At 39.0% G+C, this 288,358-nt stretch overlaps 10 protein-coding genes and 1 long non-coding RNA gene across 13 annotated transcripts; 5 read left to right on the top strand and 6 right to left on the bottom strand.

Moving 5' to 3' along the window:
* The first annotated feature begins 44,259 nt into the window (after window positions 1-44,259).
* Window positions 44,260-47,481, top strand: LOC128373962 (uncharacterized). Its single transcript, XM_053334166.1, has 2 exons — window positions 44,260-44,740; window positions 44,855-47,481. Exons 1-2 carry the CDS (start codon window positions 44,260-44,262, stop codon window positions 47,479-47,481), a joined length of 3,108 nt encoding a protein of 1,035 aa, XP_053190141.1.
* An 8,544-nt stretch (window positions 47,482-56,025) lies between these two features.
* Window positions 56,026-56,815, top strand: LOC128373646 (uncharacterized). The gene is made up of 3 exons (XR_008322953.1): window positions 56,026-56,041; window positions 56,523-56,671; window positions 56,768-56,815. It is a non-coding gene; the product is annotated as an uncharacterized LOC128373646 (long non-coding RNA).
* A 20,235-nt stretch (window positions 56,816-77,050) lies between these two features.
* On the bottom strand, window positions 77,051-100,713 carry sema4ab (sema domain, immunoglobulin domain (Ig), transmembrane domain (TM) and short cytoplasmic domain, (semaphorin) 4Ab). 2 transcript variants are annotated; one of them, XM_053333756.1, is made up of 15 exons: window positions 100,666-100,713; window positions 97,704-97,959; window positions 96,000-96,160; window positions 93,851-93,910; window positions 93,035-93,133; window positions 92,156-92,249; window positions 89,057-89,179; window positions 88,573-88,700; window positions 87,665-87,846; window positions 86,582-86,726; window positions 85,069-85,258; window positions 84,260-84,375; window positions 81,600-81,763; window positions 79,936-80,024; window positions 77,051-78,226 (listed from the first exon to the last, which is right to left on the bottom strand). In XM_053333756.1, the coding sequence occupies exons 2-15, from the start codon at window positions 97,798-97,800 to the stop codon at window positions 77,427-77,429; spliced, it is 2,448 nt and encodes an 815-aa protein (XP_053189731.1). In that variant the 5' UTR covers window positions 97,801-97,959; window positions 100,666-100,713; the 3' UTR covers window positions 77,051-77,426. The 2 variants fall into 2 exon arrangements, with proteins under 2 accessions (XP_053189731.1, XP_053189732.1); XM_053333757.1 differs by lacking the exons at window positions 96,000-96,160; window positions 97,704-97,959; window positions 100,666-100,713 and adding an exon at window positions 95,895-95,934 and having other exon boundaries at window positions 77,051-78,241.
* An 11,399-nt stretch (window positions 100,714-112,112) lies between these two features.
* Window positions 112,113-120,236, bottom strand: s100v2 (S100 calcium binding protein V2). 2 transcript variants are annotated; one of them, XM_053333780.1, is made up of 3 exons: window positions 120,151-120,236; window positions 116,168-116,299; window positions 112,113-113,640 (listed from the first exon to the last, which is right to left on the bottom strand). In XM_053333780.1, exons 1-3 carry the CDS (start codon window positions 120,157-120,159, stop codon window positions 113,470-113,472), a joined length of 312 nt encoding a protein of 103 aa, XP_053189755.1. In that variant the 5' UTR covers window positions 120,160-120,236; the 3' UTR covers window positions 112,113-113,469. The 2 variants fall into 2 exon arrangements, with proteins under 2 accessions (XP_053189755.1, XP_053189757.1); XM_053333782.1 differs by having other exon boundaries at window positions 116,174-116,299.
* A 6,502-nt stretch (window positions 120,237-126,738) lies between these two features.
* thap7 (THAP domain containing 7) lies at window positions 126,739-130,886 on the bottom strand. The gene is made up of 4 exons (XM_053334165.1): window positions 130,807-130,886; window positions 130,585-130,722; window positions 130,028-130,138; window positions 126,739-128,214 (listed from the first exon to the last, which is right to left on the bottom strand). The coding sequence occupies exons 1-4, from the start codon at window positions 130,884-130,886 to the stop codon at window positions 126,825-126,827; spliced, it is 1,719 nt and encodes a 572-aa protein (XP_053190140.1). The 3' UTR covers window positions 126,739-126,824.
* Window positions 130,887-135,041: 4,155 nt separating this feature from the next.
* On the top strand, window positions 135,042-142,134 carry LOC128373960 (low-density lipoprotein receptor class A domain-containing protein 4-like). Its single transcript, XM_053334164.1, has 4 exons — window positions 135,042-135,141; window positions 139,643-139,794; window positions 140,576-140,626; window positions 141,622-142,134. The coding sequence occupies exons 1-4, from the start codon at window positions 135,042-135,044 to the stop codon at window positions 142,132-142,134; spliced, it is 816 nt and encodes a 271-aa protein (XP_053190139.1).
* An 8,072-nt stretch (window positions 142,135-150,206) lies between these two features.
* On the top strand, window positions 150,207-154,688 carry ssr2 (signal sequence receptor, beta). The gene is made up of 6 exons (XM_053333778.1): window positions 150,207-150,250; window positions 151,160-151,320; window positions 152,495-152,593; window positions 152,813-152,921; window positions 153,037-153,114; window positions 154,130-154,688. Exons 2-6 carry the CDS (start codon window positions 151,160-151,162, stop codon window positions 154,238-154,240), a joined length of 558 nt encoding a protein of 185 aa, XP_053189753.1. The 5' UTR covers window positions 150,207-150,250; the 3' UTR covers window positions 154,241-154,688.
* A 1,836-nt stretch (window positions 154,689-156,524) lies between these two features.
* On the top strand, window positions 156,525-200,459 carry si:dkey-240h12.4 (death-associated protein kinase 2). The gene is made up of 12 exons (XM_053333771.1): window positions 156,525-156,620; window positions 173,297-173,462; window positions 176,661-176,882; window positions 178,038-178,176; window positions 178,276-178,405; window positions 190,556-190,604; window positions 191,049-191,075; window positions 192,133-192,285; window positions 194,880-194,925; window positions 195,032-195,121; window positions 195,427-195,513; window positions 200,326-200,459. Exons 2-12 carry the CDS (start codon window positions 173,401-173,403, stop codon window positions 200,404-200,406), a joined length of 1,086 nt encoding a protein of 361 aa, XP_053189746.1. The 5' UTR covers window positions 156,525-156,620; window positions 173,297-173,400; the 3' UTR covers window positions 200,407-200,459.
* A 3,866-nt stretch (window positions 200,460-204,325) lies between these two features.
* tpm3 (tropomyosin 3) lies at window positions 204,326-214,276 on the bottom strand. Its single transcript, XM_053334163.1, has 10 exons — window positions 214,163-214,276; window positions 212,039-212,164; window positions 209,600-209,733; window positions 208,955-209,072; window positions 208,788-208,858; window positions 208,583-208,658; window positions 207,546-207,608; window positions 207,304-207,373; window positions 206,311-206,389; window positions 204,326-204,329 (listed from the first exon to the last, which is right to left on the bottom strand). The coding sequence occupies exons 1-10, from the start codon at window positions 214,274-214,276 to the stop codon at window positions 204,326-204,328; spliced, it is 855 nt and encodes a 284-aa protein (XP_053190138.1).
* A 9,993-nt stretch (window positions 214,277-224,269) lies between these two features.
* Window positions 224,270-262,109, bottom strand: arhgef1a (Rho guanine nucleotide exchange factor (GEF) 1a). Its single transcript, XM_053333755.1, has 23 exons — window positions 261,881-262,109; window positions 253,454-253,616; window positions 248,461-248,528; window positions 248,145-248,208; window positions 247,709-247,841; window positions 242,494-242,603; window positions 241,936-242,079; window positions 241,476-241,726; window positions 240,999-241,124; window positions 239,791-239,908; window positions 237,293-237,369; window positions 235,975-236,146; window positions 234,165-234,241; window positions 233,808-233,980; window positions 231,922-231,989; window positions 231,356-231,544; window positions 229,716-229,802; window positions 228,130-228,212; window positions 227,801-227,836; window positions 226,700-226,750; window positions 226,024-226,335; window positions 225,659-225,836; window positions 224,270-224,424 (listed from the first exon to the last, which is right to left on the bottom strand). Exons 1-23 carry the CDS (start codon window positions 261,941-261,943, stop codon window positions 224,390-224,392), a joined length of 2,778 nt encoding a protein of 925 aa, XP_053189730.1. The 5' UTR covers window positions 261,944-262,109; the 3' UTR covers window positions 224,270-224,389.
* Window positions 262,110-267,823: 5,714 nt separating this feature from the next.
* LOC128373636 (syntaxin-12-like) lies at window positions 267,824-281,810 on the bottom strand. Its single transcript, XM_053333772.1, has 10 exons — window positions 281,729-281,810; window positions 281,016-281,148; window positions 277,437-277,506; window positions 275,851-275,950; window positions 274,353-274,490; window positions 272,629-272,672; window positions 272,275-272,380; window positions 272,114-272,186; window positions 270,575-270,657; window positions 267,824-268,791 (listed from the first exon to the last, which is right to left on the bottom strand). The coding sequence occupies exons 2-10, from the start codon at window positions 281,113-281,115 to the stop codon at window positions 268,699-268,701; spliced, it is 807 nt and encodes a 268-aa protein (XP_053189747.1). The 5' UTR covers window positions 281,116-281,148; window positions 281,729-281,810; the 3' UTR covers window positions 267,824-268,698.
* Between the last annotated feature and the right edge of the window lie 6,548 nt (window positions 281,811-288,358).

The following is a 288,358-nucleotide window of genomic DNA, read 5'->3' as shown; positions in this document are numbered from 1 at the left end:
ATGACTACAAACCCCACCCAACAACAAGGAACTGTTTGTTTCACTAGGAAGTGCTTCACTGAACAAGAGCACTTCCTCTTTTGTTCAACTAATGTTTCTGTTTTATGTAAAGCACATTGAGTTGGCATTGTGTATGAAATGCGCTATATAAATAAAACTGCCTTGCCTTGACTTGTATAATATTGCATACTTATGGTCACTGGTGACCAGAGGAGATTTTAGACCTTGAAATTCGATCTCAGCCCCACAAACAATAAATCAATGGTTATTTTTTGGAACACTTGCAGGGTATTGTATGTAAACTTGTCATTAGAAGATGAGGTTGCTTAAAGGTGTGATCCTAGAATCACCCCTGCTGGTGACATTAATGTAACCAAATACATTGCTAAAATGTAAAAATAAATAATGAATTAAACACAGACTTTTAGTCCTTTGATATAAAGTATATACATGTTTTTTCCAAACATTTTCTTTCATGCCCTCATTTGGCAAAGTTCTTTTTAAAATAATGAAACTTGGTTTGGTGGTTTGTGCTTATTCTTCCAGGCAGACTGCACTGCAGAGGCAGAGAGAAGAAAGACAAACTCCAACAGTGAAGAAACAGTCTGGATAGTGTAAATCAGCAATGAGCTATCAATAGATGTTATTTATTACATTTTTATTACATTCTATGACTAGAATTCTGATGTTAAGATTAATATCAGTAAATATTGTATATACCAGTATAGATAATTGTAACATCTTTTATGCATTGTGAGTATTCATACAAGCCAGTGATGAGTGACTGATGTGCTTTTTGATTTGAATAAATGTTTGTCTGTATGATTTTAGGAACATTGATCACATGACAAATTCATATGAGCTAAATGTGTAAGCCTGAATCGTTACCGTATTTGAAATGTATTTTCAATGGTATGTTTTATACTGAAAAATCAGATTAAATCTATTTTACATTTGATTGAAGGAACATTTCTGTGTATTACTGAGTTTCATTTCAGTGTGACAACACAATTGTCAGTCATCAGGATGGACTTGCTAATAGATTCCTTATAATACTCAGTTCAGGGCAGAATAGACTTTGTGTTTGGGAGGTGAAAAGTCTCAAATAATCTGAAGCATATTTAGAAATATACATCCAACAAATAGACACCTAAAAGTGGAGGGAGTTGCAGCAGTATTCAGCATTTGCATGAAAGAATTAACGCATTAATAGAGAAAATGAAAGAAAACAGCTGATTTAAATATTTGGATGAAAATGATTGGATGATACTGGTCTGTAGCAAACATATGATATAATAATATGTGATGATTGATGTGAGGGCAACTTCAATGCTCCTCTAGAGATCATATCGTATAAGCTCTTATTGTTCTTTTTCTTCTTCTTAAATTATTATTGTGAAATTACATTACTGTTAAATGATAATTCAGTGCAGCGTTTTCCAGTTAATCTACACATGCATTACCATACAATAATAATGACAAAACTGGCAAAAACAGACACAAACTTTGAAAGGCTTCCAGTTGAAGTTATTAATGAGGAGAGCATAGGCATTTGAAAATAGGGAAGTCCTCATCACACTGTTCATTGACCTTCTTCTTACTCACTTAGATTATTGTGGAACTGTTTGTCTCTCAGGACAACTGCAGTGTAATAGAACAGGGTGAGATCAATCATGAAACCTTAATAAAATCCTCAACCCCAATAAAAATTCAAATCACCCTGAGAGACTGGGAAAGTGTGGAAGACTTTAATTGCAAAAAAAGGAGAAGATATCCCATAAAGCTTTAAGCGCAGTCAACCCTGACAGTGCTGTATACAGCAGGCTGCACCACTCATTTTTTGCAAGCAAATTTAAGATTAAATAATAATTGCAGTGCTGAGATTGCCCAACACACACATATCTATCAAACTTAGTTGAGCTCTCTTTTCTAGCCAAAGTAAACACTGAAGGTGTACATTAGGCACATGTGTTTTTACATATGAATGGGGCAATCAGTGATATAGAAGAGATATCGTTAATTTCCGTACCAGCCTCTAATCCCTGCCCATTCTCACACTGAATGAATAAAAGCCCGAACATGAAAGAGAGATCAACAGAAATCATCACAGTAATATTGGACTAAGGTTTACTGGCTGATATTCACCATGGGACAACTGAGATGGCAGTGGACTCTGTGTTTAGTGATGATTGGTCTTTCAGGTAAGAAAGTCCATACATGGTGTACATCTTTAGTACTTTTATAATGTCTTGGACTCCTGCTGATGTTTTTATTGTGCATGTTACATTTTGTGCACACACTGCAAACCAATTTATCTCTGATGATAAAGTTGATGTAATATTCACATGTTGATGATAAGTAGGTTCTAGTTAGTAGTAGGTTGAAATAATTAAATGAATGTGGTGACCTGTAGCAGAGCCATTGACATTTGGATAATTTAGAACTCATCAAAGTAAGTTAGACATTCTGCTCAAATGACTATACTGCTGTTTTTGAATATTTTGCCCATTTACTTAAGTACTTGTACAGTTATACAACTAAAATGAGTCATCTGAAATTAAAATGTGAATATTAGGTGATTCATTGAACATGTTCTACTTAGTAAGACTAGAGATTTTCAATGGCAAAAATGGCAATATGAATAAAGTGTCTGAATGGCCTATCAGAGCCCTGTTTTAAATTGTATTGTTTTGACAAAATATGACCACAATGTCCATGATCATATCATTAATTATATCACACAATCTTTCTGTACAGTTGTAATCGAGTTATAGCTTTTCTTTACATTCAGCAGAGTACTTTAAGGATGGTTGGTTCAAAAGTTGTGATTGAAAGTTACTTTTTGACCTTGGAAGGATTTTTTTAGTTGCAGTAGCAATTACTATGGTCATATTGTTGCATCTTGGGTTAGGGTTAGGGTTATCTTGGTGAATGCTCACAATGCACTTACTCAGCACTCTTCTCAAAGGAAGAGAAGGTTGAGAAAGACTGCAGTAGTCTTTACATTATGTTACAAATCAGACAGGAAACATCAGTATGTGATTGATACTCTGGTACTTGCTTCTCTCTTATGACATAATGTGCCATATTGAAACCTGCAGGGCTCACATCTGCCCAGTCCTTCAGCCACAAAGACTTCCTTGGTATTGTGAAACTCCTCAGTACTGCAGAGACAGACTACACTCTCCCAATCGAGATCACCAACAGAGTCTTCACACCTGCACTGCAAAACCCAGCATCTGAAGAATATCACAGCTTGTATAAAGAAGTCACTAACTTGGTAAGAGTAACAACATCAGATGATGATAACCACTTTAGAAACATTTCAGTATCTACTATTGAGAACAGTGAACTCAGGTCTATATTTTATGAGAAACTTTGAAGGAGATTTCACTCTATGATTAAAAAGTTACACATCGTGGCATCTTGAAGTCTAATTTGAGTATTTTTGGACTAAACATATTAAACTTGAATTAATTTATCCCAACAAACAATAAAGTATGATAGATTCAGCATTTCTCCACTATCATTACATTAATGGTAATGGGGCCAAGACTTCAGGTGAATATTATTGTTTTTTTAATGGAGGACCCAAGAGAATATACTCATTACATACATACTTACATATTAGACAAATCAGCACCTCATAATATACAATTTAACAATACCCACAGTGACAATTCACAGTATATTGTATGCATTGAATAGGAGTTTGTCCTTTATGTAGCAAGAAAATATGTAATAGTGTAGGGCTTGAGGTGGTCATTGTGTATGACTCTCATGTTGGACACAAGTCCACATACACGCTGTTAATTGTCTGTGCTAACCTTTGTGTTTCAAAGTTAAAGTATATTGTCTTTATTTGTAATTTGGCTTTTTTGTTTGTGTTTTTGCAGCTTGATGGAATTTATGGCTGCTCATCTGGTTGTCCAACAAGCCCCTTCTATATAGGCTGTACCGGGATGACTTTCAGGTATCATCAATTTCACTGGTCTCTCTGTGTCAGTCCCTAAAAATTGTATTTAAACATATATATATATATATATATATATATATATATACATATATATATATATATATATATATATATATATAAAGACTAGTTCATGTTATTTATGAAGCAAAAAGGGTTTGGACAAAAGTACTTCAGTTCTTAAAGACAGATACATATTAGAATAGATTAGTTTTCCTTTATTTTTTTATGCACTATGCATACAAAATTAAATTGAAAAGGGCACCATACAAATGTAAAAGCATACAAGCATAAAGACATGCATAACAGATGGTGTGAAAATAAAACAAAATGAAAATAAACAGTTTACACACAATTTTAAACCCAAGAAATTATTAAGTGTTTAATAAAAATATATATGTTAAACACAATTAAATGCCAGAGGTACCTTAAGGTACATCTTCATAGGATTATCAGACTCAGCCTGTCTAATGGCCTCTGGCAGGCTATTCCAGAGCTGAGGAATTGCTACAGAATAAACCCTATCCACAGCCAACATGACATGGTGGGAGGATCTGAGGGGCCTGGTAGTTCTGTAAAGGGTGAGAAGTTCTGAAATATATGTAGAGGCTAGAGATTAGTAGACAATTTGGTGTAGTTATCTTTTTTTAAAAAGTAACTGTATTCTGAATACACCAATTTAAACTGTAACTAAAACGGAATAGTTACTCGTATTTTGTATTTTAAATACGTAACGCTGTTACATGTAATCCGTTACTCCCCAACCCTTCTTATACAGGCCATTGCACAGTGACACTGAAAATGTTTGTTGACTTAAAAGGAATCAACCTCATACTGTGTCAATCATGTTTGCATACAAACAGCGAAACTACTACTACATTACTATGAGACGGGATCATCCCTATGTTCCCCGGGTCCTATTTTCCCCGCTTTGTATGTGACTGGGGAACATAGGGATGATCCCGTCTACAGTTAGCCAGTTAGCTGAGTTAGCCGCCAAGCTAGCAGCCGAATTAACCGCTGAGCTAGCAGTGGAGTTAGCCGCCGAGCTAGAAGCGGAGTTAGCCGCCGAGCTAACAGCGGAGTTAGCCACTGAGCTAGCAACCGAGTTAGCCATAGGACCCGAGGAACATAGGTACACTCCCCTATGAGACATGTTCAGCTTTACGTAACGTTACGTGAATGCGGCTTAACTTGTCCCATTGCACTGTCGCCAAAAAAATCCCACATGGCTGGCTTCAAGCATTTATTCGGAGGGAATAGCTCTTCCTCTTCCATGCTTTACCTCCTGTGGGACTGGGACGCCTCCGTCTGCAACTGCACGGACCGAAAACAAAGCAACACGAGCGGTGACACGCGGTTGTTGTCTCACTTTGTTTTCGTTCCGGGCGAGTTGCGCTGATGTACCAATATAGTTCCAGCATAATATTTTCTGGAAATTGACGGTATTTAGGACACGTTACGATAACTAATCATAAAGTTTAATACTGTAATTAATCGTGAAAACGAGTAATCATGACATCCCTAGTCAGAAGGTGATTGACTTTCTGGGCAATAACAGTGCTACAATGTGGGGGGTCATAGTGTAGGATCTCTGTCTTGTCCTCATTTAACAGAAGGAAGTTATGAGCTAACCAATCTTTAATGTCTTGAAGACAGTTTTGTAGTCAAATTACATTAGCTTGATTTTAGAAGTTGGTGGGGAGGTAGATCTGACTATCATCTGCATAGCAGTGAAAAGGGATGTTATGAGTTGTTGAATGTTTCTTCCCAATGGGAGACAGAAAAGACAGACGATTGTTTCTGTGGACAGATTTGCTGAACACAGGTTGAGTGAATAGTGGCCAGAGAGAAGTGGAATGTGTGGATGGACTGTTATGCTTACATGAGACAATGTTTTTTTTCTACTTGTGTTGAAGTGTAAGAGGAACAGAAGTGACTCTACAGCTGGTACACTGCTCTGGATTCTGCTTTTTTTTTGTTTGTTGCCTTGACAATCCAAACCCATGAAGTTGGGACATAGGGGGCATCTGAAGGAGCACAAAGGGACAAGTGTATTTGATTGGGTGGTTAGTTAAAAAATCACCAATCTTTCTCCAGAATGACAGATTCTACCTTTAAAGAAATGGGTCTTATTCTAACAGTTTGAACTGCTGTTTTATAATGTCATTCATACCCACATGTATGACAAGGCTGTCAACCTCAGGGTAGGATTTTCTCATGTGTGTTGCTTTATCAGTAAAGTCTTGTACTTTAGGACCTTGGGAAAAGAGAGTATGATCTCTGCTGACTCTCAGATTTTTGATTGCCAACAATTAGCATTGATAGAGGTGTCAGCTGCACCAGGAAGAGAAAGCTATCAAGATGGACCAGGCTGGGGATCTCACTGAACTGGAAAGAAAGGTGATTCCGGCTAGTCCAGAACCTCCAGTACAGCCAAACCTTGTTGGTATATAGACAGCGCTGCAACTTGATTAATGTTGCACAGTGAATGTCTGGTGAAATTAGTTGGACCAAATCCCTGAAAAACGGGGTTTTATCATGGGAGGAAGAAGAGGCTGTGGACTCTCACAGTGGAGGGAATTCAAGGGTCACAGGAGCTTGAAAGGAGGGAAAAGAGCATCTCTTACTCTTTGCAACAGCAGACCTCAATCCAGGGCTGGTGATGTGCCTCTGGATGTGATTGGGTGGGCTTTAAGTTTGGCCTCAAGCTGGAGCCAGAGGTCCTCAGGGATGGTGACTGGAGCAGGAACAGAAGCAGCTGCTGGAGCAGCAGCAGCAAGTTAGGGAGCAGTTACAGTCCTTCAGCACTGGTTGTTTGTATGGGGTCAAAGATGACTCTCAGTCTCCTGGATTTTGTAGAATGTGAAAATTATTTGCTCCAACTCAGTGATCTTCTCACTGGGAGAGCCGCTCTTGCAGCCAGATGATGAGGTAAAATAATATTATATTACTGAGATTAAGCATGACAAAGATCTAAAAAGTTTATCATAAAAAGTAGCTTAAAACTCAACAAAAGTCAGTTTTTAACACACATTATACCACTGAGGCATTTTTGGGTTTTTTTCTTGATAGGTAGGTAGTAGATGTTCTGCTGGCATGATGAAGCTGTGTATTACTTTTACTTTGCTGTGCTCATTATGATACTTTCTTTCACAGTGCTGGACCTCAACAATCGGTAATTGCAAATACAATTGTAGCCTTCAAAATCTTCCACACCACTCCAATCCTTGTCCATTATGAATTCTGTAAGCATGCTAACAACATCAAACCCCCCATTCTCCATGTGGATTTGGACTATACAACAGGTAAGATCTAACTTTGTACATAAAATTCAGTTGTTCAACATTATTGATGTACATGTTGTTTCTTGAACTGACTAACCCTAACCCTTCTACTTGTGCTTTTTCCTTTAGAAAACAAAATAAAAACAACTCATGTACATACAACTACAACAACCACTACTGCTACCACAACTGCAACACCTACGACTACTACAACTACTCCTACAACCACAACACCCACAACTACTACACCTACAACTACTACACCTACAACCACAACACCCACAACTACTACACCTTCAACTACTACACCTACAACTACAACACCTACAACCACAACACCCACAACTACTACACCTTCAACCACTACACCTACAACCACAACACCCACAACTACTACACCTTCAACTACTACACCTACAACTACAACACCTACAACCACAACACCCACAACTACTACACCTTCAACTACTACACCTACAACCACAACACCCACAACTACTACACCTACAACTACTACACCTTCAACTACAACACCTACAACTAAAACACCCACAACTACTACACCTACAACCACAACACCTTCAACTACAACACCTACAAATACAACACCCACAACTACTACACCTTCAACTACAACTACAACAACTACAACACCTTCAACTACAACACCCACAACTACAACACCTTCAACTACAACACCCACAACTACAACACCTTCAACTACAACACCTACAACTACTACACCTTCAACTACAGCACCCACAACTGCAACACCTTCAACTACAACACCCACAACTACTACACCTACAACCACAACACCCACAACTACTACACCTACAACCACAACACCCACAACTACAACACCCATAACTACAACACCTACAACTGCAACAACTTCAACCACAACACCCACAACTACTACACCTACAACACCCGCAACTACTACAGCCACAACTACAACTCCCACAACCACAACACCAACTACAAAATCTTCAAGTAAAACAAACACCTCTGACCCACCAGTGAAAAAAACTACAACTGTGAATCCACATGAAAACCGCACAGATGTTCAACATGTTTCAACACATACAACTACAACACCTACAACTACAACACCTTCAACTACTACACCCACAACTACAACACCTTCAACTACTACACCTACAACTCCTACAACCACACCACATACAACTACAACACCCACAACTACAACACCTTTAATTACAACACCTACAACTACTGCACCTACAACTACTACACCTACAACTACTACATCCACAACTACAATACCCACAACCACTACACTCAAAACTACTACAGCCACAACTACTACACCTACAACTCCAACTCCCACAACGACAACACCAACTACAAAATCTTCAAGTAAAACAAACACCTCTGACCCACCAGTGAAAAAAATTACAACTGTGAATCCACATGAAAATCGCACAGATGTTCAACATGTTTCAACTGGAAAGCCCAATCATTCCCAGACACCAGGTGGAGGCAGCAGCAGTAGCAGCAATGGTGACTGGGTACCTGGATGGGCTATTGCCCTATTGGTACTGGCCTCCGCCATCTTGTTATTACTCATAATCATCTTTATCATGATGGTGAGTTATCAAGAAGGTTTCAATCAATATCATTTCTCATTCTACCGTTTTTTAATATTAATTTCTATATGCAGTGTTACCAGAACTCCTTATTTTGATTACATCTTGGTCGGCAAATACCTCAAATTCTGAAAAACCCCCAAGAAGATCTAAAATTAAATCTGAAGCTGTATTCTATCTGAAGAGAGCCAAACTAAATAAAACATCTTGTGCATCACACACATTAAAATCAAGTATTTAATTAATAAATCATTTAATAACAGACCTTTCTCTTGACGTTCAAATACAAGTATAACAAACTGTTCTACTAGTACAATTAGCCTGGTACTGTGAATACTGACACACAGGAACAGAGACGTAATCTAAACTGGGAAATTAGTAATTATATTAGTATTAGTAGTTTTAATTGACATTAGATTGAATCACTATGTATGTACAAATGTATTAATTGTATTATCTTTCAATAAGGAGAGATTAATGGGTAAAATATAACAGTATTTTTTGAATTTAGAAATAAAGAGAGATTAGACATTAAGATATATTTGAACATCAGTGAGGAATGCAAGCAGAAAGATTATAGGTCAGATATGGTGATGTTGGAATTTTGTATGACGGGATTTTGAAAGCCTGGGAATGCAGATGTGATGGAAATGGCAGACATTTACCACATATTATACCTTTACACTATAGAGGTATAAAGATAGAATGTGATTGAATACATTGTCCTTATTGAACTTCCACCAAAGCTTCATTTGTTGTTTTCTTAATGGGGGGTTTGTGAGAGCAGGTGCAGGATTTGGGCAGGGGTTGTCAGATCACTCTTTGAGCTCTGTCTATTTTCATGCTTGAATGTTTCAGTTGGTTCGATGGTGTTGTAAGAAAACAGAGAGCGACCACATGGACACTGCTAAGGATCCATACTACAATGAAGCAAAACAACCCCCCCAGGACTCTCTGCCAGTATACTCACCCCGAACCCCAATGACACAGCAACCAGAGTCAACCCCTGTCATCATTGTAAGTACTGCAAAGCTTTACTTACATCTGTGCAGAGATGCTATTTTATTTCTGTATTTGTGCTTGTCAACATGTTTTGATATACTGTAGAACCTGTAGCTATAGAAATTATGTCTTGGATTTCAGTTTTCATAGAATGGCTGGTATTCTCTGTTTTTAGATATAATTAAAAGTTCTACAGATCAAATACTTAAGCGGTTTAACAGAAACTCAACAAACACTCAAAATGAACACTCTGGTCATATTTTCATTTTTGTGGTATCTCAAAAAATGTCCATTTGTTGGTCTTGTTCATTATTAGGCTGATGTGATGTTTAAATTTAATCCTCTCCCTTTTCAACAGGGGGGCTCACCCAAGAAGAACAGGATGGGGTTCTATGCAGTCAATCCTTGAGTTTACCTGGATGAATGCAGCCATCAAGTAACAGGTATTAAGCAGTTCATAGTTTAGTCTTCCAGATCTAATCTTGAATTCTACACTTGCCCTACACTACCATCGCTTAATTCCATTTTACACTGTGGAAACTGCAAGCAGACAACTCTTCTCCTGCAGTATGGCCATCAGTAACTCATGGTTACTGAGTGTTCACACAAGATTTAAAGAGATTTCAGGGTGCCCAAACATTTGCACATGCCACAATCATGTTTTTATCTATTTTCTTCATTTTTTTTAGTTCAATTTATGACATAAAAACAAATTATGCATACAATATTTTGTTTTTTGTCCCTCACTATGTCTTTATGGTGATTATGATTTTTTTTAGACCCTGAAGCAGCAAGTTCTACTCTATAAGTTTCGGAAATGATCTTTCCCATTATTTCAAATACGCATCATCACCAGGCTGGTTCCTGCAGAGTTTACATGTTGAAGATACAGAGTTGTTATCAACAGCAACATTACCTCTCCCACTCTCATAACAGATCTTAATCATAGCCAACTCATTAGAAGATTTATTTGACAGTTGAGCTGTTAGACAATACATTGAGGTTGGGCTTTGTGTGCTTGTGTATGGATATATACGTTTGTTGAACAAAGCCTTCTCATGAAGACAACTAAGGGCGTGCTTTTCTATTCATAAATGTACTAATATAGGAGTTAAAGGCCACAACACAAAGCCAAAATTGACTCAAGTTTGGAAACAAAGCAAATGTCACTAAGTCACCCTCAGTATATAGAAAGAAGCTTGTATGTTTCTGTTAAAGCCACGGCGTGGCCAACTCAACATATACAATATTTCAGGTCAGTAGTTTTGCTAGCACTTTAAATAATAGTGTAAGTGTATGATGTATAATATTGCATACTTATGGTCACTGGTGACCAGAGGAGATTTTAGACCTTGAAATTCGATCTCAGTCCCACGAAAAATATATCAATGATTATTTTTTGGAACACTTGCAGGGTATTGTATGTAAACTTGTCATTAGAAGCTGAGCTCGCTTAAAGGTGTGATCCTAGAATCACCCCTGCTGGTGACATTAATGTAACCAAATACATTGCTAAAATGTAAAAATAAATAATGAATTAAACACAGACTTTTAGTCCTTTGATATAAAGTATATACATGTTTTTTCCAAACATTTTCTTTCATGCCCTCATTTGGCAAAGTTCTTTTTAAAATAATGAAACTTGGTTTGGTGGTTTGTGCTTATTCTTCCAGGCAGACTGCACTGCAGAGGCAGAGAGAAGAAAGACAAACTCCAACAGTGAAGAAACAGTCTGGATAGTGTAAATCAGCAATGAGCTATCAATAGATGTTATTTATTACATTTTTATTACATTCTATGACTAGAATTCTGATGTTAAGATTAATATCAGTAAATATTGTATATACCAGTATAGATAATTGTAACATCTTTTTATGAATTGTGAGTATTCATACAAGCCAGTGATGAGTGACTGATGTGCTTTTTGATTTGAATAAATGTTTGTCTGTATGATTTTAGGAACATTGATCACATGACAAATTCATATGAGCTAAATGTGTAAGCCTGAATCGTTACCATATTTCAAATGTATTTTGAATGGTATGTTTTATACTGAAAAATCAGATTAAATCTATTTTACATTTGATTGAAGGAACATTTCTGTGTATTACTGAGTTTCATTTCAGTGTGACAACACAATTGTCAGTCATCAGGATGGACTTGCTAATAGATTCCTTATAATACTCAGTTCAGGGCAGAATAGACTTTGTGTTTGGGAGGTGAAAAGTCTCAAATAATCTGAAGCATATTTAGAAATATACATCCAACAAATAGACACCTAAAAGTGGAGGGAGTTGCAGCAGTATTCAGCATTTGCATGAAAGAATTAACGCATTAATAGAGAAAATGAAAGAAAACAGCTGATTTAAATATTTGGATGAAAATGATTGGATGATACTGGTCTGTAGCAAACATATGATATAATAATATGTGATGATTGATGTGAGGGCAACTTCAATGCTCCTCTAGAGATCATATCGTATAAGCTCTTATTGTTCTTTTTCTTCTTCTTAAATTATTATTGTGAAATTACATTACTGTTAAATGATAATTCAGTGCAGCGTTTTCCAGTTAATCTACACATGCATTACCATACAATAATAATGACAAAACTGGCAAAAACAGACACAAACTTTTAATGGCTTCCAGTTGAAGTTATTAATGAGGAGAGCATAGGCATTTGTAAATAGGGAAGTCCTCATCACACTGTTCATTGACCTTCTTCTTACTCACTTAGATTATTGTGGAACTGTTTGTCTCTTAGCACTACTGCAGTGTAATAGAACAGGGTGAGACTACATTCACTGTGTGTGTACTGACACTGGTTAAAGACCAATGTATACACACATGTTTATACAGAACACAATCTTGTTTCTCTGCAGGCACTCACACCACTGGTTTCCAACCTTTAGCCATATTTTACAGCTGAGTAAATTATTCCTGTCAAACTAATTAATTGTATAGATATTTCATATTATATTTAATACATAACAATAACAATATCAGAACAATTACTAATTGCAATGAACCCGAACAGTGCACTTAATACCTGCAAGAAATGTGTGTAAAACTAAAAATTTGAATACATTTTGAATGTTTTGTGTAATATTGCAGAGCATCAGAGATTACTTTCCCTTTTATTTTTGGAAAATGTTCTATGTCTGATCATTATTGATATTATCATTTTATTTTGAATGATCAATAGGTTTCTTTGTGACATATTCAGTTCGCATTCTCTTGCCCCTGAAGCTGATTGTTTTAACTGCTTTCTGTTTTGGACTGTTTAACTGGCTTGCTACAATAGCTTAGCATAGAATGAAAGCTCTGTGAATAGAAACTATGCTCATGTCTATACGATACCCTTATAATTTCATTTATAATAGTGACATTCAGTAGTTCTCTTGAAATAAATGAATTAAAAGCTCATTAGACACAATTACAGTAAAAGTATATCAACTCAAAATGAAAGAACATGAAAAAAGGTTTTCTTACACCCCTTAAAAACAGAGGACCTTGAGTCAGGACCCCCAGGTTGGGAACCAGTGACTTAAACTGCTTCTCATGGAGCCCAGTGCAGGACAATTTCACAAAAGCTTTCTAGTAAATGAGGTACAATGTGGAAGAACATTATAGTATCAATGGTATGTCACTCATAATGCTGAAATGATACATTTGTTTAACCAGGATGTGCCCCAATGCAACACTCCCATGTTTAACACCACCGGACGGCAAATGAATGGTAGATGTGGCTCTTTGGTCAGCTGAAATGTGTTGCTCATGTTAGTTAAAAATAAATATCAACCAGAAGCAACTCTTCCTTTTTCCACAGACAGTTTATGTACCACAAATCATAATGTGAAACCTTATGCCTTCAGTTCAACTGTTGAAGACCAGACAGTGAGGACAACATAAAAACATATTTGACAGAACATCAGCAGGAAGATAACATTACACATTCATTACACTACAGAGTGTTTGCTATCACATATTTAAGCAGTGTCTCACTACCGGTTGTGGTATATTTTATGACAGCTAAAGGGGGATATTATATAATAAATGATAAATGATGGTTTTATTTAACTTGTTCAATTACTTTTCATGTTGGTCTGTACTGTGATTATAAAGTGAAATTTTATGATTTGATTAAAAACAACATACTGAACATCTGATACTCTCAACTTTTATCTTCTCTTATCAAACTGTAACTATATTGTATGTACATATGACTCATGTCATTATGTTGGTAGAGTTTGATTGATTTATGAATGAACTGGGCACAGCCCTTGTGATAATAGTAACATAACAGAGAATTACTCTGCAATTTTGGAGACTAAACGTGAATAACAGATGTCTGTACCAAAAGGTACATTTGTAAGGTACAGAAATGGTCCTTAATAGTGGGGTTGCTTAAGACTCAGTCATTTCAAATTGATGTTAAAGTTTGGTTTTCACTTCTATGTTGAAGTTAAGGGTCTATAGAACAATTTTGGTCCGAGTGTCAAACACACAGATAAAAAAAAGCCCTCTAGGGGGCGCCGCAAAATATGTAAACTGCTATAACTTTTGATTGGATTATCCAATTTTAACATATGAGGTATGTATGGATTCAGAATTAAAAGGTGAAACTGGTATGTGAAGCATTTGGTGACCAGATTAAAAATAATTACACTTTTAGCCCAATATATTAAATGGACACAAGCGAAATTATGCTTTTTTAAACATAAACTCTGAAAATGTCCTCACATCTGCTATGAAACTTGATTTTTAGAGTTATTGTAAATAAAGGCTGTGTAATGAATCAACTGGATTTGAGATTGGTGTTCACAATATCCCTATAGCACAAATCAAAGATAGCTAGGCTACCCAATATGGCTGCATATAGCCTACGTTGAAGCAGTTAGATATGAAACACTTAACTTGCATGCCTTTTGTAATTGTATGCACTTCTTAATTATTTCACTGCTTTCATCCATATACAGAATACTGTAATTTGTGAAAAATAGGGTTATGGTCGGAATGACCATAACCCTATTTAGCATGGAATATGCTACTCGATCCGATGTTGTTGGACAGCCTGCCACTTTTCCATGAGAAAGCAGCAACCCCAGAAATGATTCACCATGGAATGGAACTGGTGAAAAAGACAACTGAGCACTGTAATATTCTCAGAGAATACGATTTCCGACCGGTCCCTGAAGTATACTTGAATTTTATTGGCACATGTGACACGTGTGTTTACTTCCCAGTTCTACCGTTGCCAGAGATGTAGATTGCTGTGTGTTCCCGAAGTGGTGAATAAAAGTACAGTTAGCAGCACGTTGTGTGTTGGTTCAACTTATATTATATTACACAGTACAGAATAAGACAAGCACCTCAACCCACAACAAGTCCCTGTGATGGTAGTGGACCAACCCCTCTATAACCTCGCGAAAAATATGCAGTGGACCTTCCCTTACATCTTCAGTGAAGACAAGTTTGTGGTGATGTTAGGTGGGCTCCACATTGAAATGGCTTTGTGGAGTACCATGGGAGATCTTCTGCGTGGATCTGGATGGCCTGAAGCCCTGAAAGAAGCTGGGTTAGCGAAGTCAGAAGCAGCAGCCACATCATTTCTGAAGGCATCCAATGCAATGAGAACAAGATATGCCCATCAAGTTACTGTTGTGGTACTCCACAGCCTTCTGAAGAGAGCCTATGAAGACTGTGGAACCGGGATGGTCCTTGAGGATTGGGTTGAGAGAGTTGCCCTTGAGAGCCCAACATTCTCCTTCTAGCTGCTTGTGTACAAGTACCAACAGATTATCTTCATGTTCATACGAGCACATTGTGAACGGAAGATCGAACTCATGGTCACTACCCTGCAGAAGCTTGTTCCTCTGTTCTTTGTTCTCGACCATCAGAACTATGCCCGGTGGCTTCCAGTCTTTATTAAGGACATGGAATGTCTCCCAGATAGCATCCAGGCAGAGTTTGAGAAGGGACACTGGACGGTAACTCGCAGCAATCGGCGTTTTTCATCTATGCCGATTGACCAAGCACACGAGCAAGCCAACAAAAGTGTGAAAGGAGTGGGTGGCATAATTGGCCTCACAGAGAACCCTGACAGGTTGGAACGCTGGATTGTGACTGGCCCGGAAATCAACCGTGTCATGGAGGAGTTTACCAGTGTAAATGACAGTGATGACTCCGAACAGCGTCCTCATCATGAGGAAGGATCAGCATCTCAGCAGTGATTTCACCGTCACACCAAAGACCTGATGGAGGGGTTGCTCAGCAATGGGAATCCCTTTGAGGAGAGCAGTAAAGACCTGTTTACTTTAGATAACAAGGTGTGTGAGTCTGCAGCTGCTGCAGCATCGGTCCTTAAAGTTGAGTAAGAGCAGTACAATAACTTCAAAAAGAATGTGCTGGACTGGATGACACACCACTGACAGCACCGATCAAGCGAAACAACTTGATGTTGTTCCATGAGAAGAAAACACGCAAGAAGACAGCAGCTAAACTGAGAATGCACTTCAAACATCATGCAGAGCTTTATGGGAAAGCTTTCATCGTGCTGGAAAGCCGGAGCGGGAATTTGGAAGAGTTTTTTTGTCACGAGTCTTCTCCATACCCACCTGCATTATCATGTGAATGCAAAATCATGCATTCATTCATTCATTCGTTCATTCATTCATTCATTAAGGTCAATGATGCCTGTCAACAACCCCACTGACCATGGGTGGAAAGAAGAGGACAGCAAACTTCTTCCCGTTTGGACTACACTACCATTTGCCAAGGATGTATTCCAACTAGGATGTGAAATGCACTTGTACAAGTACTTGTACAAGTCGACCTACCAGTTCTCGGTGCAAGTGCATGAAGGCAAAGTTAAAGTGCACACATCTGTGCAAGTGTATGTCAGAAACAGCCAGACAAAAGTAACTTCTAAGACTGACATGGAATAAACCAGTTATTATTGTCGTATCTGAGTGAAGTTCTCAAAACAAATGTTAGCCCTATGGTCCTCTATGCTTGTTATTTTGAATGCTAGAGAAACTATTGTTTCTCTTGTTATTATTATTATTGATAGACTTTTGTCCCAATATAAAGTTCTTTTTTGAAAATTTCTTGTGAATAAAATGATGGATGGATTGATTGATTGATTGGCTTGAAATAGGTTGGTAATCCTGATCCTAAAAATTATGGCTGTTACCATATTTTGCGGCACCCCCTAGGGCATAGAAGCCATTTTTCAATCTGAGTGATGAGCATTTAATTTCCAGTTTATTCACCACACAGTCTTGACTTAATAAAATAGCATTAAAAAGTAAAATTCCACAGCAACTGTGAGGATATTTTCAGACTTTGTTTAAAAAAGCATCATTTCGCTTGTGTCCATTTAATATATTGGGCTAAAAGTGTATTTATTTTTAATCTGGTCACCAAATGCTTGACATACCAGTTTCTCCTTTTAATTCTGAATCCATACATACCTCATATGTTAAAATTGGATAATCCAATCAAAAGTTATAGCAGTTTACATATTTTGCAGCTCCCCCTGGAGGTCTTTTTTTTATCTGTGTGTTTGACACTCGGACCAAAATTGTTCTATAGACCCTTAACTTCAACATAGAAGTGAAAACCAAACTTTAACATCAATTTGAAATGACTGAGACAAATTACCCATGCACAAAACCCCACTATAAAGTGATAACTGTGGACTTTTGTTTCATCTTAAAGGTACAAATTCATTGCTGACACCAAAGGGTACAAAGGTGTACTTAACCCTTAGATGCATAAGTGGGGTCAAAAATGACCCCGAGGGTTGTTATTCTTCAAAATCTCTGAAATTAAAAGTTTTTACACTTCCATATTCCAGGTATTCCTCATAAAACATGTTTGTGACTTGAGGCCATTTGAATTTTTTGAAATGTTTTTATACATTTAAAGAAATTGCAGTTTTTGTATCACTACCCCACTCTTCCATAAGTGGGGTCAAAAATGACCCCAAGCATTTCCTATAGAATCATCATATATATATCAATCATATTGGTCAACAAAGTAGACATTAGTTAGCTAACTACAAAATAATGTTAGTAGTAATGTTTGTACTCTGTTAGCTAGCTTACTACTGCTAGCTCTGTTAGCTAGTTTACTAAGCTAGTGTAATGTTAGCTGGCTTCAGTGGTGTGCACAAGGGGGGCAAGGGGGGGCGGTCATCCCGCCTCGTGGCCCAATTGTTGAAAAACGCGTGCTAAGGTTCCCTCTTGGGAGCCAAAACGCGTGCTAAGGTGCCCTCTTGGGAGCCAGAACGCGTGCTAAGGTTCCCTCTTGGGAGCCAAACACGTGCTAAGGTGCCCTCTTGGGAGCCAAACGCGTGCTAAGGTGCCCTCTTGGGAGCCAGAACGCGTGCTAAGGTGCCTTCTTGGGAGCCAAACGCGTTCTAGGGTGCCCTCTTGGGAGCCAAACGCGTGCTAAGGTGCCTTCTTGGGAGCCAAACGCGTCCTAGGGTGCCCTCTTGAGAGCCAAACGCGTGCTAAGGTGCCCTCTTGGGAGCCAGAACGCGTGCTAATGTGCCCTCTTGGGAGCCAGAACACGTGCTAAGGTGCCCTCTTGGGAGCCAAACGCATGCTAAGGTGCCCTCTTGGGAGCCAAACGCGTGCTAGGGTACCCTCCTGGTTGGCAAAACATGCAAAACTGTGCTCTTAGGTGGCAAAAACGTGTGCAAAAGTGCCCTTTTCAGTGGCGAGAACGTGCTGTATGTGCCCTTTTTTTCTTTTTGCCCCTGCCCTTCAAAAAGTCTGTGCATGCCACTGGCTGGCTTTACTAAACTAGTGTAATGTTAGCTGGCTTAGTAAGCTAGCAAACATTACACTAGCTCAGTAAACCAGCTGATATTACAGCATTTATTGTGTAGAGACTCACTATATTCATAATTCCTTGTAATAAAAGCTAACCTGTTAGGTAACCTATTATATTGGTGATTGGTGTGTGTGTGTGTGGGTGTGTGCGCGTGTGGGTGTGTGTGTGCATGTGTGTGTTAAAAAAAAAGTTATAAATAAACTTGTTAAATGTAAAATCAGTTTTTTGTTGACTCAAATATAATAAATATAATCACCTTTAACCAAAATGAAAGACATTTTTTAAATTCATTGCAAAAACACATTGATTCTAATTGGGGTCATTTTTGACCCCACTCATGGAAGAGTGTAGGTATCGGTCGTTCATGCATCCAAGGGTTAAACCATTTATTGAATTGCACTGAAAGGGATTGTGGTGTAGTGATTAGCACTGTCACCTCACAGTAAGAGGGTTCTGGGTTCGAACCTCCCTGCCAGCTGGAGACCTTCTATGTGGAGTTTGCATGTTCTCTCTGGGTGTCCTGGCTTACTTCCGCAGACCAACAACATATAATTTAGGTTAATTGGTCACTCTTCAGGTGTAAATGGTTGTAGGGTGTACCCCGCCTCTTGCCGAATGACAGCTGGGATTGCCTCCAGGCCCCTGTGACCCTCTAGGTAAGTGGTATGGAGAGTGAATTGATGAAAGTAATTAGTTTATATCAATCAATCAATCAATCTTTATTTGTATAGTGCCAAATCACAACAAAAGTCATCTCACTTTACACATGGAGCAGGTCTAAACTGTACTCGTATGTAAAATATTGATTTTGTGTACTAATTGTTCTTTAAATACATTTTGGTGAATAAATGTAAATGTTTTTGCTTTTAAATTTAAGGATATGTTTTTCCCTTATAAAGGTTCAAAATAGCATGTCACTCCAGCTGTACCAGATACCAATTAGATACCAATTCCTTACTAATACTTAAAGGTACATTTTTGTCCCTAGGGGTGCATAAACGTTCTTTTAGAAGTACAGAAAAGGAGGTATCCTGCTAGGGTACACCTTGGTACCCCTTTAATTCCATTCTTGTACTTGTACTAATTCCTGTGTGTGTACTCCACTGGTTTCCTTTCCTTGTCTCAAAGAGCTGAAGATTAAACCATCAACGCTACTACTAATGCACTATGTACAGTACATTGCTGCAGGTTTTGTAGTACCATTTTGTAGTACCATTAGTTTTTTGAATAATAAACTGATTATATCATTATTAAGTGAGGATGCATTGTTGTACTGTTTGTTTACTGCTTGCCAATAAGAGTTTCATTGTCTAGAAGAATGCTTCCAAACCAAAGATTACTGAATGGGTTACAATGCAGCCAGGAAGTATCAGGACTGCAGTGTATTTGCTATGGTTTTGGCTCTCTATTCCATCACCGTAATAAATGAGAGAGAGAGAGAGAGAGAGAGAGAGAGAGAGAGAGAGAGAGAGAGAGAGAGAGAGAGAGAGAGAGAGAGACTTTACTTGGAATGGAACTGAAACTTGAACTTGAGACATCAGCTTGTGGATGTTTTCATGTATTCTCATTTTCGATGAGCAGCCTTGAAGCAGTTTCAGTGTGGCACAAAGCACAAGTGGATGTTGCGCTTGTCACAAAAGACACACTTGTGTCTTTCCTGTACAGTATGGCACCTTGCATCTGGTAGCCTCATTCTTTTCTTCATACTGTAATTTGGCATGTGGTCAACCATGTCATACTGCACTTCAGGTAGAGGCCTTACATCCTGAATTGGTCTGTGAGCTTGTCTTTGAGGGACACGCTCTGATTCTGGAGACATACTGGGTCTTCCACATTTTGCTGCCACTGTTTTATGGACTCTCACCAGACACTGGGCCACATTCATCTTGAAATGGAGGAGATCCAGGATGTCTTTGGTCTGGATATTGGCCCTCTTGGCAACCAGCCTGTACCTCAACCAACTGACTTGACCACAGCCATGTCAAAAGCATGTATAAACATTCTCAGGGTCCACTTTTTTGACCAAATTTCTACAGACAAGTTAATCAAGCAGGTCAATGCCACCCATTGCTTCGTTGTGTAGCTTAACCACCTCTGGACGGGACACCATCAAAAATTGGGCCTTTTTTTTTACCCACCGCTGCGCTTCATCAATTCTGCCAACACCAACAAAGTTGGAGGCCATGACAACTGGTCTGTTTTCATACCATTTGACCAGTGCCACCTTACCATAACAGCTTACAACTTAATCATAGCTTCCTCTTGGCTTTTTGGCCATCTCTTTGTCAGACTGTAGGGGAAACTTAGCAAAGCGAGTGACTCTTGTTGTCCCAGCGGCATGAATTTTCCTGTCAGCCAGCAGCTCCAGAAGATTGTACGTTGTGAAATAATTGTCAAAATACAACTTGTGGTTGGCCTCAGTGATTTGCTGGCTGAGATGGTACACCACTCCAAGTCCTAGCTGTATCCTGTGCTCTTGTTATAGCTCCATTGTAGTGCCTTGATGCATCAGGAAGTTGTAGGCCATGCCACTTTTGGACATCAACGCAAAGGTTCTCCTCTAGTGGAAGCTCCAAGCATCTACTGCGTATGGCATCATAGAGAGGACGTACCTTGAAAAACACATCATTGTCCTCAGCTGGCTTCTCCAAATTGTTGACCAAATGCAAATGTGCCTGGAGCTGGAAGAATCTGTCACGGGGCATGGTGTTTTTAAAAATACCAATGTCCATCTTAGCTTCCCAGTACATGGAGACTCTTGGCATTTTCATCACTCCCATAGCAAGGTGGAGACCGATTAGGGTTCTGAGCTCTCCTGAACTTGTCGGTTTGAAACTTAGTGTACCACTTTGCATGGCATAAACATTTGTGTTGTCGGCCATCAAATTGAAGAGCTCATCTGGTATACTGTTTGAAGTATTCATAGGGTCTCATTGGATGATCCTCATGAATTGGGGGATTCTCAAAGGTAGTCATGATTGTAGTGAACGGCCTGTGACACCACTTGATTTCTTCCTTCCTGGTTACTGTCATCTCCTCCTGTCCTCCTCCTGTCCTCCTCTGTCACTACACTGTCTGTCTCCTCTATCTCAATCCCATCTGCCACATCAAGTTCTTTTGGCATGCATGTAACCTCTCCACTGTCCCTCTCTGAATCTAATAACAAAACAATCACATTTTAATTCATTTTATGTATTCTCTAAACTCCATTTAGATCTTACTGTACATATAAGACATTAAATGTACAGAAAACCAGTTACTAAGAATTAAAACACTCTTAATTTCTAAACTTACTACCTATCTCACTCCTGGTTTCATCCTCCTCATTTCCTAAATTCAAGGAGTCAAGTTCAGATAACTCTACATTTACGAGACGTTCTTCGACTTTATACTCTACAAGAACATTATGTAAAATATTTATTTAAAATGGAATAATCATGAATAAATAAACGGTGACACCATACTTTACCCATGTAAAACTTACAGATATTTTGTTTCTTTGTATACTGACACTAAACGTGAGTGTTCGCTGAACTCCTGACTCCTGATGTCCATTGCAATGGACATCAGACTTTGAAAAAATCTTATAAATTAATGATATATGTTCAAAATAACTTCAAATTATGACTTGTAAAAGTTGAAATTATACTGACAGCAAATTTGTTTGGCCACCGTGAACATAAATTTATACTTTTGATTGAAAATGGGCCCTTACTCTTCCCTCTCTGCAGTCGCTCCACCATGCTTGTCTTGTCCGATCTCTGTCCCTCTCCCAGAGCGTGCTCAAAGTCATGACATGATTGTGGTTGAATAATCAGGATCCAATAATAGTATTTATGGTTTAGAGACAGAAATATGTCATGTCCATTCCAAAAGACACTGGGTCCGAAGGGATTAAGACAGAGTGGTTTGGAGAAACTTTTCACAGCACTGTAAAATGCTGATGCTGTTCTCTGACTTGCTTACATTTGGATACAGATTATGCCATCCATTAGTCCACCAGCCTTCTGACTGCCTCGTGGATTTACTCTGTGGCACATGTGAGCCTTCTGTTATTACTGCAATTAATCATCATAGTGTGTGACCTAAACTGAACTCATCTGTACCTATTTATATAATTTATCAGTAACATATCCGCTAAGTAGGTGTGGTGAAAAGTTATACTCTGCTTTGAAGAATGTAAATATTTGATGGTGATGCATTTCACAGGATTGTACATGGATGTGTTACGCTAGCATACAACACATACCTGCACCAATTTGAAAGTAATAAGTAATAAATAAAAAATTATAAAAAATAAATGGTATTATGGCACCACAGTACTGGGCAGGAAGCAAATGAGTTTGATATTGTGTATACAGTTATATGTGATTAATTCCACTCTTTCTTCTATGTTTGAGAAACAACATTTACTCAGCGCTGTTAATTGGAAGATTAATTGCTGCTGCATTCAGTACAGCAGTGGGCGGAATGGACCAAACACAATAGCACTTTAAAAAAAGTAACAGTACAATGCAGGGTGTAACCAAATATATTGCTAATGTGGCCACATGAATGTTACAAATGAACAAAACTACACACACTCATCTCCAGTAATGTTGAAGTGGAGCAGGTTGGCTCCCGTTTTTAGCAACACTGAGTCCAAAAGGAAGGCCTCTATCTGTCATGTGTGATCTGCAGGCAGGTGTCTATTCACTGGATATGGAGTCTGCAGATGTGACGCAACATCATAAGAATGGCAAATATTGCCACCTTGTCAGAATCATGTAAGTCATCATGTAGTTTTATTTCAGTCAAACTGTTCATCCAACACTTCAGATCAGACTCTTAACTCTACACATGATGAGGATATGAAGGTTCCCCAAAGAAAAATCCAAACTGTTTTCTTGACCCTGTGACTTAAGCTTGAGTAGCAAATTTCCCACTTGTGTTCACATTAAATATTACAATCTAATAAGCTAATGATTTTAAAAAATGCAAAAAATGCAAATATTAATGCTTCTCAGAGGATTAACCCTATCTTTCTGGGACATCCCGTGGAATTTTCTTTAGTGCTGCTCAAGACAAAATGTCAACCACTAAATAACCACCCATGCAATCCATAGACTGTATATGAAATAAATTGTTTTGATTTTAGGCTGGTTGTATGTGTGTAAGTAACTTCTGTCTTTGGTGTCAGATGTGAATGTCCTCCTTGATATTTCTCCATTCTCCTTGTGGATGACTTCAGAACCCTGTCCAGTGGGTGCTTTGAGTGGTTTTGTTTTGGTGGTCACAGATAAATGATGTTGGCTGTTTCTGGGTTTTTCTGTGAAACAGGGTCCTTGCTGTTTCACTGATGTTATGTTTCCCACAGCTGTGATATGGTGTTATTATTATGGTAATCACAAAAAACATCTCTGTTTTAAATGTGTGGTAACAACCTGCTCCTTCCACTGTTGAACTCATTTGAAGATAAAAAAGAACTTCAAGATATACAGATAAGGCTACTCCATGTTAAAAGTGCCTTGAGATAACGCTTGTTATGATTTATTGCTATATAAATAACATTAAATTGAATTGATATCTTCCAGCAGAGATTACACTGTACGCTTTTATTTCACTTCATAGGCACTTATTGGTGCAACCCACAACCAGATGGCATAAATAGTGGAATTTCAATTTGCACTTTGACTTTTTTTTCTTCTGAACCCTGAGTGTCAGTCTGAGTACACCCAATGAAGAAGTTGTATTTCATATTGAAAAAGAACTCTCATGAGTTCCTGTAAAGTAAATCTGTTCTGGAAACATGGGCCTGGTCAGTGATGTCAATGCAGATAATCAGCGTCATATGAGAAATCTTATCTTTGTAAAATGTATCAAGCGCTCTATTAAACAGTCATCATTTTTCATTCATTTAGATGTTATTCAGATAAAGGCCATATAAAAGGAGTGCCTCGCACACGTTATTAATGGAGGCACTACGCACAAGCATGCTGCCAAATGTACACAACTCCTGCTGATAAAACAATTGGAATGTTATTTGTACATCCATCATAGAATTGCATAGCTGATGTGACCATGACTAAGCAAATAATCAGTCTATTTTCTATATATTATCAGTACTTACATTTGAATATGTGTGTCCCCTAACAACAACAAACAAACAAACAAAAACAACAAAAACATAGCCATCATCATCATTTAATGTTTGGACATATGTGACTTTGTCAATACCCTGCATTTTAATATATTAATTACAATGACGGGAAAATAATTCAAAACCGTTTGCTTGGTAAAAGAAGCAAAACCATAATGAACTTGTTCTAAATTATTACTGTAAAATAGGTTCAATTATTGTATTACAGTGTTCAGAAATGCCCCAATATACAGTACAGTCATCACTGGTCTCCTTTAAAAGAGAAAATAGCCAAAATTAATGGCTAAATTGATCAACAGTGATTTGAGAGGACATTGTGGGATTTGGGAACAAAGTGTTACATTTTCAGGTGTAAGTAACATGGTCCATGATGCTAATGTGACTATAGAGTATTTACTTGGTTGTCAGTACTTGCCAGTACTTAAATATACTTACAGTAGCTACCTGTTTACCTAAATGTAGTTATGACACACAGTATGTAATATGGTCATGCTAATATTTCAACTTAATTCATCAAGCAGGCCTGGATTTTGAATTTGAGGCCGTTGAACAGCACAGTGTTTGTTTCCACTCTGACAGACCACTGCTCTCTGCTGACACCTACTGCTCTCAGTAGTGTAACTGCAGGCTTCAAATCAAACATTCTGTTTAACTCCTGTCTGTTTGTCTGTTACTATAGTAACTGATGCTTACTTATTTGCTGTATGCTAGTGACAGTAGGTCAACGTGATCTCATTTCCTGGTACAGACTCTGACATTTAACTATGGACAAAGCAAAAGTAAACATTTACAGGGCAGCTTAATTACACAACAGCTTCACACAAATAAGAGACATAAGCAAAGACAAATATGAGCAATGGGACAACAACAGCAGGGGGCACCAGGAGCAGGGAGTGAAATGCAAAAAACCCCTCAGTAGTAACTAATGTTTGGGGTGCAAGAGTAACATTAACCTGTTTCACTGTGGACTAAATTTAGCTAACAGGTTCATTTCCACCACTCGTGGACTAAACCCACCTTTTTATGAAAACTCTGTTCTCTCTCTGGTCTTTCTTTCCTTTGTTTTTCATTCTTTGGAACTTTGATTGTATTTTATGAATCTGTTGAGACATTACTCTGGTATAGCACATCTCCTCACTCACATTTCATCATGAGTAAGTGCCGTACCATTGCACGTAAACAGAAGTCATGGGCCTATAATCGTCCTAACCTTTTGCCACCTTATGGCACCCCTGGGGTAAGTATTCTAATAGTAAATAAATGTTCTTTTTTCATTTCAAAATAAAATAATCGTGCTGCTCACTCACTCACTCAAAACCACCATCATGTATTGCCATTGCAATCAACCTCTTAACTCAGTAAGCTATGCCCTGGGGGTGAGGCTTGTTTCAATTTAATTTGCCTCATGTCCATCTTGACCCCTGGCCTGGTCATCATTCTCATTGGTATGTTAATGGTCAGCTTTTTATTCAAGAGACAGACATGTCTGTCTGTCTTCTGTACATGGTAAGTTTTATACGAGAAGTGTTAGGGTGCTTTAACCAGAAAGTATCCTGAGTCATAACTCTTTTAAAGAAAGTCTCTGATGCCCAGCATAAAATAATAACTCTGAAACATAATCTAACTTTGATTCATTTTTTAAAAATGTTGCTTAAATTTAAAAATTATGCTTCCTTGTGTTGGACAAACAATTTGTCCAAATGGGACATTTGGGTACTAACAAAATAAGAACAAATAGTAGATACAAACAAAAATAAGAAGGAATTTGTTATGTTAAATATAAGTTAAATATATGGCTTCTTACATGAGGTCCAGTGAATCCTACAACATTCTCTCAGTATGGATGTGAATATCCTCAAACACCCATAATGCTGAAAATTACTGAAAGCCCCTTAACTCATAGTCACTGGCACAATGGAACTCCATGGAAACAACAGATGTAAAATACTTACAGATACTAAAATACTTACTACTTAATACATACTGCAAATGCATGACTTTTACAATGAATCTTTTCAGTGCTGCTCTTATTGTACCTCTTCTCTGTACATAAGAGCACATGTCTGTGTTGTGTGCTTGTAAAAATGTGGTATTAATAAGTTAAAGTAAATTGAACCTGGTGTACAGATGCTTCTCTGAGTCTTCATGAGTTTTACATAAAGGCAGAAAGAACATGACAAACTCTCTGTCTGTGTGACACAAGATCAAATATCTTTACAAGGGTAACATATATCTGAGCTGTCATGCTATTAGTAATAGTGGTTTGTGTTATTATGTGCACCCATGACAGTTAAAAGCTTATTAAATGGAGAATTTAAATTAAGGATTTAACATGAAATGCATTTTGGCCACTAGGTGGAGCCAAGAGAAAACCAGGATTTCTGTGACTATAATAGTGTAGCTGCAGCATTGCCTGGCTCTGGCATGAGAAGAATACAGACATCCCAACTCTCCCAGAAGTTCCGGGAATTTCCTGCATATAGTGGCTCATTGACGCCCGCCAATGAGATACAATCTGTCTGAATCTGGATCGAGCATGCATGAGTGCGCTGTACAGACTGACTTTCTTGAAGAAGTTGAGGGAAACTTGATGAAGTTCAATGAACGTCTATAGGATTTTAAAGGTTTTCATGCCTCCTACTTCAAAATGTTGGACAAGGACACAAAAAGGATCTGTAGGCATCGTAAGAGAAGGTGGCTGACTACATAGATCTACAAGGCCCGATGAGCACAAACACCCTTGTATCTTGCAAAAGGATGCACATATTTCAGTCCTCATACTAAGACATGTTCTTGATCTGGATGATCGATGATGAAGTAAGCTGAACACATACATTAGGGATGCTGGGTGGGGTGTGGAAGGGTTGGGGCATGGGGCATGGACTACTTCACCTGTTGCACTGTGGTGCCCCACCCTGGACAGTGTTGTTCATTAAAGCAGAGGTGATACTGAGAAAGCCCAACCAGGCTTTACTTTCAAACTTTAATTTAAAAACTTTGAGACGTATATGGTTATTAAGAAAACTAAAAAATAACATTTAGTTGTTCATAAAGCATGTTTAAGGCAATAAAAATGATTCATATTTAAGAGGCATAGTCTCTTTGATAAAAAGGATTGGAAAATAGGGTCCAGGTTGAAAAATACTTTTCCCTTTAAGTAGTAGTAGCAGTATTACCAGTAGCAGACACACATATACAAACAAAGCTGGATACAGGTAAAAATAACTCAAATCATCTTCAGAGAGCAGGACAGTGTGGATAACTGTTGTTTGAGTAGATTTAATTTCAAACAAATAGCTCAACAGTTAACCCTGGTAATGCTGTATACAGCAGGCTCCACCACTCAGCTTTTGCAAGCAAATTTAATACTATATAATAATTGTAGTACAACGTTTTTCTAGCCAACGTAAACACTGAGGGTGATATACAGCTGATCAGTGATATAGAAGAGATATCATTCATTTCTGGACCAGCCTCTAATCCCTGCCCATTCTCACACTGAATGAATAAAACCCTGAACATGAAAGAGTCACACCAGAGCAATATTGGACTAAGGTTTACTGGCTGATATTCACCATGGAACAGCTGAGATGGCAGTGGACTCTGTGTTTAGTGATGATTGTTCTTTCAGGTAAGAAAGTCCATACATGGTGTACATCTTTAGTACTTTTATAATGTCTTGGACTGTTGATTCTATATGGTTTTATTGTATTGGTTTTATCGTGTATGTTACATTTTGTGAATATTTGGTTATTCATTGAACGTATTGTACTGTAAGACTGGAGGTTTTCAATGCCATACATGGCAATATAAATAGTGTCTGAATGGCCTATTAGAGCCTTGCTTTAAAATTACATTGTGTGGCGTAAATCTGAAAATAAAGAGTTGACACAATAAGGGCCTGACCCATGATGGATTTGTTGGGCTGATGTCGATACCGATATTAGCGAGTAAAACAATTCCAATATCAATATATCGGACAACATACAGTGCCTGTAAAAAGTATTCACCCCCTTGAATATTTTCCAACTTTTATTGCTTTTATAAGTTGAATCATAGTTAATATAATTTGGCTTTAAAAAATTATTTACAAAAACACCTCTTTAATGTCAAAGTGAAAACAGGTTTCTACAAGGTAATGTCAATTAATTCACCCCCTTCAAGTCAGTATCTAGTAGATGCACCTTTGGCTGCAAACACAGCACTGAGTCTGTCTCGATCAAGCTTACACATCTGAACACTGCAATTTTACATTGTTCTATGCAAAACTGCTCAAACTCTGTCAGGTAGCTCAGGGATCAGGTGTGAAGAGTTCTTTTTAAGTCCAGGTACAAATTATCTATTAGATTGAGGTCTGGGCTTGGACTCAGCTACTCCAGAACATTCACCTTGTTGTCTTTAAACCATTTCTGTGTAGCTTTCACTGTATGCTTCAGGTCATTTTCTTGCTGGAAAATAAATCTTATCCCAAGTTGTAGTTCTCTTCACTGAATCAGATTGTCCTCCACGATTTCTCTATATTTTGCTGTATTTATTTTGCCAGAGCCTGCTGCTGGGAAGCATCCCCACAGCATGATACTGCCACCACCATGCTTCATAGTGGGGATGGTGTGTTTGTGGTGATGTGTAGTGTTTGGTGTCTACCAAACATAACATCTCGTCTGATGGCCAGAAAACTCAATTCTGGTTTCATCAGACCAAAGAACCTTCTTGTAGTTGCCTTGGGTGAACTAGTCAAGAATTAATCTGAGTTTTCTTGAACAGTGTTTTTCTCTTTGCCACTCTCCCATAAAGCAACAGTTGTATGCAGAGTCTCTCCCCTCTCAGCTGCTGAAGCTTTTAACTCCTTCAGAGTAGTCACAGGTGTGTTGGTAGCTTCCCTCACCAGTCTCCTTCTTACATGGTTACTCAGTTTGTGAGGACAGCCTGCTCTCAGATTTACACATGTGCCATACACCTTTCATTTTTTAATGATGGATTTAACTGAACTCCAGGGGATGTTCGCTGACTTGGAAATGTTTTTGTATCCATCCCCTCATTTTTACTTTTCAATAACCTTTTCTTAGAGTTTCTTGGAGGTTTGTTTTGTCTTCATGGTGTAATTATGGCAGGAGTACTGATTAACCAGTGACTGGACCTTCCAGACACAGGTATCTTTATACTACAATCACTTGAGGTACATTCACTGCACTCAGGTGATCTCCATTTCACTTACTGTGAGAATACTTGCACCAATTGACTGTTGAATTAGGTCAGTCATTTTAAAGGCGGTGAATATTTATGCTCATTTTACAATATATATTTTCAATTAATTGACATTAATTTGTAGAAATCTGTTTTCACTTTGACATTAAAGAGTTGTTTTTTTGTAAATTATTTTAAAAATAATTCCAAAAGCAATAAAAGGGGAAAACATTTAAGGGGGTAAATGCCTTTTATAGGCACTGTATCAAATGTGGTTACCACATATTATGCAGTTTAGGAATAAACCTTACTGTATTAAGTGACTTTAATAATTACCAATAACTATGAATAAAAAAACAACAACACAACATGTACATATACTAACTTGAATTAAGAAAAAGAATGATAATGTAGACTAATATACCTACTATCTGTGTAGATATTCTCTGTCTTGTCCTTTGCTAGTTTACATGCTTCGGCTGACAGTGAACCAGGAAGTGATTTGGCAATTAGTATGTCGTGTAGTCACCACAGAGAAACCAATTTGATTCTTTCCTGTGTCAGGGTTGCATGATGCTGATCCATTCACAAACAGTTCAAAATGTGGGTTTTGCAAAAAGGTGTTGGTCCCACATGTGAAGCCTGTGTAGGCTGGCTAAATGGGAGCCATTTAAAGTCTATTCTGATCCCACATAGACCCCATATGGGCAAACATATGGGGAATATTTGGGTCTTGTGTAACACACCCATATGGACCCCACCTGAAACCCTGTCAGAACTTACTTGAAGCCGATATGGGCAAACACAGGTGGGGCCATCATGAAAACTGCAGATAAACCCACTTGGGATATTTGCAGCCAAAATGTAATCCTTATGCGACCCACATGGACATGCTGGCTAGGCTACCATCCAAATCTTGCAATCCCTGAAAGAGAAATATGGCGAAAATTCATCATTTGGCTTTGGTTTTGTTAGTTTGGGCAAAGTTACTGAAACAGCAAATCTGTGTTTGTTCCAAAACATGCAACTTAACCTTAGCTTTTCTCTGAGATGACCTTCTTTGAATTATAATTTATCTGCATCTTTCCCTTCGTGTGTACAATGCAGTGTAGGTCTTGTGGTTTCATGTAATCTGTCTTGAAGATATTGGAAATATGTCAGTTAATAACGGAGGGTGTTGCACTAGAATCAAGAAATGTTACAAGTTTGCCATGTGCAAGGAGTGTGTGTGTGTGTGAGAGAGAGAGTTGGTACGCCTGTAACACACACACTCCTTAGTGTCCTCAAGCGTCAGTTGAGTATTTAGTATATCTGCTTATTGACTGTGTGTTTGCTGTCTCTTGTTCCTTCTCTAACTGAGCTATGGCATCATTAATCAGTGTGTGTGTGTGTGTGTGTGTGTATGTGTGTGTGTGTGTGTGTGTGTGTGTGTGTGTGTGTGTGGTGTGTGTGTGTGTGTGTGAGAGAGAGATGCAATCACAAGTCTGATGAGTAGGCTGTCTCTCACCATGTGTCAGTGTGGTCAAAATAGCTGATTCCTGCCTCTCCTGAACTGCGACCCTGAGTCAATCAGCCTTGTGCAGTGGCCGCGCCAGAGTATTTTTTTGTGGTTCAACTAAATCAATGCCAGAATTACAATGTGAATATTCAATGAAACAACACCCTCCCACAGCTAGAAATACACACACACACACACACACACACACACACACACACACACACACACACACACACACACACACACACACAGACAGAGGTGTGTAGAGAGAGAGAGAGAGAGAGAGAGAGAGAGAGAGAGAGAGAGAGAGAGAGAGAGAGAGAGAGAGAAAGAGAGAGAGAGAGAGAGAGAGAGAGAGAGATGTAAATAGTTACATTAACAGCACAGCAGGTGGATCCGAGTGAAAATTCTGCAGATATAGAAGGCGATGAGACCAATATAAGATCAGAGTGGGCCAATAAGGCAAACTTTGACACACAGATCACCCAATTCAACACAACACAATACTACCACACAACAGTCAAGAGTCAAGACACATCTCCAACAAATTAAATATGCTTATTAGGCAACAAGACAAGCAAGGAAAAGCATGAAACACAATGACACAAGATTTTAGTAGCAAAGGATCAGTGTACAGTCATGACAGAGTGTAAAGTAAGAATGTACATACATTTTATAGGAAAAGGGATGAGAGAGAGGAAGTCACGATATGTGTGTGTATAATTCTGGGTGCTATCAAAACTGTTAACCTGTCAAAGAGAAACATCTTTGTGTTCAAGGAGAAGGGACTCCTTAGTTTGTACCAGACAGCACCAGATGAGGAGCACACATGTGAGGACAGAGTTATGTTCTGGGTCATACAAAGTTCAAAATGTAATTGTTCTATTTCAATTGTTTTTGACAAAACAACATCACCACCACAATGTCTGTGTAACAATCATATCACACAATCTTTCCCAGCTGATGGAACTGTACAGTTGTAATAGAGTTGTAGGTGTCCAACTTTACATTCATCAGTTGCCTACTTTCAGGATGGTTGGTTCAAAAGTTGTGATTGAAAGTTACTTTTTGACCATGAAAGGTTTTTGTTATGTTGCAATAGCAATTATTATGGTTATATTGTTGCATCTTGGTGAATGCTCACAATGCACAGGCGAAAAAACCCCATCATCAACTTAGCCCTCTCAGAGACTCAAAGGAAGAGAAGGTTGAGAAAGACTGCAGTAGTCTTTACATTATGTTACAAATCAGACAGGAAACATCAGTATGTGATTGATACTCTGGTACCTGCTTCTCTCTTATGACATAATGTGCCATATTGAAACCTGCAGGGCTCACATCTGTCCAGTGCTCCAGCCACAAAGACTTCCTTGGTATTGAGCAACTCCTCAATACTCCAAAGACGGCTTTCTTTCTCCCAATGGAGATCACCAACAGAGTCTTCACACCTGCACTGCAAAACCCAGCATCTGAAGAATATCACAGCTTGTATAAAGAAGTCACTGACTTGGTAAGAGTAACAACATCAGATGATGATAACCACTTTAGAAACATTTCAGTATCTACTATTGAGAACAGTGAACTCAGGTCTATATTTTATCAGGTCTTTTTCTTTTGCAACTTGAAAGAAATTAAAAAGTTACACATCGGGGCATCTTGAAGGCTGATTTGAGTATTTTTGGACTCAACATACATGAATAGACTTTACACACTATTCATGTGTCAAATATGTTTTATAGAAACAATTGTAAAGCACAACTGCTAGTAAACAAGTTAAATATATATACTGTACTGCACTGAGGGGACCTGGACCTTTATTCTCCTATGATTCTGCTACAGTGCTAGTGTGCTACACTTTAGAGTGGTGGTGGAGATGAAAATGAAGTATATCATCATATAGAGATTCACGTGACATTTTCAGTTTCATCATGACTTTAAGGCCATGATGAAACTGAAATGTAACTTGAGTGATGAAATATCAACATATGACCACAACAACATGTTTCTTTCAGGTGAATATTATTGGTTTGTTAATGGAGGACCCAAAAGAATATACTCATTATGCCTTCAAACTCATATTGCTAAGTCCAACAGTAAATATATACATACTGTCAATCGTCACTATGTCACCTCTGTTAAAGTAGTAGTTAAAGTATAAGGTTTTGATCTGTCTTTTCTTTTCCAGCTTAATGGCATTTATACCTGCTATGATTTTTATAATTGTCCAGAAAACTTCTTCTATGGAAGTGTTGCCGGAATGACTTTCAGGTATTGATCATTAATCATGAATGTCACTTATCTCTCAATGATGAAGTAATTGTATTTGAGTATATACACTATGCCAAATGAAACACAATGTTTAATGATACTTTTAATGATAGGGAATTGTCATGGTTTGGGCTACAATTACTTCTTTGTTCAGGTTAGGGAACCTTCCTCTTCATGGTTATAATGCAGTCATAGTTAAAAGACTCGTTCATGTTATTTATGAAGTAAAACAGGTTTTGCACCAAAGTACTTCACAAAGACAGATACATACAGTATAAGATTAGATTAGATTTCCTTTATTTGTCATTTCTTGTATATTTCCATACAACTAAATTACATTTCCCTTATAACACATGCCAGGACAAAAAAACATGCAAAACAATAAATAACAACATAAATAGTAAAACCACAATAAATCGATTAAAATGGCCTGAGACAGCCTTGATTTAAAAGCAAACATGAAGTGTCCATAACAATGTATACAAATACAAGCATAAAGATAACAGATGGTGTGAAAATAAAACAAAATTAAAATAGAAGCAGTTTAAAACCCAAGAAATCAGATACAAATAAAAACAGCTTAAACCAGGGGATTAGACCTTTAGGGCAACTCAGCTCCTAATGAGAATTTTACATACAAGGCCCTGCAAGTGTTCAAACCCCCTGTTAACTTACGCATTTGAGTGGATAATGTAACTTATAACAAGAAATATTAATACATAGTAGAGTGGTCTACTATAATGTATGATAATAATGGTTCAGAGTAAACAATCACAGACAGAGAGGAGACTAAGATAGTCAATGAACCCTGAGGAAAGGCAGTATTAATGACAGTACTATCCAAAGTACATGTTAAAAGAAAACCATTTGAACCTGTAGCTTAAGTGTTTGTCCCATCTCTAATAGACAGGCTCACAAAACAATTAAATTTGTATAAATTAATTTTTAGGGGGAAAAAATACAATAATAATGTATTTATTAATTTAGGAGTGGTTGAGCACAAATGGACATCAGCTGTACCCGGAAGGGTGAACTGGAAAGAAACATTTATCCAGCTAGTCCAGAACCTCCAGACCTGCAAAAACACTGTAGACAATGCTGCAACTTGATTAATGTTGTGCTGCGTACATGTGGTGAAATTAGTTAGAGGAGGGAATTCATGTACATCGAGGGTGTCTGATATACGTCACAGGAGCATGAAAGGAGGGATATGCATATTTTGCAGTCACAGAATTCAATCCAGGGCTTGTAATGTGCCTCTGGATGTGATTGATTGGGCTTTTGGATTTGGCATCAAGCTGGAGCCAGGGGATGGTGACCGGAGCCAGAACAGAAGCAGCTAACAGCCAGCAGCAACAGATGTAGAAGTAGAAGTAGAAACATCAGCAGGTTAGGGAGCAGTGACAGTCAGCCCTTCAGCACTGGTTGCTTGTGTAGGATTGATGATGATAGTGTTTGAGTGCCTCTCAGCCTCCTGGATTTTGTAGAGTATGGAAATGATTTGCTCCAACTCAGTGACCTTCTCACTGAGACAGACGCAGCTCTTGCAGCCAGATAGTGAGGTAAAGGAATATTATAATAAAAATGACCAAGATCTAAAAAGTGTATCTTAAAAAGTAGCTTAAAACTGGATAAAAGTCAGTTTATGGGAGAGCTCAGAGAACAGGACAAACAACACCAGCAATACAACTTAGATATCTAATGGGTTTTTTTCTCTTGATATGTAGGTATTGGACGTTCTGCTGGCATAGTGTACATGACAAGGTTGTGCATTACTTCTACTTTGCTGTGCTCATTATGATACTTTGCTTCATAGGTCTGGACCACAACCTTCAGTCATCGCAAATGCAACTGTAGTCTTTGATACCACCAATATCAGTTCAGGCACCGTATATGTATATTTTTTTGTCAAGTCCAACATTATCGAACCCCACACTCTCCAAATTAATAGGTTGTATACAACAAGTAAGATCTTACTTTTATATAATTCAGTTATTCATCCTTAGTGATGTACATTTAGTGTTTTTAATTGATGTTCCACGTGTTTTTTTTTCTTTAGGAGACAAAATAAAACAAACTGCAGTACCACCACAACCTGAAACTACAACAACCACTACTGCTACCACAACTACTACAACTACAAATACAACACCCACAACTACTACAGCTACAATTATTACAACTACACCTACAACTCCCACATCCACAACACCCACAACTACTACAACTACAACTGTAACTACTACACTTACAACTACAACAACTACACCTACTACACCTACAACTACAACTCCCACAACCACAACACCCACACCCACAACTACTACAACTACTACACTTACAACTACAACAACTACACCTACTACAACTACACCTACTACACCTACAACTACAATTCCCACAACCACAACACCCACAACTACTACAACTACTACACTTACAACCACAACAACTACACCTACTACACCTACAACTACAACTCCCACAACCACAACATCCACACCCACAACTACTACAACTACTACACTTACAACTACAACAACTACACTTACTACAACTACACTTATGACTGGAACACCCACAACTACTACACCTTTAACTACTACAACTACACCTACAACCACAACACCCACAACCACTACAACTACAACATCTATAACTACTACAACTACAACTACTATAACTACACCTACAACCACAACACCCACAACTACTACTCCTCCCACAACCATAACACCCACAACTACAACTACAACACCTCTTACTACAACTACACAATCTTCAAGTAAAACTACAACTTTGAATCCACATGAAAATCACACAGATGTTCAACATGTTTCAACTGGAAAGCCCAATCATTCCCAGACACCAGGTGGAGGCAGCAGCAGCAATGGTGACTGGGTACCTGGATGGGCTATTGCCCTATTGGTACTGGCCTCCGCCATCTTGTTATTAGCCATAATCATCTTTATCATGATGGTGAGTTATCAAGAAGGTTTCAGTCAATATAATTTCTCATTCCACAGTTGTTTAATGTTTGGTATATATATATATGTATCATGTCCAGACGCACAAAAAAGTGTGAGATAGACTTCACATTCAGTCAGAATCATACTTAGACATTGAAGATGAGAAGTTATCAAAACCTTTTGCCTCTGTAATACCTGGTGGTTGTGGCAGTACAGACAATTTCGATGTTTCGCCATAAAGCAGGAAATCCTTATAACTCCAACATACAATGTTCAATCTGCACCAAGCATGACCAGGGTCCCAACCTAAACACATCTACTTGTCAGTACTGGATCTGGAGGCGCTATGACTGGATGGAGTCATAGCGCCACCTACTGGCAACAGGAAGTTATATGTTTTACGTGTTGGTGCCCTCTGCGTAGCATGTTGAGTGGACTCACTTCAAATTTACTCAGAAAAGCCTCAAGTTGGGGACTCTGTCGAAAAACTGTTGCTGTGATGACACGGAGACTTTCGCAGCCTTATAACTTGCTTGCACATGATCCTAGTAATTCTAAATTTCATATGCTTGTTAAGAGTCCTTCTCATGATGTTCAAATACAGGCATAACAAACTGTACCACTGGTACAATTAGCCTGGTACTGTGAATGCTGACACACAGGAACAGAGACGTAATCTAAACTGGGAAATCAGTATTCTTAGTGACATTGGATTGAATCACTGAGTTGCGCATAATTGCCCAACTAGTTGGTCAACTTGCCCTCAGCTCTACTGAGGTTTTTAGCCTCTTTCAGCTCAGTGTTTTGGTGTAACAGGTCACTCTCTGAACTATCTGTTTTGATGCTTTAATGTTTCAGTTGGTTCGAAGATGTTGTAAGAAAACAGAGAGCGACCACATGGACACTGCTAAGGATCCATACTACAATGAAGCAAAACAACCCCCCCAGAACCCTCTGCCAGTATACTCACCCCAGACCCCAATGACAGAGCAACCAGAGTCAACCCCTGTCATCATTGTAAGTACTGCAAAGCTATACTTACACCTGTGCAGAGATGCTATTTTATTTCTGTATTTGTGCTTGTCAATATTTCTTGATATACTGTAGAACCTGTAGCTATAGAAATTATGTCTTGGATTTCAGTTTCCCATAGGATGGCTGATATTGTTTGTTATTGATTAAAATTGAATATAAAAGTTCTTCTTTACTCAAGGTCTACCTACCAGCTTTCCTTGTAGCTTTCAACTGCATCTCACACTCAAAATGAACTTTCACATTATGATCACAGGATTGTTTGTTCAAGGTTTATTTTCATATTTTAATTTTCTTTCTCAGAAACTCCATGGACAAAATGAAAGCATATTATATTAAATATTTAAACTTCATTGTATATTTTTCCAAATTGAAAATTCATGCTTTTCGTGGTATCTCAAAAATGTTTGATCAGTCTTGTTCATTATTAGGCTGATGTGATGTTTGAATTTGGTCCCCACCCTTTTCAACAGGGGGGCACACCCAAGAAGAACAGGATGGGTTTCTATGCAGTCAATCCTTGAGATTATCTGGATGAATGGAGTCGTCAAGCAACAGGTATTAAGCACTTTGATGAATACCGCTCGATAAATAACATAGTTTGGTGAAGCTTTGATTGAACAGATTATCGAAAATATTTGTACATAACTTTTTGTAACTTTTCATGAGGATGCATTGATACAGTACACAATCTTGTTTCTCTGCGGGCCCAGAGACCACTGGTTTATAAACCTTTTTTTACCACTTAGTAAATGAGCCCTGACCTACAGGCCCACTTTGAGTCTGATTCTGTCTGAGGTTTCTTCCTGTTAAAAGGGAGTTTTTTCTTGCTTTGTTGTGATTTGGCGCTATATAAATAAAAATTGATTGATTGATTGATTGATTGGTACTGATAAATTGTATAGATGTTTCATATTACATTTAATACATAACTAATAATAACAGTACAGAACAATTACTAATTGCAATGAATCCAAATAGTGAACTTAACACCTGCAAGAAACTTGAGTTATATATTCTGTAATATTGCACATATTTTCCTTCCATTTTTAGAAAACTTTTATATCTATATATACTTTTTATATCTTATTATGTCTATATCTGTGTTATTGTTGTTATTATTGTTAATATTATTTCATGTTAAATGATGTTACATACTTAATAGGCTTCTTTGTGACGCATTCAGTTCACATTCTCTTGCCCCTGATGTTGATTGTTTTAACTACATACTTTTACATAATGCAGAATTGGGTTGTTTAACTGGCTTGCTACAATAGCTTAGCATAGAGTGAAAGCTCTGTGAATATGAATGTCTACACCACACCTTTATATTTTCATTTATTTTTCTAAACATATAATATAAACCTTAAAAATAATAACAACATTTAGTTGTTTTCTTAAAAGAAATGAATGAAATGCTTAATAGACACAGTTATAGTGACTGTATATCAACTGAAACAAGGGGGAAAGGTTAAAAACAAAAGGTTTTCTTACACACCTTAAAAATAGGAGGGCCTTGGATCAGGACCCCTAGGTTGGGTACCAGTAACTAAATCTACTTCTCATGATGCCCAGCCCAGCACAATGTCATGAAAGCTCTCTAGTAAATGAGTTACAATGTGGAAGAACATTATGGTATCAGTGGTATGTCAGTCATAATGCTGAAATGTCCTTTTTGATACCTTTGTTTAACCAGGATGTGCCCCAATGGAACACTCCCATGTTTAATGTCTGCATCACCAGAGGGCAAATGAATGGTCCAAGTGGCTCTTTGGTCAGTGGATTTTGTCCCCCATCACTTACATTGGAATCTTGTGTCTTAACATGGAACTTGATCTGGATTTGAAGCTTTGCATTCAGTACTTTGTCAGAACATCACCATGCCATTAACACTAACACTGACAAATTATCATTAATATGCATATTAGATTATATTATTATTATATATAAATCATAAAGTGAAACTTTATTATATCAGTTCAGCTGTTTAAGACCAGACAGTGAGGACTACATAAAACATACCTGACAGAGCATCAGCAGGAAGATACCATTACACATTCATTACCTGCAGAGTGTTTGCTATCACATATTTAATTATAGTGTCTCACTACTGGCAGTAGTATATGATGATTGTGTGACAGCTAGAGGCGATAATAAATAATAAATCATGGTTTTTATTTAACTTGTCCAAAAACTTTCTGTGTTGGTCTGTACTGTGGTTATGAAGTGAAACTTTATGAATTGATTAAAAACAACATGCTGACTATCTCACACTCTCACCTTTTATCTTCTCTGTAGCTGTATGTACATATGACTCATATCATCACGTTGGTAAAGTTTTATTGATTTATGAATAAACTGGGCACAGCCCTTATGATTTATGTAGGTATGTGTATGTATGTGTCATATACAGTATCTCACAGAAGTGAGTACACCCCTCACATTTTTGCAAATATTTTATTATATCTTTTCATGGGACAACACTATAGAAATGAAACTTTGATACAATTTAACAGTAAATCTATAAGCTATACAAGCTGTACACGCATATCAAAGTTTCATTTCTATAGTGTAGTCCCATGAAAAGATATAATAAAATATTTGCAAAAAAGTGAGGGGTGTACTCACTTTTGTGAGATACTGTACTATGTAATTGTACAGAGTAAACATGAACAACTGACGTCACACACACTAGTTGTCCAAGTCCAATCTGGATGCAATGACGTGCCCATCAGATAATTGTTAATACTGGTCTTTATTAGTTATTTGTCTGCCTTCTCATAGAGATAGAAGTATCTACACACAGAAATGGGGGTATAATTTCTGTACCCAAAGGTACATTCATGTACTCTGATTTCTGTGTGTGTACTCCACTTGTGTGAGTTAAAACAGCACAACACTGCAATTAATCATCATAGTGTGTGACCAAAACTGAACTCATCTGTACCTATTTATATAATTTATCAGTAACATATCCGCTAAGTAGGTGTGGTGAAAAGTTATACTCTGCTTTGAAGAATGTAAATATTGCACCAATTGTAATGCACCAATTTGAACGTATTGTCTCTTAGCAACTCTTAATAAATAAATGGTATTATGGTATCACAGTACTGGGCAGGAGGCGAATGAGCTCCTGAATGTTGTGTATACAGTTATATGTGATTAATTCCACTCTTTCTTCTATGTTTGAGAAACAACATTTACTCAGATTTGTTAATTTGAAGATTAACTTCAGCTGTACTCTCAGTACAGCAGTGGGCAGAATGGACCAAACACAAAACCACTTTAAAAAAAGTAACAGTACAATGCAGGGTGTAACCAAATATAATGCTACTGTGGCCACATGAATGTTGCAAAACCACACCAGCACATACACGCAGATGTCTATCTATGTACTGGATATGGAGTCTGATGTGATCAGATATGTGTTTGCCACATTGTAAGAATTGCAATCGTTGCCAGCTTGTCAGAATCATGTAAATATAACTAATGACTTTTAATTGAGTCAAACCAACACGTTGGATCAGACTCTTCACTGTACACAACTGATGTAAAACTGTACACATGATGTGGATTTGAATGCTCCTGAAAGAAAAATCCAAATATTTTTTTGACTCTGTGACATAAGCTTGAGTGCCAATATCAGACAAATGTCCCACTTCTAATAATTCTAATAATGAACTCGTTATCAAGCCTTTGACAAGCTGCGGCTGCCTGATAATGAGTTCATTATTAGAGTCAGGTGTGTTAGAGTGGGGCAATACCTAAAACATGCAGGGCAGTAGGTCTCTATATAAAGACTCTATATAAAGCTCTGACCATTGACCTTTAATACCACTCTCGTGCCAAACTTCACATTTTATCTCTATGTTAGTAAAGCTAACAATAGTTGTGTCATGTGTCAATATGTTGTCTTACTGTCATATGGTGTAATGAACATGAGGTCCTACAATGGCCTATAGAAGGGATTTAGCAGGACTTTGAAGGTTGTCAATTTTTCAAATCTTTAAATGGTGTTTTCTCATGATTGTACGTACCACATAGTTTTGTTTGAAAAGGTTCTATCTGGTAAAAAGTAACTTCATGCTTTCAACCACAACTGTTGGAATTCCTCTGCAGATGAAGTTGCACAGTTGTCATGGAGAAGGTTTAGTTGTTGTCTTGTGGCCTTGTAAGCTAACACTGGAACTTTGGTTACATGATAACAGTTATATAAAGCTTCTCCTTGAAATTCCTTCTTTTGTTCACTGAGTCCTGGTCGATGACCTTTGAACTGTCCAGTGGGTGCTGTGAGTGGTTTTGTTTTGGTGTTCACAGACAGCTCAATGTGACTGTTTCTGTTTTTTTAAATCTGTGAAACAGGGTCCTGTTGCTGTTTCACTGTTTCACTCTCATCATGAAAAACATATCTGTTCTAAAGGCTTGCCTTTTATACATAGTGGTAAGAACCTGCTCCTTCCACTTTTGCAGGACTTCAACTATTTGAAGATAAATAATTAATCTCCAGGTTATATAGATAATTTGTATTGTGAAATGTAATGTGAAACGTCAAAAGTACCTTGAGATAACTCGTGACCTGATTTGGCTCTATATAAATAAAACTGAATTGAATTGATATCTTCCAAAAGAGTTTACATTATTGATTAGAATTAAGATTTTGTCAAATATGTAATTGTTGTCTCTCAAATTACTTTGTTCAACACACACTTTAACTGTTATTTTCATTCTTCTGAATTCTGCATGACATTGAAACACTGACTGCCTGATTACACTCAATGAACTTGTATTTCATACTGAAAAAGAACTCTCACATGTGTCTGTAAAGTAAATCTGTTCTGGAAACATGGGCCTGGCCAGTGATGTCAATGCAGATAATCAGTGTCATATGAGAAATCTTATCTTTGAAAAATCTATCAAGTGCACTATTAAACATAATTTTTATACATTTAATGTTATTCAGACAAAGTGCCTAGCACACATTATTAATGGAGGTACTATGCACAAGCATGCTGTTAAATGCATAATACACACACAACTCCTGCTGGTAAAACAGTTGGAATCTTATATGGTGTTTGTATATCCATCATATGCATTAAACTGCTATGAATAGCATAGCTGATGTGACCATGACTAAGCAAAAAATCAGTCTATGTATGTATTATTAATATTGTTTATGACAAATACATGAAGAAAATGATTTGGTCATTTAATGGAAATAAGTGTGACTTTGTCATTACTCTTTTTTACATTGATTACAGTAATGGGAAAATAATTCAAATCAGTTTAAATTACTCTAAATTATTTATTTAGTGTTCAGAAATGCCCTTAAATACCGAACTGTCCAATTTAGAAAATAGCAAAATCAAAAGGAAATTTGAAAATTAAATACAGCTCCATCACATAGACTCCATCAGTATAAATCAAAAAGGTTGACACTACAAATTGTAAGTTTATGATACGTTTTTCACCCTAAACAGAGTTTACATTCTCAAAACATCAACAGTGAATTGAGAGGACATTGTGGGATTTGGGAGCAGTGCTACATTTTCAGGTGTATGTAGCGTGCGTGGTCCATGATGCTAATGTGATTTACTTGGTTGTCATACACATTAAATGTATTTCAATATAAGTAGTTGCTACACACTATCTAATATTTTCATATTCATTTCAATTTTGTTTAGTATTTCATTATTTCCAACTTAATAATCAACCAGGCCTGGATTTTGAATTTGAGGCCGTTTAACAGCAGCAGTGTTTGTTTCCACTCTGACAGACTGCTGCTCTCTGCTGACACCTACTGCTCTCAGTAGTGAACTGCAGGCTGCAAATCAAACATTCTGTTCTTACAACAGATGAACATTCTCAACACCTGCTTTAATCCTGTCTGTTTGTCTGTTACTATGATAACTGATGCACATAAATAAATGCTCACACACAACAAGCAGCTAAGTCAATATTCAATGGAGATAGGGAATTTTTTGTTTTGTGTACAGGGATGGTGATTTTAATTAATTGGCCTCACTTGGGGCAGCAAATAGATGTTACAGATGCTATTCATAATAATTAATTATTATGATTATTATTAAATCAGTCTCAAATCTGTATGAAATTTAATACAATTCATTAATAACCCCTATACTGGTTAAATACAATGATAAATGATATAACACGGTATAAAATGATATGTCTATGGGTAGCCTACTCGGTAGCCTATAGTTCTCTATCGTGTCAAGACTATCTCTCCACCCTACATATTCCATATGTACGGGGACTGACCCCACAGGGGCAGCTGTTGTGGATTACTCTTTAAGACACATCACCTGTGGTGGCCACACTGATTAGCCACCTGGGCTATATAAGCACCACACCTGTGTGGCCACTCTGATTCCTTGATTTCCACTGCAAGTGGCTAGTTCAGTGGGGCACACCTGTCTGAACTGTGGTGTAAGGATGCCCATGGAGGATGGTCATGACCAGTGTGTGCACTGCTTGGGACTGGCCAGCCAGGACCCCACATTCTGCATGAATTGTTTCATCCTGCCAGCTAGAGTGAGGGAGGCTAGGGCTCGAGTGTTTCCTGTCACACATCCAGCCACTCTCACTGGGCCTGCAAAACGGCCAAGAAGGGTAGTTTTGCATGACCCAGAAGCACAATCTCCTCATCCCTCTGGAGGGGGTGTCAGGGCACGAGTGGCGATGCCTCCTCCTGCAGCTACGGTTGCAGCCCCGCCTACTGTCCAGCACACTGCCCCCATCTGGCAAGGGCTCGAAGAGCTACACCTGGTCTCCCCCATGTCAGATGCGTCTGATGAAGGGGACATTGACATCTTGGGCATTGACCCTGAGGACGAAGCCCTCCTCCCTGTTCAAGCTCGGGCCGCGTGGCATTGGGGGTTGACATGCCAGCAGACCAAGGACAGAGGGCCTCCCGGTTTGATGACGTGACTCCAACTCAGTCAGTCTTTTTCAGTGCCTCTACTTCCTGATGTGGAGGATCTGGTAGTGAAACAGTTTGCTACACCATCTGAAGCCCATCGTTGGTCAGGTCTGTGCAGAAGGCTGGCAGGTGTGCATGGTCGAGAGAGGATTGGCTGTGGACCTCCTCCTCCCATGGATCAGGCTTTGGGGCCCTTGATGTCCCCCACTAAGTCAGTGTTGGGGACACCGACTTGCCCGAGTAGGAACACCAAGATGATGGATGCCATGCTCAATAAGCTGCATGGGGCTATGGCCATACAGGGCAGGTTGGTGAACACTGGGGCTATTCTAGCCTTGTACCAACGCCAGCTGGCCAGCCAGTTAGGGGGAGACTCCAACATTTCTGCAGAGGTGCAGCAGGTGTCATCTCTTTTGGCCAAGTTGATGAAGGAGCAGGCGGTGGCGACCGGTAGGGCCCTGGCCTCGCTCTGTATGGTGAGACGCCATCTCTGGCTGTCTCAGTCACGGTTACAGGGGGAAGACCGGGCCCGTCTACTCAGGCTGCCTGTGGTCCCCTCTGCTATGTTTGGACCAGATGCCAAGGCAATGCTTCAGCAGGCTCAAGAAGCCCGCCAGTGTGCTAAAGAGATGTCTGGTATGCTCCGATGGGGCGTGGCCAGCAGGTTTCACCAGCCCCACAGCCAGGACCCCCTCAATCAAGATCTGCTGCTTCCAGTGATCTACGGGTCCGTCTGGAGGCCAGCCGACGTGGTAGAGCTAGACGCGGTCAGCGGAGTAGGCACGGCCGGGGCCAGGGGCCCCCCAAGCCACCCACTTCTTCCTGACAATTATCAGCACCCTGTCTCCCCATGCCACCTCCTAGGCCAGTGCAAACTGCCCTGGGAGACTCTTGGGGCAGACCCCTGGGTGGTTTCCACCATGACTCAGGGTTATCGACTGCAATTTCTGCACCCTCCCCCTCTGACTCAGTCAGCCACCTTTACACTGGTGGCAGATCCTCAGCGCAGGGAGGTGCTTGCAGCAGAGATCTACACGCTTTTAGCGAAGAGAGCCATCAGGGAAGTGACTCTGGACAATCCTCAGGCGGGGTTTTACTCACGTTACTTCCTCATTCCCAAGAAGGATGGGAGACTGAGGCCAATTTTGGATTTGAGGGGATTGAACAAGTTTTTGAGGCCCCTACGTTGCAAGATGTTGACTGTGCCACGGGTTCGACAGGCCATCCTCCAAGGCGTCTGGATTGCCACGATAGACCTGGAGGATGCGTATTTTCAGATCCCGATATGGGAAGGGCACAGACGTTATCTCAGGTTCGCCTTCAACGGCAGAACCTTCGAGTTCTGTGTCCTCCCATTTGGCATATCACTTGCCCCCCGCACGTTCACAAGGTGTATGGATGCTGTACTGGGACCCTTGCGTTGGGAGGGTATTCGCATCCTCAATTACTTGGACGACTGGCTGGTGTGTGCTCACTCGGAGGGGCAGTGCCGCAGAGATGTGACTCGTCTCCTGCAGCACTTAGAGTACCTAGGCCTGCACCTCAACAGGAAGAAGAGCAGGCTCCAGCCATCACAGTTCACGGAGTTCCTAGGCATGTGTTTGGATGCCAGGGCAGGGGCTCTTTCCTTGACTCCTGTGAGACAGGCCACCCTCAGGACTTGCCTGTCCCAGTTCCGGCTTGGGGCCAGAGTATCCTGGAGGCTATGTCTCCGCCTCTTGGGGTTAATGGCAGCCACAGTGCATGTCATACCTCTGGCTCTTCTGAACATGCGCCCGGTGCAGCGCTGCCTCCTGGGCCTTGGACTTTGCCCACGGAGGAATCTGCAGACCAGCGTATTGGTGACGCGCAGACTGTGTGTGGCTCTCCGTTGGTGGCAGCGGCCGACCAACTTAGTACGTGGGATGGCACTGGGGCCTGTGTTGCATCGCCAGGTGGTGTCATCAGACGCATCCCTGGTAGGCTGGGGGGCTGTCCACGAAGGCAAGGGCGTCAGCGGCCTTTGGCACGGACCCTGGTTAGCGCAGCACATAAATGTGTTGGAGCTGCAGGCTATCCATCTGGCTCTTCTGCATTTCCTACCAGTGCTGCAGGACCGCCATGTGCTGATGAGAACAGACAGTACAGTAGCGGTGGCATATATCAACAGGCAAGGGGGTCTAGGTTCCCTTCGCCTATGCAGATTGGCTCGGATAATATTGCAATGGGCTCATCCCCAATTCAAGTCCCTGAGGGCCACATACGTGCCAGGTCGGGAGAACCTTGCTGCAGATCGGCTCTCCAGGGGAGGACCTCTCCCCGGAGAGTGGCGGCTACATCCAGAGGTGGTGAGCGGAATATGGGATCGCTACGGCACAGCCGTGGCAGATCTTTTTGCATCCAGGGAGGATACTCATTGTCCCCTGTTTTTCTCCATGGGGAGGGACGATCCTCCCTTAGGGACAGATGTAATGGCACATCAGTGGCCACTGGGCCTCCTGTATGCCTTCCCTCCCTTCATCCTCCTGCACCAACTCCTACAGAGAGTCCAGGTAGAGGAGGTGAGCCTCATCCTGGTGGCCCCGAATTGGCCCCAGATGATTTGGTTTGCCGAGATTCCACCCCTTTTTCAGGGCCAACCGTGGGAGCTTCCCATTCGCCGAGACCTCCTGTCCCAGGCCGAGGGAACTCTTTTTCACCCTTTATCCCAAGGCCTAAGGCTTTGGGCCTGGCCCCTGAGAGGGCCGAATTTCTAGCCATGGGCTTACCCCAGTCTGTGGTAGGCACGTTGCAGGGTGCCCGGGCTCCCTCTACCAGGGCTTCTTATTCCTATCGGTGGGGGATGTTTAAATCATGGTGTACCTCGCGACAGCTAGATCCCCTCTCCTGTATGGCCCCTGATATCCTTCAGTTCCTCCAGGAGCTGTTGGAGGCAGGCAAGTCTCCCTCAACGTTGAGGGGGATGGTGGCAGCCATAAAGGCAGCCCGTGTTGGGCCTCGTAAACTGGCACAGGGTTGTTGTGACCTTATTGCTCAGTTCCTTAGGGGGGCTGGTAGGGTTGCTCACTCTTCCAGGAGGCCGGGTGTCCCCCCATGGGATTTGGAGATGGTTTTGTCAGCCTTACAGCATGGGCCATTCGAGCCTCTGGAAACGGTGGAGCTGAAATGGCTTTCGCTCAAGACGTCATTCTTGTTGGCTATTGTGTCAACAAAAAGGGTGGGTGAGCTACATGCCCTTTCTGTGCATGAAGAGTGCTGCCGCTTCTTGCCTGGGAATGCTGGGGTGCTGATGCGACCTAATCCTGCATTCCACCCTAAGGTCTGGTCTGAGTCCCACGCCAACCAGAGTTTTGAGTTGCGCCCTTTCCACCCTCCTCAGGATGGTGGAATTGGGTCGAGTGGGGTATCACTGTTGTGTCCCGTCAGGGCCTTAACGCTCTATATTCAGCGTACTCGTGCCCACAGGGCTACAGACCAACTCTTTGTCTGCTACAGGACTAACACTCTTGGGCAGCCAGTCTCAAAAGCTAGGCTGTCCCATTGGGTTGTAGAGGCAATCCAACAGGCATATAAAGAGGCAGGGGTGCCTGCCCCGGCAGGGGTACGTGCACATTCCACACGGGGCCTCGCTACCTCCTGGGCCTTATGGAGAGGTGCCCCCCTGTCTGAGATTTGTACGGCGGCCTCTTGGTCGAGCCCGTCCACCTTTATAAGGTTTTACTGCATGAATGTGGCAGCCGACATCCCGTTCACTGAGCGTGTGCTGGGCATGGTGCAGTAGAACGTGGCCGAACATACCATGCCTCCAGTGCCATAGCTCTTGAAGAGCACTTTGGCTTGGAGTGATGTCTTTTCCTTTCTTTTGCTTTCTGGACTAGCCTGGCAGGCTAGGTGTCCTTCCACCCATTTGTGGCTGGCCTTAGCGTCTGGCGGGGCCAGCTGGACCTTGGTGGCGTCTTGCGCTGGGGTCATGGGTGTGTCTATAGTGTAGATTTGTATATAGTTCCTTGGTTTGCGCACGTGAGTGGTTCTGGTGGCGGTGACGTCTCATCCGAATTGTCGTCTGCTTGGTTTCCGCGCGGTGCGTCTTATAGAGTCCCTGTACATATGGAATATGTAGGGTGGAGAGATAGTCTTGACACGATAGAGAACGGATGGTTACATGGTAACCTAGGTTCTCTGAGTGGAGAGACTATCTCTCCAACTATTAGCCGCTCTGAAACGCGTTCCAATCAAGGTCAATCAGAGTGGCCACACAGGTGTGGTGCTTATATAGCCCAGGTGGCTAATCAGTGTGGCCACCACAGGTGATGTGTCTTAAAGAGTAATCCACAACAGCTGCCCCTGTGGGGTCAGTCCCCGTACATATGCAATATGTAGGAGAGAACCTGGGTTACCATGTAACCATCCGCTATATGGAATATGAAACTAATAGTGAATTAAATTCTAAATGAATTTAAAGCCTTAGTTTGAAACCAACCTTGTCATAAACAAATGATAAAAGATGTGTGATTGTACTTTGTTTGGCGGCTGGGAGAACTCAGCTGGAACCGAAAGGGCTGTTGGTCCAGTAAGAAATGTGTGTGGCACTCCTCAGGTAGTTACTCTTGAAGATGTCACTTGTTGCCACAGCTACCGGTGAGGAATGGATCTGGAAAGTCTGCCCGCAGACTGTTTATCCCGTGGGCTGATGGGGAGATGGGTTCGTCTGCTGGTCCCTCTTTAGGTTGATAACAAATGGAGGAACGGTGTAATTACTGTACTAGCTGCTTGATAATCTTAGAAGAAGTTGGCGTTGGCCAAACGGTGCAAAATTTAAAAAAATGGAGAAACAGGCTGAAAAAATGAAAGTGAAACAGAAAAAAATTTTACAAAAAGAGTGAAAGATACAAAAAAGAATAAAATGGTGGCCTTATGAGGCATTCTGTGTTCTTTGTCATGATTATGAGAATGTGATTCCTATATTGTCTGGTATGGCTTCATTTTAAGTTTTTACTGCCCAAAAGTCACGCCTACATTTACCACCATGGTCCATTAAAAGTATTGAACAAGATTATTTTTAAATTGCATACTTAAACAAAGAGAACACTATGCATCACTCAGACGTGGATGTCCCACTCAGGCCTCATTCAGTAAAACTCATCACATGAACAATTACCATAATTAAACAAAGATCACTAGATAGGGAGGGCTGTACAAACAATTTGTCCAACACAAGGAGATCTAATGTCTCCATGTTCTCTCCACTCTCTGAAACCAGAAGTAGAACTTGATCCGGATGTAAAGCTTTGGATTCAGTTCTTTGCCACAGTGTCACCATGCCATTAACACTAACACTGACATACTATAATTCATATATACATTATATAATAGATTATTATTATTATTGTTATTATTATATATATTATTAGTATTATTGTTATTATTAATAATAAATATAAATGTAAGAGTTCCTATAGTTTATATACATAATGCATAAAATGAAACTATGATTTTATGCTTATCATTCCAACTGTTGAAGACCAGACAGTAAGTGTCACGTGGTTTGTTTGGTTTAAAAGCCAAAGCAATAATTTAGTTTTAAAATGTTGCCAACAACGCCACCTAAGTTGAGGAGCTTAGGACTCCATAATTACAAATAGGCCTACAGGTTCTTTTTTAATCAGGACGGAGCAGAGTTAAAAAACCACCAAAATAAATAGAAAGTTCACCAGGATTTATTATAAAACAGTCCAAAGTCTTTTCCTGGATCCAGACCATCCTGGAGGAATCCTTCTCCAGACTGGATGCCGCCTTCTCTGGATCCACTTGTTCCTCGGTCCGGTACTCCACCTGTAGACGTAAAACACAACCGCCAGCCTTCTATCGACACACCAGTCTACACCCTCTCTCCCTCCTCTGCCTGGCCCTACAGCCGGCCTTCTCAGTGTCTGCATTTTGGATTTGCGAATTAACACTCACGGTTTTCCTGGGTGATAACTGAACGTCATTCACCCAGGCTGGAGTAGTTACGCCGACAGACACGGGCCGCTGCACTTCAGGTAGGAGGATCTTTCTGCGATGGTAGGTTCATGGTGGCATACTGGCTCATCTTCTCTCTCTGGCGTCTCTGGCCTGCAATAAAAAGGGTCATACCTGCAAGCTGCCAGCTGTGGCTTGTTGCGCTGATTGTCCGTCGGCTGTGGGATGTTCAAGGTCAGCTCGGAAAAAGAAATTTCAAACAATTTAATCACAGCAAAACAAAAACATTAAACTGACCCCGTCACATAAGGATAGAACATAAAACAGACCTGGCAGCATCAACAGGGAAGATACCATTACACACTCATTTACTGCAGAGTGTTTGCTATCACATATTTAAGAGGTTTCTCACTACTGGCAGTGGTATGTTATATGACATCTGGGGGTGATGTTATATAATAAAAAAAATAAATGTACTGTGATTATAAAGTGAAATTTTATGATTAAAAACAACATGCTGACCATCTGACCCTCTCAACTTTTATCTTCTCTTATCAAACTGTAGCTATATATTCTATGTACATATGACTCATGTCATTATGTTGGTAGAGTTTGATTAACAATTGTAAAAACTAAACGAGAACAACAGATGTCACACACACTAGTTGTCCAAAATCCAAAGTATTTACACACAGAGAAATATGGATATAATTTCTGCTCCCAAAGGTACATTTATCAGAAAAGTACCATTTAAGGTACAGAAATGATCCTTAAGGTGACAATTGTTAAGGAATTTTCCATCATTTACGTCAATCATTGGCATGTACTGGGTCAAACTAAGCTTTGTGGTCATCGCAAGGCCTCACCAAATCTTGACTCTGAGACACTGTCTCCCCTTGAGATAGTAGTAGGCAGTGAGTCTGCTCCTTTTGGGGAAAACATGAGGCACCCTGATGGTGTTGCTATAGCAGCCGAGGTCAGATATGTGTTTTCCTGTATCTCTGAACGGAGTAGAGGTAACTGTAGTCAGAGGTGGATACAGTGAACCCAGTGGAAAGGAGGACAAAGGCCCTGAGTTGCAGTTAGACACTGTTTTTATCTGTAGACCAGTAGACTTAACTGCATTTGCTGTAAATATGTTGGATCTTGCCAGAATTGGGCATGGCTCAACCTGTGGAATTATCTGTGTGGTTTAAGACTATCCCAGGAGGACAGAAACTTCAGAATTGAAGGGAGCATCAGAACATAACGTGTACTGTTTATTCATTCACTTCTCCTTAGTCAAGTAAATGAACCTTTTCAATGCAAGACATCCAGAGGCCTGTACTACGAAGCTGGATTAACATACCCGGGATATCTCTCCGTTACCTGGGTTGACTTACCCAGACATTCGCAATCCTGATAAGCGGTACTACAAAGCTGGTTATCAACTTGGTCATTGAACCCAGGGTTTTCCAATCTGGATCACTGTGTGCTCACATAAAAGTGTTTGCAGTGTCTGACCAATCGCAAACATGGAGAAACCCTGCACAGCAGCCTACTTTACCATGGAGGAGCAGACAATTATTCTTCAACAATATGAAGAATTCAAACACATCATCCAGGCCAAAAGCAACACTGTTGCTGCAGCAAAAGCCAGGAAGGAATGCAAGCAGAAAATAGCCAACATTAAGTTAGTTTAATATTCATTATATTTTCATATATTCATTTGACATTCAAAATACAAACCTATTATGTGCTTCAACTATTTGAGTGAATGATGTCAAACCAACTGTATAACATACAGACTAATATCTCTCATGTGCCACAATGATTCTTTTTTAAATATAACCTGATAGAACATAACCTGCTCTGGAGCAGGTTAGCTGTTCAGCATAAGTTACCATGGTGATTTACCCCCGTAAGAAGTGAACCAGCGTCGTAGGATGGAAAACCCAGAGTTAACCCTGAAGAGAAAGTCCAGCTTCGTAGTACAGGCCTCTGGACTCCTGTCTACTCTCTCCACTGACATATGAAAATCAACAATAACGACTGTAGACCTTTGTTTCTTTTTATGGGTACAAAATCATTGCTGACACCAAAGAGTACAGAAGTGTATTTAAACTTGTTCAAACCATTGATTGAGATGCACTGAAAGGGATTGAAGGGCAGCATGATGGTGTAGTGGTTAGCACTGTCGCCTCACAGAAAGCGGGTTCTGGGTTTGAACTTGCCAGCCAGCTGGAGGACTTCTGTGTTGCAGGGTACACCCATAGACTGTATACCCCACCTCTCTGCTTTAACCAGATGCTGTACACTTGCTCCTCTGAGTCTTCATGAGTTGTACATGAATTGTGAATGTTGTGGTTTGTGTTATTATGTGCATCCATGACAGTTAAAAGGCTATTAAATGGAGGATTTAAATTCAGGATTTAACATGAAATATATTCTGGCCACAAGGTGGTGCCAAGAGACTGTCAACACTGTCTCTTTTGTATATGGAGAATTCTTCTAAACTATCAAATAAATGTAAGCAGTTTAAGAAGTCAGGGGTAGCTAACAACAGAGGGAAAACAAGATGGCTCCTATATAAAACTCATGCATGTCATCTAAAAAAGTGTGTTTTGTCAACATTGTCAGACATCAACACTGTCAGATTATCTGTCTGATCATGGTGATTTATTAGGTGGTGATTTATTAGGAGTTACCCCTTGAGGTATATGACCAATTTTCAAGTGGCTTCTCAACAACATAAAGCTGACCAAATGTTTTTGATGTTTCCTGATGTTTATATTTATATCATTGTGATTTGATATACAAGGATCAAATTTACATGGTGAATTGTTAAATTATGTTGGTAAACAAGGAAGCATGGATTTGAGTGGTGAAAAGATTGGATTTTTTTGTTGTAATTAGGTCACTGTCACCACTGTCACCACTGTCAGGTCTCTGTCACCACTGCCACAGTCTCTGTCACCACTGTCACCACTGCCACAGTCTCTGTCACCACTGCCACAGTCTCTGTCACCACTGGCAGGTCTCTGTCACCACTGCCACAGTCAAGAATCAGTGATATTTCAAAAATAAATAGCAAGAAACAGAACATGAGGCTTATAATTTCTGATCGCATCACTATGCTGTTAAACCATATGTTCTTTATGTTGTAAGGAAATATGAAAAACTAATTTAATCACCAATTCTGGAGGGTTCCATAATGTCAGACACTTATAATAATAACAATCTGAGTCTGTCAGTGGCAAAAACTAACACTTTTAGTAGATTACATTTCAGTCTGTTTCTTGACTGCCAGCTGCAGCACTCTTGCTCAATACTGGACCAATTGTTTTCCCCTTTAGTCACTTTGATACAAAAAGAAGGGAAGGGTTGAAAAATATTGAAGTTTCCTTTTAAGTAATAGTAGCCCTATTACCAGTTACAGACACACATGTTCAGACAAAGCTGGATACAATTACAAAGACTCAAGCGGGAAAGTGTGAAAGATAGTTGTTTCAGTAGTTTTAATTGCAAACAAATGAGAAGCAATTACATAAGGCTTTCAGCTTGACTGTTAATCCTGGCAATGCGGTATACAGCAGGCTCCACCACTCATTTTTTTGCAACCATATTTAAAAATTAGATAATAAATACTACTGTAGTACAAAAATTACTCAGCACACAGAAATCTATCAAACTAAATTGAACTCTCCAAAGTAAACACTGAGGGTGTATATTACAGACATTACTGGACCAGCCTCTAATCCCTGCCCATTCTCACACTGAATGAATAAAAGCCTGTACATGAAAGAGTCACACCAGAGTAATATTGGACTATGGTTTACTGGCTGATATTCACCATGGGACAACTGAGATGGCAGTGGACTCTGTGTTTAGTGATGATTGGTCTTTCAGGTAAGAAAGTCCATACATGGTGTACATCTTTAGTACTTTTATAATGTCTTGGACTGCCGATTGTTCTCTCTCTTCCTTGACACAATGACCATGTGGTCTTTGTGTTTTTTAGTAGCAAAGGATCAGTGTACAGTCATAACAGAGTGTAAAGTAAGAATGTACATGCATTTTATAGGAAAAGGGATGAGAGAGACACAATATGTGTGTGTATAATTCTGGGTGCTATCAAAACTGTTAACCTGTCAAAGAGAAACATCTTTGTGTTCAAGGAGAAGGGGCTCCTTAGTTTGTACCAGACAGCACCATATGAGGAGCACACATGTGAGGACAGAGTTCTAGGTCATACAAAGTTCAAAATGTAATTTTTCTATTTCAATTGTTTTTAACAAAACAATATCACCACAATGTCTGTGTAACAATCATATCACACAATCTTTCCTAGCTGATGGAACTGTGCAGTTGTAATAGAGTTCAACTTTACAGAGTACTTTACAGAGTACTTTCAGGATGGTTGATTCAAAAGTTGTCATTGAAAGTTATTGGTTATTGGTCTCATTGTTGCATCTCGGTGAATACTCACAATGCACATGGAAAAAAACATCATCAACTCAGCCCTCTCAGAGACTCAAGGAAAGAGAAGGTTGAGAAAGACTGCAGTAGTCTTTATCTTATGTTACAAAACAGTGTATGTGATTGATTTTCTGGTACCTGCTTCTCTCTTATGACATAATGTGCCACACTGAAACCTGCAGGGCTCACATCTGTCCAGTCCTTCAGCCAGAAAGATTTTCCTGGTAATCAGCAACACATCAATACTCTGCAGATTGGCTTCCTTGTCCCAATGGAGATCACCAACAGAGTCTTCACACCTGCACTGCAAAATTCAGCATCTGAAGAATATCATAGCTTGTATAAAGAAGTCACTGCCTTGGTAAGAGTAACAACATCAGATGATGATAACCACTTTATGTAGCAAGAAGACAAGTAACAGTGTGGAGGTTAAGGTGGTGGAGGTTGAGTAGCTCAACTCTCATGCTGAACATAAGTTTGCATTCACCTATAGACCTGCAATAAATGTTCACCTTCTTATTGACCATAACCACAATCTAATATATTGTAACTGGAAAAAAATATTAACTGTTGGCATTTGATGCATTGAGTTTTGTAGTGTTATCCAAACGACTATTACTAGCAAATATGATTGATTGATTTCTGCATTTCATTCAATTCATTAAAGTTTTACACAGTCTGGATGCAATCCAGCTGTTATTGATACAGAATTGAGGCCCAGCAGTAAATACATACATGCTGTTAATTGTCACAACACTGTGTTAACCACTGTGTAAGTATAAGGTTTTGATCTGTAATCTTTCTTTTTTTGCAGATGGATGGCATTTATGGCTGCTCTGATACATTTATTTGTCCATCAAGCCCTTTCTATGAAGGTGTTGCCGGAATAACTTTCAGGTATCAATCAACAATGCCATTGATCTCTCAGTGATGAAGTATTTGAGTATATACACTATCCCGAAGGAACCACAACTAAGTGATACTTTTAATGATCATGGTTTGGGCTAAATTACTTCTTTGTTATGGTTAGGGAACCTTCCTCTTCTTCTTCTGCTCCAACTCTTCTCACTGAGACAGACACAGCTGTCGCAGCCAGATGTAACGTAAAATAATGTGTTAAAAATGACCAAGATCTAAAAAGTGTATTTTAAAAAGTATGTTAAAACTAAACAAAAGTCAGTTTATTGGAGAGATCAGAGAAGAGGACAAACACAGCATCGACACATGAACAGAAAACAACACCACTTACACCACTGGGCATCTGTTGTTTTTCTTTTCTTGATATGTAGGTATTAGATGTTCTGCTGGCATAGTGTACATGACAAAGTTGTGCATTACTTTTACTTTGCTGTGCTCATTATGATATTTTCTTTCATAGGTCTGGATCGGAAATATCAGTAATCGCAGATGCAACTGTAGTCTTCAATACCACCTCAATCAATTACTTCATCATCCATGACTTATTTGTTAGGCATGCCAACAAAATCGAACCCCACACTCTCCAAATTGATGTGGAGTATACAACAAGTAAGATTGAACTTTGTACATATAATTCAGTTGTTCATCCTTAGTGATGTACATTTTGTTTCTTGAATTGATGTTCTACATGTTTTTTTTCTTCAGGAGACAAAATAAAATAAGTTGCAGTACCACCACAACCTGAAACTACAACAACCACTACTGCTACCACAACTACCACACCTACAATCAGGGTTGGGAAGGTTACTTGTAATTGGTAAAAGATTACTAGTTACTTTATTTAAAATGTAACAAGTAATGTAGCTATTTCAAGGACTTAATCAAAGTAATGTAATTTACTACATTTGATTATTTTTTGATTACTTCTCTGAATTTATAATGAATATTTACAACGGTAAGTGTACCCATTAAGCAGGGGTAGAGCAGCGATTTTAAAGGTGTGGGGGTTCTAGTGATGGGACATGACCACCACCACAACCCCTCGCCTTTGGCCATTCCAGTCTCATCAACATACCAAATCAATTTTTTTCTGCTACTATAGTTGTAACCATTGCTTCAGCTAACAATACAACAATAACCATATTCGGGATGGGTCATTAAGACTGAATAATCATTCACAGGGACTAACTTCGACCTTTGTGCTGTGGTATTTTTTTCTTTTTATCATTGAAAACTGTAATCAAAAGTTGAGCTGTGTAGTCTAGGATGAAGGGTTCATTAACAACTACTGGAGAGCAATTTTCACTTTCAGCCACTAGGAGGATGTCAACGTTTCTGTAAACCAAGTTGAAGTTAAACTGCAAGTGAATTTTTACTCCTGCCATCAGCTAATCAGTGATGTAGACACAAAAGTCCAGTGTGGAAAAATTGCTACCAAGTTTCTGCTTGCTAATATGATTTTAAAGGATATGCTCAGTATTATTTATGAAAAAATCCAGGCTGTTATATTTTTAGGGGTCTGTAAGCCTGTAAGATTTTTTTCTTTTATTTAATGTTTCTGTAAAGAAATCAAGGCTGATTATCATTTAAATAAACAGAAGTTTGCACAGTTAAAGCTTGTTGTTTGTTATGAATATTGAAAGTTATTTATGACACATGATCGATTTAGCCCTTGTGAATGTCAGCATGCAGCAAATATTTGGTGTGGTTCTTCATTTATACCCACTGGTAAACTGACCATGAAAAAATGGGCTCATGCACATCTATACACCATAAAAGTGTAACAAGTAAGGATCATTTTTATAAGGTCTGGTAGTTTAATAGCTATATCTAGTTATTTGTATGAATTGCTGGACTGGAGCATAAATATCCTTATTATACTTGCACTTTCATTAGAATGAAAGAGACAGGTGCTAAACACATAACCCTGGTTTGGTAACAAATCACTATTTTCAAATAATTGCCTTAATAACAATACTTTTAGCTTGTAATTAATTTATAAGTTCAAGCTGGACGTGTATCATATTGCCCTTAAACAAAAGAGTTCTTTCTGAGTCCATGAAGTGAAACATTTAGTTTTACTGTTTTTAAAAAATGTCATGCTGGAAACTGTCAAAGACGTTGTGTATCAGCAGCCGTCAGTTACTCTCCAACAGCCGCAGAGAACAAGCAGTCATCTGCAGTCTTCCTCAAAGTTAACAGGAGAATATCAGATAAGCAGGTGATTTGAGGCTAGTGAGTGCAAAGTTAGAACATGGCTCCCACAGGCTAACTACCACAGTTATAACAATCTAAGAAAACACTAGTAGTGACTTTACAAACTAGCTTGCATTTAGGATAGCATATTTAGTTTAATGTTCAGTGATAGCAAAAGAAAATTCCGCATTATAAACCACTTACATAGTCTTTCTATACCTCTGATCTATTATTCCCTGAACAGTCATGACAGCCAGCTGTAATTGACAGAAGCAAAGTGTCTGAATGTACTCACCAAACATTACTTCAACTGTTTACTCTTCCCTGACCTGGTGGGTTGGTCAAATTGCTGTGATTGGGTGCATCGCTGTTCAGTATATCTAACTTGACCAATCTGGATTTGAAGCTTTGGGTTCAGTTCTTTGCTAGAACATCACCATGCCATTAACACTAACACTGACAAACTATCATTAATATGCATACTATATTATATTATTATTATATATAAATGTAAGACTTCCCACAGACAGTTTATGTACCACAAATCATAAAGTTAAACTTTATTACATCAGTCTAACTGTTGAAGACCAGACAATGATGACAACATTAAACAGATCTGACAGAGCATCAGCAGGAAGATACCATTACACATTCATTACCTGCAGAGCGTTTGCTATCACATATTTAAGCAGTGTCTCACTACTGGCAGTGGCATATTATGATTATATGACTAAAGTGGCACAAAACAGCAGAGTGAGTAATTTTCTCCCTTTAAACTGGCTGCATGTGTGATTCTCTTATTGAAAACAATCAATATTTTTTACAACTTCTAAAGTGTGCCAAAATTAACTTGTCTTGTTGGGCACATAGAGACAAGTAAGATTATTTCATGAAATATTTCAGCCACATCATGTTGGTGTCAGCCGTGTATGTCCTAAACAGAACTCATCAGTATCTATTTATATTATTTATGATGAGTAACATATCCGCCATAGAAAAACTAGTTAGGTGTGGTGAAAAGTTGCATCCTGGTTTGAAGAATGTAAATATTTGATGGTGATGCACACAGGATTTTCACAAGATTGTACAGAGATCTGTTACGCTAATAACACATACCTTCCCGCAAATGAGCTCCTGGATGTTGTGTATTCAGTTATATGTGATTAATTCCACTCTTTCTTCTATGTTTGAGAAGCAACATTGAGTCAGAGCTGTTTAATCGAAAGATTAATTCCTGCTTCACTGTCAGTACAGCAGTGAGCAGAATGGACCAAACACAAAAACACTTTAAAAAGGTTACAGCACAATGCCAGGTGTAACCAAATATAATGCTAATGTGGCCACATGAATGTTGCAAAATCACATCAGCACATACACACAGGTGTCTATCTATGCAATGTAAATGTACTTAAATATACTTACTGTACCTGTTTACTTACATGTAGTTACTACACACAGTATGTAATATGGTCATGCTATTATTTCAACTTAATAATCAACCAGGCCTGGATTTTGAATTTGAGGCCGTTTAACAGCAGCAGTGTTTGTTTACACTCTGACAGACTGCTGCTCTCTGCTGACACCTAGTGCTCTCAGTAGTGTAACTGCAGGCTGCAAATCAAACATTCTGTTTTTAGAACAGATTAACGCTCTCAACACCTGCTTTACTCCTGTCCGTTGGCTGTATTGTAGCTACAGTATGATAACGTGATCTTATTTGCAGGCCCAGGCTCTGACTCTTAACTATAGATGTAAGTCAATGTTAACATCTTCTGATCTCTGTAATATATTTTAATTTGTTCATTTACTCTCTTTCTCTGTGACAATGCATATTAATGAACACTGAGACATACATTTTCCCAGGGCAGAATGTTACATTTTTCCAGTATGTTACAGTGACGAACACTATTGTTTGTTATGAAAGGTTTTCATGATTTTAGTGCAGTGCCCATTCAAAACATGCTTGTTTGGAACAGACCGGTAGTTTGGCCTGAAATAAATTAACATTCTGTTATAAACAGTTGATATAAATAATAGGGTAAGTACTGTAATATTAAAGACATGTTATTTTTTCATCCGTCAATGTTTGTGTTTGGGAATAGAGTAACCAGCTCTGATTCTGCACTATGTGAAGTATTAAAACATACCTCCAGTGTGTTCCGTGGCTTATCCAGAGTAACAGAGATGCTGTTCCTGTAAAGACATTTTAATCTGGAAAAATGGCAGTGTTATTTTTAATACACAAACTGTATTCTTTCTGACTGAATTAAAGCAGAGACAGAAATCTCAGAACATCTTATTGAAGAGATGCGGAGGGATGAGAGAAAATGTGTTTTTGTGATTTGGGTGAACAGAACTATTGAATATAATTTTTAACTTGCTTTTATTGAACTGGAGACAATATGTAACATTGTAGACATTAATGAATGCGATTGAGAGTATCTGCATTTGTGATTTGTAATTTTTTTTTTTACGCTAAAGAACATTTGCAATAAACTGAAATATATGAATGTAGCAAAAAGAAAAATAAAGAAAAATAAGCAAAGACTGGTATTGGACTAACACAATACTTACATGACCAGCCTAGATTTGGTTTCATTGTTTCAGCAGTATACAATTTATAGATGTGACTGCACCGTGGATTCAGCAACTTACAGTATATATATATTAATAAAGAGATTTTAACGGACAATGAGACAACGTGTGTATAGAAATACAAACACAGCACAGTCACTTCAGAAAATGACCAAGATAAGAAACAGGAAATGCAAAGTGTATATACATGATGAATATGTCTGCATTTGTGCTGATTAATGAACATAAAGATTTATTCCAAAATCAAAAGCTTCAATAACATTTCAGCAGTACAGCACTGAAGGTGGTTATCAGTGATTGGTGAGACTGATGATGGATAACAGTGTTTTTAATATGTGCAGCAGTAACTTTATTTACACTGTGATTAAAATATAAAAACAGTCATTTACATTGGTGTTAATCATGCTATTCTGCAGTTTCCACAAATAATCTGAACAATACTAACAAGCCAGTACAGGAAAACAGTGTCTGACACAGTGCTGAAGCCTAGAGTAAAGACATAATGAGTCCCAAATTCTCCCATTGTATGAATGACATAAGTATTGTTGTCTAGTTTGCTTAAAACAATGAACAGCTATAAGAATGATTTTTACAATATCACTGTCAGACACAGACCTCTATGACGGTGATACCTTATGACACATATATACATGTGAAATCCCAGAGCCTATTATTAATGAAGGACTCCTCTGTCATTACACATGGCTGACATGGACAATACATTCAGAACAATAAATTCAGTGTACAGTGGATGCTTCCTGTTTAAAAGGCTTTACAAATGGGTTCAGCATTACGTTGCTTGTATGCCTCAGTGTTTGTGAGTCTATAATGTTGATATAATGATTATGGCTTCTTAATCATTTTGTAGGCCTGCTATCTAAAGATCACCACTTATTGTTATCTTGTGATTACAATGCACATTTATTATCTTATTGTTTCCAGAAGGGCTGGACAATCCATTTTAGAGGGTTATTCATGTAGTGGACCACACACCATTCTCCCCAGTCATTTCCTTCAGAATTTCATAGGATGCCTTGAAGGATTGCAGTGGCAGATGTGATATGTAAGCCGTCCAGCTGTCAAGCCAGGCTCTTATATTCTCTGTCATTATCAAAATCTCACAACCATGTGAGTAGTGGACTGGCAATCAAATGGTAAATTATGGACAATCCCTGTTTGCTGTGACAAGACCCGAACATCCATTTCATCTAATGCAGTAATTCCACCATTGTTCATGTTTAGCTTTTTAAACCAAAAGAAGCATCACTGAATATGATGAATTGTGATGTAATAGTTGCTTTGAAAGACCTGATTCTATAATGAGGTATCAAACTGTTATATCTGGATTTTACTGTTAAAAATAATCACATAAAAATAACAAAACAGAAAATCAAGGTGTGATCACAAGAAAGTAGTTAGTTGGACCTTCCACCAATACATAATGGTACATTTCTGTGTAAACAGTTGTGTTATATCTGTAGCTTCAGAGGAGCTGACAGGTCTGACTATATAACTGTTGCTCCATGTCACAATAACACTGATGACATCATACTATTGCACTGTATGAAATTTATAAGAACAAACTTCTGTTTCAAACAGAGTGACTTGAGACCAGATTCACTTGGCAGGGATGGTCTAGCAAGAAAATGCTATCAAGCTGAATTATGGGAAATGTAGGATCCAATGTTTCTGAAACTTGATTCATCCAAAAGACCAAGATCCAAAAGTTAAGATATCGTGTCTATTCATTTTGAGTCTACTGACTGCAACTGAATGCATGTGTACATTTTTCATACTAGCCATAACAATGAATGGACAATAGACAACAGATGGGCGGCTGTAATACATCATCAATTCATTTTGAATGAGCATTAAGACAAGTTTAGAATAGCATACAGTCAATAAAAACATTGATTTATAACCAAAGAACAAAAAAAATATTATTTATGTAATAATATTATTAATTCTATTTAAACTATATCATATTTTAGGCAAGAAAGGTAGAAGATGTTTGAAAGGCAGAATGTTATTATGAGGAAGCTGCCTTCATTCTAATGAACACAACATGTACAGTACACACACTGTTAGTGAAGTGAGTATATCATACTGTGCATACTATAATAGTGACCAAGCTGTCTCAGCTTTGGGTAAAAAGCTTATTTCTCTGACTATACTGATATTAGTGGTAGTCAATATTACTAATAACACAAATCCATAAGATGACCACAACATACTGTCGTGCAGGTCCAGTAGTGCCAACACTGATGTTGTGCTGTGTTCATGTCATGCCAGACGTGAAGGGACAGGATGACATGTTGAACTTTTTGAGACATTCACATGAACTTTTTCATATTAATACTATTTTTCTCACCTTGGACTGCAGTCATCAGCAGATTTGTCACCCGAGTTGATACATCATTTATCAAGCTAAATGGGAGATAACTGAGTCCATATTGTAATCCCCTGTTTACATCCATATTTACATTCTGACTGACATGACATGACTCCACAGGTTGAGCAGTGTGTGTATGATGTTCAGGGTTCTGTGGCCTCCTCTTCTATTGGCTCCACCTGGGGTTCAGTGGGTGGAGTGGAGAGATCCTCCAACTGCTCTGAATCGGGTTCAGTCACAACTACAGCCACCTGCTGACACACAGAGAGCAACGGAGTCACTTTACTCAGAATGTTGAGGAAATACCAACGCATGGAACTGTTATTTAAGAGTGTGTTCACATGTGTCCTATTTGTTGAGGTTGAGAGGAACCCTGCTGTGTTCTATCTATACCTGTATTCAGATTCACACTGAACCTGAGAAAGCCTTAAGTTATATTCTCATCACTACCAAACACTATTATGGAGGAGGTAAATATGCTGCACACAGTACATAAAAAAGCTTGGACTGTATGAACACAGAACCAATAGAGTGAGTCTAAACTGAGTCTAAATAAGAGCTGAGTACCTGTTGACATAGACAATAGAATAGGTCTATATTGTAAGATTCTCAAAAACCTGGAGATTGCTCAGATAATGGAAGGAGACAGACCAAAATAGAGTTGGTCTGAAGTGTCTGTGATAAAAAAATAAGAGCACTTTTGTCATAAAATAAGCTGTAATAGCTAATTGTTTCTTTTTATGTCACATACACATAAAAATGTGATAGATAATCATCTGTGTTTCTGATTGGTCTACAGACTTACTTACAGTGACATAATGATTGAAACATGGAATCCAAACTATCGACAATACAAATCTGTTTATTAATGCAGGAGGAGAGGTGTTTATGTCTTAAGTTCATTTGTTTGGCTCTGATTCAGTCCTCTCACACTGTGTTGACATTTATTTGAGCTCTATTTGTATTTGGAAACTCCACATTGCTTGATCAGTTGTCATTTCTGTCTGCTGTACATCTGGAAAAGTCTTGAAAGTTTGTTGTTTGTTTGTTGCAAGTTTCTGCATAGCTGCATATTTACATGGTTTATAAAGTGAATCTCATGTATATTGTTCATGACTTAAATTTAACGAATTATAAAATAATTAATGCAACTGTCACCACACTTTCTGGTGTGCTGAAATGTACAGTACAAAATCAAATAAATCTTGTGGCACCCTTGGCCTGTCTTAAAGGCACCCAGGGTCCAGTAGCACTCACTTTGAGAACTACTGGCCAAAATAACGACTGTGTTTGTGGTACCTGAGACGCAGCTGGCTCAACTGCTACTGCAACTGCGACTGCAGCTGCAACTGCAGCTGGAGCAGCCTGCACAGCTGGAACATGTGGGGGGCGAGACTGTGGATAGGTGGGTCGATGGCTGGGAGCCTGCAGGAGACACACACACACACACATAGGCACACACACACACGCACACGCACACGCACACGCACACGCACACACACACACGTTTTATGTTCATTCCTCTGTCAAACTACTGACAGTAACAACTGTTAATTGCTGGAGTAGAATCTGTTTTCCTGTCTGATAACAGCAAGACCTCTAAAAAATCAATCCTGTCCTGCTGGTCTGGGTTGAACCAGCAACCTTCCATTCACATGCCCACATTTTAAATATATATTATTTCTAACAAATTTGTTACAGATCACAACAGATGTGTAAATTATGAGTTAATAATGAAATAATCATTCATTAATTCAGTTGTTCAGTACACTTACATAGTACAAAAACTAAAATGTTTGACCATGAAAGTTTATTCTTACAAATTTTATTAATAGAGATTTTAAAGGTACTCAAATACACCTTATGCAGATTTTAAACAGAAGTTGAAAAATTAAAATAAATCTTTATATAAACCATACTAAAAGCAAGTGAACACACTAGAAGTGTATTAAGTAGAAGGGGACATTAAATCAAACATTAAAACCATGAGTTTTCGTGACTTTATTCTTAACCTTTAAAAATCAAGTTTGACAAAAAGGTTTCAAAGATTTTAAAGATTTAGTCAGCACCCATCCACTGTGACAGCTGACCATCTGATGAAGCACCTCATAGTTCATATTTCCTGGCATCTCATTTCCACCAGTTATTTCACCAGTATCTTTCCCTGTCTGTGCACTCATCACCATCTAATCCAACTTACCATGTACCTAATGTTTAATTATTTAAACTAGACTGGTCCTATGCTACCTACCCAACTGACCTACTACTAACTACTTGATCATACTTGATGATATATCACCTAATATATGAATATATATGGAAAGATGATCTAAATGGGATTCAAACTCTTAGCTTTCACTGTAACACAACATGATGTCATTTGGCAAGGTGACACTTTGCAATTGCGGTGACAAAAGCTTGAGTAGTTGTCATGGTGATAACGTTCCAGAGTTATTAAAAACAACAGTTGTGAAGTATTTTGGTGTCTGATAAGCCTTCAAATTCACAGATCTGTTATAGATCATATTTCATTATCTCACTGGAAAATGAAGCAAAACTCTCTTTTTACAGTCTGAATTCCCAGTTTGTCTTTGCGTTTCCCTGCACTCTACAGGTCAGATATTACTTGATGTAACTTACCTGAGATGAACCAGCAGCCAGAACGCTGAGGCCGAACAGCATGGCAGTGATACAGATCAACAGCTCCAGCACCAGGAAGATGACCAGCGTCCCCAAGATCCCATCAATCAACAGCTAGTCAGAGAAATCAAACAGCACGCCTGGTCAGAACACAGGACTCTTACTGTAACATGACTATTGTAAATAAAGACTACAGACTATATATGATAGCAGAGAAAAGAGGAACCTATCTGACCAAAGTGGTAACAGACACTTACTTTACACTTTTGCTCGATCAGCCCGGTGCATTTCCTGAAACAATGTTGCTGCAGTGGACAGTAAAGACAAAGAAACATGGAGTCTGCTTTTTCACAACTATCAATTCATGTGATTCTATTAAATCAAATGTGCAGTCATACATCAGTGAGTGCTCTGCAGCCTGGTGCATGAAAATACCTACATGCAAGTTTGACTTGGTTACATGAAAAATGAAGGGACATTAATATGGGTAATGGGTTGCATCTGTTCTCCTCTGTAGATCTATAGAGTTTGTGTATTTCACCATGTGACAGCATCTCAGGAAAAGTTGAGAAACTATGACAGGTTAACATGTGCGGGAATATTTCTGTCCTGCAAACATTGTTTCAGTCTTGCACCAGGCAAGACTCAATTTAAGAGACTGTTTCTGAGAGCAATCTTGCATATTATGATATTCATGTTCATCTAGAATATGTAATTCAGTGATTGGTCCTAATGTACAGACTGTAACATGACCTGCTACAGAGCCAGAGAAACTCCATGCTAGTTTTTATATAGCAGCAGTTACCACACATTGTTATCATTAAAACTTTAAACCTAATGAATGTCATATGGTGCTGCGGTCATGTTGTGTATGTTTTAAAGAAAATACCACAGCATGCAGCTCCAGTCTGCGGCAGTGTTCACAGTGGTAAGAGTCCTGTCGATAGGGAAGGTGTTTGGACATCAGACCCAGGGCAGCGGTGGCAAATGCAGCACTGATGAGATGCAGCACCAGGACAAATTTCACCTGTGAATGATAACAGTAGTGCTCATGTACAGTAAGGTAATCGCACAAACCCTGCATAACATCAGGCTTGTACAAAGGCCTTCATTGAACTTTTTTAAATCAACTGTCAGTATGAAAGTAACAACATTAATACTAGCGAGAAAACATTTTATTTACTTGGAAATTGTAGAGAAAAAGGGAATAAACAGCAAAATAATATAGAAAATATATAGAGGGTAGAGGGGTTTGTTTTCCAACTCTGTACATCTGCACAAGTAATTACACAAATAACACTCACAAACAAATAAAGAAGACAGTGTACCTATCTGAATGTTGCACAAGAATGGCAGATCACGCAATCAACAGTGTGTAATTTTCACACTTTTTGAAAATATACTACATAATACTAATATACTAATATAAGAGGCAAAGTTTGAATTTCTACTGTTATATAATATTACAGATTAACATCAATGTAAACCTATTGGCAACTGCTCCAGCCGTCCATTGACACAATGAGATGTTGTAAGACATTTTAAACATCAATCTAATTCCCATGTTGAGGTTTTCTTTTAATGTGATGATATCCTCAACATTTTACAGTACAAAAACACAAAGTGTCCTTGATAATTCAACAATGCTATGGTCATTAGTTTTAATTATTTCTCCGTTCATTCTGAGAAAATCACATTTTTTGTTACTTTTGGACAGCAGAGGGCTCTACAATATTTAAAAGATAGAATATTATTGATGCGAGTCTCAATGGAGCATTCATGACACACACACACACACACACACACACACACACACACACACACACACATCATCAATCAATGGGAGATGCCATGTGAACACACACCTCTGCAGCCCTATTGGCTGTTACCACTATGTTATAGTAATGATGGTGGATTGCCCCTTTAAATTACAACTACATTAACCTATTTGACTGTCTATTGATTCATTATCAACTGTATCATTACAGAGCACTTGAGAAGATCAGCACTGTAACACAGAGCTCTGGCTTGACTCTATTGGAAACACACTCACCCAAAACATAGTAGGTTTCCTCCCACTGTGGACCAACACTGATCCAGACAACGTCACCTGGTGGGTTACAGTTAAATGTAGTTAAACACAACATTTGCAGTAAAGTTCTGATATAAAAAAGTCAATGAGTTATATATTTTTATTAAAGTACATGTAAAGTAAGAATAAATATGTGTTCTGAGTTTGACATACCACAGAAAAGTGTTTTGTTAACCACACTGCCAAATTTGAACGATTAAAAAAATCACCAAATATATGAAATTAGGCTTCAAAGTTGTGTAAAAATCAGCCTCTTTCTCTGCTCCCAAATGCTGTGGGAGTGTCCGCCGAGTCCACTGAAACCCCGCCCCCTACCAAGTGTCACCTGTCAATCAAAGTCACCACCTCTACCAGAAACATGGACGCTACGTCTGAGAGCTTTCTGCTGCTAGCTCGGCGGCTAACTCAGCTAACTGTAGACTGTAGTAGTAGTAGTAATGTGTGCTGAATGTATTTATACCTCTACATAAATGACATGTTAGTAGAATATAAAGCTCTGAGATCTACTGACTCAGGTCAGATAGTTGAGCCCAGAGTTCAAACTAAACATGGTGAAGCAGCTTTTAGCTGTTATGCTGCACACAACTGGAACAAACTACCAGCAGAACTGAAATCAGCCCCAACAGTGAACACTTTTAAATCCAGGTTAAAAACACTTCTCTTCTCCTGTGCTTATGATTGAGCTCTTTTAAAGCACTTTACATTTTAATCTTTCATTTGCACTCTTTGTCCTTTTAATGATTTTAAAGCTAATTTATTATTTTATGCTGCAATCATTTTATTTATGTCTTTCTATTTTTCTGTACTTTGTTTTTATTATGGGGGGGGGTGGGGGGTTAATTGTATGTTTTAAGTTTCTCAAATTACATGTTTTTCTGTTTTATGTAAAGCACATTGAATTGCCATTGTGTATGAAATGCGCTATATAAATAAAACTGCCTTGCCTTGCCTTGCCTTACAGCAGCAGGGGCGGGTTTATGCTAATTACGAGACCCGCCCACTAAATCCTGAACACAGGAATCTTGAAACACAGTTTGTGAAGCCTAGCTCCACAATTCAAATCTAAATGGCTGAAATGCTTTTTACACCTTTTTTAGAAATACATTTATGACCTATTTAATGTGTTTAGAAGAAAATATCTGAATTCACTTTACACAGTCTTTAACTTTCCATTCAGTAGTATATAACTAACCTGTATGACAACAATCAGGAAGAGGGCCACATCTCCAGTGAAGTGGACCTCATGGATCTGGAGCACAGAGGCACTCAGACAAAGAATCAAAGCCCCAATAACGATCTGGATCGCCTGACAAGGGGGGTGAGTAAAGAGCAGTTAGAGGGGCCATCAGCATGTAGGTACATATAAGGTTATGGTTACAGTATACACATCCTGCTACTTGTATGTCATGTGAGTTTGTATGGGACACAGCCAATCATTGATTGACTGGTTATGTTGTGTGTGGTTTGGTTTCTGCTCACCCCCAGAGTCTTGGGCTCCATCTTGAGGTGGGACTGCAGCTGGGTTGGGGAGAGGGTCCCCGTCCCCACTGCAGGCACCTGGTCTTTCTGATTATTAGCCATCCTGCTGCTAATGGAGAAACAACAGCTTTAACAGGACCCCATACTGTACTTCAGTTCACTAAACTTTAAATACAGCTGAGACATAGTAGAACATATCAGAGAGGATCATTTTTTTATTTCAGTGTAATCCAGTTAACTGATATGTTTTCACTATAAATATGTACAGGTATAAATAAATACAAAAAGTGAAGCTTAAATATTGTGTTCTCAAAATCAGAATCTGTTCTATTAGCTAAATAGAAAATAGCATATATTCACATTTTCTTAAAGATTTTCTGAAAATTCTGTTAAAATGTGTGATGGAAACACAGCTACTGTAACACATGAACTGGCTGCTCTGGGCCACCATGGGGGGCCCTTAAAGGTATATTACACCAGTGAAGTCAGCCAATGTGTGAGTTATTATTTATTAAAGTATTATGTCCTTTGTACTTTTTGCTCAGTCAGTAAAGGGAAAGATGATAAGATGCTACATGTCTCTCCTATCTTCTCCCTGTAATTACTCTGAGATGAGTGAGCCCTGATTTATGCATACAACATTTGGAATATTAGTTCAATACATTTTCATCAGACTGAAGGCTGCATGGTCTGAGAGTAAAGATGCTGAACTAGCAGGATGTCTCTGTATCTGTGTTGAGGCCAAAGCCTGCAGGCTGACTTTCAGTCCTGACATGCAGCCTTGAGTCAGCAAAACCAAGGACTTCTGCTATTACCTGCAAGTCTCCATAAACACAGTGTTGGAAAAACACAGGCTTCCATCATGACTCTATAAATATTTAAGTGCGAACTTGCAGAATATTCCAGATCTGCAATCGACCTTTAGCAGCCAAAACGCACAGTTTAAAATCACCCGTCTCTATGAAGTCATAGAGACAGATCTGGGATGAGAGGTAGGTGTGGGTCTGTGGGATGATCACACACACAGCTTCATAGGGAGTTGAGAGGAGTCCGGTAGTGCGGATCTTGGTGGAATCTGGCATAGTTCCAGATAGATCGAACCAGGCCGACTCCCAAATATGAATCTGGACATTTCTACTCTACATTTCTAATATCGTCGCTTTCTTTAAATATTAAATACTATTCCCATGCAAACCATAGTGATGTATAATGAAGCCTGGTGATCGGCTTCTCAGCGCTGTTTTCAATGACAGTCCGTCCTGTCGCAGCTTACCTGTCCTGCTTCTCCTGCGGGACAGAATTATGATCTTACCTCAGATGTGTCTCAGCGTGTCTTTCTTATATGTTTTCAGTGCAGATGTCCAGCTGATGCTGTCAGAGTCAGTGCGGTGCTGTTCAGCAGGCTGCAGCAGGGTGTGTGTGTTCTGGATTTCACTGCAGCACACTGATGCGGATGCGACTTTTTTGCAGACTTGCTGTCTGGTGCAGTACATGCACGACTGCAGACAGGGGAGCCTACAGCAGGCTGAGCTGCGATTATGTAATCATGTGCATTTATAAAAAGTGTGATACAGTTAATCCTAAATCATTTACAAGTTATGCTTTATTTTATGTTTTTATTTTTACTCAGCTGTGAGAGGACTGTCAGGGCCAACATGAGGGGTTTTTTTTTGGGACCATAAAGCCTCCACCCCTCATCCATGTGTTATTTACCACATTTACCAGCTCTGATGAAACCAATCTCGTGTGTTTAACCACAATCATCCTCTGTTAGATAGTTTTCCATGACCCAGTTCCTCTACAGTCCACACAGAGAGTATTTGTTTGACTTCATATTTCTCCAATTACTTTTGAACCTCTAAACTTCGGTGACTGTGTTAAAAGGGCTTCTGTCTATATTGATATAAACCCACTATATTAAAATTGAGATTTGGTACTTTAATAAAGTATTCAATATTTAACAAACATGTGTAACTTAATCCATTCAGTCTAGACTGTAGCCTAAATGTCCCCAGTGACCAATTACACGTCTCCAAAGGAAGGTAAAATAATAACTGTAGTACATTTTGGATGATATTTCTTACAGTAAGTAAACTAATATGACAAACATTTAATTGCAGACTTTACATTTTTAATTGGCCTTGGGGGAGCCCCCTGCCAGTTATGGGCCCTTAGTAGCCACTCACCTCTAACTGGTGGGGACAACAAGCAAACAAACTCTACACAGAAAAGAGTAATCAAGCTTCATTGCATGATAGTTACACTTTTTGATTAATTAGTCTATAATTTCACATAATCACTTTTTAACTTTAGAAAAACAAATTCAAAACAAAGTGGCTAATATAATATTACCCAGTGGTGTGCACAAGGGGGGGGGGGGGGGGGGGGGGGCAGAGGGGGCAGTTGCTCCCCCTTGTGGCCCTTTTTTTTTTTTTTTTTTTAAACGCGTACTAAAGTGCCCTCTTGGGTGGCAAAAACAGTGCGAGAACATGCTGTATGTGCCCTTTTTTTTCTTTTCGCCCCTGCCCTTCAAAAAGTCTGTGCACACCACTGATATTACCGTTACCTAGTAACATGGCTGCACTCCCTGTCCTGTCTGGTCTTCACAAAGTCACACACTGAGTAATCACAGAGATGCCACCAAAAAAAGGCAGTAAGAAGATGATGAACCTTAGCAGAGCAGTGATAAAACTGATGCACTGTTAAATAAACTTAAACTTACCATAGTCCTAATTGGAATCAATCAACCAATAGTATTTTTTCGTTAGACCACAAATGTAATAATCCAATTATTATAATAACTCTAAAACATAATCTTTGATTATATGATATTCATGTGTTTTTTTATGTTCTTCAAATTTAAAGCATATGTTTCATTGTGTTGTACAAACATTTTGTCCAACACAAGATGCTTTTTCTTGTCTTGGTACGAGTGCTCTTGACCACTTGTAAAATGTCCTCAGAGCACAAATAAGAAAACATTGTGGTGAATGCCAGAAATCAATGGGTACTAACAAAATAAAAACACATAGATACGAACAAAAATAAGAAGGAATTTGTTCATATATGGCTTCTTACATGTGTCAGGGCCCGGTAGTTGTGTAATGTATTTTGGTAGATTTAGGTTTTTTTTGTCTACTTCCTGTTTTATTTTGCTGTGTTTTCCCTTGTCTGGTCTAACTTCCTCCTCTCCTGTTTGCCTCCCTGCCCCTAATGTGTTACACCTCCACCTGTGCTTCATTATCATCAGTGTATATATGTGGTGTGCTCTTTTCCTTCTGTCAGAGTTCCAGCGTTCTTATCTCACTTTATATTCTTAGTGTTACTGACCAGTTTTGCCTTTTGGACTTTGAGTGTTGCCTAGTGATTTTGGATTTCCTGGTTTCTGACTTTTTGGACTGATTAAATGGCTTGAGAACTCTTCATCCCTGTGTTCCTGTCTCTGCATTTGAGTCCACCTGGTCTGTGCCTGATAACATGAGGTCCAGTGAATCCTACAACATTCTCTCAGTATGGATGTGCATATTCTCAAACACCCATAATGCTGAAAATTACTGAAAGCCCCTTAACGCATAGTCACTGGCACAATGGAACTCTGCCATGGAAACAACAGATGTAAAATACTTACAGATACTAAAATTACTGTACCTCTTCTCTGTACATAAGAGCACATGTCTGTGTTGTGTGCTTGTAAAAATGTGGTATTAATAAGTTAAAGTAAATTGAACCTGGTGTACAGATGCTTCTCTGAGTCTTCATGAGTTTTACATAAAGGCAGAAAGAACATGACAAACTCTCTGTCTGTGTGACACAAGATCAAATATCTTTACAAGGGTAACATATATCTGAGCTGTCATGCTATTAGTAATAGTGGTTTGTGTTATTATGTGCACCCATGACAGTTAAAAGGTTATTAAATGGAGGATTTAAGTTCAGGATTTAACATGAAATCCATTTTGGCCACTAGGTGGAGCCAAGAGACAACCCGGATTTCTGTGACTATAATAGTGTAGCTGCAGCATTGCCTCCTCTAGCAGTCTGTTTTAGCAGTGGTTTTCAAAGTCTGACACTGTGAGCCTTCCCTCAGACAAAGCCTCACCCCGACTTAGTTTACTTGCTTACTTTTGCTCAATTTCTACATAACTTCAAACTACACCAAATACATTAAGGAAGTACATCTGAAGGCATTTACTCATTTCAGACTTGTGATCTTCTGTTGATAACTAATGTACTTCCATTCACTAACCCTCCCCTGAAACCATCTTCCACTTTGAAAACCTCTGGTCTTTCGTAATGTTGAGTCCACTGCCTACACTAAAAGAAACCAGAATCACAGATACATACACATGGAAGCCTGATACAGTGTACAGTATGTGAGGTACTTATATTGGGTTTATACAGTGAAAAGAGCGAAATGTGCAAGTTGCATCTTGCCCAACATTGTGATCTTTGAAGCATCAGCATCAGTTATCCACAGTGATGTACCTCATTTTTGATTTTATGGACAGACGTACAGTGTAAGATGCCACTTCTTCACACAGTATAGAGACAAAATGCCAGTTCTCACATCCTCATAGAATCATTTTCGCATTTAATCTGCTGAGTACTTCCCTAAGCTCTACAGGGAAGTGTGTCCTCTGCATTTGAGCCATTCTAACTATTTGGTAGAAGTGGGCGCCACTGTGGCCAAAAATCATTACATGGGGTATTCCTGTTTTCTTACATGCATGTGTTAAAAGGGTCAAAACTCCCACATTAATAATAGGCCTCTCTTCTGAACAAAAAAACATCTTGATGATCTGTATCTGCAGAGCCAGCAGCCAGCAGCTCTTTGTTTTGTTGTGACAGCTGTGTTCAGTGTCACGCTGTGGAACAAGGAGATGAGTTTTTTTCTTTTTTTCCCCCACAGTTGACAACTTTCAGCAGACTGGAGCTGGTTTAACATTACATTCCAACACGTCACATTCTAATGAGTTTTCATTTCAATTCAACACTAGATATAAGACATATTGATTATTGACTCCATTTCTCTCAGAGGAGACAGATGTGCCTGCATGCTGACGTAGTTACAGTAATAAATAAAATGATTGTAACACTGCCTCACACCTGCACCTAATGTCGTTCGGGAAACTGTTAAAGCAATGCAGAGATATTTCAATGAAAAATATTAACATTTCCCAAATATGTGACAGTATGTTACAAAGCGCTTGATTGAAGCTAATGATGACTCATGAATCTGAATAATATCTATTATACATTTTTAACCTTTGTGTCGTCCTCCCGGGTCAAATTGACCCTGTCTGTTTTGACTGTTCCTTTTTTCCTCCCTTCTTATTTTCCTCTGTCCTTCGTTCCTTCCTTCTTCCCTACCTCTTTTCCTTTCGCCCTCCCTCCTTTCCTTCCTTCTTCCTCCTTTTCATCCTTCCTTCCTCCCTCCCTTCCTTCTTCCTCTTTTCCTTCCATCCTTCCTCCTCCTTTCCTTCCTTCCTTCCTCCTCCTTTCCTTCCTTCCTTCCTCGACTAGAGGACAACAGGAGGGTTAAAGACACTATGACATGTTGTTGTTGTTGTTAATTTCCACTAGACATACTGTACATACTGCTCCAGTAGGATAAACATGTGAAAAATGTGACCAATTTAAATATAGTTTATACATTACACACTGCCTGTTTGTGTGTGTAGAAGTCATGTGAGTAAATGCACACACCCTAGTTTGATTCTGGCAAGGGTTAAAGTTGACTATTCCATCTCTCATTAAAAAGTCCAGAATCTGTAAGTATGTAAATATATTTCATTTCAGATGTTTAACAGCTGGACACAAGATGTCTCCTACTTCACTGTAAAGTCCACTCTCAGTGTTTGTGCACTGAAGGGTTCAAAGTTTCAACATCACTCTTGTGTAATTTTGAATATTGGACCACGACTAGCTTCCAAACTAATTGTGATGTCACAGTTACAGAGTATGCAACATACCCACAATGTCCCTGGTTCAAGTCTGGTGGGAGACCTTTGTTGTAAGTCATACCCCTTTCTCACTCCCCTTGTTTCCTGTCAGCCTCTCTGCCACTAACTGTCCAATAAAAAGCCCAAAAAACAATGTTTAAAAAAATGTGTGATGACACAAATCCTGCTCACAGGCCCTCCCTTTAAAATAGATTTTAACTGAGCAAAGAGAAACTTTCCTCTTCCAGCAGATGATGTGAAGACAAACTGTACATCCATCATTCTATACAGTGAAGCTCAAACATCACACAGTAGGTAAAACAATAGATAAAACTCACTCTTCAGTGGAGGACTTTAAAGTCCATGTAAAGTAAGAATAAATATGTGTTTTGAGTTTAACATACCACAGAAAAGTGTGTTGTTAACCACCCTGCCAAATTTGAATGATTAAAAAAAAAATTGCCCAATATATGAAATTAGGCTTCAAAGTTGTGTAAAAATCAGTCTCTTTCTCTGCTACAAAACGCTATTTAATGGTATACTATAGTAGTAGTAGTAGTAGTAGTGTGCGCTCAATGTATTTATCTATTTAATGTGTTTAGAAGAAAATGTCGGAATTCACTTTATACAGTCTTTAAAAAAACATTTCTACTATATTCTATTCTTATAATAATAATACATTTTATGTACAGAGCACTTTTAACAATACTCAAAGATGCTTAATTCTTAATTCTTTCAGATGATTCCATCTTTGCAGTCAAAAGCTACTATCTGAAATCTGAAGGACTTGAGTCAACGATCCATAAAACCATTATTACAAATACATGAATTAAATAAAACTTGTTTGTTGATATGATCGATGACTTTTATTAGTTCTAGATTTCCAAAACGACAACATGGAGCTGGTCAGAATGACCACTGGGGTGAAGGGTCATCAGCTGTTCATCAGCTGTTCACACCAGTGGCACAGTGGTCAAATACAGTCTCCAAAACACACAAACACATCGTCAGTGACCCTGATACCATACAAAGTGAGTGATGATTGTGCTGAAGGTAAGAAAATAAAGGCAAAGCAGCAAGAGTCAGCATGATGACAAACACTAAACAGAACTTCTATTTATGAAGCATGTCAGAGTCAAAAAAATATGTCGGAATTATAAAGAATTCCGACAGTAATGTACATTTGGTCCTGAGAGGAAAAGTCTCCTCCAATATTAACCTTTATGAATCTGTCCAGTCCTCCAATCAGCTGTTGGATCACACCTCAGCTTAGAAAGACTAACATTTCACTAAAGATATTTAACCCAATTTAAAGTGTCCAGAGTTTGTAATTCACACACATGTGCAACATGAAGTACATACAGGTTGTTCACAGCTAAGTGTCTGTAGATATATATATAAACCAAACATGTGATGGATCATGTGGTACCTCACACATCCCAACAGTGTTCCCAACATGACAAGAGATTTGTTTGAAAAATGACTTAACTGGTGTCCTGAGATAAGACTGAAGACTTCACACACTGTCACTACATTCACAACACGACAGAGCAGCTTACTCAAAGGAATACTGTTATTAAATCCATGTGAACATACAGTAACCAGACTTCTATTCTACCTCCAACCTGAACTGTGAACCATGCACTGCTGATTTGATCTGGAGCTATGATACAAGACGCCTCCTGATTGTGTGTATATGTGTGATAGGCAGTGAGAGGACAGACAGTGTGCCTGGCTTATGTATTGTTCTAAAAGGGGGCTACTTAGTGGCAGTGTCAGTTTGTACCTTTTTCTGTCTTAAATGTCTCCATCTAGTAAGTGAAAACACAGAATATTCACAACATCACAGTAAATAAAGTTGAGCCTGTGGCAGTCTCAACAGTCATGTGTCTTCATTAAGTACCACAGGGAGATTCCACAGGGTTTGTACTTCATCGCTGGCTGTGCAAACAGAAGCTCCGTCACCATGGTGACCGTAGTACCTGGCCAGGGCCTTCCCATACCTCAGTCATAAAGTCTGGGTATGTTTTAGATAGGGGTGTTGGGTAAATGCCCATTAGAGCCTGTGAGTGCCCCGTTACAGACCAACCCACTGGCCTGTCCGTTACGCTTGCTCATGAACTGATTCCCCCTGAGGGCCTCCTGCTCCACAGGGGTCCTCCTGTCAGAGTCTCTGCTTGGAGTCCCTGACTGTGGGGCCGTCCGGCTGCGACAGCGCTGTCTGGCCACGTACAGGAACATGGTGATGAGCAGGCTGAGGCAGAGCACCAGCAGTACTGACACTATCACCAGCTCCTTCAGGTAGCTGGGGCCCCGTGAAGACAGCAGGGCCTCCCCGTCCCGAAGCTCTGCCTCCTTCTGCCCGGATCCCAAGGTCCACAAAGTGGTGAAGTTCCTAATCAGCTGTCTGGTGGTGACCCGGGTGTCACGTCCACCGCTGGTTGGAGTTGGTTCAGTCTCTTTCTGTATTGTTTCTGTTCTCTTAGGGTCCACAGATGTGTGAACCTGGGGCCCGTCAGCCCGCGTGGTGGGTAAAGGGGGTGACTGGGGTCGACTGTAGCTGGTTGGAGTTTGAGGCACGGGGCTGCTCTTCTGTTTGACGTGATAGATGGCCATAGTCTGCTGGTAGCCGTTCTCAGTGGACAGACAAAGGTAGTGGCCCAGCGTGGCCGGGGTTGCCACAAAGCTCAAACTGCCGTCCTCCAGGTGCAGGTACAGGTCTGAGGACAGCCGGCTGTTGGGACGTTCCCACAACTGCCGGGACAGTTGAGACGCGGCGGGACACTGCAGACGCACCACTTCGTTCAGAGACACCGACACCAGCTCACCTGCAGGACATGAGGCTGATATACAGATTACAGCTCAAGACCCTGCATACACCACTATAGAGTATCACCAGATACAAGACTGCTGATGGCAGGAGCTGCATTCATGTGCTCATTATCAAAGCAAAGGCTGCAAGCAGTCTCTTTTGTTCCACTGGCTCAGACTCATTACATACTCCATACACAGTGTGCCAGCTAACATGAGCAAATACATACACCTGTTTTATTGTGTAATCGGATCAGTGATAAAGAAGTGTTGGCAAGATAAGCAATTCAAAATATCTAAAAACTAGTTTTAAAAGCAGCATCAGGTTTGTTCAAATGTACATTTAGTATTTTTGTTGGTTTTATGTTAACCGTAAGACTGAATGCTCCTGAAAAAGTCAAATGGTGTAACCACAAAAGAATGATAAATATTACATATTTTATCACCTACAGAGTATTTAAGTGGACTTATACTAATAATGATTTCTATTAAAAATAAAATGTAAATGTTTCCTGATCTCCATGATTCTCCAGATGAAATGTAATATTTAGAACAATTGTATTCCATTAGCTTTATTTAATATAAAAGTTATAATGTAAGATCATACCAAACTAGTTGATATGGTGTTTTATTGACTAGTTACTGTTTTTAAGCAACGTTCAATTATTTGGTACAAAGTTTTTATGGTTACACCACTTAGACATTTTTACCATAATCCTCTAATATATTCTCTCTAAATGGATTAAAAGCAGAAATTTGATGCTGAGTCCACAAAAAAAGAATGCATGAAAGTTATTCATACGTTTATTTTCACATTTTAACTAAATTTAAACTAAACCTCATGGACACAAATAAACCTCACTGACCCGATCCTGAAAATGTCAGTGTTTCCTGCACTTGATCTTGTTATGGGAACTAAGTAGTTCTTGAAGTACTTGTACTTTTTGAATATTTAACACATTTTTTTTTTTAAACTTTGCTCTTCTTTTATATGTATTTGTACTTTTATATCATTACCGTGAAAAAAACTAACTAAAGTCACATGAAAAACTGTGAGAATGGAACAAAAGAAAGAGATCATCATCATCATCATCATCATCATCAGCAGCAGCAGCAGCAGCAGCAGCAGCAGCAGCAGCAGCAGAGGAGAAGCTGCTGGTGAGTCTGCAGCAGAGCTCACACTGTAAATGTTCTAAATGTACGCTGGCGGAGCATCAGGGGTGAGAGGGGCTGGGCAATACATTTAAGGATGATGTCATTATGTGTTTTGGTTATGTTTGCATTATAATAGGTACAATAACAGCTCATTAATCAGTGACTTAATGCACCATAACATTTATACTTTATTGACTATATTATTTATGCTTGTTGTAAGTGTACTGTTTGGTTGCTTTGTGTTGTACTTTCTAGTTGGAACATTTTTAAAAAATCAGTTAATTTAATGATGTAGCTAGCCTTTAACAATAAAATGACTGTCAATAAATAAAAAGGACTTTTAGTTCATTTTAGTTGAACTGTCTAATCTACAGTAACAGTTTACCATAAATGACAATCATCATATAGTAACCCCCCCCCCCCCCCCCCCCCCCCACCACCACTTAAAGCAGTAAACTGACCTACTTTTGACTTTTACCTCTACCTCCAGCACTCTTTCCATCTCCAGCAGTATTTGACCAGCTTGAGCAAAGCAAAGCATTAGAGATAGTTCAGTATCAGTGTCTCTTACCTGCAGGAAGGTTGTTAGGACCGAATCTGGCTCTGTGTGTTAATGGAAAACATGCTTCTTCAACATTCCCTCTGTCAATGTCCTGGCCTCTGAGGAGGGAAAACACACATAAATCTATTATATCAATATTGTGATATTTTATAGATATGATCTTAGATTTTGAATATAGTACTATTGTGATATGGAATGGGTGTTGTCTTTTCCTGCTTTAAAGGCTGCAATATAGTAAACATGTAACAGACTGTTCTATTATCTACCTTTACCCACTTCATTATATCTACATTACTGTTGATTAGTTATCATAAATCTCATTGTGTGAATATTTAGTGAAAGCATTGATAGTTATCAATTAAAATATCAATATGGAGGTATTTGGTCAAAATATTGTGATGTTTGATTCTGCTCATATCACCCAGGCCTCCAGTCAACACACACTGCTACAGCTACACACATTTACTGCTGATGGATGCAGTCGGGGGTCAAACACAAACATGCTGAGACTGTCAAACTCAGCCCAAACATCAGCTGATTCTCAGTTGAGGTCAAGATAAAGGAAACGAGTCAGTGAGGTCAGGTTGATCTCATGGTTGATCTCATGGTTGATCTCATGGTTGATCTCATGGTTGATCTCATGGTTGATCTCATGGTTGATCTCATGGTTCAGTATGATGCTCTGGTTTACATGTGCTCATTGGTCACTAACAGCACAACACACACTGGATGCTCAGTTCTTTACATACTGTTCATATTCTGACTCATAATTAGTCTCTACACTAATTCACATTCATACATTTCCCATCAGTTATTAATAAATGTTTGATTCATCTTCTGGAAAAAAGACATTCTCAGTCACTATTTTATGGTCTTAGTCCAGCTAAAAGAAATGTGTACAGGATGTTTTTACAGCTGTCAAATGTAAAAATGGGTCAAATTTGACCCTGAACAGAATGTGAAGGTTAGAGTTAAGGAAAAGACAAAAACTTAACCTGAATACTTGAGAGAATAGTGTCATCATGCTCTGAACATCTGATTTTCTATAGTTGCAATAACTATTTGCTTGTGCAATATTAAGGGAAATTGTGCAATGTTGACAACAGCATGTGGAATGAATGCGCACGTGTGTGTGTGTGTGTGTGTGTGTGTGTGTTTGTTATATGTTTCAGCTGTTTAGTTTTAGTACTAATATTTTTGTTGTAGTTACACTATCTTTTATAAGCACCTTTTTAAACTTGTGGCACCAATAAGGATAGGACCCACCTTTTGAAGCATAACAACCAATCAAAAATGACAAATGACAACATGTGACTGAGAAGTAATCAATGTCTGTGAGGATTCTCAGTCATCCAGGAATCTAAAGGAATCCAGAATCAATAATCTGAACCAATTCTGGTTGAATAACTCAGCATGTCTACATTTACCAAAAATGTCACCTGATGAAATGTCTGTTACTTTTTCAGTTAACTAGATGGGCTCTATGTTTCATCAGGAGCTTTGATGTCCACAAAAGAGGGAGAAGAGGAACATTATTATCTATCTATCTAAGTCAAGAAATGCTGCTTTGTCAAGGTGCAAAAGTGAAAGAGTTGATTATAGTGGCTACATGATTAAAAACAAGAGCAACACGCTCTTCCAAGAGGGTCACGTATCACTCTTGTGGTACTCACAGGCTGGTCTGGATGCTAGAAGTCTCCACACAGGCTCTGCTGGCAGGGTCCCAGCCACAGAAGGGGTCTCTGGACAGAACACACTGAGCACAGGTCCAGTAGAAAGAGCAGTTGGCTGTTGGGACCCTCATCACACCCTCTGATGTGCCCACATAGATCATACCCTGCAGATACAATGAGATAAAAACCATTAAAAGAGTTCAGTCATTCTAATCCTTCACAGAGCAGCAGCATCACATACAGTATATGTTTACTGGTGGTGTAACTGTATGAATCAGTGAGGTGATTCAACCTGGATGAGTCTCTCAGCTTTCAGTGATTATCATGTTTATCAGTGAAAAACAAGTAGAAACAAAGTGTTTCACTGAGTCATTCGTTCATTCAGCTGTCAGCCATCAAGCTTCAAATTACTACTTATATGGGTCAATGAGGTTTTTATTGTGTCCATGTGGTTTAGTCAAATTTAAAGGAGTTAAAATGTGAAAATAAATGTATGAATAACTTCACACATTCTTTTTTTGTGGACTCAGCATCAAATTTCTGCTTTTAATCCATTTAGAGAGAATATATTAGAGGATTGTGGTAAAAATGTCTAAGTGGTGTAACCATAAAAACTTTGTACCAAATAATTCAGCTTGCTTAAAAACAGTAAACAGTAGTTTGTCATGACCTTACATTATAACTTTTATATTAAATAAAGCTAATGGAATACTATTGTTCTAAATATTACATTTAATCTGGAGAATCATGGAGATCAGGAAACATTTACATTTTTATTAAATGAAGTCATTATTAGTATAAGTCCACTTAAATACACTGTAGCTGATCACATATTTAATATCTATCATTCTTTTGTGGTTACACCATTTGACATTTTCAGGAGCATTCAGTCTGACTTTTGGTAAAATGGTGCAAATGTCATTTAAATGATATAAAACCAACAAAAATACTAAATGTACATTTTAACAAACCTGATGCTGCTTTTAAAACTAGTTTAACTGGTTTATGAATTCATCATCTTGCCAACCCTTATTTATCACTGACCTACATACAGAAGTTTTTATAGATAAATTCTCTGACTTGTGACTTTTATTGAACCAGAATGTTATTAATCTTATTTTTGCTGTCTATTAAACTATGCAGCTTGTAGTTTTGTACCTTTAATTTACTTTTTCAATCTAACCCAGTCAGACATGGGTTCTCCTCTTGTATGCAGTCATATTCTCAACCTTATCTCAACTTTTGGTGTTCCAGTCTCAAATATCCAGATAAAGCATGTCAGTTTATTTGGTCACTCCCCTCTGTCCCTCCTAACCCCATTTGATCAGGTCTATGACCCCTTTCACTGCCAGGCTGTTCCCTGCTGCTGTTAAAACTCCCCCAGAAAAGCAGTTTACATGATCCAAATCCATTTGCATAAATATTTTAGACTCAACTGCCATAAAACTGCATGAATGCAAATAGAAAAAAGATAAAGTCCTAGTGTTCTACCAGCCTCTGAGAGACTGTTTGGCTAAATATGAAGTGAGAGTGTGTCAGAGCAGAGAGTGCTAAATATTTTCCTGATATGATCTCCAAACACACCCATAGACTCAGAGTCTTATTAAATACAATAAATACAGGGACACTCCCCTTCTACAAGCTCTAGAGTTAAACTAATGCTCCTCAAGTTTGAACTCATCTCTCTGCTCACTGACCTCATTATGAAAGCTATGAAACACAGCTCATTATTCCCACAACTGCTTTTTATAGCAGTGCTAGAAATGACTGGTCTCACTATTTTATCAATTTGTCTTCAGCTTCAAAAAATCACTATTTTAATTCTATCCAATCTCTATGCTGCTTTTGACACAGCTGATCCCTTCATCCTCCTGGATCAGTTTGAGCACATTCAGGCCCAGGTCAAGGTCCAGGTCCAGGTCCCTTCATTGGTTTACCTCCTACCTCCAGTACAGATCAGTATCTGTTAGAATTAATAGTGTCCTCATCCTCTACACTGATGCCAACCTGCTCATCAGGAGACTAACATACACACATTCATACATCGTTGAAGCAATTTGTGGTTCAGTCTCTTGCCCAAGGACACATCAACATGAGGACTGGAGGAGCCCGGAATTAAACCACTGATCTTCCAATTAGTGGACGACCCACTCTACCTCCTGAGACACAGCTGCCCATGTAAAGTCTTTTTTTCTGCAGCTAAACCAGAACAACTGGTCCTAATCTCTGGTCCAGCAGACTTCCTCCCATCCATAATGAACAGTGAACACTACTGGGTTTGTATCGTCATCAACTCTCATGAAAGAAATCTAGATGTTATATTTGATTCCGGTTTAAAATGTGATGAACAAATCAGCTGTGTTGTCAGTACCAGTTTCTTCATGTTTGTTTAAGTTGTGATGAAATGACTCTACATTAATATGCACTTTCATCTTTTCCACACTTTACTTCAGCACACACTTGATATTCTCTGCCTGTAGTTTTTTATTTTGTTTCATTTGAAGCTACACTGCTCTCAGGTGTGCAGTGGAGGAACAAAGTAAACAGTTTAGGAAATGAACTGATAGAACTGTGGCTGAGGATGACCACACATCCAGCTTTACACTGCTATTTAACAAGGTATCCAGTCTAAATCTGACTTAAAGGAAATAATAAAGCACCTTTGGTATGGACAGCTTCAGACTCTTGACAGGCTGAGGTTTCTCAAACACCTGGATCTCCTCAATAATGTGGGCACCACTCTGCAGCAACACCACTTTGTGTAGGTAACCCGACTCTGAAACAAAGTTAGTGAGAAAACAAAGTACATGTTTAAACAGTGGACTGATGTAATACTGCATGATATACATGGAGCTGATAGGAACATTGTATTATAGTGTTTTGATGGTAACCCAGCCAGCATGTCCATGTGGGCCCCATAAGGGTTACATTTGGGCTGCAATATAGGTTCTTAGTGGGTTTGTCTGCAGTTTCCATGGTGGCCCCAACTTACCTATATGGGCTTCAAGTGGGTTCTGACTGGGTTTCAGGTAGGTGAGCCCATGTTTCTGAAACAATATGGGGCCCATACAATTTGCCCTGTTTACGCCCATGCCCACTTAGCACACTTACATCCCTCATGGGGCTCATACAGTCATCCCACGAAGGCTTCACATGTGGGACCCATATTACTGAAACCACGTGGAACCTGCAAAATGTGCCCAGTTCAAGCCCACTCAGTACCCACGTAGCCCACATTTAACCCATGCGGGACCCACATGGACATGCTGGATGGGAACTTGTCTGAGGTGAGTTCTGACACAAAACATCACAAATCAGCATCATCAGCATTTGAACCTATGCTATGTAATGCTATTCAACTCCATCCCTACTGTGTTGCAGAGCTTAGGCACTTGAATAAGACAGCAGGGTTGTGTGCCAAGTAAAGTGAGTGAGGAGGATAAAGGACACACTGTCACATATGTGCTACCTGTGAGTAGGAAGAGGACAGTGTACTCTCTGTTGTTGGCAGCTTGGACTCTCTGGACAGTCAGGTGGCTGTAGTTGTGTTCTGTAGACACCATGGTCAGACTTCTTCCCACCGGCCGAACACTGTCGTCTGCTAGGAAGTTCTCTTTGACGAAGCGCAGAGCGTTGTCTGAGGCGTTGTGCAGGCCACACTAACACACAGAGAGCAACACACAATGATGACTGATGACACTGGTCACAGTTCAGATGCATTAAAAGGACATCTACATGGTGAGGAAAGCAAACCACTTTTATGGAACTTGGATCTCTCTCTCTCTCTATAATGTTCCCTTCCCTCACAGCACAGTCTGTTATACACTCTGCACATACTCTCATACAGCTGGCTTACAGTTAGTCTTAAGTCTGAACACACTTTCTCATTCAAATGAATAGCAGTCCAAATGTTTAACTGCTTCTATAAATCAAGAAGCCATTTCCTTGCATCAGTTAACATCCTGTTCATGTTTTCCTTCCAGTCTTATCAGCTGTTATCATTAGAAAACATGACTCCACAGCTGTTTGCACAGTAGTAAGCAGACAGAGAGACGTTTAAAAGTTGACTCGGCAAATAGTCATCGTCTCCTCGAACACGATCATCAGTCAGCACAAGCCTGACGTGTGTTCAAACTGCACTGAGTACTAAAGGTCAAATCTTTTGTTACATCAGCTCCCACTACCTCACCTGCCCTGCCCACTACATCCAATCCTGTGTCTCCCTAAACCATTGCCACTCCCCCCTGTGGTTCTCTCTATCTCCCTCCCTGTATGTCTGTGTGAGTCAGAGCAGAGTCCCACCAGCTGCACCCCATTCCATAATGAAGATATATACTGATACTCAGCCTAGTCAGATATTAGCTGCCTCATCCTGGCAGTCTAAGCTTCAAGCCTCCTAGCCTTACATATGTGCCCAATTCTGCCCCAGCCTCAGCTTCAGCCCCAGGTTTCCAGGTCAGAGCTTCCCCCTGGCTTGCATCTCATTTCTCCCTCCTTATAATAAATAATCCTATTCTACCAGATTCCTGTCTCCTAACCTTTGTCTGCAATTAGGTTCACTTACTTCGCCCCTATATAATACCTTTAGTGTAATCATGTAATCTTTCTTTTTCTCAAAGAAATAAAAGTTTTCCTTTTTTTCACCTGTCAAACTTAATGCTAATAACTGAGTGCTCTGTTTTCACTGATAGGAAATGACAACAGAACAAATGGAAGACCAGAGTTGTAATAGAGTGGAACTACAGTCTCCTTCAAATTAGGAGCTACTGTTACTCAGCCAGTTTAAATTGCTAGAACATCTTAAAATGACAAACATTTGAAAGGCTGAATAAGAAAAACTGCCTCTCAAACTTTCTTTAATAAGTTGGGTTGTGAACTCAGCTTGTTAGAGTCACAGTCAGTAATGTCTTCATTTTCTTCCAAAAGAGCAGTCTCATCTCTGTTTCTTTCCATTTTCGTATCAATTACAAGCGACCACTTACCTCTCCTGGGTTTGCAACCTTCTCTTGAACCCGTGTGCTCCACTGTAGCGTGTCCCGGTTCAGGACTTTGTAGTTACCAGAGAAAACTGATTTGATGTCACTGAGGCGGAAAGAACACACTGCAGACTGTCCGGAGTTAACAGACCTGGTTAATGGAAATAAAACAATAGAGACAATATGAATATGAACTGCAGACTGAAATTCACATCAACTCATATACTGATCCTCCAGTATAAGGGTCAGTAATAAGGGTTATGTTAAAATGTTAAAAAAATATATTAAAATTAGATTTAAAAGCAGCATCAGGTTTGTTAAAATGTACATTTAGTATTTTTGTTGGTTTTATATCATTTGAAATGACATTTGCACCATTTTTTACCAAAAGTAAGACTGAATGCTCCTGAAAATGTCAAATGGTGTAACCACAAAGGAATGATAAATATTACATATTTGATCAGCTACAGTGTAGTTAAGTGGACTAATAATGACTTCATTTAAAACATGTAAATGTTCCCTGATGATTCTCCAGATGAAATGTAATATTTAGAACAATAGTATTCCATTATCTTTATTTAATATAAAAGTTATAATGTAAGATCATGCCAAACTAGTTGATATATTGATTTGCTGTTTTTAATCAAGTTGAATTATTTGGTACAAAGTTTTTATGGTTACACCACTTAGACATTTCTAACCATAATCCTCTAATATATTTTCACATTTTAACCCCTTTACATTTGACTAAACCTCATGGACACAAATAAAACTCACTGACCCGATCCTGAAAATCCTGAAAAATATTTCCTGTATGGAGTATGAAATGACGGAGGTAATGAACTGATCTTACTTAATTTTTAAAACAAATGAAGTGTTTCTAAATTTCTACATTTACATTTTAAAGCATTTTGTCAATATTGATCATAACATATCCTAAAAACAACCATTTTTTGACAAATGAAATTTGTTACGAACCATAATGTTGTGCTGCAATAGTGGATCATATTTATTACACATTTTAATTGACAGTGGACAGTGTTGCAGTGGACCAGGTACAATATAGATCATGTAATGGCTATTACTGACCACTGAGATGTGAAGATGCCATAAAAGAGTGTGTCATCTGCAGGAGCTCCGTCTACTGGTGGGAGGCTGTCTATGTCCTGGATCACATTGTAGGGCAGCTCATTGTCAGCCTGGCACAACAGCTGAGCTTTGGCAAACGTAGTCCAGCGTCGCTGCAGGGTCCGCTGGCCTCCGACATCACTCTGACACATGAGAGGAGAAGAAAGCATCAAGCACAGCACTGCACTAAAGGTATACTATGTAGGAGTTTTCCAAAAAAACCCCCAAAAAACAAAGAATATAAAGACTCATACAAAAGTAATGACTCTCAATCATCACTTTAACCCACTACAAGTGTGTGGTGGTATATTTATCTATACAGAGGATCTACTCTCTGACTGTAATTCATTCTTTTCTTATTATTTTGTCGTGTTTAGAATACATCTGAGGGTCAACCTTTGGCCCCTAGCCAATAACAGCACCCAGGTGTGAGGTCAGGAATCATAGAGTAATGACCAGGTTACATTGTTGTGTTTTTATCTGATTTGGTGCTTCTCCATCTCCCTCCTCTGCTTCATGCTGCTTCTTTTCAGCCTGTATATTGTCATACTATATACCCATCCTAACTATTGAGGAGCAGTGGGCATGCTTCATGCTTCCCTTAGGGGCTTCGTAAGTCTATACTCTTTGACTTCCACATCTGTATTCTCTGTCTTACCATATGACCCCCAACAAGCAAAGTGATCTCAGAGGTTTCTCAATACACTTACATTTTCACTATACTGTGTGATTTTAACACATGTAGACTTAGCTTTTGAAAACAGTAATGGTACTGATAGTGTTGCATATCAGCTAACACTGTACAGCTTATAACTTTTAAAAAGGTGGCCATCCCACGTGCATACCAGGAACAGTACACGTTTTCTTACCATGCAGATCTGAGAAACACGAGAGACGATGAATTTGTCGATGAAGTCGTACTCTCTGCCCACTTCACTGAAGAAGAAGTAGATTTTCTCCTCATCAGGGATGAAACTGGAGCTGATGAAGGTTGGATCTATGGAGTAACGAGAGTGTGCCACACATGTAAGTTTGTCTGATATAGTATGACAACATCGTAACAGCTGGAAATAGAAGCAACTTGATCACATTAAAATATAAGGAAATATAAGGATATGTTAGAGCTTATCAACATGTCAGTGATGCTAGACAAAACTGCCATAACTCCCATTTACTGTGAAGCAAGTCATGACACAAGACGAGAGAAATATTTATCGTTTGTCACTAGATGTCGTGTTATCTTTAATTCATCACATGTTGACTCAAATCAAGAATTCGGTAGAATGTAGAAGGGTAGCGTAATACTCTTAAACTGTACCTTTTGACTCAAGTATCATTGGGTAACTCACTCACCCTCCAGCCATCCTAACGTATCATCCAACTTCAGGTCAACTCGCCTGCCTTCACTGAGGTGTCTAGAGATCACTGGCCGGTTCCCCCTGTAGTCTGCCACTGTCCCAGTATACAGCTCTCCATCTGCATGACATCAGGAGCAAAATGAATGAAATATGAAGGATGCTTCATTCTAAAATAGGAAGGTGAGAGAAATAGAAAGAAATAGATGGTGAGTGACAGGGTTGATAGTTATATTCTGCAAAGGTTTAAATCTATCTGCAAAACTAGTTAGAATGAGTTAAGATCAATTATTATGCAGACGACACACAACTTTACATGACAGTTTTCCCCTGATAACATGAGCTCTTTGCACTTTTTCAACTGTTTCAGTGAAAGTAATCCCCCATCAGTTTTTAGTGTATCATTAGTCCTACTGTATAAGTAACTGTGCATAAAGTTTAGGCTAAATTATAGGTTTTATAAGGAGATGAACTATTTTTGGACTCATGCAGGATCAGGACATTATCATTTCTTTCCTCATACAATCTCTACACTGAACTGCACCTTCCTGTGACAATAACATCTGGTTTTGTGAAGATAACAAGATAATTATGTGTTATTACCATGCTCACTGAATTTATCTTACTCAGTCTGCCTCATTTTAACTTTAGATTAACTCTGGAATTTACAGTCACTGAGTACTTTATCAGGAACACTTCTGGTACAATACAACAGCTCTACCATAATTCTACTTTATGTTTATTATTGAGGTCATAGTAGGTTGTGATGTACTGAGCATATTGGTACATAACTGGTCCCTCATCACTTCTACTGGAAACACATCCAGAAGTAAGTATGGACGAGAGGAATGATCACAGAAATCATCATTCACATGGATATGCGAGTATTGTTTTGCAACACACTTGAACTAGAAATACATTACACATCCATGTCTGTCCAGACTCATAAGATTTGAAATTCACTTTAGGCTTTCTGTAAAGGCTCAAGTCCTGTTTATCCATGTAGATGGCTTGGTCAGATGGTCATCTGTCACTTTGCATAGACTGCAACATTGGTACATTTTAATTTACAAAGTGATCTCAGGCAACTTCCCTACATACATGAGTCAGAAGTTCTCACTCAGCACTTTCACAACCCCAGATCACGCATTCAGCTTCATTTCAAAGTTTGTTCTGTCAGAACTGAAACTGGAAAAATCAAGCCTCTCTCATCATGGTCCCTGGTCCTGGAACCATCTTCAGACCAAACTAAAGCTTGACACCCTCATCCCTTTAAATGATTTTAAATGTAGGATAAAAGATGCAGTCACTGCTAGCTGCAGTTGTCTCAACTGAACAAGAACATGTGCCTATTTATTACTGTCTGTTGTTCTGATTTGTATTTTGCACTTTTATATATTGTTACGTTGTTGTTGTTGTTGTATGTGTGATGCTGGCAACTGATCCTGTCCTAGCCAAGTCTCACTTGTAAAAGAGGTTTTAATCTAAATGTGACTTTCTGGTTAAATAAAGGTTACATTTGTAGGGAAGACATTGAAGATCACAAAATGTTTATGACCAGTTCAGTATCTGACCACATGTGAAATACAGTAACAATCTGCCCCTCTATTCCTGAGTTATGGTTTTGAATAATGGGCAGAGAAGTGTTTTTGCAGAACATTATTATGCTGTAGTGAAGTTGACCTTTGACCTTTTGGATATGAAATATCTTCACATGTTCGTAGTGTAGACACACTTTAGAGCGTTTAAGTGGTATCTTGTCTGCTGAACTGCTAAGCGCACTAACTCAAATTCACCATGGCTTCACCACCACAGACAGGTTGTAGCTGCTGTGGCAGTGGGCCAATCACATGTCACATTAAATCGAAGAAGGCTTGCGTTGATTGGCTGTGAGCAAGTCCATACAAAAAGTCATATTGTCTAGTTCTGGGTGCAAAAAGGATAGATTGCAGGTATAGTTTGACGGGAGATGTTTCCATACTACTTGGTATCTATTTATTTCTATCAATAAGATAAGATATTCCTTTATTAGTCCCATAATGGGGAAATTTGCACATCAGTCCACTGTAATACAGCTTTCACAACCAGACGTTCCTGAGATATCGTGTTTATGAGAATGGGACAGGCGGACAACTTGAAAACACAATGCCTGTGGCCATGGTTGTTGCCAGCAAGGAGACATAAAAATGGTGCCCATTGAAGCTCATTTTCTGGACCACTTTACGCCATGTGACTTCCAAAAACACCTGTCAAATCTGTACGATTGATCATGCAGTAATCTACGGTTATGACTTAGCTTTCAGTAATCCCAAAGGAGCTTTCCCATGACAAGAGCCCAGTGCTGCTCAGTGTTACCTCTCCTGGCACACAGAAAAAGGACTGAACGCTTTTGTGATGGCACAAAAAGGTCAGAGTCTAACTAAGTTTAAAGAGTCTGCAGTATGCTGAGTCAGACCTCAGTGCCCCCTCCATGACTAAATAAAAAGTGTGCACACTGTGTGAAATAAGTACATTTTCATGTACACCTTAGTGTAATGTTAATGTATACTGAGTTCTCAATATAAATGTAGATTTATCTTTAATTAAGCACTTTTAACCAGTACAATAGGTTTTTTTTATCTTGCACTTTATAATCATCTCTACTGACCATTGGCTTTATTTTACTCTTATATCTCCTTTATATTGTCTTTTTATTGTCTTTTGTTCATTGCTTTATTACTTTGATGCTTTATATTGAGCTGCTAGAAACGTGAACATCTATCTATCTATCTATCTATCTATCCGAGTGCTACTAGGTAATGAACAATCTTCCTTTGTTGGGATATATTGTGCAACAGCATTGAGTAAGCAGAGCTGCTTAGCTAAATGCCAGATGGCTCATTCGTTGGAGATGGTTCACGAGTAAAAGATGCTGATGAGGAAACAGAAATCATAGAAACACAACTTCTCCACCTCCACTGTTTTGGAGCACAGTGGGGGTAACAGGATGTTTGGATGCAGCAGTGTGCTGGTGGTGCTCTCCCAGGTGAGCCTGGTGATGTAATCTCCTCCACACACAGGAAGAAGCACAGAGCTAATGGTGGCATCATTGTCTTACCTACGATGATGGCGGTGTTGCGTTGGTAGGGGTCATACGGGCAGCGACCTCTTCCTTCATCAGGCTTGAGGCTCATCATTAAAGACTCTGTGTTCTGGACAGAAAGGAGGGAAAGAAATCAAGCTGATGTGAATGGAGAAATCAAATCATCCACTTTTAAAGTCCATGTAAAGTAAGAATAAATATGTGTTATGAGTTTGACATACCACAGAAAAGTGTGTTGTTAACCACCCTACCAAATTTGAATGATTAAAAAAATCACCAAATATATGAAATTAGGCTTCAAAGTTGTGTAATAATCAGCCTCTTTCTCCGCTACCAAACATTGTGTGAGTGCCCGCCCAGTTCGCTGAAACCCCGCCCCCTACCAAGTGTCACCTGTCAATCAAAGTCACCACCTCTACCAGAAACATGGACGCTACTTCTGAGAGCTTTCTGCTGCTAACTCACCTGCTAGCCCAGTGGCTAACTTGACGGCTGACTCAGCTGCTAGCTCGGCGGCTAACTCGGCTGCTAGCTCGGCTGCTAGCTCGGCAGCTAACTCGGCTGCTAGCTCGGCAGCTAATTCAGCTAACTGGCTAACGGTAGACTATAATAGTAGTAGTGTGCGCTGAATGTATTTATACTTCTACAGCAGCAGGGCGGGTTTATGCTAATCACCGCCAGTGATTTTCAGACCCGCCCACTAAATCCTGAACACAGAAATCTTGAAACACAGTTTGTGAAGCCTAGCTCCACAATTCAAATCTAAATGGTTGAAATGCTTTTTACATTTTTTTTAGAAATACATTTATGACCTATTTAATGTGTTTAGAAGAAAATGTCTGAATTCACTTTACATGGTCTTTAAATAAAACTTGCTGATGTAAAGAAACTTACAATATAGGTGCAGCGTGGACTGAAGGCAAACGTTCCACAGGCATAGATGTGGGTGGTGTTCAAGAACTGCAGCACACGGATGAAATTTGGACAGTCGGCCTGGAAAACATGTAAAAGATGTAAAACAGAACCCAGCAAGTAGAACCTTTGTATTCAAGAGATACAGAGAGCAGAGATATGTTCATTTACAGCAACCTCACTGTGTTGTTTCTTTGACTGATCACAGGAAATGTAATGTAGCTGTATAGCTGCATTTCCACTGCAGGAGTTCGTGGTAAAAGGAGGGGGTAGGAACTTCTACAGGAACCGTCCTCTCACTCGGCCCTCTCAGTGGCCGTGTCTCCACTGCAGAGTAGGACCCCTCGGCGACGTCATGAGTTTCGATCGCCACGTAATCATTGTGCGACAGTTCAATCAATGCCTGCACCTCATCATCGGTCCATTAGTCGTACATCTTCTTGCTGTTTTCTTGTTGTTTACAGCGGTGTCTACAAGGCTAATGCTCCCCTTCTGCTGGATTTTAAAAATGCTGGTTGTTTTGGTGCTTTCTGATGGTGTCAGAGCCTGCTAGGTTTAGCCAATCAGCGCCGGGTTAACCTCATGCCCTACCCAGGAGCTTTTCAGGGCCGAATGGAGTACCTACCCTGGAGTAGGTACTCCGTTGGCCCCCGTAAAGGTTCCTGTAAATGGCCCTGTGGGGGAGGTTCCTGCAGTGGAGACACACACCAACGGGGTTGGCCCCGTAAAATTCCCCCGAAGTTCCTGCAGTGGAAACGCACCTTATGTTACTGATAGTCTGGTCCTGTGTGTACTTACCATTTTCTTGCCTTTCATAGAACACTGTTCAAGGTCTTTCTCTGACGGGCTCCAGTCCAGCTGAAAGAGGAGAAGAGAGTCAAATTCATTAGTGTTGCACACACACGCACACACACACATGCATGCACACACGCCTTAGCATTTTCCATAAGCTATAGTTATTAGTTTTTGTCCATTATTTTATCAAGTTATTTTGTGACATATTTTAGAGAGATGCTACCCATTCATCATCATCATCAATTATTCATTATTCACCATTATTATTTATAGCTTTTATTCTATTCTATCCTTTTATGTATCTAACTGTTTAGTCTGTTTATTGAGCCTATTTATTGTATCATTTTAGTTGTTTATATTATTATGTCCTCGTATTAATTTTAACTTTTTAATTCTGGTTTGATTTTAATTTTTATTAAGCCATCTTTTAATTATTATTAGTTCCGTTTATTTATTTGATTTCATTCAGTCTCTGGTGTTTCCTCACTGCTTATTGCTGAGAGTGGAATAATGCTTCTTCTTCCTCAGTTTTCAGTTGCTTTCTTTCAAATGTGTATGCGTGAGAGTGTGTGTGTGTGTGTGTTTGGCTTTTGGTTTTGCTTCTGCTTTATTCTTGCTTGCCTTTATTATGTAAAGCACTTTGTGATACATTTTATTGTATGAAGTCAATTGTCAAATTGATTGATTGATTGATTGATTACCAGGACAGCTACATTGTTCTCACATCTCACATCATTGTATTATTTTCATGCAGGGTCTCACATGTTTCCAAATAAGTTTCTGACACACATAACTGACTCTTCTGTTTCATATTGTAATTCAGTGGATTATAAACATGAGTGATTGTTAGGCACACTGCAGCATCAGCCTCAAAACTGGACCAATGAGAATCCAGTCTGAATCAAATCATGGTGTCCATAATCAAAAGACATCATGAGATCAAACTTCTCATCTGACTCTAACAAACATTTGACAAAATGTCAGAGTTTATCTTTTAGAAACTGCAGTGACTCAAACACAGTGATTTCATAAAGAACTACATGTTATCTAACCATGCTTCTCTTCCTGGGCTTACACTTTACATATAATGTGCTTTTTCACTTTTTAATATTAGACTGTTGTGAAAAATCTTCAAATTCTCGGCATCACCTTTTCTCAATAAACATTTTTCAAAGGTAAATGGACTGGGACAGGTCTGTTTTTCTGTCGTCCAGAGTTAAAACTAAGCCTGGTGAAGCAGCGTACAGGTTTTTATGCTCCACATATCTGGAACAAACTTTCAGAAGTCTGCAACTCTCAGTTAAATCTGAAGACTCTTTGCAATAGGTTGCCACTGCTTTTTATCAAGTCCAAATGTTAGGGCTAATATCTTGCACTGCGCTGTAACTTTTTATTCTCCTGTTTTTATTTGTCTTATTGTATTTTAGCTTACTTTTATTTCCAATTTAACACTTTAAATCATATTTAAATGTGTTTTCATTTTGCCATGTGTTACTTTTATCTTTATTGGTGCATTTGATGTTTTATGGTAAATGGACTGTACTTATATAACACTCTTCTAGTCTTTCCCATTGCTATGCCAACAGTGTATGAATGTGTATGAATGGTTAGTTTCCTCCTGATGAGCAGGCTAGCACACTGTGTGGTAGCTCCTGTCATCAGTGTATGAATGTGTATGAATGGATGAATGTGACATGTAGTGTAAAAGTGCTTTGAGTGTTCATAATGACTAGAAAAGCTCTATATAAGTACAGTCCATTTACCATTTTAGCATATTTTGGACCACTCAAAGCACTTTTACACTACATATCACATTCACACACATTCATGACACTTCAACTGTTTTCACGGTTTAAACCTCGACTGACATTTCACCTGATTTCAGATCTTACCCTTTAATCTGTATATAAACACTATTCACTACTCACTACTTTAAGCTCTTCTATCTCACATGGCAGCTCACACTTCAAATCCTTTCAGGGCCTCTTTTCAACTCCTTTCAGCATTTCATCTTACACTGAAACTCCCACTAAACATCTGTTTGCACCTGTAATTTTCAGCATTGGTGCAATTTTCTTAGTCAGTAGGCCTAGTGATTAATCCTTATATATGTAGTTTGTGGCTAAAGATCCAGCAGTGCTCGCTCCCCCACCTTGCTCCTCAGTACGATGGCTTCTTTGAGGCTCACATCCAGCGCTAACACAGCATCCTGAGCGCCGACATACAGCATGTCTCCGTCCTCGCTGAGCAGCAGTGTGGTAGTGTTGCTGACATCAGGGCTGCTGAAGCGGGTGAGATGTCTCCCAGGACTGCCTGTTGATGCACAGCAGGTCAAACTGTTGATTAGTGGCTTTTATTTAAAACCAGAACAGGTTTACATTATCTGTCAATGAACTAGAACACCTAAAAAAACAAATGGACCGTGCAGAGAAAATGATCATGTATCTTGCAGTGATTTTACTCCCAATCTCTCATATGTCAAATCAGCTGTTTTGAAGAGTTATGAAATCATCCTTTACTGGAAAATGTATGAAAAGCCTTCAGACTAGACCAACATGTCCAAAAAACAACTCACACACACACACACACACACACACACACACACACACACACACACACACACACACACACACACACACACACACACACACACACACACACACACACACACACACGATGCAACATCTACCTCAGAAAACATTTGCACAGCTGTGTTTCATGTTTTGAAGCCTGCACTTTCCTACAATCTGCTTTTTTTCACTGCAGACATATAAAGCATGCTGGAGCAGGAAAAAGGTGCAATTAAAAACATTATTCATGACTAAAGTTTGACTGAGTTTTTCCAAAGTCCTGACCCTGGTGCTGTGCATTGTGGTTCATCACCATGGATACCTGAATAGAGCTGAGCTGTCATTCATGTCATCAGTTCCACCTGTATTTCTCCTGCTGTGACAAGTTTAAATGTCTGCTTGTGAAAGGATGTGTGTGTGTGTGTGTGTGTGTGTGTGTATCTTTTTGTGTCTTGTGAAAGCTGATATATTGACTCAAGTGATATCATTTGAGTCAGATCAAGTGACATCACATCAGTTAGGGTTAAGACTACAAGATTAAAAAGTTAAATCATCAGGGGGTGTGGAGTTAGAAAGTAGGGCCTGACTGATACTGCATTTTTGGGGGCGATACCAATACCAATATTAGGGAATAAAAAAAATTCAGACATATTGACCAATAATCTTATACAGAATATGTATTTTTGCAATGTGGATGTCAAATCCCTGTGATACAGACATGTAATGCAGGCATGATGTTTTACAGTTGAACTATAAACACAGTGCACTGAAACTGTAAACTTCACTGGGAATTTCATCATTATTAATTCCTATACATAATTAAACATATTAATAAACATGAATTAAGAAAAAGGATTAAATTCACCTAAAACACTGCCTATATAATGTAAAAAAAAAGAAAAAAAAATCTGTCAAAAGCCAGTATCAGTCAATAATATGGTCTGACTGATATATGAGTCTGTCTCTATTAGAAAGAAGTGAGGTTAATCTCTACAGTAGTTCTGCTGAATCATGTTTGATCCTCTTTTTAATAAACAATCCATCATGAGTGTGATAATGATGTTATATGAGTGTAATACTAAATCTGTAATAATCCTTCCTGTTGTCTTCAGAAAGAAAATCAAGCGTTAATTAAAAAAATAAAAAAATAATTAAAGCTGCAAACAGCGGTGAACGGGCCCTCGCCCCCCCCCATGCATGTCGGTTTACAGATACAATAGGGCTTTGAGCTGGTCAGCGCTCGGGCCCTAATAATACCATTCAAATGTGGCTGATGTGTTACTCACCCACAGGGAAGGAGACTCTGGGAGTCAGTGTTGTCAGACATGGGCTCAGGAAGCCCAGCAGAGCCATGGTGAGTGACAGCAGCCTGTGATTCTCCATTACAGCAGGAGTGAAGGGAGTGTGACCTCAGTGACAGTGAAGGTCTGCAGGAGAGCGCTGTGTCTGATGTTCATCCAGAGTGTCAAAGACTGGTTAGGAGGGGTGGAGGTCCTATCTGAAGCCACATCCTCTGGTTTCTACAGCAGACCATCACTGTATCTGAGACAGGCAGAGAAAGACACACACAGATGATATGGAGATTAAAGAAGGCTTGTTTCTTCTTGTTTCTTACTGATTCATTACAGTCCTATCTGGACACGTTTCAGTCTAGAGCCACAGGTTTATTTAGTCCAGTGATCCTCAGGTAGGATATATATCCATAAGAATATAGGATATTATCGGCCGATATTGACCTATCACAGATATATTGGTATCGGTATATGTTGTCTGATATGTGCGGATTAAAAAAAGTTATATAGTGAAATGTAGTCGGCGAGTAAAGCTGCAAATTCCTCCCTCAACATCTGTTGCCTCAGTAAAAATCTTATACACCCAAAATGAGTCAAAGTAAGCCACTCCATCGTACTGTGTGACAGCTGTTTCACCAACACAATAACTAATCACAGTGTGATGATGAAAGCGTGCCCGAACCCAGATCGACGACCATCATGCTCTGGCACAGTTCAAGCCAACCAGGCCTAGTGTGAGTTAGCCCTTAGTTAGTCTAGTTATAGTTATTTATAATGATTACATTCTCTGTATAGTTTGCTGTTTCAGAGCAATGATGTCATTTTATACAATAACGTTTATTGTCAGATGGTAAAATATCACTGGCTTCATTTCATATCTTTGTCAGAAATGTTTTTAAGGGATCATTGCAAAACAAATGTAAAACTATCTAAATTTCTTTACTCCTGAATATCGGTATTAGCATCGGCCTCAAAAATCCAGTATCAGTCAGTCCTACTATCCATATATTTCTCCAACATAGAAGATTCCTCTTGTGAATTCCTGTCAAGTCTTTTTTCCTGATTCTGCTGCTGTTTATTGCTCCAGGTGCATCTTGTTGACTTTTTAGTTCAGTGCTTTTGTATGTCTGATGTAAGCACACTGCAGACACAACTGACCTCAAACATCTATGCAGCTACATCATTCTTTTCTTTTCAGACAGCAGACAGCATGAGGGAGAGATAGGAGGGGTACGACATGCAAAAAAGGTTCCAGGAAGGAATTGAGCAAGAGACTTTGTAGCTATATGAAGTGAGCCTTAAAGGAAAGATTCACAGTTTTTTTAAGTGCATTCTAAAATATCAGTGTTCCTCTCTGTAATCAATCCCTCCTGTTCATACTGACTATTAAAAAGTTTCTTCAAATGTGCTTTCAATGGAAGTGGTGGAGGACTAAATCCACAGTGTGTCCACACACTCATTTAATGCAAACATGTCAAAAATCTTAACTTACTCTACACTTTAAAATACTTAAGAAACTGTCTTTGTCAGACTGCAGTTCTATGTGTTATGTTAAATTTAAAAAAACACACAGTGAAGAAGCTTTTTATATACTTACCTTTTTAGCCTGGCTTATGACTATATTTTATTTAAAGGTTGTATTATATTATATCCTTTTATTTATCTATTTTAACTGTTAAGTCTTTTAGTTTATTGAACCTATCTATTGTATCATTTAAGTTGTTTCTATTATTATGTCCTCCTATTGATAAACTTTTTAATCTTTGAACTTCGTATTTTTTAATTTTTTTGTTCCTTATTTATATGGTTTATTTCCTCACTGTAAAACTGCTGAGAGTGGAATAAAGCTTCCTCAGTTTTCATTCAGTTGCCTTCTTTCAAGTGTGTATGCATGTGTTATGTGTGAGAGAACGTATGTGTGTGTGTGTGTGTGTGTGTGTGTGTGTGTTTGCTTTGTTTTTGCTTGTCTTATGTAAAGCACTTTGTACTACATTTTACTGTAAGAGAAATAAAACTGCCTTGCCTTGACATTGTACTGTAAGAGAAGTGCTATATAAATGAAGCCTGATTGATTGATTGGTTGATAAATGGCCTGCACTTATAAACATATGTACTTATATAGAGCTTTTCTAGTCATTATGACCACTCAAAGCACTTTTACACTACATGTCACATTCATCCATTCACACACATTCATACACTGATGACAGGATGTACCACACAGTGTGCTAACCTGCTCATCAGGAGGAAACTAACCATTCATACAGTTGGCATAGCAACCGGAGATGGATTTTTGGATTTGGATTAAGTGTTTTGCCGAATGACACATCAACATGAGGACTGGAGGAGCCAGAAATCAAACCACCAATCTTCCAATTGGTGGACTGCCGCTCTACCTCCTGAACCAGTGCCCCCATTGATTGATTGATTGATTGATTGATTGATAAAGCCATCAGTTGTCTATAAGTAGGTGAAAATGTTTGGATCACATCATTTCCTTATGGATTGGTTGAAGTTGCATTATTTTAACAGTTAAAAGCAATGATCATACTGTATTTTAGATGTGATTGAGTGAGGTTGAAGACTAGAAAGTGATGTATGAATGTTAGTACACAGCTGATCATCTACTGACATAATTTATACACCACATGTCACTTATGTTCCATTAGCAGACACTATGATCCAACAGCATTACACATACATAGTTAAATGCCACAGAGCAACAACACATGCCTGCTAATAATCACTTCCACACATACCTCCACTTAAAACTGATCACTTTCACCACTATTATATTCACACATGTTCAGTCCACGAGGATTACACGAGGGAGGCAGAATATTAGGACCACCTGTTAACACAATGCACTCACTACAACACCAACAACTGCTCAACCAACCATTGTTCCATTAGCTCCTATAAAGCATGTGTATATACAGGAACTTGTTGCACTGACCGGACAGAATAGATTTGCAGCTGATTGCTTCCTGCGGTGTAAGTAGATGACAGTGAACGCACCACGAAGCTGACATTAACAGAAGCAGCTCAATACTATGACAGCAGCAAGGAGTCAGTTAAACAGTTAAAAGTTATCTATCATGTACGTCAGCGCTGATCAAACACGTGCTTCCCAAAGTTGAGCTCAACAGGCTCAAACCTGCTGCTAACAACACATTGTGCTCTTTATTAAAGCCACAGCTGCCTGCTCACTTTCCAAAGACACGCTGTGATGCTACATGCTGTCTAACGTTACTGCTCTGATCAGCCTCGTACAATCACCATCAACTCAAGACACATCTCCTCTATGTGCAACAGAACGCCAAAAAAACTAAAACCAGCCATCATGTTTTGTTCTTCTTAAAGAGCAGCAGCACTCATCCAACAGTAGAAGAAGATGTGACACAGTTAAAGAGATCTTACATGTGTGTGCGGATGGTTTTCTCCACCGCGTCGCTTCCTTTCTTCTCCTCTTCCAGCAGTCTATCCTCTCTTTGTGTCTGCCTTCCTTTGCATCGCTTTGGTGAAAACTGGCCTGAAGAAACGTGACCCGGTGTGGAGAAAACGCTGACCGCGTTGAGCCTTTACTACAACAACAAAGCCTGAGAGCCTCCTCCCATCTGAAGGTCCAGCAGACTCCAGCCTCCACCTACAGGCCAGCCACACACATTACAGTCACAACCGCCGGCCAAATGGAGCCTGAGTGCCACATCTGTTGAGCCCCTCAGGCTGGATGGATTCACTGTGTGAGTCAATCCAAACGCAGTGAAAGCTCACTCAAGAGAAAAGCTGCTATTGTAGCTCTCAGATCTGTCATGCACAGGAAGTGATGCACAGTAAAGTACATTTACTCAAGTACTGTACTTAAATGCAAGTTTGAGGTACTTGTACTTGAGTATTTCCATCTGATGTTATTAGCATACTTCAGATGTCTATGAGTTGTTAACAGCTGGTTTCATTTCAATAAATGTTCATATGATCCAATATTCCACAAAAATCAAAACTCCAAAAACTGAAAACACATTTGTGTATCAGAACTTTGTTTTTTCTTCTTTCCTCTCCCATTAATCATCTCACCACTCCTCACATTTATCTGCTGATACCTCTATTAAGTAGGACAATTGTAAGGTGTTGGAGAAATGTATCATTTTGTCATGTTGTTGCTAAGATTGAATATAAAACTTAAGACATTATCCTCCCATGCAAAGAAACACAGAGAGGTGGAGGAACTTCCTGCACCTGGTTGTGGCTTGTCTTTGGAGTTTGTGTTGATGCATCAATACGAACATGTCTATCACCTCACTACTTCACCACTGTAGATTCAAATCGTGAATTGATTCTAAGTCTAAGTCTTTTTTAGACAGATGGCCCAGCCCCTCGTCTAACATGCCAACAGGATCTGCTGATAACTAAACTTCAATTTTCTCCAAGACATCAGGTGGCTCAGCTGTTACACACAGATTCTAGATTTGTACAGTGAAATAATTCGGAGTAAAGCAGTTCCTCTCAGGATGGGTCCTTAGAGCCATCTGGACAGTTTTATGTGGCTAAAAAGTCCAAACTACAGGCCTTTCTCAATCTCCACTCTTGTCTGTACTTGTGCTCTTGTGTACTTGTGACATATCATCAGTTGCAGCCCAATTCGAAGGCCCAGGCCCAGTGTCCACGCCCATGGACTCACAGACTTTGAGGTGTGTTCTATGAGAGGTTAGGTTTGTCCCGCTGTCAAATCATCAAGTGCATGAGGGCTTCCAGACATTTTCAGCCCTTCATGTACACTTCTGTAAGTCTGCATTTCTGCAGACTTTGCCTGAGGGATTTACCCACAGTTCATAGCAGTGTGACACTAAATCAGCGTTAAATACAGGGTTACCACTTACCACTTAGGGGAAGCGTTAAAAAAGAAGGGCAAACAAACTGGTGTGGCATTGTGGGAACACTGGAATGCCTACATTTACAGAGAAACACTGCAAGGATTTTAGATGGAGACTGCAAACATGGCTTATATGACACACTTAGTTTATTCATCAAAAATGTCTCTTAATTTTTGACTAATGATGCTGGTACGTCTCGTCCACTCTCTAAGTCAAGAGCCTGGAAAACATTCAAATCAGCCAGTCGGTCCGTTACTTGACTGTTGTGCACATGATTATTTTATGGGTTGTTTATTTTATACATTGTCGTAAAGTAATGTTTTATGTGCTTCATGTGCAAGTAGTTTTACTATTTTTGTCTTTTTCTATTTGTGTTTAAGTGAGCCCACTAAAACAAATTACAATCAAGCATGTTAGTATTAAATCTTGAGTCTTAAGTGCCAGTAGTTAGTAAAAAAAAACAATAACGTAAAACGAAAAGTCCTAATCCCACATCATATGTAATATGTTTTGGCATTGTTAAGCTAACGTGATATGTTGCAAAGTGTTGTCCTACTCCTTCCTACTTCTGGCAGTAAAGCACTTAGCAGGGGACATCAATTAAGTCCTTGAGGGTTCAGGGCTTATGGTTTAGGGGGGCATTGGGATTTGGGCTAAAGTCCACATCCAGCAGAGAATAGTTCAAAGCCAAGTATCCAGTTTTACTGCTTAAATGCAGTGTCTCAAAATATCTGCTGCAGTGGCATTGCTGCACACATGGAAGCATTTCCATATAAGAAGCTCAGTAAATAAACATTTTGTAATACAATAAGTTAGTTGTTGTCTGATTGGACAGACCTATCTATTACTCACAGTTCAGTGTTATTATTGTTTTCTAGGACTTGATGATTGCAGAGATTAACTTTTTAGTTCCTCAGATACATTTGGGCCTCTTTGATACTGGTCCATTTACTGATACTGATATTGGTCCAAAGTTCACCCCTTTTTTCTTTCTTTTGTAGTATCCCTCCATTCAGAAAGGGTTTTTCCCTCCCAAAATGTGACTATATAGATATTTATAGGTGGGGGACAAATTAAAGGAAAACCCAACACTGTTTGGACACGACATGCTGCCAGAACAGCTTCAGTGCTCCTTGGCATTGATTCTAAAAGTCTCCGCTGTCTACCACTTTGGTCCAAAATCTCCTATAGGTGTTTAATTAGGTTCAGATGTGGAGACTGTGAGGGTCATAGCATATGATTTGCATAATTTACAAAGTTAAACCCTTCAGTGACCCTTCGTGCCCTATGGATGGAGGCATTGTCATCCTGTTTCATCATAGGATAACGATGATAACTCAGAACAATTTTCCAAAAGTGGACAAGAGGAACCTGGGTTCAACTCAGTTCACCAGGTCTGCATTGCACTGAGATTTTATGTTACTGGTAGTAAGTCTAGAATTGTCACTAGAAACATAAAAATGTCATTATAACTGTTGAATAGTCTACTTTCAGAGGGCTAACATTTCCTGCTGGAGAGAATAGAACTGAACAATTAAATGCAGTTTTTAGTTGGAAAATGTAAAAAACTAGTCCCACTAAGATTGTCAAGAACAGCTTTGTGCAACAGATGAATTTAGATGTCAAACTTAGGTCTGACTGGTAGTTCGAGAAAAGCAACAGATAGAATCCTTTTTTTTTTAAACTGGACCCAGGTTTTTGAACCAAAATGATCTAGAACATCTCTGTCTCAATGTACAAATGCATTTTCCTAACTTCTCTAACTACTCAGTAAATTGGCCTAATCAAAGGCCACACCTCTAACCCCAAACCATCTGACCAGGTCATGACAACGTCTGGTCCTAGAAAGAAATATATATATCACAAGACAGCAAGGAAACAGTTTCAAAGGGAAAATTGTTCAAACCAGCTTTGGTCTACAGTGCCTAATCACCTGTTGGGTATCTTGATGTTTTCCTTGATTTCTGTCTTGATATGCTGCAGAAGAATCCTCTGATGTTTGCCTCCACAGTCTGTCTCCACCAGGTTATCTCATGTGCTCAGACTCCTCCACATGCAAACCAGCTTTTGTTGCAGAATTGGTCCAAACCATATGGACATGTGCAATAACTTGATTTTGCTTGTTGAGACGGTTCATTCCCTCGCTTCGCTCTTATTTTCCACCAATCCATTTCTTCTCCATCCAGCTTCATCTCAGAATCCTTCTGCTGATCAAAATTTCTGCTATGCCTGCAATGTCCCACCATAAGATAGATTAGAATACAGCAGTAATTCCAGTACTAAACTTAGGTTCAAACTATGGCGTGTAAAATTAGACAGAATTAGTTGTAGGCAGGCTTCATCATGAGCACAGCAGGGAAAGGAGTGGGTAAGATGGCTAATGAGGAGAAAAGAAGATTGGAGAGGATTAGCAGTGACCTGGAAACAGCCATGTGGTAACAGCCTGTACGCCTCCCAGCGTCAAACGTGAAGCTGCTGGCACTACAAGGACGTGGCAGCATGCATGCATGACATCACCAACAGGTTCCAGAGGCGGATGTTAAATTGCTCTGAAGGCAGCAGGTATTCCAATGAAGTTTGAAGTGAGGGTTACTGGTCAATCTTCATGTCCAGTAAATGTCCTCCTGAGAAGACAACATCTGTCAAATCAAGAGATGTGAGACCACAAATATTTAAGAGTCAATTCAGTGTGTTTGCATTAACTGCTAAATAAATATGTGTGTGTATATGTCTGTTTATGGTTAAGTCAATTAAAGTTGGTCCAGGTCAAAGTTGAAGAGTTCAAGATTTTTGATCAGAGTGACTTAAATCAAAAGAAACCAGCTTAACTTAAGTCTCACATAGTGGTCAGGAAGCAGTAGGGATGCTCTAAAGCAGTGGTTCTCAAATTGTGGTCCAGGGATGTATGACTATTTTTGTAATGGGTTTTATACACTTTCTGTAACAAAACAACTCAAAGCAAAAAAATCTGATGGAGGTCCATGGTCTAATATATGTCAGTTAAGGAGTCCTTGACATGGCACTCTTTGAGAACCAATGCTCCAAAGCACTGCTTCAGGTAAGTGGATTAAATAGAATAGATGGAAAGTGAAACAGATCAACTCAGTGGAGAAACAGAATAACATATTACCTTTCAGAGAGTCACAAGTTATTTGCATGAGACTTACATGTTACTTCAAGCACAGAAAAGCCTTATGGGCTTGTGTCAGGTGGAATATTGAGACATATTGTCAAAGGCTTCCTCTTGATCTGCTCTTGCTTGGATTATATCTCATTTGCATGTTGTTTTTGATACAAGCAAATGAACAAATTCAAATCTAAGTGTGTCCATCTTCAAATTATGACAAAAAACAATATAGACAACCAAAGACAATAACAGAGGAGCATACGTACTGACATGCCACCCATTCCTCTACCACAACACCAGAGTGATGACAACCCTGCTTAATGAAGCAAAGTCGAAAAGGCTGTGAGGAATTCAAGGACAGTGTCAGCTCCAGGACCAAATGGAGTTCCTTGCTGTCTAAGAATGACACAGATGTTCTGAGGTTTGTATGGAGGGTAATGAAGGTGGTGAAGAAAAAGAAAAAGATGCCAAAAGTATGGCAAAGAGAAGGAGGAGCATTAATCCCAAAGAGCGTGTATTCAGAGGATGTATCTCTCACCAGCTCACAATCTGACAGCCTCAGAATGATACACTCTAAACTCTATTTCATTAAAACTTCATACCTGAAACCAAAAGACTGGGCACACACTACATACCATAAGGCAGAGGTAGGTAAAATTTGGCTCTACAGCAAATATATTTGGCCCTCTGATGAAAATTCTGACTTTCATAGTTATTTTTCACAAATCTACACGTAACAAAATAAACATAAGGCTTCTGTAAATCCCAATTATTGTCATATATCCTTGCTACATCTAATCCTGCCCTCACACCAGCAAAGACATTAAAACTGTCATACTATCTTAAGTCCAATAAACCTTCCAGAAATTAAAGTTTAATACGTGAATTCAACTACTTTTAGCAGTGGAAGAGAAATGCTGTGTTGATGACAGTTTCCCTTTTAGATAACATCTTTAACTGTGTTGTAAATCTGATTGATTCTTTAATGAATTAGAAGAAATAAACATATAAACCTGCATTTCCAATGCATCCAATGAACTTTGTTTTCAAACTAGTTATGAAATGTGACTGAAGAGTTTAACCAGGAGAGAGAGGCACAGTGACAAACACTCAATCAACACTGAAAATAAAAATAGCAGCAGTCATGGACATTAAGAGCATTATTTTTGACATGTGTTTGTTTGATGGCTGAACTCTCTTTAACTCTTCCTCAATGACTCTGTTAACATTTGTTTCTGTAGATTTGAATAATTTGAATTTACAGCCTCTATGTGTCCTCAGAAGAACTGCATCATTATGAAATTGTAAGTAATAATGTGTAATTTATGGTGTACTTTTGTATTTAAGTTTATTCATGTATATTCTTATTAGATAGGTTTATTGGATATTTAACAGGATTGTGTGTTTGGTTGTCGGTTTGCTCTGAATTTCTGTTTCCTCTCATGTCTCCTCCCCTGCCCTGCTCCCTGTGTCCTCCCCAGCCAATCAGCTCCTAGCCTGTCCTTGTGTCTTATTGCCTCTTCCTTATTGTGTCATTAGTTTAGTTTGTATATACGTCCTGGTTTTCATTTTAGTGCTTGTTGGATCCTCAGCTCTGTTCTGCCTTGCCTGATGTATTTGTATGAACCCTTACGTACTGTTCAAGGTCTAATTTGACCCATTTTTACATTTGAGAGACAAATGTTTCTTTTAGCCAAAAATGTGATGACTCATCCTCATGTGACTCAGAATATACAACAATGGAAATATTTCAACATTCTAAATTTGTTTTTGAGCAGCTTTTGTTTAATATTTGATTAATTAAAAAATTCAAAAACCAATATTTAAAAGTAGTATTTCTTCATTATCACTCATTGAAAGCATCATGTTGTCCCTGAAAGCTTTTATTTTAGCTAATTTATGAGGTATACATCAATGATTTATGGTTCTGAAATGATGTATAGAGATCAGACACTGTGAAATGTCCAAATATGAACAGTATGTAAAGGTTAAAACATGATACTTCACTATCTCTTGCATTTATGTGCATATCCTGTTACTTCCTGATAGAAGTACAATTAAAATAGTGTTGCATCTGTCATTTTAATATCTAGTATCATTTTACACACCTGTAGTTAAAACACTTAGACGTGTGAATATCTCTCTATGAACTAAATAATAGACAGAGTGACAACATTACAACCTGTCACAGCTGGCAGGTTGTAATGTTTAACTGATGAACTGGGCTGCCTGTCGTGGACGTTATTTTGTCATTTTCATTCTTATCTAACCAAATATGGATTGAGATATGGTCTGAAGCTGCTCTGAAGCTGCTCTGCCTGCTGAATTCACACTGACCTTCTCTTCTGCTGCCCTGTAAGGAACCTCGAAGCCATGATGGAGCTCTGGGGATTTTGTGTTATGATTCAGCTGTCTTTTGCTGCAGGAATGAATACTGGTAAGATTATTATGCTTATTTACAAGACAATAAGTGTCTTTCCTTATATGAGGTATTTTGGCAAAGCCTCTAAGGACAGAAAGATAGTGAGCTATAATTACATTGTAGTTTCTGAGTATTTAAGCCTTAAAACCTTTTTTCCCACAAGATTAGTCAAATACGTATTAATGATTTGGAATGAATGAATGTCACTTGGTGTAGAATATGAACAGTATGTGAGGATTCAAATGTTAATCTATCCATATTCAGTGTTAAAAAATCCTAAACTTGAAAGGGAGAGCAATAGAAAAGACACATTTTAATAAAAAAGACAACGCAAATATTTGAGTCAATACTATTATTATGTATTTTTGTAAATGTGATGAATGTCTTATTTAAAAAAGAATATCCTAAACTGTCAAAGCAAGTCAAATGGGCTGCACTAACTGCATGATAACCAGTGACTGAGCATCATATATTAGCTTTAATCTGCTATGTTAATCATTACAGACTGGAGTGTTCTGAGGATTCCCTCTGGCTCTAACACAGGAGACAGGTGAGACACCAGCTGTTTTAATGTGATACACCTGACTGTCAGTACTCATTTAACTCATACACAATAAAGAATCATCAGAGTTAAAGGGACATTTTACTTTAACACTACAGTTAGTTCATTCTCTAAGTATTAAAGCAACATAAAACTTTTAGTAACAAGTGGGGCGTGATGATACGTATACATTAATAAGAATATATTTACTTACTCTACTTACTGTACAATCACAATTTAGCACCATTCTAATTATGACATTACAACACAAAAACTATAAAAACTATAATTTCATGTCGTTAAACACTACAAATGGATGAAAAGGAACATATCAAGACTGAACTAGTCAAAACCAAATACTATGAGTCCACACTGTGCTAACCTGAAGGACTGCTGTTCAATACACTGACAGTGTGGGTGTGGTGTATGTACTGTTAGGAGTCAAGTCTGTAGGAATGGGAGGTCGGGTTTCTTCAAAGGATGGGAACAATATTTAAATGATGCTTTGAGTGTCTCCAAATATGAATGATCTATAATTAAGATGTTTTGGACTATTGGGCAAAATCTTACAAAAAGCCTAATTTTTTTTATGCTTGCATGTTATAGGCCTACTTCTTGTTCATCTCCTATAGAAAACACTGTACTTTATCAAGGACACTCGTGAAAACTTCTGTGATTTGCTTTGTGGCACCACATGATTGAGAAATAGACAGTATTATAATATGATATACAAATAGCATTACTGCAAATTAAGTACATTTGGGGATTTTCAGCTCATATCTAATAGCTTTGAGTTGCTGCAGTCTGGCCAAAGAGTGAAATGTTATGTACAAATATGTTATAGTGTACTGCATTTTGTTATAATATACTTTATTTTTTATCTGGGAGAAGCCAGGATGGGAGGAATATTTCCTTTTGCACACTGTACATAGTACATATGCTTAATTCTACTGTAAATTGAATAGAAATCAAGCTAAGTTTCTAGCCTGCAAAGCACAGAACTCTCTGTCAAAGTGTGTCTCACTGTAAACACTATCATATTCAAATGTGCAACTGTGGCAAACTGGATCAGTGTGCTTATTAAAGAGCATATTTACCACTGCTTCTAATAGACTTGAATGAAACCCTGCTTTATTCAGTCAGTCAGTATTTGATCCACCCATCACTTATCTGTTTCCAGGTTCTATCTTCAGATGACTCCACCAAGGTTTGACTTCCTCCCACGACATTTTGATCCTGATGACCCTGTGACTGATCCTTACAGAGACACCAAGCTCAAACGCATGAGCGCAGTCAGTGCCAGTGTAGATTTATTATCTACAGAACCCCTGATCTCATCTATGATACACACACAGAGATTCACTGATAGCTGGAATCCTGCTTTTCATCCTCTGTCCTCTCTAAATCAGAGAGTACATGCTTGTGTCGGAGGTACTTGTCTCATTAAGGAGGCCTTCCCAGTTTATCTGACTCATTCAGACAGGTTTAGATTCAGCCATAATCACACACTCGAGACAGAAATTATGTCTAACCTACAACATATGACCCTTTGGGCAGGTGAAACTAAATACAGCCACCAGACTATCGTTATTATGGAAGAGGACACTGCAGTGATAAAGTCAGCAATTTACCTGTATGAGAGGCATCCCACTGTATCTACTCTGTTGAGCTACCAGAAGGGGGCGCTGCATATTCTCAAGGGAGGTAATTTCTTTTCTACTGGAAATCATGATGTTATTGTGGTTGGTCATGGCAGTAAGGATACCAATGGAACAGCCCAGCTAGCAGGCTATGGGCCAGTGGAACTTGCCAGATTTGTGTCAACCTTAAAAACGGAACGCTTCTTCGGCCAACTTGGCACCGTCAGCCTCATCAGCTGCAACCTTGGAAATGAGCCACATTTTATGCTGCAGATGCTAAAAACTCTCCAGTCTCTCCGTGTGGAAACAAAGCTGCACCTACACAACACATTCCTGTCTGTCAACTCAAATGGAGAGATAATGACCAGAACTGACGAGGTCTGGAGGTCTCATGACCTCAGCAGACGAGTCATTGCTGAACTGGACCAAAGAGGTGATCTGCTGACTACAGTGGAACTTGGCTGTGCAGGGCCAGAGTTTCCTGGTTATAAAGGAAATGTTTTGTACCTTCAGACACTGGAATGGCCAAGCCATCCTCAAATGTTTGTTCCAATGGAGCTGCGCAAAAAATATCCATCTATTGACTGTCTGGAGGGGCTCACTTGGAGCTTGTTCTTTGAGGAGAATGAAAGGAGGCGTGCTCCTGATTATGACCCAGAACGTGATCAAAGACACCTGAAAGCTATTTGGCTTAAAGAGCCAGGAGCAGAAGAGGACATTTTTTTCAAGCATATCACCAACATTCAGGATCTACTTGTGGAAATTCGATACAATGCCAGAGACGAATTTGCCTCAGACCCTTACTATGTTCTCAATGACTGCATTTACAGGCTACATGGCAAAAATCTTACTGTAAGTCTGGTGGGCAAGTTCATGAGCGTTGAAAATCCAGCTGAAATTGAAAAGTTCCAGCAAGATTTCAATTACCATCGGAACATTTCCTCCCTGCAGGAGCTGAGACAGGGTCTCAAACCATCCAAATTCAATGATTTCTGTCGTCAGACATTCCAGTTCCAGCAGTGTAACTACAACTGTGAGAGGTGGGGCCATTACTTCATGTCAGCAGTGTTCTCAGCATCTGTGCGTAACTTCAGAACCTTCTCGCTTTTCCTTATGAGTGTGATAGGCTGTGAAGTAGGCCGCTCTCGGGGGACTGACAGCTCCCTGTGCACAGCATTTGTTGGAGATGACCATCCCATGGTGACTGACCATCCCTTGCCTTACCATGTCCATCAGCGACGAGGATTTTATGGCTGCACTGTTGACAACTATGAAATGGCACCACAGGAAAGGAGGTCTTGGTTAGATAAAGTCGTCGCAAAGGAAAATTCCTTGTACATCAAATCAAAGCAGGTGATGAACGCCGTCACCCACGACGAGCAAACGGAGCTGGACATCTTTGGGAAGGTCAAAGTCATGAATAAGTACGTGTTCTCATCTTATCTAGAATACTTTCGAGGTACACCTGAGGGAAAGAAACTCAAGAGAGGATGTACTGCCTCTTTCTATGATAATCAATATCCATAAATGCGGATGAAGTGTGTGCTTAATTTCATTGTGTATTGGCTGCACAGTTGGCTCTAGTATGGTTTCTATGGTAAGTGGTGCATAGTCTACATTCCACTGCTTCAGCTTGCTGGCACAGCTTCACATCTGACAACGCTCTAGATAAAAGGTATAAAATATAACACTGGCTAAAGCAGCAGATAATTCACGTGTTCAAAATAAACTACTTCAATTGTGTCAGATGATTTTTTTTCTTGTTAAACCAATAAATCATTAAACAATATATACAGTGTTGGTGCTTTCTTTATATGTTTATTACATCATTTGTCTTATGGTGTCACACAGCTCAGAATACAGAGAATTACAAAATATAAATACATAGAAAATGCAGGATCACAGAGGGTAAAGCATTACTAGTAGAAACTTATAAAGGGACTATAAACCACACATTGAGATGTCTCTGTCTAGTTTTGTTTTGTTACTGCAACATATGAGATCAAATTGAGATGATTAGTGTTATAAACTTAAAGACTAAGACAAGGTTTAACACTGCAAGTTACTGTGTCAGTTGCTGTTGTTAACACAATAACAGATACTGTGGATTGTTTAATTAGAGCAATAATTTACCCTGGAGTCAGTTCTGCACAAACAAATAAAGAAATTCAATTTAAAATATTTCAAAGCTTCTGAAAGTTCAACTGTAGTTCTTCCCCTATTTCTGATGGTCAGGCCTCAGCTCTGCTCTCATACTGAAGTGCCTTCAAATGGTATTTTGGAGTTGACATTTTTGACATGCAAAGTTGACTACACTACACGACTGGATGTAAACTACATGCTTGGCATTAACGTGGGTAACTAGTGAGATGTCCATTGTTCGGTAAGTGACAAGAAATGGATATTGTGAGACCCTGTTCTTGTTCCCTTTTCCAAAATGATGATTGATTTTTGTGTCTTCTGCATTTTAATGTCATCCTTATTTTTCACAGAGCTCCATTCTTAAAAATGTGATCTACTGAACAATTTAGTTGTCAAAAAGACAACAGTGGGCTGTTAATCCTCCTATGATTAGTGACATGAACATGAAGGCACTATCAAATATTACACATGGAAAACAAACATGAGACCAAATTAAAGTGAAGTGAGGGTTAATGTTGATGACTGTGATAATGTCCAGCTGCTTTTTGCACCAGTTAAATTCAATCTAATCACGAGGACCTCAAACACATGAAGCATCTGTTGGATCATGTAACAAGGGTTCAATATGTAAGAGAATGATTCATTGTATTGTAAACTTGTTCAGATTCTAGTTTGATTCTTATAACTTTTACAAATAGTACCAGACTTGAATAATGTCATCATTACATGCAAACTAACCTGAATTTGAGCTTTAACTGGCACAAAGGATGCTGAGCACTAAACTGGCAGAAGTTTAATGTTGGACTTGTCAGATTGAGATCATAGCTCTTAAAAAAGTGTAACACTTTTAGTCATAAATGTTGGGAACAGCTTGCTGTGGGCGGACTATACTTGGTACCTTTGTATTCTGTCCGACACCTGATTAGGGAGAGTGATGTGCATGTTGTTACTCTGTTTAGTTAAATTCCAGGGTGGAAACTCAGAGCTCGCTGATGTGTTGGGCCGAGAGCCGGGTCTTCACAGGAGGATGCAGCTGCATGAGGAGCCTTTCTGGCCGCTGAGGAGGCCGTGCTGGGTGGTGGCTACCGACTGGATTAAGTTCCAGAAATGCTTGAAAGAGATGCCCTCACCATCACCTACGCCCATCTTTCGCATGATCTCACCCAGTCCCTGCTCTGTGCCGATCCCCTGCAGACACACACAGAAAAAGCTCATTTAGAAATGACTTGTGAGATTACAGCCATACTCTGCTAAAAAGAATTCCAAAAAAAGCAAGAAAATGAACAGCCATGATCAGACAGCAGGGATGTAGCAGCCAGGATTTAGTACCAACACATGACACTATTTCTTTTAAATCCCTGTATGATGATTCGTACATGCTGTTTCAAAGCTTTGTGCACTCATTAATGAATGTAATTCCAAATGCCTATAAGCCTATAAAACCCATCATTCATCTTCCTTTTCTCATCCAAATAAAGTTTGACTAATCTAGAGTTCATTTGATTGTCTGACCGCTCTTTTTGTGACCTCTTCTTAGTGATGTCATGGTGTTTCCAGACCTCAGCAGTTCATTTGGCAAGTTTAGTGTTATTACAACTGATAAGAACGATGGCAAAAAAACCCTATAAAAATAAGACCCAAGCTTCTGTAAACTACAAGCATCCTTCATAGACATCACATTCTTCTTTTGCACTGTACTGAGTTTACATAATGTCTCTGCTCATTATAACAAAGACTTTACAGCTCATTAACTTGCACATAAACATGTGACATCACATCATGTTATATTACAGTGTTCTCTGTAACTAAAATCTTATAGAGGAAACTAAATCATGTTTGTGGATAATTGATCATATATTGGATATGTGAAATACAAAAAAATCCAGATGTTGCTGTGTGTGCCCAGAGCCAATGTTGATGTCTTCAAATGTTTAGCTTGGTCCAAAACCCCAAAAGATATTCAACTTACTATGATAACAAGATAAAAGAAGAAAAAGCCTTAACCAGAAATTGAGAAAATTTAGCTTGATGAACAAAGAACAGATTAAGAAAACAGTTAGTAGACAGTTTTAGATGAACAGTGACAGAGAAGTGAGAGTGAACTGGTACTTTTAACCCTTCATACACTGACTCATAATTAGTCTCTACACCAATTTACATTCATAAATCATCCCAATCAGTCATTAATACATGTTTTATTAACCTTATGGGCAAAAGATTATGGATTCACAATCATTATTTTGTGGTCCAGGTAAACATTTGATTGAATGTGATGAATATGACATGTTTGAATGATGATGTTTTAATTAAAAAAAAAAAAAAAAACACAGGTCAGTAATTTCTACATATATAAAAATGTGTAGAAGCTGCACAAAAATTTCAAAAAATGATTGTATATCCATTTTTGTATACTGTGGGTTACACTAGAATAAGTCTGGTTAAAAGAAATATGTATAGGGTTAGGGTTAGGCTTTTATTCTGAAAAAAACCCTCTTGACCCTGAACAGTATGCAAGGGTTAAACAGTGAGTTGTAATGTTATCATAATGTTGTCTCTCTACATTGTGAGAGGGAGGCAGCTGAGTTTAACATAGTGAGACACTTCAAGAGATAACCATTTACTAGACCAATGCAGCTGATTGTTGCTTCATGTCCAGTTTTCTTATCAGTGTTGTCTTTCAGTTCAGGTATTTGAATACCAGTAAGTCTACACATGCATCACTACAGCTGTGAACTCGGGTGTGTGTGTGTGTGGGGGGGGGGGGGTTCAAGATACTACACACAGATTCATGTTCAGTGGGAGGAACTGAGCTCCACAAGCAAATTCATTTGAATAGCTTGCTTAGAATAAATCATTTGCTTGTAGAAACTGCTAAAAAACTATAAATATACATGTTTATATAAAGACTAAATGATATTAAACCATAATATTCAGTCACTGAAACCAATCAGGTGTGTGTGTGTGTGTGTGTGTGTGTGTGTGTGTGTGTGTGTGTGTGTGTGTGTGTGTGTGTGTGTGTGTGTGTGTGTGTGTGTCATCATATTAGAAACAGTAGAAGCAGCAGCAGTAACCTCTCACCATGTAAAAACAGCTTCAGTGAAGAATAATGCTGCTCTCCTGTGTTTACACTGAGTAAAGTGTGGATTAAACAGAAGCACTACAGACAGACGTTTGAGCTGAACATAAGTGATCAGTTAAGACAGCAGGCCCAAATCCAACTAGGTTTTTCCAGGGTTGTATCAGACTCACTGTTCCTGTGGGGGGGGGGGGGGGGGGGGGGGGGACCTAACCTTGAAAGGAATAGTCCACTGAAAATAAATGTTTGAATTATCAAACATTCATACTGTGTCTTGCTCCTTTGCTTTAGCTCACAGCTGTAATCTCATTGGACTCTCTGAGGCTACAATGGATTTCAATGATGACTCAGTTTGATTACAGAATACAAGCTGCCGATATTTTCAAGCCTAACATTCAAAAGAGATTTTTCAAGAGTATATTCATTTATCAGTTAAATTAAACATTGAATGATGGGTTTTACCTAAAAGTCAGCTGAGCCTAATTCTTATGTGTGTGTTAAAGTCTTTGTAGTGTGTGTGTAACTGACTGTCTTTGTCTAAAACGCGCTGCCACACCCAACTGCTGCAATCACCAGTAGGTCTGGCTGAGCTGAGAGGTGAAACACATGGAGACTGAGATAAAGAGAGGGAGGTTATACCTTTACCAGGTTTGGCATCTGAGAGGACAAGAGACCTTTGAATTCATCTGTTTTCAGCGTTGGACTTTTGTCAGCGGAGGCAGAGTGGAACTGGCTGACCAGAGTGTCGATGGCCTTCTCCAGGTCTGAGAACTGAGGAGAAGAAGAAAGACACAAAGAAAAGCGTTGGTTATTATTATGGCCAGATCTAATAGCACTGTTATGATAAGAGATCTGGTCCCCGAAACCGGCTTTGTTTACCTCAAAGCTACATGGCTAAGGTTAGGAAGAGCTTGTTGGCAGGGTTAAATATGATAATGTACATTTTTCTCATACCTTCCATGGTATCTGCCCCTTTCACTGTGTGTGTGTTTGACTTGTGAGCATTGTTGCGAAACAATGAGCCAGTCTGCTTCATGCTTTTAAAATAGCTTCATTGTTCAGTTATTTAATCTTAATTTTAATTTATCATTTTATATATCAATAGCACTACATAAAGTCTTATCCATACCACCCATTCCTAATTTAACCCTTACATACTGTTCAGGGTCTAATTTGACCCATTTTAACACATTGAGAGCTGTAAAAACATCTTATAAACACATATCTATTCCCTTAAAGAGAAAAAACGGATGCTAAACTTAAGTAATTAAAGGGAACATTATTAAAAATATAGACGAAAATATTCTTTAACCAAACTTTGTTTCCTAATGTGACAAAAAATTGAATAAAATGCATCATTTCTTCATCATGTTTGTACACATTTTTATACTACATAAAATTCAAAAATAATGTAACATTCTATAAAATGACGGTGAATATCTTTTTTTCCCTCCATAAGTAAATAGAATACAATTTTCTCTCTAACAGCTTCATTAAGGATGAATCAAACATGGAATTTTGAATTGGTGTAGAGACTAATGATTAGTCATATATCAGTATAGTCAGAATATGAACAGTATGTAAGGGTTAAAAAAATACCTCCATGGTTAAACGTGTGTGTGTGTGTGTGTGTGTGTGTGTGTGTGTGTGTGTGTGTGTATGTGTGTTAGTGGTGCATGGCATGAACTAGTGGAGGTGGTGTGTGTGTTTAGCTGCAAAGCCCAGTGTGATGAGCCATGCAGGGGATCATCAGCCGTCACCATCTGCATTATATCAGTGCTGGACCTGTCTGTGTGGTGAATCATCATGTCCTGCATAGTTTCTACGTTAGTAACTAGAAAAAAGTCAATGTCATTTTGTAACTTGAGCATTTATGCTATAAACATACTAAGCTGTAACATTCCAACTCTTTCCCTCCTCTGCTCACAAAGACTGGAACGACTTGGTTGACAGGCTGAAGCTTACACAGTTAGAGAGCTGTTAAACAAATACTAGGGGAGCTCTGTTTGAATAAGGTCCTGAATGTGAGAAACACTTCTTCACTAGTCCAAGTCTGGACTGACAAGCAAAGCTGATCAGGATTTTACTGTTTGACCCAAATATAGAATGATCTATCTGACTTCATGCAGTCACATCTCTATCGTAGCTTAACATGTATTGTGTTTTATAACAGCGGTTGATATAAGAATGTAACCACATGTCTATTTAGTAGCTGTTCTGGAGCTTTTCCTCGTTTCAAACAGGCTTCCTCTATAAACTGGACCTAAATTGACCTTGTCGTGAAATATGTCAGCTGTTCTTTGTGATATGGACAAAAAACCGTCAAACTCTACTGAGGAAAGTTGCGCAATCCAGTTGAAAGATCCATAACAGCTACTAATAAATGGACCTTGAATCTGAATCAACTTTATTGTCATTATGCAGTAAAAACAGCTCAGGCTTTAGATCTCCTCTGATAATCATTACTTTTTGTAATATGTCATATGTCATAATAAATGTCATATATTCTCATCATATAAAGTTATGATGTACATATTAACAAACACTATTTACACATCCAGCAGACACAGAGCAATATTATCAATTGCTTGGAGTCATGTTTAGGTTTATCTGGTGAATGTATTTACTATGCTTTCAGCTCTGGTTTCTATAGCTGCTAAATGCTCCACTATGTTCACCAGCTATAGTACCTAACTGTGCCTGTCTGCTGTTTGACTGAAAACATGAAACCAAGCATGAAACGTACAGTAAAACATCAAACTGAGAAGACAATGAAGAATCATCACCATGATCGACACCTTTCCCATCACACACAGTCATTTTAATGATCACAGATGTTTAACGCTGATTAGAACAGTGTTGAGAATATTGTCTCTCGGCCATCAGTGGAAGCTCCAGCCTCGCTACAGTTATTCGATGCATGTGGGCCAACAGCTTTGTCAAAACCACACCCTTCCTTTAAAGAATGACTGATGTACCACAAGCCACTGCAAGTCCTTCACTTCAACAAACACCACTGTCCCACAGAATGTACCAATATCCTGACTGTACGCAAAGTCTAATGTTAACCGCTGTTGACTCATTATGTGAACGAAGGCGTTACACTGGAGATTATGTTAAAGATAACAAAGGAATCAACCAGTCTCTGAAATATAAGCACTTCAAGGAGATTGCGACAGCTGTAGTTGAACGCTAGTTCTACTAGTCTAGTTGTTGGGAGCGTGTTTATTTGAGTGTTAGCTTTTTAATATGATAGAAAAGGATGAGTGTTTTGTGATTTCAGTGAGAACAATTAAAGATCCACTCCCTGTTTTTGTTACAGTTCACATTACCACACCCAAATCCCCACATTTCTTCCCAGCTCCCTGGTGATCTCTTAACTCTACACTGTTAGGCTTTGGGATTGTTTCCTGAACTTCATAATAATACACTTGTAATTAAATGTAACAGCGTGGAAGTTCTACAACACTCTCCCTGAGCAGCAGTTACAAATACAGCAATGTTTCTTTAAAAACACAGGCGGATGTCCTCAGGAAAAAGTCTGCTCTCAGCTGTTTTTTATCATTTATTTTAGGCTTCAGGATCTAACTGGTAGCTGTGGAGTGTTATGATATGGGTTGGTCCTGTTATTCTTTAAGATTTGGGACAGAGGCCATACAAAGAGTGGCACGGGCCCCTGCTGGAAGCTGACAGACCACCCACGGTGTCCCATCCCATCCATATTCCAATTATGATTAATTTATCAGTATTGATGAAGGAAGAACAAAAAAAAAGATTCTGAAGTCAAGCGGAAGCTGCATAGCACAACTATGCTCCACATACAACACACACACACACACACACACACACACACACAGACAGGTGGATGACTACCTGCTCTCCTGTATTGGGCCCCAACATTCATACTTCATGAGACACTGTCCCGATTCAGTTCCTGTATTCATAATCATATCATAACTGCACAGATCACCATATTAATGTTTCTACTTTGGGTGATTATTATTGTAATGTGTTTTTGAATAGATTCTATTGTTGTTCCATAGTGCACAGTGTGAGTATTAGTGCAGCAGTGGAGCGTGTGCTCAGGGAGGGGCAGCTGGCAGCAGGCAGCGCGTCTTGCAGAGCCTCCACCATGAAAGAAGAAAGTTTAGGAAGCCTACTTTTAACTTCTGAGTTTCAAATCTGTGTTATTTGTTGCTCAGCTGCTGAGATACAGTGTCTCCTGTGTCCAAATGGAAGAAGAATAAGACAGAAAATACAGCCAAACTCGACCTGTGTGAGAGGTTCAAGTTCCTCCTCGGCGACATTTTTTTTTTTTTTTTTTTTAGTTGCCTGGCGTGAGATGGCGCGTCTATGAGCGGCTGATCTTCCATAATCTACTGATGTGATCGCTCTAATAGACACTCATATGTTACAGAACGCATCATATTAGAATCTCAACCAATGCCAATTATTATTATCTCCTTACTAATCCACACAGCAGCAAACTACTTTTTCTTTCTATCTCTCTCTCTCTCTCTCTCACCGTCAAAAGTTGAAAAAGTTGAAAAGTTTGAGAGCTCAAACTTTTACCTCTCAACAATAATCATAAAAAAAAAAGTAGATTGTGTTTTATTTCTTACCTCAGGCATGACGGCTGTTGATTTGTATGTGGCAACTTTTCTTCCTGCGTGTCTCACTGCTTGCTGCTGTTGTGTGTGTCAGGAGCATTGCTTCTGTCACCAGCTGGCAGCATTCCTGGATCCTCCCTCAGCAAGACAGAAAAGCCAGGAAGAAGGAGCTGTAATCCGAGGCAATGCCATAAATCTACCTCCCTACTACCACTAGGCTCTGCCATAATGTTATAGATCTATAGACATATATGTATGGGTCTATGCATGTAAACAGGTAACATGTTAAGTGTATGTACAGTATGTAGAGTGATGTGATATTGCACAGGGGCAGCTCAAAATCCAAAAAGACAACTCATTCCACATCTGGAAACCTTTAGTAAAAGTTGGACACCGTTGTTTTACGCAATAACTGCCTGCAAGTTTAGGCTGGTATTCTACTTTTCTTCCAGACTGTCACTGTGTTAACCTCTTCACTACCTGCTGTTAACATGGAGACAGATACTGCACATTTATATGCAAGTTAGATTAGATGTGAGACATGCAGGCTTGTGGGAAATGCCTTGAAGTTATGTTCCTAGTAAAGAGTTAGTAAAAAACAAGGGAGAGAGAGAGGGAGGGAGGGAGGGAGGGAGGGAGAGAGAGAGGAGAAAACAGGCACGACCACATTCTTTCTATCCGGTTTTATGACTGCAGACAGTCAGTGGGGTGGGTGAGCAAGTGAGGGGAAAGCTGAAGTTTGGTTCAAATTTACCACAAGAATTTATCTACACATAAAATCAGGAAAAGAATCAACTGGATTCCAGCAGGCAGCTCAGTGGAGGCTGGGGTAGATAGAGGCGGATGTCCTCAGGGTGAAGGGTGTGTCACAGTGTATGCTCTCTATGATCACCCCACCCCTCCCCCTCCCCCTTCTCCAGGTCCTGGCTATCTGACTGGGAAGGCTCCATGCCACACCCATTCACAGAAACCACAATGAATTGTTTGCAGAGACCATCAACCTTTCCACTGTTTCATCCTCAGTGTGACTGCACTCAGCTGTTCCCAGATGTTTTGTATTAACACATATAAGCACACATAAACATGAACACACGTACACAAATATACACACAAACATGAACACACATACACAAATGTACACACAAACATGAACACACGTACACTGATATACACACAAACATGAGCACATGTACACTAATATACACACAAACTGAACACACGTATACACACAAACATGAGCACGCGTATACTAATATACACACAAACTGAACACAAGTATACAAATATACACACAAACATGAACACACGTATACTAATATACACACAAACTGAACACAAGTATACAAATATACACACAAACATGAACACACGTATACTAATATACACACAAACATGAACACACGTATACTAATATACACACAAACATGAACACACGTATACTAATGTACACACAAACATGAACACACGTACACTAATATACACAAATACACATACACACACACACATGAACACATGTTCACAAATATTCACGCAACATGAGCATACATACACAAATATACACATAAGCATGAACACATGTACACAAATACATGTGTTCATACATACACAAAAATGTATGCGTGAACACAAATATACACACAAAAATGACAATAAAACACACACACACACACACACACACACACACACACACACACACACACACACACACACACACACACACACACACACACACATACACAATTTAATTTCAGTGAACATTCTTATGATATTACATAAAGGACTGAAGAAAACATCATTTCCAAGAGACAATATGTTGCATTATATGATGACATGGTGTGTGAGGTGTGTGTGTGTGTTAACATACACAACTAATCATATTCAAACATTATTCCTGTCATTTTATTTCAATCAAGTGAGGCGACCCACAAAGTCTCCACCTGCAGTTTGTAACTCAGCCTTGCTTCCATTAAAACTAATAAAACACATAAATATAGAATTTTGATCTATAAAAAATGATAGAAGATGTGTATTAGTTATTAGAGGCAGTGTGAGTGTGAGTGGAAGGTTGATCCACAGCTGATGAGCCTGTAGTTCTAAACCTGGAAGTGTGTTTATCCAGACAGTAAGGGATGTGAAGTTCAGGTATAAACTATATGATGATGAATCCTTGCATGTGATTGATAGTAGAGGAAAGCAGAGCAGAAGCTCACTAATGTGTGACAATCACTTTGTTGTGCTTCACTGTTCAGACACTAAACATAAATTAGAATAACTGAGTGAGTGATTTGACTGTCACTAAAAGACGCAATTGATCTCAACATGACTAATCTAATCTGATTCTGTTAATGATCAGAGTAAAAACCTTCTAGAACATCCACTCTTTTACATTACTATTCATTTTTCTCCAAAATCAAACTTAGACAAACCTGATGACATCTCCGTGACATCATCAGGGTTATTTTCTCAGTTCGTAGACGACACTCAACCTACAACCCCATCATTTAAATGATTTTAAATTGATATAAAACATGATTTTGAGCCTCTATATTGCATATAAAATAAAAAAAGTTGATCTTTTATCAAAATCCTCAAAATCAAAATTCTTTTTATTTGCTTTTATTAAGTGCAGTCTTATATACATCTTATATACTACACAATAAAACTAATTCCACTGGTATAAGTGTCTTGAAGTTTCACTAGTCCATGGATCTCATAACAACATAGAATATATATGAGCTAAATGAGGATTGTTCAGCATCACAATATTGCATTATGTGCTATTACATTGAAATATACATTACAACAGAAGAATAGGTTGAGTACACATTACAAATGTAAGCAGGGACCAGCTAGTATATCATATCAGGTTGAAATGTAAAGCAGTGGAGGTCCATTTGTTTATTCAGAAATGTTTTAATTGAAGAAGTCTGTCACTTATGCCTTTCCTTTTTATTTATTTAGTTTATTTTTCTGTCTTTCTATTGGAATGATTATTGCTTTCTTCATAATCTTCATACCATTTTTAAATGTTTTATATATGAACTGGAATGACTGGTTGCTTTAATGGTCTTTGTTTATAATATTGTATATTCTTATCAATAAAGAATAATATTTTTCACACAGGTTGAGAAGGGTTATCTTAAGCATAAACCTGATCTTGATGAGTTAAAATCAGAGGAGCAGTTGCCCTGGTAATTACACTGGTTGGCTTAACCTCAATAGTTTACAGAATCAGAGCTTTCAAAGACACCACAAACACCACAAACAGAGAAAATGGCTTGTGGAAAATTATGACTTATGTGTCTCATAATAATATTTTACTATAACTGTGAGAAAAGATTTCATAATTAAAAGATCAGGATCTCATAATAGGACATTTGAGTAGTATACTGGTGTTATCCCATCCACTCAATATTTATGTTCTCCTTGGATGGGTCAATGGGAGATATGAATGTCACTGAATAATGTGTATGATATTATTATTAATATTAGTGTTTGGAAAGTCCTTGAGGTAAGTGAGGTGCACTCTGGCCCTGGAGCTCACTGTGTTCCTTCAGCAGTATCTAACATTACAGGATGCTGATGATATAAAGTCAAACATCTGAAATCCATCACAGCTGTTTTTTGTTTAGCTCAGTCTACAGAGCACTAACAGCTCACCTCAATATTTAGAAGTCTTTTCATGCAGTTGATCCTTAGGGAAGAGGATTGGCCACTGTAGAAAAAAAAGTGAGTTCTGACTTTTTTCTCAGAATTCTGACTTTTTTCTGACTGTAAATTCACTTTTGTGAGAAAAACATTCTGACTTTAAACTCTGAATTCTGAGAACAAAGTCAGACAAACTCACTTTTTTCCCCCACAGTGGCCTTAATCCTCTTCCATAGATCCAAAAAATACTGTGACAAGTCTCCAATGTCTAATGTGTTTTTTTTTGTTTGTCAGCACTAGAAATAGGAAGGGAAGATTATGAAATGGTATATGTTATAGTCTGGGTCTAAAAACATGATTACTCAGGTTTTATTACTTTTTACATGTATATATTTATTATCCTTCTCTCTGTGTTTGTACAGTATGTTTGTTTCTTTGTGTGTGTGTGTGTGTGTGTGTGTGTGTGTGTGTGTGTGTGTGTGTGTGTGTTTTGGTGTGCTAGTTGTATGGAAGAATCCGTCTAAGTGGCAGTTAATGGAGCGTTTACTGATTATTATTATGATGAAGAAAAAGCTTACAGATGTGCTGTTCTGTTCAGCTGTGGGTCAGCACTAGATATCAGGATGTTATCATTTATAATAATTTTAAATAAATGTGTTTTTATTTATAACATGGTCGTTTGTTAGGTGAAAAGTTCCTCTCCATTCCCACAATGGAAGTATAAACATGTAGATAGTGAACATTGTTCCACTTCCTGATTTTCTCAACAATAACTGAGTAATAAATGTTAGCCAAACAGCCTCACCCAGTTACCAGATGGCTCACACCTGATTAAACCCACAGGTATTTCATATCATTCACACAGCAGTGATAACTAGACAGTGACTCATTGTAATATTAACTGAAAATGTCTCAAAGGATACTTTCACATATTACATTCCAGCCTGCAACAGGAATCAGTACTGCAAAAAAGAAAAAATCAACCTTCAGTTTCTTTACTTAATTAATGGCTGAAATAAATAATCTGTCACCAACTGGCAACTGTCTTGAAACAGGGTGTGTTGTACATTTGGGGGACAAGAAAATAAAATGTTTAACAGATGTTTCATTGCATACAAAAACATAGAGTAAGAATGTAGAAATGAGAGAGAAATACTGCTCAGAAACAAGTCTGACACATAAACTTGCAGTAGGTGATGTTTCAGTGATGTCACTCAGCATAACACGAGTTTCATGTTTTTATTCAGTACATCAAAAATCAGGGTCGTTTTGGATCTGCAAAACCAAAAATCATCCATTAACAGCTGATTTGATGGATATTAACATTAGTGCTGGTCAAAACTTTATATTTCTTTACAGCACAGATCACACTTTTCACTGCTCTCTATCAGCCACTCAGTATTTCTTCAATCTAATTCAATCCAGTACAACAGATCTGATATCATTTCTACATTTATAAAGTTTATACATTTTCAGTTTGTGTTATTATTGTCAGGAAGGTGATAATTCTACTTTATGTTTATCACTGAGGTCGTACCAAGTAGTGGTGGTGCATTATGTACTCAATATAAGCCAACCTTATACATTACCATCACCCAGTATGACCTCAATAATTAACATTAAGTAGAATTATCACCTTCCTATTTACAAAAGCTGAAAATGTATTTAGCTTCATAAATGTAGAAATATATGTATATAGCTTTGTTTTGTAAAAACTGAGTCATTTCTTAAAACAGCTGGTCACTGTAGTTTTGATCACGTTACTCAAACAGGAGGAAATAGTGAATTTGTTGGGGACTATTTTCAGCAGTGGATTAATCCACATTTGGTGCTCTGGTGAGTAGTTCTAGACAGATGTTTATTTGATAACGATAAAAGTACATACAAGGCTGCAGTCATTCAGTCATGGCATACTACTCAATTACACGTGAGGATAAAAATACAAAATAAAGCTCATTTCCATTGTTCCATCCCCTCAGGGGAAACGGGGGTAGTCAGGCAAGAGTGGTTAAAACACAAAAACACATGCAATAACAATAAACAAAAACAGAAAAATAAGACAAGCAAAACAAACTCACAATTGGATTTGCATCAACCGTACCAATTTCCTTACCAGAAATGTAACCCTTCATTTAAATACAGGGACATTCAACATTTCAACCCTTCAGTGTTATTGGGCGATATTACATGACTTTCTTGTTTTTGTGACTTTTTTCAGTCAATGATGTTACCATATGTGGTTCCTCACCGGTCTAGGGTAATTAAAAAGTCTATATATAAAAAATCCACATGGTTCTACAAACTCAGAGAGGCATGGGGAGGATATTTTGGATATTTACAGAAGTTACCAAATATATTTTTTTGCCTGATAAAGGGTTAAAAGCACTGTTGCTTCAGAGACCCTGGAGATCAGTGTCAGTGCAACATGGATTTTTGCCCACAGAACTGTTGAATTTGAAAAGAATGTTGTTTGTGAACCTATCTCTTAGTTATGATGATCTCTGATGACACTGGCGTATAATTAGTTAAATAACCAGGAGCTTTGGTCTTATTGTTTTGTAACTCATTCTTCTTCTTTCCACAGTGAGGTAATGAAGTTTTTGGAAGTGTCCCACTTCTATGAGGAAGTTTAATTCTAATAAGTGTGTTTGAGCAACTTGTTTTTAACCACAAGGTGGCAGTATAATCAAAGTGACAATTCTGTGTGGAACTCAAAACAAAGGACAGTGTGTGTTCATGGTAATAGAAGACGATGTCACCCTGTGTAAGAGTGTGGCTCAGTGAACAACAGAGCTCTATGGCACAGAAGAAGATATATCACACCAAAAACTATTGAGTGTGTATCTCATTGTTATATAGAGGTCTATACAGCGTATCGTATATCTGTTTCTACTGGCAGAAAAGACTGACACAAATTCATCTTTCAGTTATTTAATGGAAGGAAATAAAATTCCAGGACTTCCTTGAAAAAGGAGATCTTGTAATCTCACAGTGACTGTTAAAGTGATTAGTGATTACAGTCTGTAGTGTTCATACTGTCAGTTTATGAACTCAGTGCTCAGTTGAAGGTGAAACCCTTCCAGATGTTCTTTCAGTTTCTCCCTCACATCTCTCATTTCCACAGATGTGCTGTTGATAACAGAGTTCTGGTCCCCTTGTTCATCATCACACACTGTTTCACAGCTGTTCTCTGCCAGGAGTCCAAAGTCTCTTTTCAGATCTACTTCTGACACCAGTATGGTTTGTGCTTCATCAGCAACTCCTTCCATCTTCAGAAAGCTTTGTAATCCATCTTCGGCTGGGACGGGAACCAGGATGACCTGTCCCTCGGCGTCGTCCTGTATCCAAAACAGCTGATGCTGCAGGTCCACATGATGATCCTGACCCATGCTTTCAGAATCTGTTTCACATATGTCAGAGAGCATCAGCTCCTGTTGAGAGCCTAACAACTGCACACTCTGCTCACCAGTATCACACAGAGACACTGCAACAGGACTCACATGCTGGAGAACTTGAGTTTGGAGTAGGACCTGTGAATTTGTTACATTTGAGTCACTAGTTTCTACTATTTTACCAGGAGATCTTTCCAGCCTGACTATCTGTATTTCTTTGTTGTTTTCAGCTGTGTCACAGGTGGCAGTCTCCACACCTCTCTGGATCATCAGAGAGTCTTCCTCCACTGTTGGCTGAGCAGCTTTCCTTGTCTTTGAATCCCTGTGTGCTGGCTGCCCATCACCCTGTACCTGCCCTCTTCCACAGTAAGAGCAGTAACCTTTCTCCTCTTCAGACCAGCTGTTGGTATCTGGAAGGAAACGACCCACAAATTCCATCTGATCCCCAAATCTGTCCTCAAATAACCCTGTGTCTTCAGACTTAGCATCAGTCTCACTGTCCAGGCTGTGACCCCCTCTGCCTGGTGTGTTCTCCTCTCCTGGTGTCCAGCTCCCTCTGTCCTTAGAACCGTCTCGTGATATGAGCAGAGTGTGCTTCAGCCGTTTGTCACGGAGCCTCAGCATAGTGCTGCGCAGGCGGTTCTCCCTTCGCCTGGCTGCGTGGAGCTGTCGTAAAGCCTTTTCTAAGCAGTCGATAGCCTGGTCGTAACGTCTTCTCCACAGCAGGGGGCACAGCTGGGCGTAGCTGTGCTCTTTGGGCAGGTAGAAGCCTGGAGGAGGCGGCAGGCGTCTCATGTAGCGTGATGGAGAGACGGAGCGAGACACTGGTGGTGGTGAAGAGCTATGTTCTTGCTGTGAGAGCTGCTCCACCTCTGCTGTCTCTTGAGAAGATGCAGGTGTGTTGTCATTAGTCTCATCAGCTGCTGCCGCTGACTTCTGGACTGTGGCTTCTTCTGTAGTTTGACCCTCCTTCTCCTGCTGAGTGTTCGGCTTATTTGAGCGTGGACGCTTCCTACAGAACCAATAAAGATACAGGCTCCATTAGTGTTTCCTTCACATGGTAGAACATACACACATGACTGTAAAGTGTACTTTGTATTGCTATGAGGTTCCTCCTTGGCTAACACTAACATTAGATCTTACAGCTTCTACTTGTATAATTACTGCAGGTCAGTACTGTATATTGTTGTGGTTATACTGTTGTTTTCTCTTGCTTGCATGCTTTGGCTGAAGAACTGTAACTTGTTCTCTTTGAGAATGTTCTTTTTGCCCACAATGTGATTAAGCTGCCCTCTGGTGTGATAAAGTCATCAATTAAAAATATTGTTAAAGACTGTGTAAAGTGAATTCAAACCTTTTCTTCTAAACACATTAAATAAGTCATAAATGTATTTCTAAAAAAAGGTGTAAAAAGCATTTCAACCATTTAGATTTGAATTGTGGAGCTAGGCTGATTAGCATAAACCCGCCCCTGCTGCTGTAGAGGTATAAATACATTTAGCACACGCTACTACTACTACAGTCTACACTTAGCGTATTAGCTGAGCTAGCCGCCGAGCTAGCCACTGAGCTAACCGCTGAGTTAGCCACTGAGTTAGCAGCAGAAAGCTCTCAGACGTAGCGTCCATGTTTCTGGTAGAGGTGGTGACTTTGATTGACAGGTGACACTTGGTAGGGGGCGGGGTTTCAGTGAACTCGACAGCGTTTGGGAGCAGAGAAAGAGGCTGAGTTTTACACAACTTTGAAGCCTAATTTCATATATTTGGCGATTTTTTTAATCATTCAAATTTGGCAGGGTGGTTAACAACACACTTTTCTGTGGTATGTCAAACCCAGAACACATATTTATTCTTACTTTACACAGACTTTAAGTGTGTACTGGAGAGTGCTGCTGTCTAAGGCCCCGAACTTTCTCCACACAAACACTGAAACACAAATGGCAGCGCCTAGCTGACTCTTAGGCACTGGTGGAGACAGTATAGGTTAGTTAAACTAATCAAAGTGTATCAACGACTGCAGTAGCAATCAAATTCAGAGTCAACAGGATAATGTGTTCAGCAAGTCTACCAAAAAATAACAGTAAAGGCTGCAAATTCTGAGGCACCCAGCTGGCCTCGTGTTTAAGAGACACAACATACCACCCTGACATCCCTGGGTCATTTCTGCTTAGGGACCTTAGTATCAGTAGGGCTATAGATAAAATCAAATATCACAATCACAATATTTGTGATTAAACCACTTAATATCGAAACAATATTGTAGGGATGACAACTGATGCTTTTACAAAATATTTACACAATAAGATTTTTGATAAATAATCATCAGTAATGTGGATATAATGACTAAGTGGGTAAAGGCAAATAATACAGCTATAGCAGTCTGGTAAGTTCAGAAAATGACATCATTTTACTGAAATGCACCATTTAAAAGCAGGAAAAGACAACAGTTCTGCCTTATCACGATATCTAAATTCTAAGATGATATCTAGTCTCATATCATGACATCGATATAATATTGATATATTACCTAGCCAGACTCTCAGTCTTATTGTAACTGTAAAATATTTTAGTGCTTTGTTGAAAAAAAGTGCAGTACAAATAAACATTGCAGGAACAACTGAACAGGGTCTGGTTGTACTTTTAAGATTCTGCTTTGCCTGCATGTTAAAATAAATCCACTGCTGCTAGAAAAGAGACATTAATAGACCATAATGAACAGGTTGGCATGTTATATGTGAAATTATATCTTAACAAGCTTAACTTTTAGACTCTGTCTTGAGCCAGCACACAAGTGAGGCTCACGAACTGCTGAACAAGGTTGATGAGTACTTCCAGACTATGACTCTTTACCTGACAGGAACATCTTCTTTTTTTGGAGGGTTTTTTGATCTTTTGCTTCTGGTTGCTGAAGTGTAATCAAACACTGTAGGCAGTGCATCTTCTTTCAGTCTTCTGATCCCACTGTGAGTGAAATGGTCAAACACATTTTAGGCTGCTGTTTTGAAACCATACGCAACATATTTTACACCAACTGTCAATAATAGTAGCCTGACACTGCCAAACCAATTCATGAATGTAAATCAGTGTAAGGCTGTTATCAACAGGCTCAGACCAAAACTTGGCCTGCAGAAAAAATGTCCAGTCCAGTTTGTTTAATACTGTTGTTATAGTGGATTCAACTGACTGTTCCACATCAGCAGCAGTCATCTTGGTTGTTTATGAAAATGTCTCAATGGTTCTCTTCTGTACAGTCATCATATCAAATCTGCCACACATTAGATAAACAGTTGTGATAAGCCAATAATGGGTCACATCGGTTGGAAATGAAGCCAGACGCAGAGTAAATACAACGTGACAATACAACAACATAACTACAATAACACTAGAATGATATGATCACTACACACCTGATTCCAGTTAGCTCAAAGCTCTCTGGAGTGAAGTGTTTGGAACAAAAGTAGACAAAGTCAGTCTGAGGATCCCAGGAGTCTGCACGGTGAGAGTTACTGATCCAAAGGTTCCTCCGAGTTGCTCCTTTTGGTAATCTGACCATCACAAAGATAAATTATTATTAGATGTATATGTTATGTAAAAGTTCCTAAAACCTTTAAATTGTGTTAAATGCTCACTTGTGAAAGGTGATACCAGCACTACGAGTCTCACGGTTGTCCCGAGATTTGCAGCCGCCTGCTGAGCAATGTCTGGGCATCTGAAAGTGATGAATGTTTTAACATTGTCATTTATGTGAAGTAATGATACAAAGAACATTCTTTTTACTTTTCATGAAGCTCAGGTTTGTTTATTATTCCAGGTTTGATTTTCTAACTCTCATGTCCTAACTTCTCATTTACTGTACATACTGTAAATGTGCCATAGTAGTAGGGCTGGGTGATTATGGCAAAAATCTAAACCACCATTGATTGAACTTTTAACCTGGATTATGATTAATGAATGATTATCTCCACACATGATGAACAGTTATGTATTTTCACAGTTTCTTTAGTTTAGTATTTTCCACTGCTGCCCTCACACATGAGGATCTTTAGGGAGGTAAAATAAAGATGTTTTAAGGTGTGACGCTGTGGTTAATGTCTAGTTTACTTGATTACAACTATGTAAAGATCATGGTTTGGGTTCAAATCATCACTGGAGACAAGTTTTCATATTCCTTAAAGATATGCAACCTTTGCTGTCATGGCAACAGTGAACACCACCATTAATTGACGTGAGCAGTTTCTAAATGTCGGTTTCCATTAATTGTACATGTACAATTACTATATTAATAGTATATATATATATATATATATATATTATATATATATAATACTATGTATAGTAGCATGCATTTCATGACAGTTGGTACAAACACATACAACTACTCATGATGGACAAACTATGTGAACTATTTATCTTTATCAATTTGAGGTCTTGAGAGGTTGAACAGAAATATAAATATTTGTGTTGGTTTAAAAGGTGCTATAAGTCATATTTGATGGTAATTATTTTTTAATGACCATATCTGGTGCTGATTAGTGATAGTCACTGCTGTGTTGCTCAACCAGATGTTTCAGACAGCTGATCATTTCATGGGACTACTTTCTTTTCTTACTGGAGTTTTTGTGCACAGGTCACTTCCTCACTGTCCTGTACTGACAGTAACTGACCTGCATGAACCCACAGTTGTTCTTTCTTATTCCAACTGTTATTCTATTCATTTGTCCTCGTTATGACTCTTACTTCTTATGTGTGTTGCTGCTTTTTGTAACGTTACGGTCACTTGATGGCACTGTTCCCTTCTTTAATACTGCTCTTCACTTCAGCAATAAAGTTAAGGGGAAAAAAAGTTGACATGTTTTAGTGTCTCTACCTATGGTCTCTACATGAAGCCAGTGTGATGTTGCTGTTAACTCCATGGAGAATGAACGGGAATGAAAACGCACGTCACTGTGTAGTATTAGACGTGTAGCTTGCGTTAGTGGACGTAATGATGATGGTTTAAGCTCATGTGATTCTCAGAGTAATAATTAGATATTAAACTATCACTTTACTCACATTCAGTTTAGAGAACATACAATGAAACGTTAATAACACTTATTATCATTCATCATCTGCCGCTTCTCTTTATCAGCTAATGTAGCTTATATAACAAGCTAGCCACGAGCTCGCGACAAGCTAACCGCTCATAAACGTCATGCACAAGGCGCGTGCCATTGTTTTGTCTTATTACCAGTGTTGATCAAACACAGTGCATGATGATATGATGATTAATAATGCTAAATATATTACCACTGCACGGTTTTCGACCTCACGAAGATGGCTGATCTGTTCTTCTTTCACCTTCTTCCTAGTTTTCCTCCGCCTCTTTTTTTGAAAGGTAAAACTTTATTTAAAAACTGCAGCACACAACGCAAAGAACTGAGAACAAACCATGGGACAAACACATATCACTAAACAAACACACACTAACTTCAACTATCATTTATTAAATTGAATGCATTAATATACAAGCATATGCAGTCTTAGGTCAATTGTTACACTAATCATAAAATATATCTCAATAAATACATTACTTTTGATTAAATGAGTGATTGTGAAGCTTTGTGTTTGACCTCCTGTAAAATCAGTGTGTAATTATGTCTCATTGACATATTTCAGAAGTCTATGAGTTGATAGCATTTCCACCAAAGAGATGTTTCCTCTCAAAGCTTCTCACATCATTTCATTTAAATAACTGTTCAGATGATCCAATATTTCACAACAAAGCTAACATGACAAATATGTTTAAAATACAGACTTATGTTGCAGAAACATGGTTTAGTCTTCTTTCCTCTCTTGTGATTGGTTTATATTGACCCTTTACAACTTTATTACAAAATAAAGTTTATAAAGTTGAAACCAGCATCAACAGTAAAGTGCTCTTCATACACTGATTCAATTTAATAATATCAAATGTAACCATTTATCATCACAAGCACAACAACATTTTAAAGTGCTCACCAGTCAGTGCATCGTTCATAAATAAAAAATAAAACAGATAAAATAAAAATGAAATTTACTAAAAATATATAAAAACAGCCCAAGTATACCCACATACACACATAAGGTTACACCCTGTCTTTTTTTTCTTTTAAAACTAATGCACTTTAACGATATGTTTTATCCTGTATGTTTAGCCTGTTTTAGCTTGTTTTTAGTCAGATTTAATTTATTTTCGAATCTGAGACCTGAGTACTATATCTCGCTCACATGTCTGACATGATGACTGACAAATAAAGCATCTTGAATCTTGCACAGCCCTATTGCACAGTCAGTTGTAAACAGTATTAATTAGCAGCATTGAGTGTAGTAATAGCTGTAAGATAAAAACTGTGTTTTCAGTATGAACAGTCAGCTGAGGCCGTTGGTCTCACGCTCTGCAGAAAAGCTTCCATGTGTTGCTTGAAGTCATTTTGATTGTCATCCCTCCAATATGAAGCCACATTTCATTCCACTACAATAAACAATAAAGCAGACTCATAGTTCAAATCTATTTGACATATTTTTTTTAAATGAATTTTCTGACTCTTTAAAAGATAGTTTGGGGTTTTCATGTTCATCTTAATCCTTAAACCTTCAACATCAACATTTTTACAGCTTGTGAAATACTTCAATAAACAACATTGTCTCATTATGTTGAGAGAACTCATTTTTCCACTAGCACTATTACACTCCTCCTAATTGTATTTGATGTTGCAATTTTGGCATAGTTGATCATATTTTCAAATAGACAGGGCTGAATACAGTCTGTCATGTATTATAAGAGTGTTATATACATCCATGATCTGTGGCAGTTGACTTCATGGTTTACTCCTTCATGACTTGGGTTCTGAATTGTGGACGATACCTTTTCTGTTTTGTGAAACATCATTGTGTTTTATGAAATGTTATGTTTGAAATCTTGTGTTTTGACCCCTCAGAGCCACCATATTTCTGTAATGTGTATTTAGTAGTAGTATGAATACTGACATCATTCACATTCTACTATGGGCCTTTTTTGACAATGTGATTACCTTTCTATCTGCTGTGGGAGCCTATTGAGCCACCTTCAGAATAGGAATCAAACCTAAACAATAATGCTGACTCCACACTTTCTCTGCAGTCTGTGCATTGCATAGGCTACTGAATGCACCACAACTATTTATCATATGATCTCACTTCTCATCTCTTCAGGATTTTATATATAATAAAACTTCTTTATTACAGAAAAAGACAAGGATTGCTTTTCATTTTTTTACCCAGTGTTTTTTCAGTCTATGCATCTTCTGTCAACAGCCACTTAGTGACTGACTACTAACATATTAATCCTGCTGTACAGTTTAAACAGCATTCATCTCATTAAGGTTATATTGATCCCTTGATCTACTGTAGCCAATTTGTATAAAACCCCTGGTAGGTGTGTGTCAGAGCTGATCTGGTGAGCCCCTGCTGTGTTTCAGTCTGGATGATCACTGTCTGGGTCTGCCCCCCCTTCCCTCCCACTCCTCCTGTCTCTGACCGCCGTGCGCCATTGTCCCCATCCCATCCTCCCTCCCCCCATGGATCACTGACAGGAGGAGAGAGAGGAGGCGGGCTGTAAATCATAGCACGTCCCACAACGCGCACACACACACACACACATAGCCTGCACACACACTCAGCTGGAAGCAGCACGGGGCAGTTAACGGTGAACGTGTCTCAGTATGTTAAGATGAGGATAGTGTATGTACCGCACGGAGCTCCGGGGTCGTGATGTAGGCAGACTGGGCTGTGACAGGCTGCTGGACCCCGGCCGCTCCTCTCCGGCTGCCTGCTCAGCTCCCCGGCGTCCCGGCGCTCCCTGTCTCTCATGCCAAACACAACGATCCCGACGAGCTCCAGAAACACACAGTCCAATGGTTTTTGCTCCTGCAGCTGCGCCGGACCCCAGCCACAGGGCATGGATATATGTAAGTCATTCTGTTATTTGATCAGTTCATTTCTTAAGCTTAAACGCCCGCGCGCGCGTGTGTGTGTGTGTGATAATGAGTGTAAATGCTGCTTAATATGATCATAAGTTCTATTGTAGCAGCCTGATTACTGCGCATTACTAACAGCGGAGTTAACACACTGGCCTATATAATCCACAAGCAATAGCACAGTCACCAGCAGCCTGGAAAATGTGATGTCTGGTGTCTGCAGCTGCAGCCCATCAGCTGTGGAGGCCAGTCTCATCTTAACTGTTAGACTTTAAACAGCAAACTATAATAGGAGCCAGGCTTGAAGTGAAATACATTTATATACCTGCTGGTTGGAGTTATTGCCAAATCATGTAAAGGATGAGCCTGAAAGTTAGTTCTTGACCATGTAGATCTGTGGCAAAAATCTTAACTCAAGGGCCACTTACTTGCTTTTTCATGAGCTATTGATTTTCCTATCACATGACTGAAGCTCTATCTGCTTCAGAGTTGCCAAAGTTACTTGTTCCACTCAACTGATCACGCATGTATCATTCATGTGTGTTATATTGAGCCTAAACAAGAATTTCAACATGTCCATCATAATAATACGTCATCATAATACATAATTATACAAACATAGATTATAATGGCCATATCCTTAAATCTACATTTACAGATAAGAAACCATGCTGTTTTATTACATTTAGCAATGAGATTAAACAATACATTCATTCAATTCAATTCTCCCTAAAGCCAAAAGCAATTCAAACTGTAACACACTGTGCTATGTCAAAAATCTTTCCCCCATCCCCCTAGTGTTCATTTATGTGTACATTTTCTTAAAGAATACATTTACTCTTCCTTGTATTTGTACCCAGAATGTATTTTTTAATCGTGTCATGGTATCAGTGGTGGGGGGATGGATGTATTAAAAAAAAAGTGGATACTGCATTCCAAGATGGCGCCACATTCATTCCAAATACCATATGCTGAGAAAGTTTTCAGGCTACCATGGTTTTGGGCCCTCAGAGCCTAAAAACGCCTTAGTGCAGAGGAGGAGGAGGAGGAGGGGGGGGGGGGGTTGATTTGGAGCCATGATTTTTACCAGGAACTGCCTTAGTGGAAACGGGGCTATAGTGATAGACAGGTTGGGGAAGTATTTGATATTTGGACACAGCTGCTTGTTTTCCACAACATAAACCAAATACTGCGCCTTTGGAATGAACAGCAGGTCTATATAACAGAGGTGTGGTACTGCTGACAATAGATGCAAAGTGATCTTTTTTTCTTCCTGACATGGTTGGCTTATGCATGTTTTATTTCACTGATTGTTGACAGCTGCTTATTTTGTGAGTTGCTGTGCTTCATGTATTTGAACGCAGCATGAAAGGGATTTTTTTGACAGTTGCTGTACCTGCAGCTAACAAAGGATCAGAAATGAATTTAGCTTTACATCACTGATACTGATCCTTTAAAAAATAAGCCTGGATCATTCCTGATCACACTCACTTCTTTATCCTGATGTTATTACCTAAGTCTGAACTCAAGGTTAGGAGGACGTTAGAGAGGGGTTCTTGAGACAACAAAACACACACAAAAACACACACAGACACACACAGCAGGTTTATTAGCAATGCACCAGACTCCTCATTACAGCCGGCTGCTGTCTCAGCGCGCTCCTCCCCAGGGTCAAGGGTGAAAGGTGAAGGCCTGTCAGTCACTGCCAGTGTCTGAGCCTTTGTCTCTCAGCTTTCTCTTTGTTCACTCAGTGGATATCACACACACACACAAACACACACACACACTAGAAGCCTCCTCTGTTTATTGACTTAGCTTATGCCTGAAAAAAACAAACAAACAAAAAAGCACTATACTGAGATGTTTCATATTTGCAGTGACTAATACATCAATGCATTACATCATGTTTGTGCTTGTTAGTTGCAGCATTTGAAGCATAAGTCATGAAGCTTTTTCTATTTCTGAGCATGCAAAATGAAACTCTCCCTGTGCACTGCGACCAGTATGATAGTATGAGTGTCAATAATACTAATATAAGGATATTGATAAATGAACAATGATATTATTTTTAATTATTCTTCCTGTTCATGCATAGCAAGACTCCACTGCAGTACATTGTCCTATTCTGTGATCAAATATTATCACACTAGCTTTATGCTTTATGGATGTATTTTTGCATAGAACAAGAGAAATGGTACCAGGAACCAACTATTCTTTTTACATAAATGTAGTTTAATTAGACTTATAAAAATGCAGACATATCCTTTAAAGTCATTAAATCCGTCACTTTTATTTACTAGCTTATAACCCGAAATCACTCCCTTATGACACCCTCTCTCATCTGTCCCTTGGTTCAGTTAATGAGAAACTCCCCCAAAACACTTTGATACAATAGTAAATAAAGTCATTAATTATAACTATATTATACCAACAGTCAAGTCATTGGCTGCTATGGAATAACATAATTCAAAAGATCATTTAAATCATTTAAAAGTGCTGTTCACTGACTCAGATCACACAATAGACGAGATCAATTAGAATAATATAACACAGCCAGTACAGTGTGATAAATAAGCTAGATAAAGCAAGTTTTAACATGACTGATTTTCATAGCAACTGAAATGTATCATTGTAGTAAATGACTCCTCATGCTGTTGCCTCTTTCAGTTCTCTGAGACAGACCTGTCAGTCTTATGAGAGCTACATACACTGTGTGTGGAGCTTTGATAGTAATGTATGAAGAAGACTCATAGTTAGAATAAAAAATATTTGCATAAACACATCATTTTAATATCTGATTGACATACAGCAGATAATGTAAGGGAGATAGATATATAACCAATAAATCAATAAGTTTAATAGTCACATGTGATCATATAAGGTAGAATCACAGTGAAATGTAACACCAGCAGTTTGTGCATTAAAAAGAGTTTAAAAAGAGAGCAGATGGTGTCTGGTCTGCTGAGCCCTGGCACACTGATCCTGCTCAGCTAACCAGCCTCAATTATTAAACACTGTGTGTGTGTGTGTGTGTGTGTGTGTGTGTGTGTGTGTGTGTGTGTGTGTGTGTGTGTGTGTGTGTGTGTGTGTGTGTGTGTGTGTGTGTGTGTGTGTGTGTGTATGTGTGTGTGTGTGTGTGTGTGTGTGTGTGTGTGTATTATATAGTGGGAGTGTCTAGACATGTGTCTGGTCTGAGGAATGAATGATCCCCACTCTTAAGACCAGACCACATGGGTCATCCAGCTCACCACTTAACAGTTTCAGCTGATTGGCTAGTTTGACTGTGTGTGTGTGTGTGTGTGTGTGTGTGTGTGTGTGTGTGTGTATACTAGACCAACACATGCATTTATATCAATGGACTTAATTATGTGGGTTTTTTTCAGTATAATTTTCTTTGTGAAAAAAGCCAGACTGTTCATTTGCATTTCGTTCTCATATTCTAAGCCCAGAAGTGTATGAGCAGAGAACATTGTGTACTAAATATAATGAACAGAGGCATCATAACTGGAACAGGAAACATAACTGTTGTCTTCTGGGAGTCATGATGATGAGCAGGAGCTGGTGGAAGTGTTTTATGTTAGTTATTAGTGAACCCTCAACATTGTACATATGAAGCAGATGTGATACCTGCTATACTACTGAAGCAGCTCTGAGAACACATACTGTATACCTGCAGCATGCATAGGGCGCATGCATGGAACATAAAAGCTGGGTGGAACAGCCTCTTTTTTTCAGTCAGTCTTATTATTATTCTCAAGTATCCATCTCAGTATCAATCTCATAAATCCAGAACCAGTCAGTTTCTATTTGAGAAAGAGAGAATTGCACTCACTGGCTAAAATGTTTGGGTGTAACCATAATGAGTGAAAAAGAGAAGTGTAATTGTGTCAGAGTGACATTATGATAGAGTTAAGCCTGTCATGATAGCTACGTTTATTGGATGATATATTGTCTTAGAAATAATGATAAATGATATTATTGTCATTTGAAGATCATTTTATACCACTGATATAATGATAATATAATAGTATCGTAATGTAAGGGGGGCAGGGGAAGGGGGGGGGTTGTAAAGTGGGTCCTACTCTGTCTGAGATTGTCCAGGGTGAGATAAGATAACTGATCACTGGTGCTATTGAAGAAGAGGATAATCACACTTCAGACACTCATGTGTGGAGCAGGAATTTAAAAAAAAACTTAAGGATTAGAATTAAAAATCCTTCAAAAACATGACTGGTTTCAGATTAAAAAACGACTGCTTACTAAAGGCCCTTTTTTTTGTCCGTGCTCCACATGAGTGCCTGAATTTTGTTTTCCCAACCGTAACAAGTCCTGAAGATGCTTTGATTGAGAATGACCATGCAAAGATTAAAAGCCACGGAGGAATTGGAAGGAGAGCTCATATGGAATCCTGTGACTGAATGTTTCTCTCCCTCTCTCTCTGTGTGTGTGTGTGTGTGTGTGTGTGTGTGTGTGTGTGTGTGTGTGTTTGCAGCTGAACTGGAGTTTGTTCAGATGATAATTATCCTGCTGGTGATGACCTTCATGATGGTGGTGATCATCTGTCTGCTCAACCACTACCGCCTGTCAGCCCTGGCCTTCCTCAGCAGGCTCAGTCCTAACCAGAGAGACCAGGCCACACAACTGGTAGGTGGCACTGCTATCATACTGGGAGATGCTGGGAGTACTGGGAGATACTGGGGTTACTGGGAGGATTTTTTTTACAATGGATAAGAAAAGATATAAATCACAATACCCTTAGTATGTTAGATGGTTACATTTTGATGCTCTGTGTTGGAGTTAACCATCCTGTCGTCCTCCACCTTCCTTCCGTCTGTCCTCCCTCCTTCCTCTCTCTTTCCTTCCTCCATTCCCTTTTCTTCCTTCCCTCTGTCCTCCCTCCCACCCTCCTTCTTTCCTTCCCTCTTTCCTTCCTTCCTTCCTTTCCTTCCTCTCTCCTTGTCTCTTTCTTTCCTCCTCCCGTCCTTCTTTCCTTCATTCCTCCCTTCCTTTCTCCCTCCCTCCCTCCTTCCTTCTTTCTTCCCTCCCTCCTACCTTTCTTCCTTCTTTCCTTCCTTCCTCCCTTCCTTCTTTCCTTTCCTCCCTCCCTTCCTTTCTCCCTCCCTCCTTTCCTTCCTTCTTCATTAATTCCTTCCTTGCTCCTTTCCTCCCTTCCTCCATTCCATCCTTCCTTCTTCCTCCCTTCATTCCTTGACTCGAGGACAACAGGAGGGTTAAAGTAGTGATGTGTGCGTGTGAAATAATTTGAACTCTCTTGTTGTCTGAAACTGTGCAGACTAAAACTGTGAGCTCATTTTGAAGTGCCTCTCTCTCGCTCTCTCTCTCTCTCTCTCTCACTCTCTCTCTCTCTCTCTCTCTCTCTCTCTCTTTCTCTCTCTCTCTCTTTTTGTCTTTGTCCCTGTCTCAGGATGCCAGTGTGTGGTCAGACAGTGTGCTGACTCAGCAGAGGAACAGTGAGGTGAGTAATGCTTGTTGTGTTTTACCTGAGACAACAGAATTCTCTCTATAATGTTGCCTCTGTGCATCCACACATCCATCTAGATCTGACCTTCTTTTTGTTGCTTTTGATTCTTTAGTTTTCACCACTACTTCTGTCCGTTTTCTTGTGTACAAATCAGTGCAATATGAAAACCTTCAAGTAAAAGCTGTGAGAAGGCGTGCACTGTTATCTCCATCTAATTGTTTTACAGTGTGGACATTCAAAAGAGCTAAAAACACTTTGGACTCTAGAAATGTTCACATGACATGTTGAACAAGCTAGTTTAAAGTAAGAATAAATATGTGTTCTGAGTTTGACATACCACAGAAAAGTGTGTTGTTAACCACCCTGCCAAATTTGAATGATTAAAGAAATCGCCAAATATATGAAATTATATAAATATATATAGTTGTGTAAAAATCAGCCTCTTTCTCTGCTCCCAAACGCTGTGGGAGTGCCCGCCAAGTCCGCTGAAACCCCGCCCCCTACCAAGTGTCACCTATCAATCAAAGTCACCACCTCTACCAGAAACATGGATGCTAGGTCTGAGAGCTTTCTGCTGCTAACTCAGCTGCTAACTCGCCGGTTAACTCGGCTGCTAGCTCAGCGGCTAACTACTCGGCTGCTAGCTTGCCGGCTAATTCAGCTAACAGTCTAACTGTAGACTGTAGTAGTAGTGTGCGCTGAATGTATTTATACCCTACAGCAGCAGGGACGGGTTTATACTAATCACCACCAAGTTACCTAATGTGGCGGTGCCTTTCAGACCCGCCCACTAAATCCTGAACACAGAAATCTTGAAACACAGTTTGTGAAGCCTAGCTCCACAATTCAAATCTAAATGATTGAAATGCTTTTTACACCTTTTTTAGAAATACATTTATTACCTAGTTAATGTGTTTTGAAGACAAATGTCTGAATTCACTTTACACAGTCTTTAAATATGTTTCTCTGCTCTGTGTTTGTGTATCCAGGTGATGTGTAGCCGCCTGAACAGGAACTTGCCGTGTTTCATGCAGCAGCAGCAACTGTGTCGCTTGCAGCCCACCTACCCCCACCTGCCACAGGAGATCATCAACCTTCCTCCCATCATCTGCCTGTCAGACGGGGAGGAGCTGCCGCCATACAAGGGTCCCTGCGGTTTACAGCTCCGTCACCCGGAGCAGCAGCTGGAGCTGATCCGAGCCGCCGTGCGCGCTCCTCCGAACCGGACCGTTTTTGATAGTGACATCATAGACATTTATATACACAGCAAGAGACTACAGGAACCTAAAAGTAACTCTGGAACTAATGATGCCAGTGCAAGAGTGGAGGCTCCCCCACCCTCCTACAGTGAGGTGATGGGGGATTACTCCACCTCTACAGACTGGTTAGGATCTAACAGTTCACAGACAGTGTTCCACTCTGGCAGCAGTGGGCCTGAAAGCACAGCAAAGGCCTCCACTGATTTAAAGAAGAGCTGGCAGAAGGAAACAGAGGGCAGCTGAAATATACTGAACAGACCCTACCACACATGTCTATACATTTCTATATCTGCCTGAGAGGAGAGGAGAGGAGAGGAGAGGAGAGGAGAGGAGAGGAGAGCGCCACACACACACACACATACTCTATAACATGAACTAATCCCAGGTGCTGGAAATTTTATAGGGTGGGTCCATTCGTTTTTGTTTTTGTTTAGGTTTATATATCATTCTTCAGCTTCATGTCAGTATTCTATATATATTCAAGTCCAAAAATTCAACATTTTGGTTGAAGTATATATGTTTTAGCATCAAAATGCTGTTTTCACAAGATTTTCTAAAACGTTTTTCCCATGTGACCTGATGTGGGTTTGTGCATGATGATAATCTGCTCAGCCAGCAGCCGTAGAGACGGATGGAGCATTCACCTTTGCTGCTGCTTAAAGTTAAAAAAATACACACTTCTCCTGCCGGTTAACAGCTCTGGATCAGAGGAGGATCCAGTGTTAGTGCTGTGTCTCCGGCTCTCTCCTCCAGAGCTCAGCAGCTGTCTGTCCCTCCACTCAACACACAGCGAGGAAGTCTGTTAGGAAGACACAGTCAGCAAACTGCGTGTGTGTGTGTGTGTGTTTGTGTGTGTGCGGACTTTCTAACCCACATCACTGCTTTTTGCTAATGCTGAGTGGGCGTTTCCATTTCAACTAGCTGGAAGAAGAGCAGATGGAGTCGTCCTTGAAGTAATATTAAAGCTGCAAGAACTTTTTTATTAGGTGCTAAAAATCTCTGCTTTGTTTTGTATATTTTTATATGTGCTTCATTTCTCTATGCTTATATCATCATCATGTCATGCTGAGCCCAGTCTTTTAAAAATAAGTGATTTTCTTTTTTTGATATAGAAGACCTGTGCACCAACCACTGAACCCAGAACTCAGTGCCATGATTCACACTGTTATTAGTCATGGTGATGTCATGTCAGAATATCAGAGGCTGCTCTGACTTGTCTAAAAGCAGAGGATACTTATCTATGCTCATACTGAACCACTGAATTCAAAGCATTCTTGCTTTTACATTTGAATGTAAATGACTGAAATTGAATTAGATGAATACTTAAGGAACTTACATTGACTTAAATTGGGACTGCAACATTTACAAAAACACAAACAAATGAGTAATTATTCATATTATTGATTAATCTTATTTTATTATGAATCCATTGGTCATTAAGTGTCTGAGGTGTCACAGAATAATGGAAAATGTCAATTGTAAGTTTGCAACATAACGTTAGGTCTTCAGATTCATTGCTTTGTCAGACCAACAGTCTCAAATCCAGTTATTTAAATGGTAAATGGACTGTACTTATATAACACTTTTCTAGTCTTTCGGCCACTCAAAGTGCTTCAACACTACATGATGCCACATTCACCCATTAACACTCTGTTGGCACAGCCATCAGGAGCATTATTGGGTTAAGTATCTTACCCAGCACATCAACATGTGGACTGGAGGAGCCGGGAATCAAACCGCTGATCTTCCGATTAGTAGATGACTGTCTACCTCCCGAGACACAGGCTCAGTGATATAAAACAAGCAGTAAGACCTCACACTGCGAACAACTGGAACAAAGCAAATATTCAGCCTTTTGCTTGATAAATAACTGCAATGACTAATCGATCATCTATAATTGACTGTGTAGCTATAGTAACACACTGTCAAGCACTGTAAGATTCAGCTTTTCATTTTTAAAATGGGACTAGCTTTAAATTCAGAAGTTCAGCATGAGAAGAGCAGTCTGTGCCAGCACTGATTTCATGCTGGAACACATCAGATACAGGACAAATGACATAAACACTATTAAAAGATTGAGATTGATGAGAAGTATTATACTGTATTAGGGTTAGGACATGCGCCAATAAGAAAACCACATTTTTCTAAAATAACCATTTCAATTTTTGAATATTTGTCACACGCCTGTTTTTTGTTGTTGTTGTTTTTACGTTTTAAGAACATACCAAGTTGATCTATTAAAGGAGCAGTGTGTAGAATTAAGTGGCATCTAGAGGTGAGGTTTCAGATTGCATCAAGCTGAATCCCCCTACTGTTCCACTTCCAAGCATATAGGAGAATCTACAGTGGCTGCAAAAAACAAAGATTCCTCTATAGAGTCAGTGTTTGGTTTGTCCTTTCTGGGTTACTGTAGAAACATGGAGGTGAAACATGGCGGGCTCTGTGTAAGAGGACCCACTCCCTATGTACATATATAGGGCTCATTCTAAGTCAATGAAAACACTATGATTCTTATTTCAGGCAATTATATCATAATTAAAACATATATTCATATGACACTAAATTCTACACACTGCACCTTTAAATGACTCAGTGAGCGTTGTTTCTTTCATCCATACATGTTACAGAGAAGAAATAAGAGCAATATGTGTGTACCTGGACTAAATGTTTTAAGTGCTTTTTAGACCTGATGTCATAGAGCCATGCTTTGTTAGTGGGATATGCTTTGGATGGACCCACATAAAAGAGTATTTATTTTTTATTTATCTAATGTTGCTGCTTGTCTAATGTTAATATGTGTTTGTGTTTTAGCAGAATTGGAATTTTCAGCCACTAAATTTATGGTTTTATCATAATCTGTCACAGTGTAGCCTGAACAGGGACTTTCTTCTCTGGTCAGAACCTGTTGTTTAGCTCTTGCTATATGCTACATGCTACATGCTGCTGCTGCTGCTGCTTTTTTCTGCTGCTATCACTTTTACATTCATGAGTTCAAATTGTTATTTAGGGAAAAAACATCAAAAGTAGATTGTTGCCCTTTTTTTCCTCTTGTAATTTCCAGTTTACAGTTTTTCAGTAGGGTTTGCACGTTACATGAATATGAGCTAACTGTGCCTGATGGTGACACTGGATCCACCACAGGAAACCACTTGCACTCAAGAAGCCCCCACCTCTGTTGTGCCTCACTTCTAATGGTGCTTTTTTCCAGCAGTTGGACTCCTGAGTCTTTATCTGTACAGTACTGTATATATAACCTTAATATATTATGCACGTGCTCTACCCAGTGGGTAGAAAAACCACAAGAGAACATTGCTACTGTAACAATGTAAAGACATTAAAGCAAAGAGAATGCATCAGGTGAAAGTCTGTCAGTGTGTGTGTGTTTTGTTTTTAACTTAGAAGTAACATGTGACTTTAGAGTTGGAGTTGGAATTATTGAACTTTTACCAGTTCCATCACTGCTTCAAAGCTTTGACCCGAAAACTTTCCCAGTTCGTCATCAATATAATACTTACAGCTTGAGGGTTTACTATATTCACAATAGGAAAAATATTAAAATGATGTTACAATTTAAAATTCAATTACTTGATATACTGAGTCCCACAGTGTGAAGCATAATGCTAAAGCAGGCAATAGTGATGCAAAAAAACAAACAAACGCAAAACTCACCATCAACTATATTTATCATTTCAAAGAACTGACAGAAAAGGTGCAAAGGTCACATACAAACATTTTGGAATGGATTTGATGGTTAATGAGAGGATCAATCTGGGCAACTACCTAGGGGCCTTTGAGCAGAACAGGGCCCCAAAAGATGGGAGATTTAATCATTTTGTGACAGGCTCCACAAAATTACAACACAAGTATTAACCTGTTCTCTTAATGTTGATCATTTTGGTGACTGTCAGAAACCTAGTATGTCAAAAACAAAAATATGGAGTTACAAGGTTTCCACCCGCAGTGTTAGCCAATCAGAATAAAATAAAAGTTGTTTGGGGGACATGAGCTTCACGGCCCAGGGCCCCTGAGGGTACTAATACAGCCTTGGATGCAACGCACCTTTCTTACTAACCAGTTCAACAGAGAACTCCACTGACTCATCATAAGGAGTCTTACTTCTGTGGTTCAACCCCTGTCTTCTCCAGTCCACATGTCAAAGTGAACCCCAGATTGTTCAGTAGTGAGTGTGTGAACGAGAGAGAGAGCATTAGAAACATTTGTAAAAGTGCTTTGGATAAAAAAGCTCTATAATCCTCATGATGAACCTCTGCATTCAGTGTACATCCTAGCAGGGTCTTTTCACCCTCTGACTGAGATTTCTCAGTATTTGTGCTTCAGTATTAACTGACTCTTTAAGAAAAGGACACACAATGTCTGACAGCTCCTTCAGTCTGCAGGCTTCAGATAAAAAGGAGGAGAAACTCAGGGTTAGTTGAAGAAAGCCTGCCAGCGAGCAGGTTATGTTCACAGAGTCAGTTACCATGGTGACTAACTCAGAGTTTCACTTACCTCTCTTTATGGAACGGATAACACAGAGTTTCCCTCATCTCAGGGTTTCTGAAACAGGCCCCAGACCTCACATCTGTGAACATCTGTTTACTATAACTGACCAGTGTTGGTTTAAGTCTGACATGGTCTCAGTCTAATCACAATCAAGAATGATTGTCCCTCTGTTTTCTGAAATGTGCTGTTTCCTTAACCCTTACACACTGTTCAGGTCATATTTGACCCTTTTTGACATTAGACAACTGTTAAAACACCCCAAATGTCTTTTACTCTGAAATTTGATGACTTTTCTTGAAGTGGCAGAAAAATGCACAAAATTGAAAATATTTTAAATATTATACTTTTATATAGATGCTACATTGAGTGTCCATTGAGTCTGTTCTGGGTCAAATGATCTCTGTATCTATTGACATGTGTTTATGTTAAATGAATAGTTCATAGTTTGAATCATTCTTTTTATGATGTAGCAGTGAAGACTGATGGCTCTAATGATTATACAATAAACCCCACAGTTCATTTTCACTTTACATTAAATACATTTCCATCATTATTGCTATGTTATATTTTCATGTCTTATGTCAAATAGGACATGATATTGTGTGATAGGAGCTGTTTTTTCTCCATAAATGAGTGATGTAAAAGCTAAAAAATACACTCTCTCTGCTCTCTGAAACATGAATCAAGGTTTAATCACATTTATTGATCAGTCAGATCCACTATTGATGCTTTCTAAACACATCTGTGGTTCAAAATGTGGTAAAGACACTTTTTATGAGGGGTTTCTTAGACTGGGTCAAAATTGACCATGGTGTAACCAAAAACAAGAACCGGTTCCAAATTAAGCACTGGCCCTGAACCAGCACTGGAACTGCTTTGGTGGAAAAAGGGGTATCAGAGGGGTGGAGCTGAACCCTCTGTGCAGCAGACACAGAGACAGCTTTTTATTTATTTATTTTTGGTACTGAAATTGCCCTTCATCACCACATAAGTGGATTTGATTGGTCCAGATATTCTGCAACTAATTCTTGCTCACTATATTGTTGCTGGTGAAGTTGACTGTTCAAGAATCCATCAGTCCATACTGGGATATACTTGCTTTTCATGTAAAACATATAGTATATAATAGAGGGGACCTCACCTCATACCACAGAGCCAAGTGTCTCTGTGTTAAAAATGGTTGATTAGCAGCTGAGATCTGTCACCATCATGACTGACATCTTCCTCTAGCCTGGAGGCTGCAGCAGAGGAACCCTGTTGGGTCCACAAATGTGCAACACTCCTTTCTGTAGTTTTTCTGTTTCTGTGGGAAAACTCATCAACGCTGCCATGACCAAAGGCTGTCACTTTTTCGAGGTGAATTATTTCTCTTTGAAGCTAAGTTACAATGTTACCCTATTTGTAATGTTCGCACTTGTACATGACTTACACTATCATTTCAGTGTGTCATATTTCACTGTTTTACTCATTACATGTATCTGACAACTATAAATAGGCTACATGTTACTTTGCACATTAGTAATTTACATAGAAAACATATGATATAGCCTAATGCATCGTTATAGATTAAACTACCCAACTACATGTTAACCCATGTCACTGATGATGTGACATTACATCATAACTGTGCGTAATATCAGGTCAATATGTGACACATGACGTCACACGTGGACGGACGGATGAATATATATGCATCCTACATGAACAGACATTTCATTATTTTATGGGCTATAAACTATATAATGAACTATATAAAAATATAGCCCATAATATAATGAACTACATTATGGGCTAATAAACCATATATTTTATATCTATATTTCATTAGGCTATATCAACCTATGTAGAAACTGGATGGGCTAAAATATAGCCCATTACAATGGTTCATTATATTCTGGTGCACACACTTTACATCAAGACCTCCTATCATATGTGTATGAACTTTTCATATGAATGTATTTATTTTTCTTATGATGATACTGTGTGGACACGTGTGATTAGCTGATTGTAATGTCACTGGGTGTTTATATGACTCATTTCCTTCCTGTGGGTATTGGTAGAGAACCACCCAAGACAAAGGTTCATTCACATTTTGAATATGATTTTTAGACACAACATGAAATCATTTGTTTTCTAACACTATGAAATGTGCTCTCTTTCAATAAAAGTGGTATAAAAGTATGAGTGGCGTGACTGTTGTTCCTTCTTTCCTTTGCTCCCTGCTTCTCTCTCCACCTGTTGCCCTCCTTTTTTTCTACCACCAGCTGAGTCAAGCAGTAATGTATTACTTAGTAACTTATACAGTCTTGTCAGTGTTGGTTTTCTGCACATGTGGCACTTCTGGACTGCAGTCTTCATCGGCCTGTGCATTAATCTACATAGATCAGACTCATGTACATTATGTATTCATCAGAATAATCTACATAGACCAGGCATGTCCGAAGCGGTCCGAAACAACGTGCGGCACTGTTTCTCAAAGCCCCATGTGCACTGATGGAGCAGCAGCGCCCTCTGTTGGTGAAAGCAGAGAAGAAAACCCTTACAGCACCTGGTACTCCCAGGCGGTCTCCCATCCAAATACTAACCAGGTCCGACCCTGCTTAACTTCCTAAAGTCCAAACTTTATCCACTGCCATTCACTTGGCAGTGATAGTCTGACAGTAGGATGGAAAGGTGGCTCTGACTTACACTCACATCATATACGTGGGATCACCATCACAGCCAATAGGTGATATAATGTGTCTGTGTTATTATATTATTAGCTATTTGTACATGTGTAGGATGATTTCAGGCTGTTTACACGCTGTAACAGTGAGAAATGTAACCCCAAAAACGATAGTAGCACTGTTTCTCAAAGCCCTGTGTGCGCTAATGGAGCAGCAGCGCCCTCTGATGGAAGAAAAAGCTTACAGCACTTGGTCCAGGCCCGACCCTGTTTAGCTTCCGAGATCAGACGAGATCGGTATGGTGGTAATCAGGGTGGTATGGCCGTAAGCGAGTGTACAAGCTGCAAAAGGCTTATTTAAAGATGCGCCCTGAACCTATTTTAAGTCACTGTCTTATCAGTTACAACAAATACTGTTAGGCCTATATCCATATATCTCATATAAGCAGCAGCGCCCTCTCTTGGTGATAGCTGTGAAGAAAAGTTTACAGCACTTGGATGGGATACCAAGTACTTGGATGAGTTTTACAGCTTTCAGATTGAGAGCTGTAAAAACACACTGTATACATTTCTTTTAACCAAGCTTCTCCTAATGTGACCCACAGTAAAGCAAAATAGAAATGAAATGCTTCTTTTTTCTTTTCCTTTTTTGTGTGTGCAGCTGATACACGTTTTTACTTTTGTTCATGTTATATTTTTCATATTCTATACAACATCCTACTGGACCATAAAATAGTGATTGTGAATGTATTTTTTTCCCATAAGATTAATCAATAATTTATTAATGATTAATTATGAGTCAGAATATGAACAGTATGTGAGGGTTTAATAGGGTTAAATTGTTAAAATGAACTCAAAAACATGCTTCTTAACATTCTGCAATTAGCTCATCATGCTTTTGTACTTTTAATTATGTAACATTTTGAAAACAGGCCTTTTACTTTTAAATACATCTTTACTTCGTCGTATAGCTACTTTACTACGTGTCATGCTTTCTTGCGTCTGTCTCATGTCCACATGTTGGGAAATATGACACCGCTGTTCCTCCTCCTCACCGCTGGGGGCGCTGTGCTGCGCGGCGCCTACGTTCAGTTCCCCCGGTACACGTCATGCAAACAGCAGCTTTAAGCTTCTGAGCATGCGCGTCATAACCTCCTTCAACATCTGGGGTGCGAAGAGGACTTGTCAACGGTAACAGTCTCTGCTTTGATTTCATCTTATTCTATACATTACTCTCTTTTTATGATGCGTTGTTTTAAAAGCAGATGAATGCACGTCATCTGCTGCATGTCTATCATGTGAATATAAAGTGTGTTCGCTGTTATGCTCTGTTATTCACTGTCGTTCTATCAATGGAAGCTAACGCAAGTTGTCTCTCGTCTAGTCCACGTAAGCGTCTGGAACAGTCAGTGTCGAGCTCTTTGACTACAGGCTAACCAACATGTAACACAGCTATAATTTATGCTTAATTCATTCAATAATACTCTCCTCTTCTAGAGCAGAACCACCGCTATTCTACATGTTAGCTACGGTGTGGATTATAACTGTATTAATAGCTACGTTTAAAGCTAACTGTTAGCAATGGACGTGTTCATTAGAGCCAGTTTAGTCTGAAAATAAAAGCTTCCGTATTTCACGTATTTTTCCAGTAGACATATTTTAATATTGTTATTATTTTAAATGTGTCTTCAGACTATGTCGTGTTAGTAACTATTGTTTATGTTAAACCTCCTGTTGTCTTCACATCAACCGTGTAACTTTTGTCCTCCCTGGTCAAAATTTGCTGTTTGTAAAGCATAATGAAATGATCACCCAGTTCTGTGTTACACCATATTAGCTCAATTCATTCCAAGTTATTACCACAAGTTTTACAAATACCTTTGGAAATCATGGTCAATAAGCCTCATTTAAATGAAATTGGACCTCATTTTTGAGTTAACACCTGCTGTTTTGATCTAGGAGGACAACAGGAGGGTTAAGTTAAATCTCAAGTGAGCCTTCTACTACACGACTGAACCATGGACCTTAGTGACAGGGTTCATGTCTTAATACCTCATCTCTCCATCAGTGTGTCAGTTGTTAACTCTGTTTTCTCTCCAGATGATGAAGATGCTTCACGTATTCTTGGTTCTGGCTCTGCTCGGTCTGGGCTCAGGAGAGGAGGGAGCTCGTCTGCTGGCTTCTAAATCACTGCTGAACCGCTACGCAGTGGAGGGCCGAGACCTCACCCTGCAGTACAACATCTACAATGTGGGCTCCAGGTAAGGACTGTAGCACTGCCACTGTGTCTCACGCTTATCATTGATATGTAGTCAATCATGATGGCTGCTGAGTGAATAATCTCTGGAATTTAAGATTAGTGCAGATAGTTTGGGTCGATATATTAACTGTACACAAAGCTGTCATACAGATTCATAGACTGTCACTAATAGCACAATAATAGCATAATAGCATTAATCATAACAAGCAACAGACATCAACCACAGTATGATTCATGTAATATTATATGTAAGGTAAATCTCTTTTAGACTATTTTAGACATTTGTGGACTGTTCAAATATTCACTATCAATGAAAATAATAATGATGATAAGAATAATAATGAACTTAATGAACACCTTCTCATACAGAGATGCTTTACAGATAAAAAAAACAATACAGTAAAACAACAGCAAATAAAAACAATTATACAATTTGTAAAAATAAATTAAAATGACACTAATACTAATAATAATATTTAATTGTAATGCACTTTATATCGGAAGCAAATATCAAAGTCCAAAGTTAAAAGCATCAATATAGAAAAACAGATAAAACGAAACAAACATAAAACATAATAAAAATAAGAACATAAATGCAGAAACCAGCAAGGTTAATTACAGGTCAAAGGTTCTGCTAAAAAGAAGTGTTTGAAGTCATTTAAAACTCTCAGTAGTGTAATTAAAAGCCAGATTAAATAAATCTGTTTTCAGCTGTCGTTTAAAAATGTTCAGATCTCACTTCTCTTCTAGCTTTAGGTAGAGTGTTCCATCATTTTGGAGCATAATTAAAGAAAGCTGCACTTCCTATTTTCTTGTGTGTATTTAAAAATGCATCATTAAAGTGAAAGAAATAGTTCCAGCATGTAACTTCTCCTAAACCCACAAACTACTGTTATTACAGCTCTGCTCCTGTATGAATTACATTTGGAGGTGATGGTAGATCCACACTAGATCTGTTTCTATGTTGTACTTAAAACACAAACTCAACCCGTTCACAAAGAAAATAAATAATAATATATCCCAAAGTATTGAACTGTTCCATTTTTTTTCCACAGATGAATAAGCTAGTGATGTCTAGCTGTATTCTGCAGATGTTTGTCTAATGGTTAAAGCTGATTGAACACTGTGCGTGTGTGTGTGTGTGTGTGTGTGTGTGTGTGTGTGTGTGTCCACAGTGCTGCTCTGGAGGTGGAGCTGTCTGATGATTCTTTTCCTCCTGAGGACTTTGGGATTGTTTCAGGAATGTTAAACGTCAAATGGGACAGGATCGCACCGTATCCTTGATACTAAACATTGTCTTCATGCTCCTGCTGCTCTTCATGTTATTATTGCTGTGTCATTCACATCTAGTATAGTAAACCCCTGTATTACTGCTTTATCTGCAGCTCAGATCTTAAGTCAGTTTGTCCAAAATATAACAAATGTTTTCATCTTTTCATGTGTTTGCTCGTGTTGAGAGTAAATGTTGTCATCCTTAACTGTGGAATGTTCAGAGCCAGCAACGTTTCTCACACCGTGGTGCTGCGCCCCCTGAAGGCCGGTTACTTTAACTTCACCTCTGCCTCCGTCAGCTACCTGGCTCAGGAAGGAGGACAAGTAGTGGTGAGTTCAGGTTATCATTGATGAAAGCAGTGGAAGTGTGTGTGTGGTGAAGTGAAGGAAGCTAAAGTGTGTGTGTGTGTGTGTGTGTGTGTGTGTGTGTGTGTGTTTCATGTAGGTTGGCTACACCAGCGCCCCAGGACAGGGAGGCATCCTGGCTCAGAGGGAGTTCGACCGCCGCTTCTCCCCCCACTATGTAAGTGTTACTCACTTTTTATCATTATTACATACAGTAGAAACAATACACACACACAACAAAAAACATCAACAAATACAACATTACATCAATACATATCCATTTAATCATCTCACTCACATATGTCTGCACAGGAGGTGTTCAGGGACAATGTGGAGTGTAGGTCAGTTGGATTTGAGTTGAAACAAATCACTGTAGTCACACGTAAAAGACTTCAAGCCTGCACATTCCATTTGTGTGTCTACAGCATGAGTTAAACACAGCACATGTACACAGCTTTATTCATTTATTATAAAATAGATTTTATATGCACTCATATTATTGGAGGTGTAATAAAGAGACATGGAAAGTTTAGTGTAAAAGTAGTGTACAGCATACTTTACACCAATTGTACTAAATGAAAGATCATGGCCTTATTATGGTCTAGACCTGCTCTTAGTTTTTATTTACTAAGAGACGCCCAATTTCAGCTGTTCACTCTCTGGTGTGTGTCCGTGTGTGTCCATGTGTGTCCGTGTGTGTCTGTGTGTGTAGGACAATACAAGCAAAAGTCAATCAATCAAACTTCATTTATTTATTTAGTTTTTTATTTAGTGTCAAATCACAACAAAAGTCATCTCAACAAACATTTAAATATTTAGAAAGTACACACTAACCCAGCAATGAATACATTATGAGTAACAATCTGCACTCAGTCAGATCTAAAGCATGCAGGTACAGGTGGAGTCGTACAGTTCCAATCATCTGAGTGGAGCAAAAGAGAATGATTGTTTATTACTCAGTTTCCTTTTTACTGCAGAAGAGAAGTCAAATATGAAGGCTGCTGTCCTAGAAAGACTTCATGAAGCTTGTTGTTACTACAAATCAAAGCAGGACACTGTTAATATGTATACATGGTGTGCAGTTAATAGTTAATATAGAATTGGTACATATTTACTATTGCATCTGATCATTAGAAATGATTTATTCCTGATTTTAGTCTTGATAAATATTGAACACTCTGTCTCTTGTGTAGCTGGACTGGGCTGCATTCGGTGTGATGACTCTGCCCTCCATCGGCATCCCTCTGCTCCTCTGGTACTCCAGCAAGAGGAAGTACGACTCACCAAAGTCTAAGAAGAACTGAGAGGGCAGTGCTGGGGATAAGAGGGGTGTGGGTGGGGGTGTGTGAGGGTGTGTGGGTGGGGTAAGGGTGGAACTCAAAGGGTTAAGTGGGCACAGGCTCTCTGAATAGCTTAATAACCCATATTGGGGTGAAAGAAGTACAGTGACCAAGGAACATGACTATAATTGGATGAAAGCAGCTGCTTCTACAGGACATGAAATGCTTCAGTGTGGTGAAGTTAAACTATGAACAGGTACATGAAATCCTCTGCAGCCAATCACAGAGCTTCACCAGCTGCTGGTCATTCTTTCATATTTCAATTAACAGCTTCCTGTGAGAGAATAACAACAACGGCAGTTACTACTGTAACAAGTGTGCTATTTTGTAACTGTGTATGTGATGAATTGAACTCAGATTTGAAGTTTTTATACTTCAAAATAAATAAAAACTGTCTGGGTTTTTTTCTAAAGCTGTGTCTGATTTGTTTTGTTGACTCATGAGATAGTTTGACAGAAGAAGGTTTTACATTCCATGAAACCACAACAGATAACACATTTAGAACTATGGATATATTGTTTAAAATGTTCTGAGGTTATTCGATTGAAATACAAACTAACAGCTCATTCAGCAGAAGCAGACAGGAAACAGCTGTGCAGCTGAATACACACATCTATCACACCAGCACAATTCAGATCAGATTGACTTTTATTACACTTTCAAATGGCTGATTAGATTAACATGTATCTCACCTGACTGGCCTAGCTAACTTCTAAATGCTAAGACACTAATTATAAAGTTAGTTTCTGTCTGTTCAGTGTATTTATACATAAGTGTGAACAGGTTAATACTGTGTAGTCAAGCTGAGGCTATTCATAGTGAGAGGAAGTTAGGGTGAGATATAAATGAAATCATCTCAGTGTTAGATTATACCTTTTTAAATTTGATACAACAGAATGTATGGCCTTCAACTTTCCCTGCAGCTGTTGATAGAAAACATCTGTCTCTTTACATATAAGAGGTGTGTATGTATGTGACATCTCAGAAAAGGTGTTATTAACCCTTTATTGGGCAAATAATTATATTTGGTCACTTCTGTAAATACCCCAAAATATCCTTCCTTCCTTCCTTCCTTTCCTTCCTCCCTGCCTTCTTTCTTCTTTGTTTACATTGCCAGGAAGGTGATGATTCTACTTTGTTTATTACTTTATGTTCTTAATATTTTGATCTCCTCATGTATGTTTATGGAGTGAACAAAATATTAGGAACACCATTCAATATGATGCATCATAATACATTACATCACCTACTATGACCTCAGTAATAAACATTAAGTAGAATGATCACCTTCCTGACAATGTATACACTTCATAAATGTAGAATTAAAAGCAGAGCTGTTGTATTGGATTGAATTAGATAACACAGGTGTATCTAATGAAGAAGCCAGTGAGTGTATTTCATCAGTAGCTATGGTGCTTTTACCTTCCTACAGGTGGCACACTTGGCTTTTTAAATCAATTGTAATTTTTGTTCTTGTTACCTGCTGCTGTTCATTTGCCACTCACTAGTAAAGAAAACACTCACACAATGTGCTTTTGAGAGTTGGGTTGTTATTATGGTTATTTACTGTATGGATGTTATGTAACACACGAAAAACAGAGAACAGAAAACTGATTTCTAACTTTGAAACTTTTTCCGCTTTTATTTTGAAGACTGGACTGAAAACCGGATGTCTTATTTAAACATATTGTCAGTAAATGAAATAAAAAGATAAAGGCCTGGTCAGCAGGAGGTGCCACAATATAACTATGTTCTAAATAACACCACTTTTAGCACACACACTCCCTGACTCCTTACCCCCCCCCCCCCCCCCCCCCCCCCCCCGCAGATAGACCAACTTAATCTAGACTGGTATTTACGGTAACTCGGACATGACATCAAGTTGTCATGGAATGTGGTCGTTTTCCGCATTACCCAACCGCATGTAAGCTATGTTGAGTCGCTAGGAGCCGTGAGTCACTGAGAACTGCCAGCTATACAGTCTATGAGTGAGTCGCTGTGATTCGTGAGCCGCTATGACTCGTGAGTCGCCATGAGCAATTAGCTATTAGCTGTGAGTCGCTATGATTCGTGAGTCGCTATGAGCCGTGAGCTATTAGCTGTGAGTCGCTATGATTCGTGAGTCGCTATGAGCCGTTAGCTATTAGCTGTGAGTCGCTATGATTCGTGAGCCGCTATGATTCGTGAGTCGCTATGAGCCGTTAGCTATTAGCTGTGAGTCGTGTCGGGTCGAGCGCACAGCCGCAGAGCAGCATCTAGCAGCAGCACAGCAGCAGGTACACATCCGCGGCACTGACGACGGTTCGTAGAAACATCCAACCCGGTGAGCCGAGCTGTCACACTGGTGAGTAGGTTCTGATTCAGCTGCTGAGCTGTTGAACATACCGTTCTTCATTTCTTTTGATGGTCAGTGTACAAACAATCATTCACTATAGAGAAATAGCTCCAATTCTTCCGTATTTACGCTGTCTTTAATTTAGGAAGGTGCTAGTGTTCGCTTCAAACTGTCACTTGTGGGATTAGAAAGTTTTCTATTATCACATTTATGTTCCTTAAAACGATTTGAGCCACCAGCTGTCACAACAGGTTAAGATTTTTTTTTTAAATGCTGAAGGCTAGTTGTAGTGTCACACATGACATGAGTGAGTGAATGAAAGTCTAAAGCAGTTTAAACGTGGAGATATTTTATCATTAAAACAAAAAAGATTAGGATAATAAACGTGTTTAAGGAGACAACAGAGATTCATTCTTGTTGCCTCTCTTTCTCTCTGACTTTTGTTTAAACCTTTTTGGATCTTTAAAACAACAAACACACACACAGTGTTTGTGGAGAGGCAGGCTGCTTTCTTTGACAGAAAGCTGTTCCTTTCAGGCAGCAAACACTACAACAAGTCCAACTGCTTTAACAGGAAGTGTGCACATATTTGGGATCCTGATAAATCCTTCTAAGGACTGTTACATCTGCTCTGTTTAGAGACAGACGTCACAGGGTGTTGTCCTGTTAATGTTTCATACAACTCCACCTGGACCTGACTCACAAATATTTTAATTTGTGTCAAAGTTTCACTGTGGTATGTATGTTGTTTTTATTATTGGCAGTATTAGTATCATTCTATAGCAGTATTAGTTCTCACTGGTGTTTAATGTGAGCAGAGCATCACCTTGAACACACACAGGTTGCCATGACTCTCAAGGCTCAGGAGAGATAAGCTGCATTCACTGAGGGTTAATGTTCTAGTATAGTTAGTGTATGTTCTACGGTTACTGTGTATGTTCTACTACAGTTAGTGTGTATGTTCTACTACAGTTAGTGTGTATGTTCTACTACAGTTAGTGTGTATGTTCTACTACAGTTAGTGTGTATGTTCTACTACAGTTAGTGTGTATGTTCTACTACAGTAGTGTGTATGTTCTACTACAGTTAGTGTGTATGTTCTAGTATAGTTAGTTTGTATGTTGTACTACAGTAGTGTGTATGTTCTACTACAGTTAGTGTGTATGTTCTAGTATAGTTAGTTTGTATGTTGTACTACAGTAGTGTGTATGTTCTACTACAGTTAGTGTGTATGTTCTAGTATAGTTAGTTTGTATGTTGTACTACAGTAGTGTGTATGTTCCACTACAGTTAGTGTGTATGTTCTACTACAGTTAGTGTGTATGTTCTACTACAGTTAGTGTGTATGTTCTACTACAGTTAGTGTGTATGTTCTACTTCAGTTAATTTTTATATGTTCTACTACAGTTAGTGTGTATGTTCTACTACAGTTAGTGTGTATGTTCTACTACAGTTAGTGTTCTACTACAGTTAGTGTGTATGTTCTACTACAGTTAGTGTTCTACTACAGTTAGTGTGTATGTTCTACTACAGTAGTGTGTATGTTCTACTACAGTTAGTGTGTATGTTCAATAACGCTCATGTTGATGAAGAGTTAAGGATTTAGAACCTTTTGTTTCTCTCACAGAGTTCTGAAATGATTTCAGTAACAAACTATCAATGTTGCTGGAACGCCCATGGAGGACATCTAGCTGATGGTCATGTAACATCCCAAATGTCTGCACAACAGGGTCCAAAACTGACATTGCCATTTGCCAAATTTAGTGTTTGGAGACCACTCGCCATTCACTCTGAAAATGAATTTCCTCCTACTGGAGAAAGCTGCTGCTTTGCTGTGTTTGCTTGTGATATGTGTAGATAATAAACACCTTAGCATTGGTTGTCATCCGCCATTAAAACAGAAAAAAGACCAAGATAGCGCTGCACCTCCAGATGAGACAGCTGCCGACCAGAGTCACACTCAGAGGTAGGAACAGGAGAGGTGCCTGGAGGGAGAGAAGTCATGCCTGGACTCGTCTGGTTCTGAGACAATGTTATCCTTGCCTCCTGCTTAGATGTGGAGAATTTACAGCTCACAGCAACTATGTTATGGTCTGGCTTTTGTTTGATAGCTAGTGTCGACAAAAAATGTTGTCACACATTACCGATCCGTCGCTAGGGTAGATAACTTGTTTGCTCATATATATTTTGTGAATGTTGCTGTCATCGTGAACAAACTGCTGGATCCTGTTCAAAAATGTGTCAGCTTCATAACACGACGGATTCTAAATGTCATTCGTACTTCTCATGAGAGCCATAGGAGTCAATGTAAAAGTAGGGAGTCGGTGAGTAAAATAGAAATAATTGCACTCATTATTACAGATGTTAATTCAAACATCACTAATGATAGAATCTTGTGGGGTCTTATTCTCCTGATTTTTTCTGTGATCTTAGTGGTCCCACTAGGCCTGTATGTTGATGTAAACATGATTTATGTCTGTAAGAAGAGCAAAAACATCAACTAACTTCATTTTTACATGAAAGTCAAATTCATTCAAAGTGGGCTGGCAGTGTGCAGTGGAAACAAAAAACCCTCAAAGATCCACATTTACATACAAGGTTGTCTCTCCAGATGGGATTTAAATTAGAGGAGGACTGGTGAGCTCACTAAAAAAACAGATGACAATTGCTTAGAGAAATGAAAGCGGCCCAAATGTTGCTCAGGACACAACCAAAAATTGCAAATTGTCACTAGCGCTGACTGCTAGAAGCATATGATTATTCTTCTTGTATTCAGTGTGTTAATTCGTTTAATCTCTGTTGACTCTGCATCTGTTATATGATGCTGTGTGCAGTGCTTTAATGATTCCCAGCTGCGTCTCTCAATCCACAATAAATGGTCTTCTTCGTCTGTTGTTGTGTTAAATGTTCTAAAACTGGTATAAAATGCTGACCTTTCAAATTAATGGAAATCAGAGCGTATGATGTCATTATATAATCTCTCCGTACCCTCAAGTGTGACTGAATGGAATGCTGTGTTAGTGTGTCTGGATGCTGAGAAAGCTTTTGACTGTGATAGCTGGTGATATTTTGGAGGGTTGGTTTGACTAGGGTTAGCCTTTAGCCTAGTTTGGATGCATGCTTCCTGTGTTCCTACTGCACAGCTTTTGGTTTCCCCCCCTGGGCCGTCCTTCTCGTGGGACAATGTCGAGGTCTCTCCATCCAGTTGTGTTTGGCTTCTTTTCTTTTTTTAATTTGCAGTGACTGTTATTGTCACAGCCCTAGTTCTTGCTGGATACACAAGCTCAGTCATAGATAATTACATGTATAATATGTAGAGCTGCATAAAGAAATAATGTCTGTCATATGGGTGTCACTGTTGTCACATAGACCACTGTTGTTGAAAAGAATGATTTGATAATTGTCAAACAAATTCCTTATGACTTGTTGATTTGTTGACACTTGTGGTTACTATGGTACCAACAAGGGCATTTTAATACTACAGCAAACACTCCTTAAGCCATTTTGTCATAAATATTATAGAAGAGCAAAATAACTGGTTTAACATTTAGGGCCCGAGCTGCCCGACTGGTACTCGATTCTTGGGGCCAATACCAATATTAGTGAGTAAAAAATTCTAAAAAATGTATGTATGTATACAGAATATTTATATAAAACACACGTTTTTTGCAATGTGGTTATCAAACATTTGTGATAAAGGTATGTGATGGAGGCATAATATTTTACAGTTGAACTATAAACACAGTGCACTGAAACCGTAAACTACACAGAATATGATCATTATGAATTCCTATAAATAAATAAAACAGACACAACAAAATAAAACATATATATGAAACTTGAATTAAGAAAAAAGATCAAATTTACATAAAACGCTGCCTATATAACTTGGACAACATGCCGATACTGATATATCTATGTTAAGCCAATATGGGCCGATAACATTGGTTGACTGATATATCGGTCTGATTCTAACATTATCTGGTCCCAGCAACACTAGCTAACTAGCATTATAAGAGAAGTCAATAGAAGACGTTTTTCACACAACAGCAGCACAGCAGTCTATTCGGAGGTCAATAACATAAGAATGAAACTGTGGCAGTGTTGAATTAGTGAGTAACCTCCTGCTGTAGCTGAAGACTATAGATTATCCTGTACATCTACCAGCTGTCAGACACACACATTACACCATCATCTCCTGGAAATAATAAATCACAAATTGCCACCGACCCTCCACTCACCCGCACACACACACACACACACACACACACACACACACACACACACACACATACACATACAGAGACTGGATCTGTAATCACTCTGTGACACCTTGTGCTACCACTTAAGGTCACACAGTGATCCAGACACATAACTAAAGTGAGTGGGACCCAATGAGACCTTGACCACAGAACTGATACCGGGTGGTAGGTCTATGAAGACTTTAGACCATAGAACTGATACCGGGTGGTAGGTCTATGAAGACTTTAGACCATAGAACTGATACCGGGTGGTAGGTCTGTGAAGACTTTAGACCATAGAACTGATACCGGGTGGTAGGTCTATGAAGACTTTAGACCATAGAACTGATACTGGGTGGTAGGTCTATGAAGACTTTAGACCATAGAACTGATACCGGGTGGTAGGTCTATGAAGACTTTAGACCATAGAACTGATACTGGGTGGTAGGTCTATGAAGACTTTAGACCATAGAACTGATACTGGGTGGTAGGTCTATGAAGACTTTAGACCATAGAACTGATACTGGGTGGTAGGTCTATGAAGACTTTAGACCATAGAACTGATACTGGGTGGTAGGTCTATGAAGACTTTAGACCATAGAACTGATACTGGGTGGTAGGTCTATGAAGACTTTAGACCATAGAACTGATACCGGGTGGTAGGTCTATAAAGACTAAGTTTAGACCATGCAGACTATATGAAAAAAACAGTGAAATCTGCATTTATTGCGTTTTCACAAATAGAATAAAGCTTTTTAACAAATCTGAAACTGTGTACATACTCTCTGGCTGCTAGTCTAATGGCCCCCACCCCCCAGACCCCTCCAAACTGAGTATTATATATCAGTACAAGTCTGCTTTGTTAAATGTGTGAAAATGAGTGTAAAGAGTGAGATGATGTAACCACGGTTATGTTAACACCATGTCATGTTTTACTGATACTGACGGTCAAGTTCAGCTTCACGTGTGAGTCAAGTTACGCAAGTCCATGAAAGAGAAACTAAGTGAAATCCGCAGAGACTATGCGGGCATGATTAGTAAGAACCCAACCACATACCCAAGTAGTTCAGAGAACGGTGGTGTGAATCAGGTAGACGTGGAAGAAAAAGTTGAAAAAGAGAAGGGAAAGAAATGAATACAGGAAGAAAGAAGGAAACAAAAAGAGGACGGAGAAAAGGAGATGAATGAACGGAGAATGGAGGCATTGTGTTGCTAGGAAACTTTGAGTGATGCATCATCGTGTATAGCTGCATAGTCAAACCACAAAGTGAAGGTCTCCTAAAAAGGACGTGTGGAAATCCTGTGTTCATATTTGGTACGCTGCAAAAGTTTCTAAGAACACATTCTGAAAGCGAAGGAGAAGAAGAAGAAGAAGAAGTTGTCTTAGGTCATCAACTGGTGTGAAGTGAGATAATTCATACTGTTGTTTTTTCTTTCTTTTTCATAAGATACTTATCATATCATAATGACATGTTTCCACTTCTTATTTATTACTGCTGCGTGAGTCAGCACAAACTAGTTCAGCTTGTTATATGGTAAAAGTTGATGTGACTTGTCAGAATAGCATAGATCAGCAGCATCTTGTTAAAATTAGAAAGGTTTCTCATTCCAGCGACATTCTGACTGACCTCATTACAGCCAGAACCTTTCCTTGTTATGCACTGATACTGAAAAACCACTGTTTATCCAGATACATGTCAGGAGGTTTTTCTGCTTTATGGCTGTGGGCTGCTGTCGGATTGTTTTGTCTGCAAGTGAATTATCTTGTGGAGATAGCATCAGTGATCGGCAGCCAGTTTGTGAATGTTATCTTACTGTATACAGCACTGCTTTACATCAGGAGAGAAAGGTGTGTTTTTACCAGGCCTATTTACCATCATTCCCAAAAATCTGTGGTAATAAATTAGAATGTATTTGGCTGAAAGGGTTTCTGGCTTTTGTTTGATATCTAGTGTCGGCAAAAAACGTCGTTGCACATTTCCCGATCCGTCGTTAGGGTAGATAACTCGGCTTGTTTACTCACTGTCATCCTGAACATACTGCTGAACACACTGCTGGACCCTGTTCAAAAATCTGGTAGTTTAATACAGTGAAGAACGAGGAAGGTTAATTGTCATTCGTATTTTCCAGATGAGAGCCACAGGAAACAATTTACAAGTTGTGAGGTGGGGAGTTAAATAGTAATAATTGTTACAGATGTTCATTTAAACATCACTAAATGATAGAATGCAGTGTGTAATAGACACACACTTTGAGCAGGACAAAGCTAGAAGAGAGAACTGGTTCCTACCTCTAGTCCACTTATTTCATCTTGAGGGATCTGTTGGTTTGTTTTGTGTGCAAGTGAATGGTCTTGTTCTAGACCAGTTTTAATGGAGGGGCCACGTCGGGGACAGCTTTTTTTGTTAGAGGGTCACATACAACCTCAGTACAAAACCATCCTAAGAAAGAAGACTCTACGTTCAGGGGGGGCCACAGGGTGGTCCATACTTAGAGTGACGGGGGCACTGGCCCCTGTTGGCCCCTGTTGGCCCCTCCCTAGAACCGCCCCAGATTAGCATCAGTGATCGACAGACAGTTTGTCAATGTTATCCTACTGTACACAGCACTGCTTTACATCAGGAACAAAGGTGCTTTTAAATGTGCATTTAGTTAACTATCACAGTGTCACACTTAACTCTATTTTAATGTAGTATTCACCTTGTACATTTATAGGAATCTACTGGCTACTGAGTTGCATTAATAACAGTCAACATGGTAAATTACAAGTCATTACTGTGATTAGGCTACAGCACCATACAGTAATCTAGCAATTATATAAAACAAGTTTTACAGTGAATTGTTTTTTATAATTTTATTATTGTTATTTTACATAATAATTACAGTAGTATATTTTAATTTTACATTAAATACCGTTGACAGTAATATTGTGTCTGGTTTGCTGTAGAAACCCAACATACTACATTATATAAAATAATTACAGTGTGTGCTGTCAGTGCTTTACTGTGAAATGACAGTAATCATTTTCTACAGTGCAGTACAGGTGTTAACCTCAAAAATCAGGTACAGTTTAATTTAAATGACGCCTACTGACCAGAATTTCCAAAGTGAAGTATAAAAGCTGTGGTAATAAGTTGTAATAAAGTTGGCTGAAGAGGTCTAACACAGAATTGGGTGATACATTATACCTTATACTTTATGAACAGTCAATTTTGAGGAGGTCAAACAGGAAGACAACAAGAGTGTTAGTTTCTGTTTATTAATGGTCAAATATATAACGGCTGCCAGTAAGCACACACACCTTTTAGAATAAGATATATGAGATAAGATTGTATGTGTCATTCAGGTTATACACTATACACTGCACATCACAAAGAGACTCTGTTGCAATGTCTCAAAAATAGTGCTGAATATTAAAAATAACAATACAGGGAAAAACCCAAAAATGATGTATAAGAAAACAAAAATATATTGCACATTTGTATATTGCACAGCAGTAAAATAATAATAAACTTACTTAATATGGAACCTTTCAAAACACAGTTACAAAGTGCTTTACAGTAAAAAGTAGATCAAAAGCAATAGAAAAGAGGAAGCAGAGTTTGCAGCTCTGACCTTTTCAGCCCGGTCATTTTAAAATGTAACAGCTCTGATATGACTGAAGAGGCTGTTTCCTCTCTGTGTCTCAGTCTGGACGTTAGAACAATGAGAGAAAAAAAAGGCATTCCAGGATCTCAGGGGGCGGGAAGTGACCCAGGCCAAAGAAAGGTCCACTTTATAACTGAAGACTCTCTGGGCTTTATAGCTAATGTAGCAGTAAATCTAAAGAGCTACAGGTAGCCAGTGTAGGTGAGCCAGCATTGTGTTTCCTTCTCACTGTTAAAATAGTGACGTCACAGTGTTGGATGAACTGGAGGAGGAAATTACAATAATCCAATCAGCTGGTAATGAAGGTGCAGATTAGGGCTAGGTGATATGAGCAGAATCAATTATCACAATATTTTTGACCAAATACCTCCATATTGATATTTTGACAACTTTGTAGAGATAACTATTGGTGCTTTCACTAAATATTTACGGAATTAGTTTTTTGATAACTAATCATCAGTATATGTAGATATGAGTCAGTGGATGAAGGCAGATAACAGAACAGTCTGTCAAGCTCAGAAAAGACATTTTTACTGTATTGCAGCCTTTAAAAGCGGGACTAATTCCATATCACCATATTATCATGTTCCGAAATCTAAGACCATATCTATAAAATATCATGATATAATATCAATTTATTGTCCAGCCCTAATGCCCTAACGACTTCCTGTGTATCATGATATTAGTTTGACAATCAATCTTTTTCATACATCAGTTGATAGTATTTCATTGATTGCTGTGGCGGCACAGGACTGATCATGATCTGACTCATTCTCTCCTGATGATTGTGTGTGTGTGTGTGTGTGTGTGTGTGTGTGTGTGTGTGTGTGTGTGTGTGTGTGTGTGTGTGTGTGTGTGTGTGTGTGTGTGTGTGTGTGTGTGTGTGTGTGTGTGTGTGTGTGTGTGTGTGTGTGTGTGTGTGTGTGTGTGTGTAAAAGCAGACCTGAGAGCAGCAGTGACAAATATCTTTTTCAAAGTAATTACTTGGTGGTTGTAGTGACTCCAAACATCATCGTGATCAGGCTTTAGCTGTACTCTCTACATTCTCTCCAGAGTCTGCAGTAAATGTTGAAAAAAACCACTAGACTTAATTGAGCACATTTCATTCATGCTTTCTCAGGTAGGGAAGTCTCACATATAGAGGGAAGTAGGTTGCAAACGGTGAATGTCTTTTTAAGGTGGTTAGAGTAATAAAAAGCATCAGGTGACATGTCAGAGAGGAGGAGTAGGTGAATTAAGGACAACATGTATGGACAGGTTTACATTCCTATCTTACATACTTCTAAAAGATGACTTCTATATTGTAGATTAGTGCACAGATAATACTCTATAAAGATGAGTGTAGTAGGGGGCTGATGAAGTTATTGTGTTGCAGTGAATATTAAACAGTCCTCAGGTTCAGAGCCCAGCAGTAGAGCATGAAATTAGGAAGTGCTCCACCTAAATGTCAGCCAGGCTTCTGTAGAAGCTGCTTGAATCTTTCAGGAACCGTCCTCTTCCACAGACGTGTCTGACACATACAGAGAAGCTCTGAATATATTTAAATATAATGGAAAGATGGTGGAAAGAACCCTAACCCTAACTCTCAATTAGTTTTTCTCAAACTTAGAGCTCACTTCCACCCTTGCACGTCAAGCTGTGTGGTGCACAAACCATAAATGAAATAACATAAAACTGTAGCTGTAGTCTGGAGTCTTTCAGTTCACTTTTATTTAGAATCATTTTCCATCCTTACACACGCCAAATGTGTTGACAGGTCACATGGAGAGCAGAGACAGGAGACAGGGCTTTAATGATGATATCACATAGCAGCAGGTTTAAAACTGGCTTGTTCTAACAAAAGTGAAGAGACTAAACCCACCAAATATTCTGCTGTCTATAAACAGCATCTTTATGTCATTGTTCCAGTTTATCCAGTGTCAACATGTGATGCTTTTCTTTCCTAATTTACCTAATCATTTACTACATATTTTTGATCAGGAAAAAAGCTGAAAATGGCTTAAAGACCATGTAAAGTAAATTCAGACATTTTCTTCTAAACACATTAAATAAGTCATAAATGTATTTCTAAAAAATGTGTAAAAAGCATTTCAACCATTTAGATTTGAACTGTGGAGCTAGGCTTCACAAACTGTGTTATGTAACGCGGCGGTGATTAGCCCCTGCTGTTGTAGAGGTATAAATACATTCAGCGCACACTACTACTACTAATACTACAGTCTACAGTTAGCCAGTTAGCTGCTGAGCTAGCCGCCAAGTTAGCCGCCGAGCTACCAGCTGAGCTAGCAGCCGAGCTAGCAGCTGAGTTAGCATCAGAAAGCTATCAGATGTAGCTCCATGTTTCTGGTAGAGGTGGTGACTTTGATTGACAGGTGACACTTGGTAGGGGGCGGGGTTTCAGTGAACTCGTCGGGCACTCCCACAGCGTTTGGGAGCAGAGAAAGAGGCTGATTTTTACACAACTTTGAAGCCTAATTTCATTTATTTGGCAATTTTTTTAATCATTCAAATTTGGCAGGGTGGTTAACAACACACTTTTCTGTGGTATGTCAAACTCAGAACACATATTTATTCTTACTTTACATGGACTTTAAGAAAGACAAAGCAGCAACAAACAAGTGGATTGATATAGTCAATACATACTGTACATGATGGAGAGGATTACATTCAAATGAAGGAACCAAGCTGACATTTTTTAAGTTAATTGGTCCAAATGATTTGTCTGATTTTGTATAATTGGTGTATCAATGGCGCATGTACATTGTTTTGTATACAGAAAGAAAAATGAATAAAAAGGAAATTATAAAAAAAAGGAAAAAAACAAGCTATATAAAGATAACATAGGTTTTTGGAATTGGACTGTATTAGTAATGTTTTCATAAGTGATATTTGCACATTTAGCTATCTGACAAGCAGATGTGTTGTGTCACTTCAGTCTTGTCTCTTGTGAAAGGAAGATCCTGAAGGAAAGGCAACTAGTTTTCTACACTAAATGTTCAAAGAATCATTATTTGTCTTAATCCAGAGAGACGGGAGCTGTGAGAGTGAGAGATGGCTGCTGGAGGTTGGATGTTCAGTAGTTTTCAGGAAGAATGAGTGTCTAGTTGTAATAGATGGTGTCTGATCAGGGAGGTTAATGGATGGAAGAACAGTTTTCAGGCGCATGGCAGGATGAACTATCTAGGTCAGTGCTTCCCAATGCATGACTGCCCTCATGCACACTAGTGCTGTCTTATCAGCAATCACTCATATCGGTTATTTTAACTTACTATTGATATTAGTTCATATATCAGCTTTAGATGAATTAATACAAGTATATTCTAAATCCTGCTGTACAGATTTGCAGATAAACAGTAATTAAGATGCTTATTTCAACATAATATAAAATGTAGTTTAATGTGGTGATACAAATGGACTAACACACCCTTGATTCATCCTGAAGACCCCCAGGATGCTGCAGTCCTCACTGTAGGAACCATTGATTGAGGGGTTTGTTGTTTTTTTTAAATGCAGGCTATGCAGGATTGGTTGGTTATGTAAACACACAGCAGTGTTTCCCATTCATTATATGGACTGTGGCGGCCAGCCATAGTCTAATTAGCACCACCACAGTCTCACAGTGCACTCTGCAAAACGTTACGTTTAGGGCTGAGCGGTATATTGAGTTTTAAAGATATATCAACGTATTTTCAAATGAGATATAGGAAGAGACATTATCTTCATTTGTGCAGATTATATTATTAAATTACTGAATTATGACAACTTTCCACCATGTCTGTCTCTGCTGCATGGAGAGTTCAGCTCCGCCCCTCTGAGACAGAGGAGAGGAGCAGCTAATGTTAGTCTCTGCTGCTGTTTGTTGTCCCTTCTCTTCGTGTTGCTCTCCTCTGCTCTGTAGAAAAGGTCCAGACACTGACCAGTAGCTCAATTACTAAAGCACAAAATAGTTTAGAGCACAATTTTTAAAATAGATATAATCCCCTTAATGTTGCTCTCATAGCGCACCAAAATGATGCATTTGACTTAAAAATGTACAAAGTTGTCTTCCCTAGAGGATTGGACTGAAGACTAAACACCATAGTCTCTCAGAATTGTGTGGGAACCATTGCACAGTAATCAGAATTGGCTCCTCTTCTACAGCTCAACAAGGGAGAGAGAGAGAGAGAGAGAGAGAGAGAGAGAGAGAGAGAAAGAAAGGGCAGCAGCGGTCAAGCGAATCCTTTCAAAAAAAAAAGAAAAAAAAGGCCTATTACTATTGTATGTGATTGTTGGTATTTGCACATTTTATATTTATTTGTAATCATCTGTCAATCTTCTGTACTGCTTTGGCAATATATAGATTTCTGATCTGAAACACCAACAAAACATTTGAATGTAGATTGGAATGATTAGAGTGCAGATCATTAAAACATTGATTTGTGGTGGTTACGCTCTGATGAACACAGACACACCTTCACACACACTCCTGCAGGAAGGTTCCACATGGCTGGATTTGGTGCAGAGTTTCATCCTCTCTGGTGTGTGTGTGTGTGTGTGTGTGTGTGTGTGTGTGTGTGTGTGTGTGTGTGTGTGTGTGTGTGTGTGTGTGTGTGTGTGTGTGTGTGTGTGTGTGTGTGTGTGTGTGTGTGTGTGTGTGTGTGTGTGTGGCTAAGCCCACCGTTGGTCAAACAGACACATAGACCTACTGCTCTTTATACATCCATGAGAGCTGGAGACAGTCATGTAACCTGGTTGCTATGCCTCACACTCTGCACACTGTTATTGGCTGGGAGCTACACACTTGTTGTGGGTCATAAGTGATGATTGAGGAATTATTTTTGTACATTGTACTAGACATTGTGATTAATTCTCAAGTATGTGCATCATGATCAAAGTTTTTTTAATTTATCAGCTGATGCATTATAGGGATTTTGATGAGATGAGCTTGTCTTAAAGCGATGGTTCGGCGTAATTTTGACCTAGCATCATATGCACCATGAGGTCTATCTAAACACCACCTCAGCTGTCCATTTTCATTTGGTCGGATAATAGTGGAGTTAGAGCTATCAGCCGAATGGCTTAGTACAGGCACTAATGGAACCAAAAGTGTATCTGGTAAATGACCCCACTAATAATGCCTGGATTGTTATCAAACTTCTACAGTAGTACAAATAGGGTCTTTACTCATAAATTGATGCATTGAGAAGTTTGTAAGTATACCAAGAGTTTATTAAAATAACACTTACCTGATGGCTTTTACTCTGCTGCTACTGCTAAAGCTGTACACATCGTTGAAATCTTGCGCGATACACCCTTACAACCTTTCGATGGATTTATGAGTAAAGACCCTATTTGTACTACGGTAGAAGTTTGATAACAATCCAGGCAAGTGGTGTGTCTAGTGCTGTGCGATATGGACAACATTTTATATACCCATATAGGTAATTTTATATCAACAACGATATATGTCCCCATATAGTATTTTTGGCACCAATTCCTCTTTGCTTTCTGTTTCCACTGTGTTCTCCGCCATATTGTTTACATCTGTGCTCTCCTACCAGCGCAGTAAACAAGTCTTTGCAGGTGATGTAAAAATGCTACTGCAAAGTAGTAACATTGCTGCAGTTACATTAGCCTTCATTCATTATTCATACAACATGAACTCACATGATACATTTGGATTATCTGACGTACAGAGATTACTCCTTGAAATGTGAAGGGACATGGTCAGACAGAAGTGATGACATTTTTAGTTTAGTTCATTCATTTTGGCCATAATAAGCTTCAAAAAGTATCAAAGTGTCATTGTGGCCTTGTGGTGTCGTCCTCTGTGACAGCTGCATGGTCAGATAACATCTGGTCTGTATAAGCAGGATGCTACACAACAAACTATTCTGTTGTCCACCAGTAAATAGTCTATATGAGTAAGTGTGGTGGACTTGTGAAGAACTGGTCTTACCTGAGAGGCTGACAACGAACAGACTTTTGAGAGATCAAACTGATATGTCAATAAAGAATTTGTCCAAATTGGATGCTTATATATTAATAAGAGGTACAGATTTAAGTGTTAAAACTAAACCAACTCTTTATTTCCACTTGGGGTCACAGATTGAACAATTGATTGAAATTGTAGTGAAATTACTGCTGTCATTTTCAAACTGCAGGAGGCACAATATTTGTTAAAGGTGACACATGTGTCAAAGTAGTGTTTGAAATGAAATATAGTGGTGCAGAGATGTCCTGACCTGTACATTATGTTCTACAGACTGTAGAACACCTGCACAAATCACACCATAATCATTTCAATGTGTTTCAAAGAGAATGAGAATAATAACGTAACAATTATAATTCCCTGTAATATTGCAAATCATATCACAGTTGCAATATCTAAGATCTTTTATTAAAATGGTTCAGTTCTACATTAGATCAAGTAAATTGCATTAACTTCTGCAGCAGATTGGCTACAGCCTCACAGTCATTTTCAAATTAGTTGTCAATTTCAAGTTGAGTCAGTTTTATTTATACAACCCAAATTCACAATGACAAATTTAGCTGTTCCACTCTGTACAGTGTGCTGAGCCCCCTCTATCCTTACACCTCCAGTTCATCTGCTTCTTCAGCTTTCACCTCATGATATTGTGACATAAGTCTGTTGATAAGTCTGAGGTGCTTCACTCTGTAACTGATAATCCCCTTAAATACTGCTGATAGAACCTGGCTGAACCACACAGAAAGAGTTAGAATAAAAAGCTCAACATTTATTTACAGTGTGGATGTGTGACAGTGACTGACCAATACAATACTACTTTAAAAAACAGACACTGTGATGAATATATAGCTCATTAACTCCAAAGACTGGCAGCAAGCCTCTTCCACTGATGCAATTCAATTCAACTATATTTATCCAGGTAAGTGTGCAGGAGCTCCATACCTGTGTGTCTACAGTCCAAAACATCCTAGAGGCTTTGCTCCATCTAAAAGAATGCACCCAAACCAGAAAACATCTGCATGCACAGATATTTTAATTTATATGAGTAACAACACACTTTTCTGTGGTATGTCAAACTCAGAACACATATTTATTCTTACTTTACACGGACTTTAAAGTAAAGTGAATAAAATGCTGTATTTATCTGAAACACAACAATAGCTGAGGCTTAAGGTAACTCTTAGTAGTGTAAACAGAAGAATGTTAGCAGTAACCTTCAGATCATGTAAAGTCACAGTGTTTTTAAAGTCAGATAACAGTAGATATCATATCTGTATTAATATAAAACAGAACACTGAGCAGAAACAAGTCCATAGCAAACAAAAGGCCCCACAGCAGGAATGAGTCACAGTTCATATAATAATAAATCACAATTTTCCACATCTTCACTCCAAATAACATGAAAATAAACAGTTTCTGGAGGGAACGGTTGGTGGAAATAGTCTACACAGCACCACAGAGTTCACAGTGTGGAAACAAACAGTTTATCAGGTGGATCTTGATGTAACCTCTCTGGTTATATGTCATTTTTGCCATAATCCTCTAATATATTCTCTCAAAATGGATTAAAAGCAGAAATGTGTTGCTGGGTCCAAAAAAAAAAAGAATTTGTTAAGTTAAGTTATTCATATGTTTATTTTCACATTTTAACCTCTTTATATTTGACTAAACCACATAGACACAAAAAAGTAGTATCATGTCATTGACCCATATATTTATGAAAGAGTAAAATCATACCCTTTTAATATTTCATGTTCTACATCTGTACTAAATTAGATCCAGGTTTTATCTATATACTGCACTCAGGGTCTGAAATTAACACCTGCTAAATAATAAACATGTCAATCTCAGAAGGCTGCTAAATGTTTGTACTAAAACATGTGATGTCATGTATTAAATATTACTTGTTCGTCCCTGTATGATGCAGGTGTGTGTGTGTGTGTGTTAACACATCTAAACAGTGGTGTGAAACTGTAGGAATGCTCCAGACTAGGACTGGGCAAGAGACTGTTGGTGCCTTCACAAAATATTTACACAATGAGATTTTTGATAAATAATTATCACTAATGTGGATATAATGACAAAGTGAGTAAAAGGCAATAATAGAACAGCTAGAATAATCTGGTAAATTCAAAAAATGATTTTACTGTAACCCCACCTTTTAAAACAAGGAAAAGACGACACTTCTGCCATGTCACATTATTACAATATGCCAAATTCTAAGACAATATCTAGTCTCATATCACGATATCGATGTAATATCGATATTTTGCCCAGCCCCACTCTAGACAGTTCAAGACATCAGCTCTCTGTGAAACAGTGTACTGCTAGCTATTCTAATTAAATAACTGTTATGTTGTCACATTTAAATGAAGTGAGTATCAGTGACACAAAAAGACACTTTATTATTTTGGCGAGTAAAAAAATATGCTTGGTTGGTGGTTTTATTAGCAGGTGAGTCAAAAAGTCAATTTTGTTCACTATTTGTACTCAAAATAAATATTAAAATGTGTGTAATGTTTAATAAAAAAAAGAAATAAAGGATTAGAGAAAAACACATCTGGGACGCTTATAGTTATAACACCTGTGATGTAATTAGGCCAATGTTAGACTCTGGGCAGGTCAGTGGTTTGTTTTCTTGCTCTTTTCCTGTTGACTAGCAAGTAACAATGAAGTCAGGACGCATAGTGTTTATTCTTCTCTGTTGTTAACACACACATACATACACACTCTACTCTGTGGTATTATGTCCTTTCTGATGTGTTACTCGTACACCCTTTTCTGTGGTAATGTATCATTTGTGACATGTGTCTATCTCTCATACTCAGGTCTAGCTGGGGGTCGAGTTTGGAGGATCATGAACCACTTTGAGTTGACTGCAAAATAGCCAGGAGTGGACACAGAGCGGAGGAACAAAGTGAAGCGAATCAACATGGCAGTATTCAAACCTGAAAATGTGGGAGATTTCTATGAGATCGGAGATGTTCTGGGAAGGTACAGATATGATTCATTGTTTTAATATCTACTGCAGATTTTATTATTTCTAGTTATTTATTTATTTTTGCTGTATACCAGCACATTGAATCTGAAATGAAAAAATGAAAAATGAAATGACTATAAAGGTCAAATGTTGATTTTCAGCTTTAGTTTGATGCTTGAATCCCAACAAGCCCCTAGTGGGTCTTATGTGGTGTATGGTAAAAAAACATAGTTATTAAACTTTAATGGGAAGAGCCTTCAGTGGAGATGCATCAAGACTTATTATGTGGGTGTCTAAATTATGATCTGTAGTGTTCATACAACTACATGAAATGATTAGTAAAAAAGTGAATATAGTATAAGATAGTATAAGATAAGACATATTTGGATCAATGTAATGATGAAGCCCAGTGTCCAGTAGGTGTAAGCAGTATGTTTTCATAAAAATCTGATTATATACAGGAAAATAAATATGGAATAAATATAATCCACTTTTACAATGCAACACTATGTTTTGTATCAAATTTTACATCATTTGTCACAACTTATTTAGAAAAAATGGTTGTTTTTAGGAAATGTCCTGCTCACTATAGACTAAATGCTTTAACATTTAAATATAGAAATACTCCAAAAATGTTTCTTTTCATTTGTTTCAAAGTGAAGTAATTATTATATTATATATATTTATTCATAAAACAAAAGTGACTTGAATTCTGAATGTGACCAACTGGCGTTGTCCCCGAAGGGAAATTTGTCTTGCACTCAAAGTGCTGAGACAAGCTTCCGCTATAGTTAAAAAGAAAAGAAAAAAAAGTAAAGTTGCACATTTGCACAACAATAAATGATACAATGCTACCTATTGCTTCAATAAATACATAAATATAATAAGTACACATATAGCACATTCCCACACATTTACGTACAAGGTAACAGTAAGGGGATTACACCAATAAGGGCAGAGCATCAACATGACAATAATGCATACCTCACACTGTTTACATAATCTTTTTTATTCTAATGGAGGTAGGGATAAATGAATATTTAAATCTGCTACCTTTTCATATGGAGGTTCTGTACCGTTTGCCAGATGGTAACAGTTGATATTGTGAATTGAGGATGTGTGCAGGATCAGAAAAAGCTCTCTGTGCCAGTCTGAGCACAGACTCTTCAGTCCTCCCTATCACTTTCATTGCTGTCTGGACCAGACCATTAAGTTTAGATTTTACATGAGCAGAGAGATTGCCATACCACTCTGACATGCCAAACCTGATGATACTTTTACTTTTATACATTATTTTTCCTCAGCCAAAGTCTTTACTTCCTTTCTATTTCAAGCTCATTCCAGTTCCTTCAGGAAAATATGAAGTCACATTGCTACGTGTCTCCCATAAAGCCATCCTGAGCCTGAAAAGGACATCAGACTCTCACAAACAAAGCAACATTTTATTTACACATATTCTGCAGACTGCAGCTGTTTTTATTGATAGATTAAAATAGTCTATTTGTGTCTCATTCTGTGATGGACAGACATTTCTATAAATCTGTAATCAAATATTGACTGTAACATGGTGCAGTTATCAGGTGTTTTTCTTCCAGCTATCACTATTAAGTTTAAAATAATTGTACATGAATTCTAAATTTTAAACTGTCAGTCATTTTAGAAATCTTAGAAAGTCATTTTAAATACAGGGTGTCCATAAAGTCTCTCATTTATTACAAAAGCAAATGAATAGACAAATCTGTGGAAATGTAATCATTTAATAAACCTCTATATGGGCTCTATTAGTTGCATGAAGCACATCAAGACAGTACTGGATTCCTCACCATGTTCTCTGCAGCAGAGCCTCATCAATGGCTCAGTGATATTTAGCTTCAGGTCGTTGATGTCCCGCATCTTTGTTCCTTACACCATACACTAACGCAATGTGATTAAAAACTTTGATAAGCGCTGAGTACATAGAACAAATCTAATTAACATGTCTCATTAATTGCTTTTGTAATGAATTTTTTAAATTGTTAAGAGACTTTGTGGACACGCTGTACTTCATGCCTGAAAAGAGCTTTAAACTCACAGAGCAGCTCTCGGATTGTTAACCAACCAGTTTTTTTCTTCCTTATGTTATTCCTTTATACCAAATTCATGTTTTCTAGTTTTGGTTTGACACTATTCATTTGTAGTGGAAATATACCCTGAATCACACTATAGTATGATCTCATGTTATTGAATATGAGAATATAACAGCCATAATTATTTCTATTCATTTCTTGAAAGATGCAGCCGTTGAATGGTGAGTTTAATGATAACCATTAACGTCCTCTATGTGCAAAAATGTATCATATTTGCACGGGGCCACTTTAGGAAGAGTCCTAAAATGTCAGGCTTAAAGAATGTTATGTTGGGTGTTTTTATTGCTTTCAATTGTCTAAATACATCAAAATTGACTTGTTCAATATGAGATGAAAATAAATTAAACAAATAAATAAAATGTAATACAGTACACATTGTTATATGTATTTCAATGTATTTAAATGGTAAATATAAGTTAAAGCTGATCTGAAATCACATTTTACTTTTAGGCTGCTACGCCTGTCTACTGCTGCTGCTGCTGCTGGTGGTGGTGGTCATCAGCAGGGACATTTAGACTTAACCTGTGGTCTCACTACACATTCACAGATGTATTTATAAAAATTAACACTTCAACAGTTTTAGTGTGGGAAATAGTGCATGCATGACTTTTGTGCATAAATCTATTTGTGACCCCTGATGTGAAAGCATTGACCAAAAATCAAGGGACACATTTTAAAGACTTTTCACCAATAGTGATGTGAACACTGTTAAACACTAAAGCTGAGAGGATGTTCGCCTCAGTTCACTTCAGATCCTAAAGCCTGCAGTACCTGAACATATAAGACAGAATTGTCCTTTATTTTATGTTGGTGATGCACCCAAAGATCCTTTTAAAATGTTAGTGTCATTATTTCTTTTGTTTGAATATCGTCATGGAAACACAGTTGCAGTTGTGGGAATGTCTGATGTAAAGATGTATCCAAATTAGACTGCAGACTCCACAGCAGGTGGTGGATCTGCTCACATCCACTACAGTCTTTTTTTTTTTTCTTTTTTTTAAAAAATTGAATAGCAAAACAACACATTCATGCTGTATCTTCAGCTTGGTGTTTACTGTCAATGTCTCTCTCTCTCTTTCCATCCAGTGGGCATTTTGGTCAAGTTAGAAAGGTTCGTGAGTTGGCTACTGGGACGTATTGGGCGGGCAAGTTCCTGAAGATTCGTAAGAACTCGTGCAGCCGTCTGGGCCTGGAGAGGAGCAGCGTGGAGCGGGAGGTGGAGGTCCTTCAGGCTGTACAACACCCAAACATTGTGGCTCTCAAAGATGTTTTTGAGAGCCGAGCTGAGTTGGTGCTTATTCTGGAGATGTGAGTTAACAAGGAGCACTATAAGCTAGTTAATGTCCAGTCAGTCCAGTTCATGTCACAACAAAAGCAAGACCCTCCTCAGTCTCCCCAACTGGTGCAACTGCTTTAAACATTAGTTTTAAGATTATGTACCCGACTTAAACGTTTAATAACTCAATAGAACATTATTTTTTATAATGTGCACCTCACAGAAGTGAAAGTAACAATTGATAAATTTATGGCAATAATGTCCTGTTTAACAAATACTATGCAGTGCCTGTTTAAAATGTTCCTGTTCAGAACGGGCTGATGTCTATATAACAGTGCCTATTACCTTAATGCCTCTAATGCAGATTATTAATAGATGCTACGATGGCATTGTTGCTTTAGCATCTCATACGCAAGCTGTTAGTAGGCATTACAGTTAGCTGATGCTTCCTAAAAGCTTCACACAGAATGTAGAAACAAATGATTTCCAGTAGCTCAATAACACACACTATACACACTGCTTTGACTTCTGTGTGTCATGGGTGTACATCTGTACATGAACATCTGGGCCAAAATGCTACTGTACAAGGTCAAAGTTCTCACTGTTTAAACTAGAGCCCGACTGATACTGGATTTTTGGAGGTGATACCGATATGAAGGAGTACAATAATTCTGATATCGATATGTCAGCCGATAATTTATATATAAAGATACATAAACATACATTTTTTGCATCGATCTCTTAAATGTAGTTATCAAACACTTGTGACAAAGATATGTAATGAAGGCAGTTTGATAATAAACTTTATTGTATAAAATGACATCAATGCACTGAAACTACACTGGAAATTGAATAATTATAAATAACTATAACTCACCAAAAAACATATATATTTATCTTGAATTAGCAAAAATGATAAAATATTCATTAAATGCTCCCTATGTAACTTAAAAAAAATATTGGTACATATCGGACAACATATACACTGATACCGATATACTGTGATAGGCCAATATCGGCCGATAATATTGGTTGAATAGTATATCGGTCGGGTTTAAACACTGTGCCACAAATCCCTCACTACTGTTGTATTACCTTGAAATGTGTTTTGCTACCTCGTCCATGTCCTGTACAGGCAGCTGACACAATAAGAGAAGCATCTCACACACGTCTGTTTGACATTTCAGTGTCACTGGAGGGGAGCTGTTTGACTTCATCGCAGAGAAAGAGAACCTGTTGGAGAGTGAAGCCATTGAGTTCATGAAGCAGATCCTGAAGGGACTGGGATTCCTGCACAGCAAGAACATTGCCCACTTCGACCTCAAGGTAACAGTACTCTAACCTCTTCTCTTCTAACTGAAGTGTCAACTTCAATTACAGAAACTAATTGCTTCCACCATAATAAAGTCTGAACTCTCTATTCAGCCAGAGAACATCATGTTGTCAGACAAGCTGTCTCCAAACCCCGACGTCAAACTCATCGACTTTGGCTTGGCCCACCGATTTCATCCGGGGGAGGAGTACAGAAGCACAAGCGGCACCCCACAATACATTGGTGAGGATTCACACATAATCTCTTGTTTTTTAGATACATTCAACTTATGTATATCAGTTGTAAGTATAAGTATGTTTATAAGTTATATTAGTAGGGAATGCTACGTTGTTGTTTAGAGTCTCTTGTATTGTTTAACAGGATGCTATGCCTATGATAGAACAGTATTCCACTAACAGTGTTCCACCAAATAAATGCGAAACTAAGGAGTGACATCACAAAAGTAAAAAATAAGTCCTATAGGAGACAAAAATGCCATTTAAATTCAGTGGCACTAAGAAATTCATTGTATAATTATGAATCCAAATGAGGTTGAATTGAACTTGGTTGTAGAAACTAGACGTTTGGCCTCTCATCCAAGACACAGTTCTGGCTGTTTTCTTTTCCTCCTTTGGGGTTTTACAGCAGTTGGCATTGCTGGCTCCTACTGGGTTTATCCCTCACTGTAGTCCAATGTCATTAAAGTCTCCTAATTAATCCAGTTTCTCTATAGAAACCAAACCCCATCCTCCTACCCATCACCGTGTCCACACATTCAATCAAATCCTTAATCCTCATCTCCTCTCTCCTCAGTCTCTGTAGACCTGTCATCACTCTTCTTTCTCCTCCTCATATTTCCTGCATTAAATCATAACGTGCTCCACTGCTTCCCTCTCTCTACATTGATCACAGCGGGATGTTTTCCAATAATGACTAGTGTGCTGTTCAGATAGCTATGACCAATCCTTAACTTGTTCTTTGCTTGTTCTGTTACTCCCACTATTTCATTCCACTCCTGCTTTATTCTGTATTCTATGTAAGTGTCTTAATTTCCTGCACTATCCCAATAGTGTTGCCACTGCCTAATTATTTCCCCTCCACATTATGCTTCTCCCCCTCCGATTCGGCCAGTTTACCACTAATGTCAACTCGACCGCCTCTTTTACTCGCTTGTTCTGCCTTTTCATTTCCCAGAATCCCGAAATGATTGACTAACCATAAATAAGACAACAATGATGATTATTACCTGCCCCTGTTTTGATGCTTGACAGAACTGATATCAAATCGCTACAGAGGAGAATGTTGTTTGCCCCCACTTCTTCCATCCTCTCCAATGATAAAAGAATTGCGATTAGCTCAACCTCAATCTGATGTTCTCTTGGTAACTGGGAATCACCACAGCTGCTCCTTTTTGCTTCTGGCAATGGATCCTTTGACCCATCTGTAAAGCTGAACATAATATACATAATCACCATACCTCCTATCTCTATATAAGGGTCAGTGACAAATGAGAGTTGGCAAGATGAGCAATTCAAAAAAATCTTAAAAACTAGTTTTAAAAGCAGCATCAGGTTTGTTAAAATGCGCATTTAGTATTTTTGTTGGTTTTATATCATTTGAAATGACATTTGCACCATTTTTTACCAAAAGTAAGACTGAATGCTCAAATGGTGTTACCACAAAAGAATGATAAATATTCAATATTTTATCACCTACAGTGTATTTAAGTGGACTTATACTAATAATGACCAGATTAGATGTAATATTTAAAACAATTGTATTCCATTAGCTTTATTTAATATAAAAAGTAATAATGTAAGGTCATGCCAAACTAGTTGATATGGTGTTGAATATGTACAAGTTATTTATACATTTATTTTCACATTTTAACCCCTTTTAAATTTGACTAAACCACATTGACACAAAAAACCCTGTCATTGACCCATATCTAAAACTCCTGAACTAGGTCTACTGTTTTTCCTCCACAAGCAATTTACAACATCCAGCATGGACTTATATTCACAGAACAGCTGGACACAATTTGGCTTTGTGGACTTTCATTTGTCTTGCTATCTCTTTACCCACCCACCCAAAACTTGTTTGATGTCCCTTTCCCATCTCCCAGCGAGACTCCAAAACTCCAAATTAGTGGGATGATTCTCTTTATGTCCTCCTAGATTAATACATTAGTTAGCCACTATCTGCTTGCTTGCTACAGATCTACAGTGGCATTTCTCCTGCCTCAACTTTTAGAACACACACTGATACCGTTTCCACTGCCCCTAGGCAAATCCTTGGGAGCCCAAGCCTAAATTACATCCAGGTCTGCCAACACAGTCTTGACTGCTGAGCCATACACCACTCTACCATTCACCAGTCTATTCTTGACCATAATCATGCTTCTTATGAATGCTTTAATGATGATATATTAGCCTCTCATTCCAGCCCTGTACGACACCATGACATTAATGACTTTCATACTTTTTTTTCACTAAACTTCTTATATGCTCCCTCCATGTTAATCAGGGATTCAAGAAACAAAAGCTTCCTGCTCTATTTTGATTATTTACATATAGTTTCAGATTCATTACATCCCTGATTTTCTTACTTGTGACACACATAGAATTTAAAAACCTCATTGCATTCCCCATTTTTCCACCTTTCACAGTTTCCTACAATTTATCCCTTATATGTTCAAGATTCCCACCCCTCTTCCACAAAGCGTCATCATCTGCAAATAGAGACCTCCCCATGCCTCAGGGTATATTTCCGAAATTGTACTTAACACTACCCTTCTATACTATGTTTTTTTCAAATACTCTGACTCTATCTGAACCTGAATAGTCCTTCCACTTAGAAAATCCATAATCCAAGTAAAGATGTTTCTCTTAATTCCCATTCAATGAAACTCTTTATTAACTTTACCTTTTCTGACTTCATCCCCTTAACAAAGAACCCGGTCTATTCCTGCCTCTCTTTGGTAGACAGTCATCAAATCCTTCTTTTCTAAAAAAGTGCACAAGCCTCTCATTAACCATCCATTCCATTAACGTATATACATGAGACATTAGAGCAATGGGGCTGAAGTTTTCCGGCTTACCAGGATCTTTTCCAGAATTTCTGATTGGAATTATAATTGCTTCCTTCCAGCTCAGGCCTTTCCTTCCAAACTTTGATAAATAGCATCAACAATTTTGTCAATCCCCTTTCCCTTACATGTTTAACCATTATGTAACATATTCTGTTTCCCTGGTGCACTCATTCCTGTTTTAGCCAATGCCCTCATCAACTCTGCATTACTAAATGGTATGTCTAGTTCATTCTTTCTCCTTAGTGCTTCTTTATTTCCAGCTTTAGTTTTCCCCCTGCCTCGCTTACCTTCCCCAGTCAAATTATTGGAACGGTGCACCACAACAAAAGTATTTACAATAATCTCAGCCTTTTCTTTATTGGTTAATGCTATCTCACTTCCAGTTTTCAGAACAGGGTAAGTCCACTGACTCATACCTCCTCTCATTTTCTTCATCATTATCATTCCCCAGACTTCTATCGAGTAGTGTTCCCAATTAATGAACAGGATTCCCTCCAATATGTCTTCTTTGCCTTGTCTTATTGTTTTGCTAACCACTGCTTTGGCTTTGTTTGTACTGAACCAGATGCTGAAACTTAGGGAATCTTTTGAGCAGTTTAGCTGCTTTAACTGCCTGTTTGATCAATGTATGACATGACTTTTGGGTAATAAGTATGCATATATGCAAATTTATTTCTTTGTGGCTATTTGCCATTGGCTGTAGTCATTAAGGTTGACATGTTTGACCAATCATAGATTATATATTTGTTCCTTCAGAGACTATAATATGTTAGGGTTAGGGTTAGGGTTTCCACAACACTCTTTTACTGTATATTGGATAGTGATGTATTCTGATGTACATGCCAGTCACACAATGGTGTTAATGTACTGTTTACTGATGTCAGATGAAGCACAGGCTCTTTGCCTCTGCTCACATCTATCCTTGTTAGTGGGGTTGATTAAGACTCAGTCATTTCAAATTGATGTTAAAGTTTGGTTTTCACTTCTAAGTTGAAGTTAAGGGTCTATAGAACAATTTTGGTCCGAGTGTCAAACACACAGATAAAAAAAAGACCTCTAGGGGGCGCTACAAAATATGTAAACTGCTATAACTTTTGATTGGATTATCCAATTTTAACATATGAGGTATGTTTGGATTCAGAATTAAAAGGGGAAACTGGTATGTCAAGCATTTGGTGACCAGATTAAAAATAATTACACTTTTAGCCCAATATATTAAATGGACACAAGCAAAATGATGCTTTTTTAAACATAAAGTCTGAAAATGTCTTCACATTTGCTATGAAACATGATTTTTAGAGTTATTATAAATAAAGGCTGTGTAATGAATCAACTGGATTTGAGATTGGTGTTCACAATATCCCTATAGCACAAATCAAAGATAGCTAGGTACCCAATATGGCTGCATATAGTCTATGTTGAAGCAGTTAGATATGAAACACTCAACTTGCATGCCTTTTGTAATTGTATGCTCTTCTTAATTATTTCACTGCTTTCATCCATATACAGAATACTGTAATTTGTGAAAAATAGGGTTATGGTAGAGTTATGCCATCTACTGCCACAAGAGGGCAATAGAAAAGGGGGTCGGGTTCAGATCCCCGAATCTGGAGTGGCGGAGATAGGCGCCGCGAGGCGTCCAGTGCGGTAACGCAAACGATCCCGGAAAAGCTGGCAGGAGCCCCGGGGAGAGTTCTCTTTTCTTTGTGAAGGGCAGGGCGCCCTGGAATGGGTTCGCCCTGCGAGAGGGGCCCGTACCCTGGAAAGCGTTGTGGTTCCGGCGTCGTCCGGTGAGCTCTCCCTGGCCCTTGAAAATCCGGGGGAGAAGGTGTAAATCTCGCGCCAGGCCGTACCCATATCCGCAGCAGGTCTCCAAGGTGAACAGCCTCTGGCATGTTAGATCGAGGGGGGTAAGGGAAGTCGGCAAGTCAGAACTCGGCTGGCGCCTAGCAGCTGACTCAGAACTGGTGTGGACCAGGGGAATCCAACTGTTTAATTAAAACAAAGCATTGCGAAGGCCCACGTTGGGTGTTGATGGGTGGGGACGGCTGTGGCTCAGGAGGTAGAGCGGTCATCCTTCAATTGGAAGATTGGTGGTTCGGCTCCTCCAGTCCACATGTCGATGTGTTCTTGGGCAAGACACTTAACCCCTAATTGCTCCCGTTGCTGTGCCAACGGTGTATGAATGTGTATGAATGGTTAGACTCCTCTGATGAGCAGGTTGGCACCCTGCGTGGTAGCCCCTGCCATCAGTGTATGAATGTGTGTGAGAAGGTGAATGACATGTAATGTAAAGCGCTTTGAGTGGTCGCACAGACTAGAAAGACGCTATATAAGTACAGTCCATTTACCATTTACCATTTGACGCGATGTGATTTCTTCCCAGTGCTCTGAATGTCAAAGTGAAGAAATTCAATGAAGCGCAGGTAAACGGCGGGAGTAACTATGACTCTCTTAATTTCCTGGGCTGGATATGCGCTGGATAGTGGAGTGTGGCGTACTCCCTTCCTATTGTATCCGAAGGGCCAATGCATATACTCATTGCACTGTGATACCATTACCTGGCCCAAGGATCGAAAAATAAATGTAAATTTACACTTGTCAATGGTAATCCATACCAGTAGTGAAACTAAGCATGATATGATGGGAAAGATTCAACTTTTACCCAGGTCTGGCCACTAGCTAGTCTGGGCTCTAGGAATTGAATGGTCGAGCTGACTACCACTGGTAGCAGGTGCAGAATACAGGAATTGACAGAGGGTCTGACCACCACTGGTGGCGGACTCGGACTCAAGGATCTGAATGGAAAACTTAACATTGAATAAACACAAGAAGGTGTCAGTACAATAAAATATATTCACCCAGGTCTAGCTACTGGCTAGCCTGGGCTACAGGAGTTGAATGGTCGATCTGACTACCACTGGTAGCAGGTGCAGAATAAAGGAATTGACGGAGGGTCTGGCTACCGCTGGTAGCAGGCCCGGACTACAGGATTTGACGCACTGAATGATTAAACATTGAGAGAAAGGGAACTTAACTAAACAGAAGAGCATTGAGGGGGGCAAAAGAGCAGGCTTATCCCCCCCTCGGAGAGATACTACTCTCCTGGTGTTGGTAATGGAAAGACCTCATTCAAACACTGATCTCCGGTTCGTTTACCTTGGCTGAGGGAAGGCCAACTGGGGGGGGCACCTAGATGGCCCTTACAGGTGGACTCTTCACTGATAGCCCTGACAAGTCATGAAAAAGTCAGTCAGGGACGGCCACATCCGCTGGCTAGTCAATGCTTGAGTACATGGCGGCCTCTGTGAGCTAGGCTCTGGTAGTGCAAGGGGCTTGGGCCGCTACCATTCCTCAACGCGCGACTTATACTATGGATGATGTTAGGGTGTCGATGCCCGTCCGTCGTGCGACTATAAACTACATGAAAACTAGTTGGTCAGGTTATGTGTTCTACCTCTATCTCTGGCCAATACCCGCAGCTTAGATGCGTGGAAGCTGCGGGACACCTCCCGGGCTCGACCTCACCCAGCCTCGAATGTCAAAGTGAAGAGATTCATACATGGGGAGTACAGCAATGGCGGGTGCCCTATGACTCAACTCATTAGCATTAAAAAGTAAAATTCCATAGCAACGGTGAGGACATTTTAAGACTTTATGTTTAAAAAAGCATCATTTCACTTGTGTCCATTTTATATATTGGGCTAAAAGTGTTTTTTTTTTAATCTGGTCACCAAATGATTGACATACCAGTTTCTCCTTTTAATTCTGAATCCATACATACCTCATATGTTAAAATTGGATAATCCAATCAAAAATTATAGCAGTTTACATATTTTGCAGCGCCCCCTGGAGGTCTTTTTTTTATCTGTGTGTTTGACACTCGGACCAAAATTGTTCTATAGACCCTTAACTTCAACTTAGAAGTGAAAATCAAACTTTAACATCAATTTGAAATGACTGAGACAAATTACCCATGCACTAAACCCCACTAGTGGGGTTGATTAAGACTCAGTCATTTCAAATTGATGTTAAAGTTTGGTTTTCACTTCTAAGTTGAAGTTAAGGGTCTATAGAACAATTTTGGTCCGAGTGTCAAACACACAGATAAAAAAAAGACCTCTAGGGGGCGCTACAAAATATGTAAACTGCTATAACTTTTGATTGGATTATCCAATTTTAACATATGAGGTATGTTTGGATTCAGAATTAAAAGGGGAAACTGGTATGTCAAGCATTTGGTGACCAGATTAAAAATAATTACACTTTTAGCCCAATATATTAAATGGACACAAGCAAAATGATGCTTTTTTAAACATAAAGTCTGAAAATGTCTTCACATTTGCTATGAAACATGATTTTTAGAGTTATTATAAATAAAGGCTGTGTAATGAATCAACTGGATTTGAGATTGGTGTTCACAATATCCCTATAGCACAAATCAAAGATAGCTAGGTACCCAATATGGCTGCATATAGTCTATGTTGAAGCAGTTAGATATGAAACACTCAACTTGCATGCCTTTTGTAATTGTATGCTCTTCTTAATTATTTCACTGCTTTCATCCATATACAGAATACTGTAATTTGTGAAAAATAGGGTTATGGTAGAGTTATGCCATCTACTGCCACAAGAGGGCAATAGAAAAGGGGGTCGGGTTCAGATCCCCGAATCTGGAGTGGCGGAGATAGGCGCCGCGAGGCGTCCAGTGCGGTAACGCAAACGATCCCGGAAAAGCTGGCAGGAGCCCCGGGGAGAGTTCTCTTTTCTTTGTGAAGGGCAGGGCGCCCTGGAATGGGTTCGCCCTGCGAGAGGGGCCCGTACCCTGGAAAGCGTTGTGGTTCCGGCGTCGTCCGGTGAGCTCTCCCTGGCCCTTGAAAATCCGGGGGAGAAGGTGTAAATCTCGCGCCAGGCCGTACCCATATCCGCAGCAGGTCTCCAAGGTGAACAGCCTCTGGCATGTTAGATCGAGGGGGGTAAGGGAAGTCGGCAAGTCAGAACTCGGCTGGCGCCTAGCAGCTGACTCAGAACTGGTGTGGACCAGGGGAATCCAACTGTTTAATTAAAACAAAGCATTGCGAAGGCCCACGTTGGGTGTTGATGGGTGGGGACGGCTGTGGCTCAGGAGGTAGAGCGGTCATCCTTCAATTGGAAGATTGGTGGTTCGGCTCCTCCAGTCCACATGTCGATGTGTTCTTGGGCAAGACACTTAACCCCTAATTGCTCCCGTTGCTGTGCCAACGGTGTATGAATGTGTATGAATGGTTAGACTCCTCTGATGAGCAGGTTGGCACCCTGCGTGGTAGCCCCTGCCATCAGTGTATGAATGTGTGTGAGAAGGTGAATGACATGTAATGTAAAGCGCTTTGAGTGGTCGCACAGACTAGAAAGACGCTATATAAGTACAGTCCATTTACCATTTACCATTTGACGCGATGTGATTTCTTCCCAGTGCTCTGAATGTCAAAGTGAAGAAATTCAATGAAGCGCAGGTAAACGGCGGGAGTAACTATGACTCTCTTAATTTCCTGGGCTGGATATGCGCTGGATAGTGGAGTGTGGCGTACTCCCTTCCTATTGTATCCGAAGGGCCAATGCATATACTCATTGCACTGTGATACCATTACCTGGCCCAAGGATCGAAAAATAAATGTAAATTTACACTTGTCAATGGTAATCCATACCAGTAGTGAAACTAAGCATGATATGATGGGAAAGATTCAACTTTTACCCAGGTCTGGCCACTAGCTAGTCTGGGCTCTAGGAATTGAATGGTCGAGCTGACTACCACTGGTAGCAGGTGCAGAATACAGGAATTGACAGAGGGTCTGACCACCACTGGTGGCGGACTCGGACTCAAGGATCTGAATGGAAAACTTAACATTGAATAAACACAAGAAGGTGTCAGTACAATAAAATATATTCACCCAGGTCTAGCTACTGGCTAGCCTGGGCTACAGGAGTTGAATGGTCGATCTGACTACCACTGGTAGCAGGTGCAGAATAAAGGAATTGACGGAGGGTCTGGCTACCGCTGGTAGCAGGCCCGGACTACAGGATTTGACGCACTGAATGATTAAACATTGAGAGAAAGGGAACTTAACTAAACAGAAGAGCATTGAGGGGGGCAAAAGAGCAGGCTTATCCCCCCCTCGGAGAGATACTACTCTCCTGGTGTTGGTAATGGAAAGACCTCATTCAAACACTGATCTCCGGTTCGTTTACCTTGGCTGAGGGAAGGCCAACTGGGGGGGGCACCTAGATGGCCCTTACAGGTGGACTCTTCACTGATAGCCCTGACAAGTCATGAAAAAGTCAGTCAGGGACGGCCACATCCGCTGGCTAGTCAATGCTTGAGTACATGGCGGCCTCTGTGAGCTAGGCTCTGGTAGTGCAAGGGGCTTGGGCCGCTACCATTCCTCAACGCGCGACTTATACTATGGATGATGTTAGGGTGTCGATGCCCGTCCGTCGTGCGACTATAAACTACATGAAAACTAGTTGGTCAGGTTATGTGTTCTACCTCTATCTCTGGCCAATACCCGCAGCTTAGATGCGTGGAAGCTGCGGGACACCTCCCGGGCTCGACCTCACCCAGCCTCGAATGTCAAAGTGAAGAGATTCATACATGGGGAGTACAGCAATGGCGGGTGCCCTATGACTCAACTCATTAGCATTAAAAAGTAAAATTCCATAGCAACGGTGAGGACATTTTAAGACTTTATGTTTAAAAAAGCATCATTTCACTTGTGTCCATTTTATATATTGGGCTAAAAGTGTTTTTTTTTTAATCTGGTCACCAAATGATTGACATACCAGTTTCTCCTTTTAATTCTGAATCCATACATACCTCATATGTTAAAATTGGATAATCCAATCAAAAATTATAGCAGTTTACATATTTTGCAGCGCCCCCTGGAGGTCTTTTTTTTATCTGTGTGTTTGACACTCGGACCAAAATTGTTCTATAGACCCTTAACTTCAACTTAGAAGTGAAAATCAAACTTTAACATCAATTTGAAATGACTGAGACAAATTACCCATGCACTAAACCCCACTATGTGTTTCTGCCATCATTGATACTAACAAGTTGTTTCCCGTCTATCAACTCTCCACTATTTGGCCATTGTAATTAGTTTTGTCACTCCCCTATAACTGACTGTGTGGACTGAAGTCTCCACTCCACACAGTGCATCCTCAATTTACTCCATCTACTTCCTCAAGTCCACTAAGTTCTAATTTTCTGCAAGGATTGTAAAAATTAATAACCACCATGTTCTTCCCTTCTGCCCACACTTCAGTAAGCACACAGTACAGTCTGTTTCATAATGAAATCTAGCTGTGGTTTTAACCATGATTCCTGGATACACACCAAGTCTGCAAAATTTCTTCTGACTGTAGATTAAATGTTTGAACTCCTGCCCATCAGCAATCAAACTTTGTGCATTCCACTGGAGGATTGGGCGATGAACAGCTGCCTTGACTATAATTTGAATTCTTCTGTTTTCAACTTTACTTCTGTAGTCACATTTATCAGCCCTGTTATGACCGTCACAAGTCTCCTTTGCTCTGCCAGCATCTTGTACCAAACTTTATCACATTCTCTTTTGCTCTTATCTGCTGTACTGCAGCCTCTGGCTTCATTGCTTCACATCCCCCATTACGCAACACTGTGTTCTCTACAGTTGCAACATATTCCACACATCCCATACTCTTGATCTCCACCACACCCAGCACATCTTCTCTTACCCCTTGCATACCTTAGCCATGAGCCCAAATTCCTGATCCATGAAACACCCACACATTGTGAACAAACTTTCTCACATTATATCTGAGAAATCCAAAGAAAAGTTTGTCAGGAATATCTTTGGCTTCAGATTCAATCAGCAACATTTCTGTCTCCTTCTCTTTTGCATCTATTGGTTCTCTGCTCTCCAACTTTCACTATACCTTGTCTTTTCTAATTGGTACTATACTCCTAGCACTCTTACAAACTTAACCTCACACCCTTGTGCTCTGATTATTTTGGTGGGTTTTAAAGGGTCAATTTTCACCTTCTCCCTCAAACCTCACCACAACATTAAAAGAACCTCTATTAGAGCTTATACCTTTATCCTCCCTTGCCTTAGTTCTCTGTCCCTTCCAAGCTGTCCACACACACTAGCCTCATGACATCTGTCACCCTTTCCTTCCTGTTCCGATTCGTATCCTCCTCTATCACTCCCATACACCTCATCCTCGCCCCAACTCCATGCTATCCACATCTACGTCCTACTTCCTAATAAAAAGAAGCATAAGAGTATCACTACTGGACCTATAAATGCTGTCAGTCGACAATCTCACCATCTACCCCCACTCCACCTACCATTACCAAAGCTTAGTCCGTAGTTCTTTGTCAAAGGCAACTATTCTGTTCCAAAATCTATTTTAACCAGCACAACACTAAACAGTGGATAAATCCAAACTATGCACAATCTCCTGCCAACTCCTCTGGTCTGACACTTCCACCTTTGACACACCACCAAAAAATAACTGACTGGTGGGGAGTCCCAGGTATTTAGCCACTATGGGGTTATTATCAAGGCAAGTGATGGTTCATCACTCCTTCTGGCCGATGTAACATTAACACCTAATGTCATTAGAGATGTTGGAGTCACCTGAGGCCAAGTGTAAATGGTTGTTAAGTTTCCTGGCAACGGATGGAAGACTGAGCCGATACTAAATGTGACGTCAACAGACTGCCGGCCACTGATTGGTCAGAAGAGTCATCACTGGAAGAGTCATGAGCCGTCCCACACAAGAATCAAACCTGGCATTTTTAAATACTGGCAACAGTGTTACAGCGATTGGTTTCTCTTCTCTTGCTTTGTGTGTGACAGAAAGCCACATACAGCAGCAAGTACACCATCGCCTCCATGTCCTCCATTGTTTATGTGTTTGTGTCGCATATAAAACAAAGTCACGGCAGTTTCACGGAGCCGTGCTATGACAACCCCGCCCACGTTGAGTAGGTACTTTTTTGCAATGGAAAAGGTCGTTCTGGAACTGAGTCGAGCCGAGGAGTGCTAGAACTGTATAGTGGAAAAGCGCCATATGTAGTGGAGAGATGGTGTCTGTACTTAAACATAGATTGCCTCCTCCACAAAATATGTGTGTTGTTGTCCTCGAAAGAGTAAGGTACACTCCTATGAGGTTGTGTGTGTCAGATCAGACTGAGTCATTTCTCTCTCTGTCTCTCTCTCTCTCTGTCTCTCTCTCTCTCTCTCTCTCTCTCTCTCTCTCTCTCTCTCTCTCACTCACAGCCCCTGAGGTGATCAACAGTGAACCTCTGAGCACAGCAGCAGATATGTGGTGAGCATTCTCTGACTGTGTATTAACTGCAGTGTATTGCACAATTTCATGTTTACAACCGATACCTATAATTCATCATTGCAAACACAGATTTCCAAAGCATATCTTGCTTATGTCTTTACTGCTCTCTCTTTCCACATATGGAAGAGTACATTCTTCTGGTAGTGGCATGTTAGGGCCTGTTGTGAGCCCCACTCACTGCACTAAATCTCATTCCATTTGTCAATACCATTCATCAAGGGTTAGCGTTAGGGCAACAAAATAACGCCATATATGTATCCACACATTATATACAATAATATGTATAATACTATAAACTTCTTAGTGTAACAACCACACTTACTGACTGGGCCAGACAATTAAACAGTATGTCTCTTGTGTTTGTCATACAGTTGTGAAAAAGCTTAAACCACAACACATGTCTTGTGTTTCTTTTCCCCCCAGGAGCATCGGAGTAATTACCTACATACTGTAAGTTGGAAATATTTGTGGCATGTGAGTAGGGCTGGGTATATCAGTACTAGTAACTGAAATAAATCAATACCAACTAGCATGGAAACATCACCCATCAAATGATACCTGCAATCGATCCTTTTTGCACCCAGATCTAGAAAATATGAGTATTGGTATGGACTTGCTCACAGCCAATCAACACAAGCATTCTTTGATTTAATGAGACAGACATGTGACTGTCTGATAGTCTTAATAAATTGAAGACTTTCAAAATGCATTTGTGTAAAAATCTAAATCTTTTAGAAGTGGAGGAGTGGTGGCATTTAATGTAATTTAATGCCTCTATTCACATGATGGGTATCAAATGAAGTACTAAGTTGGTATTAAGGCTGGGTTAGAAACATTTAGAAACTCTAATCAACTTAATCTTGCTCATGTCAATTAATGGTGGTGTTCACTGTTGCCATGACAGCAAAGGTTGCATATCTTTAAGGAATATGAAAACTTGTCTCCAGTGATGATTTGAACCCAAACCATGATCTTTACATAGTTGTAATCAAGTAAACTAAACATTAACCACAGCGTCACACCTTAAAACATCTTTATTTTACCTCCCTAAAGATCCTCATGTGTGAGGGCAGCAGTGGAAAATACTAAACTAAAGAAACTGTGAAAATACATAACTGTTCATCATGTGTGGAGATAATCATTCATTAATCATAATCCAGGTTAAAAGTTCAATTAATGGTGATTTAGATTTTTGTCATAATCGCCCAGCTCTACTTGGTATCAGTATCACTTTAAGGGTACTTGGATTGGTACTGGTATAGTCATTTTTTTAAATAATACCCAACCCCACATGTGAGTACTGTAGACTCTCAATGTGTGGTGCCATACATTGATCAATGATCAGAAGGCTTTTATGGACACTATTTGGTACTATTTGAAACAGATATAAGGTTGATTTTATGGATTGATGGGGGACTAATGGTGGACTCATAATAAGAGTGATCTGCATGCATGTGTTGAGATGTGGACATACTGTAGTCTCATGCTTACTGTGAACTCTCCTCAGATTGAGCGGTTTGTCACCATTCCAGGGTGACACTGATGAAGAGACTCTGAGGAACATCATTGCTCTGAAGTATGAGTTTGAAGCTCAGTATTTCAGTGAGACCAGCTCCATGGCCAAAGATTTCATCGAGAAACTCTTGGTGAAGGATCCCAGGTATGTAATAAAAGGTCCAGTTGTAATAAAGGCCTGGTCTTTGGAAGGTTAAGTGGTTTGGGTATATATATGAATTACTGAACTTTCTACTTTCAAAGCAATGAAGCTATTTACTGTAGCTCTTTCAATCTAATTAAAATATATAATAAACACTCTATGTAAGCAGATCATTTCTACCTTTCTTTGGCCGTGCTCAATATAGTACATCTCTAAGCATATGTAAAGATACCACAGCTGTAGCACATTTATACAACTAACACAAGATAGCAACTATAAATTCTGCATAACAACACCAAAGAAGTATAAAAATAGCTTGTTCTGCCTCTGCTGTGCATGGACACTGACTGAGATGATGTCAGTGCTTGTTAAACTGCTTGTTAAGGCTTGGCAGGCTTAGTCACAACAATATTTGTCATGAGTAGTTGAACATAATCTGTATCAACTCATTAGGAATAATGAAATGCCTAATAGCAACATTGTTGGAGTAAGCTCAGTGGTAACAGTACAGTCTAGACCTGCTCGATGTGGAAAGTGCCCTGAGGTAACTTCTATGGTGATTTGGCATTATATAAATAAAATTGAACTTGACTTAAGTGTGACAGCGACAGTGATAGCACCTTGCTGTACCTGCTAAGTGAAATTGGACACATTATGTATCTTTTTCATTAAAACAATATATATTTAATTGTCTACTTAGAGAAGTTATTAATGGGCTCAGAGTTCCTGCATCACATCACAACATTTATCTCCCAAACATACTTGCATACATACATATCTACTAGAGCCCGACCAATATATCAGCCAGTCAATATTATCGGCCGATATTGCACTATGACAGAAGTATCTGTGTTTATGTTATCCAATATGCACCAATATATATACAGTACATATATATTTCTTTTAAAGTTATATGGTGAGCCTTTTATGAATATTTAATCCTTTTTCTTAATTCATGTTTTAAAATATGCATACATATGTTTTTTTAATCTGTTATTTATTTATAGTTATTTATAATGATTGAATTCCCAGTAAAGTTGGCTCTGATCTCATTTTATACAAACACGTTTTTTGTTACACATATCTACATATCTTTATCTCAAATATTTGATAACCACATTTGAGGGATCATTGCAAAAAAGTGTGCGTTAATATTCTGTATATAAACGATATATTGGCCGATTTATCAATGTCAGAATTTTTTCACCCCCTAATATTGTTATGGGCCCAAAAACTCCTATACTGGTTGGGTCATAATACCTACCTTACATCATTCAAACATTACAACACTATAAGACCAATGACAGTGATAAAAACCACTACAGTTTATAAACCCAGGAAAATAATATTGCACCAGCATTGCACACTGTTGCAGGATATTGCACGTTCCACATACAGCCAACAACTGAAGTATTACACATACTAGTGAACACCATCTGAAAAGTGACCATCTGTGACCATAGATTGGATTTTCCAGTAGTTTGGAACTCTGAACTGTTGGCTTAAGCTCATATTCAGAATATTTCTCTCTAAGCACAGACAGCTCATATCTAATCTACTGCTGGTGAATAGCTGTTGATCGATCAATTGAGTAATTTGATTATTTAAAGGACCGATGTGTAGAATTCAGTTGCCATGTTTCTACAGTAGCCCAGAACAGACAAACTAAACACTGACTCTAGAAAGGGTTTTTTGGTGTTTTTCTTGAGTGTCACTGCCATTGTAGGGTTTCCTGCAACACATGGCTGATCTGATATCAGTGTAGCTGCTGATCCATTGTTTGCTTTCATGTCATGATAGCCAGATGCATTATGTACAGTATGTATATTATTCTTATGGGTTTTTATGCCACTGTGACAGAGACAGCTGTAGCCAGAGGCATTCCGTTTGGCTGTCCATTCCTCTATATGTCCCATTCTCATTAGTGTGATATCTCAGGAACACCTTAAGGGAATTTCTTCAAAATGAGCACAAATGACCTTTTGCACTCAAGGTTGAACTGATTAGAAGTTGGTGCTCGATGGATGGATGGATGGATGGATAGATAGATAGATAGATAGATAGATCTATATTTAACAGTGCAAAAACTGCAACAAGTGCTGTATATTAAAAATAATCAAACAGGGGAAATAATACATTGCACAGCAGTAGTTTGTAAACTTGTACAGTTTATGGAACAGTCCAATGTGAGAATGTGTAGGTGGGGGGGGGGGATTACTGCGAACAGCCAGATGCTAAAGATCCACGCATGATGTGATGGCATTCTATAGCTAAAAGGTCAAAGGTCAACTTTATTATGTCATCATAGTCATTTTTAGCTTCTTTGCAGCAACATCCATGTCTGAAGCATTGTCTGCTGTCATGGCAACAACTTTCTGTCTATCAGAATCAGCTTTATTGTCTTACTTTTTATTCAATTCCTCAAAAGTCTTCAGTACAAGTATGAGTCTGGATGGACGTGTGAACTGCAGTTTCACTGGTTGGTGGCATACAACCAGAAGCCAGTAGTTCTTCTTTTTCATCACCACATGTACACATACTTACATCAGAATGCCACTGTGACTTGTTAGTTAGAACTCTTCTGCTCTGTGTTGCAGTGAGAGAATGGCAGCAGAGGAGTGTCTGCTTCATCCATGGATCAAGGTTAATACCATTTTCTAACTATTTTAAGCCCCCTTGTTTCACTTGTTCATGCTGCTAAATGTTGCTGTGTGTTGTTTTTAATGAGTCCAAATGTCATGTGTTTCAGCCCATCACACGCAAACAGGAGGCCAATAGGAATCGATCCTCAATTAATATGAAGAACTTTAAGAAGTTCAACGCTCGAAGGAAATGGAAGGTGAGTCTGGATGTTTATATCAAACTAACATTTTTAATTAGTAAATAATAAAAGTGAAAATGATGGTGAAAATATACACATTTTCACCATCATTGAATTGAAAGCACATGTGAAGGAGATATTTTAATAGTCAGTATGAACAGGAGGAATGATTACAGAGAGGAAAACCTCTTTCAGCTAACTGTTGTTTTTAAAGTGTGGCTAAGAACAGTTAGGTGAATGAGGTTTTTCTCAGTTGGTTGCACTAGTGACTTGAAGCTTTACTGAACACTATAACAGTCTTCCCCCCACCTGCTCACCTCTAGATGTCCTATAACATGGTGTGGGTGTGTAACCGGCTGGTCCATTTGCAGCTGCTGTGTAAAGCCAGCTCAGATCCAGATTCACTACAGGTGAGACCAACTCAGCACATGCATATTAGGTTAGGTTAGATACGTTTTATTTTTCCCATCATTTACAAAAAAGAAAGAGAAAAAGTTAATATGTCATCATTCTTTCCTCATCCATATCTGTTTCTCTTACAAATTATTTAATCTCTCTTTTATTCTTTTTTGTTTTCTTTGACTGAAAAAAAGGTGTGGACTGAAGCCTAAGTTTATTTTGTCTTCCCTTTTTTAAAACATGAATTCAGTTTCTTCAAAAAAAAAAAACTTACGTCAGTAGCAGTGACTTTTAAACATGACAAAGTCAAATAAATTAGAAATGTAAGTTCTCATAACAAACTAAAATATAAATATCCAGATCCAGAGCCAGTTATTATTGTCTGCTCTCTACACTGTCAACATGTAATACATTTTACTACACTGTATTCATTATAGTAGTCTTAGATTGTAATTCCACATGCAGGAGTAGCACCTCAACATGATCTACCAAAAAAAAAAAACTTTGCAGAAAATGGACCTTGCATTCCTGCACGGACTCTTCTTGACAGCACAATATATTTCAGTAGATTTAGGGTCCCTACCTTTTTCTGATGAATTGCAGTGGATGAAGCCAGCCTGGGATTCATAATGCAGACAGTAGCTGTTGGCAGCAAGTGTAGAACAGGCCTCCAGATAATCATCAGTCATGGCGGAACAGTATTTATGATTAATAATCTTCATGTGGGTATAGGCTGACTCTCTTAAATGAGTCAAGCCAAACCATATAGTCAGTAGGCAAGTACATTTACTCATGTTTGGATATTTACTCATGTTTGGATGCAGTTCAAAAACTGTAAATGTTAGCGTGCACTGATAAGAACTCATCCTCCAGTGCAGACGAGTTAAATAGTGTTGTGGAGTGTCTTCTCCAAATGGAAAACACATGAGGATTGGCTCAAGTGAAAGTCTGACTGGACATTTTCAATCTGTTCTGTTTAGTGCAAACAGTCACATTGCGTGATTTCTTCTCCTTGCTTCTCCACATTTTACAAGTTTCCCCAAAATCGTGGCTCTGCAGCTTTGAGGACAATAGATGTAGTTTTTGTTTGAAAGCTTAAACTAAACTGATCACGTCGACTACAGTTGTTGTCTTTTCCCTTGCAGCTCTAAATTCATCTCATTCCAACATGTTGGTCAGATCTGTTGTTCCTTGTATTGTGCATGTTTAGTTCTAAGAAGAAACTCTCTTCTCTCCTGAAGCTGTAGAAACCTCTGGAAGAATTTGCCCTCACACAGGCTCGTGTCAGTGTGGGTGGAGTCAGCCTCAAGATACACACTAAACTGTTGTGTTTGGCGATTCTCTTTGACACAACCGTGACCTCATTCATGTTCAGCATTCTCACACACACACTGCTTGTTGGTGTGTTATGCAGTGATAATTCAAGTTCAAGTTTATTTATCATTCCACAGACATATAGAGGAACTAAATTGTGTTAGTTGGCTAAATAAAACATACACATGCTGTACACACTTACACAAAAGAAAATCCTAAACTAAGACAGGCATAAAAGCAGCAGTTAAAAGCCACCTGAGCAAAGTTAAAAAGTGCAATCAGTGCAAGCTAAATGATACAAAATGATATTAAAATAATTAAAAAGATTTTTTGTATAGAGGTGTTGCAAGAGGCAGAGAGATTCATTCATATTTATCATTTTTATGGCCTGTGGGAAGAAAGTGTTCCACATTCTGGCTGTCTTTGCTTTAATGGAGCCATATCTCATGTCAGAAGGCAGAAGGTCAAACAGTCCATGAGCTGGATGGTGACACTTCCTCACAATGCACAAGGCAGAAGGCTTTCTTCCTGCTTCTGTCATTGTACATGTCATGAAGGGTGATGGTGGTGCAGTGATAGTAGGAAAGGAAGGAAGTTGGGAAATGCATCCTCCTCTTTGCATTTGGCAATGAATCCATTCTAATGCCTCCCATCACAGACCAGGGTTATTAGTTATAGTTAACCAACACTAAAACTGAACGCTAAAACTGAAACTAGCAGTGAAAAAATAAATCAGCTAACTGAAATAAAACTGAAATAAAAATTAAGAGAACTAAATAAAAACTAAAATGAACCATGCAAAACTAACTAGAACTTAACTATTTTCAGCTTTGATTTTTACTGTGTCCTGTTCAGTTTGACTTCTTGAGATAACAGGCTGCTTCCAGTAGGTGGCAGCAGAGTGGCTGCCGCATAACGCACAAGAAGAAGATGCTTGATACGCAGTTTATGATTTCCTAGATAGAAGAAGAAGTTCGTGGCAGAAAAGTCCAATATGGGAGTATTTAGACTCAAACCCTGTGATAGATAAAAATATGTGGTGATGAAGAGTGATGGGAACATTTGTGGGATTCAGCTTAAAGGAAAAAATCCCACTAATGTGAAAATCCAGCTTCAAAGTTCTCACAGAGAAGCAGGAGACGGCTAACGTAAGCTCACAGTCAGAAACACAGCAAAGCTTTTCCTCAGTGTCAGCATTATTTCATCAAGCTTCAGCTTCTCCTAATAAATGCCTGAAAAACAGAAAATAGATAAAAACTAAACTAAAACTACTTAATCATTTGTTAAACTAATTAAAACTAAACAGGAAATTAAAAAAACTGAAAAACTAAATAAAAATAAAAACTAATGAAAATGTATGTCCTCATGTCCTCATGAACATGCACAGTTGAGCTGTGTGGTTGAAGTCTGTCACCTGTTCGAGCTGCAGTGAGAAACAGTCACAGTCACATCATCAGTCATCACTTCACAGTGTGTGTAACTTGGCTTCTGGATAACTTGAATGTCTGATAGCAGATACTATTTCAGGCTTGGTTTTCAAATCCAGAAACAAAGAGTCTGCTGCTTCAACCAAAGGCCTCTCACCATCTGTCCAACTTGAAAAGACTTGCTATGTTTAAAGGCTCCATGAGAAGAAACATACATAAACTTTTAATCTTGCGTCTCTGTGTTAATTGTTTCTTTCTCTTGTTTAATATATGTCAAACAATCAGTATCAAAGTATTTTCACATTCATATCGCTGTTTTCTCTCCCTGTAAAATGGTTTCAAATATTTGATGACTCATCCTGCTCTTAGGAGTGTTCACAAAAGTTCATCCAATCCAAAAACTTTGGACAAGTACTCAGCAGCACTTCACTGTTAGTGGGTTGTAGTTGCTGCCAGGGAATATGGACAGAGAAAGAGATGTGAGTTTGGATATCAGTTTTCATTTCCAGAACAATGTGTCCAGAGGTTTGAGTCAGAGAATTCATTCATCACTCCTTCATCCTCATCCTCATCTAACAACAGCTGAGGAGGTGTGTGTGTGCAGCTAACAGTCCTCTGTAGCTCTGTATCGTGCTAAACTCTAAGAGACCTTAATAAGTTAGTTGTTATGGCAACCTGATGTAAGAAAGTTCTCAACTGCAGCAAACTGGGTGCCAGAGGAAGAAAATCTGAAAAATATCATTAAAAGATGCTTAGTCTACCAGTATCACCTTTACAATCAACTTGTCAGTAGTGGTGGATGTATTGGGAACCCCTGGTGTACAGTATACACTTTTACCATATACTATATCAGTCTAATAATGTATTAAGCCAACATAAAAAAAACCTATTCAGATTAACACAATGGTGTTTATTCAGTATTGTTTAAAAAATGACTATTGTATCTAGGGCTGGGTGTCACTACTCAATACGTTTAAGGTACGACCAAAATAAATTGATACCAAGTAGTATCAAAACGTCTCACATCCAATCATACCTGCAGTTGATCCTTTTTGCACCCAGAGCTAGAAAATATGACTATTTTGTACAGACTTGCTCACAGCCAATCAAAGCAAGCGTTCTTGGATTTAATGTGACATGTGATTGGCCCACTGCCACAGCAGCTGCAACCTGTCTGTGGTGGTGAAGTCATGGTGAGTTTGAGTTAGTGCGTTTAGCAGTTCAGCAGACAAGATACCACTTAAATGCTCTAAAATGTGTCTATACTACACACTGTTACACCTGATAAAAGAGTGTAATAGGTATAGAATGAAGTACTCAGTTGATATCAGTATCACTTTAAGGGTACTTGGATTGGTAATGGTATTGTAATATTTAAAACAATACCCAGCTCTTATTGTATATATAATTATTAAAATAGGACAGTTCTGACCTTTTGTAACATTCATTTTTATTTAAACATGTACCACATAGTTTTCTAACAATTACAAATTAAATCATAGATTATCTATTTAATGTTGAGTTTATTCTTTGTGTGTGATATAATGTTACATTATTTACATTAATTTCCAGCTGTAGCAGGCAGCTACTTTCAGAGAAAAAGCTGTAAAAAGCCACAGTACACTATCTGCTCAGCACCAAACAACAGACACAGTTAGCTGTAGACTAGCTGGTGAACATAGTGGAGCATTTAGCAGATAAAGAGCCAGATATTTCCTCAGGAGTTGGTAGGGAGTACAAACAGAGCTAAAAGAGAATGAATACTGGACTTGTATTCAGGAGGTGAACAGAAACTCGACTGTAAATGAAAGATAATGTTACTCCTTGACTGTTGGATGTTGAAATAAGCAACTGATCACATAAAAGCTGATGATATGTCATGTTATGTTCACCTCTTCAAAGTGGTAGTAAAATCATTTGACACAGGTTTAAAGTAATGAACATGTCTGAGCAGTTGAGTTTATACTGTATGATGTCATTCAAATCATCACCGTAAGCTTAAAATGATACAGTTGTGAAAAATATACATGTGTTCTAAAAGTGTTCATCCTAAAATCTAACTGTAATGATCCTTTTCTGCAGAGACAATGTGAAAGCGATTCAGAGGACACAGAAAGCAAGCCTGCCTCACTGCTGCGGAGACGACTCAGCAGCAGTTCATAGATGTGACCACAGGGAGGCAGCAGAGTGCAAAGATGCTCAATGGAGCAGATCGATCCAGAGGGGGTGGAGGGTGGGGAAGGGGGGGAAATATTATCTGTTATATTGTTCAAGTGAAGTGGACGACTGAATATTGTAAAGTGTCACAAACAGTCTCAGAAGAACTCTGTGAAGGAATGTGAAAACAAGCACAGCCTCGTCTGAAAGCCCTTCAGACGACAAACTGGTGCTGCTCTCTTTTAAAGGTCAGCTCATTGTCACTGTGGATGTAAGCCTTTTATGAAGCTCGTGTTGAAGGCTGGAATGTATTTTGATGGTCCAGTTTTGGGGCAACTTTTTTGATAATACAAGGTGCACAGAAAAGGTTTGGGTAGAACATTTTTTTTCCTGTCCAAGTCTTCCATGAGTTTTACATTGATGATAATGTTCTCATCATTTAAATCCACTGCCAAATGCAAATATATATATTTGTTTTGTGATGGCTAAAACTTGTAAATAATGTAGAAACTTAAGCTGTAACAATGGAGAGTGCAGGAGGACTTTTCATAACTGTGGCCATTATTTGAATCTATTATAACATTGTTAATGTGAATAAGTGAGATCAGACAATCAGCTCGGCTTGAAACAAACCTCCAGGTTAGTGACATTTATTTGGAAGCGAGTCAGAAGGTGAAAATGACCTTTTATTAACATCCACACACAACAGCTGTTATTCTGTCATTCACTTTTACTCTGACCTTTTATATAAAGTGCTGTAGATAATATGCATTAGCACTTGGCAGCTTTTTTTTTTTTTTGCAACCTGTCATCAACAACATCTTTCACAGACCCTCCTCCTGCTTCAGCTGTTACCTACTGTACTCATCATGGTTGGGGGTGCTCACAGTTGCACTAACTGTAGCTCAACTTTCAGGTTTGTTTCGGGTGTCTGATTGTCTGACTATACCAGAAAATGATTTTATTGCCACATTCTCTGATCTCACGAACTCATTTGGTGAGTTATAATTATAGAATATAGAATTTGATGGCCAGAGCTATGAAAAGAAATGCTAAGCTGTGATATACTGCAGTTTCAAGTGTGGTTCACCTCAGAAGTGTCGCTCCGTTGATAGCGATGTCACAATGTACTGACAGTCTGGGCTCGGCTTCTACATCACTGCAGCGATGCCAAACTCTGAAGTTACTATTTAGTTACCTTGTGTCTTGTGTAGTAAGTGTTTGATTTTGTTGTGGCCCCCATCTTCACGCCTGAATCCTACATTACTGTCTATGACTAATCAAATTTGGGTTTTGGTGGCGCTATGACACTATCAACAAGAGTCTGTTGAAGTTAGAATATTTCAATCAGTACATGTTACCTCTGTATTTTATATTCACATGTATTATATTATTTGTCTCATAATTTATCAGTTTTCACAGCTTGACATACTGTAGATGTGTAAATAATGCTCACTGTACCTAATATAACCTTTATTGATCATCTGGCTTCATCTTAAGACTTGAACAGTCATAACAGTAAGACCTTTAAGTATTTTTGAAATGCTGCAAAAGTCATCACTTTGTCTCTTTTCCTTCTCCAATGTAAAGATTGTATGCATGGTGTATGTTTGTTCACATGTGTTTGTCTGCTAATTCTTCCATCTTTCACATCTCACTCATTTGATTCATTAGACAAAGCACAGTGCAGTAAATTCAACTTATTGCAACTGTAGAGAACTGAAGTGGTTACAATAAAGGATGTTTTTCAATAATATCAAAATGACATGACTTTTTTTTTTGCTGTTGCCTCCCAGCACTCACACAGCAGTATGGTGAAGGCTGCATTATTACCCCCTGGTTCTCCAAACATCTTCTGTTTTATTGTGATTGATGCTGCTGTAGAGTGCAAACCTTGAAACTCCATATTTTGGACATACTTGATTTCCAACAGGGATTGTAATTATCAACATTAAGAGAATGGGTCAAGCCTTGTGTCTTATTTCTGTAGACAAAAAAAACACACATTTTTGTCTCCTATCATTGAGGGCTCCTTTCTGCTCAAGGGCCACTAGGCAGATTGGCAAATTTGCCCGTATGGTAGATCCAGTCATGAGTGTGTTGACCTTTGACCTCTCCCTTTTAAAGAAGAACTAAACCCTCTATTTCTTTTTGTTTTTTTTTGGGATCACATAGATTCTTGTTGGCATGTGTGTTTATGGAAGGTTAAAAATGTTTTTTCTGGAGATTCTTGGTAGTGGTTACTGAACATGCTACATAATGGCAGAAAGATACCTTTTCTGCAGATCATTTCTCTCTCTCTCTCTCTCTCTCTCTCTCTCTCTCTCTCTCTCTCTCTCTCTCTCTCTCTCTCTCTCTCTCTCTCTCTCTCTCTCTCTCTCTCTCTCTCTCTCTCTCTCTCTCTCTCTCTCTCTCTCTCTCTCTCTCTCTCTCTCTCTCTCTCTCTCTCTCTCTCTCTCTCTCTCTCTCTCTCTCTCTCTCTCTGTTTCCTGTCGGTCTCTGCCAAGTACTTTCAAATGAAGGCAAAAGATGCCCAAAAATAAATCTTGAAAAAAAAGAAGCATTTCCTGGATCCAAATGGCAAGGTGCTGGCTGTATAGAGTAGAGCTGTGTCAGCCCTCTCAACAATGTGAAACCATTCCGGCTCAACTTCTGCTGCAAAGCATCATGATGTCAGGCAAGGCGCTGCGTTGGCCAATCATGCATTAACACATTCCTGATGGATTACTTTGTAACATGAACGTCGTATTTTTACTTTTTACCTCGTCATCGTCGGGGCAAAAGAGAGAAATAATACGATAACTTTCCAGAGTGTTCTGTGCAGTGTTCTGGTGTCTGATACTCCAACAACATGATCTCACACACACATCACCTCAGGAGTGGTTTTCGGTCTGAATGCCTTTTTTCTTCCTTTTAATAACAAAAAACTAACAATACATGAAAAAAAACACATTGATGTTTTTGATTGTCAAAGAGGAAAACTAAGTACTACAGGTACTTCAAAGAATCCAACCAATAAAGCTGCATACAGCATTCCACAGTTGAATGTTAAATGGGGAAGAATCAGTGATGGCTGATCTGTTTATATTCATGTGTGTATTACAGCAGTTTGAGGAGGCATGTAGTAATGTATTAATGAGTTTGAAGGGTTACCAGACACCTAAACACTGTACACACAAAAGTATTTTACCACATGCAGATACTTACTTGAAGCACGCTGTTCACATGATCTACAGGTGTGAATGAGCAGGCTATGTGCTTTTTCATGCAGGGCTCAAGCTGTCTGAACTCCATGAACGGGTTGTTCCTGAGATCCTGGATGATCCTTAAATGAATTCTTCCTATCGTTGGAGTTTTATTACACATGGAGATTTCTTTAAACAGTACTTTCAGTTTGCAAGTTCTCTGATTTTATACAAATATTTAAAAAGCTGCTGCAAATTCAGCCATTTTTGTACACTAATGTAAAAAGGAAAGAATAAAACTGAACTGCAGACACAGATGAATCAACTCAAGAGTTTCTTCCCTCCCGTGTTTAACAGTACAGAATAGAATACAGAAGAACAATGAAGAGTGAAAACAGACATCCTTTAAACACAAAACATACACTGAACAATGGCTTTTTAGTTTACTAGAGACAGATTGAGGAGGCAGCTTCTTGCAGAGCAGGCTCAGCAGATATGAATTGAGAAAGTGCCAACAACAAAGTAGAACAGGCACACGCAGATTTCAACAGTTCAACAGCTGAGGAATGGAGAGTAAAGACTGACGAGACGGAGTAAAGAGGAGACGAAGAGAGAGAGGGGCGGGGGGTCGGGGGGGGGGGGGGGGGGGGGGCAAGCTGAGGAAAGATTGAGCCGATGAGACGATGTTCAGCAGTCTTGATAACACACAACCAGGACAGGATGGTGAAGCTTCCAGATGTTCAGCTGAGAACACAAGAACACAACATATATTTAATGAACATGAACTGTAATACTTCAGCTATGAGTGGAAGACCCTTCAACAAGTTTTATCATGTATTTATAGTTTGTCCTAACTGAACTTCTCAGTCCTCATTTCACAAAAGCTATGATCATCTGTTGCAAAGTGCAGTTTGTATTCTGCACATTTGGTGAAATAGGCTCCAGATGTTAAGTAATGCTTAGCAGCATTTATTAATAATAGTTTTAGTTACTGGGTAGAAGTCATGACACTGTCTCAAACCTTTATGTGAAACACTGTAATCCAACAAGTTAACAGGCTGTAATGTCACCTCACTTGTAAACTGAGGTGGGACAGTAAAGTTGTAGTCAGGACTTTGATGAATACTCTCTGATAGATTGTAATCCTCCTTTATGTGATTGTTAACATAGTGATATTGTATTGTGAGACTCAGGATGTCATTTGTTCATGGCAGGTAGAGAAAGAGCTGTGTATGCTTTCTTTCAGTAATCCTTCCTTATTATTATGAGATGATGACAGAGGCAGAGTGCCATCAGCTGACACAACATACCCTTCATTCATCAGTGAACAGTTTAAACTTGTATATCATATGTCCATACATTTGAATACATTCCTGACTCCTCTATCTTTGACTTTGTTTTCATTGTGTTCTAGAATAAGTTCATGTTCAGACACTCATGTGATGCTTCAGCAGTCTCAATGAGCTCAACTGAGTCAGTATCTCCTAAAGTTACAGTTTGTTTAGAACAAGATTCCCTCATGTATCGCTGTAATATAACCCACCAAGCTGCTGAGGAGGATGAGGAGGATGTGTCTGATGTGCCACAGTAGTGACCTGCACCATGTACTATTTATAATAATGTGGTCACTTGTGTCACTTCTCATCTTCCTTCAGTGATGTACACATGTAATCCAGTGTGTGTCAGTATCACTGGTGATAAGTGCAGAAGAGCTTAATAGTGACCTCGTCCAGTCCGAGGTGAAACAGACTCTGACAGAGCCGTAAACACTGCTACTCATTCTCATGTTAACTTACTCTTTAAGTGTCAACACATTTTCATAATGTGATGTGTATTCTTATTAAAATCGTGATGTTAACAGCATCATTAAAACAAAGAACAAGAAGAAGGATATAAGATCATGTTCATCACATTCAGTCGTAAGTTATTATTACTGTCCCACATGGGATCATAGTAACTACTACTGCTGTTAATACCTAAAGTTATTGTTGCTGTTGCTGTACAGAGATATAATGATTCATCTGAACAACATGCTGTATGCTGTTTTATCTTAGTAGGACCTACTGTAGGAAGATTGTTTTTAAAAAAAATAAAATGAAGTTCTATAGATGTTGTTAAAGTTCGTGTAAAGTAAGAATATATATGTGTTCTGAGTTTAACATACCACAGAAAAGTGTGTTGTTAACCACCCTGCCAAATTTGAATGATTAAAAAAATCACCAAATATATGAAATTAGGCTTCAAAGTTGTGTAAAACTCAGCCTCTTTCTCTGCTCCCAAACACTGTGGCAGTGCCCGCTGAGTCCGCTGAAACCCCGCCCCCTACCAAGTGTCACCTGTCAATCAAAGTCACCACCTCTACCAGAAACATGGACGCTACGTCTGAGAGCTTTCTGCTGCTAACTCGGCTGCTACGTAGCTCGGCGGCTAGCTCAGCTAACTGGCTAACTGTAGACTGTAGTAGTAGTAGTGTGTGCTGAATGTATTTATACCTCTACAGCAGCAGGGAGGGTTTATGATTTTCAGACCCTCCCACTAAATCCTGAACACAGAAATCTTGAAACACAGTTTGTGAAGCCTAGCTCCACAATTCAAATCTAAATGGTTGAAATGCTTTTTACACCTTTTTTAGAAATACATGTATGACCTATTTAATGTGTTTAGAAGAAAATGTCTGAATTCACTACACGGCCTTGTTACAGTTGCATACAGATTTCATACGTACATAGATGTCATGTCATTGAGGGCGTGGTCCAGTTCCTCACTGATGGCTTTGTACTTGAGTTTCTGTGCATAAAGCTCATCTGTGTGTCCACACACACACACACACACACACACACACACACACACACACACATGAGGGAAGGTGTGTAGCAAAGGAAAAGAGAAGAAAATATAACAGAGTGGCTGAAATTAGTAATATGGAAAAGGAAGCACATGTTAATGCTTTGTTAAAACTTTTCATATGTCCATGTTATATAATACAACAGAGATACTGGAGTGAAACTATATGGCTATATGAGTAAATATGTTGATATAATCTAATCTCTATCATAAACAACTACAGCTGACTATCTCTAATGTTAAAGTTCAACCACTGTTTTTTTAATTAATGATACAAAGACAGTTCCTTGATCAGTGATGAATTTAGTTATCACAATAATAATAATATAAACAGTCTGTCAGTGTTCTCCAGTAATCAAATTCACCACCAGTATAACCAGTTCAGTGGTATAAACTAAAAAATACTTGCATTATATTTCTATGAATTGATATTATTTAATTATACATTATAACAGCAGCAACAATAAAAAATAATAATAATCATCATCATTATCATCATCATGGCTCAGTTTATACTGGGATTGAGCAGGTCATCCACCAATCAGAAGGTCGATGGTTTGATCCTCAGCTCCTCCAGTCCACATGTTGCTGTTCTTGGGTAAGATACTGAACCCTTAACCCCATTGGTGTGACATTATATGTACCAAGTTTAGTCAATAACCTTTACATTTTGTAAAAATGTAAAATATAAAAACTAATAACTTAATTTATGATTCAAGTATCTGATGTTATTGAGTTGGAACAATAACTTGTGTAAATTGATCTAAAAGTACTGAGGACAGTACTCTGAACAGTATTCACTCATCGTGTATTTAAATGATGTTTAAAGGGAATTCAGAGAGTAAAGAGAAAACAGTAGAATGAATGTTTGTACCTTCCAGATCATCAATAGTCTTCTCCAGCTTGGCCACAGACCTCTCAGCAAACTCAGCTCTGGTCTCAGCCTGAGATTAAAGCAGGTAACATTTCACATTCATATACTAAAATAAAGTATGGGACACTGTGTGTCTCAACACATCCTGATGAAATCTTTTAGGTGGTAGGAGGGATTTAAATCTCAAAAACATGTAAGTGAACGTTGGCAGTATTGACAGGTCATTGTTTCTTCTTGCTCACCTCTTTCAGCTTGTCTGTCAGGATCTTGATCTCCTCCTCATACTTGTCCTCCTTTTGAGAGTACTGTGGAGACAAATGACTTTCATTCAGACACAGATCTGTGAGACATGACTGCATGTTAACTTCTTAAAGAAAGATGGCATTAAACACACATTTACATTCACATGTAGAGTACGATCACAGTGTTGTCAGCCGATACTGAAAAACTTTGGATTATGATATTTAATATATGCATTTAAGTTTTATATTCATAAAAATGACTTTTATTCTCATATTTTATTCTATGATATCTGCACATGGCAGCCTTAGTATAGGAAGAGTTATGGAGGGACAGTCTGCTGAAGTTTCATATTAGCTTCACATCAACTTTTAAATCCATGTTTACTCAGGAGGAGGACTGTGAATTCAGTCCTCCATCACTTCCATTGTAAGTGTATTATGAAGAGATCTTCTAATGGTCAGTATGAACAGGAGGAATCATTACATTGTTCATTTGAGAACCTGACTTTTGTTTTAAGACACTTGAAAAGGTGAACCTGTCCTTTAATTTGTCACTCATATCAATGCTGATTCAAGCACCATAGACCAGTGATTCCCAATCAGGGCTACTTCTGCTGTTGCCAGGTGATACATAGAGAGACTGTGGAGTACAACAGCTAATTTAAAAAATTTTATTTCATGACTTGATTAAAAAAAGCATCCACATATTGAGTCAGCTATCATATTGAATTGATGTGTCATTGCTATTCAAACTGTGTAAAAACTAGTAGATGAAATAGCTGAGAGTAAAGAATAAATGGTTGGAATGTCCAAGTGATTGTTGTATGAAAGCAAACAAAACCAAACTAATTAATAGTTAAATAATTAATTTACATTGCAAATCAAGGTAAATGAAGTTATCATATGTGGTTCCTCACTGGTCTAGGGTAAAACATTTTCCAAAAAGTCTCTATATAAAAATCCACATGGTTCTACAACCTCACAGAGAGGCATTTTTGAAGTTACCAAATATAGTTATTGGGGGGAACCTTCCCTACCTTCTCAGCCTGGGCCTCCAGAGACTTCAGGTTGTTGGTGACGTTCTTCAGCTCCTCCTCCAGCTCAGCACATTTACTTTAGTTTAGTTTTGATTTCAGGGTAAAGAAGGAAAGAGACAGAGGGATGCATTAACTTTCATGAAGAAGTCTAGCAAAACAAACCCAACATCACCACTGACAACAAAGTGGAACCATGTAGACTCACGCCTCAGCCAGCTCTGCCCTCTCCTCTGTACGCTCCAGCTCTGCTTCCACAATCACCAGCTTACGAGCCACCTGGACAAAAGCAGCGTACATACAGTATAGTCAGTAGTTAGGAAATTGTACGTGTCTTCAAATCTTCTTTCACTGCAGGTCCAAGAGAAAACTCACCTCCTCATACTTGCGGTCGGCCTCCTCTGCAATGTGTTTGGCCTCCTTGAGCTGGATCTCCTGAAGCTCCATCTTCTCCTCATCCTTCTGAGCTCTGTTCTCAATCACTTTCATACCTCTGCACACACAAAACATATAATGAGACTCTATTTATGTATGCATTTATGTTATATTGTAATTGTAATTGGTTGTATTTATTTTAACATGGACCCCAGGAAGAGTAGCTGTTGCCTGGGTAACAGCTAATGGGGATCCAAATAAACTAACTATTACATCTGGTAGAGTGGGAGCCATCAGTTCTGCTTGTCTGTGTTACTTATTGTGTTTAAAAAGTGAATCTTGTGTTGTTTTTTTGCTACATTTGATTACATGCTACTGACTCAACTCAACTCCCACGTACTGAACTCTACTTCTTTATTTTTTAGGATTTTGTTTTATCCTCTCAATGTAAGGTGGAGTTTGCAGGGATGGCCGTTGCTAATTGGTCAAACACACGCAGTGCAGCTGTTTTGTGCATCTGTGCCACTTCAAGTAGTTACTCTTGTACTGATACCAAATAAAAATACCATACCATACCAAAAAAGCATGGTTGGCCCTGGGCAAAGAAGTGATATTGATAACACATAGTCAGAGAAAAGAAGAGACCTCTCGCTCTCATCAGCAGCCTTCTCAGCCTCCTCCAGCTTCTGCAGAGCTGTAGCCAGTCTCTCCTGAGCTCTGTCCAACTCCTCCTCCACCAGCTGGATACGTCTGTTCAGGGAAGCCACTTCTGCCTCAGCCTGAGGACAAATAAACATGGTACGGTGTGATTTGATGGTCTGCATATACAGCTGCACAGATCTGCCATCAGGACAAACCTGTTTCACATGATCTACTGTAGATAATACAATAAATACAAGGATTATGGCTCTAATACTGCTCCCATATGAAGAGAGGTATTAAAACCATGTTACTCAGTAGCATGGTGTTCAAACTGTAATAAACTGACCAGAAGTGAAATTTGAATGTGTGAATTTTATGCTAATTAACAATAACTAACCAATAAAATATGTTTCTAGTCCAACACAGAACTTATATGTTCAGTCATTTTTAGAAATAAAATAAATAAATAAAATATACAGGCCTGTGCTTCCACTGTGCCGGCCATAGCCTGCTCATTAAAATGTAATTATATTATACTGTATATTATGAATCTATATGCATGTATGCTTGGGAGGAAGATCAGTGGCTAGAGAATAAGGAGATAAGAATTTAGTATTTAAGAGTATTTTTGAAACTGTTGGGTAATTATGGGCTACAGCAATGTTATTCTCAGTAATAAAGCAGCAACTGAATTAAAAAGTAGTTAACAGTTCCTACATGCAACTAACAAACTGCTTATTTATGAGCTAGAATATTCTTTCAAACTTCTGTGGTACTTCAGACTGAGAAAACAGAAGCTTTAAGCTTTAAAATTATACTGCAAGAAGGTTGAACATGTAAAGTAAAATATTTACTACATACAAGAGCCAAGAGCTGCAAAAAAAACTGGTAATTTTTTATATTTTTTTCTCAACAAATCTAATGCACAGCCAAACAAACAATGAGCTCAGTCTTACATGTGTATCAAAAGCCTGATATATCTTATTCCTCTGCTCTTTAAAGCTACATTATCATCCAAAAACTATTAAAATTATGCCAAGGAGTCACACTGTTGCTACGGGTGACATGTTCCTCCTTTTCTAGTAGCTGGTAGCTTGTTTAGACTCATCTCCAAACAGTAATCACAGCGATCACATTTTCATTTCTGTCAGAGAGGATTTCCTTTACAGCAGACATTACTGTGCAACCCAAGCTATCATCAAAAGAGCAGAGAGGAACATGATATATCAGGATTGGAGACACACACAACACTTGTAAGAAGGTTTGAGCTCATTGCTAGTTTGGTTTACATTGAAGATCACCTTTAACAGCTCTGTCTATGAATGGAAGTGATACACTGGAGATGGGAGCTTGCTGTCCACACCCTTATACTTTATTGGCCTTTAGTTTTATACATTCTTTGTAGGCAGAACAATAGCCTGTGCTGACAGCTGTACTGTCTATATGTAGACTGAAATAAATTCTTGAGCAATGACTGTGGATGAACTCAATGCTAGAGAATGAAGAGAGGCAGAAGAATAGAGGCTGAAATGATTTTCTTTTTCTTTATGGTTTCTGATCAAAACGATTGGCAGTTCATATGAGCCATTATCATAGAATTTGACTGTTTGTGTTGTTTGTGCTGTAATAGCTTCTATGTAGTGTGCAAAGTTAAATGTTTTTTAACACTTAACAGTAACTGTTTTACTATGTAACAATGTGAGACAACAGTTTACTGCTGTATCATAGTCATATTCAAATAAAAAGAATCATTAATTTATTCTCTCTTGATGATTTGCTGAAAGGGTCGCACGATACTGTGACCCAGGAGGAATGGATGATGTACCTAAAATGGACTGGGACCATTGTTAAGCTAGCGGTCAAGGTTGAGCGGCTGATATCATAGCCAAAATAGGGTTCTGAATCCCCTCGACAGCTGTGAGGAGTCCATGCGGGGCATGAGGAGAATGGAATGCAGGGGAGAAGCAGGGAATCAGCCGGGCTTGGCTTACACTGGCAGCATCACAACTTTTATCACATCGTCAGTACGGGGCTCAGACTGAATGCCAGTGTGAGAGTGAAGAGAGTCTGTGATATTTAGAGGTTTACTGTGTCTGACACTTATGTTTTCCTTTACCTAGTTGGGTCAAAACAATAAAAGAAAATAGACAACCAATTATTGAGTCTCCTGAAATCCATGAACAGTCCTGTACCACCTATCTCTATCTATCTATCTATCTATCTGTCTGTCCATATATGGCTCAATGGTTCTATCTATCTATCTATCTATCTATCTATCTATCTATCTATCTATCTATCGTTCTTAGTAGACACATCTGGGCTTATGTTACAGAGGAAGTGTATTTTTATTGTCTGGTATTACAGGCGTATACACTATAATACCACAAACTGTGAATATATGACAAACATTGTGTGTTGCAATTTTGGTAGTGTGTAACTCACATCAGCAGCCTTCTTGTCGGCCACCTCAAGCTTCTCCTGAGCATCCTTCAGGGCCTCAGAGTATTTGTCAAGCTCGTCCTCTGTCCCCTTCAGCTTCTTTTGCATCTGCAGAATTTCGTCTTCATGCTGATGGTGTGGGAGATAAAAACACAGAGTTAGGACGTTCAAAATGTATCCATCAAAGAATGTGCTTCCATGTTTAAAGGGGAACTCTGTTGCTACGATATATAAAAGAAGTGAGGTTAACAGATCTCATCTCTGGGGTTTAGCAGTTTGTGGCTAGTAGTTCCAGGCTACATTAGCCGCTACTAGCATAACTCATGCGAATCTGTACAATCAGATGAATTGAGGTGAGTTGCTTTGTGGGTAATGGATGATATCGTTTTAAAAACTGTACATTCTGCACAGTCCAACAGGGCTATAGGAGCGCAATGCTTAATCGGTGGTGTCCTCTTTTAAAACAATGAATGTAATGCTCTGGAATATGATATCGTCTGAATATTGTCTGTATATTCCAGTTAGTGTTAATTGAATTTTGAGATACAACGCACAAGGATACCGTCAAACGTCTTGATGAAAACAATTTAGCACAGATTATTCAAATTGAAAATTTGGATTTTGGCGACTCCCACAGGCAACATCTAAAGATCCAACGGCTAACAGCAATATCGACCCTCTCAGCCCCAGGTATGATCGCAAGATAATACATAAGGCCGTTGTACACTTAAAACTAGTTCATATAAATTGCTGTCTGAGCTAAAGGAAGAAGTTTTGTAATTGTTCTTAAATGCCACATTTGAAGTAGAGTGAGAGCTTGCTGTTGTGGAGCGAGGAGAACAGGCAAAATCAAGGTATGCTAGGAGAATGCTTAGTATCACGAATTGGGTAGGTGTTGGTGTTGAAGCTACCATGTGATACTAGCCTCCATCAGCTGGGATCACATGGTACATCATCATCATCATCGTCATGACAAGAGAAAGACTGTGGTGTTCTTTCTCTGTTTGGCGTTTTTCAGTTTGACCACATTTTTGAATTGGGTCTAATTATTCTTGGGTTTATTGGGCCATGTCTGGCTTTCATTTTAGATGAGATGAAGACCTCTCATTATGGAAGTAGTAAAGTAACTGTACCATAGTACCGTAGCACGTTAATAAAAGAATGATCATTTTCTCATTATTTAGTAATATTAACATTTAATGGCTCCAATGATTTATGGCTGCAACAAACAATTGTATGATCAGTTTTAAAATATCTGCACTTATTGTTTTTTTATGTATAAACAAGTCACAATGTCGTGCTAAGCTACTCAGCACTCATGATATTGCTTTTGTTTATTGTTGTATCTCTGACGAAAATTATTAGGTGTTCAAACCAGTACTCATTACATGCAGAATATAGGCAGAAACACACCATGTTTCAGATTTGTGTAAGGATTAGTCAAAGCAGTCCTCTGTCATACACTACTTGCATCTACAACAGAGGCTAGTAGAAACAAAGCTTGGACAGGAATTCTGATTTCTATCTGTTTTTAACTTGTTTTGGTCGTTCATTTATAACTCTGTATAAGAGGTTGTTGGGTTCCAACCTGATTCATCTATGACAGTAGAGTTTCGCTACCTGACCTGAACCTAGCAAAGTATCAGGTTTCATGTCGCATTGATGCCATTTTGTTGCGTAAAGCTTTGAGCTCTGGTTGGGTTCAGGTTAGGTCATCAATTTTCATTTAATCAGTTTCAAGTTCAAGTTCAAGTTCAGTTCATGTTATTAGTACCTCTCTTTTAGGCTCGTCAGACTGATCAGATTGCCACCATTCAAACATATACTGTGAAATGATTTGAAGATACAATCCAGAGATACAGCAACATCCATTGACACCATAGCTACAGACTACCTCAAATTGCAACGTTTCAGACCACATCAGAAATGAATACTGTAACCAAAATGAAGCTTGATGAGATTGTTTCAGAAAAAGCCTGGACACCCTGTGACAGGTATTTGACTATAAATCTGTTTCCTACTTATATTGAATCACCTGTCTCACACCTGTTTGAAGACTGTTTCTAAGTATCACTTTGATTCTTCTGGTCTCTTGACATATGATTTAATCCAGTCTTCAAAACCCACCTGCTTGCTTCTGTCCTCTGCTGCTTTCTTGTCTGCTTCAGCTTGTTCAGCCTGGTCCAACGCATTCTCCTTGTCCAACTTCAGCATGAGCATCTTCTTTTTGATGGCCTCCATTTTGGCTGAGGTTTAGTGGGGCTTTCGCCTACAAGCACAGAAAGCAAAAGAGAGAAGGGAAGACAGATGGGAGCAGGACAGAGGACCCGTGAGCCTGACAAACTGGTGGAGACACCAAACTCTGACAAAGACAGAGGGAGACCATTTATATGACAGACGAGGTGACACTCCCACTTCTAAGCCCCCCAACCTACCCCACACTTCTGCACTCTCCTCTCACCACCACAGTCACTGATAGTCTCTGCTGTGTTTTCATTTGTAGAACGACATCTTCAGAACTACACTACATCAGAATCATTTGGTTTATTGTAAGTCTAGCCTTTTGCTTGTGCTGTTGGTTCTAAAATGAAGAACAACATCAAGAAGACTAGAAACATCATTTTAATTTCCTGGTGTGGGATCAACACAGTTTTATCTAATCTAATATGAATTAAAGGAAGGTTGATAGGAGCATCAATGCTAATTGAAGACACTACAAAGGAAAACTCTAGTGTCTTTTTCTGTCTGACACACTGCTCAAATTACAGACCATGTTAGTCATAGGAATAAAAGAACCTGTCAGTTGTTGCTTTAATTGCCTGAGTAGTTCAGTTGATGTGCTATCTTCAATCGTCTCAGGGTCATGCAGTTAAATAATAGCTCTTGCTACTACTATGTGAGAATAGCACAGTGATCATTTTAGATATGTTTGACACTATTTGGGTTTACAGTGAAAGATAATATATCAGTTTAAGTGGCCTCGATTAAACACAGTTTCCCACCAGTCTGAAAGCTTTGTGGCCTAAAGTTAGCAGCAGCTTAACGGATGAATGCTAGTTCAGACATGACTGTAACAACAGCAGGGCAGGGTGGGATAAATGGTGATTATGATTGTTAGATTATGAGATTTTAGAGCAGAGATTATTGTTAAAAAATTACACTAGAAATTACACTTTACACTTTTTTGCTAACAAATTAATAATTAAAAAAGGAATTCAAAGTGTAAATACTGTACAAAACAGGAGTGTCCATCACATGTTGTACATAACTTTCTATTAACATTCCCATGATTCAATGGGCCTATTTTATAGATGCATAAATTACCATTGTGCGACTCGACACCTGCCAGTGATGACGCAGATGATGATGATTACCGAGTGTCTGAAATCTGAACTCGCTGCCCACTACTGAGTGAACTGTTGAGTGTTTGTTATACAGGAAGTGGTGACAGCTCAGGACTGAACATCTACCTGATTACTCATCAACACACACACAGCAACATTATCTCATTTGGAATCATGTTTCTGGCAACTTGGTGAATGTATATTTACTAACAACTCTGCTTTTAGCTCTCATTTCTGATCTCCAATATATTTATCCACCAACTCCTGAGACAGATATCCCTCTGGTCTCTAGCTATGTCTGTCTGCTGTTTGGTGCTGGGTAGGGATTATACAGTGGGTCTATTAGAGCTTTTTTTACTAAAAAACAGCTGCCTGCTGCTGCTGCTGGAAACCAGGTTGATGAGAGCAGACTGAAACAAACAATACCAAACAATGAGTTAAAAGACACTTAAAACCTCCTTAGAGCTGAGAGAAAGTGTAGAGGCATATTACACATACACATTTGATCAATTGGTTAAATAAGAATATTAACCAGTGCAGCTGTACTCATATTCTACCATGTGTACAGTTAAGTAACAAAAACACCTTTATTCAATGAACATGTGTACAATTTTAAGGTAAAGTAAACTTTATTGATTGACAATATTGAAATTCAACATTTACACAACAGTAGCATTGTAATGGCGTGATAAAAAAAATAATACAAATATAAATAAATAATAAAATAAATAATATACTATATACAATAAACAGTGTCTTAAATAATCTATAATATACATAGATTCCTGATACTATAAACACGTTTGCAATGTTCCTGAGATTAAACAGTAAGGACAGCATCAGTCTTATTAGTGGGAGTTAGTGGGAGTTGTGCTGTTCTACAGTCTGATGGCTGATGATATGAAAGACTTCCCCAATGTTGTTTCAGGAGTGGTATAGAGTGCATGGAATGGTTCTGTTCACTAAATGTTGCTATTGTCTTTAAATGTAAAAAATTGTTACATTCATAACTGAAACCATACATCTTCACTTAAGAGCATTGTTTGTAATAACTGCCAGGATGCTACTTTACGCTTTTACAATGATTCAAGTAAGTCATTAATTCATTTAAATGAAGTGTCTTGGTAATGGGGTGAGAGGATGTGAGGTAGAATAAACACAATACAAACCGACACTGGGAAAGAATGTCTGTCCTGTAACTCTACTCCATCACCTGGTCTGTGATGCCTATAATTGGATTTCTCCTGGGATAGGGTACGGGGCAACGAGAATCACATTTAGGGGCTAGGGGGGAGTGACTATGTCAGTTATTCCCCTCACTAGGCCCCGGTTGGGTTATTAATAAACATCTTTTGGCTGACATTGTCTCGAGGATTAGAATAAGAGGCTGTGTCTGCAGCTTTATACACAAACACACAGGCAGGAATGAACCTGACAAAAAAGAAAGAAATCTATTACTGCAGATTGTGTTACTATGACTACCTGAACTCATGACATTCTTGAATAAAAGCTAATACAATGCTTTTGTTTAGATATGAAACCAACAATCAGATGAGAGGATGGATATCAGTTTCCCCTCTGTTGGTTGCTGTGTTGGACAGTGACACTTTTTCTATTGTGGGGTATGAGGGCGCTCATATTGACTGACTAGTGTGGCCTGATGGTGTCATATATATATAAATCCTGTATATATATAGTATATACTGTATATGGTAACAGGGCTCCAGTCTAGAAGTAAAGATAAACACACTTAATTGTTTTTTAACACTACACATGATTATATGGGTTTATGTTGGCATATGATGTTAATACAGATGATTTTAACAATACACATATTGTGTGTAAAAACTACTTATTCAGCTCAAAATTAGCTTATTTCTGTCTGCTTAAACCTGAAAAGTCAGTTCAGTGAAATTCTCCACCTGCCTACTCATAATAGGCAAAGTCTATCTAGTATATTAGCTCCTGCACCAAGTCTCATAATGGTGACGTATGAGGTAAGACTGGAGTCCCTCAGGGGTGTGACTGTGTGGCAACACACTGCTCCAACACCGCCATTAATTTGCTGATGAAACCACTATCACTGGCTTAACCAGTGGGAGTAAAAGGTCAGCCTACAGAGGAAGTGAGAGCCCTGACATCATCATGGTGTCTGGAGAACAACCTCCATCTCAATGTCTGCAGGACCAAGGAGATGAAGATGGATTTCAGGATGGTACAGGAAACACACCTCCATCTAGATCCAGACGGGTTTCTGCAGCCTGAAGCAGCCTGCTCATACTGTGTCAATGATGAAGATCATGAACCAGCACCTATTGTTCCTCAAGAGACTGATGGACAGGATCGACAGAAGAATAGTGTGCCACTTTTACATATTCACAATTGAGTGTTCTCCCTGGTTTCATCATGACACATTTGTATGACATTTCCGATATATATAAAAAACAGAAGGTGCAGTAAGAATGTGAGCACTTCACAGATTCTTTAGACCAGTGCAAACATGTTTTTTTCCAGAGCGATCTGAGGGTGATGTCATGATGTAGAGATGCAATATAAGTTGAGAGACGGTGAGCTTCAGGGACAAGGTCAATTGCTTGTAGCTCAGTTTTCAATCATAGAATTTAGAATCAGTGCAGCTGTAAACAACAAACAAACATGCTCAATCAAACTACAACAAACTTCTTGCGTTTTCCCCACAGGCTTACACTTTATAAACATACACAGAACCCGTTCCAATTTAATGCAGCAGCTACGTGCCCGAGAGCAGCAGAGAAGCATGTTGAGTTAAGTTGGCTAATTAGCGTTAGCTAGCTATAACCATTGGGTGGGGAGTGGGGACTGACCATAGACTGTATTAAAGAGTGGGGACAAAACAACAAAGAAATTAACCCGGCAACTATTAACCTCTTAAACCTGCCGGTAGGGGCAACAGCGCCCCCCATAAATGGAAAACATCTCACGGCAGTTAAACAAGCATGAATATAGTCATATGACACTGTGACTCGCGGAATAAACCGTCAAAGAAAAATTCAAACAAACTTCCCATTATAAATGTACAACTACAAGTTATGTCATACCTTTGGTCTGGTCTGGTTCTGGTCACTTAATATTCCTAGTAACAGCTACTCCAATGTCTCTGGATCATTTTGAGTTGATTCAAGCTAGTTTCCATTTATTTACATGGCATGGGGGATGAATTGTAGATATCCTGCCTCATCGTCCTCAATGCAAACACACGGTTTTTGTTTCCATCTAGTGGTTGAACTGTGCTATTGTGACCAATATAGCCAACTGCACTACTTTCTAGAGGGCATGAGCTTTCTGCTCATCAATATTTAAGAATAAAAAATGTAATTTTAATTTCCCTTATTTCTGAGCTGTGGAAATTAATAAAGGTAAAAGAAATTGAAGAATGTTGATGCCATTTTTCTTTAAATAGTATCAGTTGCAGGACAAAACGTACCACATTTGTGTTTTGTGTATTTGCATAACTTTTTCTCTAAGATCATTTTCTAAAGCAAGTGTTAACTAAAATCAGTGTCCCAGATAAACACGTTCAACTAGACCATTTTGAAGTAAGCTAAAAGTAATCCAAAAGTATTACATTACGTTACTTGAGTAATGCAAAGCAATACATTACAGATTACATTTTATGACATGTAATCAGTAATCTGTAGGGGAATACATTTTAAAAGTAAATTCTATATAACCTTTATACCTGTTTCATCCAGCAACTTATAGTTTACCATGATTTGACTTGTGGGCAGCAGGAGAGCACGAGAGCTCGAAAACAGGTGTTTGCAGCCCTGATTGTGATTGATGGATCGATGAAATACTACATACTGGAAATGCTATTTGTGAACAGCACTTTTTCTAATGTAACCTGAAACTGCACACTGATGTACGTAGTGTACTAATGACCTGCTGCTTCTTGGTCTTGAAGCTCATTACAGGCCTGTGGTTCTTATCCTTCTTGTTATGAAGGAAATTGTGAAGGATGCACTTCTGTATATAGTTCAAGCAGATTTTGATCCAATTTGCTTATGGTCATGATGCCATTGGCACTTTATTAAATATAGTGTGATTACGTTTTATTATTTTTTCTTCTGCTTTTAACTGTATCCAGCCTTATATTATAGCAAGAAAGGCTCCTGGTCTGATATGGATTATTTAACTGTTAGGTCACATCAAGTGAAGGTCAGTGGTTTTTTATCAGATGTTCTTTTATTATCCACTGGATTTATACACAAATGCATGTCAGAGCCAATATGCAAAGCATCATATCATTAGGTTTGCTGATGACTCTGTTATTGTGTCTCTTATCAGTGATGATGATCCTGACCATGGACCTGTGGTGACAGAGTTTACAGACTAGTGCAGGTCCTCCTTCCTGAACATCAATGTATCATCAAAACCAAAGACTATAATATATACTAAGAAGAATCCTACAGTCATCTCCCCTAACATCCCCATTGATGATCAGGATGGTGAGGTTGTGAAACAGTAGAAGTATCTTGACACTTTTATTGTTGACAAGCTGACCATTGAACCCCAATAGATGCTGTGTGTAAGAAAGCATATGGATCTTTATGGTGAGCTTCAGGTTTTAATGTGGATAATACTTCTTTTATTGAGTCAGTGCTCACTTTCTCACTTGTCAGCTGGTATGAGTGCTTTAGCCTCAGAAACAGGATTGAGGGTATTGTTAAAGTGTGCAGCAACAGTCACAGGAAGAAACCTGAGCAACCTGTTCGATTTTTACAATATCCAGACCTTGAATAAAGTCCTTTCAGTCCTGGCTGATCCTTGATGGTTTGCGCTACACTTTCACCACTGAATGCACTTCTTTTCTCTTTATAGACTGACTGAATATTATATATGGAAAGTCATTAAATTCTACCTTAAACCTTGAAAGTAAAAGACTGCTGTAAACTCAGTGCTGTTTAAATTTGTAATATCAAGAATTCAGTAGTGATTACATTTCACAATATTTAGTCGCTGTCTTCTGTTTACGCATTTATATGTATTGTTTAGCCCTATGATATAAGTTGTTAATTGTTGTTAGGTAAAGCTCCCAATTTACCAGTCAAACTATGTCCCAACCCTCACCTATGGTCACAAGCTTTTGGTAGTGACTGAAAGAATGAGATTGTTGATACAAGCAGCCGAAATGAGTTTCCTCTGGACAGTGTCTGGGCTCAGCCTTAGAGATAAGGTCAGCTGCTGCTCCTTCACATTGTCCCTAAGGTGTTCCAGGGATGTCCAGAACACGCTGGAGGGATTACATATCTCTCATGGCCTGGGAACGCCTTGGGAGTGTTGCTCGGGAGAAGGAGGTCTGGTCTGCTCAGCCTGATGCCACCACAACCCGGCCCTGGATAAGCAGCAGATAATGGATGGATGGATGGATGGATGGATATTATTGTTAGAATTGAATGTTTTAATATGCATTTGAAAATTTAGAAATTAAACAGTAGAGTTTAAAAAATACTGCATGGCTAATCTTAGTTTGGTGTCGTTCTGCTCTAGTGTGATGTTGTACAGAAGATAAAACATAAGAAAACAGAGCAGGTACTATGGAGCATGTTTGAGTGAGAACCAATGTGGAGATCCAGTGAAGAAAATCCAGCACTCCCTGGATTGTGGGAATCCTGATCCCATCTACAGAATCTACAGCACACAACTGCTGAAACATATGTGATAGTACTGGTACTGTACAAGCACTGTGACAGATCAGAACTTCACCTGAATTAAACAAATCATAATCCGGCTTTGACACAAATAAGGCCAATTTCTCCCAGTTTAAAGGGCTAAATCCTTTATTTCTATTATTTTGTTGCATTGTTTCGACATCCATAACTTTAAAACTGATTGAATTCACTTGTGCTGCTGAGGTTCAGGTTGTTACTCTCAATACTTAGATCCTCCTGAGTCAAGAATGGCAAGAATACATTTTGTATTACAGTTTTTTAATGTAATACAATTCACATGGATGACAAAAATATTTGCAAAAGCAAGTACAATCTTTGTTTCAGGTTACTCCTTAGACTGACAAATACAGAATCTGCTGAATATTATTAATACCTCATTCTGCTTACAGTATCTTATACAATCTCATAATTATGGTGGCTATCAACACAATCTGCCATGACAGAGTTTACTAATCTGATAACAGCTTTAGTCAAATATTTTAGAAAAAAAAGAAGAAATACATTCATTTCAGAAAAGTTGATGAACAGGCAGAGCAGTTTAATATAATTGTGAAAATTAGTATTACAGAATATGCAAATCTACATTGAGTATGTAGTCATAGATAGATAGATATTTATAGAGAGACACAGAGAGTTGTTCAGGATAAAAACACAATAAAGCTAAAAGCTTATTTGTATTGCAGTTGTTCATAAAGGGAAAAGGGTAAGTTGCCAGATCTGGAATTCAGGTAAAACAGATTTAAAAACATGCAAGACAACCAAGCTTAACACATTTCTGATAGACTATTTGATAATAATTTCTTCAACAGTGTTACTTCAGAAATACAGAATTTTGTTCCAAAGAACTGCAACATTGCATTTGAATGTATTTCTTCCCTGGAACTCTCATGAGAAGAGGAAATTTCACACTAAACAGACTGTAGCTTTAGAAGATATGACTTGATCTAGCTCACTGAGGTTGCTGAGGCACCATACTGGTATCAGCTGAAAGCTGGAAGGCATATTTACACAGAATGATTAGATCTGTGGATTCTGGCCCTCATTTAATTCAGGGTAGTCCTGTCCTGAGAGAATACCTTCAGGGTCAGTGTGGAGAGTAGGAATTGTCACATCGACCAAGACCCATTTCTACATTTATAATGGCACATCATTATCATATTAAGACAGACTTGAAAAATCCCAAACCTATCCTTTAAGGTGAGCATAGAACAGCATTCCTCCTTCAAGAGATGAATGTGGATTTTTAACACCTGCAATTTGGCTCATATGGCTTAAATACACCAAGCATGGACATGGTGAGTCACAATCTGGCGTTTAAATATTAATTATAGTAATGTTTTAGCTTTAGCTTTATCCCTAGTGTTTATTTTATTTGGTCTATTTCAACACGTTTTTAGTTTTTTTTTGTTGTCAATTTTGCTTTTGTTCATTAATTTATTGTCTGTGTTGTTTTAATCCTGCTATGTGATGTGATGGTACAAGATTAACAAGATGGGTGTGTTTAAAATGAAGATGTAGAAACTATCTATTAATTCATTCAGTAGCAGTTAATAATATAGCCTACGCTTCTAAACCCTGCACCAACTGATTGTCTCTTGGCAACAAACTATGTGTGCAGTGAAGCTGACGTAGGCAGTGTAGCAGGTGTAGCATCATGTCTGTGCTTGATGTATTTGAGCTGTAAGGGAGCAGGTTGACCTCAGAAGAAAAACAAGTATCTGTCATTTCACACACCAAACATGACCTCTAGTGGCTGCATGGATGAATATTCTGTCAGGAACAAAACAGGAAGCAGTGTGATTTTGGGTCCCAACACCCATACTTAACACATATGTTTGTGTTAATGTGTGGACAGGCAGCAGGCAAGTGTGACCCATATTAGAATTATACCATGTAACCTGCACACTCACATACATATCACTGCTAATGCTACTTTAACCTTTACATACTGTTTGGGTCATTTGACAGCTGTGAATACACCTCAAATGACTTTTCCTAAAGTGGCCCAGAATGCACAAAAATGAAAATATTTTAAATATACTTTTGTATAGATGCAACACATTTGTGTCCATTGAGTGTGTTCTGAGTCAAATGATCTCTGTATCTATTGACATGTGTTTATGTTAAATGAATAGTTCATAGTTTGAATCATTCTTTTTATGATGTAGCAGTGACGACTGATGGCTCTAATGGTTATACAATAAACCCCACAGTTCATTTTCACTTTACATTAAATACATTTCCATCATTATTGCTATGTTATATTTTCATGTCTTAGGTCAAATAGGACATGATATTGTGTGATAGGAGCTAAAACATACACTCTCTCTGCTCTCTGAAACATGAATCAAGGTTTAATCACATTTATTGATCAGTCAGATCCACTATTGATGCTTTCTAAACACATCTGTTTATGAGGGGATTCTCAGGCCGAGTCAAATATGAACAGTATGTGAGGGTTAAAGCATTATTCAGAGTCAATCATATCCCATAATTCACCATGGTCTACTAAAACACTCATACTAGTTGTTAGTGCACCTGTAAACATTTTCAACAGTTGCCGTTTATGAAGTTAGGGCAAAACCTTCACAGATAGTTATCACTTCATATAAAAAGTATATTCTTCTGGATGAAAGTGATGAGAATAATACTGCATTTTTGACATATTAGTTGGATTATAACATGTACTATAAGCATTGTAAAAAGCAGGATTTATTGCATGGCAGTTGTGTTGGATTGCTGCTGATTGTGCTGCTTATCTGATCTTTTCCTGAATAGAAACACATGCTTCTTCTTTTCCTCTCGTGATGTGGTTTTGTTTGTATGGCTCCTCATTTTTTTAGTTGTTAAAATCTGCCATTGATAAATACACACGTTTCACAAAAGAGCAGCACAATTTCAACTGAAAGTGTCCAACAACTCATTTTACAGCAAATAACTAGACACTGTCAAAAGTGATTAAAAGCAACCAGTATAGTGCAATTTGTATTATCATTATTGGTGATATTTTTCAATACATCTAACACTAATAAATTCCTTCATTTTTGTGTGGGATACTTAAAAACAGTAGCAGTATTTGAAATGTCCATCAGTTTTCCTTCCACATCCCTTTGGTCCATTGACAGAAGTAAATCATAGAAATCCAAACAAAACAAACAAACAGCCATGTGTCACCAGCCATGTACTCAAAAGCAAAGCAGCTAAATAATATTAAGACTTGCAGAAAAAGAGAGACATGCGCATTGTTGTGCTTTCTGGTATAGTGGCTTATTGTTGGAGTCAATGAATGTGTGTCCCAGTTAAAAACATGACTCCTCTGGAATATCTTGAAGATCTGAAAAAGAGAACAAAACTAAAATCAGTCCTAGAACTACAAGAGACTAGTATTCAATTCAGTGCTGTGCTGTTTCTTTAGTTTGCTCTTCAAAGTGTTGTCAAAGTGTCTTCTAGCACCAATAAATGAGTAAGTTATGGACAGGAAGTGCATAACAACATTACAAAGTGAAACAAACACTTACAAAGCTTGTGTTTTCTAGTCTTTTGAGATTTATTTTCAAATATAAAGTGGGTTACAAATAAAATGTACTATTATTATTAGTAGTAGTGTTATTATCATAATCATTATTATTATTATTAGTAGTAGTAGTAGAGAGGGTGGTGGTAAGACTACTTCTAGTTGTACTAGTAGTAGTGGTAGTAGTAGTAATAGTAGTAGTAGTAGTAAAAAAAGTGTACTATTACTACCACTACCACTAGTACTAGTAGTAGTACTAGTGGTAGTGGTAGTAATAGCAGTAGTAATAGTAGTAGTAGTAGTAGTAGTACTAGTAGTAGTACTAGTGGTAGTGGTAGTAATAGCAGTAGTAATAGTAGTAGTAATAATACTAGTAATAGTAGTACTAATGGTAGTACTAAGTTGCTGTCAGTGAAACTGATCCTGTACTGATGTTTCACATTAAAAGCCTCTCAGTGATATAATTCAATGCTACTCCTGTTGTCATTCTTATTTTAATGTGACACATCTGCAGGAAGTTCAGTCAGAATGATTTTTGTGGCAATGGGATTAAATTGTAAATAAAAACAGTATTTGTGTTGATAAAAGAAGATGGAAATGTACCTCACCATGTTAGCTATTAGATAACAGATTAATACAGCACCTGTCATGTTTTATCCAGACTTTTTTTTATATGTCTTATACTTTTATTTGTGACTATTTGTGCCATTATCTGAATCCTGGCAGCATGATGAGATGTTAGGCCACTGGAGGTCAGCAAAAACAATATTATCAGCTATGTTCAGTTGCTCAGTGACTGAAGCTTCACCAAGCACCACCAAATCCCCCAATCTCTTTACTGAATGGTGACATGTACTGAGATTAGAGAAGTTAATTGAAGCAAAAGAAAAAAGAAAAAAAAGGAGAAGAGAGATTTGGAAGGACAAAGAACATGTGTTTTCCTCCAGTATGTTCTCCATTTAACTGCAGAGGAACAAATCACTCAGGTACAGTTTTAAACCAAAATGATACATGTGATACTCACAATCAGTGTGTGTTATATCTGTTATCTGACCTTTGGAGCCTTCAGATGCTGTCCCATCATCATCATCGTCGCCATCATCACCATCATCATCATCATCTGAAACCATGTCTACTTCCAAATCACTGCTGTCTTGGAGGCCATCGGTTTGGTTGACAGGCTCTTTGCTGCTCCAGGGGCCGTCGGCTCCGGGTGAGACTTCTGTTCCCGACTGCAGAAATACAGTAAGAACAGAAGAGAAGAGACGGAGGATACACATGAACATTCACACATGGGGTACCATATAATATACTGTAGACCTGCTGATGACTCAGCCTTCACCATTTGATTTAGATGATTTTTAAAAATCTGTTACTCAAGCTTTGTAACTTTATATCATTACAGTGCATTATCCTTACTTGATCCTGCTCTCCTGGCTGCTGGGAGGCAGATGAAGCCCCGCCGCCGACCTTCATGTGTCGGACCTGCTTCTCCAGCTTGGCCCGGGCCTTCTCGCTATCCTTGAAGCGACTCTCGGCATCCCGCAGCCTCAGCAGCTCATCCTGCAGCAGGCTGTGTTGTCTTTGCAAAAGAGCTAACTCTGAAATGGTTGAGCCCACGCTGGTGTCCCGATTCCCACCGTCCCTCCAGAGGGGGCGTGTAGCTGCTGCTGAAGAGTCCTGTGGCTGCAGCAGCAGCTCCAAGATGGAGTCTTGTTTGATGACAGCACCCTGCAGGAGATGATGGAGAATCCAGCTTCACTCTTCATGTTGTTCATTATGTTCATTTACTGCTTTTCCTGAATAGTTCTGATCACTGTCAAGTTGGAGTCAGTCATCTTTTTGCCTTAATCTTCAGTTATTTGCTTATTATTTGATTACTTCTTGATCCTGTACCTGTCACCATTATCAGTTTGACAGCTGGGTCTGAATGGATTTATTCCCTTGATAAATAGAAACCATGTCTGTCCAGCTGATTGGATTATCAATATTGCAGCTGTTCTGAGTTTGTATGTTGTAACAAGGACTATTATGTGAGCTGTATGCTATTCTTCTTCTCTCTTTTCCCCCTCTGTCTCTCCTCCTATGTACTCACCTGGAGTGCGTGGAGATAAACACTGAGATTCATCAGCCTCTGACAGATCTCCTGTCAAACACAGACAGTATATTCATTACTAGTGACACACACACACACACACACACACACACACACACACACACACACACACACACACACACACACACACACACAGTATAAGAGGTGTTGTTACATGGTGAGTGGGTGGTGGCTAATCTGGAAGCAAGCCTTTCTAGTGCTGAGCTCTGATTGGTGCTCTGGGGTCTGCAGCAGTGCTAACCAAATTAGCAGGTGCCTCATTTATAACCATTCCATATGAGCAAAACAGGGCTTGAGAGACACATATGTTACTTCCCACTAAAAAGTTGAAATTTACAAAAACAAACAGGAGAATGTGCACACCTGTACATCCATCCATTTGTTTGGGGGCCGTCCACATAGTGAACATGCACCTTATCTCAAGTAGCACTACTACATGCACATGTGCACACACACAGGTACTACTTATGTGTGGTATTTTGATGTTAATACAGTATATCTATATCTATAACATACACTGGTGTTTAAGAAACCTTAAAGTCTGTGTAAAGTAAGAATAAATATGTGTTCTGAGTTTGACATACCACAGAAAAGTGTGTTGTTAACCACCCTGCCAAATTTGAATGATTAAAAAAAATCACCAAATATATGAAATTAGGCTTCAAAGTTGTGTAAAAATCAGCCTCTTTCTCTGCTCCCAAACACTGTGGGAGTGCCCGCCGAGTTCACTGAAACCCCGCCCCCTACCAAGTGTCACCTGTCAATCAAAGTCACCACCTCTACCAGAAACATGGACGCTACATCTGAGAGCTTTCTGCTGCTAACCCAGCTGCTAGCTCAGCGGCTAACTCAGCTAACTATAGACTGTAGTAGTAGTAGTGTGTGCTGAATGTATTTATACCTCTACAGCAGCAGGGGCGGGTTTATGCTAATGATTTTCAGACCCGCCCACTAAATCCTGAACACAGAAATCTTGAAACACAGTTTGTGAAGGCTTAGAAATACATTTATGACCTATTTAATGTGTTTAGAAGAAAATGTCTGAATTCATTGTACACAGCCTTTAACCTCCTTACTTACTGCAGATGGTGGTTTGTCTTCACTTCTCGAGCAATCCTTTAAAAAGGTAAATAAAGAAATTACACAAACACAGGAGTACAGTTATTTTGAGAAGGAGATGATGATGAATTTGAACACAATACAGTCATTGGATAGTCATTAAGCACATTTACATTCCTAAGAGGAAATTATATGAGTTAATGATTAAAACTGGTGATAAAACTGGCAGGTGATATTTGCTCCTTTCATCCCCATTAAAACTGTTTTGTGATAAAGTGGAGAATTGAGATCAATTATGTTGAAAGACCTCAGACCCACCTACCACACTTCCATCTTCACCCCCAACTTACCTTTGCAGCAGGGACTTCATGGCTTCCATTGACCAACAGATCCTGATCGCCTGAGCAGAGACAAACACAGCAGTCACCCGCTGCTAGTCCAAAAAACACAAAATGGTAATGAATAAAATATCTGACTGTTATGAAAGCAAATAAAGAGGAAATGGAGATGTGGCTTAGGCTTCATTAAACTTGAATTTGAGCTCAGCCAGATACAGCCCAGACTAAGTATTTGGACAGTTACACATTTTTGTTCCTCAGGTTCTGTGTTTGTCTCAATTCTGGTTATCTACTTTTCTGTGTTACTGGTAGCGTTTTTACTGCTCTCAACTCATTCATTTTATTCTATTATTCATTACAGCAGCTAATCATCTGCTGAGGTTCTGGTCATCTAGTCTTCTTTTGATCATTGACAAGAAAACATCCTCTGCCTTCATCCTGCAGAGCATTCTTGACTCACCGTACAGTCATAAATGACTTTTTATGTAGATTTTGTCAGAATAACTATCTTTAACTCCACTCCACTCAACTCTGAGTCATATGTGAGTTCTTTTAGTTTCACTTAATAAAATGACACACATTTGGTATCAAAGTGTCCAATTACTTTTGAAGCTCTAAACTTTGGGCACTGTTTGTTAAAAGGGCTGTATCTCCCACCAAGTTATTTCTTTATTGATGGAAACTGACTCAAATTCAAGCTGAGTCTTAGTCCTTTAATGTAGAATCCACCACTTTATTTCATATTATATAGTGTTTCAAATTCTGGAGCACAGAGCCTGAAGAACAAAAATGTGTAACTGCCCAAATACTTACTGTCTGGACTGTGTTTACGGTGTATACCTGTACCTGTACATGTATATATAACTGTACCTGTATATATACCTGTACCTATACCTGTACCTGTACATGTATATATAACTGTATCTGTATATATACCTGTACCTATACCTGTACCTATACCCGTATATATACCTGTACCTATACCTGTACCTGTACCTATAACTGTACCTGTACCTGTATATATACCCATACCTATACCTGTATATACATTATACCTGTACCTGTATATACACGCCTGTACCTATACCTGTATATATACACCTGTACCTATATATATATATACCTATACCTGTACCTATACCTATACCTGTATAATACCTGTATATATATATACACACCTGTACCTGTACCTGTACCTATACCTGTATATATACCTGTACCCATATCTGTATCAATACCATGTCAACCTCCTCCTGCTCCACCCCACCAACCCATACCCTTTAAATTTGACCTGTGTTCCCATGATAATGAATCATGATAATGATCTCAGTTTGATTAAGAATTGTTTTTAATGACTTTAAATAAAGATGAAATAAAAAACATATTTAAGTGTGTAAATGTTCTTTTGGCAATGATAATTATGGTATTGTATAACACACTCAATGTGGATCTGTTTAATGCATCTTGTATGTTCTTCTAAATGACCTTACTCAGAGATCTACTGTTCTAAATGGTTGTTGATTGTTCTACTTGTGTGTTGCAGTGCTGAACCCAGTAAAATCTTATCATATAAGAGCTTTGAGTGTTCAGTGACTCACTGGTTTCTACACCGTCGACGTGGTTGTGATGGCACACAAGAGGGATGTCCACACTGCAGCCCAGGAGGAGCTCACTCAACCTGTCCACTGTAGGAACACACACACACACACACACACACACACACACACACACACACACACACACACACACACACACACAACCTGTATAAGTCACACATTTAATCTTCTAATTTGAATCAGAGGTTTTTGACAGTATAAATTAAAAGCCTGTGTTTAAATTGAATTGGTCTATCATGTTTTTGTGTGAAATGAGATATATACAAGATGACAAGGCAAAGTGTGTGTGTGTGTGTGTGTGTGTGTGTGTGTAGGAAACTTTATTGATCCCTACAGAGGGAAATTCTAAATTGACAACAGTATTCTTAAGTGATAAAAAGAAAAAAGAAAAGAAAAGAAAATACTATATACAATAAATTAATCTCTAAATACTATATATAATAAACAACAAATATACAATACATTAATGGGAGTGATTTAGAAATGTTTTTGTGATGTTGCAGTGGCAGCAGTCCATGTTTTCTGACATTACACATTTACACCTATTTGTTCCCTTGGTTATGATTCACATATGCTCATTTCCTCAAAATACAATAATCATAAACCTCTGGAACAGTACTTCAACATATCTTATCTGGTAACACTGTTTGTGTCATGGGTGAAATGATGAAGTGATATACATCTAATCCTGGGTGGGTTAAGATAGAAGAGGGACTGACATACCCATTTCATGTTATGAATTTAATGTCACAAAAAATGCAGAAATAGCACAAACAGTCTAATCTAACACATGGGTGATTTTTGGAGGTATTTACAGCTAAGGAGCACTGTGGGAGCTGGTTTCTGTTTGAGGAGGAAAGTGGAGAAAGAACAGGAATGTCTTAATGTTCCACAGGCCAGCCCTACAATCTGCTTCAGTGTTTTATAAGAAGATATCAAGCATGGAGACCAAGCTGTGTGATGGCTTAAACATAATATGGCAGAAAGATCTTAGAGAATATTGATGAGGACATTTGGCAGGATGTTATTTCAAATGTTGGAGGGAGATGCTAGAAATACATTTATACACTATAAAATTGTTCATAGGTATTGTTTTACTCCTAATAAGTTGTTTAAAATGGGTTTAACTCAAGATAACAAATGTTGGAAGTGTAACAAAGAAGTGGGCACATTCCTACACATTATTTTATATAAGTAGAAGAGTCCACACAGTCCAGAAGTTGCAGAGTGGCTCAAGCTCATGTTGGAGATAGCTGCTTTAGAACTCATGATAGGAAGGATGCAGTGATATTCAAGTAAAACCAGGCTATATTTTAACTACAGCATGGATACAAACGTATAGAAAGCATACAGAACATAAGTGAATACTGGAGAGGAGTGTAAATAAAATGTATGCATAATGCAATTGTGGGTAAGCATGTGTATTGGGGATGGGGTGATGCAGGGCGATGCAGGGCGGTGCAGGGGTACATGGGCTGCCTTTTTGAATTCTGTTTTTGTTTTATTTCTCTGTTTTGTTTTCTTTGTGGATGTGAGATGAGCTCATCAGTGTACATTGGTGTGAATTCTGTGTATGTAAGAAAATGCAGGAAAAACAAGGTGACAGTTAGGATGTTACTTACCTTCAGAGGTGGCATCCAGTAGGAGTTTCTCTGCACGTGGAGCTTGAGGTGTGTCTGCCCTGAACAAGTAACGCATGATAGGAGGATGTAAACCTTCCTCACCACTTGTTACCTCTGCCAGCTCACAGAACACAGTCACTCTTTCCTGCAGAAGCTCCAACATCTCCCTGTCCTTCTGCTGGAGCTCAGCTGTGAGCCAAAAATAAACAATCAGACACCTAACACACATCACATGATACATCCTGTCTACTCTTAATGTACTGTCACATCTAATGAACAACACATACTGCCACCTGACATAGATACTGTACACATTCTATGAACACATTCACGTGCATATAACACACAGAAGTAATAATGCCCTCCCTCTGTGCCTACAGACGGTGGTACTGTACCTTGAAAAGTAAATGTTACATGCAGTACTCAAGGTTTTCTATAAGCTCAGTATTTTAAGACATGCCAGACTGGAGAAATGAGTGCTTTCTTTGGCTATGGTTCAAATAGTATTAAAGCACAAAAAGAGCAAGAAGGAACATTAGTTGCAGTGTGAGGTATATTCTTCTGACCTTTTAGTCTTCTCAGGTGGGCCTTGTGTTCAGTCTCTATGAGGGGGAACTCTTGTCTTGATGGGCACCTGACCACAAAAAGCACAAAACACACAAATCCTGGTATCAGTGTGAGAGACAAGGAGTGTGTGTAATTCTATATTATTTCAAAAAAAGTTCTAAAATGTATTTTATATAGAAATTGCTTCCCAGCCAGCATGTCCATGTGAGTCCTACATGGGTTAAGTGTGGGCTATGTGGGTACTGAGTGGACATGGGCTTGAACTGGGAAAATGTTTCAGTAACATGGGCCCCCCATGTGAGCTGACTGTATGAGCTTCATAAGGGATGTAAGTGGGCTAAGCAGGCATGGGCATAAACAGGGCACACAGGTGGGGTCACCATGGAAACTGCGAACAAACCCACTTGGGACCCATATTTACAGACCAAATTGAACCCTTATGGGGCCCACATGGACATGCTGGCTGGGTTTGGGTATAAAAATGTACTGACACATATCAGACACTATGGCCCCCATTTTAACGATTTATAGTGCATGCAGCGCAAATGCCTTTTGGGCATATCCAAATCCACTTTTGCTATTTTAATGGCGGAAAAATGGTCACTGCGCCAGGAGCATGGTCTAAAAGGGATGGACTTAAGTCCCCTCATTAATCATAGGCGTGTTTTGGGCGTAACACACGGCAAACCAATCGGAGCGTCATCTCCCATTCCCTTTAATATCAAGGAGCGCTGTCACATTGGCGGATTGTAAATTTGATGAGGGATTTACCAGGATTGGTCACATGACTAAATTGACAGTTTCATTGATCATTACTGCCATTGACTGATTCTGATACATAGTGGCGTCATTGTGACTTTTTTTTAATATGTTGATGTACATCATAATATGAATTCACATTGTGGTCCTTTTATTTGTAATGTTTTGCATGTTTGTGTGCTGCTGCGCGTCCGTGTGTGTGACAAGCAGCGTCGCCTATATAGGAGCATATTAGACTCTTGATAATGTGCCCCTTAAATAACAGTAACATATGGGCCAGTGACTTTAGACCTGTTTCTTTTTTTTTGTCGGTAGCGCAATCGCTTTCCTCTGCCTCAAAATAGCAACGTGCCACCAACGTGCCTGACCACACCTCATTTTGAGACCAAAACACCCATAGGCGCACAGACTGGTGCACGTGCATTTGCTATTTAGACAACGTGGGCGCAGGGTGAGAAAATGACAACTGCACCGGGGGAAACTAACAAAGACACATGAGCCACGCCCACCATCCACTGTGCACCGACCACAAGGTAGGGCCCTACGAGAGGAAACATAAAATAATGACCCCCATCCTCCTTCCTTCTACTTATCTCATCCTGACAACATGATGAAAAAAGATGAATCGGTTGTTAATGCCAGTCAAAAAGAAAATATATTTACATTCAAGCAAAGAAGGAAATATTAATATTCAGTAGGGGCAAACACCTTTAAGTCATTTTAATTTAATTTTGCAACGTTTTCCTCTCTGTGATTCTGTTTCAGTTTTACCATTTGTTTAATTAGAGCAGAAGACATTTAGTAAAGTATTTCAACATAAAATGGCGAATGTAACAGTAAGAACATTTGACCTAACATGACAGTAAAGAATCCAGTCCAGTAGAGAAGTCCTGTGTTTGTCCCCTCCTGGTAGAATTATGTTTATGTAACAATAGAACTAAATACAATTCACACACATAAACCAGTCCAGCCTGTAGACTACTGGTATGGAATCTTATACTGTGCCAATAGATATAATAATTGCTCCCACTTGTAGCTATAGTCTACAATAACCATTTATTGATTAGGCTATGTATCAGTTTATACATTTGTAATGCAGTATGTGAAATAATGTGTATTTTCTCACTTGCTGACAGTGCGCTGGATGTGTCGTATCCAGATGTTCTTGTCTTCTTTGGTGGCAGCGTGGAACTCATACATCTCAGGAGGGGTGGAGTCACTGATGAGGAACATGCCTCGTTCCTGATTGGCTATATCTCTCACTATTAGGTTCTGAAGGGACAGCACTGGAGATTTGTCCTGGACGACAGAAATGTTCGTAAGTAAGAAAGTAACACAAAGAGAGGAAAGATGGCGGTATTAAGAGTTCTCTTTCTGGTCATCTGTGCAACAAATGATGCATTAGAATTGTGTGCTTGTGTGTGTGTGTGTGTGTGTGTGTGTGTGTGTGTGTGTGTGTGTGTGTATGTGAACATTTTCTTACCAGACTAGGAAAGATGTACCTCTGGTCTTTCTCCTGCAGTAATACCAGGATGTCTGTCATCAGTAGGACATGTACATCTATACACACACACACACACACACACACACACACACCCACACACACACACACACACACACACACACACACACACACACACACAGATAATAATGACAAAGCAAGTCAGTGTAATGCTTATTAGTCCAAAATGTTCACATACAAATTAATTAGAAGAAATTAAAAGTCATTTTTCATCAGATCTGTATCTTATGTTGAAATTAACTTTGCTTGTCCATGAGGTGTTTTTGTGTCCAGTGGTTCAAGGCCAGTTTTTAATATAAACATGTACTGGGTCTTAGGGTTCTATTTGAATGGGTTTTCTGTTTTATTTCTTTTTTTTTTTTTATCACAATTAATACATTTATCAGATTTTCCCCTAAATGTTTCCATTGTGGCTTTATGTGTCATGTTAACTTTGCAGTGTGGTTGTAGAATTTCAGGAAATGGGGTAAAACAACTTATATCAGGTCAAGCTTCTTTTCAAATAAACCATTTTTACATGAATAATTTTAAATGTTTGTCTCTGACTCACTGAAAGTAAATGAACTAGTGACCTGAAACAGCTAGGACAACTACATTTACATCCTGGATGTAATCTTGTCACTTTGTGTACACTTGTGTAGAAAAAATAAATTGTTTCATGCCTGCAAACTTTTGACTTGCAGGAATAAAATGAAAAAGAATTCCACTTTTTAGTTTTCATCAACCTGTCACTGAACAATAGAGAGTCATGGCAGTTTTTCCATTGTGTATGTTGTAGTCGTGCTGAGTCATGCCGGGAGCTGTTGAGGTGAACTAGCATGCTGTGGATGTTTTTCTATCACACAGCACAGCAGGGTATAATACGTTTCCCTGTTGGAGGTGTGCTGGTTGTAGAAAATGCAGAAAGAGTCTGTTGTCAGCAGCTCTGTAGCTGTTTCTACTTCAATCATTCCTCCTAACATTATCTCAAAATTATGCAGTGAAAAAATATCTACAAATATGTCCAGATGTTGCTGAGCTGGTTGATAAAGACATTTCATTTCTTCACAATAAAAGTCTCCTGTCATTTTGTCATGTAAAAGTTTTTCATATGAAGCAGCATAAGCAGTTAATGTTGGGTTTTCATCAGCAGTGACTCTGCACAGCTCTGATACAGCTGAAACAGTCAAATAAAGAAAATGTCTGAAAGTACAAATGGATGCAGGAGGGAAACTAAAGTTCACACCACAGCAGTTCAATTAGAAGCTACACAATTACTGCAAACCCCAAACCTTTCTGCTCTCCAGCATGGACACGAGCCTCGCAATACACCACTCATTTGAGGGGAAGAATGAGGGTCATCACAGAGTGGTCATGGTCAGCTCTGCCAGCAAGCAGGACCGCAGCAACATGATTGGCTACAGCAGCATGACTAAAGTGGACCAACTTGGGATAATAGAAAAACCCTATTAAAGAAAGTAATCCTTCATATGGAGTTTTAAGTGTCTTCATCTTTTGAAAGTTTTCCTCCAGTTTTATAAGAGCTGCAAATTCATTTGTATTGTAACACACTAGAGATCACTCTCATCCATGTTTAGTATCAACGTGTCCAACTGAAATAAGTTTCAGTTAAGTTAACACATTACCTATTGTAGTCTTCTCATTAACCAATTATGATGGTCAGCCTGAAGTACACCTTATTAAAAGTTTAAAACCAGACTGAGCTAACAACTCTTTTCAGTACTACATACTTACCTGACACACAGTCTAATGTTCTCACATTTTTATGTACCTTTGAGTCGGGATCCTGGGTTTTTCCAGAACAGCATCCCTTCATGGACGAGGCTCCGGCGCAGCAATTCTCCTTGCCTGAAAAGTCGACCGTCTCTTACTCTGGCCTCGGCCCGTGGATCCAGCTTTGCTTGGATCTCCTGCAGCCGTTGTGTCTTCTCCATTTCCTCCATCTGTCCACAGTATAAAAGTTATCTCCCATTTTGGAGCTTTCCTTTTTCTCTGTGTTTCTATAACTGTTATGTATTAAGTAGGGCTGAGTATCGTTTAAAAAATGACGATACCAGTACCAATCCAAGTACCTTTAAAGTGATACTGATACTAACTGAGTACTTCATTTGATACCCATCATGTGAATAGAAGCATTAAATTAGACTTTCAGACAATCACATTTCTCATTAAATCAAAGAACACTTGTGTTTGTGTGATTGGCTGTGAGCAAGTCCATACCAATAGTCATCATTTCTAGCTCAGGGTGCAAAAAGGATCAATTGCAGGTTTTGTTTGACGGGAGACGTTTTGACTCTACTTGGTATTGATTTATTTCGGTCGATACCTTAAAAGGTATCAGGTATACTAGGTCTGGGTATCAGGTAACGATACCCAGACCTAGTATTTAGGTAATTAAGAAATGACTGTGTAAAAGTTTACAGCCTGTGATGATGTCACCCTACATGACTCTGTGTACAATGATTCCACTGATAACATGAGAGTGGCTAATGATCCAAATCACTGACATTAAGGGGGCAGGCCTAGTGGAAACAGCCAAATCCAACAGCAACAACTCCTCCCACTACCCCCATAATCACACACACACACACACACACACACACACACACACACACACACACACACACACACACACACACACACACACAGAGTCCTATTCTATGGGTAGAAAGATTTAACACCCAACCTTCACTTGCTCCAATCTCTAGAGTTATGGACATGATCGTACCAGCATTTGGCATAATGTTGCACATTGTATCAATAACATGAGTAACAATACACCTGCACTGTGCCCCATATACACATTATCTGTATTATTATTATTATTACTACTACACATATAGAGGCTCTAATTTCTTTATCTCTTAGAGATTGTGATCAGTTTTCTCACTGTCTCTCTGTGCTGTTCTAACACATGAATTTCATCTTGATCAAATCTTGTTGATCTGGCAAAGAGTGAAGAATCACATGAATCACATGTCTCCAATGTGTCGTAGTCTTTACAGTCAGACAGACAGTCAGGTGATCTTATAATCTCAGCCATCTTTATAATTCAGTGTAATAAAGAAGGTATGAAGGTAGGTTGGTACCTGTTGGTCTATTGAACTAAGAAGTTTTCTGACCATCTGATAAGCCTGAGCCAAAGAAGAGGCTTCTTCTTCATCATCTGGAAAGGAGAAAAAATAACATTATTGTTGATTATGTGGAAGTATGTATGAGATTAGATCTCCATGGTAACTTTAAATCAGTCATTTCAGTCTAATGGTTCTGTTCATTTATCATGTTGCACAAACGTAATAAAGGTTTCAGGTACTATGTGTCTCACAATGTTATATTTTGTTGAAGCTTTAGTTCTGTTGTTCTTTTTGAGAGTTTTATGAAAGTTGGGCTGATCTGCTTTATGTGTACTAGTGACAGGTGTGCATTGTTAGCTGCACTAAGTAGTGAGTCATTAGGCACTGTCAAGTTAAAGTAAGAAGGATGAAACTGTGCTGTAATAAATTACATTCTGTATAATTCGGCTACAATGTGCTACCAAGCCCTTCCAACCTCTTCACCTGGAACAAAGTCAAAATACCTGCTTGCCTACTGTGCCAAAGGGGATGTAGAGCACATCCTCAGCTGCTTGCACTAAAGCCCTGTGAGGAGGGCGCTAACATTATCACCATGACCAGAAGCTGAAAATAGCCGGGGACATTGGCTCCAGCCAACACAGTGTGAGCTATGGAGTGTAAGTGCTACTGGAACACAGGCTGGGGTGTGATGGGTGAGGATGTCTGATGTTGAAACACCTATTTATTTATTCATATAGACATTTTCTTCTAAACACATTAAATATGTCATAAATGTATTTCTAAAAAAAGTGTAAAAAACATTTCAACCATTTAGATTTGAATTGTGGAGCTAGGCTTCACAAACTGTGTTTCAACATTTCTGTGTTCAGGATTCAGTGGGCGTTACGTAACGCAGCAGTGATTTTTCAGACCCGCCCCTGCTGCTGTAGCAGTATAAATACATTCAACACACACTACTACTACAACAGTACACCTACAGTTAGCCGCTGAGCTAGCAGTTGAGCTAGCTGCCGAGTTAGCCACCAAGCTAGCAGCTGAGTTAACAGCAGAAAACTCTCACACATAGCGTCCATGTTTCTGGTAGAGGTGGTGACTTTGATTGACAGGTGACACTTGGTAGGGGGCGTGGTTTCAGTGAACTCAGAGGACACTCCCACAGCGTTTGGGAGCAGAGAAAGAGGCTGATTTTTACACAACTTTGAAGCCTAATTTCATATATTTGGCGATTTTTTTAATCATTCAAATTTGGCAGGGTGGTTAACAACACACTTTTCTGTGGTATGTCAAACTCAGAACACATTTATTCTTACTTTACACAGACTTTAACCTTTTACAGCACAGTCTTTCACTACTATTGCAGTATTAATACATTGCATTCATTTGCAAGTTACAAAAGTGTTTCATTTACATCTTCAGTGCTGTATATAAAGCAAACATGATAAAGTTCAGTTCACTTGAATAGAGTCACAGAAGCAGACTGGGCAGCTGTGGTCCTGCAAATGAAGTACACTTCACACCTACAGTCAAGCCCGAAATTATTCATACCCCAGGCAAATTTTGACTTAAAGTTACTTTTATTCAACCAGCAAGTTGTTTTTTGACCGGAAGTGACACAGGCGTCTCCAAGAAGATAAAAAGACGATGTACAAAAGGCATCATTGTGGTAAAAAAAATATTTCAGTCAGCTTTTATTTACATTTGAACAAAAAGTGGCATGTCCAAAAGGGGTATGAATAATTTCGGGCTTGACTGTATGTTGTATTGACTGACAGCCAGTATGACCAATGAAAATACAGATGGACCCATCTTGGCTGGCTTACAATCTAATGGATTCCATTGGCTGGGCCCCTGAGAGTTCATGTCCAGGTTAGTTAGTCTTTCGTCTTCTTCTTTCATCTTCTATAGAGCAAAGATTCTTCTCCTGATCCTGATTCTCATTTTAGAACTATTTGTGTTGGTGACAGTGGCTCATGCATAAGGAGTAGTAAATAATAGCAAAAACTAATTGCAGAACAATTGTACAGTTATATGAGTTTTTAAAGTGTTAATGATTACAGTTCTACTTTGACACTTTATTTTGAGCTTCAGTGACTGGAATAATCTGGTTCCATTCAAACGATCAGATTTCACTGACCATTCATGGGCCTAACAGCACTGTGGATTTTAAAAAGATTTGGAAAGGGAAATAGTATATAAAGATATAACGATCGTTGTCCTTTTGGCCAGTCAAAAATGGTCCAAATCACAGTGGTGCACGATAAAAATAGCTTATTTATTGAAGAAAGTAGAATAGTTGACTGGATGGTGCAAAGTGCAAAGATTTGAATACTCTACACATGTGCTGCCAAAAGATGTGGAAAACACATTTGTGTCTATACTGAAAATGCTGTTATGTTTTCTGTAAGTAGGCTTATTGTTGGCCGATTTTACTTTATATGTTAAAATAGACCTGTGAGGATGATCTGTGTGTGCTTTCTACTCATAATAAAGCCTTTCTCATTGTGGTGACTCACCAGTGGCGTTATCCAGAATGCGCTGAACAAGGACAGGATACTTGGAGATCCGCTGAGTCACCAATAAGATACACTCCTGAACACCATGGCACCGTAGCCAGGGTCCTCGACACACCCTCTGCCCCAAAGACAGAGAGAAACACCCACTGACAAAATGCTAGATCCAAAATACAAGATCCTGACTGTCATTTCTTTATCTCTGTGTTTGAAATGCAGCATGGAGAGAGTTTTTAAACCAGGTCAGGTCAAGAGGAAAGCAATTGTGGTGTCCTATAATACATATAAAAATAAAAAGTGAGTCATAAAGAATATACTGAAACCCGATATGATTCAAATAGTTCTGACTCATATAGTGAGAATGACAAATGGAAAAACCAGAAGCAAAGAGAGAGATAGATGTCTTTGTGGGTTTTTGTGCATGATGTCATGGATACCACTTGTTCTTTATTTTACCTGCATACATTATCTCATCATTTTACAAGCCACAAATTTGTTCCTGCCCTTTAGCTTCTTCATAACCAACCGCAACCTGGAGCTTCCTCGTTCACTATGTTTTATAAACCAGAATGTTTTAGATATACATCATTGAAAAGGTAAATGATATCCTGTTTGGTCTGTGAGTGTATCGAGTGCAGTTCAGTGGCAGGTCAGAACAATAACAACAATGGAACAAGTGGCACTAAAATAAATATGATGACTTTTAAAAATCTGTTTAAATTATTAACAATAACAACAGCCAATTCTTTCCTGGATCAGAAGACAAAAAGTTGACATTGAAGCATCTTATACAGATCTGACTGCTGCATACAGTGTAATGTCTTATCTTTTCTATTCTTCAAGACAGAATAAATTGTTGCAGTTCAGTGTAGCAGACATTACTGGGAAATATCATTTAAAAAGTAACATACTCCCCAACACTGCAAAGAATCTACAGTTTCAAACAGTTTATCAAACATCAGACTGTAGAACAGCACAGCTCCCAGTAACTCCCACTCCCACTAATAAGACTGATGCTGTGATCAGAATAGACCTTAAATGGGGACCATTTAGCCAGCCCATGTTACTGAAACCATGTGGGACCCACAAAATTAGTTTAAGTCCATGTCCACTCAGTAACCATGTAGCCTACATTTAGCCTGTGTGAGGCCCACATTATTATATATATTATTATAATCTCACTTCCCTTTCATTTACAATGTCTGTCTCACCCGTATAAAGCACTGGAACCTCTTGTCTCTGGCCAGCAGCTCCTTGTACAATTTGACAGCCTTTAAGTGACGGCTACAGAACTCAGCGTAGGTCTTCCGCATGTCATCTGCGCACTGACCTGAGAACTGACAACACACACACACACACACACACACGTTATTATGGCTGAAAAATAACTCAGATTTAAATGTAGAGGAAGGAACAACCTTGTCCATAGAAACAGAGGCACTGTTCAGACCTGGTATCTCTTATCCAGATGTGGGCTGACACTAATATTAGTTTTTTTCCTGATCTGAGGGTTTAAAGACTGAGGATGTTGCATTGCTGTACAGATTGTAAAGTTTGTGTTATTGGACTACACAAATAAAATTGACTTGACTTTACTTGATTTCCAGTTCTGTGTCACTGTGCCATTCTGAATGAGGTAACTCTTGGTCTACTGGTATATTTTTCTATATGTGAGGATGCATCCTCACCTGCTCGATTAGTATGTCCCCCAGTTGGTGAATGGTGAAGTTGCAACTAGAATCAGGCTCCAGGCTGATGTTGCGCCGCAGGAGAAGTTGTGTCAGGAAATGGGAATGTATGCTGAGCAGCTGGTCCAGACAGGGGAACATGTTATGCACAATGCCTGGGTCCAGCTGGAGCTCATCCAGCATGCCCTGCTGGAATACCCGTTCCATGATGCGCAGTGTTCGCATATGGTGCACCTCTGTCTGTATCAGCTCTGAGAAGGACACATACACAGGTCACACACACATCCTAATCATATTATTGACTGCAGCAGCCATACTGTACATGCAAGAGAGGAATAGTCTAAACTGAACATCTGGCACGTTAAGAAAAACAACTAATTACAGTTACATTAGTATGTCCACTAAATAGTATCTATGTAGTATTGTGTACTGATCTGATGTAATACTCAGCAATAGATACCATAGATGACATCCTGCCTCTTGATTATGTTTTTGCTGTGTGACTGCAGGTAACTGCTTTCCACGGCCATGCTCCAAGAGTCAGCCTTAAAGTCCTGGCCCTCGAACTCCATCTCCTCCATCACGGAAGTGTAGTAGCTATCACCTAAACAAGAGAGAAAACCATCAGCATTAAAAGCCCTGAAAGTGAGAGTCTTGATTTTTATCTTGTGCATTTGATATGAGCAATTTTGCATGTATTAAGAATTATTTGATAAGTACAATTTGCTCATATTTCTTTTAATGATACTGCTTTAACTGAACCTTTTAGACTATGGTATTTCTATACCAAACCACACCTTACCAGCTATGCACCTCCAATCTCACTTTACAATCTGCCTGTTATCTATCTAATCCATGTACCACGGGTCAAGTCTGACCAACCTTTGCACAACACTTTAAACATAAGGAAACATTTTGCTATACCTTAACCCTGAGACATTTGTTTTGTTCTGGGCAAATCAACCATCATGTTATGAAAGACATTTTAGTGTGAATTGTTTTTTGAATGTTCTGCTACCGTCATCATTGAGAGATTCCATTGATATAGCTCTGTTTCTGAAGTTGAGGGAGTCTGTGGACTGAGACAGGATCCTGCGCAACCCCAGGGGAGAGTCATCATTCAGGGTTCTGCAACACATACATAGAGGTATTAGTACATACATTACATTAGCAAAACCAATGACACATGACACTGTCAAATTAGGAATTATAATTCAGGCATCAAGTCACAGAGGTAATGTATAAAGTGGTCTGATGCAATGCAAAGTCCAGAAATGCAATGCAGGGAGTCGGGAGTGTCTTTAAGCAAAGGTAAGCAAGTATGAGAGAGAGAGAGTAGGGCCAGGTTGCTTGATAGATGACTGGCTGGAGGTCCGTACAGGCGATCAGTGACTGAGATTCAGGAGTGGTGTAGATGGGGTGCCAAACAGACAGAGGTGAAGACCACGGATGTCTTCAGAGGCAGCTGGGCAAGCAGAGGGCTGAAAATTTGGGCAGGCAAAGTGCTGATGGGGTGACGTGCAGGTGACTGGTGATCGGGGAAAAAGGTTGATGCAGTTAGTGTAGGAGTGTCTTAAATGGTGGCTGAATGGAGGTCCTCGGTGGAGGCAGTGACAGAGGACAGACAATGTAGTAGTGGCCAGGTGAAGACCAGTGGTGGCCAATGGCTGTGACACACCACTGAACAGCAGAGACGTCAACTGGTGACTGCTGAGCTGGCTGGACAGCCAACCACTGATGACCTCAGTGGATGTTTGCAGATACCTGATGATCTGGCTGGAGGTCAGTGGGGATGGCCAAGTGAACAGCAGAAGAGGCAGCAGGAGGGTCTGATAGGCAGTCATATGTGGCTCTGGGCAGTGGAGAGGCCAAGGAACTGGGTGGCAGAGAAAACCTTTGGGAGCCATGGACCACTGGAAAATGGCAAGGTGAGATCCAACTGGACATCAGTGTTGCTCCTCAACAGGTCCACTGAAGGTTCATTGGGTTCAAGAGATAAAGGACCAGTGGAACCAGGCAGGGGGGTTGCCAGGTAAGGCAATGAAGCAGTGAGCTGGCTGACTCAGGTACAGGCAAGAAGCTGGTGTAACGGCAGACCTGTATCATGTAGTGATTATTTTATTTATTTATATATTTATTTGAGCACTGTGTGTGATTGCAGTGATTATTTGAACAGTGTGTGTGAGTGCAGTGATGGTGGGTGTGGTTTTGGTATGGGGTTTATTGCACTAGTGATGGGTGATGAAATACAGGTGTGCTTGGGAGTTACCTCCAACTGCCATTTAAGCAGCCACACAGCACTGAGCAGCCAGCTTGTGTTCTCCTTTCTTCTGTGCAGGTACAGACTTTGATTATCATTTACCTATGTGTTCTCGTCCGGCAACCATTATGTCTTATATTGTGTAGTGTTTGAGATCATGTCACCATATAGCTGAGCCATGGTGGAAAGCAGCTCCAGACAAAGCATGGTGACCAGGGCCCTGGTTGAGGCAACACAGACCTGACCAGCCACCAAGCAACATTAGTATAGCCACCCTGTTGAGAGTCCCTGCTTTGCCACACACAGGACAGACGCTACGCACACCCGGTACAGACTCTTCTCCCCCTGACTCTTAGACCCCCAAGCCTTGGCCCACTTTTTAATCCTTTTTTAGCATATTTGTTAGGCTCAATAAAACATTGTTAAAACTTCAGCCTGCTGTGTTTTGCCCGCTTCTTACACTGGTTGGTCAATCCGAACTGGGGTCGTTACACTGGTCTGCTCAAGCTAGGCCTAGGTCTAGCTGACAGGCTGGAATACAGGCCGGTGGCTGGCAGCCCTACTATTAGGGTCATGAGTATGAGAACAGGAAGAAGACCCAAGTGCAGACACCAAGGCAGGACAGGTAGATTTAAAAGGACTTTAAAGTGTCAATGTTTGCATAATCAAGCTTACAGTCTGCAAAAGAGACAGGAAATACATCTGGAAAGCTATACATAAGAAATGTCCTTTCTAAGATATACAATCTGACACAAAGATATCCACACCATCAGTAAACTGACCATAAGAGTTTTCCAGCAATCCCAATGCTAACTTCTGGACCCAAACCTACACTCACTTCTTCTCAATGACTTTCAACACAAACATGTAGCTCATACAGTTAAAAAGCAACCAGCAGAGTGCACCCCACCGGGCAAAAAGTGTTTGGGATTGGTACATGTATTCAATAGTGATTAAATTTCAAACTGTAGTAATCAATAGCTGAACACTAAACACTATAAATGATAAGGAATGTAAGGAACAGCTGAAAACATTGGTTAGAAAATCAAAAAGTAATCAAATGTCATAAATAACATTACTTTGAGTATGTCTACATTTCGAAAGTAACCTTCACAGCCCTGATGACAAACATATTCCTGCAATTGTATATGAATTCATGAAAATCATAAAGTTGTACACTGTCTTGTGGTGTCTGTTGTATTTTTTGGAGAAGTTTAAGTCCAAAATGTGTGCTTTTACAGCAGTTTTCACCCCTAAGTGTCATGTGATCAACTTGTGTAAGTAGCAGACCTGGCCAGTGGCATTGGCAGTTTAGGCAAATGCTAGGGGTGCAATCCATCCACAGAACTGTCTTCCTGTGTTTAACATTCTCAGTCCCACTCCAGGCACATCTAACTAATGAGAGGATGGACGTTCTCGTGTAACCTTTCACGAGCAAGGACCACACCACCAATGACGTACGTTTGACAAATTTATTAACAAGATTTGAATGAATCATTTGTGCTCTTGATGCAGTGTGGGGAGGCAGTATAAAGGATCCGCTGCTGCGCCCGGGCAGCGAGGACCCCCTTTGAACCTATGAGAAAGGAGAGAAGAACAGAAAGAAAAGGCGGGGGGGTTGGGGGAACTCGACTACAAGAGCGAAAGATGGGGAAGATGGTTAGGTTTGTTTATATAGGAGCTGGAAGGGGTGTAATTGGGGTGTGTTCCCGCTCCTGAAACTGCCTTTCACAAGCTTCGATTCACGAGCAAGGACCACACTACCAATGAGATACGTTTGACAAATTTATTAACAAGATTTGAATGAATCGTTTGTGCTCTTGATGCAGTGTGGGGAGGCCGTATGAAGGATCTGCTGCTGCGCCCAGGCAGCGAGGACCCCCAAAAACCTCCACCTGAGCGGATCTTAAGACTAAGCGAAGCGCTGCTGTTGGATTTAAGGAAACGGCATGGGTCGCAGGCACTGTGGTGCCCGATGTCCCTCTCTCGATGTCCCTCTCTAAGTGAAACGCTGCAGTCGGAGTGAGGAAACGGCATGGGTTGCTGACATCTTGGACCCGATGTCCACGAGTAAGTGAAACGCTGCAGTCTGAGTGGGGAGACGGCATGGGTCGCAGGCATCGTGGTGCCCGATGTCCCTGTCTGAGCGAAATGCTGTGGTCGGAGTGAGGAAACGGCATGGGTCGCTGGCATCCTGGACCCCGATGTCCATGACTAAGCAAATGCTGCGGCTGGAGTAAGGAAACCGCATGGGTTGTTGGCATCTTGGACCCGATGTCCACGAGTAAGCGAAGCGCTGCGGTCCAAGTGGGGATACGGCATGGGTCGCTGGCATCGTGGTGCCCGCTGTCCCTGTCTAAGCAAAACACTGCGGTCAGAGTGAGGAAACGGCATGGGTTTTTGGCATCCTGAACCCATTGTCTATGACTAAGCAAAATGCTGTGGCTGGAGTAAGGAAACAGCAGGGGTCGCTGGTATCACGGTGTCCGATGTCCCTGTCTAAGCGAAACGCTGTGGTTGCAGTAAGGAAACCGCACGGGTAGCAGGCATCCCGGTGCCTGATGTCCCTGTCTAAACGAAGCGCTGCAGTTGTAGTGAGGAAACGGCAGGGGGTGTTTACGACGCAGATGATATAGAAGCAATTTCAGGTTAGTTGTATTTGTGATACGTTATGTTAGTAGCTTGCGATCCGGTGCTTTTAACATGGACAATTCGGAGACATTTCGGTTAGTATTTGTGATAAGCTGTGTTAGTAACGTGCGAAACGATGTGTTTAATGGCAGATGATGCCTAAAATGACGACTGACTAGATGTACTAGCAACGTGCGACACGGTGTTTGTAATGTGCAAGCGTGTGTAACAGTGTGCAATGGAAAGTGACGTTAGAGTAGCTGCATGAGATGTATGGAAAAAGACAATGTGGAAGTGACTTGAAATTATGAATTGTTTACTACAAAGTAGTGGAGATGGATAACGTATGATGCAGAATTGATGTCTCGTGCCGTTGGTATAAATACTGACAAGTCTGAGTAGAATGAGTAGTGCAACACTACCTGACCCCTGCCAGGGGGGGCTCTGGCAGTGGGGCTACAGGGCTCTGTGACTTCATGCGTGCCAATCTGGCCGGTGATTGGCTTTGGCGAAAACCCGGAGACCCGGTGGCTGTTGTTGCCGCAGAGTAAACAATGAAGCTTTAGTTTAATGTGGCTGAGGTTGATAGGGAATGCATCCTATGCAGGAATCATTGGAGGCGGGCGGCAGTTCGGTCATTGATGTCAGGGTCCGTTTGTGGATGTAAAGGCGGCCGGACGGAGGGCCGTGAGTCCGGTGTGGTGAAGAGTTACCTGGACTGTTGAAGCAGCCGAGGAGGGGAGAGTTGAAGCTGCTGCTCCAGCGGCTATGCCCGTTGCTTCCCTGGTTTTTTGCCCTCACTGATGGAGGAGAGGAAGCCGCAGATCTACCGGGAGTGTCACATCGGGAGCGTGAGTTGAAGAGCCTGCAAGGCCGGTATTTGCGGTATTTTGCTGCGGTCTGCTGCTTGGTGACGAGAGGAGAACCGGTTTCACACGAATCTTCATTCAAGTCGGACAGGTTGATCTGCAGTTCGTGATCCGTGGTGAGTTGGCTCTTGGAGTAGTAATAGTAGCGGTTGTTCAAGTTTTGTTATGCAATTATGCGGGAAGTACGATCTGTTCCTGGGATGACCATGAAAGTTTGACTGAGACTGCCTACACGTGAAACTCTAAAGCGAGAGTGAAAGAGGGGGAAGATGCATAGGTTTGTTTATATAGGAGCCGGAAGGTGTAATTGGGGTGTGTTCCCGCTCCTGAAACTGCGCTTCACAAGCTTCTATTAATGATGCATATTGGTCCACTTTATTTTTTTGTGAAAAGAAACCAATTCACTGATTTGAAGCAAAGAAAATAACCCACAAGTTTAAAAACACCAATAGGTTTAGTTTAGGAAGTCTCACCCTGCAATGTTGTTAGTGGAGACACTCTTGGACAGTGATAGACTGGAGCGACCGCGGCGGGATCCTAGCAGAGACTGTCTGAGGCTGTCAGAAGGGTAGATGGCTGAACTCGGACGCTCGCGCATTCCTGTACCTACGGAAGCAATAGGTCCATACTTAGAGGAAGGAGAACAAGAAAAGGAGAGAGAGAGAGAGAGAGAGAGAGAGAGAGAAGAAGATGTGGAAGGGTGAAGAGGAATATAATAGTCAGAGCAGCATGTTTAGGAGGAAGGTAAAACATGTGAGTAGGAGATAGGTGAGGAGAAGTTTGATAATGAAGGAGAAGAAAATGTTGAGCAAGAGGGAAATAATCAGCAGAGGAGGGAAGAAAAATGTGAAAGGCAAAAGGAGGAGACAGTTTATATTCAAACACTTGGTGTTTAAGTAAAGTTCTCACTTTTTGTGCGTAGTGTGACATTCTGCAGGGATGAGTTATTCCGCATTAGGGCCATCTTCTGCTGCTGTATTAATAAATAACAGTAATCAGTATCTACCATGTACAATAGCATTCTACTCTATTTTCCACTGTTGCTTGAAATTACACATTTGATTGAAATTGATTGACAGCAATCTGAATGACAGCAATCATGTTTCATGTCTTATCTGAGCTATCTATCTAAATAAAATGTAACATTGATTATTGGTATTTTCACAGGGTCTGGTAAATAATATAGCAGTAATTAGAGGTGTAGTGATGTGTGGCGTGGTCTTACCCTCTGTTTTACTTTGGCACAGTTCGGCAAAGTGTCTCGACAGCGGTTGTGGATGGTGATATTACATGCTGGAAAAAATAAAGATATCATATGAGAACAAAACATAATGAACACAAATATATCACATAATATACATAACCTACTATACTGAGAAATCAGGTGAAGGAAATCTGTTACAGATAATGATTCTTTACAGAGCCAAATAGTGACCAAATGTTTTGACGATTTGAAAGACAAGATTTTAAATGAAAAGCTAACATTTGAAACTTAAAGCTAAAGTAAAGATCCCGATCTTATTATTATAACAATTGACATCACCCAAGAGACCAGCTGAGACAAGTGTATATGTATGTGACCAAGGCTTTCTTGGGTTTCGAGGTAACAATAGACACATCAAGGATGAAGCTATAGCCCTAGAAAAATAAATCAAAAAGGGAAAACGTTAATGCAGTGCCAAAAGCAAGTGTTGCTCCAAAAAGCTATCTGCATATTGATATGACTTCGACTAGGTCAAGTGTACTACTTGCAGAAAGATGGGGGAGCACAGAGTGAGTGAAATGCCACACTGATGAACTCTGTGAAGATGAAAGGTTTAGTGATGGCTATTTCAGAATAAAAGTCCAGTTTACAGGTCAATAACTAACTTACATTCAAACAACAACATCCAAAAATGTCCCAGCAGTTGTCTGGTACAATGTAATTTATTGACTACCCCTCCAGTACCTCTGGGTACCCCTAGTACCCCGGGGAGCGTACCTATGTTCCCCGATCGCGGCTAATGTCTAATAGCTAACTCGGCTGCTATCTCGGCGGCTAACTCGGCTGCTAGCTCGGCGGCTAACTCAGCTAACTGGCTAACTGTAGACGGGATCATGTGTCTATGTTCCCCAGTCATATACAAAGCGGGGAACACAGGGATGATCCCGTACCCCGTTGTGAAACTGACCGGGGATTTGGGTCGTCCTGGCGCAAAGTGAAATAAGTCCAAATCGGCGACATGTTTTCTTCCTGAGTCTTGCTAGTTTTTAGCTGTTTTGCTCTGTGCGTGTTGAGTTGCTACGCACCGCGCATGCGGGTCAGTTTGATCGGCCGAAAACCGGAAATTACGACAGTGACCGGGCGGTCACCGATTGGGGCCGATTGGATATAAAACCGTCTTTTTTTAATCGGCGGCCGATTGATCGGTGCATCTCTAATTATGTACATTATATATTTATATGTTCTGTCTGAAATTTGGCTTGCAGCCAAACTAGACTGTGTCAAGTGCAGGTTGTTAACAAAAGAGGATAACGAAGAAAATAAAAACCAAAGTGACCTATGAGGAGATGTCAGCTCAAGTATTACGTATTGTGGTTTGTTAAGAAATATATACACATATGAAACTAAACTGTACCAAAGTCTGTATGCTACATTGTAACGATTTATTGCCTGCATGAGGAACAAACAATGGAACTATAGGTGTGAAAACACCCTAAGACAACCACAGAGCATTCTCCAGACTGCTCTTTGTAGACAGCTCTACTTTCGTTTCAGTTCAGCGCCATCATCCAGCAGCAGCTGAATGTCAACCCATTTACCATTCAATTGTATCACTCTTTTTGAACTAAACACACTCAACAAGTCAGAATCATATGCTCTGGAGTGTAAATCCACCTTTGTTCACACACTATCTCAATATCTCATAATAAAAAAACTCAGTAGATGGTGTTCAACCCCAAATCCATAGGTGAACATTCAGTAATGGCATCTACAAACATGTCATTCAACATGTTCATGGGTATAACAGCTGCTATAAATACTTGGGGGTTCACACAGATAACATTTTAACTTGGACAGTCCATATAGGAAAAGTGTGCTGATGTGTCCAACAGAGACAGCACTGCTCAATGTGAGTCAAATATCCTGCTTCTCTTCTATCACACAGTAATAGAGAACATTCTGTCAGCGCAGTTAAAAGACCAGGTCAGCTGGTTCACACACTGAGGATCATGGGTGTTATGGTACTCCTTCATCTTCATATTGTTGAATATTATGCTATGTGTATTAATGTTTGTGCTTGTGTAACATGGGAGGATACACTGGTCTGCAGTTCTTGGCAGCAGGGGAAGTCATTCCTACACAAAGCATGAAACATAAATCAGCAGTGGGGTCAGCACCACAGGCAGGCATGCCGGCTGTCTATTGTTAAAGTGGAACAAAGGAAGGATAAAGAAGGCTATTAATATTTCCTGGTTGTACCATATGTGAGTAACGGGGGGGGGGGGGGGGGGGGGGGGGAGTATGACTATGTTTCTGGAAGTTAAGGTGGGAACTGTATTTTATGTAAGCTTGACCAAAAAGTATGTGTATGTGTATAATAAACCCATTTTGCTGATGGTTTGGGAGGTGGGAGGGTCTATAAGAAGGTTTGGCGAGGTGTTGAGGGGTTGTTCTTCTTCTCTAAAGGTAAGTAACAGGAAGTTATATCAGGGAAACAAAGCTTTCTGAAGCACGGAATCAATTTGAAGCAATTGCATTGAGAATGGTTTACTGTTTCAAAGCATTTTAATGCAGGTATAATGGCGACCCCAGCTGGTAAACTGTTGGTATTACACTTGATTGGCTGATTTAATTCTGAGAGGTAGAAAAAGTAGCAAAAGCATTACTAGAATCCTTCCTCTCTCTCCTCTCTACCCCAACCGGTCGAGGCAGATGTTCTCCCACTCTGAGTCTGGTTCTGCCTGAGGTTTCTTCCTGTTAAAAGGGAGTTTTTTCTTGCCACTTTTGCCAAGTGCAGCTCAGGTGGGAATGTTGGGTCTCTTTAAAATGAAACCTGAAGAATTCGGTTTAGACCTACTCTATGTGTAAAGTGCCTTGAGATGACTTTGTTGTGATTTGGTGTATGGTCTATGCAAATAAAGATTGATTGATTGATTGATTGATACTAGACATGACCAGTATGAGAAGAGGAGGATAACGAGGAGCCAATTCAAAGCCAAGAAAGGCTATAATCTCTGATTAACAAAGTAAAAACCGGTGTATAAGATGAAGAGTATGAGGTTGGATCAGGATATGATTATAGATATGTAAAAAGGCCATCCTCACTAAGAACAATAACTCTAACTTTAAAGATAATGATGTGTAAACAGTGGTGTCAGGTGCTGCACGTTGTGTCTGCAGCTATTGATGACCCGTTGCTGCTGTATGCTGTACAGAAAAATAAAAGCAGGTGGGTTCACTGGCAGATGCTGATTCAGTGTGTTGATCAGAAGTATTTCAGACAGCAGCAGATGTTGAAGCGCGATATGCAAAAGCGTACAGATGAGCAGCCTTTATTGAGGTGTGGCAGCAACACACAGTATGAGCACAGATCTGAAGAATAAATGATTCACTAACTTTGTTGTTTTCCACTGGATGGAACAGAAGGTGATGATTTGTTTGACTCGGGGACTGACACAGAGTCTGAGGACAGTGAGCTTGATGAGCCTTACAGTGTACAACAACAGCTCTGATGAAAAGTTTTTGGGACTCAAGTAAACACACAGGTACACACTGTATTTAATATGTAAAGTTACCATGTCCTTCTAAAAGGTTTAATTGAAACTGAATAACTACTGGTGTATTCAGATAAACCAGCCTTTAATAGAAAAGCATTTTCTCAGCATGACCTAGTCTTCCAACTACTCAAAGTTCTTTTTTACACTACAAGCCACATTCACATTCACACCCATTCACCCATTCATACATTGATGGCAGGCTGCCATGCCAAGTGCCTGCTCATCAGGAGGAGCTAATCATTCATACACTGATTGGCACAGTCTACAGGAGCAATTAGGGGTTGAGTGTCTTGACAAGGACATTTTGACATGTGGGAATTGTACTGTTGATCTTCCGATTAGTGGACAACCCGCTCCACCTCCTTGGCCACAGCCGTCTCACAGTCTGTGCTGTGCCATCTGTAAAACAAGTCAATTCAGTGGGTCCAGAAATGAAACTGGCTAAACAATCTGATGAGGGATTGATACTCAGTTAAATCTGCTGTGACAGAAAACAAAAAAACAACAAAGGCCTTGTGGAAAAAGGGTTTTAAGCTTGGGATGACTAAAGCACATATACTAGCATCACATATATTGGACACCAAGCTGAATGGAAATACAGTCGTGAAAAACAGAGTATAGCACAGTCAGGGAGGTTAGTGTTAGTGTTAGTGTTAGTTGAGCCAGGTTAGCATTAAATACTGCAGTCAATGTTCAGTTTGAGCTACAGTTTGCCAGATAATAAATGCTACAGCTCTTTAAAAACATGGATCTGTAAATCAGTGTCATCTGTGCTCCATCATGACAGTCTGGAGGCTTGGACATGATCTATCAGATGTACCAGTCTGTTACATATTTCTTATTTTATCTGGATAGCTACAAGATATGTTAAACAGAGCCATATTTTACTCAGACTCAGACTCATTTTATTGTCATTTCTTTCACCAAGGAACATGGAAAAAAAATGAAACACAGTGCTCAGGTCCCGGTGCTCATTAGAAATATATGATAAATATATATATTTTACTTTGAAATTCCGGTTTAAGCAAAGAAATGGTAAATAAGTATGACTGTGGTTGTTTCATCATACTTTCTGAGGTAAGAAGTGACTGCATATAGAATATGACTCAGATCTCCTGCTCAAACTCTGACCCTGCTCAGTGTGACATTTTAAAATGAGAGTTGATTGGTCAAACGTCAACCAATCTTTACATAGCTTTTTCTCTGTGATGGCTGGTTATAGTACAGCCATTCTTGTATGCACAAACCCTGTGATTATGTGCATGCTGACTCATGTGATGTGTCTAACAAAGTAAGATACACTCCAATCAAATTACTCACTACTAGTTTTTCAGTAGATTATCAGTATCAAACTGTCACTGAGTTAAGAACTGCCTGAACTTTTACTTTTTTATTTAGATTTTTTACCACCTCTGACTGTATGTGTAGATGCAGGAGTGTATAAGTGTGTGACTTACTAGGGCAGCTGAGAGCCTCCTTGGCAGTGATGCTCTTGTTACATGCTGAACAGAGCGTGGTTCCTGACACTGTCAGTGAGGTGAACAGGTGACCGTTGCTGTAACGCGCCTCCCTCTCCCTCGCAGCCTTCTCTCGCTCCCTCATGCGCTCTCTCTCTTTATTCTAGAAAAGGAACAGAAACAAAATGTGAACATGACTGATGAAGTTGAGGTTTTTTAAGGGAAAGCAGAAGTTATGCACAACATGAGTACAATGACCTCTGTCACAATGTGACACAGTGCACAGTAAACATTACACAACATAAAGGCAATAACCATTTTGTCAATAGATGAAAAACAACAAAGAAAGAAAGACAAATACATGACCAAAGGAACTAAACACTGTTCAGGTCAAATTGAACTGAATTTGACATTTGACAGCTCCTGAAAAAAAACCAAATATTGTTCTTTTATTCTGAAATTTGACTGCTTTTTCTAAAGTGGCACACAAATGAAAATATCTTAAAATGTTATACTTTTGTATAGATGCTACAAATTTTGTCTGGGTCAAATGATCTCTGTATCTATTGACATGTGTTTATGTTAAATGAATAGTTCATAGTTTGAATCATTCTTTTTATGATGTAGCAGTGAAGACTGATGGCTCTAATGATTATACAATAAACCCCACAGTTCATTTTCACTTTACATTAAATACATTTCCATCATTATTGCTATGTTATATTTTCATGTCTTAGGTCAAATAGGACATGATATTGTGTGATAGGAGCTAAAAAATACACTCTCTCTGCTCTCTGAAACATGAATCAAGGTTTAATCACATTTATTGATCAGTCAGATCCACTATTGATGCTTTCTAAACACATCTGTGCTTCAACATTTGGTATAAACACTTTTCGGGAGAATTGACCCAGAATATACTGTGATGGTGTAGAGTATGTAAGGGTTAATGCAGTCTCATTCAACAACTTGCATGTGTCTGTGGAACAGTGCGCTGTAAGCTTCCTTAATTAAAACTGTAGTATCATGCTGCACAAGTATATTTTTTCTTCAGGACTTTATTTAGCAGATAGATTTGTTGCAGTAATAACGAGCGTCTCTTCTAAAAGATCATAAAAGAACAACAGTGAATTCAAGTTTTCTGTTAAAGTTTCAGGCTAAAAACTCTTCTTACAGAGGACAATAAGTCTATTATACAGTATTAATATCTGCTATAGACCAATACAAAGTCTCTTTTCCACTAATTTCATGATAGGAGACCACAACACCTGTGACTATGGTTACTGTTATATATCAAATATGGCAACAGCTATTCTAATCTTGCAGGTGCAATGACAGTGTAGTAGTAGGTCTTGGGAAGACTGGGTGTCACCAGGTACACCTGCTGCTTTAGTGCATGCATGCATGTGCAGCAGCAGAAAGTGCTACAGAGCTGGGTGATGTGGAATATAGATCGGAGGATGTGGTGAATAACAAATACATTCTCAGCTAGTCACATGACTGATCTCATACCCTGGAGCACCACCAGGGATTTTGGGCCCCATGAAAAGATACCACATTGGGCCCCACCACCACACACAGGTACCTCCAACCATGTACAGTTTCTGTAAGCACACCTCCTATCTGTGAAGGCTTGGAACTCTCCTTATGGTCCAATACTAACTGAACAATATGTACTGACATTGAGCTGTGATGGTATAATACTGTGTAGACATGCATGCAGTATTTTCCATATATATAAAGCGTTAGTTTAATGTTTAATTGTAAATGAAATATTCTATTAAAGACCATGTAAAGTGAATTCAAACATTTTCTTCTAAACACATTAAATAGGTCATAAATGTATTTCTAAAAAAGGTGTAAAAAGCATTTCAACCATTTATATTTGAATTGTGGAGCTAGGCTTCACAAACGGTTTCAAGATATCTGTGTTCAGGATTTAGTGGGCGGGTCTTTGGCATAAACCTGCTCCTGCTGCTGTATTAATACATTAAGCACACACTACTACTAGTACAGTCTACAGTTAGCTGAGTTAGCCGCCGAGCTAGCCACTGAGTTAGCCGCTGAACTAGCTGCTGAGCTAGCCACTGAGTTAGCCGCTGAACTAGCTGCTGAGCTAGCAACTGAGTTAGCTGCAGAAAGTTCTCAGAAGTAGCGTCCATGTTTCTGGTAGAGGTGGTGACTTTGATTGACAGGTGACACTTGGTAGGGGGCGGGGTTTCAGCGGACTCAGCGGGCACTCCCACAGTGTTTGGGAGAATTTTACACAACTTTGAAGCCTAATTTCATATCATATAATATATCATATATTTTTTATCATACAAATTTGGCAGGGTGGTTAACAACACACTTTTCTGTGGTATGTCAAACTCAGAACACATATTTATTCTTACTTTACACGGACTTTAACGTCAAAGTCAGTGATGCCTGACAACACCTCAATAAACAGAAAGACATTTCTTCATATTACTGCCTTCATGATGCAGAGTGCCACGATGTGAACATCCATCACCACACATTTCTATTAATTTATCAATAAATACACCACTAATTAGATTGAACTAGTTCACACAACAGCATTTTCATTTCAAGATCCACATCTAGTCTATCTGATAGCTGATTCCTTCCATATGTCTATATTTAATCTTTCACCATCCTTGAAGGACGTTCACTGCAGTTTCTTGCAGATGTCAGAGAATCTCCTCAGGCTCTGCTTCTGCCCTTATGTACACATGTAGGATGCAGTCAATGCAGCACTCTGCAAAGCCTAACACATAAAAATATCACACTGTCTCACAATCTTTACAAAAGATGTGAGGCAGCTTAGTTTGGAACATTCTTTACTACCATAAATGTTTGTAAAGTTGTAAGAAATTAATGAACTATTGTGAAATTTCTGTCATGTTACACTGAGTATAGGTCAGGTATAATAATTATAATTACATGAAGCTATATGTTACTACATTATTATTTGAAAAACAATGAAACAAACTAAATTAAAGACCTTATATGACATTTCAGCTTTAGTAAAGTCTGTGTAAAGTTCACTGAAGCCGCCCCCTACCAAGTGTCACCTGTCAATCAAAGTCATCACCTCTACCAGAAACATGGACGCTATGTCTGAGAGCTTTCTGCTGCTAGCTCGGAGGCTAACTCGGCTGCTACCTCAGCGGCTAACTCGGCTGCTAGCTTGGCAGTTAGCTCCACAACAAATTCGGCAGCTAATTCAGCTAACTGGCTAACTGTAGACTGTAGTAGTAGTGCAAACAGAGAAATCACAGTTTGTGAAGCCTAGCTCCACAATTCAAATCTAAATGATTGAAATGCTTTTTACATCTTTTTTTAGAAATACATTTATGACCTATTTAATGTGTTTAGAAGAAAATGTCTGAATTCACTTTACTCGGTCTTTAAGTTTAGAGTTGATTTCTGATATTCAGCCAATGATTGTGTCTAAAGAAGCATCAATCTGCTTTTATTAGGAGTCGTCGTCACACGTCACATTCAGATCAATGTATGCTAAAGTGGCTGCTTCTGGCACAATGATCACTGTTGCATCACTCATTTCCTATTCTGGGATACTTGATGAATTCAGACCCTTTTTTTTTGGTCCAGCATCTACTCAAACTTGCTGCTATCCTTTAGAAACTTGGCTTCCAGACATTCTTGAAACTGTATCTGTAATCTTTCATTTCTGTCAAAAGTACTGCTGTGGTTTTGATCATGATTTGTTTGAATGATTTCAGTCTGGATTTCATTAAAAAAAACAAAAGAGAAACACAACATAGCACAGGATGGACCACTCCTCTGTACTCTGCCTTATAGGTCAATTAAAGTCTCACCACACCCAAACTTACTTCTGCTTACTTCCATAAACTTCTCACTCCAGCACCTTCTGTCCTAAAACATCCTCCTCTCTGTCTCACAGCCTCTGTTCCCTCCAAAACCAAACACCAGGCTTGGAACTTATCTTCAAAGATTCTCTCTCCAAAAGTTTGAGGATTTTTTGGGTTGTTTTTTTTGTAATATGTCATGTGTCACGTGTTAGGTGTTCCACTTTGAGGACAGCTGTAAGCCCCTTGTGAGGACTGAAGTGGTCCAGTAACCCAGATTGAGTCTTAAGGGACTTGAGAAGTTTAAGTTTAGCCTCCCTGACCAACATATTACTGTCAATGTCACGCACACACACACACACACACACACACACACACACACACACACACACACATACACACACACACACACACACACACATACAGCAGTACAGACACTGAGAAGAGATGCATAGATAAGTTGATAGATAGTGTTGGAAATAAACATTGGTTAGAAAATGAGAAAAGTCATCAAATGTAATAAGTTACATTACTTTGATGAAGTCATTGAAATAGTTACATTAATTATTAAGGTTTAAATAGAGTAACTAGTAATCTGTAATCTATTACATTTCCATAGTAACCTTCCTAACTAGGCTAGGCAGTCTCATGTACAACGTTTTTACATATTTTATTTCTTAATCTGTTCAAAATAAAACTACTATGAGGGATATTTACTAAACCTGTCAGCACAGTGATGAGTGTTTTATTACATACATTGGATATTATAAAGTTTTTTCTCTCTGTTGTGAAGCTTAATATAGCAGGTGATTAAAAAGACACATAGATACACTGATGGATACATTTATATAGTGAGAAAACAACATTGACACGAATAAGCAAACATATGTATAAGTTGAATATTATATGTATGTGTGGTTTAGTTCTGTGTGTAGAAGAGTAGACAGGTGTTAAGGTTGTTAGGATGAGTGAAATGTGACAAACTGAATAAATGAAGAAAAAATGAGGATAGGAGAGGAGAGAGGCTGACAGCTATTATTGTCAGTTCAACACATTTTCAAATTCAGCCTTTATATACTGTTCAGGGTCAAATTTGACATTTTTTTCAGATTTGACAGCTTTAAAAACACACTATGCACATTTCTTTGAGAAGGACTTTTCCTAATGTGAAAAACAAAAATGGAAATAAAATGCTTTTTTTGTTTGGTGCACATTTGATACACATTTTTATGTAAGCAAATGTAAAAATGTGATCTGTATTGTTATTATTGACCTGTATAAAATCAAAAATCAGCATTCAAACGTGTTGTATTCTTCATATTCTATAAAATAGTGATTATAATATATTAATCAGATTAATCAGTCAATTTATTGATTTATTTATGTAATTTATAAACATGAGTTGATGTAGAGACTAATTATAAGTCAGAATATGAACAGGGTGTAAGGGTTAAAAAAGTGATCAGACATTGAGAGACATGCCAAGAGGTGTATTGCTACTTTTGGTAGAATGGATTGGTGGAAGCACAAGGACTCAGATACATAACTAATGATGAGATGAGGATGTAATCTTGGATTTCTGTGGTGTTGATTAAAAGAAATCGGATTATTCATGATTTATTTGTCCTTTTTTAGATTTATTTTTGGGTTGTTTTTCTTTTATTTGAAAGAGGTCAACAGGAAACAGAGAGAGAGAGAGAGAGAGAGAGCAATGACCTGCAGCAAAAGTCCCTTGCCAGAATTGAAGAGTTACAGACGTGATGTAATTGGTTGAAGGTGACATAATCTCAAAAAATGTTCAGGTCTATACTTGAAAATCTTTGCATGATTACTGTAGCTCTCAGTTCAGCCTGTCTGAATCACTTTTCTTCTCCTTTACTTGAAACACCAACTGGTCTGATGTGTTCATGTCTGAGCCTGAATCACATTTAGAACATGAGAGTCGACATCGTGAACAACATCAGCATCATAGAATACTGAACAGATGGCTGTTTATGGACGTGTCAGACAAGCAGACGTCATCTCATTACGAAAGTACAAAAACATTGCAAATTACGCAATTTTATTATACAAGGAGCATTTTTACACACGCTGACAGGACGTTTGGGAACCTTTACCATGTTTACATGAACATTCAACGTCATTAAAGTATGTAAATGACAGGAAATCACAACAAGATTCATATGTTCCCTTTAAGATTTGGGTTGGCTTGTATTGATAAAAGCCTGCACTCTTACTTCAATGCCACAACTTCTGCTCAACTGTTTGGTAGAGATCACTTTGTGTCATGATATCAGCTCAAAAACAGAATCTATTTAAACTCATTTGACTTTTTGGGCAATCTTTACCTCTTGTATGACGTATATAATGCACAAAAAGACAATCAGATTGCGCTATGGTTGCTATAGATACAGTTCGTGCTAGTGTATAACCAATAAAGAAAAACACAAGACCACCTTTGTCATCCTGCTGGAGACATTTTTGAAGGTTAATATTTTGAAGTTAAATTTTTTCATCTTGGACACTCTCAGGAGATTTATTGAACACGAGTCCCTAACAGGCTTTTAAAATATTTTGAATGTTATACATTTTGAAAACATGCTCAACCATTTGGTAGAGGTCTGAAAACATCAGATTTAGGGTCAATAAGAAAGAAAAAGAAAAATCATTTTTTTATATTGTAATGGGCCCAAAGAGTTAGGTTGTTGTAAATAGAAATTAATACAATTTTCTTGGTGTGAAAGGGTTAAGGCATCAAGGCCTGAATGTTTATGATATAGTCTGTAATTATTATTTGATATCAAGTTAAAAGAAATATGTCAAATCTGCTTTCTATTCACCAGTTTCCTCGGTATCCAAAATGCAGCAGGGTCCAGGTTTCTGTACTGGTCAGGTCAGTTTCATAAATGCCCTCAGTCTTTTTCTCCTTGTTAAGTGTAATAGCCTCAGTAACTCCAGCAGATGATATTATCAACATGTCTAAGGATGCAATGACCAGCGCAAGCACAGCTCTGACTGGTTGATATCTTCCTGACCTTGATACTCGGTCTGAGTGGTATTTTTCTAGAGCAGCACGGAGCACACAGTGCACAGGTGGGAGGAGAGGTGTAGACATGTGGGAGGTTTATTTAAATGAAGCAGCACAAAGCCAGTTGTTGTAGTTTGGTTGATATTTGGTCCTAAATGTCGAACTAAGAACAGACGTCTGCTGCTGATTTGGTGATTTTATCAACAAGATCAAACTAAATAGTTGCTGCAGACATGTTGCAACAATGAATCATGCTTCAAATATGAACAGTTAATGTAATTAAAGCGGGGAAGTCAGTAAATCATTCATCTGCATTGATCTGTTAATGATATATGGGTGATTCTTATAGTATCAGCTGTCCACTGCTGCTTTATACTGTATGAAAGGTTATATATATGAGGTGAGACACATTACAATTACTGCTGAAATAGCATCAGTCTGATATAATACATATAATAAAACAGCTTCATCTCAGTTTCTTTATTAGGGCCTGAGCGCTGACCAGCGCAAAGCCCTATTGTATCTGTGAACCAACATGCATGGGGGGCGAGGGCCCGTTCACCGCTGCTTGCAGCTTTAATTTTTTTAATTTCTATTGAAAGTATAGTAGCTACCTGATGGAAAATCTTACTCCACCTGTCTTGTGGTGATGTATGTCATGACCTGACGCTCTGAGCTGAGCTGTCTGTACATATCCTAAAGAAAAGTTTTTGTTTGTTGAGCTGTCATTATCATGCCTAATTGTGATTGGCTGAGAGTGTGTTTATCACACACCAAACCTGCTGATCTATATTCACATTCATTCAGCACTTTTTGCACGTTGAGCTGCTGCACAGACATGAGGGTTAAAACCAAAATATGAAGTGTGCACCTTACCTACCACCTTATGCTTGTTATTGCACTTGTGTGTATAAAATAGTGCTATTATTGTGTGATCTTGCAAATGAAGACAATTCACATTTGTGTCTGTAAAACTGCTGCAAAAATGAGTGCTTTTTATCCCTAATACTGTATATTGTTAACACACATTTATGAGGCCTTCAACATTCACAAAGACAAGCAGTAATATCACACACACACCCACTGCCATTTCTATGGCAACAGTTGCTATAGTCAAATATCTAGTGAGCAAGCACACTGTGTACAAGCAAATATACACACCACCACCTACACTCACAACTACACACAGATTTCTCCCCTATATCTGGATTAGAAGAGATGTACAACCAGTGTAGCTATATTAGGGCCCATGGCCTAAAAGGCCTGTGTTCCTGTCATAACGAGCAGGCCATGTGTCACAATCAGGAAATGTTTGTGGCTGAGAGTGCAAAGGCAGGGAGTGACATGCAAAGAAGGAAGTGACACTAAGACAGACGGGTAAAAAATTGCACAGCAGAAGTTAGTAGTTATTAATGTCACGTCATTTAACAGAAAAAGGGTGCTGATGTTTCCTGTCCTATTTAAACACTATAGTAGACAATAACTGAAGTCAGTAAGATGCCATTACCTGAATTATTCTCAATGTCTATCATGTTAAGCTTGATGACGAACATAATGCCAACTCACCCGCAGGTTGATCTCTCTCATCCTCTCTTGCCGCAGTTTTTGCAGATTGGTTACTTTGGACATTGTGACAGTTTTCACAATGACAGATTCAAAGGGAGGTCAGAAAATAAAATATCCACTGATAACGTCTGTATGCTTCTCTGTGGACCACTCAGATCCCTACCAAAGAGAAAAGAAGTAGAAAACCCTTTCCGTACTGGCCAACTGTAATGTGCTTCTGCTTCTGGTGAAGTGGCTGTTCCTGTGAGAAATCTGACTTCTGAATCATCACCGCCCCCTCACACACGCACACACACATACACACACACACACACACACACACGCACATATGCGAGTGTGCACACACACACACACTCTCCCAAACAGTATTCAGCTGTCCGTGAATGCCTGATAGACTATTATTTGCTCTTTCCCACATCCCAATATGAAACCAGGTTGAAAATGTTGAAGTTTTACAGCATCTGTTCACACTGAGGGTAGAAACAAAGGTTTGTATCACCTTGTAATTTTATCAAAACTGTCACAGAATACAAATTACCTTTATGCCTGATAACAAGGGGTTTTTGCTGTTTAATGATCCATACCCATGACAGAGACTGAAACTGCTATCTAAGCGTCTGAAAGTATTCACTTCCTGTAATTGTAATTGGTGCCTGAACAGATTGGTTTTTAAAAAAATATTTCATCTAGACTTTTCCAGTCGTATCATAAACCAAGAAAAACAGTCATATCAAAAACCTGACATCCATACTCATACCCACCCAGAAACACTTACCATACTACCATACTAAAAAAGGAAAAAATGGTTATGAAATAAGGAGGAAAAATAAAAGGTTACTGCAGTCTCAGATGATAAATGATTGAATGACAAGTTATTCCATATAGTTATTGTTCATTGCCACACACTGTAATATTTATGAGGTATCAGCAAAGGGCTCTACATAACATAATTCTAATAAAAATCTTTAGGTTACCACTGCTATAGTGTTACATAGAAAGGTAGATGCTGGACTCAGCAATGACCATATCTGCTATGAAACATACACCCACACATACAGAATGGAAAGTTCTTTTCAAGAATTAAACACAACTAACTAATATTAGTCAGGTCCCAGGCTGCCCAGTCAAATAGGTGAGAAATGGATTCCATAAAAAAACAGCATGGAAAAACTATATATTTTTCATGTAGACTACAGCATACTTCATAGTACTAAATTCAGTCAACCAGGATTAAAAGTGTAACAACAGCTGTAACAATAACTAGCAATACAATGAATGACTACAACCATGCCTGCTCAATTGCTACAGTCTTTGCAATAGGTAGGTCAGATGGAGTCATCTGGTGTGAATTCCATAACATACATGTCAAAGTAGCACAAGGTTTTGGTTTTGGGACAGAACCTAAGCTGTTGATCTAGGGACCCTTAACAAGTCCTGCACCTTACACATAAAGAAGACACTGATGGATATATAGAATGTGATTTCATTAGAGATAGTTGATGAATCACTTTCTATGAATTAATTCATGTGTTGAGTTGACAGAACACAACTGAATATTGAGGGTTTTAGTTTACTAGATGAGAATATTACCCCAAAACATCTTTGAGATGCTTTGTCAATGGACCATCTGAAAAATAAAGCCTCTAATACAAGGATGGAAGAGACAAGGATATCTAGCTCAACAGCCACTCATGCAGGGGTGGGTATGGACACCTTTTCGGGATACTCATTGTGCTAGTAAACCAGAGTTCTAGCTGCCCAACAGTAATGTTGAAAATTTGGTAAATTGGAAGATTGGAAGATTTATATACAACAATTCAGGGGAAGGTGGATATTTTGACAGCATTCACATGACTTCCTAATGATGAAGGGAGTGCTCTCCAAGACTTTGTTACCTTTGAACCTATCAAACAAGACCATAGCCCACTAAGGAAGTTCCTGGTCAAATTTAGGAGGCAGGACCTTTACAGGAACGCACTCTGACTCGGTCCTATCAGCTGTTGTGTCTCCAACAGAGTAGGACCCTGATAGGACCCACCGGACTCTTGTGAAGTCACAGAGTTGATGCGCCGAAAGCATAACAAATAAGACGACAACGAGGAGGTAAACATGAAAGAGCTGAGGTGGTTGCAGCATTTCTGGTTTGTGTACATGACGGTGGACGTTTTGAACTTTTTTCTGGCAGTGTAGATGCTTTCTACTACTGTTCTTTTTCTGCTGGGTTTTAAAAATGCTTGCTTATTTTTGGTGCTTTCTGTTGATGCCACATCCCGCTTTGAGTACCCAATCAGTACAGAGTAAACCTCAAGCCCCACCCAGGAGTTTTTCGGGGCGGGGACTCGGTTAGCCCCCGTAAAAGTTCCTGGAGATCGTCTTTCAGTGGAGGTTCCTGCTATGGAGACACGTGGCCCCGACTCCATAAAATTACCCCAATGTTCTTGCAGTGGAAATGGGGCTCTTGTAATTCCATTCATAAAGCAGCTTAGAATTTTTATTCTATTTTTATTTGGTGCTAATGTTGAGGTGAAAGTTTATAGTTTAATAACGTCTTAAAAATGGAACCAAGTACAGTATTGTCTTTTTTATATAACTTTGAGCCCACGGTTCTCTTTACAAAAAAACAAAAAGCACTGAAATATAGTTATATCTGTTATGCAACATGCTTTTTATCAAAGGAAGTGATCACATATTACAGCTGCAAATTCAATCTTTGGCTGCAATGAAAAAACTTCTGGAGGGACTGAACTGTGGCTCTTCAGCTCAGATACCTTCATCGTGTGTATGTGTGTGTGCGCATTTGTGAGGGAGGAAGTATGACAGGAAATATTAAGACACTGTGCCAATTATACACACTGTGTTTTGGACACATGCACAACAAAACAAGTTTTGAAAGCCTGCCTTAGCAAACTGTAGCAGGCTATATGCTACAGAGACTAATGCTATTCAATATGTTCTTCATTACTGCAAATAATCACCCACTGTACATTTAAACGTACACTATTTCTCCTCCAGCACTCTTACCTTCCTTCTTCAGTAACTTTCTCACTAATCCCACAGTTACTTTAGCTAGCCCTTAAATGTTCTGTGCAATTGTTTGGTAGAGCACATTTTGAGTCACTATATCTCATTGAAAAATGTGAACTTAATTTACCTGAGTTTAGTTGTGTTATGCTAAAAATATCCACTAGATGTCACTGTCTTTCAGTAGCATGTCTTTCCAGTTTGCCTCCAGACAAGTGAGAAAAAAGAAAATTGACTCCAGACATGAGGTTGGTGGAAGTTTCATAGATTAAGACATTTTTTCAACATATTATAGTTTCAGAGTTGTCAGTGAACAGAATTATGTAACTTGATTCAACAAGAAGAAGTCTAATAATGGTAACATCATTTTCTAAAAATTTGCTCTCCCAAACGGTTTTTTACTATAAAATATATTCATTGTTGTTAAAATGATACATTTAATGATATTCCATTATATATATATATATATATATATATATATATATATATATATATGCTGAAATTATTGTATAAGTGTGATTTTTGTTGTTGTTGTTGTTGTAGTAATAAGAATTAATAACTATGTGGTCTGTTTAAAGAAGAAAACAATAGATTGTTGTTATTACTGACCCAAGTAAATAAAAATACAATTTTTTCATTGCTTTTTTCTTCATGAGAACATTAAAGGGCTAAGCTGAAATATGAACAGATGCTGTGGAATATGTAAAATCTTGTACTGTTTGTCAGAAATACAAACCTTATTCGAGGAAACGTGCACACTTGCTCCAACAGACCCAGGTGATGGAACCATGGCAAATGTTAGGTTTGGATTTAATGGGTCCTCTGTCTCATAGTTTCCTGGGAAGCATCCAATTACTTGCTTTGGTAGACTATTATAGTCTACCAAAGTTACTGTAGTTGGAATCATTTCATACATTGAACACTGAGGTCAGTGAAGCCACAGCCATTAACCCAGCTGAGCTACTGCTTAAAAGGTCTAAAGGGACCTTTTACCAGAGCCATAGAACCTCTTTGCAGGTGCCCCGTGCCCTGAAAACTGTCAATGGTTCTTGTAAAGTCTAACCTGAAACGGGCAAAAACAACAACAAAAACAGACGGCATGTCACATACCAAGAGAAAGACAGAGGTCTGGATGAAAGCCCATCCTCTATCCAAGGCGTTTAAAAAAAATACAGCAAATTCTGCCTCATGGTGAATTGATCTGTACCGCGTTGTTGAGCAGGTGAGCCTTGTGAACTGCAAAACTGAGGACAGGATCCACCAGTGGTTAATGTGTGGGACTTAAAGGAGTGTCATCCAACCTGACACTAGTGATGAGTAATTCATGGTGTTTTTTGTGAAATGATGTTAAAGATAAATAAGTGTGTGAAGGATATGTAAAGGTTGGTTCAGATCAATGATTCACAAGATGAAACTGTTGCACAGATAAGTGACAGTGGTGTGAACTGGTTAGTTGTTCAGCTGAAGTTTTTGCCTGTGTCATTGCCTGGGGGCTTTTAAAGACCTACCTCATCAAATCACCAAGTGTAGTTTTAGAACATTAAAATGGAGCTATTTCTCTTCAGCCAATCAGGAAACAGCACCTAGACCACTGTGGTGTACCACTTAACTGCTGCAGCGTCACTTCGGGGTTTTCACACTGACTTCATTGCTGCTGCAACCAGCCCTGTCTTTAAACATAGAGTTTGACTTAGGTAATGGCCATTAATAACAGAATGTTTCATATCACATCATCATAGATTTAATTTATATTTAGTTGAGACATAATACAAGGAACATCATTCACTCCAGTACTCTGAAACTGAACTGAAAATATATTATGCTTCATAAAAGTAGAGTTTGTGTCCATAACAGGATCCTGTAGTGATGACTCTTCTTTCATTGATCTGATTGGTCAGTGGTCAGTGTGTTGACAGTCCTCTTAAGTTTAACTGCTATGAAGCTTGCTGGCTGTCTAACATAAGTTACCATGACGATGTACCCCAGTAATAAGTGAACCACTGTCATAACCCTGAAGACAGTTTCACTTAAAGGACCAGTGTGTAGAATTTACTGACATCTAGTGGTGACGTTGCAGATTGCAACCAATTGAATGCCCTTCCCTCTCCCATTCCAGGTGTGTAGGAGAGCTTACAGTGGAAAGTTCCTCTCCACAGTCAGTGTTTGTCCACATGGCAGTGCAACAACTCATTCTAAGGTAATGATGACACAACTTCTTATTTTACACTAATTATACATAACATACATACTCATGAATATTATATTTCTATTTCTGTGAAGTCTGTTTTGTTAGATCAGGCTATCTGCACATTTTAAGTACAAATTTATTGACCTTTAAGACCTTTTTAACCTTATAACCTCTTTAAGGAAAAAATAAAACCACTGCTGCCACAAAAGAATACAACAAATTAGACAGTTAAGAGTATTACTTATTGAAAAAGAGGCGAGAAATAGACAATAGTGCAATAACAAACTTATTTCTGATACAATAATGATAAGCACAACACTAAGTTATGTTATAATTTCTATATGGATAATCTTATGTATTTATTCTGTGTAAGAAAAAAACATTATTAAAATTGCTCAGCAAACATTGATGGAGGAAGTATTTATATCTTTACTCATTTCAGTATTAGTATGCATTACCATGATGGAAGTACATAGAACAATGAGAGATATAATCATTACTGTTGTAGTGGGTTCAATGGAGTTCATATTTATAATCATTAGTTTCATTATAGTTCCAACTGCTGATTATTTTTTACTTTAATAGGTTGATTGGTTGGTTATGTAAAATAATCAGAAAATAATGATAATAATGATAAATAACATAAACTCATTCACTCTTTTAACCTTTAACCTCTGCTGGTGCTGCTTGTTGGTCCTCCATGAAACAAACTGATCACACATCCAGAACATGAAAAGTGTTTAAGACATTTATTATGTATACTGACAGGAGCCATAGAAATCAATTAAAAATGTTCTGTTTGAGATCCATAATGTTATTTAGCAGAATATAACGCAGCACTTTGTAATATTTACAGACGTGGGTTTGACTGATAATATTATTCTGTCAGAGCTTTCAGGTTCACAACATTTATATTACAATCGCAGCCGCCATCAACCTCCAGGAGTCATTCAGGTCCCGTGTAGAAGTTAACTGTGAAGGCCCTGGAGCTGCAGCGGAGCTCTGTGGTTTTTAGCTCAGATGTACGATACATACGGCCTGAGCAACACGGCTACAACTTCAAACCATGGCACTCCACATACTTCTAACATCTGAAGGGTTGCACATAGAACAGGTAACAAAAAAATTCATTTACAGCCCCTTAAAAACCACAAATTCATTTTTAACAAGCCTATTTTCATTTTTTCTTCATTTTGCCTGTTCTGAAATCATTCCCAATAATATTTTTTGATATTTTGAAATACAGTGACGGCTAGTGTTAGTGCAGTAAATAAGACAAAAAAAAAAAAAATTAATGATGCAAATTAAGGAATCTTAGATCTTAAATCACTCCCCTACACCACCTCCAGTCCTCTATTCTCTCCTTCATCTCTGTTTAAATAGGATATTTTTCAGCTATTTTACAAAAACCAGACTTGATCGGTACAGATGAGTGTTTCTTCTTTTTTTGTCCCACGCCGAGCATCCCTCAGCCACTCCTATCCACCTCGGTGAAGTGATCGGCGTCTATCTTGCCTCTTCTTGTGATTCCAAGCAGGTACTTGCAGGTGTGAGGGGGGGGCAGAGTAAAACGTAGTCGTGGCACAGCGTGTGTGTATGTGGAGTGGATTCACTTAGACGCCTGCCAGATAATGATACCCAGTACGACCAGCACGATGGAGCAGACCATAGCGATGATGCACATCTTCTTCCTGGACTTTTGCTGTAATAGAAAGCACAGACCATTGGCTACATGACATAACGCAAGAGTGCTCTATTTTGGTGAACTGGTAATCTAACACTATACACACCAAAATACATGAATAAAGAAAAAGAGGAGCAACACATGAAAGCTAATGGGATTTTTGAGGAGCTGAAGTTGGCAGTGCTGCTCCACTCACTGTAAAAATAACTTTATATTATTAATATCTGCCTACCTGCATATTTACTACATGGTTTTTTGTGCAGTACCATATGTCTCTCCTTTCCTCTGAGACTCAAAGTTATGGTTGGAAATTTTACATATTTTTTTCATTGGCAATGTATCAGACCTGATCCAACTTACAAGTACTGTGTGTCTATACTGAGAAATCAGGTGAAGAAAATCTGTGTGTGTGTGTGTGTGTGTGTGTCTGATAATCATATTTCTTTCAATCAGAATCAGTTTTATTGTAACTTCCAAACACATGCATTAGGACTGGGCAATATATCAATATTATATTGATATTGTGAAATGAGACCAGGGCCAGGCGATAAACTGATATTATATTGATATTGTAATATTTCATAGATATGGTCTTAGATTTTGAATATAGTACTATTGTGATATTCCTGCTTTTAAAGGCTGCAATATAGTAAACATGTAACAGACTGTTCTATTATCTACCTTTACCCACTTCATTATAGTCTGTATATTCACATTACTGATGATTATTTATCAATAATCTAATTGTGTAAATATTTTGTGAAAGCATTGATTTCTACAATATTGTTTCTATAGCGATATCAAGGTATTTGGTTAAAAATATTGTGCTATTTGATTTGATCTATCTTCTCAACATACATAGGAGCAAAATGCTGTTCAATAGATCAGTCATGACAAAGACATATTTAACTCTTTTATAAACATACAATCATAAAAAGCTGCTTTTGTAAGGTAAACTGCTGATGTTATAGATTATGTACTGGTCTATTAAATGACAGGCAGTGCTGGAGAATTTATGTCCAAATGTATCATCTCATGGTGTTGGAGACCTCTGTAATGTGTGTCCTGTCCCTTCACCTCAAACTCAATGCTTCACGTAGCTGATTTAGAAACGGTTGCAAAGACTAATGAGCCTGTATATATGACTTTGTGCTATGTTCATATCATTCTATCTCACATGCATTCATGTCATAATTAGAATAAAAGTGCATTTTCTCTGTGTGTTAAACAATGAAGATTACAGCACTGTATTTTCTGTTCATTCTACTCTACTCTCTCTTTTAAATGATGCAGTGTCTCTGTCACTCCCCACTGTTCCGTACTGTTAAATATTCTGTATGCAGGGTGCAAACTACAGGGGAATTTTTTTTGGGAGGGTGGGGGTGGGGGGGTGGGTCTCTAAAATATGGTCAATATACTATTTTTGCCATGCATTTACTATTGTTCTGTATTTTCATTATCATGGATCATGTGTATAATGAGTCACACATAAGGGGTGAGGATGTTAGAGATGGGGGTAACAGCTCCCCAGCTCAACCTCTCTGAATGTTTGATTATCATATATAGCAACCCCTGACAGCCATGATATAGTTCATACACTGACTCTATGGTACTGTTTTTAACTCTAAACTAGTTGAGACAAACATGTATTAAAGGGTTTGTGAGTGTGTGTGTGAGGCACTGGACTGCAGCATGATCACCAACATCTTCAGCACCTCTCCTCACACACTGACACACACACTGACACACACACTGACACACACACTGAGACACACACTGACACACACACTGAGACACTCACCTGGTAGTAAGCAGCTCTCTGCAGCTGCTCTGTTCCTCGTTCCACGTGAACCTCTGCGTTCTCCACGTTCGCCTCGATGCTGTCTGTAGAACAGCACAAACAGCAAGGTCAGCAGAAAAACTTAATGAAGTTGCCATGGAAACAGTTCAGGTTGTGGAGTATTCACGATGAAAATAAAGAGCTCCACTCTTTACTTGTGCTCTCTTTTTTCCCTTTATTTCCTACATGTCTACTGCAGTTAGTGATGAACAGAAAATAATCAATAGATCATTATCTTTATTCATACAGCAGCTTTCATACAAGCTCATGTAGAGACAGACAGAACACGTGTAGACCAAGGACTACATAAAGAAAAACAACAAAGAACATATCACAAAGACAAAGACCAACGCATGAAAGAGAAAAGAAGAATGATACACATTTTTATAAATAATAAAGATAAGAGAATAAAAAAAAGCATTAATCATTAAGCACTACCACTAATGTACTGTATTTATTGTTTATTGTATATAGTATTTGGAGATTTTTTTTATTGTATTGTATAGTATTTTATTTTTTTCATCACTTTTGAAGAATACAGTTTTGTCAATTTTGACTTTCCCCCTAGAGGATCAACATGCTACCCTTCTCTATGAACTTTGTTAACATTTCTGACAGACATCTGCATCTGTTCATAGTTAACAATAAACATTCATTTCAACAATCATTTCTTTACATGAATAGAGCAGTTTTAGTTGCTTCAACTAAATGTTAAGCATAGTTGATGATATGTTTTTCTGTGATGTTCTTGATTACGGCAAAGATTAGTTCAATCAGGAGTTCTTTCTCTTAATTCTTGCATGTAGAAAACATAGCACACTCTAACAGTGGGCCCTTTATTCAACTCTGCTGAAAGAAAGTAAATCCATTATCTTCATAATAAATAGTTAAGTCACTGACACATAATAAATGTTGATCATGTTACAGTACACATTGTTCTATTGATAACATAAATAACTGTTCTGAACCAGGCGGGGAGTTCCGGTCTGGCCAATGCGGAAGTAACTTAGAACTGCATTAGTAAAAGGCCACCAGGGGGCGACCGTTTTTGGTGTCAAAAGGACTTCTGTCTCTATACAAGTCAATGGAGAATTCACCAACTTCTCACTTGATTTCTAACCTCAGTAAACGTGTTCAAAATGTGTTTATGGTCTCAATCGCTAGTTTAAAGCCTTCTTCAATGCAGTATGATGTTCATTTGGGACATTTTGGCCTCCCTGATTTTATATGTGACGATAAAGCAGGGTATGCATTAGGGCGTGGCTACGTCCTGATTGACAGGTTGATTGACCAATGTCCTCGAGATCCAGCCCTCGCAACCATAGCAACCTCCCGCTCTGCCCCACCATGGCTCTGCCCATGACCCTGCCCATTGCCCCACCTCATGCCCATATAAGTTGAATCCGTGTTTTTATTTTTCCCAGCATGCACCTGAATGTAACCGGATGTTACGTCCATTTCTTTTATACAGTCTATGATATGGACTGTAGTGCTACTCACCAATCATCTCTCCCTGATCATGGATCATCACTGCCAGGTCCTTGAAGATCTGGTTGACATCCAAGATGTCCGACTGAAACAGACAGACAGGAGGTTAGAATCAGCTGTGATCCCACCATGTGGGGGGGGGGGGGGTTACTGGTATGTAAAGTGAGGCTGACCTCCAGCTGTCTGATGTTAGTTTCTCTCTCCTTGATGAGCTCCAGATCCTCCTCTGTGATGGCAGCCTCCTCTGTCTGGATGCTCATCTGACCCCAGTCGTCTTGACTTCACACAAAGCAGATACATGAGTTATTATTATTCTTCATGATGTGGTTTGGTATCTTGAGGCATTATATGATTTTGACCATGCTGCACTATTAAAACTGTTGTATTTAAAGAGTATTATTTCATGGTTATATACTTATTTGTATGTATTACTTTAATTATTCATTTCAAAATGTATTGTTATTGATTTAATATTGAACACAACTTTACAGATGAAAGGAAACTGTGAATGAATGACAGTCACTTACTTCTCAAAGGAAACAAGCTTTTCGTCCCGAGAGGCATCTTCAGCCTGAAAGACAAGACAAACCCAGTTATTATCATACAACTGTGCTCTGTGTGTGTTTATGTATATAAGAGCCCTACTGATACTAGATTTATGGGTCTGATATTGATATTAAGGAATTTAAAAATTCTGATATCGATATGTCAGCCGGTAATTTTATATATAAAGAATATATACATGATCTCTTAAATGTAGTTATCAAACACACTGTGTAATAAAGGCATGATATTTTACAATTTGATAATAAACTTTATTGTATAAAATCAATCAGTGCACTTAAACAGTAAACTACACTGGGAATGTAATCATTATGAATAAATATAACTAACTTAACTAACTAAATCATCTGGAAGTATTTTATTGATAAGTAAAGACAGTTAGTTCAGTTATTTAAAGAAACACTGTAGAAAAAGATATTTAGTGAAACAGTATGTATATGTTCATAAGTAATGAACTAGCTGAACTTAGATAATCACTTCTGCTTTCTTTGTTTTAGAGATGAAATATGGACATTAGTCTTTTTTGATGGTTTGTTTGGAACATTTATGAACTGGTAAAATGTCTTTCCTGTGCTTTGTGGGAGGGACCTTTTTGCTGTGTCATCACCATTCATACCTATAGTACAACCAGTAGTAAATTATTAAAGCACAAAAAAAGATCAGGTTCTATGGCTCTGGTAAAAGGTCCCTTTAGACCTTTTAAGCAGTAGCTCAGCTGGGTTAATGGCTGTGGCTTCACTGACCTCAGTGTTCAATGTATGAAATGATTCCAACTACAGTAATTGGATGCTTCCCAGGAAACTATGAGACAGAGGACCCATTAAATCCAAACCTAACATTTGCAATGGTTCCATCATCTGGGTCTGTTGGAGCAAGTGTGCACGTTTCCTCGAATAAGGTTTGTATTTCTGACAAACAGTACAAGATTTTACATATTCAACAACATCTGTTCATATCATCACAGCTATCTTTATGTATCTAAAGTTTGGACACGCCCCTTTCTTTCTTTCTGTTTTTCTTTCTTTCTTTCTTTGTTCCTTTGACTAACAATTAAATTAAAGAATATGGTCTGGACCTGCTTTATGTGTAAAGATCACTATATGAATAAAGATTGATTGATTATGTTCTATGGACTATGTTCTACATGGTACAGTAATACTGAAGACATCCAGACTATGAAATAACAGAATGATGTAAACAAATCACACTATGCTTCATGTTTTAGACTGTTTGCTTTGATGAGAGCTTTACACACTAGAGTCAGTATGTTAAGCAGCTTCATGAGCTCATCTCCTGGATTGGTTTACAGGTAACAGGTGTGCCTTGTTAAAGGGGCTGATAGTGACCTCAGCAGCCAGTACTCCAGGTGATGACCTCATGAAGCTAAGAGAGTGTAAAGCTGTCATCACACCTGAAGGCATCTAACATGTTAAATCTAGTTTGATTTAAGGCTTTTGTTAACTTAAGCTAATATATCCAGTTATCATCTGTTACATTTTGACCTTTTCATGCATGTTCTAATAACTCCATTTTAAAGATTTGGACATTTTAAACATAATGCAAAAAAATTCAATCAATACAATATATCACCCAGGTCTACTGACTGTTACCAAGCCTGCAAAATAGAGCTTATAAAGACATGAGTGACATCATGACTGTAATGAGGTGAATAATTGAAGCAGCTTACTGATAGGCGGGATCCAGCTCTGGCTCTGGCTACTGACTCCTTCTCTTTCTCTGCTGCACGTCGCTGCACTGCCTGGAAGTTGTTGAGAGCTGCTGAGAAATCATTCATGAGACGGTCTCTCTGGATCTTCTGCTGCCTCTGCACACCGCCGAGACGAGACAAGAGACACACAAACGTTATCAGACCGGTTAGAAACAAAAAGGAAAAATAAGATATAGATAAAAATGAAGAGTCAGGTATATCATTTCTATCTAAATGAGAATGTTGTAAGAGTTGTGGAGAAAATCATTTGTTATATCAGATAAGAGTAACTGTTATATGGTTAAAGAGGCTTATGTTGTCTTTATTATTCTGGTATTTTTCTAACAAGACTGTTTTTCATTTTAAGTAATGAGTGTAAGACAACTGTGTGTGTCTCAAATGAACAAAGAACTGAATCATTATTATATTATTATATCTCCAAGAGAACAAATCATTAACATAATCTCAAAATTGTGCATTTATATTGCAAACAATGACTTTATTTTTTAATTTTTTGGCTGAACTGAATGATATAACTGTCTTTGGTATTCAGAATGACTAATACACTACATTAAGCAAGCCGTATCTTAGGTTCAGTATTATGGCCTTTATTAGCAGTATATTACAATCAGACACACAAGAGAGAAACTTAACTGTTGATTTAAAGTCCGTGTAAAGTAAGAATAAATATGTGTTCTGAGTTTGACATACCACAGAAAAGTGTGTTGTTAACCACCCTGCCAAATGACTTGTATCAAATAACACATCTGTAACAGCCTTAATCACTAGTCTATAACTACAATACATAATCTGTAATTGCTATAGAGAGCTTATTACAGGAGAAATATCAATGTGTTGATGAAAGTCAGACATAACCTAGACCTTTTCTGTTAAAAAATAAAAGTCTTGGTATAGTATATTCTTGGTGTTCAGACACAGAGAGATGATGGCTGATGATAGGAGGTAGAGCCATCACTGACTGTAATTGCTGCTTTCTGATTATGGGTCATAACTACAGAGGAGACTTTGCTCTGAGCTGATATTCAAATGACATTTACTCATTTTCTGGCTTCACTTTACAACATCTGACTTATCCTCTTAAGCTACTTTTTATAGATGACCTAAAGATGTGTTTTATTTATTTATGATATTGTGATATTTGAGCTTCACTGAGCAGGATGATGTATGTACACACTTTGTTTGAATGCACATCTGCTGGAAGAGGAAAGTTTCTCTTTTTTACGAGCAGGATTTGTGACATCACATCACAATTAGTTTGGAGCCAATCACAGTTCAATATTTAGCTTAAACAAGTATGATGTCGAAACCTGAAGCCTCCAAACACTCAGTGTGTGTTTGTGGAATAAACATTATGATAAGAGATGTTTTTTGGGGCATATTGATATTGAGTTCTTTTTAGTAAAATCTATTGTGGCAAGTGTGTGTGTGTTGACTGCAGAGGCTGGAGAATACTCACTTGCTCTGAGGGTGACGTGGGCAGAGGGATGGAGCCCAGTTCTTTCAGGTGTTTGTTGGTCTCTTTTGCCAGCTGATTGGTATAGTGCTGTATCTGCTGCCTGTAGAAGCAACACATCACTGCTGGTCAAACAAACAGCATCATTTAAAACATACACTTCTTCAAGATAGACCCTTCAGACCCTTCAGGAACCTCACACCTCCAGTGTTTTGGTGGTGAATTGCACAGCGTCATTCAGAATCAACTCTGATGCAGAACTTGGAAAAGGTTCAAGACGGCATCGACACAGTACTATAAACCTGGCTTAACCTTCCTGTTGTCCTCAGGTCAAGGAAGAAAGGAATGACAGGAGGAAGGACGGAAGGAAGGAAGGAATGACAGGAGGAAGGAAGGAGGGAGGGAGGGAGGAAAAGAGGAAGGAAGTAAGGAGAGACGGAAGGAAGGAAGTGAGGAAAGAAGGAAGGAAAGGAGGAAGGAAGGAAGGGAGGAAAGAAGGAAGGAAGGAAGGAAGGAAGGAAGGAAGGAAGGAAGGAAGGAAGGGATTAAGGAGGGAGGGAGGGAGGGAGGAAAAGAGGAAGGAAGTAAGGAGAGAAGGAAGGGATGAAGGAAGGAAGTGAGGAAAGAAGGAAGGGAGGAAGGAAAGGAGGAATGAAGGAAGGAAGGGACGAAGGGAGGAAAGATGGAAGGAAGGAAGGAAGTGAGGAAAGAAGTATGGAAGGAGGAGGGAGCAAAGATGAAAGAGGGAGGAAGGAAGGATAGAACGAAGGAACAGTCAAAAGAGAGGACAACAGGAGGGTTAAGGGTTAAAGAGACAGCATGAAGACAGACACAGCTTTGATACAAGAGCTGTAAATGAAGGAGAAGATTAGTCTGCTCTTTAAATGTGTGGATCTGATTGGACTGTTATTAGTATTGTATTTGCTTAGACACTTGTATTGAGACACAGTGAGAGGTCTTTACACATGTGGGAGGGTCCATGTCTACGTTGTGAGTCAGAAGATTAAAATCAGTCTGTCAGCTGTGAGGCAATCCTTCAAATGAATCCTCTCTGTTGCAATACAAGCTGAGTGTGTGTGTGTGTGTGTGTGTGAGTGAGTGAGTGAGTGAGTGAGTGAGTGAGTGAGTGAGTGAGTGTGTGTGTGTGTGTGTGTGTGTGAGTGAGTGAGAGAGGGTGTGAGAGTGTGTGAGTATGTGAGAGAGAGTGTGAGAGAGTTTATAAGTGTGTGAGAGGGTGAGTTTGATAGAGAGAGAATGTGTGAGAGAGAGGGAATGTGAGAGAGAGAGAGTATGCGAGAGAGTGTGAGATAAAGTGTGTGAAAAAGCGTGAGAGAGAGTGTGTGTGAGTGAGTGAGTTTGTGAGAGACAGTGTATGAGTGTGAAAGTGTGTGAGAGGGAGTTTATAAATGTGTGGGAGTTTGAGAGAGAGAGAGAGACAAAATGTGTGTGAGAGAGCGTGTTTGAGTGAGAGAGTGTATGAGAGAATGTGTGAGTGTGTGTGTGTGAGAGAGAGAGAGAGAGAGAGAGAGAGAGAGAGAGAGAGAGAGAGAGAGAGAGAGAGAGAGAGAGAGAATAAGGTTGATACATACAGTCGATCCTGGAATTCACTGTTATCCTGTCTGGTCCCCAGCTGGTTCACCATACTCTTAATCTGAGCAGCTGTGAGGAGAACAGCACACAGTGAGAGTCTGAAGCATGACACACACACACACACACACACACACACACACACACACACACACACACACACACACACACACACAGTAACAAGTAATATTGCTAAACATATAAACATATCATTATTGCAGTTTATAAGCTTTGATGAAATGACTTTACAAAGGGATTGTTCTAACACACTGTAAATTATGATTATGATGAATTATAAACATGCTGTCATCACACACTATTTTACATGTTTAATCATTTTCAGGGACAAAATGTCACTGTCCATGTTAACTCTGCTGATTTCCTGTTTCCTCTCAAACATGAATACATGTTTCTGTTTCCTCATTTCTAAAACACCAAACATGCTGCTCTTATCTATAGACACAACATTATTATATGTAGGGGTGGAAACACACACAGATCAGTCCATGATTTCTGGCTGAACTTCAGTCATCAGCTCACTTTATTATTCCAGAGTCATCCTGTCAAACTGTTTCTATAGAAACTGATTCTAACTATGTTATATGTAGAATATGTGCAGGTCTGTTCTGTTCCATATAACACATGTGATGATGTCAGCACTAAAATGACTTCAGTTACATTCAGTTACAGTCCACACAGTAACTAGTGGATTTACAGCGCTTCACATAATTCAATGTCAAGTTAAATCCTGGATTTTCATTTAAGTACATCAATATTGTACATGTAGGTGTTCCAACTTGATTCGTCGTTGGATAAAAGTTAGCCCTTTCCTGCCTAACAAACTAATGCTAAATTAAGCCTGATGGATATTGTGTATGTGTGTAACATCAAACCACATTATCAATTAACTTCACCTCAAATGATTTCAGATAGGATCACGGTTTAGTTTGGGTGTGCTGCTGGTTGACTTGACACACACACCAAACACTGTGCTGTGTTATGGGATTGGTTGGACCCTGGATGAGGACTTTTGTTACAGCTTGTTCCTCTGTCTCTTTTTAAACAGCCACCGTCCTTCAACAGTGATGCTTATGATCTGGTGGAGCTGTGTCAGCAATTTCTGTAACTGTCTGAAGCTACAACACTCTGACTGTCTTCCAGTAGATCCTGTCTGACCATTAGTGTGTCGTATTTGGATTCATTCTATATTAGAGCTGGGTGATTATGGCAAAAATGTAAACCACCATTAATTGAACTTTTAACCTGGATTACGATTAATGAATGATTATCTCCACACATGATGAACAGTTATGTATTTTCACAGTTTCTTTAGTTTAGTATTTTCCACTGCTGCCCTCACACATGAGGATCTTTAGGGAGGTAAAATAAAGATGTTTTAAGGTGTGACGCTGTGGTTAATGTCTAGTTTACTTGATTACAACTATGTAAAGATCATGCTTTGGGTTCAAATCATCACTGGAGACAAGTTTTCATATTCCTTAAAGATATGCAACCTTTGCTGTCATGGCAACAGTGAACACCACCATTAATTGACATGAGCAAGATTAAGTCCATTAGAGTTTCTAAATGTCGGTTTTGATTATTTTTGGGTTAATTGCCCAGGCCTAGTCTATACAGCAAATCCTGATTGGCTGCAGCACATGACTGTAGCTGCTTCCTTGCATTGCAGTGAATTACCTGTGCATATAAGGTATCAAAATCACAGTAATACTAATGAACAAAATCTACCACAAAGCTCAGCCTCACTGGGTTTCACATGGACAGTGAAACTGTGACTGAAAGCAGAAGTAGCTGAACAAAGTTATTTTTAACAAGTGTGTGAAGAACTACAGATGTTTATTCACCTTTTAGGGTAAGTACACACACATATTTAAAGACTGTAAGTGAAATGGAGTGGAGGGCAACTACTACAGGTGTGTGATATATACCGTTTACATGATACCTAATGACGTGCAAGCTTATTGAGTATTTCCCTCACTTTGCAAAAAAACAAAAGCAGTCTGGAGCGTCCATCATGCACTGCTGCTCATCTAAAACAGCTGATCTACTGAGACAACAACTATAAATGACAGCAAAACCTGGCAGAGTCTGTCTTTAGTAATGTTATTTACTAAATGTATATGCATTTGTTTTATTTCAGCTCAGTGTGCTGAGTTGGCACTGTGCGGTTCCTCACAGGTGGGGCTGAACAGTGAACTCAAGCTGATGACAACTTTCGTTACTTTACTGCAAGAGCATCACAAGCCTGGGGACGAAAAAGCTAAGGAGAGTGATGTCATTAAATCCAGAGACATCACAAGGGAGCTGCACACTCATTGTAGTAAAATGTGCTATATCAGAATTAGGGCCGAATCAATACTGGATTTCTGGGGCAGATGCTGATACTCATACTAAGGATTTTATAAATTCAGTTATATGTAAAAATATATATAAAAATACTTTTTTTGCAGTGATCCCTTGAAAAGACTTATCACAAAGATATGAAATGAAGCCAGTGATATTTTACCATCTGACAATAAACTGTATTGTATAAAATGACATCAGTGCTCTGAAACAGCAAACAACACTGGGAATTTAATCATTATAACTAACAAAAAACAACAACAAAAAACCCCCAAACATCTACGTATATATATTAAACTTGAATTAAGAAAAAGGATCAAATATAGATTAAATGCAGCCTTTAAAAAAATATCAGCACATATCAGACAACATAAACGCAGATAACAATATATCTGCGATAGGTCTATATCAGCTGAGCAGTATATCGGTCATGCTCTAATTGGGATAGCTAGCTATCATTATTGAGATATGAATGAACTAAATGGGGATATGAGATTTTGGTCATATGGCCCAGCCCTCACATCTACTGTAGAAGGCATGAGCAGTCATGTAGAACACAGCCATGCTAACCAGCCACGAACAGCTACTGTCAGACCCTCTGTATCTGTTAGTCTGCTGGAGCTCTGACACTCAATATAAAACACATTCATGGGCCTTTGTAAAAGTTTCTATGAAAAGGAATAAATCTGGGTTATTTACATAACTGAGGTTTTTATGAGTGGCATGATGTCACCTGTTTACTGTCTCTTATCAGCTAGTATTGCACTGTTTCTATTCATAAATGAGACAGCAGAGACTTGTGTTTTACGTCATGATGAATGGCTGAACTGAATTTTTAAATCTGTATTTACATACAACAACTTTATTATTGGACATAATTTAGTGTGTAGTTACCCTTTAAGAGAGACACAATACTCCAAACTAAAATCCTACACTGCAGATGAAACTCTTTGCCTATATAAATGATTAGATGAAGCAGAGTAAGGCAGACTGCAGGCTGACAAAGCACTCTCACACCCCGTCCCTCGGCTCAGCACCCCTGATTGAGTGAGGAACCACATTGGGACATGATCGGACAACTTCTTAAATAAATCCTTGGTTTGTATATTTTTACTCTGATTGTCCTCTTGTTTCCCCCCCTGATTATCTCTGTTATTACTGCCCTGTTCCTTTGACATTTTCAAGGTTGTACTGATACACAGAGATGAAGCACTTACTGTTCTGTGTGATCTTCTGGATGTTGCCGCTGCATGTCTGTATGTGGGAGGTGAAGTCCCTTGGCACAGGGTGGTAACTCTCTGATTTACCGTACGACATGTCTGCTTTGTGGTGGCTTGAGATGAGCTTTGACTGTAGACAAATAGGGAGAAAAGTGAACTATTTACACCGCATTCAAAAGTGATCTTTAATAACAGCCATGTTCACTATAAGACTGGAACAAGCAGAAACAATGACGAGCACAACAATGACAAGCTGTTGTAAACTACCTATATAAGTTAATTCACTGTATCTACATGTCACTTTAACCTTTTAACACTTCAGGTATCATTGTTTTATTGACCAAAGAGTCAGAATAACTGTTAGCCAGCTAACAAGTTAGCCTGCTAATGTCGAAACAACAACAAATAGAATGTAACGTGATATTTGTTAACTTATCACAGGAACGTATTGTTAACATGGATTGTATCAACATCTGTGGACCACATATTAAGCTATAAATGGCTGTTACCTCTCCTCTGTTTATGCACGCAGAGTAACAGGAGGTTGGACAGAATTGGGCTCAGCTGTTAGCTTTCTAGCTTACTCATCAGCCTCAGTGTAACGGATAAATAGCTGAGCTAAGCGCGTTCTATACTCATAACAACATGTAAATAATAATATATAGTCAGTAATGGTAAAGTATTGATATGTAAAATAATGGAATACTTGCCTAGTTGTAAAAGGAACACATAGACGTAATGTTTTTCCTTCTGCCGTTGAAACACTGCCCTTCCGGATCCGTGACGTTTCCGTGTACGTCACCCCGGCGAAGTGGGAGGGGCCACTGGTTCCGGAAGATGATTTTTTCCCCCCTCTCTTTAATTTAACAACATGTTTGTGCCACAGGGTTTCACTAACAACACACAAGCCACAGAAATTAAGTTAAATAAAAAAATAAATATATATGTAAAAAAGCCATTTTTCTCAACTCTGAACTGCTTCTAAACTGTTGTGTTTTTTAAAATATTTTGTCTGAAATATTTGGATTAGGATAATGTGGGACATTGACTAATGTTGGACAACTAGGCTCCAGTGTATTTATCTCTTTTTCTATTCAGTTATTTTAAAGCTAACTAGTGTATGCAAACTGTGTAAATTATATTGTATAACATTACATGTGAATATTCAGGCTACTTTTTAACCTATCTAAAAACATGTAGGCCAACAAAATTAAATGACCAAATATGGGTACACACATTTCAGAAAGTTTTGGCAGATAAGACTGCTTTGTATAAATTAAAGTATTTCTAAGCCTAAACAGTAGTGCCCCAGATTACAAAATCTAAAAATTCTGAAACCAAGGAATATGTGCCATTTTCCTTTTGAGTGTCTAAAAATTGTCTTCTGATTAAACAAGGAAACAACTCAGGGATTTCATAATGATATTAGGCGTTGATGTAATATATTGGATTAATATTTAAATATAGTGAACAAGTCAGAATTACAAAAAGTGTCCCACATTACCCTAATCCACCCTATTAGAATTTTTAGTATGTCTGTATTACTATCTCTTTTAATGCACTAACAGGATCTGGTGAGATACATTTCATTTTATTCTGTGTATGCAAATAAAACAAGATATGATTAACTTTATTGTCACAAAGGAAGTTGGTCTTGGGCTAAAAGTGCTGAATATAGCTGCACATAAACAACACACATGACAGACACAATGTCAGGACTAAAAATGCAAACAGTGAACACAATAACATAAGGGACTGACATGGTTTCAGTATGCAATGAGATAGGTGAGTTGCATATTGCATATTGCACATAGTTGAATACTTAGTGAAATGACAATAAACTGAATCTTGAAATATGAAAATAAAGACCATTTATATTATTACCATTTACATGCATCTCGGTTATCACTTTTAGATGGTACAAAGCAGATTGTCAAGTTAAAAGGCGATTGAAATAAGATACCAGCAGGATAAAGAACACTTGTAATTATCATTGTCACATTGCTATATGTTGTGTGTTATTCAGAAGATGAAGATTTGACTCATTTAGATGCTGAAGCTTCATATTAGCTTCACATCAACTTTTAAATCCATGTTTACACAGAAGGAGGACTATGGATTTAGTCCTCCATCACTTCCATTGTAAGTGCATTATGAAGAGATCTTCTAATGGTCAGTATGAACAGGAGGAATCATTACAGCAAGAAAAAAAGGTTTCAATGTTCATTTGGGCTGCTGACTGTTGTTTTAACACAGTATTGTCTGACTGTCTTAACTGTCTTGACTATTGTTTTAAGAAGCTGCCAGCAGTTCTCATTTTTCACCACTAGATGGCCACATCCTCATAAACAAAATGTGATGATCTGATGATACTGGTAATAGTCTTACAGAGGACTTGCTGATGTGAAGCTAAAGCACAGTATGAAGTATTTTTGAAGTTCGGGAAGGGGACGATACCAGGCTGTTCAAGAGATAGAACCCCTGCAAAGAGCTGAACCAGACTCTCAACCTCTCCCCTGTCTCTCCCTCCATCTTGAAGCACTGTGCCAATCAGTTGTCTCTGGTTCTCACAAACATTTTAACACCTTACTGGAGACATACCTGGTATCAGCTTGCTTGAAGACCTCCACAATCATCCCCATCCCCAAAAAACCAAGGACGACAGGACAACAACTACAGATGGGTCACCCTGACCTCTGTGCTAATGAAGTCTTTTGTGGGCCTTGCACTGTCCCACTTTAAATCTATCACAGACCCACACTTGGACCCCCTGTTGTTCGCCTACAGAGCCAACAGGTTTGTGGATCATCCTCCAGCACCTGGTCTCTGCAGGAGCCTTCCCCTAGGATCCTGTTTGTGGATTTCAGCTCCACCTTTAATACCATTATTCTGGCAAAGAAAGGAAAGAAAGGGTGACAGTATGTCACACAATTTTTCACAAAGAATGGTGGATGTAATTAAACTGTTAGCTTACTCCTTACTTCTGTCTTGTACATGTCACTCCACTTTTAGCAACATTTAATCAATGCAGGCAAACCTTTAACCTTTAACAAGCTGTTCATATTAAATCAATTGTCACTGTCCTGCCTGGTGCCAGGCCCAACAGATGCAGCTTCAGGCTGTAGAATCTGTGTCCTTGAATTGAATTGAATTACTGTAAATTAATATATTCAGTGTACAGAAGAGGCGTAGGCATAGGCCCCCTATACATTGCAATATTAAGCAATGTCTACCATGTTTAATGCAGACTTGTGCTCATATATAACCCAGCCACACGGGCAGCCTCTCAGATGTGCTGCATTGTTCACTCCATCCTTCTCTTTCAGTTTGCAATAAAAGCTCATTGTGGTTGGTCAGCAGTGAGAAGTAAAAAGAAGCCATGCGTCCGCTGTAATCCTCGTCTTCACAGCTGAGTTCTAAGCTAAGTGCTTTCATTCTGCCGGGTCACACAAAGAGGCTTCTCTCTGCCCCGAGGCTCTGCTGCAGTCAGAGCATCCTTTAGGCCGCAGTTTGCTTTACTGTGTCCACTTCCATTTTCTTTTATGTGGCAAAATGACAGGGACATAACGTTAGGCTTTTTCATTACCAGAAAATAAAAGGAACTTCCTTCAACAGAATGGAGAGATCCTTGTTTATCCCTACTGTCTGGCAGTTTCACCTCAGGTGAGGACTCCCTGGAGCCACTTCAGAGGACAGGAAATGTCTGCAGAGGTCTGAGAGCTGCACACACATAACCAGAGGCAAAGCAGACACTCCAGAGGAAGAAAAACAAATCTGAGGATTGTTTTCTTTTGTTGCATGTCTGCACAAAATCCACTTTGATGTTGTCATAACTCCAAATTCATACGTGTCCCATAGTATTATTAAAGGAGTATGAAAACAACTGCTCTATCATGATATATTTGCATTTAAGCATCAAAATGCATTCAGACTTTTCTGTGTTTAATTCAGTATATTTCTTTTTTTTGAATGGGTTACTATAATTTGGTTAAAGTTACAGTATTATATATTTGTCATGGTTAAATTGAGACTTTGGTTATTGTTTTTGCTTCTTGTATTAATGACCATCCTGAATCCCATGATTCCAGGCATACAATGTTTCCCTAACACTAACCAAGTGCTGCCACTGCCTAAACATAATTATAACAAGGTTAATATTACTGTAGTTATTACCAGAGGATATTATACTGCAAGGTTGGATATTTTGGTGGGAAAAACAAATGAAAGGCTTTGTCACTGAACATTTACTGATACATTCAGCATCAACATTTTTGTGACTTGCCAAATATGTTAAACAATTATCATAATTCTGATACCATACTCCAATAATTTTCTAATCCAGCCCGCATTATTTTTCCTACAAAAAAACAAAAAACACAATATATTGTAATATTAGTTGCCCAAATACAACATACAATGACAGTCAATACTTTGGTATAGTTGTGTTTGAGTGACAGATCTGAGATGATGTGTATATAAGGTGACAGTTTTCCTCATTCAGAGGAGGAGAGGTGGATGGATGCACTAACCATATCACAAGAGACTGCTGTTTGTTTTTTGTTTGCATTAGCGTTTTTAAAAAACATAACTTCAATCATCCACCTTAACCCACTGGTTATTGTTGTAGCCTGATGACAAAGGTGGCTTAACTTTAAAGAAGTAACTTTAACCCACACTGCATGTTTTACTAACCTAACTAAATGTTTTTTGTGTCTAAACATGACCAGACCTTAATGACTGCTACATCATCAGGGGTGCTGCCAGGGATTTTGGGCCCCATAAAAAGATACCAGATTGGGCCCCACCACCACACACAGGTCCCTCCAACCATGCAGAGTTTCTGTAAGCACACCTCTACCTGTGAAGGCTTGCAACTCTCTTATAGTCCAATACAAATTTTTATTGACATTGAGCTGTGATAGTATAACACTGTGTAGGCATGCATCCAACATTCTCTATATAAATAAAGCTTTAGTTTAACACATTAGTTTAATTGTAAATGAACTATTCTATTAATGTCTATTAATGATGATATGTTAATAAAAAAAATTAACATGTTCTAATATTTTTATGGGCCCCTGTCAGTCATAGAACCTTAGAATCATCCTAACCTTTCACCCCCTTATGGCGCCCCTGCATATCATAAAACATTATTATTGTTCAGAAAGCATCAAATGAGGGACACCAGATTAGAAAACACTCCATTGTGTTTTTCTGGTGTCACATGTACCATGTATCTGACTGGTTAATTCGGAGGTCTTAAATGTAATATCTAGGAGACGGGGCTGATCAATTGGGTGTGAGAAAAACTAATATTGATTCTTACGTATTGATCTGTTCCATCCAAGTCTGAATAATGTATTTGTATTCAGTTCCCTACAACATACTGTATGGTCTATACATAATGGTGTTTAGTTAATCTGATTAGTTAATCAATTTTTAAATCTTTGAAGCCATTCTTGGTAAACTCCCACTTGTAAAAGTCTTGTAGGGTGCCCAGTTTATAGTGTTATAATTGTAGTAAATCAATAATGTGTGTTACCCTTGTACTACCCTTTTTTGCTCTGAGTGATAAAGTTCCCCAATAAGTTAGATCTGTCAGTAAAACACTTGCATTCTTCACACTTTTGTCACACTTACGGTGCACTTCAGCAACCCAAACACCTCACTGATCAACCCTCTGGTCAGACTCCAAATACACTTCTTCTCCAACCCTTGAACCTCACTCTACAGTAAGTGTTGTTTTTTCCCGGCAGACGTCAAAGCCTTATTTACTGGCAACGCATATCAGTCAGCTTTCTGCCAACCTGACATGTGGGAGTGATTAGCTGTTCCTTTGGTATGTCCTCCCCTCCTCTACCTGAATCTTCTTCCCATAAATCCTCCTCTAAAAAAAAAAGAAGGCCGACCACACACTTGCCCCTCTGATTTATAGAGAACATGTGTGAAATATCACAACAGGATATCAGGTAGGAGGGGAGAGTCTGGAAGTATACTCTGTATTGACACAGGTGAAGTGTAAGAAATAGTAGTAACAGTAATAGCGGCTGTGTCTCAGGAGATAGAGCGGGTCTTCTACTAATTCCTGGCTCCTCCAGTCCGCATATTGATGTGTCCTTGAGAAAGATACTAAATCCCAAATTGCTCCCAATGACTGTGCCAGTGGTGTATAAATGTGTGTGAATGGGTAAATGTGTTCTATATAAGTGCAGTCCATTTACCATAATTCTACATGGCTACTAAATGTGTACCAAATTGTAATAATGTTTATATCAAATATGGTCAAAAATCAGTCTTCAACAGTATAAACCCAAAACAATTGCTTATGTGCTTCAGAACCTTCATTGTTGATTCCTACTGAAAAAATGGGATATGATAAATTAGAGAAACAGCAATTGAAAGGTGGTTTTGTTTATTGATAATTCAAAGAATGACAGAGCAAAAGTCAGACCTTGCAAGTAAGTGCAGCAATTTTGGCTTACAGAGACTAAGGGTGTACTCACACTAGGCCTGGTTACCTTGTACTGTGCCTAAGCAGGATTGCTCCCCTCCCATCACTCCCCCTGCTGGCCTGTGCTCACATTGCATATAATGTTCAGGGCCCGAGCGTGCCTACGTCATCACAGTGTGATTTTTTTGTCACACAGCACAATGGAGTTCATCATTTTACTTACTTTGTGGTTTATTTGGAGTTGCTCTGTGTACGATGACACACAGTCATCACACATGCCTTATAGATTTAATGGGACAGTCTGGTCATTAACATCATGTTCGAGCTCCGTGTTCAAATGTGTACTGTTCCCAAGTCCAACTGAACCGTACAGAACAATCACTATTCAAATGAACTGGATTTTAACGTGCTCAGGCATGGTATGGATATGGACCCCCTAGTGTGAGTACACCCTAATAGAGGGTTGGTTTGGCCTCAGCAGTTCCTCTCAACTCTACAAAGCTTTTTAGCTATGTTAGTTTTAATGTTTTGGATTAGTCTCAGTCCCTTCATCAGTTTGGCTTGTAAAAGCAGCTGTTTTAATGTGTAGCAGTTGGCAGTGACCAGAAGAGGAAAGATTGTACACAAACACGACTCCAACTCAATGCTGACATTGTTGTGTGTCTGCTGGATGTGTAAATACAGAACTGTTGGGTATCAAGTTCACCATAACTTACACAACTACTGTGACAATCTAGCATTGTACTCCTATAACAATGTCTGACTCATAATGGCTGGACCCTGAATTTTCTCACAAGACGTTTTTGTTCTTGTAACAAATGAGAAATGTGTTTATTTTTAATACTGAGGATGTTCAACAGTCTCTCCTGTGCCATGGTGCATCTAGGAT

The sequence above is a fragment of the Scomber japonicus genome, chromosome 15 (genome assembly GCF_027409825.1).
Source record: "Scomber japonicus isolate fScoJap1 chromosome 15, fScoJap1.pri, whole genome shotgun sequence".
Taxonomy (NCBI): Eukaryota; Metazoa; Chordata; class Actinopteri; order Scombriformes; family Scombridae; genus Scomber; species Scomber japonicus.
The sequence above is the reverse complement of the archived record's forward strand: the minus strand, read 5'-3'. Positions and strand labels throughout refer to the sequence as shown.

What these genes read in the sequence shown, in the direction of transcription:
- s100v2 (XM_053333780.1), bottom strand. An exon ending in AGATGCCAAACCTGGTAAAG is followed by an intron (nt 113,641 to 116,167) that starts GTATAACCTCCC and finishes GTGTGTCTGCAG; the next exon opens with GGGATCGGCACAGAGCAGGG.
- tpm3 (XM_053334163.1), bottom strand. Translation starts at nt 214,276, where the DNA reads ATGGAGGCCATCAAAAAGAAGATGCTCATGCTGAAGTTGGACAAGGAG. An exon ending in GCTGCTGATGAGAGCGAGAG is followed by an intron (nt 209,073 to 209,599) that starts GTCTCTTCTTTT and finishes TTGTGTGTGCAG; the next exon opens with AGGTATGAAAGTGATTGAGA. An exon ending in TGACAGACAAGCTGAAAGAG is followed by an intron (nt 207,374 to 207,545) that starts GTGAGCAAGAAG and finishes CTTTAATCTCAG; the next exon opens with GCTGAGACCAGAGCTGAGTT.
- thap7 (XM_053334165.1), bottom strand. Translation starts at nt 130,886, where the DNA reads ATGCCCAGACATTGCTCAGCAGGCGGCTGCAAATCTCGGGACAACCGT. An exon ending in GCTGGTATCACCTTTCACAA is followed by an intron (nt 130,723 to 130,806) that starts GTGAGCATTTAA and finishes TGTGATGGTCAG; the next exon opens with ATTACCAAAAGGAGCAACTC. An exon ending in AAAGAAGATGTTCCTGTCAG is followed by an intron (nt 128,215 to 130,027) that starts GTAAAGAGTCAT and finishes ACACTAATGGAG; the next exon opens with CCTGTATCTTTATTGGTTCT.
- LOC128373960 (XM_053334164.1), top strand. Translation starts at nt 135,042, where the DNA reads ATGCCAAACACAACGATCCCGACGAGCTCCAGAAACACACAGTCCAAT. An exon ending in GCCACAGGGCATGGATATAT is followed by an intron (nt 135,142 to 139,642) that starts GTAAGTCATTCT and finishes GTGTGTTTGCAG; the next exon opens with CTGAACTGGAGTTTGTTCAG. An exon ending in GAGACCAGGCCACACAACTG is followed by an intron (nt 139,795 to 140,575) that starts GTAGGTGGCACT and finishes TCCCTGTCTCAG; the next exon opens with GATGCCAGTGTGTGGTCAGA.
- si:dkey-240h12.4 (XM_053333771.1), top strand. Translation starts at nt 173,401, where the DNA reads ATGGCAGTATTCAAACCTGAAAATGTGGGAGATTTCTATGAGATCGGA. An exon ending in ATCGGAGATGTTCTGGGAAG is followed by an intron (nt 173,463 to 176,660) that starts GTACAGATATGA and finishes CTTTCCATCCAG; the next exon opens with TGGGCATTTTGGTCAAGTTA. An exon ending in TTGCCCACTTCGACCTCAAG is followed by an intron (nt 178,177 to 178,275) that starts GTAACAGTACTC and finishes CTCTCTATTCAG; the next exon opens with CCAGAGAACATCATGTTGTC.
- ssr2 (XM_053333778.1), top strand. Translation starts at nt 151,160, where the DNA reads ATGATGAAGATGCTTCACGTATTCTTGGTTCTGGCTCTGCTCGGTCTG. An exon ending in ATCTACAATGTGGGCTCCAG is followed by an intron (nt 151,321 to 152,494) that starts GTAAGGACTGTA and finishes GTGTGTCCACAG; the next exon opens with TGCTGCTCTGGAGGTGGAGC. An exon ending in AGGAAGGAGGACAAGTAGTG is followed by an intron (nt 152,922 to 153,036) that starts GTGAGTTCAGGT and finishes TGTTTCATGTAG; the next exon opens with GTTGGCTACACCAGCGCCCC.
- sema4ab (XM_053333756.1), bottom strand. Translation starts at nt 97,800, where the DNA reads ATGGAGAATCACAGGCTGCTGTCACTCACCATGGCTCTGCTGGGCTTC. An exon ending in CAACACCGCCATCATCGTAG is followed by an intron (nt 89,180 to 92,155) that starts GTAAGACAATGA and finishes GATGTCATGCAG; the next exon opens with ATGGAGAGCTGTATACTGGG. An exon ending in GTGTTTCTCAGATCTGCATG is followed by an intron (nt 87,847 to 88,572) that starts GTAAGAAAACGT and finishes CTCATGTGTCAG; the next exon opens with AGTGATGTCGGAGGCCAGCG.
- LOC128373636 (XM_053333772.1), bottom strand. Translation starts at nt 281,115, where the DNA reads ATGTCGTACGGTAAATCAGAGAGTTACCACCCTGTGCCAAGGGACTTC. An exon ending in CCAGAAGATCACACAGAACA is followed by an intron (nt 277,507 to 281,015) that starts GTAAGTGCTTCA and finishes TTCTCCTCACAG; the next exon opens with CTGCTCAGATTAAGAGTATG. An exon ending in TGATCAGGGAGAGATGATTG is followed by an intron (nt 270,658 to 272,113) that starts GTGAGTAGCACT and finishes GCTGTTCTACAG; the next exon opens with ACAGCATCGAGGCGAACGTG.
- LOC128373962 (XM_053334166.1), top strand. Translation starts at nt 44,260, where the DNA reads ATGCCCATGGAGGATGGTCATGACCAGTGTGTGCACTGCTTGGGACTG. An exon ending in CAAGGACAGAGGGCCTCCCG is followed by an intron (nt 44,741 to 44,854) that starts GTTTGATGACGT and finishes ATCGTTGGTCAG; the next exon opens with GTCTGTGCAGAAGGCTGGCA.
- arhgef1a (XM_053333755.1), bottom strand. Translation starts at nt 261,943, where the DNA reads ATGTCCAAAGTAACCAATCTGCAAAAACTGCGGCAAGAGAGGATGAGA. An exon ending in TGTCACACTACGCACAAAAA is followed by an intron (nt 247,842 to 248,144) that starts GTGAGAACTTTA and finishes TTGCTTCCGTAG; the next exon opens with GTACAGGAATGCGCGAGCGT. An exon ending in AAGACAAACCACCATCTGCA is followed by an intron (nt 226,751 to 227,800) that starts GTAAGTAAGGAG and finishes TGTGTTTGACAG; the next exon opens with GAGATCTGTCAGAGGCTGAT.